This window comes from Rhamphochromis sp. 'chilingali' (genome assembly GCF_963969265.1).
Source record: "Rhamphochromis sp. 'chilingali' genome assembly, chromosome: 2".
Lineage (NCBI taxonomy): Eukaryota > Metazoa > Chordata > Actinopteri > Cichliformes > Cichlidae > Rhamphochromis > Rhamphochromis sp. 'chilingali'.
Window position 1 is genome coordinate 51,762,773 of NC_137930.1, and position 283,508 is coordinate 52,046,280.

Sequence of the window (283,508 nt, forward strand, 5' to 3'; positions counted from 1 at the left end):
TTCACATGAAAGAAAAAACTGGATAGGTCGAAAACGACAGAGGGGAAACAGCTATGAATGGAAAGAGACGAAAAACTGAAGGAGAGGAAAGAGAAAGTTTAATCACAGAAACACTGACCCATAAAGAAGGAGAAGCAGACACAAGTGGAAACCAGAGGAATGTAAGCCAGCTGGGGGATACATCCATCCGTCCAGCTCTTTCTGCTGTATTTCTACTTAAAGCTATGGGCGAATTTGATTCGGGTGGGGGTTGGTAGAAGAAAGTCTCTGAAACAAAAGCCAAATTGAAGGATGGGCTAAAACCAGCAGCGCTAAAACCCTGCGGCCAGGGTATTCAATCCCCGAGTAGCCAGGCGGGACTTGGCTTCTCAGCCATTGCCTTGGCCTTTCACACCCTAGAGAGACACAGCTCTCATACAGAGTCCTTTAATTACCTGACTGGCCAGTTAGTTGGACGGCTTGGCCACGGCGCCTCACAGGCTTCCCTCTCAGTCTCATTTCTTTCCTCTGCGCAGCCTAGATCCAGCCTGACCGTACTGGAGCTAAACCCACATCCCCTTATTAGGAGCCAGGACCAATTAGCTACATCCATGCTTACATTGCTGACTGTTCACTTTTCATACTTGATTATGTACATCCTAATACTAATAAGAGCAAGATATTTTGTGATGGGAATTTTTTATCAGCAGCTTCAGGACTGGCACTATGTGGAGTTCACTGATTTACAATCAAAGCATTACATCCCATAGAGGCATTTCCTCATCCGGGCTTCTAAAGAAGCAAAGAGTGCATTAAGATGTTTAAGATTTGGATGCATCCCATTGTGTTATTTTCACACCCATTCATGCCCTAATCTTTTGGCCTGAAAACCATTCACTAAGTGGAAGAAATTGTGCTGCTATTTCAAAGGACAGGGTTTATTTTTATTAAAGATGATGCATGTGAAATGCACCCGTCAGACTGTGGCCTGGGGGACTGCATCTACAGAGCAATGATTTACTGGAATGGAAGTAGCAGCATTGCTCTAAATAACCTCTGTAATTTTTGAATGTTTGGGTGATAAAGCCCCCACCCAAAACTTCTGCAGTACAGTCGAGTGAATCTCTTCCAGAGCTCAGCAGTTCAGGAATGCATATAATGAACATATTATATTATATTTTATCATAGTTTATTGTCTCTGCTTGGGCTATGCTTTCAAGTAAATTGTTTAGCCCAGTCCATTTATGTCACTGAGTGGCATGCTGCAGTATGCCTCTCGGAAAGGCCCAGCTCAAGCGGATCTCTGCAATCATGAGCAACAGGTGGGCTTGGACGGCATTCTTTTGACTGCAAACAATTTTGCCTTGAAACCCCTTAAGCCTGATCCAAGACAGGAAAAACTTCCCATTAGTGCTGCTTATTTTCTTTTCACAGACCACACGCACAAGCAAGCACACACAAACACACAGAAATTGTAAGCAAGGCAGCATTGCATTGATTTTTATTCATTTCCTGGAGACTCAACAAACTTTAAATACAATCGTGACACGCCTACGTTTAACCCTAACCTTTACTTTAAAGAGTTGGTTCAGCATTTTGGAAGATATGCTGAACTCTGAATTTATTAAGAAAACTGATATAACTTTCATGGCCATCCCTGTGGTACTGATATCAGATCTAGTTTGTTTCTATTATCTAAGTTCAGTATGTAGCCTATATAAATTGTGTTAAATAAACTACTTTTTGGAAATGAAAAGCACGCCTCAAATATGCACTATGAAAAATGTCTGAACCTTTTTCTGGTGACTGTGCCATAGCAGACTTAAACAACAGACGGACGCAAAGTCCTACAGAGACAGGCATGTTTACATTCCAGGTCTCCCTTAAAAAGCACTTTCAAAATACACAAAATGCTGAGAGGTGTGCTTTGTTGTATTAACTTATTATTGTCTAAAGTAAAAATCACAGTGACTTTGTGTCAGATTAGTGAGGATTCATCTCATACTTCATGAGACACTACTCTCACACTGCTAAACATTATATTTTTAAAGCATCGGTACTGGTATCGGCAACGCTGGCTCATTACCGAGTAAATAAGTAAAGCACAGCACTAACCACCAGCAGCCATTCAGCTAAGCCCATAAGTAAAAAAGGGGGAAAAGGCCAGGTAGGATCAAATCTGCTCACCAGCACCTTAATATAATGAGTAAATTTAAACAGTTTTCTAAATTAAAACAGGGGGTATATTGTAAGATGAAAGGCTTTCGGGGCCAACAAAACAGTATTTACATGTATATGAATATTAAATTAATTATGAGGTGAAAAAATATTATTGGATGAAAACTGTTGGCTAAGTTAAGTCATGGGTCATCACCCGCTAAAACTAGTGTGAGCAACTTTCTAGGACATTACAAGGGTTAAATCTCACATTTATACTTCAGATTTTATACAAAGTTACAGCTACACTGAGTTAACTGGTCTCCCTCGTGTTTCCAGTCTTTGTGTTAAGCTAAGATTAAACATGAAAGTGGTGTCAAACTTCTCATCCAGCACGAGACCAGATGGGGAAAGTTCTCTATCCTTCAAAGCTTGTTTTATTACATGCTTTCAAAGTCAAAGTCAAAGTCAAAGTCAGCTTTATTGTCAATTCTGCCACATGTACAGGACATACAGAGAATAGAAACTACGTTACTCTCAATCCCTAGATAAAATAGCAAATGAACATTTAAATATAAGAGTGATTAAAAATGCAAGTAAAATAATTAAAAAGTAAAATTTAAATAAATAAATACAATACAATTTTTACATATAACAAGAAAGCTATACAATATACAATATAATGAGTAAATGACATTGAGTGCAAACCAGGCAGAGTAGTGCAAATGGGCAAATAGTGCAAATGGAGATTTGGTAATGTACGGTAAGAGATAGTGTAACAACAAAGTCTTATGAGGTAGTGGCAGTCCAATGCTCCACAAAGTGACTGGTAACTGGTGCAGGCCAGTGAGTGAGTTAGAGAGTGTGTGTGTGTGTGTGTGTGTGACAGAGTTCAGTAGGACCGTGGAGGATTATGGACCGTGGATTATGCATCATGAGCACTAGGGCACATGTATAGATAAACACAAAAAAACGCCTTTGTGTTAAAAGACTGAGAAAATTGCTCTTCTTGCTGGAGCTTTGAGTTCCTGCTGGAGAAAGAATGAGCTCCAGCTACAGTGGGCTTAAAGTTGTAATCAGAGCCCTGAGCCATCCACCCTGTGCTGGGACTCTGGAGTGGTTTGAGAGTGGGCCAGACATTCCTGAAGAGAACGCCGCCCAGACACCCAGCAGCAGCCAGTCAGCAACAAATTCCAGAATAGAACTGCCGCTAAAAATAGCCATCTGGACAGGAGAGGGATGAAGAACGGGGTTAGCGGAGGGGGCCGCTGGATGGAGGATGAGCGATAGAGGAGTGGAAGCTGAACAGGAAAGGAGGGTGGTTTATTCCATTCCATATCCAGTCACAATGTTATCTCAGCAGAGCAGAGGAAAAGGAGTCCTGCGGAGATTTGAGTTAGAAACCTTTCAGAAAGACTGAGAAAGAATGAACCTTCGCCTATAAAAATGTGCACATGCGAGTGCGCTCAGGCATTTGTGTGTATGAGGTCGCGATAAAGCGTGGAAAGTGGCCTGTCAGACTGTTATTTCTAAAACAATGTGTCAGCTAACCCAGGGAACACATGCTCCACTGTACTCAGGACTTTCTTCAGGCCTGGCCCTGTGTTTATTTTTCCTGCAATGAAAGGGCAGCTCAGTTTACAACAGCCACCTTAGACCTTCACTGGTGAACATCCTGCCTGCAACAGCCGTCAGATGCGCCAATACAATGCTGTTTTGGTTTTTTTTGGCCACCATTCCCCCCCCCCCCCCCCCAAAAACTATGAAGCCATTTATTCCAGAGACAAAAGGAGTTGTAAAATGATTTGGAGTGCATGTAAATTCTCCAGCTTTCATGTCTCAAATCCCTCTGCGTGTGACGGCTTTTATCAGTTGCAGCTCGAGGGGGCTGCAGAGGGAGAGGAATCTTTTCAAATCAGCGCCTCAAGCTAGGGGTAGAGAAAAGCTTATATCCTTCAACATTATGCAGACGTCCATAACTGCTGGGCAAAAAGTTGGGGTCTTGCTAAAAGACCAAATGGATGGGGGATTGGGGAGGGGTCTGTGGGGTGCTTTGGAAAGTGTAGTTGTAGGTCTCCACCGATAAACCCTCACACCCCGCCCTCCAGGGGCAAACATGCTCACCTTCTAGAGATGAAGGGAGGAGGGTAAAGGAGGGAATAGTTCAGAGGGCCTAGCAGCTGGACTTTATTTAGGGGTCGAAAAGTGAACCAGAAATTGTTCTGAAGACATAAAAAAAAATCCTTTTGAAACTCAGATCATATCAATATCAGAGGCACAGCTGTTGAGGTTTCAAAGGTTTTCTTTCTTTTTTTTCATTCCACCGTCTGTATTGGTTTTTGTATATGACTGACACTTAATTACTGTAAGGATTCAAATTGTTGCATAATTACGCCATCATTGTTTTCCCTATTGTATTGCATAGTCTTTAACTTAGACAACTGGAATTTGCATTCAAACAAAAAAACAAAAAACAGGCCTGTGGTTGTTCCAGAAACAATTAGCTTCCTCCTTCTGAGAAAGCTTCCCAAAAGAAACAATGACCTTAGACAATGATTGATGCAATTTTCTGAAGTTTACTGTCAGCATGAAAAAAATGCGTATTGATGTAGGAGGGATTTATAAATAGAAGGTTTAACTCCTGCTTTTATAGCTCAGACTTGCTTACAAAGAAAATTTCAGACTTAGAACAACAGTTTCAGTGTGTGTGTGTCTGTGTGTGAGGATCCTGCTCTGTACTGTAGAAGTATGTATGTATTTTTTTTCATCTTCCAGTGCCTGCAGCTTGTGTCTGGCCAGCACGAGCGAGGGGTAAAGTCCTACTCATCAATACCAAAGCCATGAAAGGCTTGCAGAGTTTCCAACTACCCACCCACTCCCGCTTGCAAAATGTGGATCAAATTAACCCAGCAGCAGCAATGTTCTCCCTTGACAATCAACTGAGTCTCCAAGTCCTAAAAACAGACACTCTTGTTTCTTCCCTGAGCCAGACATGAACTGTGTACTCCATGTTGTCTGGTGTTATTGTGACTCTGTCAATTTTCAACTGCCCCCCACCCCCCACCCCTCCAAAAGGCTACTACACAGATAGTGACATTAATGCATCCAGAGCATTTCAGACTTTAGTGTTCTTGTGCAATTTGGGAAACTGGGTTTTGCACCTCTACCTGCTCCCATGCCTGTGTTCATAATGCTGAAACTAACTATAGTAAGTTCATTTCATTGGTGTTGTTTGTTTAGGTTTTCTAGAAATGAGTGAAATCTTGGCATATAAAATGGTGACACCATGCACCTACAGGGAGTGCAGAATTATTAGGCAAATGAGTATTTTGTCCACTTCATCCTCTTCATGCATGTTGTCTTACTCCAAGCTGTATAGGCTTGAAAGCCTACTACCAATTAAGCATATTAGGTGATGTGCATCTCTGTAATGAGAAGGGGTGTGGTCTAATGACATCAACACCCTATATCAGGTGTGCAAAATTATTAGGCAACTTCCTTTCCTTTGGCAAAATGGGTCAAAAGAAGGACTTGACAGGCTCAGAAAAGTCAAAAATAGTGAGATATCTTGCAGAGGGATGCAGCAGTCTCAAAATTGCAAAGCTTCTGAAGCGTGATCATCGAACAATCAAGCGTTTCATTCAAAATAGTCAACAGGGTCGCAAGAAGCGTGTGGAAAAACCAAGGCGCAAAATAACTGCCCATGAACTGAGAAAAGTCAAGCGTGCAGCTGCCAAGATGCCACTTGCCACCAGTTTGGCCATATTTCAGAGCTGCAACATCACTGGAGTGCCCAAAAGCACAAGGTGTGCAATACTCAGAGACATGGCCAAGGTAAGAAAGGCTGAAAGACGACCACCACTGAACAAGACACACAAGCTGAAACGTCAAGACTGGGCCAAGAAATATCTCAAGACTGATTTTTCTAAGGTTTTATGGACTGATGTAATGAGAGTGAGTCTTGATGGGCCAGATGGATGGGCCCGTGGCTGGATTGGTAAAGGGCAGAGAGCTCCAGTCCGACTCAGACGCCAGCAAGGTGGAGGTGGAGTACTGGTTTGGGCTGGTATCATCAAAGATGAGCTTGTGGGGCCTTTTCGGGTTGAGGATGGAGTCAAGCTCAACTCCCAGTCCTACTGCCAGTTTCTGGAAGACACCTTCTTCAAGCAGTGGTACAGGAAGAAGTCTGCATCCTTCAAGAAAAACATGATTTTCATGCAGGACAATGCTCCATCACACGCGTCCAAGTACTCCACAGCGTGGCTGGCAAGAAAGGGTATAAAAGAAGAAAAACTAATGACATGGCCTCCTTGTTCACCTGATCTGAACCCCATTGAGAACCTGTGGTCCATCATCAAATGTGAGATTTACAAGGAGGGAAAACAGTACACCTCTCTGAACAGTGTCTGGGAGGCTGTGGTTGCTGCTGCACGCGATGTTGATGGTGAACAGATCAAAACACTGACAGAATCCATGGATGGCAGGCTTTTGAGTGTCCTTGCAAAGAAAGGTGGCTATATTGGTCGCTGATTTGTTTTTGTTTTGTTTTTGAATGTCAGAAATGTATATTTGTGAATGTGGAGATGTTATATTGGTTTCACTGGTAAAAATAAATAATTGAAATGGGTTTATATTTGTTTTTTGTTAAGTTTCCTAATAATTATGCACAGTAATAGTCACCTGCACACACAGATATCCCCCTAAAATAGCTAAAACTAAAACCAAACTAAAAACTACTTCCACAAACATTCAGCTTTGATATTAATGAGTTTTTTGGGTTCATTGAGAACATGGTTGTTGTTCAATAAAAACATTATTCCTCAAAAATACAACTTGCCTAATAATTCTGCACTGCCTGTAATACTAGTGTAACTGATGCTAAGTCCCTGGTGTGTCTAGTGAGTCACACTTAGGATATGTTTTATACAAATAACATAGATCAGTGGTATTCAGTAGTGCACTGTGCTCCTATAGATGGAGCACAAACATGCAAAAGACGCTCCATTGGACGCTTGCATAACATTACATTATAATCCTGTAAGAAAATAAAGATTTATAGAACATATAGATGTGATTTTGGTCATTTTTAAAAAAATTGATATTGGTGTTTATTTTTAATGTGAGTCTAATTACCTCTATATATCGCATGTTTTATAAGTGGCACCACCAGTACTTCTTATGCTATTTTTTCCACTTCCTATGACATATTTACAATTTATATTTCAATGTCTTTTGTTTTCAGTGGATCTACGCTTCACTGCTATTGCTGTTTTCTTTCACAAATAACTCTAAGTGGTACCCAGACAGTTGATTGTGATGTTTCTGTTGATCGACAGTTCATTTGGCTGTATTTTTTTCCAGCAAGAGAAATATTTCTTCACACATTCACGGATTTACTTGGATGAGTGATGAAATGTTTCTCCTGCTGAAAACTAGGATTTCCTTACCTCGGTTATTGAGCAAGCATCAGAAACCCAAAGTGAGCTTGATATTCACCTAAAAACTGTCTGTCTTTTCTCTTGCATTGCCTCAACTCTTTACTGAAACAGGAAAATTGTTGCTTTGACAAACTATCAAGCAGAAACTGTATTATGGTGTGAATATACTTGATTCAGTGTTTATGCGTGAGCTTAAATATTTTAAGGTGAGCATAGTGCATGTTTAGCCCCATTATCTCACTGGAGATTCTCACTCTGATTTCAGCAGAATCCTCAGTTGTGCCATGTTAAAGCAGTTTCAAATCCTGTGAATCAGTTTCTCAAGTCCTTTGATGTATGTATTATAGTTGTGACGAGTATGTCTGTGTCTTGTATCTTTATATATATATACAGACTTTTTGGATTTTTTTTCCAAGTCTGCTGGATTAAAAAAAGACAATACTATTCGCTAAGCATGTAATGTCAACACTTTTGTCACACAGTTACCCAGAGGATTTGTTTTATATGCATTTCCTCCACATTTTCAGGTAAGCCAGCCCTGCATTTGGCATGATTTGCCTTATTGGTGTACAAAGATCGTCAACATGTGGCGAGTCCTCGTTCACTGTTAAAGATTCACAGATCTGGGACATCAGGTAACAGATTTTACTGTCATGGTTTTATATTTGTTCTACTGCTTGCTTGTCAAAGGTGAAGCAGATGGTCTCATCTAATACGGGTTTTTGTGGCATAAAGAGACAAAAGAGCAGAGAAAGTCAAGAAAAAAAGGCATGCAAGAAACTCATTTTGGTTGTGACCATGATGGACAGCAAATGATAACCTTCATACCACAAGTATGTCTGTTTCTGTCTGCGCGTCAACCCAAATCAGCTGGAAACAAAAGCTATCAGTGTCTAGTTGGCAAAACAAGAGGCCGCATAGCTTGAGCTCACACTTGCGTTTCCGCAGTTATCACTTGCCTTGTTCTTTCATAAATCAATCAGTCATACAAGACTAGATGTATTATCTCTTTTACAATAGGAAATCATAATGGAAACCAGAGACCTGAGAGACTTGATGACAATAAAGGAGAACTACCTCTAATAGAGTGAAAGACACAAAAAAGTGCCTTGGTTAAAGAAGAAAGATAGTACAAGTGAGAAATATATCAGGGATCACTTATTAGTTATGAGACGATCATCAGTATCTAACCAATAATTTCTGATCCAGGTGGTGTGGATGGTAGATAAAGAATATTTGCTACAGGACCAACTAGGAGATCCTATATTAGTGAACAAATATGTAATGAATTGGTTTATAACTGTCAGTCTAATTAACTCTTCACTACTCAGTCTGCAGCACAAAACAGTAAACACTGTTCACTGAAGCAGAATACTTAATAGTTACTTCAAGATTACTTCACCAGTACTGACTAGAAAGTAAAACAGCATCCCAGTACTTGAATCTGTCTCATTTTAGAGATGCTGTGGAACTTGATTTCTTGAGAAACTAAACAGCATCTAGACAGTGAGCTCTTCTGAACAATGTAAAAGCAGGATGTGGTGCTGTACTGCGGATAAATCAATGTCTACAACCACTAATGGGCCAGACAGCCTTATTTAGTGTGTGATCTTCCTATTGGTCATGTGATTTCCGTTTCCACTGTAAAAAAAAAAAAAAAAAAAAGGTTAGTATTGGAATTCATTGTAAATTCAGGCTGACTAGAACCACAGTTCTATTTTACAACCACAGCTGAAGCCCACTGGGAGTGTCTTTTAAATGCCTGAAAAACAGATTTTGGGTGGGGTATCACTTTAACAACCATCAAGTTAATTTCACTACAGCAGCCAAGGCTGTGTGGAAACACTGGCTGAATTCAGTGCCCTGAATGGCCCATTTTCATCGGTAGCTCGACTTTTGACAGGCTGGCGACCTACTCTGAAAAGCTCTCGAAGCTTTGGCAAAAACTTTCAAAATGTGTCCAAAAAAAAGTATACTTTAGCCATTCTGACCCCAATGATTTGACCCCACAAATTCAGACTGATTAACTTGAAGCTAATGATGAAAACAGGACACCGCCGCTGACATCTTAAATCCACTGGTGAAAGTTTTTGGGTCACACATTCTTAATAAGGAAACAGAAATGAGGCCATCTCACTAGTTTAATTAACATGTGTCCTACTGAAAGAAAAAAAAAAAAGACTCTGGATATCCAGTTCAACCACTGGATAAACCAGAAATAATTTGCCAAAAAAAGGTATATTTGAAGACATTCATGTGTTAAAGGGAGCTTTTGGAACTCTATAGATGGCGACTATATAGATTACTGTTTAACTTTAAATGCAAAGCCATCTTTTCTATACCTAGATGTATTTAAGGTTCTCCTTGCATGAATCCTGTATAATCTTGATGTTAAATGACTGAAGCCACTTGACTTGACAAAGCTCTAGAATAAAAAGACTATGCATAGCAAAAAGCACACAAAACACATATTACCTTCAAGATCCATTTATTTGAGTTGATACAGTACTACAGGGGCATCGTGTTGACCCGAGTTGACAGATTAAGACATTCTACAGGATTTCAGGAACTTTTATTGATTTGTCTCTCCTCAGATACTTGACCACCTCCTTCACAATGAGATGACACAACTCTATTTTAAAGAAGCAACAATATTTCTGTGTGCAGTGCGTCATGCACACAAAACACTAAAGTCCTAAGCAGGTCAAAGCATGAACATGAAGTACTTTGACATCAACTTTAAATGGCTTGATCAATAAATACAAGTATAAAAAAACCACATTGATAATAATTTTCATTATCAAATTTAAAAAAAGAAGAAAAAAAATCATGAAAGATACCAAAGGCACGCAACTTACAATACCTTGGCAGTCCAGGATCACCCACAGATTAAAAACAAATAAAACCAATAAAAGAAATTTTGGCAATATCCCGCAATAGTAAAAAGCTGTAACCAAAATAATGCTTAAATAACATAAAATACTAATTTATTATTATTGTCATAACAATATCCAGTCAAGTTTTCCTATGATTAGAATTTCTGCTAACTAACAGATATGCACCAGTTATTTCCAGTTTGGCAGAGTTAATGTTTTATCATCAGATTCTTTCCATTGATTTATTTCCTTTTTTTTTTTCCTCCTGGTGTTGTTCCAGCATATTTAGCCTCCCCTGCTTTGGTAGATGTGAAAATAAAAATTTCTTGCAGTCAGCTATTAGTAAAAATGTCAGTCTTTTGCTCTTTTTTCCAGCTAACACTTTCACCTGTGGGTATTCCAAAAACAGGGGGAAATGTGTGCGAGTTCACCAATTTCACACCAGATTTGGCTGTTTTTGTTTGTTTTTTGTTGTTGTTTTTTTCCTTTGGAGAGAAATTGTGACACTTCAAGGAAGGAAGTATTTTTTTTCTGCCATAACATAAAGCAATAAAAACATTTCTTATATTTTGGAAAATCAAAAACAGAAGCATAATAAAACAAAATACTAACATAGTATAATTTTTTCACTGTAAATCCAGTTGACAATATAATGCAATACAAAAGGCAATAAAATGCAATATAATACGCAGTGGGTCTTTCATTTGAGTCAGAACCCAGGACCTTTTCTTCGCACATGCCACCGCTGAAAACATTCAACACTTGATCTTTTTCCCTTGGGGTCCCCCACGACATGCTTTTCCACTCACATCATTTAACGTATCGGATGATGTCAGTCATCGTTCTCCAATTTTTGACATTTCTTTTGCTGCTGTTGAAAAGTGTATCACAATTTCTAAGGCCATACAGAAGACTGGGATCACACAATGACCCTCAAGACAAGCTATATCAACAGCCTCCAGCATCTCTGTTAGGGAATAACAGAAGAAAAATAAAGCAGGTCAAGCCAATGTGGGGATGATTTCATACACAGTGGGGGGGGGGAGATTCCTAAGAAAAATGCAAGGACTCTGACAAGCCCCTGACTCACCCATTCCCCTGAATCATTGTCAGTTTCATTACTTCTTTGGTATAAAACAAAAACTTTTCCTCTGCTCCTTCTATTCACTTTCTTTACTTTCACTAGTCTACGTTACAAAGCCTTCAAAAACTAAAACTATTCTAACACCTCGACCTTTTCTGCGTTTTACAGGAAAGACTGCTCTAATCTCACCACTGCTCCATGCATCACTCTTTCTCACACCTTTCTTCTCCCTCTAGCTATAAGTCTCTACGCGCCGCCTCTCTCTCACGCTCAAATGAAAACAATGGCTGGCTAATTGTGCTTGGTTGACATAATGAACTAGTATACACAGCTGGAGGGGCCGAGCACTGACCGCAGATCCCACCTGTGCTGACTCGGGCTGGGGCCAGTACAGATCTCTAGCACCAGCACGTCTCCTGCCTCCCTCTGAGGAATTTGCTGCGTCATCAGCGAGCTAAAACAAACCACCTTACTTAGCTCCTTTGAAGAGCTTGGGGTAAAATATTAACCAGCCCAGCAATGGAAAGCACCTAATCTTCTTTAGTGAAAAAAAACCCCAAAATATAAATAAATAAAAGAAAGAAAGAAACACCTCTTACTTTTTTCAGGTAGGCCCAAAAAATGTGAAAGAACTAGGGCTATAGCCAGACACATTCCAGGACTGTGAGATGTTGTCTGTGCTATCTCCCTTCACTAGATGTCCCACTAGGTGAGCCCCTCCAGACCTCTTGTCCTGCCAACAAAAGTATGTTCAACCAGGCCTTAACTGCCGACAAACCAAACTACAAACTTTAACACTGACAAAGACCACGGAGGAAGGATTTTTTTTTTCCTGGCCTGTAGATGCTGGTGTATCTGTGTGTAATTTCACCTGTGTAGAAGGAATGGGCTTTGATGGGGGGAAGGGAGTAAGTAGTTAGTCAGCTGTGCTATGAAGGCCCTGGGTCTCTCTACATTCACAAACAACATGATACAAAAAAGCACAACTGGTGACAGGTTGGCCTGGCTTTTCCCTCCACATTAAGGAAATGACATACATAATTTGTATTATGAATCAAAAAAAGGCACTTCCTACATATTTCCTAGTATCATAAACATATATAGGACATATGCTTTTATGAAGGTATACTTGCCTGCGTGTTGTACATACACAGACACAGTTATATATTGGGGTATATAGATGTTTCTCGTCACCGAGCAACATAATTATATATGTCAGTTCCACAAACACAGTTGGAGACAAGGAGCTTTGGACTCTTCCAGTAATAGCCAGCGCCCACCAGTTTTGCACTTAAAACTAAAGCTACAAAATATTAATAAATAATCAGCAATGCTATTTTTTTTTTTTTGGAACAAGACCCTGGTTTGTTTCATTTCTTTCTTTCTTTTTTTTAAAGGAAGTAAAGATCACAAAAGCATATGCTCCGTTTTGAGTTCTAAGGTGCTGTTGTAAACTCATACATGGAAATGGGTGATGTCTAAGCAGAGCCAACCAGTTTCTGATCGCTGCATTTGTGATTCTAACTTGCCTTCTTGCTGAATATGTAAACATGTTGAACACAGCAAAGTCTATGGGCGGGCCAAGAGAGCTGACTGGGTGGCATTCTCTCATGCCAGCTCTGTCTCTCTCCTGCACAGAAAACCTTAACTAAATGTTTTCTAGCCAGAGAAGTGTGCCTGCGTGTGTGTGAGTGCGTGTGTGCGAGTGTAGCGACGCATCTTTTCCATCGAGATTTCAACCCCATTTGAAAAAGCCACAAGCTACGAAAGGCCGATCCCAGTAACGCACTGGTCGTTAGTGTCACGCATACACATCTGTACACATACGCACACACAAACACACACTCGTGTTAAAATCCCTCTTCTTCTCTGTCTTCCACCCATCTATTAGTTGAGGTTGCTGCTGATGTCCAGGGCTTGCTGGTACACCTGAGTCATGTCCTCCAGGTCCCCCAACAAGGAGAAGCTGCCATTGTCCCCTGGGGAGCCTTTTGTTTTGGGGCCGCGGCTGAATTTGTGTCCCTGGATTGGCGGGGCTGCCTGGAAGCCTTTAAAGTTGGCGAGCTGCAGCAGGTTTTCAGCCGAGACACAAGCCCTGATGTTTGGGCGGAGGTGGGGTGTGGAAGGATGCCACTCGGCCCCGCTGAGGGAGCTGGGTGACAGGGACAGGACGGAGCTGTCCTCCCCCACTATGCTGGAGGGACGACTCTGACTGCGGGACAAACCAGAGTCGGTCGATGGAGGAGGCTCACCGAGGACTCCGGCCACCGTCGCTGATGAGGGAGGCCCGCTGTAGGTGGAGTACTTGCCATTTCGCTTCAAGATACCCTTTCTCCCCATGGCTCTCTTGGGTGGGGAGGTGGCTAGCAGAGACATGCTGGCGCCCCCTAAAAGCTCGGAGGACTCACTGCGCTCTGGGGAAGAGTAGTACCCTGATTCCCGTTGTTGGTTGTTCTTCAAGATGCCTTTTTTGGGCAGAGACGGCACGATCTTGGCTGGGGAGACTCCTCCCAGCGTCGGCTCCTCTTCCTCTCGGTCTGGGCTGGACGCCTCCTCTCCACCTTCAGCTTGCTGAGGCAGCGCTACCTGACCCAGCTCCACCTCTTCAGGACTTACAGATTGGTGCTCTTCGGTAACCCTGGTCTTCAGGATGCCTTTGGGTCTCTTTAGACCTGGCTTGTCCTCGCCTCCACTGTGCGTCTGTCCTGCCTCAACATTCTCCTTCTTGGACTTCTTGGGCCTCTGGCGCAGCAGCTGGGGCATGGCCGCAGCTTTGGCTCCAGAACCACGTGGCTCAGTGCGGTTCTGCCAGTCGATGAAACGGGCCAGCATGGGCGAGCCTCCGTGGTCGCGTTGGGTCTCGCAGTCACACACGCTGTTCTTCCAGCCCCAGTTCACCCACCAGTGATTGGCAATGTCCTCCACTGTAGCTCGACGCTCAGGATTCACCATCAGCATCCAGCGGATCAGTCCACGGGCATCTGGGAGTAAACAGAGATCTGTTGAGTGCTTCACGCTGCACATTATTTGACATACAAATACTAAAATCATATGCTATTGCTTTTTCATTTCAAAGACTGTTACACCTATACCAAAAACATGAATCACTGAGTATTTTTCAAGAGTATTTTTTTTCCACAAAAAGTTGCTCTTTTTAGCACAAAAAGTTATATTTTGTTTCCATTGTAGTTTATTCAAAAATCATGTTACCAGCAAATGAATAAGAAGTATAATGTCTTGTTGCTCAGCTAAGATGTGCTTCTTTATGCTGTCTGGATAAAAGCGTCACTGTTTATCATGTGTAATGCAATTTGCATCCACTACATGTGAACATCCAGAGCGCTCTGATCCATGCTTCCCCAAACAGCGTATGAACAAACATCTTAAAGGCTTTCATATTCTTCTGGAATTTATGAGAAAAAGAGTCCTCGTGGTTTCTATCTGCAGCACAGCTGAATTAGATTTGCCAATTACAGTTTATGCTATTGTTTTACACAGCGCACTGAAATCAGGTGTGTTTCCTAACATGACCCAAACCAAAAGGAATGCAAGCTGAGCCAAAAGTTCCAGCAGTACCTGAGGACTGAGTGGGCTCTTTGTACTCGCCGTTGCTAATCTGGCGAATGAGGTTCTTGTGGTCTCCCCCATCAAACGGCATAGTTCCATAGACCAGGGTATACAGCAGCACCCCAAGGGCCCAGCTGTCCACCTGGAGGAAACAGTGATTAGTGATTCATGGCATTAAAAAAATGGATGCTGTGAAATGAGCTGAGTAGACTGGGCTTTGAGTTACTCTACACACCAATAAGCAATATGATATGATGTTGTTTCTCCAGCAGGCCTCTCAAAGACATAATGACAACGGCAGGTATTTTGGTGGGCCATGACTTGTTTGTGCACAGACACATTACACTCTCTCACAATATAATGTGGCTTTCAAAAATGTTACATAACACTTGGTGTTTTGAGGAGGTGCAGAGTGGTGGGAGCGGAAGAGGGTAATGAGACCAGCAGAGATAGCAACTGTGATATGCTGAGCTCCTGACAGTCGCTAAAGACATGCAGTTGACGTGTGTGTGTGTGTTTGTGTGACTGAGAGAGAGAGAGAAACAAAGAGCATGGCACAGAATAAGTGTACAGACTGTAGTTGGGGGCAGATACAGTGGGCTGTGATTTTAATGAGGGCAGCTAAAGTTTTGAGACGTAATCAATGACCAGCATCGTGAATGTTTCACTCTTTGTGTCATCGTCGGTCCATTCCTGAGTATGCGACAGGCCACTCACTACTGTCATGCTCTATTTTTGTTGTCTTTGCTCGCTGTAATTTGTGGCCTCATCCCAGCTGTGGTTCTATAATTTTGTTTTTAGCACTCTCGAGTAAATTACAGTGAATCGCACTAAATTGAACGGTTTGACTACGAAATCTAAAAATTCAACATCCCCCCCCTCCTCCTTGTTGCTTTGTTTTATCCATCTGATGTAATTGTAGTGACAACGCCCTTCGGAGTGACTCTGCACTTGCAGAATGAGTGGTTTTGGGGAGACATTTTCACTGTTTCTTTCACCAAAAGTATTTGTTTAGACAGCGCTTGCGCTTTGAGGCTGGGGAGCTCATTCCAATCCAGTTAATCTGAAGACAGAGTGAGAAAAACGATCCCCTGGTTCCTCACTTCAAAGACCCCTGAATATTGTAGGAAAGGGAGGACAGGGGAGGGATGCTGACCCAAAAGAGAGAGACCTCCCTTGGACTATGGACTAATCCCATCAAAGGGCCTGAGAAGAAAGTCTACCCACCAGTTTGTATATTGACTACATGATGATTGTAATCACTAGCGGTTCATCCCAAAATGAATTTTCAGGGAGGGCAATAAATGATTAAATTTCTATTTCCGCTGAGACTCACCTCCGGGCCACGGTATGGTCTCCCATTGACGATCTCCGGTGAAGCATATAGGGGGCTACCGCAGAAGGTTTGCAGTAGCTTGTCTTTATGGTAGAGGTTGGACAGCCCAAAATCAGCAATCTGTGAACACAAGGCCAAGTTAGAATTTCAGGTCATATTATTTCTTTTCCCTCACGCAAAGATCATTTGAGACAAGGCTTTGGCTGCCAACACATCCCAGACCATCACAAGAGGCAAGGTTACCTTAATATTACAGTTTTCATCCAGTAGCACATTTTCCAGTTTCAGATCCCTGTGCACTACTCCATTCTGCAGTGAGAAAAAAGAAAAAGATTGATGCATGCATCAGCTCATTTTTCATTAAAGAGGGTTCCAAGCAATAAACAGTCCATTGCATTTGTATGTATGTGTGATTTACTTTGACAAAGATAGCTTGAGGAAATCAAGACAGCCTGTTGGCTTAGTACTCTTTAATTGGTCCTGTCCCCTCGAAGATCTTCAAGCTGACATCTGCTGGGACTTTCTTTTAAATCAGCTCAAATGTGTGACATAAACATGAGCCTGTAATTATCTCCCAGTATGAATTATGTTCTCAGAGCATCATGGGATAAAACAGCGACTATGCTGTTAATGCACGGGTTGGGGAAAAAAAATCCAGGAATTAACATGTGGTACGCAGACAGACAGAACCCAGCTCAGATGCAGAGGAGTGACTTCATCCGTCACCCCCCGCCTGTTTGCGCAGCTCAGCATTGCATCTCCTGTCGGTGACTGTCTAACACGGTGCTCATTTTCACATGACTCTGATTGGTGAACACAAGGAAGAAGTGGTTGGTTGCTTGTTGTGCCTGTGACTCACACCACCCCACCCAGCAAGGGGTTGCGCTTGGTGGTAATGACTCATCATTCATGGCTGTCTGGGACCAATCTGTGAACCAATCGTCTATCATCTGATAACTTAGCCTCTGGGGGCAAAGGCTGGCGTTTTGGGGAAGATATACAGGTAATGGACAATTGACATTCAGGCCAGGACGTCCTGTTTAGCGCCGCGGCCATGACTTAGAGTCTGATAATGAAAGCAAATTCTTTTTTTAAAAAAAGAAAAGGGGAGCATTTATAGAGATTAGTCTGGGAGTCCCCTAGCTGAAGACTATGACATCATCCCTATCTACAGCTGGGAAAAGTGTGACAAGTGGGGAGCCAATGGGATCTTTGGGTTTTAAGCAGAGTAAGTGAGGTGTGGATGTGGGTGTGAACCAAACTTAATCTCTGGAGAATGACTCTGGGGGTAGCTCAGGACATCAGTCCGTGTGTGTGCGGCAAGATTTGAGCACAGATTTAAAGACAGGGCCTGTTTGTTGCCCTGCTCTGTAATGGGAGGGTAAGCCTGAATTAAACTGGCCTGCATTCTATCTTCACTCAGAAACAGATGACTCTCTACAACCAGTGCGCCAAGAACAGCACACCGTGCAGGGCTGGCAGATTATACTAGCTATGCGTCTGAATGTGTGAGGGGAATGGTGAAGGATAAATTAAGGACTTAAAGTCTTTATGTGTGTAAGAGACACAGAGCACAGCGTGCACAAGCTGAAGGCACGGATGAGTTTTCTCACCTTGTGACAGTGGTGCACGGCGGAGACTATCTGTCTGAAGAAGCGCCGCGTCTCCCGCTCGCTCAGGCGCCGACGCTCGCTAATGTAGTCATACAGCTCGCCCTTGCTGGCATACTCCATCACAATCACGATCTTGTCCTTGTTCTCAAACACTGAGAAATGATAAGAAAATAGCAACACATTATTACCGACTTTCCAAAAACATAGAGGTATGGGAGGACAGCTTCTTAAGTCTGCCCAGGTTCATTTTGCCTTCTTAATAAAAATATTAATGAGCATTATTAAGTAAAAAAGCAGGAAAAAAAAACGTTTACTCCGCCCTTTGTTTTTTTTGGAGGGAATTGGGAATCCAAATTCCAAAGCAACACATTACATCTCTACATTTCTCCCAGGGTTACATCACCCAGACCCCACCTCATGTGCCTGGCTCCTTCACAACACTACAGCAGGGAGGGGCTGTTAACTCAATCAGGCCTTGCTCAGAGAGCAGAGCAAGTGGAGAGCAGTGAAAACAGACCACAAAAAAAAAAAAGAAAAGGAGAAAGAGTTACCTTCACAGGCTCAGGTGGAGGTTCTGCTACAGCTTGAGCTTTGCATCATGTTGCCACTTTTCACAACACAGTCCGATATTTCTAACAACCAACCTATATTCTTCTATCTTCTGTACCTACTCTTACAAAGCAGGCTTTTTCTCTTTTGGACCTTGAACTTTTATTACGACCGAAGCAAAATGAATAAACCTGGTGACACGTGTGCTGATTTTTAGAGGAATGCTGTTTCATTTTTATCGCCATTGAAATACAGCTCACCAGACATATCATTGTGTGTCAGTTTTTAGCCATCCGCTATATAATTTCAGTTTGGCAACATGCTTCTTGGCATGAAGAGTATGACAGCGGTTAGGGAGAGAGAGGAGAAGAAGAGAGAGGGGAAAAAAGGCTAGAAAAACACAGTCAGCCATGTTGCTACATATTGTCCGTGTTGATTTTCCCACACAGCAGGGTCACTGAGGTGGGGGCCTCCGCTTTCTGTACTCTTGAGTGAGCACCTTCACAGTCTGTCACACTACTTTCCTCAGCACCCCACCCCTCCTCTCCTGGGGTTCTTTTAAAGATATAATCCTCTACAAAAACACACAGTTGCTGAGTGATGGTAATGCTCCCTGATTGTGACTGTCTGGCAGCTCAGGAAATAACAGACGGGATGTAAGCCAAGCACTTGGGAGGGCAAAAGCAGACTCAGCTCTCTGATTGGTGGACAGAGGAGTGACCTGGGGTGACATTCACGGCGAACCTTGATGGGGTTAGGCTGGGGGAGCCAATTCTCAGCTTGCACTCCCATTTACCTTTGAGCACTTGCGGTGAGGTAATTACCTGGCTTCCATAACTCGGGTTTGTTACAGCCCACTGGGCACGCCAGCCACCACTAAAGCCTCGCTGTCACTCACTGGGCTTTGTTCACAGGTCATGCCCTCACATCTGACTAATTAGCGCCTATTGTCCTAGTGTCTGCACTGATGATAGACTGTTGTTGAAAACTTGCACAAGGGCCAAAGAGTCACACAGAGGAGTGGAGGGATAATTCTACAGTAGGCCATAAACAAGCACATTTTAATTAATCTGTAGGGTATTTTTCCCTTTGTTTATCATGTTTACTTAAGATATTTGGAGATATAGGCTGATTTTTGCCTAGATTTAGCTGACAAATTTAACACCATTGCAAATATAGTCAGCGACTTAGCTTAGCTTAGCACAAAATCTGGAAGCAGCACTGAGAAAGTGAACTCCTGCCAAGGTAACAGAATTGGCAAGATCTTAGCTTTAGCTTTGTATTTTCTGTGGGGACACAAGAAGAGTGATCATTTTTTATTTTGTTGTAAGAAGGTAAATTTCTAAAGATTCCCCTCACGCTGAAGGGTTTGGGTTTTTTTCCCCCCTGGCTGAATCAGTTCATGCTGCTTGAGCATTTTGTAGGGTTGACTATTTCTCTTAAAAGGAGGGCACTGCATAGCTTTGCCTGAGGAGCAAAGAGCAAAAAAAAAAAAAAAAAAAAACTTTAAATGTCCCCACGCAGCATGCTGATGGATGCAGAATGTGAGGGAGTGGTAAAAATCAATCTTCACGCACACATCTGGTTCAGCTTTGCTTCACACAAGGCAGTTAGCAGGGGCTGTTGAAGAGGGTGTTGCCGGATACACAAATCTTTAGGCCTCCTATACATCTCTAAAGCAAGGCTGGGCGGAGGCCAGGCCACAACAGTAAACGCTGGGTTTGAGGAGAAACACCAAAGAGCGAGAGCAATGAGTCTGGTTAGGTTTGTTGGTAGAATTGACTGCTTTTAAAGGAAGGCAGCACACATAGAAACACCATGCAGGCTCGCCTGAGTTTATAAAGCTGGCTGTTCTTTAATCATTCTCTTGCAAAACACATAAAATTCATCGGTAATTCAGCCCTCTGACCGACTACTGGCACGTTCCCATGACAAATAGTTATGTTTGTTACATATACACATTGCTGATAATGACCTAAGGACTTTGAAACTGAACAAAGGACAGTGGCTAAGCCAGTTAGGGAAGTACCACACAGCCTGCAGCCGCTATGCCAGGGCAGCTAACCTGAAAATGGCATTGAAACTGTTGCTATGTTGACACAATAGTCACGAGTCACAAATCACATGACAAAAAAACAAACAAACAAAAAAACACACTGCAGTGCGTTGTGAATGTAGGAGACGGAAAACAGACCCATACTACATATTATCAGATGATTAATTGCAAGCACTATGTTGAAAAAAATCAATGGGAACTGTTCAACCTTTAGAGTCGCCATCAATTCTAATCTAATGTTTTCTTCCGGTGATGTAAAGGTCATTCATGAGGACTCATCAAAAAAAGGAGGCCCAAAACAATAAATATGTTGTCAATGTCTGACTTGAAGTCTTTGATATTTAGTGAACTGCTTCCTGGGGTAGACATATGTTGATATTGCTCCAAGGGAAGGCTTATGGTCTTTCCTCCTGCTGCATAGCACTGGATTGGAGTCAGACGGGGAGCAAGCCCGGGTGACTGAGGCCAATCCAGAGTCTCCTGAGCTACACACACAAAGGTTCATACACTGAGATAAATATACTGGGATTTATACAGACACATATGTGCAGACACACACACATGCACGAGTATAGTCTGGTTCCCAGCTGCTGTTGTCTCTAAGTATCAGCAGATGTCTGGCCCTGAGATCAAGACCAGAGAAGACAAGGGGATGTGACCTCTTAGATGTGGGAGAGACAATCCCTTAGAATATCACCCCTCTTATAAACACAAACTTTCACAAATGTGAATGCAATACACACACACACACACACACACACACACAAAGAGAAGAATCCAGATGTAAATTGTCAAAGTCATCCAGACTTTTACTAGACCAGGCAGCCAGACGGGAAGAAGATTAATAACATCCCAGAGCTGTAGTCCAGGACTTATTATGACATCTGCATGTCATAACATGACAGTCCTACAGCTTGGCCACGAGTGCTAAATGAGCTGATGGAGGGAAGAATTCTGGACGTGTGATTTTGTTTGCATGTTCAAATTAAATAAGTGTCCATGATTTGTCACAGGTAGACATTCAAAGACCCTCACCTTCATATATAGAGATGATGTGGGGGTGGCGGAGGGACGACATGATCTCAATCTCTCGGCGAATGTGTACCATGTCCTGCTCATCCTTAATCTTCTCCTTCCGAATGGACTTGATAGCCACCTGGAAAGAGAGGACAAACACTTTTCACTCATGTGACTTCAGCAGCAAAGGAAAAAAAGCAAAAAACAAACAAACAAACAAGCAAACAAAAATCCCCCGCCTAGATATACAGTATCTTGAATGTGTCACATTTAACAGTTTAAAGTAAAAGCAGATTTGTCTTTTTTTCCAAGAAAATTGATTTGAAAAATAGGCTGATTTAATCTGGGAAGAGACGTGACTGCAGAAAGTCACTGAAATGAGATTAAGCTGCAACAGATTTATCTGTCACATGCGATTTGTTATCAGTGAACTTTAAATTGTACACTTCATCCACAGTACATGGTGCACGTCATGAGATGTCAGTCTGCACACAATGCTTGATTTCATTATCAAAGAAAAACAAACCTCCCCTGTCCACCTACAGAGACTTTTAATAACCTTTGACCTTACGAAGCCTTGCTGAGGTCAAACTATTGCAAACTGAAACACAAGTACCAACATTGTGGCCTGTTTTGATATTCAATCATCATGATTACAGAAGCATCAGAGGACAGATTCACACAGTGCAACATGGCAGTTTCCATAGTAAAGACTTCTCTGGGAGCAGCTGTTGTTAACTAATCGCCTGTGTCCAAAATCACTCCCCTGACTCAGTCATTCCCTCATCAGTATATAATGGTCACTCAATAGTTCACTCAATACGGCGCGCTATCTTGGAAACAGGGAGCGTTTTCGGAGCCAGTCTGGAACTCTGCAGCCATACTAGCACATAGTAGCGCTTTGTGTGAAATGCTAAAGTCTTCATGCTAATAAAACTATGCTGATATAATTATAAGGTTTAATTTAAGCAGTCATGGTCACTATTCTGCTTTGCTGTGTTAGCAAGCTAACATCTGTGCATTAGCACAACACACAGTGCAGCTTAGGCTGATGGAAATGCCATTAGGTTTGCAGGAATTTGGCAATAAGGTAATGGTTAGGCAAATAGCCTCTAAAGTACTGCCGTTCATCCAAATTGGTGCATGGATGTCTGCACTAACTGCCACTCCAACAACTGTGGAGAAATTTCTTTCGAAATCCCAACCACGTACAGCAGGCGCGGGGTAGAAAAGCCTATAAAGTCTGCACCATGTATCCCTAAAAAGCAGTGAGAAAGGTGTTAAGTGTTCACCGATTTTAAGAAGAGGAAAGAGAGAGCTGAAGGTTAGAGTGATCCTCCATCAATCGGTCAGTATTAACTTACAAAGCAAATTTCCTCCCTTGTCAAAAGTCCCCGAGAAGACCCTAACCACTACCCCCGCCTTGTATGTTTAGTTATTCTGATTAAACACAGCTAATGGCCCGTATTCGAAAAAGCCTGAAAAGATGGCCTGCTGAGAGTTTTATGGAGGTATCAGGAGAACGGGCAGGGGATGAGGAAGTGATTCACTCCTTGCCGTGCCAAATGGGCCCGTTAAAAGGAGCTTAACAGTCAACAATGACACTTGATTTGATGATTCTTCAGTGTCATGGCAAAGCCAATTCAGTTAAGAGTCAGCCGCAACAGGATGCATTCAAACCACTAACCTATGTACTCCATAAATGAGAGGTTAGCATCCTTCTTCAAATAAACCAGTGGAGAGCCCACGGTCTAGCACATCATTCTTGTAGCCTAAACAATCTGGATTGAGCCCCGAGTTGTTCTTTGATCAGGTCTGTAAAGCATCTTTTCACTCTGAATTATGTTAGTTTAAACTTTTGTCCTCCTGACTAAACTGCAGTATTCTGTGGAGCCCAGCTTTATTCCATTCAGCGAAAAACCACAGGCAGTAGCGAGTGCCAAGCTAATTACCGTGTACATCAATAAAAATAACCCCAAACCGGAATAGCTGCCTTCCAGAGCATGCCTTGATTACATAGAATTTAAAGAAATGATACCATAATAAACAAGCCAGGGTCCAGGGGGTTCACATGCTGTGTTCATAATTGGGAAAAGTTGTTTGTGTCTTAACACTGATGTTTTCCTTTACCTCATCAAAATCATCAGGATTTTATCACTGATCCCCAAAACGTGACTGACACTTGACTTTGCAAAGCTGAATGCAGCTTGCCTTTTTCAGTTGTTGTGGGATGGATGGATGCATGCATGCAAAAAATACCTGATTTTTTTTAAATTAGGGAATGAACTAAGAAATTGCCTACAAAAGTTACACACAAAGACAAGTAAAATGTGTAGAGAAGTTAATTCTACACTGCATGATAAATCAGTGAATGAGACAGTTCCCCAATATTGGGCTAGAAAGCCAGATATCTTTTGTGTATCTCCTCATGTTGCTTTGCCCTGACCTTGATGCGGATCATTACACAGGACCGCAGATCAGCTACTTGCCAGCTGGCGGAGCTGGCTGACGCAGCTACGCTTGTTCTTAAGTGGACCCCCCTATTACTGTCACTCACAGTAAACGGGCGCTGCACTGCTGCCCACGTCGGTCCCTGCCAGGTATGGGGCGGCCTCGTCTGCCCCTCCCGTCGTCCAGACTTTGTTCTCAAAAGAGCTCGTTTGAAGTGAAAGTCCATGTTTCGCTTCAGCGGAGCCTGACATCGTTCTGGGCTTTCTCAGGCCATTAAAATAGATGAAGTATTCATCACAAACTCACTCGTCCCTGCATTGTCTAAAGATCATGATCATCTGTCGTATTGACTGTGTGTCTGAGTCAGACTTAGGAGGAGGCAGAGAGAGGGAGAGTGAGTGGGAGAAAGAGGCCCGTCACTTTTCCAGAGAAGTGTATTCTCAAACAGAGCCAGGAATCATAATGCCTCATCAGCTGTACAACATAGAAAATAACAGAGGAATGCCAATGTTTTTCCCTCTTGCGTACCTCCCTATTGAGTCCATTGTTGGGGAATGATGTAATCTGGTGCTTTAAGCACATATTAATATGACTCTTTACCCCTTTTAACTGAGCCGGTTTCTCTCTTGTTATGGTGGTGAGCTTCCCTGTATCTCTGTGCTAACTCCCCAGCCCCTGTCTGTGATGGATCCTCCATACAGGATATTAACATTACCTTCTAAATCTAATTTCCTGCTGTGGATGGCCTTTCATGTGTCAGTGTCCATTATAGGCCTGACTGTCACCATAACCTTTTCACTATAGTCCTCTCTAGATGGCATGTAATACTTAATGCAGCTATTTGAAACATAGCCACAGGTCTCCTTTTACCTTTCACACACATGCACAGAAACACGGGTTGTGCACATCCCACAAAGCCACACCAAGTTCTCTGTGATCTGCTGCACTTCACTTAATGTTAGGTGTTTGTGTTTTTTACTGAGCGTGCAAATTGTACAACAAACGGGCTTCCAGGTGAAACCAGCTCTACTTTCACTGACATGCTGAATATGCTTGCATCTAATCTGTCGTTCGTTATTCCCATGTGTGTGCATGCACACACAGAGAGCTTCATCAGTTTATCTCTCCACTTTGTTCTTCTCACTGGGTCTGTGGAACAAGCCAGGAAAAGGTTCAGGGCAGCTGAGATGATTAAATAACGTTCTCACCACACTGGTTTACATGCCAAATGGACACAAGGGACTCCCTCTGGATCAGAGGTCAAGTAAACTCTAGCAGCGTAGTGCCATATGCATAAGCTGCGAGATGGTGAGTACTCTATGTGCACAGACTTGGGTCCCATATTAATAGTTCTCTATTTTAAGTTTTAATGCTAAGCTCAGCTCAGTGCTGTAGATAATAGGAGAACTGGAGCCACTGGGCTATAGTTTTTTGACTTACACATAAGTATGTTGGGTTTATTTATATATTTAGTGACTGGCAAGTAGTGCTTTATGGCTTAGTAACAAAAATATAATAAACTTGCCAACTATTTGACAAACATTGTCAATTATTTAACAAAAGATTTCCAATATATCCAAAGCCAACAATCATGCAATACACTTTGACCTGTCCAGTTAGTACAATTGCACAGTTTTATGATGCTAGTGAAATTACATTAATTCATATTACACTTGCTACCATGGCAATAATGCCGAAAAACAAACGGAAGAAAGGAGAAGCTGGCAAGTGGGACAGGTCAAACAGGAATGTCGTACCAGGGGGTTTGCTGCCCCCCTTCCCCTATTAAACATGCATTTGCCAGGAGCTATGAATCCGCTGGGGGACATTGTTGGCCTGTACTAAGTTTCAGTGGAAATTTCCTCATGCCCTGCCAGAATGGGCACTGGGGTCATATTTTGCCACATGTGGAAATAGTTGGTAGAGATCTGCCGGTCTGCAAGGACATCACAGCGGATGGTGGGTTTACTGCCACAAATATACAGTTCATCACTTTCAAATAAAAGAAACGCAAAGTGCCAGACTGAGCCATGCAGGGAAAAAAAAACTTGGCACTTTAAAAATAGAAACAAAACGGGAAGGGAAAAACTGTACGGCACTGTGCAGAGTGATGAAACAGTACAAGTAACCTACTACTTTAAAGACTGAGACTATGTCAAATGCTGGTCATTCGCATAAGAGTGAATTTGGGGTTGATCTGAACTTTGCAATGCATGTCTTAAAAACTTTACAAATTATGAATGCGCGTGGACGCAGGACACTTCTGGGGAACTTTTGTGAAGCTTGTGAGGGTCAGACAAGTCCCCATAAGTCTGTCAGTAGCCGGAATTGCACTCCGGCATCCGGTCGTGAGGCCCTGCATGTGTGCAGCGTAACTCCCTGGCCCCACTGGCCTTTTTGGAGCATGGTGGGGGAATTCCCAGCGGGGGTAGGTCGTGCACACGCGTCTGGGAGCAACAAACCACTTAATTTGGGACCAGTGCTGTTTGTAGTGGCTGCTAAAGGGCGTTACAGAAGTATTGTGAATTACAAGCGTCTGGGTTTACTAAAAGCATCGTGACAGATGTTTGCAGCTGCTTGTGTAAATGGCTCACCTCTCTGCCAGAGTGCCGCTCAATGGCCTTCTTGACTTTGCCATAGGTGCCTCTTCCCAGCGTCTCCAGCAGCTCGTAGCGATGCTTCAGGTTGTGCTTGTGATGGTGTTTCTTCACGCCCGAGTTTCTCCGTCCATCACCACTCGTCGGGGTCTCCTCAGGTGAGCTGCCGGCAGGTGGAGTTGAAGGTGGTGGTGCAGCGGAGGGCTCACCCGCCGAGCTTTGGCCCTTCTGGGCCTCGGGACGGGTGCCCCCCCGGTGCGACGATAAATAAGCGGTTTCCATCTCACTATAAGGAAGGGTTTAAAACAGCCTTCCCACTGTTAAATATATCACTACCTACCTAAAAAATAAATCGATAATATAATACTTATAGGCCTAATAATAGTAATAATAAATAAATAAATTACAAGGAACGACGCCAGTCATGTTATCACACGTGGAAACTGACATTTCCAGATTGTCTCAGTTGATCAATAGGCTTTGATCATAGTGGCCAGAGATCTCTCCTTCTACCTATTCATATTAATAATTGCTATATACTAAAGGATTACTACATGAGCGCGGAAGTCTAAAAGGATCGGACCTTAATAACCTGGTACATACTCTATCATTGGTTAAAAATACATTCTAGTGCCAATATAGTTAAAAAATATAGTGTATTATTCAGATTTCGACAGCAGGCTGCATGCCGGAAGCTCAGCACACTTTCGATTCAGAGATGCTATACTGGCTATAAATATGTGCAAGCTCTCTATCCCATTAAAATAAAATAAAATAAAATAAAATAAAATAAGACAGCCTAAATAAATTGCTACGATCCCCTTACTCCTCAATTTACTCGCATGATCTGGCTGTGGTTAGCTCTGGCTCGTTCACATCATCTGTCGTCCCAAACACTGCCAACATCACGAGAAAGGCGAGAAAGCTGCGACGAAACCGGCGTTTTGGATGAAGATGACCCTCATTTTGTCCACGGCCCAGGTAAAGCTCCTCATTCATCAGGACTCTGTCTATTGTGCGACTGCATGCTCCGAGCCGGGGTCGACGGTGGTGAAAGTGCGCTGGGATCGGACTCTATCTGAAGCTGAGACGTTTTGGATATTGCCATGGTCGTTTCACTGCTCCCCCTCTTTTTCTTCGTGGCCTTCTTGTTTCTCCTTCCCTTTCTTTCTCTATCTCCAGCGTGAGGGGCTGTGAAGAAGGAATGCGAGAGGATCCGAGACCGGAGGCGGAGTTTAGGCAGATCTCCTCCTTCCCTGTCCTTTCGCTTCCCTTCTGTCTTTGTGCTCCCCTCATCATTCCCTCTCACATCTTTTATGATATGCCGAGTCTCACGGGCGTAGCCAGCGATCATGTGCACGGGAGGTGACACCTCCCTCCCCCCACCCTCAATGCCCTTTGTGTCTTATTGCCACTGTCACCCCTTCTACCAGACAGATCTGCAGTTCACCTCCACATATTTTATGTAGTACCACTAATAGCACTTATATACATATATATATATATATATATATATATATACATATATATATATATATATAGATAGATAGATAGATAGATAGATAGATAGATAGATAGATAGATAGATAGATAGATAGATAGATAGATAGATAGATAGATAGATAGATAGATAGATAGATAGAAGCTGTGGCCTTTGGCCAGTGTGCTTTAGCTAGCATTTAGACTAAAAACACAAAGCCAGAAGGCAACAAATGTATATGTACGACAAAAAAACAAAAACAAATGATGTGCTTTAATGGGAGTTATTTACAGAATTATTTCTTGGCTAACAGGTTGTCATACACTGTGATGAGCGAAAGAAAGAAAGAAAGAAAGAAAGAAAGAAAGAAAGAAAGAAAGAAAGAAAGAAAGAAAGAAAGAAAGAAAGAAAGAAAAAAAAAAAAGGTGCATTCCTTAGTTTTATAAATTGAATGCATATGCTGCCTGGAGGGAGCCTAGTCTGCTGAAAAAAATCAAGTTTAAACATAAACAATCTGTCAGATTTGTTAAGTATTACATTATTGTCAATTTAGATAGGTGTGGTTTTGCTCAGTTTTGGTCACAAAAAAAGGAGGAAGTTACATTTGTCAGGGCTCGTGTGCGGAGGCGAGGAAGGGATGACCCACATGCAGGACTCGTGGTGCAGAACGAGGTTTATTGAATATGTAGACAACAGATGATAGGATGGATGGCTGGCTGGACTTAGCGGACTGGTAGACTGGCTGGCTAACTGACTGACTGGACGGAACACACGACAGAAACAACATCATCAATGACCCGACACTGAATGGGTAGAACAGAGGGCTTAAATACACAGACTGGTGATAATGATGATAATGAAGGACCGGTGAGTACACAGCTGAACATAATGAACTAATGATAATGGGAAGAGGATTGAACATAATACACACAGACCAAGGCTAACACAATAAAACAGGAAGTGGAACAGGCAGTAGATAAACAGTGAGTGTGAACTGAAAACACTGGGTCACCGACCCAGGAACCCTGACAACATTTTAAAGTGTGCATTGTTTCTGGAGTCGTAATAATCGTCACAACAACATATAATGCATGGGACATGGTGTTTTACACATTTACCCACTTTTCCACGGGAATTGTGTGATTATTCTTAAATGTTTTAAAAAGCCATTTCAGTCTGTTTTAAATATATGCAAAAAGTTGAGTGAATTTTACTGTTGGTAACACTAAACAAAGACTGATGGACAGGTAGGGACTAAAACTGCAATTAATGGTGTTTAATAATCTTTATGAACAACTTCACTTGCTAGAATGAAGAAAACAATCTCATACAAATATTATTATTAATCATTGTTGATGTGTGTTTTTGGAGTCACGAACACAATGTATTTCCATCCAACAACCACACCAGGCTTGACTATGCTGGTATTTGCTAAGATGCACATGTATTTTAGCTTCTCATGACAGAAAGAAAAGGAAAAAGTTGTTTGGGCTCATGTAATCTGTTTTTTTCCTTTGGTTCTCACGTAGTTGGCATAATTTCGCATGGCATTTTGTTGTCACTAAACAAAGTTTAGTAGTGTCCACTTATAACAACACATACTCTGAGATTATCTGATGTGATACTTCCCTTGGCCTCATTTGCACTCTGTTGTGCAGCCTGTGGGACGTCTTGTGTACAAAAAACACCACCGCTGCCCTCTTGTGGTAAAAGCTGGGACCAAGAATTTCAAATTCAAATTAAATCAAATTCAAATTTTATTTGTCACGTACACAGTCATACACAGTACGATATGCAGTGAAATGCTTAGACAACTGCTCGTGACCTAAAGAAAAAAAGAAAAGGCTATGAATAAGATAGGAAATAAATATGAAAATTAAAAAGGGTAAATTTAACTAGGAAGGAATAAAATAAAATATAAAAATTAAAGTTAAAAATGAAATAACTGTACAACACAAATTAGAATGAAAGGTAAATTTAACTGGGAAAGAATAAGATAAAATATATAAATTAAAGTTAAAAAAATAAAATAACTACAACAAAATACACAAGACACAGTATAGAACTATATAAGAATGTATGAAGAAATATAAATATATATATACACAATAACAGCAGCTGTACAAGTATTAACTGGAAATGAAGAATATAATGTCCAGTGTTGTGCAATCCACATTATGTCTTGTGCAGTGCAAATATGCTTAAAGTGATTTAAGTGATGAAGTGAAAACAATGTCCAGAATGTCCCCTGTGTGTAAGAACTATATGTGTGGGTCAGTACTGTGTGGTGGTGTGATTGAGAGACCGTATCGCCTGCGGGAAGAAGCTCCTCCTCAGTCTCTCTGTGTTGGTCTTCAGGGAGCGGAATCGCTTTCCAGACCTCAACAGACAGAACAGTCCGTTGTTGGGATGGCTGAGGTCCTTCACGATCTTCCTGGCCTTGGTCCAGCACCGCCTGCTGTAGATTGAGTGCAGGTCAGGGAGCTCGGAGCGGATGGTGTGCTCGAAATTTCGAGAAAATAACTCGGAATTTTGAGAAAATAACTCGAAATTTTGAGTTATGGATCCTTTTTTTTAGTGGCTTCCATACCCTTCAACCATGTTATGAGAGTCGATTTTTGATACTTTGACCGCCAGAGGGCACTATGCAATTTCCCTTTTGACAGCAGGTGTTTCTGAACCAAGGAGTTAGGCAGAGTAAGCAGTAACTAAATAACTACTCATTACAAATCTTAGAGGCATCTGTTCATGGTTCACGAGTCTGAAAGAAACAAGTATTGGATTTCGAAATCAGTAAATATCGGCTGTGTCCCAATTAAGAGACCGCACGCTTGAAGTACGCATTTTGAGTGCGATTACGTCACCGCCAATTCGAAGTGTACTTCAAACGCGTATGGCTGTGTCCCAATTCAGGGTCTGCACGCTTGAAGTACGCGCACTACGCGTACTACGTAGTGCGGAAGTGAGAGGCTTGTGAAATGGGACGGTCTAGCCTTCGTAGCGCTGTTCAGGTTGCCTAGGAACCATGATACTAACCGCGAGAAACGTCTCATACAGCTTTGTGTGACAGAAATGAAGGAGAAAAAATGTTTTGTTGGTCATTCATTTTTGTCATGACATCACTTTGATTAGTTGAGTATCTGAGGCTGAGACCACAGGACTGGAAAACATGATAGTTGGGCTTCATTTCTGTACTGAACAGTCATTTCAAGAGTAGTTAGTAAATAACAATTAGCTCTTGTTGTTCATGTTCACTAAAGCCATCTCACTGTGGTAATGTAAATATAATATGGCCAATATCATAGTATTGTCAGATTATTATGATATGATATGTATCTATCTATCTATCTATCTATCTATCTATCTATATATATATATATATATATATATATATATATATATTTGTGCTGCCAGGCAGCACAAATGAACCAGCTGCTAGTTAACGAGAGACACCCGGAATGGCTAACTGAAGGCCGGACGGTCCTGATCCCCAAGGACCCCAAGAAGGGACCGGTCCCCTCCAACTACCGACCAATAACCTGCCTCAGTACTACATGGAAGCTCCTGTCAGGCATCATATCGGCTAAGATGAACAGGCACATGGGTCAATACATGAGCGGGACACAGAAAGGAATTGGCAAGAATACCAGAGGCGCAAAACACCAGCTACTGGTAGACAGAACAATCAGCCGAGACTGCAAGACCAGACTGACCAACCTGTGCACTGCCTGGATTGATTACAAGAAGGCCTATGACTCAATGCCCCACAGCTGGATACTGGAATGCCTAGAATTGTAAAAGATCAATGGGACCCTAAGAGCCTTCATCAGGAACTCAATGGGGATGTGGCGTACAACACTAGAGGCCAACTCCAAGCCCATAGCACAAGTCACCATCAAGTGCGGGATCTACCAAGGAGATGCTCTGTCCCCACTGCTGTTCTGCATAGGCCTGAACCCCCTCAGTGAGATCATTAACAAGACTGGCTACGGATACCGACTACGGAACGGAGCAGTTGTCAGCCACCTCCTGTACATGGATGACATCAAGCTGTATGCCAAGAGTGAACGAGACATCGATTCACTGATCCACACTACCAGGCTATACAGCAATGACATTGGAATGTCGTTCGGACTGGAGAAGTGTAGTCGGATGGTAACAAAGAGAGGGAAGGTAGTCAGAACTGAGGGGATTGAACTACCAGAAGGCAACATTGCAGACATAGAGGACAGTTACAAGTACTTGGGGATCCCGCAGGCGAATGGGAACCATGAAGAGGCCGCTAGAAAAGCTGCAACCACCAAGTACCTGCAGAGGGTCAGGCAAGTCCTGAGGAGTCAGCTGAACGGTAAGAACAAGATCCGGGCCATCAACACGTACGCCCTGCCCGTGATCAGGTACCCTGCTGGGGTAATAGGCTGGCCAAAGGAGGAGATCGAAGCCACTGACATAAAGACAAGAAAGCTCCTTACCATGCATGGAGGGTTTCACCCCAAGTCCAGCACCCTGAGGCTGTACGCTAAGCGGAAGGAAGGGGGCCGGGGACTGGTGAGTGTCAGCACCACAGTCCAGGATGAGACAACGAACATCCAAGAATACATTGGGAAGATGGCCCCAACTGACCGAGTGCTCAGTGAATACCTCAGGCAGCAGAAACCCAAGAAAGAGGAGGGAGACGAGGAACCATCATGGAAGGACAGGCCCCTGCACGGTATGTACCACCGGCAGATAGAGGAGGTGGCTGATATCCAGAAATCCTACCAGTGGCTGGACAAAGCTGGACTGAAAGACAGCACAGAGGCACTAATCATGGCAGCACAAGAACAAGCTCTGAGCACAAGATCCATAGAGGCTGGGGTCTATCACACCAGGCAAGACCCCAGGTGCAGGCTGTGTAAAGATGCCCCAGAGACAATCCAGCACATAACAGCAGGGTGCAAGATGCTAGCAGGCAAGGCATACATGGAACGCCATAACCAAGTGGCCGGCATAGTGTACAGGAACATCTGTGCCGAGTATAACCTGGAAGTCCCGAGGTCAAAATGGGAGATGCCCCCAAGGGTGGTGGAGAATGACCGAGCTAAGATCCTGTGGGACTTCCAGATACAGACGGACAAAATGGTGGTGGCTAACCAACCGGACATAGTGGTGGTAGACAAACAGAAGAAGACGGCCGTAGTGATCGATGTAGCGGTTCCGAATGACAGCAATATCAGGAAGAAGGAACACGAGAAGCTGGAGAAATACCAAGGGCTCAGAGAAGAGCTCGAGAGGATGTGGAGGGTGAAGGTAACGGTGGTCCCCGTGGTAATCGGAGCACTAGGTGCGGTGACTCCCAAGATAGGCGAGTGGCTCCAGCAGATCCCGGGAACAACATCGGAGATCTCTGTCCAGAAGAGCGCAGTCCTGGGAACAGCTAAGATACTGCGCAGGACCCTCAAGCTCCCAGGCCTCTGGTAGAGGATCCGAGCTTGAAGGATAAACCGCCCGCAGGGGCGTGCTGGGTGTTTTTATATATATATATATATATATATATTTAAATATATATATATATATATGTGTGTGTGTGTGTGTGTGTGTGTGTGTGTGTGTGTGTAGAGGCTTTAAACCCAAGTCAAACAAGTTACAAACATCACTAATGTCACATAACTTTGCTGATATGTGGCCAACAGCAATGTTTTAATGTTCTTCGTTATTAAACATTCGCACATAAATAGGTGACATCATATTCAATACTTACTTTTGACAGTTCACTCTTCGGGGGCTCCCTTCTGCCGTATTTTGCGGCAAAATTATCCACACCCACCGCCGTGCTATCAATTGTGGGATATATGGGAAGCGTGCACCGGACCACGCTTGATATTTGGGGAAATCGACGGCGCATTTGGAGTATGCATTTGAAGTACACTTCGAATTGGGACAGCCGTCGTCGCGTGGCGGTGACGTAATCGCACTTAAAATGCGTAGTTCATGCGTGCAGACCCTGAATTGGGACACAGCCCCTGAATTGGGACACAGCCATTGACTGTAGAAAACATGGACGACGCGACCCCGCCTCCTACCATTGTGCAAAAATGAAGCCAAAATACCCCGCTTGTGGAGGCTGCCATCTTGCAAATTTGGAGACAGAGGCTGTATCCCAATTCAGGGTCTGCAGCCTTAAAGTACGCAGCCTCAACGGTCCTCAAGGGCCGCGTACTCAAAGACCGCTAAGGCCGGAAGTGTGAGGCTTGTGAAATGGGACGGTCTAGCCTCAGTCGCGCTGCCCAGGTTGCCTAGCAACCATGATAGCTGGAAACCTGTGGTTGACAGAAATGAAGGAGAACATATTTTGTTCATTTGTTTGTTTCTACACGAGCTTTGTGTGATTTAATAAGTATCTGAGGCTGAGACCACAGGACTGTAAAACATGATTGTTGGGCTTCATATCTGTACTGAACAGTCATTTAAGATTAGCTAGTAAATAACAAATAGTTAATGTTGTTCATGAGACTAAAGTCAGTGTAAATATGAGATGGCCAATATTATAGTTATTATATTAATCATTATTAGTTATTACAGCAGTGAGTTTGAACTCACAAATCAAATCACTTCTATTGTCACATCACATGTGCAGGTACACTGGTACAGCACATGTGAGTGAAATTCATGTGAGTGAACTCTGTGTCAAATACTGAGCTTCAGTAAAGATCCAAGTTGCAGCTATTCATATGTCCTATCACCTTAAATCTTCACTCAAAGATACTCAAGTATCTTTGACAGTGTATATATAGATGTATTATATATAAGAGACAAATGTTGTTTCTTCAGTATGTTGACATTACTAAATTTGGCTCAATACTTACATATATGTGTAAAAAGCAAATGTACGAGCTGTGATAACTGTGTCTGATAGAATGAAGAGTAGACTGATATATTAAATATTCCTTTATTGGGTGAGAAAATCATACCATGTCATAACTGCTTTAAGTCATACAGAATAGATATCAGAGCTTTAAATAGGCTGTCTTCTGCTAAATGGGTCAAACTGGGCAGAAAGTAAACAAACACAACATCCTTATAGAATATGATGTAACACTATAGATCAACTTACCTCAGAATATATAAAGCATATAAACAATTACAGCAATATGATGCAACAAACACAGCAGTGCTACTAATCCAAAATACTCAAAGCTTCATAGAACTGAAACAAACATTTATTTTTAGCTCCATTCTGCTGCTGATACATACTTTATGTTTCTGAACATTAAACTTGTTGCTGCATTTCATAGTGTTTAACGTTAAGGCCCTGAGTACTTTCTCCCACACTGAAAACACTGGAATGATAAACTTATTTGAACATTACCTAATAAGACTGATTCAGGACAGATAGTTAGTTATTTTAAACCTTTCTAGCAGTCCTTCACAAACAGGGAACAGTCTGTCTATTCTCTCCATCTGTCAGCTGCTGCTGGCTCTTCCTCCTCCTCTTCCTCACACACTGCTGAGTTTGTCCTGGTGGATCATCAGGGGTGCAAAACCTCACAGATGATGTGCAGCAGTGGGTCCCTCAGTCTGTCCTCACTCTGGACACTTGCAGTTTTGATTTTGATTTTTTTTTTTTTATTGATTAGCATTCAAATATCTCAGTGAAAACAGAACAAAAATCTACCACAAAGCAAGAAAGCATGAGACAAGGCTAATCAAAAGGTATTGGCTGAAGCATTTGCTTATTACGCCAACCCTTTTAACAAAATATCTTTTTGCATGCAGCTCCTGTACACAGGGCTCGAAGCAAATAATAAAACAAAGCAAAAACAAAAACAAACAAACAAACAAACAAACAAGAAAAAAAAACAACTTTCCACCTTAGATAAGTAACTACATCAAAGCAAAAGAATCAAGAGGGTTTTTTTTTTTTTGCTCTTTTCATTCTTGATTTATATATTTTTCTAATACTCTATTTTAAAACATATTTTTAAACAAGGAAAATGAACTACACCTTTTTAAAATCACTGTCATAACTATTCCACAGGTTAACTCCTCTAACAGAAACACATCTCTGCTTTATATTTGTCCTTATCTTGTTTTTTTTAAAGAAATCTGTTCCCCTTAAGTCATATTGACTCTCTCTGACTTTGAACAGCTTCTGAGTACTGGGGCAAAGCAAGTTATTTTGTGCTTTATACATTATCTGTGCCATTTTATATTCAACTAAATCATAAAATTTCAGGGTATTCAGATTAATAAACAAAATGTTAGTTGGTTCTATATAGTTTGATTGGTTTATAATTCTTATAGCTCTTTTTTGTAACTTGAAAATAGGAAGAGTGTTCGTTTTATATGCATTACCCCATATCTCCAGACAGTAAGTCATATATGGAAGAAACAGAGTACAATAAAGTGTGTATAATGATTTTTTGTTCAGGACATGCTTTGTTTTATAGAGAATAGCAATGGTTTTTGACATTTTTGTTTTCACATGGTTTATATGAGACTTCCAACTCAGCTTATCATCAATTATCACTCCAAGAAATTTATTTTCGTACACTCTTTCAATTTCAATTCCATTAACCCTTATTTTAGATACAGTTTTCATTTGTCTAGTGCCAAAAATAATCAATTTTGTTTTCTTTATATTTAATGATAACTTATTTACATCAAACCAGTTTTTTAATATATTTAACTCCTTTTCCGCTGTAGTCAGAAGCTGTTCTAGGTTTTTAACCTGAGCAGTACAGATTGGTATCATCAGCAAACAATACACATTTTAACAGTTTGGAAATGCTACATATGTCATTTATATATAATATAAATAATTTAGGGCCCAGCACAGAGCCCTGAGGAACACCACAAGTTACCTTCAACTGCTTAGATTTTACATTATTGAATTCGACATATTGATATCTTTCATCCAGGTAACTTTTCATCCACTTGTATGCTATCCCTCTTATGCCATATCTCTCTAGTTTATTCATTAATATAGAATGATCAATTGTATCAAACGCCTTTTTTAAGTCTATAAAAACACCAACAGTATATTCCTTATTATCTATAGCATTCGATATCCCTTCAACAAGTTCCATCACTGCCATCGAAGTGGACCTTTTCACTCTAAAGCCATATTGGTTATCACTTAGGAGATTATGCTTCTCAATATATTTATCAAGTCTATTAACAAATAACTTTTCTATAAAATTTTTGAGAACTGTGTGAGTAGTGATATTGGCCTATAATTGGTAAACTGACATCTCTCTCCGTTTTTATGGATTGGAATAACTTTTGCTATTTTCATTTGTGAGGGAAACACACCAGTTTGAAAGGACAGATTACAAATGTATGCGAAAGGTTGCACTATATATTCTATAATACTTTTAACTAATATCATGTCAATACCAAAACAGTCAGTGGACTTTTTATTTTTAAATGTCTTCACAATGTTAATTATTTCTCTATGAGTTATAGCACCAATAAACATGGAGGACACATTCTGAGTAATATGTTTATTCAGGTCGTTATTATTTCTTGACTCTGGAATTTCTTTTGCTAAATTAAAGCCAACATTTACAAAGAAATCATTAAATTCATTTGCAATGTCTTTAGTTTTATCAAGCACAATATCTTTATCTTTTTTAAAATAATCTGGATAATTCTTATTTTTTGAGCCCTTTTTGATTATACTGTTTAATATCCTCCACGTTTCTTGTGTGTTACTTCTACTTTGCTCCAATAATTTGTGGTAATATTCTTTCTTACTTGTTCTTATAATATTTACTAATCTATTTTTATATAACTTGTACTTTATTTCAGCATCTTTTGTCCTCTGTTTTATGAATCCCTTATATAGATTATTTTTCTTTTTACATGCATCTTCTATCCCCTTTGTGATCCATGGCTTATTTGATCTGTGATGCTTTCTAGTGATCTTCATTAAAGGACAATGCTTTTTCATATAGTGAAATTACTGTTGATAAGAGTGCATCATATGCACTATTTGAATCTTCATTTGCAAAAACCTCATTCCAATTGTGTTCCTTTAAGTCCACCTGGAGGGCAGCAATGGCTCTTGTTGTTCTATGTCGTATCATATCAAATATTTGATTCTTTTGTTTCGTTTTAATCCCAAAATAATTTTGAAAAATTGCAAAAACAGGAAGATGATCACTTATATCAGTTATAAGAAGTCCACCTACTATTTCATGGTCAATTTTATTTGTGAATATATTATCTATCGATGTAGCTGTATCAGTTGTTATTCTACTTGGTTTTATAATGACAGGGAAAAGGGAGTTACTATACATTGTATTGATGAAATCTGTTGTTTTCTGATGTCCATTTGGGTTTAGCAAATCTATATTAAAATCACCACAAATTATTTGCACTTTTTTATCATTTAAGTTGCTAAACATAGCAGCAAGTTTTTCATTGAATATCTCAAGGCATGAACCTGGTGTCCTATAGATGCAACTTATAATTATATTGTTAGCTTTTTCAACATAGATTTCAATAGTGACACATTCCAATACGTTATCTATGGTGCTTGACATACATTCAATCAGACTACATTTCAAAACTTTATCTACATATAAAGCAACACCGCCTCCTTTTTTATTCACCCTGTTCATTGTAAATAATTCGTATCCTTCCAGTCCCATTTCACTAACTTTCTCATTATCGAGCCATGTTTCTGATATTGCAATTATATTAAACTTTTTTAACTTACTTAAACATTCTGTAATTTTAGAACATTTTTTATACAGGCTTCTACTATTGAAATGTATGACCGACAATGCATTTGCCATTTTAATATTCATATTGAATTGGTCATCTGTATAGTACTCACAAGTATTATTGGTGTTATTGTAGAAGTGGGTATCTGGGTCAATGTTACTTTCAGGGTCATGCATGTTGTGCTCTGCATAGTTAAACGTTTTGAAGTTCGTTTTCTCAGTGTGTGTGGCAAAATAACCACCTTGACAGTCCTTCTCATAATCAAATTCCTCCTCTTCAATATCTCTGAATGGAAACCTATAATCTGTGTCCAAACTTGTCATTTATGTGTTTTTGTTGTTGTTGTTTCCATTGTTTTTGAGCCGTAAGGCCAGAAACACTTTCCATACCCATTGTTCATTATCCAATCGTCACTTTTCCAATAGATTCCATAGCAGATTCCTGATTATTTATATTGCTCTAAGTCTTTGAGTTCTCTTATCATCACAACTTCTTCGGGATTGCCATTTAGTCTTATCATTACTTTGCAGTTCCTCGTCCATGTCGCTTGTATCTTATTTTGTTTTCTCAGGCTGCGTGCCTGTCTTGCAATTTCAGCAGTCTTTTTTGTTAAATGTTCATTTAAATACACACCAGTCCCTTTTAGCTTCTTACCCTGTTTCAGTAACTCAATCTTTGTTTTGCGACTCACAAACCGAAGAATGATTGATGGCTTTGTTTTACTGTCTTTTCTGGGGAGCGTGTGGCATGCTGCAATATGATGGCTCTGAATACTTACATTCTTCGTTTGAAGGAATTTTATCACTTGCTGTTCAAGCGTTTGCAGCTCCTCTACCGGGGCATCTTCACCGTCTTTACCTCCACCAGCTGGTGTAGGTTCGGTGTTGCGTCTCCAGTCCACTTATGACTAAATCATCCATTCTTGTGTATTGTTCAAGGTCCTCGATTCGCCGTTCCAAGTCGTCTATTTTCTTGTCCTTGTCCTTTATGAGGTTTTTTAGTTGTTTTATTTCATCCATTAGGTCATGTAGCATACCTTGTTGTTTAGCCACTTTGCTCAGTTCATCAGACATGAAAGTAAGCGATTTCCTAATCTCCTCCAACTCCTCTTCAACTCCTGGGTTTGCTTTTTTAGGCGGCATTTTGAAAATGATGAGATTGGTATTTCCTTGTGATGGCCCGTTGAAGTCACTGTCGATTTACTTGTTGGTGCCTTGCTAGAGGAGCCTGGGCCCAGTGGCTGCTGGAGGATCCTGGGCCTGGTGGAGCAGGAGGATCCTGGGCCTAGTGGCTGCTGGAAGAGCCTGGGCCCGGTGGCTGCTGGAAGAGCCTGGGCCCGGTGGCTGCTGGAGGATCCTGGGCCTAGTGGCTGCTGGAGGATCCTGGGCCCAGTGGCTGCTGGAGGATCCTGGGCCTGGTGGAGCAGGAGGGTCCTTCTGGTCACTCTTGGCTCCCAAAAAAAACCCAAAATAGCAGCAGCCAAATGCCAACCTGAGAGATACAAGACACCCAGCAGGATCTTCACAATCATCATGCTGCTCAGTTGTCACACATGGAAATCAAATGTGTGATAAGCTGCAGGATTCAAACACAAGTGTAACTTATAAATACATGTTCATACTTTTATTCCACAATCAGAGAGAAAGAAACAGAGAGAGAGTGCAGGACAGACAGACAGGTGACAGTCTCAGGTGTATACACTGCTACAAAACAGGAGGATTTAGTGTTTGTGTTATTACGAGTGCTAAACAAGAAGAGTTCCCAGATGGTACAGTGGGCACATGTGTGACTCCTGTGATTAAAGCATCTTTCTTTCAGCTTAACGAGTGAACCGTCAGCTCGTTCAAACACACGTTAAAGTCCGTTTGGCTCGACACCACCGAACAGAGGCAGCAATATAACATAGCTAACATTAACAGAGCAGTGAATCCTGCTTGTGCCGTGATATTCAGGACTGCAAACCGAGCAGCATCACTGACTTTCAGCTTGTTGTGTTTGTGGATATATGACTGACTTTAATTATCCACAAAATCATCACATTCTCTGTAAGATTAAGGTCGACTATTGTATTATTATATTTTAAAGGCTTTGAAAGCAAGTAAAAGCTGAACGTACAAACATCGCTAATGGCAAATAAGTTTGCCGACATGTGGCCAACAGTAATGTTTTAATGTTCCTCATTATTAAACATTTGCACATAAATAAGTGACATAATATTTAGTACTTACTTTTCACAGTTTACTCTTCGGCCGCTCCGCTTCTGCCGTCTGCGGCAAAATTATCCACACCGACTGCCGTGCTATGAATTGTGGGATATGTTGGGCCACGAAGTCTACACTGCCACAGCCTTAAATTCAGGGAAATGAAGGACACATTTGAGGGCCGCATTTCGAGCAGCCTTTGAATTGGGACAGCCTTCGGCGCGCCACTGTGACCCAATCGGCCTTAAAATGCGGCCTTTAAGGCTGTAGACCCTTTTTAATCATTGGCTACAGCGAGACCTGTCATTGAAGGGTAGAGTTCTGCTATCGAAGGCTGAAGGTATCTCCCGTCTAACCTATGCTGCCCAGTCACTACATGTTGATAATACAACCTGTAAGTCAATTAACAAATTATTATACAATTTTTTATGGAAAAATAAAACTCACTACTTACGTAAATCAGTAGCTTTAAATTCATATGATAAAGGAGGCATAAATTTTATTGATTTCGGTGCTCTTAACAACACCTTTAAAATAAACTGGATTAAAAAGTATTTAAGAAATCCCACTTCTATCTGGAACTTTATCTCACATCATGTGTTCTCTAATTTAGGCGGCCTTAACTTCCTACTGCTCTGCAATTACAGTATTCCAAAAATACCACTGAAACTTTCTCACTTTCATCAACAAATTCTTTTGGCATGGGCGCTGATTTACAAACACAATTTCTCTCCACAAAACTGTTTTATTTGGAATAACTGCAATATTATTTATAAAAATAAAACCCTTTTTTTTAAATAACTGGTTTAATAATGGAATAATCTTGGTTAGTCAGTTATTTAGAGAAGATGGACTCTTTTATAATTACTCTGAGTTCCTCAGGAGATACAATGTACCGATAACGCCTAAAGAATTCTCAATAGTGTTCGATGCCATCCCATCTGGTCTGTCCATGTTACACAGATGCTCCCACAGTGCTCAACTACAGGTCACTCCCCCGGATGTGTTACATTCTTCTCTTGGCAATGTTTGCTTTTCCTCTCATAAGTCTATAAATACCAAAATAAGATCTCTCTTTCGGGATGCAATGGTCTCTGTTCCATCAGCCATATTTTATTGGGCCAATTTTGTAACAGATATTGAATGGAAAAAAGTTTGGACTTTACCACAAAGGTTTTTCTTGACAAACAAAATTAAAGAGATTTCTTTTAAGTTGATTCATAAGTTTTACCCTACCAAACAATATTTGTCCAAATGTATGGCTGAAATAAATGTAAATTGTACCTTCTGTCAAGAGCAACCTGAAACAGTTTCTCATCTGTTTTGGTCATGTAAATTTACGTGTAAATTCTGGAAGGATTTCCACAAGTTTATTACTGACTTTGTTCTCCCTAATCTTCAACTGTACTATAAGGATGTTATCTTTGGCTATTATAATTTTAAAGACAAGGACAATGATGCTTTCTTTTTTATAAATTTGGTTTTATTTTTGGCAAAATTTCATATACACAAAAGCAAAGTCCTCGGCAGAAAGCCTGAACTTCTTGTATTAAAAATGGAACTTGCACAATATATAAGGACAATCTCCTCATCAAAAAACACTAAGGCTCTCAAGACTGTTAACATCTGTAACCTATTGAAACTGCTAACTTGATTTTGGCTCTTGCAAACTTTTGTTTATTTATGTTCCCCTTGATTTATTTTATTTTTTGTACTCACTTTTGTCTTACTGTCTTTGTCACTCTTTCTGTTCCTCATTGTACTACCACAATGTTATCTTTTATGTGATCCCTGTTTTACTTGACTGTATGTCTATAATGTGATAAATAAAGTTAAAAAAAAAAAAGCGTGCAGACCCGGCAGTCTTTCCTTCTCTTCTCACTCCTCCTATCACCTGCTTACTGTGTACTTTACAGCGCCCCCGTTTGGTTAAATCTACCCTCTCTCTCCTAGCGCCGCCCTTCTTAAAACTAGCCGTGACCGAGCGTCCCTGCGTACCTCCAAAGTGTCACGGATCTTCAGGGTGGAAGAGCCAACAGGTCTCGAATCAGACATTTGAAAATTAGTTTAATGTCACTAACTAATTTATTATTAACATATTCTCACTACCTTTATTTGTTTAATAATGTTTTCAATTATTTTCTATTTGCGGGCTTTTAAAGTGAGGTAGCTTTTAGCTAACTTTTCCTGCGACGTGTGAACTTGTTAACTTTCCTGCCCCAGCTAATTAGCAGACATTGATAACTTATTCAACTTTATGACTTCACTCAGTTGTGTGTTCGATTAATAGTCTGTTAGCGAGTTAAGTGTAACAACGGCAAACGTACAGCCTGCTCTTAGGTGGATTAAGCTGCCACTGGGCGATTAAGAGCAGATCTCCTGTGTCCTGTTTTCTTAGTGCGGGTAGCTAGCTGCGTGAGCTAGCATTTTGCAGATATGCTTACTGCGGTGCGTTGTGTGCTGTCCAAGCTGGTTTCTCCACTGTGGAGGACAGTCGAAGTGGAAGGAGACATTTTCTCCCATGAATCAGGTAAATGCAATATTACTTCAAACCACGTCAAGGTAAAAATTTGGTCAGCTTAATTGTGTGTATTGCTGATAGCAGAATACTAACACATTAGATTAGTCAAGTTTGGTTTGCATTTTTTTTTCTTGACCAGGTAGGGAAGACATTCGCCACCTGAGGGGCCAGGTGATAACCCAGCTGTGTCTTGACTATGGCATGATCGACGATGCCATCTACTTCACTAGTGGTGAGGTCTTGGGTGGCGTGCCACTGAAAGAAGGAGACCTGGTCAACTGTATAGCAGTAAGAGATGGTTCCGAAGGGGGATGGAAAGCTTTAAGGGTGAGGAGCCTGTGCTTCATGTGATCAACAGCTTAAATTTCTGTTTATTTCGTAGTGTGAAGTTGTTTCTATTGAGAACTTGTTTGTTGTTCCCTCCAATAAGGCATTCACAGTGAGCTTTGTTGAACCATGTCCTTTAGGTGGAGAAGAGTGCAGACGCTTGGGAGGATGGAGGAAAAACCTCCTTAGAAGCTGACATTATGCAGCTGCGGCCTCTTGTTGGCATGGTCACATCATTTGATGGAGATGGTGGCTACATAAATCAAACCACATACTTCCCATGCCACAGTCTTTGGGAAGGTACCTCCCACTTCACGTTACATGCTAAAAGCTTCTTCCACCCGTGATGCTTTGCTACACCCATTCTTGGTCATTCAGCCCCAGCCAGTATTTTGGACTGATTTAACCAAGCATGATCATTAAAGCATGATCTTTAAAGATCATGCTTTCAATCTGCTGAAGGTTTACGTTTCTGTCTTCTCGCAGGTTACGAGCCAATGAAAGGAGACTGGGTCCAAGCAAAATATTTTATCAATCCTAACCAGTGGACTACCAAGGCTCATTCTGTGGTCCCTTTACGCTATTGCTGCCTAGACCAAGTAATCGTATCATTGTTTTTTAAAATGCAATACATGCTTATTTTATTGGAGTCCATTTAGTTGTACTTTACTTTTCTGCTCAATTATTTGCAATGGTAAAACTTTGTAAAAAAAACCCCCCCCCCCCCATTTGTCATTTTCACCTCCTTTCTGTAGGTGCGTGTGACCAGTATCTATGGTCGTAGTGGAGTGGTGGATGACAGTGTTTTCTTCAGCTTGGACTCTCTCCTGCTCCCTGCCCATTACGAGCCTTTAGTAGGAGATTTGGTTAACCTGATAATGGTGGAGAGCAGTCAGTCACTCTATAGCTGGAGGGCTCTTTGCATGGTACCCTTCTCTCAGAGGTATCAGCTACAGTTTTTAAGCTTGAAGTGATGACTGTATATTTTGTGGGTTTGCTTTTTACAGTTTCTGCTTGAAAAATAACTTCATTGAGCAATCATCAGCTAGCGATCCGGCGGTGTTATTCCCATTACCCGCCGGGCAGCGTCCGGGAAACCAAAGTCTTTGGGTTCCGGGGGGAGTATGGTTGCAAAGCTGAAACTTAAAGAAATTGACGGAAGGGTACCACCAGGAGTGGCGCCTGCGGCTTAATTTGACTGAACACGGGAAAGCTCGCCCGGAGACGGAAAGGATTGACAGATTGATAGATAGTTAATCATAATGAGTGTATTTTTTATTCTTATTGCAGTGCAAATCTTTCTGCTACACCTCTCAGAGAGGCTGAGCTGAAGAGCATCTTAGAAGATAAAGGAGGGCTGAATGTAACAGACTACGGACAGTTTGGGGAACTGATGACTGGGGAGACGCGAGAGCTGGTGCTCTGGATACAGTAAGTTAATCAGGGAAGAAATAAAATCTTAAGAGCACTCAAAATGAAATCTCTTTAAAATTTATGTACATCTTATTAAAAGCACTGATTTAATTCTGCTTTTGTACCTGTCAAAAGTGAAAGTGCAGCTACTTTGCTCTTTTGTTTGATAAATGTCATTGAGAGTAAAAACATTGTAATACTTTTTCCACGTGTTCATATGAGCATAAATTAAATGAAACTAATTTTCCAGAGGCAACCTAAATGGGAACCACAGCAGACAGAGCAAGCATGTTGGCACTATTTATAAGGGCACATAACTTGAAAACAAAACAAATGATGTAGTCTCTTGGAGATAGAGGTCAGCATTGATCAGCACAAAATGCTCCCTGTGCACATCCTTTTAGAAGGGGAAATGAGTGCTTAATCACAGCAAATTGTGCTACTGCATCACAAACTTTCAGAGAACTGTGGACTATATATTATTGAGAAAATGCGATTTTAATTAGTATTCAGTAGGATTGCGTTTTAGTGTCTTCATCTTTCTCTTAACAGAAATAAAGGTTCAGAGACCCACAAGTTTACACACTGCGACTTTGCTGGCTGGGACTCAGAAGAACAGTTCACTCTGGTTAGTGTTAAAGGATTGACGTCACTGAGGCAAAAAGGGCAGCAGCTGCAAGAAAACCCTGTCAAGTCTTCAGAAATCCAAGTAAAAGATGGAGACAAAGATAATGGCGATGCGCAGAAGGAGGCGGTCCATTCCCCTGGTCTAAGAAGACAGGAAAGCGAGTTGGATATTTTACCTGGAGAGAGACTGCCAGTTGTTGTAGCCTGTGAGGCAAAGTAAGTTTTGTTTTTATTCCTCATATCAAAACAATGATAAAAATAATACAATCACTAATATGGGTAATGTATGAGAAAGAAGAACTTTGCTTAATCTCACTTTGGATTTACTGGTTAACAATTTATTAGAGTTTCACCGTTGGAGGTGTCGTGTGTCTCTATTGGGCCTTTGTTGTTATGATTTTTATGTACAGTTGAATTTTGTTTGGGAAATTTCTCAAGGAGCCTGGGAACTTGTGCTGAGCTGCTACTGCTGCACTTCTCTTCTTTCACCATCGGGAGGCGCCTGGAGGTCACCGTGCGCAGTGAATGTGAAGATGTGCTTCAGCCCTCTGTGCCCTACGCTCCTACTGATAGTCGCCCAGTGGCAGCGAAATCTTCTCACGTGATCACAGTAGCTGCTCCGAAAATAACACCAAGGTATCGAAAGAGCTGATTCCAATGATTCTGATCATGTGGGGGATTATTGGTGGGCATAATTATTTTTCCCCCCCTAAATTAAGTTTCACAACAAACCCTTGCTACTTGCTGTGTAAGGCTGACTGTCACTCTTCTAGGCTTGCTAATCGACGGTTGCCACAATTTCTACCCAACTACCCTGTGCCTCAAGCTCTAAGAGACTGTGTGGAAGCCCAGAGTGATGTCCTGGTTGTTGAGCCTTGCCTTGGAGAGGTGAGCTTGCCTGTGGTCAAGTTAATCTGGTCCTGAAAAATAATGACAAAAAACATTAGATTTTTACATGATTCCGAGGTGTTGTTTATGGTTGGCTGACAATAATTTCACTTTCTGAATCAGTAAAATAACAAACTGTGGATCTTGAGTAAGGAATTAACTTTTAAGCCTTTCTGTAAGCAATGTGATGTAAAATGTTAGGAACTGCCTCAGGTGGCTGGTGTCTTGTGCCCTATTGAAAATAGAAAATCAGAATTTGCATGAAGTGAAACAGTAAGTTTTTGCATTTTGCTCAGGTGCTGTCCCCGTCAAACATGCAGTCGCGTTTCTCAGTCCTTCTGTGGCTGGAAGAGTTGAATGCAGAAAGGGAACTGAGAGAATTCTCTATCAGCGGAGCGCTTCTCAGGAAAGGGGCTGTCTACCTGCACCTCGAGGTCCCGGGTTTGGCCGAAGGCAGACCTAATCTCTATATAGGTAAGGTGGCCTTAAGCGCCTTTCATCATTATTGTTGCTTTATTGTTACTGTTCAACAAAAGAAGAAGGTTGACAAGCTTCCTTTTCAGGGGACAGAATAATACTAAAGAAGCCACAAAGTGATGGCGTGGTAATGGAGTACATTAGCTACGTCACAGAGGTATGGAGATATTTCTTATTGTAAAGCATATTTTCAAAAAATACTTAATTTTATGTTAGTCTAATGCTCAGTTGTTACACAGATCAATGATGAGGATGTGAGTTTGCGAGTGAACTCAGACTTTCAGCGCAGCTACCTCGGAGAGCCACTAGATGTTGAGTTCTCTTACAACAGGTGAGAAAATGAGTAGAATCCTAATATCATAATTAATTTATTACTTCACATTTCAAATTTGTCTTTCACCTGAAAACAGTTTCATAGTTGCTGTGCCTCAGGGTTTTTTGTTTACCTTTTAATGTTTTTGATGTTTGTTTATTCAGATTGACGATGAGGCGGTGTCACAGTGCACTTGAACAGACAAAACACTTCGGGGAAAGTAAGTTCAATCTAAATTACTGTGAGTCTACATTCCAGACTCATTTTCTTTTAAATAATTTTATATAAAAATATATTTTGATGTAATGAAATTATATTTTGTGTAATATGTATCGAAAAACAGAAAAAGGCTAAACAGAGGGAAAACAAGAGTAACTGCTTGAAAACTCATCTTTAGTATGACACACATTGTCAGGGCCACAAAAGTGGCACTAGAGGGTGCTGTTTGACTTGTCTTGACACAGGATGTACTGCAGCGACAGCTTGTTCAGATGCCTTCAAACATTTTGTAAAAAGAAACACAAAGCTTGTTTTATTTCTCCATAGCTACATATTGATTACAGAATACCCAAGCATTTATGACTAACTTTAAAAGCAGTTTTTAAAATTGTCGGGCAGTTCTCTTCCCCTCCAGAGTGACACCCCGGACCCCTCGGTGGACTGGAAAATGGATGGATAAACTAGATGACAAAACGGTAGGGCACAATATGGGGGGGTGACAGTAAGACATTACTTGATTAAATTTAAAGCTTTTAATCAAATGTAAATATGTTTTAAAAAAAAAAAAAAAAAAAAACAGGCACCAGCCACTGAAAATGGAAAAGTGTCAGGCATTACCATTGACATGAAGTCAAAAGGCACACAGACTAAAGGTACAGATATTTTCAGTATCATATTGATTTTGTCTGTGTTTTGACTGATAACGTCACCAGCATCATCATTAACAAATGTGTAATTGTATCTAGATTGTGCACCAACATCTAAACCCATCCCCACCAAAGGGAACTTCTTTAACCCAGACCTGAACCCCCCTCAGAAGGAGGCAGTGAAGAGGATCCTAGCAGGGGAGTGCCGGCCCCTTCCGTATGTGCTCTTTGGACCTCCAGGCACTGGAAAGACGATCACCATTATAGAGGCCATACTCCAGGTGCACATACTCAATGCAATATAGTCACATGAATACATAGAAAAATATAATTTTGTAAGTGCCACTCTTATTCACACTGTGGCTGTACTCATTTTTACGTTTTGTCCATTGGTATTTAGGTTTAAGTCTGGATTGTCAATAGATAGAATTGTTGTTACCCTGCCTGGTGGGTGAGCAGGCAGCGTTGACACCCAAGTTTGTGAGTTCGATAACTCAATAAATTGACATAGCAGTTTCAAATTGATACCATAGGTGTATCTACTAAAAATCTTGATGAATTTGAATGTCAGTGACCATGGCCTCAAGGTTGGAGGTCAGAGGTCACGTTTTCTAAAAAAAATCTTGTGAATGCAGTAACATGTGAGAACAAGGCAACGTAGGTTTTTTTTCTTTTTTTTCTTATTTAAATTTGTACCCTAGGTGCATCTACTAGGAGGCTGAGGGGTACCACTGGCCGCTGCTGCCGCCAGTATTTTTTATTTTTTTAATTAATTAATTAATTTTTATGACAAAGTGAATAAAAATCCTTAGCACTCAGTCTTTTTTAGACTCTCATTTGCAAATGATGGCTGTTTGATTCCCATTGCTTGTATGAGGTTTAATCTTTTCCACATCCAGGTTTACTACTTTATGCCCAGTAGTCGGGTACTTGTATGTACCCCCTCCAACAGTGCTGCTGACCTCATCTGCATCCGCCTGCATAACAGTGGCTTCCTGCATGCTGCGAGTATGGCCCGTGTTAATGCGTCCTGTAGACAGAATGAGGTATTTAATATTATTTAATATAGTATTTAGGCTAATGTGTTTGACCTATTTCAGATTTAGATTTTTATTTCTTTATTTTTTTTTCTCTCCACTCCTCCCCGTAGTCTATCCCAGAAGTGCTGAGAGTGTACTCCAGGGCAGGAGAGGACATTCGTCAAGCTGCTTTCCACAGGATTGTGGTCAGCACCTGCTCCAGTGCTGGCATGTTCCATAATATAGGCCTACCGTAAGACATGGGTTATAGTAGAGAGAAGTTAATCAGTTTTTCTCCCACTTTAGTCCTTGTTTACTAACCCTTTAATAATCTTCAGAGTTGGACACTTTACTCATCTGTTTCTGGATGAAGCCGGTCAAGCCACTGAGCCAGAGTCCCTGATCCCGATGAGCGTTGTGTCAGAGAGAGATGGACAGGTTAGCACAAATACACATGTACTGATTTCATTAAGACCTTAGTGGGTTTTTACATATGAGCTCTGGGAGAATCGGGTTCAGATGTTGTCTGTTTCACATATGTAGCCCCGCGAGCGTCTTCTTACTACTGGAAATACTGTGTGGATTAAACAATGGACCTGCCTGACTTGAGTGTTGTCAGACACTAGAAAATCTCAGGGTTGGGGTGAATTTGATGACTGGTTAAACTAATTTTCCACATATTTTTGTGTACTTACTTTACTTTTTGGCCATGACTGAACTGAGCTTTATTAACAATTACTCTTTTTGTTGTTGTTTTTTAAAAAAATACCTTATTTAGATTGTTTTAGCTGGAGACCCCTGTCAGTTGGGTCCGCTTGTGAAGTCTAAGATAGCCAGTGCCTTTGGCTTTGGGGTGTCTTTGTTGGAGAGGCTGATGGCCAACCCTCTGTACTCCAGACAGGACTGGGGCTACAATCCTAAGCTGGTTAGTGTTCTACATAAAGGTGTTTATGCTGTTGAGCATTTTTAAGTTGTTTTTTTTTTTTTTTTTTTGCAGAAATGCATCATATTACAATGTGTAAAGATAAAAGTTTTAAGATACAGTGCAGATCTAATGATAAATGAACTTGACTGGAATCTGTCAGTATATTTTCAGTCTACATGATAATCACAGGAGTGCTGTTTCATTACAACAACAGGTAACTAAGCTGGTCTACAACTATCGTTCTCATGAGGCCTTGCTCACACTGCCTTCAAAGCTCTTCTATCAGGGAGAACTGTGCTGTAAAGGACCCAGGCCTATTGTGGACTCCCTGTGCCAGTGGAAAAATCTGCCCAAAAAAAGCTTCCCACTTCTTTTTCATGGAGTCAGGGTAATGAAAGTGATAGGTTCCTTTACTGAGGAACGTTATATGACACTTTGTTGGGATTGCTAGCTTGCATTTTTATTTTGTTGCATGTTCTCTCCCCCCCCCCTCCCCCCCCCCCCCCCCCCCCTCCCCCCCTTTCTTTCTCTAGGGCACAGAAATGAGAGAAGGTAACAACCCATCATGGTTTAACCCAGTAGAAGCTGTACAGGTCATGCTATACTGCTGTCAACTGGCAAAGAAGCTCTACAATCCTGTCCATGCCTCTGACATTGGCGTTATTGCCCCCTACAAAAAACAAGTATGAGTTTACGATTCATCACTGTAATGTTTTTTTTCTTTTACTATTTTATTAGACAGAAAAAAAACCAACAATTTGCACAATTCAAACTGTTAGTCCTAATGGCTTTTCAACTTAAAACTGGCCAACTGCACTCCTGTAGACCCTAAACTCTTCTGGCTTTCCTCACCAGTGTGAGAAGATTCGTGTCCTGCTGGGGAAGGTGGGCCTGTCGGACATCAAAGTGGGCTCTGTGGAGGAGTTCCAAGGACAAGAGTTTCTGGTCATCATTTTGTCTACGGTAGGCAAAAACATGCTTTTAATTACAGGTAGAAATATTGGACTGTATTTTCCTCTAAGTAAAAGGCTAGCTGTTTGATTTTTATTTTATTTTTTAACATACATCTGTGTTATCAAATATCAAAATATGTGCAGTATTTTGATATTAATTTTGCTATCATTTTATATAAATGATAGCAAAATTATATAAACTTTGATATAATTATATATCAAATTATATCAAAGTTGAGTTTGACTTTGATATAACTATTATTATTATTATTATTATTATTATTATTATTATTATTATTATTATTATTATTTCTTCTTTGGGTTAATCCAAGTGGCAGACATGGGTGGGGGTTTTTGTTTTTTTTAATTGTCATTTGGATGGTTGGGTTTAGATTTTGGTGTAAACAACAAAAGCATAGATCATCCTACCTTGTATTAATTGTTCAGACTGGTGGTGATGCAACAGGTTACTAGCAAGGTGCAACTAATGAAGTGGCCACTGAATGTGTATATCCTTTAACCTCAAATTACACAGGATTTAAATAGTGAATACACAAATTAAACCTGTACCATGTAAAATTTCCACTATACTGAAGCCCCTGTTTATTTATTGAGTTTTTTAAATTTATTTTTTAATGAATAAGCAGACATGCTGATTTACCATACCATACCACCTTTATTTATAAAGCACTTTAACATAAAACCAGAGTTCACGAAGTGCTGTACATGCTAAAAGCATAAGTAAAGAAAATTAAAATGAGATAAGATAAAATAAATAACTAAAAAAAAACTAAAATAAATTGAAACATGTTAAAACAAATTGAGTCAACCCCTCTAATCAATGCCAAAGGCTTCAGCGAATAAATATGTTTTAAGAAGACTTTTAAATTCAGAGAGAGAAGAGGCCTGCCTAACATGCAAGGGTAGATCATTCCACAACTTTGGAGCAGCTACAGCAAAAGCACGATCACCTTTAGATTTATACTTAGTTTTCGGTACCTTAAGGAGCTGCTGATTGGCGGACCTAAGGGAACGGGCAGGTGTATATGGTTGTAGATTTAGTTCAACCTTGTGCCCAAACGTAAACCCGTAACATTTACATATTTTATGTTCACTGTCATGGCATTTAATCCATATAATTCTTCTATAATATAGGTGCGCTCTAGTGAGTCACTACAGAGTGATGATCTAAAGAGTACGCTTGGCTTCCTGGCCAACCCAAAACGCTTCAATGTGGCCATCACTCGACCCAAAGCTCTGCTTTTAATTGTTGGAAACCCCCACATTCTCATTAGGGTGAGTGACCTCTTAACTTTTTTTTTTTCTCTCTCTCTCTCTCTCTCTCATCAGACTGGTTGTAATAAAATGCATTCACCCTATATGTTCTAAAATCATAATTCCTTTCCAGGACCTATGCTTCAGGGCTCTGCTTGAGTACTGCTTTATTAATGAGGCTTATCTGGGCTGCGATCCTCCTTCCTCTCTTCAAGATGTTCACACGTAAGTAAACAGGTTCATAATGGATATTCTGGACTATTGCAAGGCTACTAATCAAATATTATTTATTGTTAGTGCAGATGGTATTCTGATTTTTTTATTATTATTATTATTATTATTATTATTATTATTATTGTGCAAAAATGTGAACCCCATCTCATTTTCCCACAGTGTTGCAGAGGAGCAAAGGAGCACATAAAAGGGACAAAAACAGGGGGTGTACTGCAGCACAGTCAACCTGGCAATCAAATTGTGTTTATATTTGTTTTTCCTCCTTCACGTTTTCTCGGCTTGTCTCTGTGTACCTCTTAACGTAATTGCTTTAAAAAGAAAAATATCTTGTTTGCCTAAGAGCCAAATGCAGTCCCACTGGGATGAGAAATAAAGGTGATACTCATGATCAGGGCCCAAGCATTCTTGTGTCCTACCATTAAGTTGATGTGCTTGACAGTGCATAAGATGGTTCTGATTTTTGGGTGAATTACCAAGAATTGCACCTTAATGGTCCCAGTGTGTTTATCTACCCAGTCTGCACAGTAATGGTTCCACAGTTATTTGAATGGAATCGACCTTGCTTTTAAAGCAAAAAGAAAGTAATGTGGTGCCAGCTCTTTGATAATCAAGAGAAAATGGATACAACAAAACAAGGTTTTGGTATATTGAGGGCATTAACCTAAGCAGATTTTATGGGCAAGTTGTCTGCATAAGTTGATATAACAGTGTCTACCCATAAGACCTAGAGACTGGATGTGACAATTGAGTGCTATTGAGTCTAAGTCTGCACACTCACCGTCAGCCCTACTGGAGCCCAGTGGGTGGAGTAATGGGAAAAGAAAAGACAAAAATGGGGGTTCAGTGTCTTTAAGTTAATGGGTCTATTAGGAGCAGGGAGGGGATAACGCTTATCTGAACTGTGAGAGAGCTCAGCTCAGACACAAAGTCCCTTTTCTTTTCTTCCAAAAGACACCCCCGTCTTTGATGTATGCCTCAGGTGTTTGGGTTTGTTTTTTTTTCCTCTGGTGTCCCACTTCTCCAATAATAGCTGTACCATAGAGTGAAGAATACCCATACACATTTATATTGTTTAAAATAATGTTGCTTTGTAGGTTCTTAAGTTATAGTCCGCCAGGTTTCTCACTTAGATTTTGAAGCATGATGTGTTGTGACGTTGTTTTGCTGGCACAGTTACTATTAATGAATTATTTAAGACTTTCAAATGCACAGATTAAAACCCAAGGTCTGGAAAACAAATTTTTATTATCACATAGAAAAAAGGTTACTATTTTCCCCACAAGATGCTAAAGTCAGTGTCTGAAATAAGCAGACAGTATAAACCCACACGGGGTGTTTGTGGGTTTGTTTATTTTGGTCCCAGGACAGTGTGTATACCAGCATTATGTGCACACATGTAGCACATAATGGGGACAGTCCGTGCCAGCTGCATTCTCACTAGTTTGTGCTTATTTTATTATAGCAGGTGGTGCTTGTAAGGAGGTAAGACATACCTGTGAATTCCTCAGAGCAGACAAGTTGGTTACCAAAGGAGGAGGGGGGTTATATCACATATGGAAAGATTGCATCAGCCCAAGCCTTTCAAACAAAAAAAACTACTTGCCATAAAGTGAAATGTCTTGGCCAGCTAAATATACAGCAAAAACGCAAAAGTTAAGATTGGTTAATAATGTTGGGGGGAAAACATGAATTAACTCATTAAGCAATAAGCTGTTAAAACAAGCTAGCATGGGCTGATTTTTTTTTTTTTCCTTTTTTTCTTGTAATCATTAGTGAATGTGCGGTTAGAACTACTAGCTAAAATTTGTAGATAAGTAGGTAATCAATAAATAGTTAACTTAAAGTATTCTTGTTTTTATTGTACTTATATAGATATGTATATATTAGATGTACTGTAAATACCATGTATTTTTGTACCACTATTATTTTTGCACCATGACACCAAGACAAATTCCTCATGTGGGTAGAAACTTCGAAATAAACATAATTCTGAGCTAAATATGATACATTTACCTAATGAGGGACAATAAATTATATTTCTATAAGCTGTAAGCTGAAAATTTGTATTTTATGCATTTAAACAGGGAAATTCATTGAAAAACTAAAAATTCTGCGTATAAATATATATGCGTAGCTTACTCGATTTTAGGTATTTAGTGTAAGAATCACTTTAACTTAAATGAAAATGGTAACAGGTAATGATGGACTGTTTAAGTCCATATGACAGCCCTGAACTTAAAAGTTGATCGCTTGGTCGTACAGATCCTCTGCTCAATGTCTATGAAAGCCAGATGGTGCAGAATATGTAGGAAAATGGCTAAAGCTACTCTTAATTGTTGGCTTTAAGGGATAATTGTCCAAGCTAGACCGTCTACTGTATTAAGACAGAGCTGCTCAGGTATTAGGATCACTACACTATCACCTTTTCACTGAGGTAGGGGCAGGCAACACATTACCAAGACAGACACTGTGTCTACAAGGCATCCATTAGGCTCAACAATAGATCCCTGCTGGGCACTCAGCAGGGGGAGCTTGTTAAATGTGTTGACCTATTCTCCCAAATTAGTCTTGAACTATTGTTGCTCAGTTAGTCCCCATCTTACTGACTGTACTCGTCTACCCAAGCTCTGGAACCAGTCTCCGCTCATCAGATTGTAAAAGTTGACTAAGCTGTTGCTCATTGGAGGGCTTGCAACCATGGAGGGCTCAATGGTGCATTGTCCTCACAGCAGACAGCGTTGACACACACAAATGTGGTCAGTCAGAAAGCACTTTACTTTGTCATCTCTGATCACCAGCCACAGGAGGCTGGTTAGGATAGAGCCTTCTTGTTTGTAAGAGAAAGTCTTAGTGGCATCAGCCTCAGATACAGATCTAAACCTAGAGACAGACGACATCAAAACAAACATGACGATGCTGTAATGGAGTTCTGTTGTATTGACAAATGAGTGTCTTTATCTATGGTTGACAAATAAAGATGAGACCTTTGGTCTGTTGAATGGGTTTTTGGGATGCACTTTAGGCATAATTCTCACTGACGGTGAATGCTATACATTGCTGCGTTATTAAATTATTTATTGTTATTATTTTGTTAAAAAAAAAAACTTAAAAAGAGTATTCTTTGACATATTTTCTCAGGATATTTTTCCCACCTCAAATGTACATAGGAAATTTATGGACATGTTACTAGAGAAAGAAGAATTGAAATGGTCTAAATTCTCTAAACTGATCTGGAATATGTCATTATGTCACTGCATTGGTTAATGAAACAGGAATTTTCTCAGCTTCTATTCCATGAAATGGATAAATTAAAGAGTTTACATCTGGATCTGAGGTTGGGTTATTGGTAGATCAAAGCCAGGTGTGCCAGAGGAGACACTGGTTTGCTAATGAGAACTGGAGGCTCTTCAGATGAGTCTCCAATTAGGAAGCAGGAACACATGAAAGAGGCTTGCCGTATAAGGGAGACAGCCTGACTGTCTACAAAACCTCATTTATTTATTTTTAAATAGAACTTTCAGAGATGCAAAACAACTTCATACACAAACTGCATTCCAAAAACGCTGGGATGCTGTGTAAACAGAAACAGAATGCAATGATTGTTATATATTAGAAACCCATATTTTATTAATGTTAGAACACAGAAATATTGTGGAACAGTTCCTTAACATAAATTTGTTAAGGACTGGTGAATATCTAATGAATCGTCTAAATAAAATTGTTTGAAAATTACGCAAATCTGGAGAAATCTCTGTGCGCAAGGCTGAAAATCATTGGAAATGTCAGGCCGAAGGTCATTTAAAATGGACCGAAGCGAACTGGAAAAATGTTCCACGGTTAGATGAATAGAAATTTGAAATTATTTTTGCAAAACATAGACTCCACATTCTCTACACTAAAGAGGAGACAGACCATCCAACTTATCACCACTCAGTTCAAAAGCCTGCACAAGTGAAAGCACATCATTAATACTTAAATGCACATACAACCTTTAAAACAGCATCCTGACAAAACAATTTTCACTCTTTAGCAAGACTATCCTAAACCTGTAACTGCAGCTATTACAACGTGGCTTTGTATAGTTGAAGAGTCTGTGCACTGAAATGGCCTAAATGCCATCCAGACCTTACACCAACTAAAACCATTCGGAGCATCATAAAATGAAAAATAGGAAAAGAAGACCCGGGACTGCTGAGCAGCTGAGATTTTATAACAAGCAAAAATGGGACAACACTCCCAAAAATCCAGCAGCTGCTCTCCTCAGATCTCAGACATTTACAGACTATTGTTTAAAAAAACAGTAATGCTACACAGTCGTAAACGTGACCCTGTCACAACATGTCACACCCTGTGTGTGTGAAATGTTGCTGCCATCAAATTCAAAATGACCTTTTTTCCCCCTGAATACTGAAACTTTCCTTTTTTCTTTCTCATGAACATTTTTGTGCCCTGTAGACCTATAAAAGCGAATGCAGGAGACCGTGTGACTTAACTGAGTGGTGAAAGTTGGGGCTGGGATTCCCCAGTGTTTCCCCCTCCCCGCCCCCCTATTCCACACACCATCTGCTTACTGCCACCCCCCCTGTCGTCTGCGGTCATCACAAAACAAGTCGTTATCTCCAAAGACACGTCTCTGCATCTTTGATTGGTGGTTGATAACAGACCTACAGACTCATGGGGCTGGCTGACCTTGCTGTATATATATCATGCCATTTCAGCAGAGACTGGCAACAAGAAAGCTGGTTTAAAGCTCTCCCTGTTTATCCTTGTGTCCTCTCCTGGTTTGGCTTTCTGATCCTGACATTATGGCTGTTTTCTTCACTGTGGCTCTTATGACTATGGCTTGTCCTTTGCTGGCATTTGACATGGGTCAGTCTACTCGTTGTGTTGCCATTCCCCACAAGATGCATGTCTGCAAAGATGTTGGATACTCAGAGATGCGTTTGCCAAACTTTTTGGGCCACAGTAGCCTGGAAAGCGAGGTGGTGCCACATTCAGAGGATTGGAGGCCCCTGTTGCAGACAGGCTGCCACCCTCAAGCACAAGCCTTCCTCTGCTCCCTCATTGCCCCTGTTTGTCTTGACACGTAAGTAGATTTTCTGTGTTGAGCTTTGCTTTCTTTTTATTCTTTCCTTTAATAATCATGACCGTTGTAATCTTGTTTGTTCACTGTGTAACATCTTGTTGCTATTTGTTCAGTTTCATCCAGCCCTGCCGTAGTCTGTGTGTGGCAGTGAGGGAAAGCTGTGCCCCAGTGCTTGCCTGCCAAGGACACTCATGGCCTGATGTTCTTGACTGTGACCGTTTCCCTGCTGAGGAAGACATGTGTCTTTCTCACCATGGAAAACCTGGCATCTTTTCTAAAGGTAAAGACTACATGTTCATTATTAAGGATTATAATGTTTAATTCCACTGGAATAATAGAAAACCAGTTCCTTACTCTTTCAGGTTGTTTTATGATTACCACAGTTATTTTAAATAATGTTTGATTTTTATCGCAGGGTTGCCTAAATCTGCCTGTCAAAACTGTCCTTATGTGGAAGAGGCTCCTGAATCAAAAACAATCTTGGATTCTTTCTGCAGCCATGATTTTGGTACGTTCAAAAAATCTCTCAAAAAGCTGCGGTATAGTCACATCTGTTTGTTTTTGTCACAACTTCCGATTTTCCTGGTGTTTATTATTATTCATTTTTTCCTTTACAGCTGTTACTGCCAAACTCCACCGTCTTCGCCTACCCACAGGAGAGCCAGAATTTGAAATTGAGGGGCGGGTCGAGTTTATCCGTCAGGGTCCTCTGTTGCCTTATGACACCCAGCATCTGCTCCAGCAGTGGCTCCTTATCAACGTTAGATGTGCCCGTGCCCTTGTGCGTCCTGGGAGGTCACAGCTTTATGTGCTGACTGGTTCTGTGCAGCATGATGGGACCCTTTCTCTGACTCGTGTCTTCCCTTGGCACAGAAAAGATGCAAACATTGCAGTGGCATTTCGAAAATGGAAGCACCACAGATGTTGAAGGGACATGGACCAAAACAGGAGCTTGAAATCTGTGTTTTGAGGCACAGATGGAGCTCAGTGGCACTGGGTTTTAAGAAGCATTTGTAAAAGAGGGTAATTGTTATGAGAACAGACTCTGACTCAAGCAATTTGCTCATCTGAGCAGGTCGCCGTCTCATTTCATCTTTGTTAGTGCTTTTGTTAGCACACTGAATTAAGACGCACTGAAACCTGTACATAGTATTATACATATAAATTTATAGTAGATTATATTTTCTGTTAAAAGCTGTATTTATGATGTTCCGTGTGTTGTTTGGAATAAATGACAATAAAATAGTCGTCCTATGAAACCACATATTTGTGAGGTTTCTTTCCCTCATGCTTATGCTCAAAAGCCTTGCTTTAGCCTAGTATGTTTATCTCTTTATTACAACAGTTATTTAGTTATTGCTCTTACAAGAGAGAACTAATAAAAATCAGAAATAAAAACCACTTAACACTTATGTCACCACAAGGTGGCACACTAATGCCACTTGTTCTGAAACATTGCATAATACAATGTAAAACTAACACCTAGCATGCAGTAATGGTTACAAATTGGATTGCCTATAAATTGTTCTGCATAAGATGCCAAACTGTTTTAAATGTCTTGATCACTATGTTCACAGCGTGAGGCCCATTCTGTGTAATGCTAACGAGAAGATCAATCACTCCCTTTACATTTGAATAGTCTTGTTTTCACAGCTCGGCCAAACAGACATAGTTCATGAACAATGGATGTGTTTGGTACTTTTGAAAAATCTCCTTTTGGGTTTTATGTTGTCTTGGAGTTTAAAATAAATGCTAAATATTTGACTGTTTTGGTGAAAGCCAATTCAGCCTCGGGAATAGCTGTGAAGTAAAATCATCAGCATTCCATATAATACACAATGTGTCACATGTCTGATGTGATGAAGGTTACTTTGATAATGGTCATTTATTTAAAATCATTTATGTGAACTGAAAATGAATAGGAGACAAGCGCAACAAATTAAAATCTTTTATTTATCCCCAATAATAATGTTCTTTATTTGAAATGTCTGAGTAAGTCTAGTGTCTGTAATACTTTTTCCCGTGTGGGTACATTGGCTAAGTTGCTAAATAAGCAAATTGTATGACATGAAAATATCATTTTTATCCACTACAAACAAATTTGTGTTTGTGGAATTTAAGAATGGTGTTTTTTTTTTCTTTCTAATTGTTCATGCCTGAATTTTCAATGCGTGGCAACGCGCTGGTCCCGATGGACAGGCGGGATTCCATGTTCCCTTCCATTCAGATCTCTCTATTTCATAGAGTCACACAACAGTCTTCAAGAATGCATGGCATCTCACAGACCTGCATGCTAAATTTGTGGGGTTTTTTCATGCTTAACAATGATCATCAACCCATTAGCCTTTATCTGTCATTCATTTATCATCATCAACCACCCTCATTTGAGTTGCCATTAAAACAAAACTATAATTGTGTAGTTTGTTTCCCCGTGTTCACAAAACAAAAATATTATTTCTTTCTTAACCAACAGAAAGTTCCACACATGGTAACCAAACACCACGTGACCAAGAGAATACTCAAAGACTGAAAGTGAGTTCATGATGTTGTTAATGATAAAGACATATGGTTAAGATAAGTAATGTCACTCAATCATAGTAGCAAGACATTTTTTTGGTATGGTGACTGGAGTGATGTTTTAAAGCAACAAGTTATTTAAGCTTTTCTTTCACATGCAACAACAACAACTGACAGGGTTGATTCTGACGTTATCTGTGGGTCTGGAATGAGCTCCTGTCACAACTACTGGAGCATGTAACGGGATCACAATCAGGATCAACTAGTACAGCTTCAACAAGGGTCTAGGGCTCACTGATACAGTGCATTTTAATGATTCACACTGCAGTTGAAAATGTTTCACTTTGTGTTCACTGCAAATCTCAGACGATTTTTTATGTTTGCAGGAATGAAGTATAAAATATAATTATGGCAAATTATGAAATATATATTTTGCGTCTTCTTAATACTCAAAAGTTCACTTTTAGTCCATATATAAATCCATCATACAATGCATTCTTTGAAAGAATTTGTTTTTTCCCTTTTATTCTTTTCAGCACATATTCGAAACATGGGTTACATCTCTGCATAGAGTTTAGTTGTTCTTCAGACTTTTTCTGGCTATAAACAAGGAGGATTCGACCATCATAACCTGCTGCTTCTGCAGAGACTCCAATAAAGTCAAAAATCATCTCTGCAGCCTGAAATGCACTCAGCTGGACTGTGATCACGATAGCGCGTGATCTATATACAATTCTGTTTTAAACAACAATTCATTATGGTTTTTGATACCTTCATTGTAATTATGCTCTTCCATTAACAAGATTATATTTAAGAGCAATGAATAATATATAGTAGGGTGATCACTAAGCACAAACAATGTCTAAAACAGGAGTTATCGAAATGCTTTATTTACAGTTGGACAAAAATATTTACAAAATATAGAAAGTGAAACATGAGTTCCAATGGACTTGGATTACAAACAAAGCATAAGTGTAGAGCTTATGAAAATGTGAAATATAAAACAGCCTAATATGGAAGTGCAGTAAATGAAGTGAATCATTCCGGCCTTTAATGGACTCCAATTACAGTCTCTCCTGGAAATACTTGTCAGGGTAATAGCCATGAAACTGCTTACTGAAGCCAGTGCACTGCAATGTGATTGACCAAGCAGCTGAACCAAATTGCATTTATCATGCCAAGAAACGTGCCATACACAGACAATGTTTCATCCATATATTTTTAGAACCATCAGAGTATTGTAGTCTTTTTATTTTGTAGATGTAAAGTTTGCCCTCCATACATTATGACCTCTCATGTGTCTTTGGCACTCTTTTGCTTTGATGATCTCTCTGTTTTTGCATTAGTGTAATTCTGTGGTTCTTCTTCCTGACCAAGACCGCGGGCCATGAGCTCATCCATTGGGGAACGAATGTTATGAACCTCCTTCTCTTTACAGTTTCGCCACTTCATGCGCCGGTTCTGGAACCAAATCTTTACCTAAAGCAGTGCGACAGTGTAAAGGTTTTAGTTCAGTTTGTGAAGTCCTTCATTATAATTATGTTAGCTTCTCATTTTAAGTTGTAAATGCAGTTTAGAGATCTTGGTCACTGTGTGGAATTTAGGTTTGATCTTTAAGGTGAGCTGTTACAGCTGTCACTTTCCCCTGCACCCTTTTGTAAGGCAGGATCACATATTCGAAACATGAGCTCATTTGAATTCGATTACCTGTGACTCCTTAAGGCTGAGATTAGCTGCCAGTTTGTTCCTGTCTGTCTTGCTAATGTACTTCTGTCTTCGAAAGGTCCTCTCCAGCTCTTTCCTTTGTTCTTCAGAGAACACAGCTCTCCTAAGGATCCCTCTACGTGAGTTTGGACTTGCATTAGCAGACCACATCTGAATGTTTGCTCCCTCTGAAAGTGAATTAGAGGAACAATAACATGTCAGTTTATTGACATCAGTTTCAAGTACTAGACATATTCAATGGGCTATTTATTAGAGCAATAAAAATCAATGGTGGGTGGTTCATCTCTGCAAGGTAGGTTGTAACACATACTGTATCAGTTTAAACAAAAAGTGTAGATTCATGAAAAAACATCTTGGAGAAGGTAAGTAGCAGACAGTGGAACACCAAGGTAGTGTCTTATAAACGGAAACAGGTTATTCAAGCTTTGGATAAAATCGGATCTTCTCCACATTTATAATATATCCACTTACTGTTTCACATTTCCTACTTTTTCAAACCCAGTTGTCTTTGTCACACTTACTTTATCACACATTCTTGAATCCTCTTTCTATTTGTCCAATTTAACAAACTGAGGGTGACTAAATGAGAATAGAAAACCATTTCAACCTGGAAAAAGGAGATTTGGTGACCTGAGAGGGCCAATACCACGCTGCTTCACTCACAGGTGCACACACAACAAAAGTCAAGTGAAACAATTTATCTGATCTATTCAACATTGCCTTTTTAATCTGTACGACAAATCTGCACATAGACCACCTCTAGAGAGCACAAAACTGGTTTGGACATGCTTTTCACTTCTCTATTGGCATTCAATAGCTTTTACTTAAATAGCTGATTACCAGGTCATTCCTGGGCAACGTGTGTCTACTCTAGTGGGCCAACTATAGAGCCATATGGGACACCAACAATAGAGCTGTTCAATGGAAATGCCATTACTCGATGGTTCAGTGGCCCAACACTAAATCTTTTCTCTTGCAAGTTTGAAGCCAGTTTGTATGTGAAGATGAGCTCAAATAAGTCTATAAAAGTCACTTTCATTGAATGCTTTATGTCCTAGTCAAGAGGTCTTCAATGGGCAGGAATGAGAGTTGAAGGACAGGAGAAAGACGGGGGGTCGGCGAACCAAGCTCTGTAGCCACACAATGGGTGGGGGATGTTACTTGTCCAGCCCTCTTCTACTGAAAAATGGGAGACTTTTTTGTGCTTAGTGGAGTTCATTGCTGGAGTGAAAAATTGCAGCGAGGTCGCGTGTGGATGGTGGAGTGAAAGTGGCAATTGGTCACGGCTAGAGTTGGCATTGTTTCGTTGCCGGGCACTGTGGGAAAGTGTCAACCTACTAAGGGGACCCCAGGGACTTGTGGGATGACGGCTTTCTGATTTGTGCTATTTTGCACGACTCTTGACAGGCATCACAGGGTGCAGAAACGAATAACTTCCAATTAATGAGGGAAAATGACCAAATATCAGAACTGCCTGACTTATTTCAGTCTTTTAAATGATGATGAAGAATTAGTACTCTTCACAAATCCTAAATTAGATACTTTGAACCATGCTTTAAAAAATGTAAATTTTCCTTCAGTGGAAGCAGTAATAGCTTTTGTAACTGTTGCCTCATTTTATTCACCTTGAAAGTTTTATTTCAAACTCTTTGTGTTGCCACCCAAACTTGTTAATGTGCTGAGGGAGTAAAGCTTTGAAACATTTGGCCTTACTCAGCAGTAAGAATCACCCACACCTGGTAATTATTATCTTAATATAGCAGAAGACAAGATGTTTATTAGTGCTGCATATTTGCACTATTAAATGTGTATTTGCATGTACAAAAAAAGGTGCGTGTCTGTGTAGGGGGGCCTCTGGGACTCTTAAAAGCCTTGCAGCCCACCCCTCTTTCCCTTTCCTAAACAACCGTGAATGCTTATGAATAGAGCTGTGCAGAACTGAACGGAGAATTAGCTCTTTGGCATTGCATCGGTAATTAGCTGTGGAGAGCATGGGAGACCCTGCTGCTAATGCTTAGAGAGTAGCTGAGGCATTGCTGATGAGGCATAAAACACTCACTGGAGAAGACAGGAGGGGGGCTGGACCCACCGCAGCATGCCAACAGATACTGCGGGCTCGGCAGGAAAACACTGCTCAGCACATCTGCAAACACAGGGACAGTCAGATAGGGTAATGCGATTGCCAGGTGTGATATCTGTGATCCCCAAAAGCACTTACCTGAATCACTAAGCTCATATTTCTGAAGGCCTACAAAACTGAGTCTCAGATTGTATTTAAACATTAACGGTTTTAAAATAAACTGGCATTTGTGCGAATTATGATTTAACATTTTCAACGATTTTTAGAAGTCAGATTTTGTAGAAACTAAGTAAATAGTAAAATTGATGCATTTACTTACATCTTCGCTTACCAGTTGTATGTTGACTAAGCTGTTATCAGTCACTAGTTTTCTGTCTTTTAACTGACATTTATTTGCAAATCTGCATAGAATTTAGAGACTGTTCTGTTAAATATTTAGACTACATGTAATGACATTTTTTAGCATTTACAAATTGATGTTAAAAAACTATTACTTTTTTTTTTTTTTTACAAAATGTTGTTATTACTCAGAAATAAGTGATTATTATTTCTTTCATGCAAGGGTATAAATCTGTTAATTATCTGTTCATTTTTTCATGTCTTGGACTCACACATGACACTATTAGCAAAGATGGATATACTTACCTACTTTCATGTTTTATAAAACCTCTAAGCAGCATCAAAAGTAGCAGTATTACATTATTAATTGAACAATGTTTTTCCTCTACATATCTGGGTTTGATAGATGGTGCAAGACCGGGGGGAAAAAATTAGTGTGATTTGAATGTAAAGTTGTAGCTTTACATTCATAAAAAAAAAAAAAAAAAACTACATTACATTACAATCAAATTAAAACATACAAGGAAAAACAGTTTACATTTTGTTTAAAGGTTCACTTGCATAAAATCAATCTCTTTACCAGAACGTGGCAGATGTGGCCCTCCTAAGTCTTTCACTGGCCGAAGACTTTGGGTCCGACTTTCCAAGGCTCCGTCCTCAGGGCCCCAGGTTCTCCTTGGGCATTCACACGCTGCTCGTCTCAGGTGTCCACTCGTTGTCCATTTTGAAGCGGCTGAAGGTGTCTGAGACTGCAGCAGATTGTCGATAAGAAAACTCTTTCCTGAGCTCCCATATCCCGGTACAGCAGGAGGACAGCCAGCCATATTCTTCCTGGTACAGCTCTGAACTGAGACCATCCTGATCACACAGTGACCTGAACACTAGAGTTTCCTCTTCAGCAGTCACAGCCCAGTGACACTAAATTCTCCTTTAATCCCTTTTTGAGTGACTAGGCCAACTTCATTAAACTCTGAAAAAACAACCACAAAAAAACCCAAAAAACCCCCAAAAGTTGTCTGCTCTTCCTCCTTCGGGCCTGCACTATGCTACAGGACTGTGTCACGATTGGCCGAGGGGCTCTAATGTGCTTCTCAATTCAGATAAGGCTGGGGCCTTTCTGGAGTGGCAGAAGGTGGGTCTGGCTCATTCATTATGTCAACTAGCCTATTAAATGATCAACACCAGAGACAATGAAGTGCTGGCCAAAGTTTAGCATGCACCAAACACTCTTCTGCAGTAGTAAATAGTTCTCTCCTTTCTCCAGCCTCCTTCGGAGCTCTATTGTGCACCATGCAAGCACCTCCGTCGTTCATTTGTGCTCTGTAAGAGTTGTTTTCATTGCTGAAGGTTTAAAAAGAACATCTTGCGTTTTTCTGGAATATCAGGTGGCAAATTAATCCGATTGTAATGTTTTTGCCTCACTTATAAGCAAATTTCAGTTGGGTCATAAAAAGAAAGTGTCCAGTTGTTTTTCTAAATCACTTGCACAAGACACCTTGCACTGTTTACAAGATAACTGGGCTTATTTAAGCATGCAGTTTAATTTCTTAATAAATAATGGAAAAACCCTTAATTTTTTTAGTTAAAATAAACCTTTTGAGTGAAATTTACAATTTTTCATCGTATTTTTCTTCCCTCTGGTTGCAACTGATATTAGTTGCAATTTAGGGTATTTTTTTCTGTAACATATTATATGAAATAAACAGTGCAATGAGCAACATTTGTTTATATTAGAAGACAAACCCTCAGAACTATGACTTGTTCAGTTTTGGTAATTGTTGCAGAACTCTATTTGTCAGCTTTAAAAATTTTACATGTACAAATGATTTTACAGAGATCCATAAAGCTCCTCAGGCAGAAAAATCAAGCACTTAAATATTCAGTTTTCACTATATGGATTGTATGTGTTGCATATTAGTGTGTTGCAGCTTCGAGATATAGGTGGCCACCCAAATACACACGTGTGTTAGTGTTTTGGCATAAACACATCCAATAAGAGGCTTGTGTAACCTTTCACACTGCAGCTAATGATCCTCAACATTGTCATAGAAAGTCCAACAAGAGGGGCGACAGACCCGTAGTTTAGGCACAGTAAACAGGCATATCCACACTCATCTGGGAGCGTGTTTGTGTGTTTGTGGGGCCGACTGGGAGCGCCAGGCTGCGCGTGTAGATGCCTCATGCTGAGCATGGAAATTGGCCCAGACAGCTCAGGCTATTGTGTGATGGCCAGGGAGCCAAAGGTTGCTTGTAATCAAATTTGAGGTTTTATTCCTCAGGCTGGTGGAGAACGCATAGTGCTCTGTCACATGATGAGTGTTAGCGCGTCTGCGTGCACTTTCCACTGTTGTTAAGCGAGTTCATGTTAACATGCTTCACATAGACCAGTGGCTGTGATAGCCCCCTGAAGCTTTTTGTTCGCCAGAGAGTCATTTGTTTACATGACAGAGAGAAAGCAGGAGGGAAGCCTTGTTTAGTGCTATTTTTAACTGTTTTTGTTTCTTAAATAGCTTATTGTGTATCAAGGCATGTTTTATGTGATAACACTGAGGACTTTCACCGAGTCACGTTCTCTGTTCTTAAATTAGCATTTGAGCAAAAAATGTCAGTGTAGTAAGTTTAAAAGAGGTCAGAAACATGATGACACTCGTCAAAGCATTATGCGTGTCTATTAACTTTGTATATTTCTCTGTGTTCAGTGACTTTTTTTTTAGGTAGAACAAATCTCATCCAACTTTGTGCACATTTTAAAAGGCATCAGTAAGCACGTATCATTATTAAAATTCACCACTGTGTAATTAGCCAGATTCCAATAGAGCTCTCCAGGAGAGGGAGGTATAATTAGGCTTTTCTTGACGGGTAGGTCTTAGAAACACCCTGAAGCAAGTTCATGTGAATTTATTTGATGCCCATCTCTTTTTAGAACTGGAGGGAAAAAACAGGGCTCCCTTCATTCAGATTCCTCACAATGGGTCTGTTGAAAACTAGCACTCTGCAGACCGACTGAGATCCCTTTTCTCTCTTTTTTAACCCCACTAAAGCTCTTAAAAAGATACTGGCCCATTGCACACGCAATTGATATTCCACCACTCGAACTTAATATCGTGAATGGAGGGCCAGGTTCTATGAATCAGGAGGACAATGCGCTTAGTTTAGCAGCAAACTGGCACTTTGTGTGCAGTGTCTATGCCCCAGAACAGGAAGTTTCTAATGTGAGCCTCTCAATTGTGTGCCTATAGAGTTCTAATGAGCTTCTGTATGCTGAGTGAATGGCTGCGGGCCATTCACCATGAGGGCCCAATGAGCCAGCTCACTGCACATGTTCACAATAGGATCCTGGGGGAATGGGAGTGGCTTTGTGGAGCAACTGCTCTGCATGGACAGTCTATAAAGGCTTCAACATACCTAAGACCACATTTTCATTAAGAGTACGGCACATTAAGCTGATTGCAATGAAAAGCTTTTGTTTTTATCTCCACTTTAAAGCTTTGCATGTAGGACACATGAGTCTCTATTATCAAAAGAGAGCGCTGAAAAAAAAGTAATGCGAGTGAATAAATGTATTAAATGAAATAAAGTGCCACTATGGTGTCTTATTGTGTACCTTTCACAAAACAACGTCATGCCTGTCGGATCATATTTGTGGAGCTGTGCGGCACTTAGGCATAAGAAAAACACATAATTTTCAGAATAAAAGGCTGTCAAAGCTGTGATCGAACTTTTCTGAGTTTTCAATGTGTACATATTGCTAATAAAAGGGCAACAATGCAGCCCCATTAATATAGATTTAAAATTATTTTTTCCCTTTACCATCTGAGGTTAGATATGAAATATCTATATATAATTTAATGTAAGTGATTTTGACTCATAATTTGTAATATTCAAATATAGTGTGCAAAAATGTTTTATTAAGCAGTCAGTTTCTACAGAAAATAATAGGGCCCTTAATACAGGGTGACTCTGCTCACAGAGATCTGGTAGTACATAGTTTGTCTTGCTCATTTTTGTCATTTATCTTGATTTATGTCTCATCCCTGAACTCACTGCACTCATAAGCCACTTAAATCCTGCTAGTACCAGGTTTGGCTAACTGCCTTAATTATTTGTGGCATGGATTCAAACCGGTGCTGCAAACATTCCTTAGAGCTTTTGGTCTATATTCACATGCTAGCATCATACAATTGTTCCATCAGCTGCACATAAATGATGCAGATCCTGTTTTTACCACATCCCAAAGGTGCTCTATTAGATTGAGATCTGGTGACTGTGGAAGTGAGCAAAGTGAACTCACCGTCATGTTCAAGAAATCAGTCTGAGCTCATTTGAGCTTTGTGACTTCCCTCTGATGACAGAAACACAGTGGTTAGATTGTGATGGCTAGATCGTCAACCATACTCAAGTAGGCTGTTGGTTTAAATAATATCTGTTGTAATTAGTCTAAGTAGTTGTGTGCTAAGAAAATATCGTCCACACCATGACATCACAAGTCAGGACACAAGTCGCCATGTGACTGGTTAATTAGGTATTAACGAGCAACAGTTATACCAAGTAAGTGGCCCGCGAGTGTATGTTGCCCATTTTTCGGGTAGTTGAGCATTTACCCTTTGGCATGGTCCAAGAGTGACACTGTCTGTTTGGCCTCAGTACTGCTCCACTGTGATCGAGTGCCTGCAATACTCTGTCATGTACCCACGATGGCGCTGAGAGAACGGGGACCATCAATATTTTAACTGCGTGATTCCCAAAACTCTGTCTGGTTTTTGCATCAGCATCAAATATTTAAAAATGCAGCTTTGCAACAAATAGCAGATGACTTCCATCAGTCCACCGCAGCTTAATTTAAATATTTTTCCATTTATATTGAAAATAATATTCATAATAATTTAAAAAAAAACATGTCAAAGCAAAGGTATTAGAATACATTACTGGGCAGGATGATGCAATAAAACGTTACAGGTTTAATAGAATATAATTCAAATTAGAAACTCAGAAAAGGACATTATAACATAGAAATATGAACCAAATGAATCCCAGGAGACCCCTGTGGGAACAATATGCAAAGTTTTTTTTCTTTCTTTTTTCCCAGCAGTTCATTCGTATTCCGTCACTGCTACTTTAAGTGATTTTAATTTTGTAGATCTTGCATTAGTATGTCTATATGGTATATTTATTTCCTAAGTGAACAAGCCCCTGAGAGCTTTGCAATGCATCATCCATCTAGTTTTCATTATTTATTTATTTAATTATTTTTTTTTAGATAAATGAAAGTACCGCTGTTCTTCTGCCTTTGCCTTGAGAGATTTGACGTGCGAGCGCAGGTGTGTGTTGGCAGTGCGCGTGCTTATTACTTTTGATTCTTTGCTGGGCGCATGCTTTAATGACTCTTATTTTCCTGATGGCACTTTAGGAAATGACAAGTTGTGGGCAATACAAAGTAATTACATTTCCTGTGTCTGGACCCAGAAGAAATGGAATTATTAATAATGAATAGTGGGTTGGTCGCCCTCTCAGACAACAGATGTGACACTGCATGAAGAGCCATTGCTTGTCTTTGTTTTGGTCACAATAGCCACCCATTAGCTGCATGCTGTAGATGCGCTCTCAGTTGGTACAGATAATAGCCTGTTTGTCAAAAAACATCTGTTTTGCATGAATTATAATTAAAACAAAACATGTTATTGGCATTGATGAAGGCTATATTGAAGGAGAGGCACATTTAAATGGCAAATGTGCTGGTGTTAATCTAAGGTCCTTGGGATGGATCTGAGCACCACAGCGGCCCATGAATCATATCTGCTGATGCCCACTTGTCAGCTCGACTTCAGAAACCAGCATAGCCAGCAAAAGATGTTTCTTGTCATCCAGGGATTGGCCTGAGTTTGTTAAGGACTTATGATCGATTGCCTCTGGAAAAGTCTTCAATTTATGTTCCTCTGGCAGAAAATTGATCAGGATTTAATGAAAATGTAATAATTTCAAAATCAACATCACTGGCATAACATGGATGCTGATTAAACAGTTAGGTTTCAGAAGGTTAGTATGTGCCATGATAAAGAAGATGCGAGATAAATAAATAAATTTTCAACCCACAGAGCGCCTTTGCTTCAATTGGCACACAGTCAGCCAAGGACTCAATTTTAATTTGCTTTCTTGGCACCTGCTGAAAAGCCAGACGTCACCTTTACAGAAGGATTGAGAACGTGTGCTTGCAGCAGGTCACAACTCTAATCAAAAAGCAGTTTTAGCATATATGATAATCCAGTAAAATGTTGTGCTTTTGTGACAGGTGGCTTTTTCTCCATTGACTTCTTCACAAGGACAGGGAAGGCAGATGGTTTGGAAGAGACGTAAAGGAGGTTATCAACATCAACTGAAAAGAAAACCCAAACATTGCTAAAAAGGAAAGGAAAAGAGGGCGAGCCTTGACAATGCCTGAAGGATTGTTTATCATGGTAGGTTCCTACCATTTACCACTATAATCGCTGGGACTTTTAACCTCCAAAGTTGGTACACAACCTTGACAACTTCAATAAACAGGCATAACTCATAAAATAGCTTTTTGTGCTTGCTGGCCTTCCACCTTTCAATAGTAGTTAGGCCTTTTGTGCTGCAATGTACTTAAGATGGAAAATAAAAACAATTATGTACCTTTGTCTCAGTAAATTGAAAAGCAATATACTTATACTAGCAATGCTTATCTCATTTATTGTTTCCTTTTTCCCTTTTAGACTTTTTAGATATCCCATGACTTAGTTTATATATAAAAACTGAAATATATTGCTCGGTTAGCTAGTAATTATCTAATTATGAATGATAGAGAGCAAGTGCATTTTCTCATTTGATTGGGCCGACTTTGCAGCAGTAACTCATTCAAATTTCGTTTCAAACATGCGTATCTATTTATACTAGACCTATTACGGTCTTTTCAACTCTATATTTTCATTCTTGGACTCTAAAGTTGTTTTGTTTGACTCATAGTTCAAAATAATCTTTATTTATCTCATGTTGAGACTTGATGCAACCCCTCACTTCATCAGCTGCTTGAAACAAGCTGTGTCAGCCTCTCTACGGAAACACAAATGAAGAAGTAAAGTAAACAAAGTGTTTAGAGCAGCCTAAAGTCTAAGCTTTTGACTCACCTGCATTATTTGTTGATATGCTGACGTCTTCATTTGAAACTTTGATTACGTTTAACATGAGTATCCAAGCACGTCACACCAAGTAGACTTCCAAATGGACAAATCCAAATAATAATTAAGTATGTAAATTGTACATCAGTAGCATATGGAGCTTATCTGCCACATATGCAGGTGCAAGACACCTTAAGGCTTTAAACACAAACAGTGCCACTGCATGATGGATTCTGTAATACACAGTGAGCCATGTAAGGCTGCCAACACTGGAGTAATGTGATCACTCTCTCTCTCTTTCTCGTTGTCCCACTCTATAATCTGGCTGCAGCTTTTTGGACTAATTGTAAGTGGGCGAGAGATGATGGACTAACTACAGCATGCAGTGCTCTAAGTAGTCCAGTTTTAACATAACAAAGTCAAGGAGTTTTTAGTCCGGAGATGGAAGAAACTGCTTCCAGATCACAGAATTCATTTGACTGTCAAATTTGAAATTGGAGTCAAAGATCAAGGTTGCTACCCAGTGTTTTAATAAGATGAGCCAAAACCCTAGGATTATCCCGTAATAATAACAATATAATAACATACGCGCACACAAAGCCTGTTTTTATTTATTTATTTATTTATTTTGCTTTATATAGAATAAAACTGAATAATTAGATTTTTGTCTTGATCGTCGTTACTTCTTGCTTTCTTAAACATTTAAACATTGACCCTAACCCTGAATTTCATGTAAGCTAAGGCACTGACAAAAATTCCTTTTTTTCTTTTCTTTTCTTTTTTTTTTTTAGAGAGAGATTACAGTAGACATGGGCCAGGATGAGGCGTGGTTGCAATCGAGATGCATGTAATGGATATAAAAGCTTTTCCCATCTCAGGCCACCAGGGGGCTTTATTGCCCCTCTTTCCCCCCTGTCTCTCGCTCCTTGACAGGTTTCTCCTCTCCCTTCCTCTCTCTGTCTGCACTCCTTCAGCGCACACAGCTCGTTCGCACTGCTGTAGGAGCGTCTGTTGAGCTGCCGAGGCAGAGCAGCTCGCTTTGTCCGTCCTCTGTCAGCCACCTGTGCCGCGGATGATGCGGATGGAGCAGACCCTGTGTTACATGGAATAATTTCAGCATCATTGCTGTGTTTTTTCCTCCCCCTCTTTCGGATTTGCTTCTCTCTCCCCCCTTTTTAAAAAAAAAAAAATTCGCATCGCTGGGCATCTAAAGTTGTGATGATGCCTCCGCTCAGCATTTGGGATTGGTAACAGCCTCCCGTGCGAGGGTGATACATCATTCGCATGTGATTGAAGAACGCTGTCTCTCGGAAGTGGACAAAACATGGACTAATTTTGCTTTTGTTTTTTTTTATACATTCATCATGAGATTATTACAGCTGTTTCTGATTTCCGGTGTATTTTTCGTCTCCTCAGGTAGGACAAAAGGCTGTCACTGATTTTTAAATGAACCGTTATGTCGCAACATTTTGCTTTTTAACATGAGATCAGCTTCATTAAATGATGTGCTGTTTTGCTTAACTTGTGACCAAACCTTCTCAGAAATAATCAGCTCTTAATCTTAACCTGACCTGACACATCTCCCCCTGAAACAAACATGATATTTTTTTCTAGCATCACAAGACTCTTTTTTTTAATAACAGTGGTTTAAATAAAATAAAATGTTTTCTGTTTGTAAATTAGTTATAGGTTTTGGGGTTGATCCTGCCCTGCGCATCAGCGTATTTGATGAACTAACGCTTGGAGAAGGCTTTGATGGCGTTACTCAGGTCCAGGGCTTCCACAGCGAGTCTAGAGCTTTCCACTTCCAAGGTACCATAACACACATTCACTCTGTCTCTGTCTGAAGTTAAAATGTAAAGCAGATGAGATGATGTCCATGCAAAGAACATGTTTTCCTATGATAACTACTCATTTCATTTTGTTTATTTCCTTTGTATGTTTTGTTTACACAACTAGAAAGGCCAACATGATGCAGCCCAGTAATCCACAGATCCTGAGCTGAGATGCCCGTAGATGTCTGATGTTAGATCATCGAATAATGCTGTGCATCAGATTCCTTTATATGATTCTTGTGTTTGTCTGTTCCTGTGTAACAGACTGTAAACTGCAACATACAGTGCATTATCAGTTTTTTCTCTCTATTTGGATTTAGCTGGGGGGGTGGCCTCAGACTACCACCTGCCTGAACAATAGGCATGTTCGGTTTTCATGAAAAAGTGTTGTGTTGAGGGCAGGCAGAGGGGGAGAGATGGGAGGATCATACAAAGAATCATAGAATGGCTGAGCTTAATCAGATTAGGCCGAGACAAAAATCCCACAGTCAGAGTTGATATATGAAGTGAGTCTGGAGAGTGAATGGGCCCCCTGCAAGAATTCACCCATTTGGTGATCTTCTGGAGTGTGTGAGTTTGAACAGTTTGCGTCGCTAAAAATGTGAATGGGCCGCAGAGTGATCATGTTGTCAGCTGCAAGGCAGTGCGTGTAGCGTGCAAAACAGAGTTGTCAAAGATGAGGTCGTGCTTGACTTTTTAAAATGCTTTTTCACTTCTTTTTTTTAAAATTTCTGTCAGTGTTACGTCTTTGTTACTTGATGTCAGACGCTCATTACAATCCAAATGAAACTGTTAACAGCTCCATCACAGGGATGGAGATGTCTATCATAACCCAGGCAAAAGTAGCAAAAGAGGAAATTGTTTTTTGCTCCCAGATCAGTGGCAAAACAAAAGATATGGCGATGTAACACATCTCCACAAGAAGGTTCTCATCACGGATCACGTAATGTACCAAAGTGACGGCATTGTTTTGGGACAGAGAAACACCACAATCATTTGTCGACCCAGCCTCCTCGCTGATATCTTCTAATCTCCCTGCACAACCGCTGAGACAGCGGCACTTCTGCATGGAGCAGCAACTCCAGTATCTTTGTGAAGGCAGGCCATTTGATGTCCTCTGTGTAGACAACACTCAGAAGTGCTCTACACAGGCGGGTAGCAAAGGGAGAGTTAGAGAGAGAGAAACAAAGACAGTTAGTGAAAGAAGCTACCTGCAGGTTTCTTTCCACAAAATAAAAGGAGAAAAAGAACAACTATTCTGTGACTGGTACCCCTTTGTCATTGCGCTATCTTATTTTCCTATGATACCTTTTGCTAAGTACATACAGTTATCCAGGCGGAGACAGCAGTGTGTTATTTATGGTAGCTTGCCTCCATCCTTCATTTGGGATGTCTATGTTAAGTCGATGATGCTGGGTGAGGGGGAGGCGGGCAGAGCTGCAACGGCAGAACGGACCTGGGCATCTGCTTGTTTGCAATCAGGAACAGAAAGGAGGAGGCACGTTCTGTAAAAGAGAAAATGAGTGCGGGAGCTCGAGAGAAAGAAGCTGGGATGGGAAGGAGAAAGAGAGAGAGGAAGAGATAGAAATGCAGAGCTGTCTGCCAGCTGTTTGATAGACTGTGCTGATTCCACATGTATGGAGGCTTGGCTAGCTGGGACCAGCAGACAGGCCCACAGTGACATTCCGACGCTCATTAGATAGCAGGCAGAACATATCCATGGCTGTCCCCTCCGCTGCTTGCCTGCCTGCCTGCCTGCCTGCCCAAAGGGAAGGCTGTTATCTCTGAGTGCTGGATGGAAGCGGGAGGGAGGGGGAGTAGCTGCTGAGAGCTAAGAGAGAAGTGGAAGAGTGTAATTCACAGTATAGAAATAGGTGTATGTCCACGTGCAGATAAGCGGCTGTTGTGTTGTGTGCTGTTAGTTTGCTGTATGCTGTTTCTATGCATCTCTGTTTGCTGAATGTGTTTGTTTTGAAAAAAAGGAAATAGGAAAGGAATGAGCAGTGGGGGGATTTCTGTTCAGCGAACCCCTGCTGATGCTTTTGAAGGTAGCTGTCAGAGCTACATTGCATGACATTAGGAGAGGTGGACCTCAGGGACGGGCATAATAAAGGCAGAAAAAAAGGCCCCCTCCCTGCCCCAGGCTGTGCTCCTCTCGTGCCAAGGTGATACTCAGGCTCGCCACAAAACCATCACATCATTAGCACTTCCCCCACAGTTTTTAATATCTAGACATCCGTATATCTATTGGTATACACGAGCAGGGAGGGGGGACCACACCCAGAAGCACTCCCTTCCCCCAACACACATACACCCACGCTCTCTCCCTCTATGGCTACAAGTGTATGGACCGAACTCATTCAAAGTGCAAACAACACAGTTGCTAGAAGCATTGTTTCAGCTGCAGCACAAGGCTCCCTTGTAATTGTGTTGGTCTGTGTTTATATAAATCCTGCCTGTCTCAGAAGCATGTTTCTGCTCAGGCTGTTTAAACACTGCCAGAGAGGTGTTTCTTTGTATGTTGTGGTGACGACGCCCCTGGCTCCTGTGACACTAAAGTGTAACAGGATGGAAGAGGCTCGTTTGTAATGCCTTGTTAGTGCGCGCGCTTATTTGTACATCTGTATGAAGCAGGGAGGAAATGTCGGTTTGTTGTCCGGCATTTCTGTGTACGTCACAGATGTGCTTCCAGTGCAGAGGCTACACTTACCAGCTGTTAGTAACTATGATGCAGTGGAGTACTGTGCTATAGAAAGATGTAGAGGTTCAGAGGGCAATTCAGTCCTTCAGCGGCAGAGCTCTGGAGAAAGCTTGCGTACAGGATAGCTGCACTCTGCTGAATTGTATTGAGCAGGTTCACCGGGTGCTGTTCTGCAAACCTCACACTTAGAGGAAGGACAATAAAGCAAAATGGGAAAGTGGCTTCAGGAAATAATAATGCAATTAACACTGGCAAAAAGTGGTTAGCGTAACACATCATGCTTGTTGTGTTTACATACACTGCTAAGATGGTGAAGGGTTGCTTACAAGGGGGACTGAATATGAACATATACTCAGTTACCAGTAGGGGGCTCTGTGACTAAGGATGATGGAAGGAGAGAAGAAGTGAAGTGTATGGTGAGATGAAAAATGGCGAACTACTGCTGAATATATACGTTCCATTACAAACCAAGCCGTCTCCGTTCTTCTGTCGAAACACCACAAATTGGCGACGAGGATGAGTGCATCAGTTCCGAGTCCACCATCTTTTCTTCCACATGTGGGTGAGCCGCCGATTCCATTTACTACATGGCGGAAAATATTCGACAATTACATGCTAGTAATCAATGCCACGGGAGACGCATGGCCGGATGCTAGGAAACGCGCTGTTTTGCTACACTGCTTGGGCCCGGAGGGACAGCGGTTATTCTACACGTTACCGGAGCAAGGTGATACATATGCTGACGCCATGAGCACACTGGAGAAGCACTTTGTGCCGAAAGTGAATGTCGTGGCGTGCCGTCATACATTCAGACAGCGTATGCAACGAGCGGATGAGACTGTTTCTCAGTATGTGGTGGCTCTGAGAGCATTAGCTTCATCTTGTAACTTTGGACAAATGGAAAGTGAAATGATAAGAGATCAGTTGATCTCCAATGCTCATCTCAGCGCTGTGAAAGACAAACTGTTACTGGAGGATGAACTCACACTGGATAAGGCTCTAACTATTGCGAGCCAGGTAGAAGCAGCAGTCAAAAACGCTACTCTACTCTCCACACCCGGCTCGTGTCCGACCGCGCCTGTTCAGACAGTCGACGCGGCAAATTCCCACTCTCACCAGAGGAGAGGACCTCGCCCCGCTAAAGGCTGCACTCCAGACCAACGCAAACGGGGAGGTTCAAAGCAGCAGCAGCGGAAGTGCTTCAGGTGTGGTTCTCACAAGCACTTAGCTAATGATAAAAACTGCCCGGCTGCTTCTTCAAAATGCAATAACTGCGGGAAAAAAGGACATTTTGCCAAGGTATGTAAGTCGTCAGTCAGTGAAGTGAGAGAAGTAGTGGTTCCAGAATTGGCAGTACTGTGCGTGCAAGATGCTAAAATGATGGCAGCTATTCAAGATAAGCTTACCTGCACTGTCGACATTGAAACTGTACAAGGTGGCTCTAAGACAGTAGAGCTGATAGTAGACACTGGAGCTTCTGTGTCTATTCTGCCAGAAACTATCTACAGACAGTATTTTGCAGACTGTTCACTGGTGCGACCTAAAGTCAAACTAGTTACTTATGCTAAAGATGAGTTGGCTGTGATGGGTTGTCTGCCTGCATCAGTTGCACTGCATGCACAGAATGAGAAAGTTCCTGCTTCCTTCTACATTGTCAAAGCTGGTTCCCCACTATTAGGCCTCGACCTCATTAGAGCACTGAACGTCTGCATCGTCGGAGGCAAAGTGGACCGTATTCAGGATGAAACTGCAGATGAGCCGGATTCGTCTAACCAGAAGTCTGCTGTGTACAATGTTGATCCTATTCCACCAGCTCAACTTGGATGTGTTAAAGGGTTCATCCATAAAGTACAGGTAAACAACAACGTGCGGCCTGTACGCCAAAAGCTGAGACGCCTGCCATTAAGTGTACGTACAGAGGTGTCAGCAGAACTCTCTCGCTTACTCAAAGCTGGCATAATTGAAAGGATCGATGCAGCTGAGTGGGTGAGTCCTTTGGTCGTGGCCAGAAAGCGAAAAAAGGAGTTGAGACTGTGTGTTGACCTTCGTGAACCCAATAAGAGCATTATTGCTGACTGCCATCCTCTTCCTCATATGGAGGATCTGTCTTCTGACTTGGCAGGTGCCACTCACTACAGCCAGATTGACCTCAGCTCAGCATACCACCAATTACCTTTGCATCCGGAGAGCCGCAAGCTGACTGCTTTTATCACTCATGAGGGACTGTTCCAGTTCACACGTGTCCCATTTGGCCTAGCATCAGCACCTTCGGCGTTCCAGAAAATGATGCAAACGGTCCTGAAAGATCTGCCTGGTGTTCGCAACTACTTGGATGACATCATCGTCTACGGAACATCAAAGGAGGTGCATGATACACGCCTGCAAGCTGTTCTCCAACGTCTCAGAGATGTCGGCCTGCAGATTAATGCTGGGAAAAGTTCCTTCTGCCAGTCACACATCACATTCCTGGGCCATGTAATCTCAAAGGAAGGCCTACGTCCAAGCCAACATCACCTTACTGCTATTGCTGAGGCTCCTGCTCCAAAGGATATGGCTGCATTGCGCTCGTTCCTGGGTTTGTCATCCTGGTTCAGTAAATTTATTCCAGATTATGCTACACTGGTGGAACCACTGCGACAGTTGCTGAAAACAGACATGAAAGTCGAACTCCAGTGGAACGAGGCAGCACATGAGAGCTTCAGTAACCTGAAAAAGCTCCTTCTGGAAAGTCCCGCACTTGCCGTCTATGACCCTGACTTACCTGCTTTTATCACCACAGACGCATCAGACTATGGGCTAGGCGCTGTGTTGACACAGTTACATCCAGATCAAGTGGAGCGGGTTGTGGCGTTCGCCTCCCGAACACTGTCTCCTGCTGAAAGAAAGTACTCCACCACAGAAAAGGAGGCGTTAGCCTGTGTCTGGGCGGTGGAAAGATGGCGTACATATGTATGGGGCCGCAGATTCACACTTCGTACTGACCACCAAGCTCTTACTACCCTTCTCAGCACCAAAGGTATGAACAGAGCGGGCATGAGAATCGCACGATGGTCTGCAAGGCTGATGTGTTTTCAGTATGATGTGCAGTACCGTCCTGGTGTTCAGAATGTCATCGCAGACTGCCTCTCACGGGTTCCCCTGATGTACTCCAGCACTGACATTGATGCTGAAAAAGACCTTCTCTTGGAGATAGCTGAAGTTTCTCCTCTCTTGACAGCGACACCGTTGACGGATTTTAAAGCTGAATGTGAGGACTGCCCTGACCTTTCTCTGCTGCAACAGGTTATCCGCTCAGGCTGGCCTAAGGTGAAAAGGTCTCTCCCACCTGAGATACAGCCGTATTTCCTGGTGCGACATGAACTTGCTGTGGAATCACCGTTGGTTTTCCGGGGGACACGTCTGGTGGTCCCAAGGTCCCTGCGGGAAAAGGTGATATGCCTCGCACACGAAGGTCACCAGGGCATAGTTCGCACAAAGCAGCGGCTCAGAGAGCTTTACTGGTGGCCATGCATGGATACTCAAGTCCATGCGATTCTGTCATCGTGCTCAGTCTGTCAATTGTGTGACAAAACGGCCAAAACTGCTCCTACTCCCTTACAGCCGGTTCAGTTTCCAGATGGTCCCTTTCAGCATGTGGCTGTTGACATTGTTGGACCTTTTGACCGCAGGTTTGCCATCACACTGGTCGATTACTTCAGCAAATGGCCAGAAGTAGCCTTTACTTCATCAGCTACTACAGACACTGTGATTAGGTTCTTGTCTTCAGTTTTTGCACGGGAGGGAAACCCTTGTGAGCTTACCACAGATAATGGACCACAATTCACTTCATCTGCCTTTGCTGATTTCCTGACGGAAAGGGGCATCAAGCACATCAGAACAAGTGTGTATCACCCTCAAGCGAACGGGTGTGTTGAAAGATTCAACAGAGTGCTGAAGGACTGTGTTCAGGCTGCACAGGTGTCCCAGAAGCTGTGGAAGCCCGCCGTGACAGAGATGCTACAGAATTACCGTGCTACAGCTCATGCAACGACTGGAGCAGCTCCGTTCCAGCTTCTCAGAGGGAGACCCATGAGAACAAAGCTAAATGTCCTGCCGTTTCCCAAAGACACAGGACAGTATGACCAATGCAGGGCCAGAGTCTCTCACCAGCAACGTAAGAGTAAACGCTACACTGATGCAAAGAGGGGGGCAAAACCTCCCCAGCTTGTGGTCGGTGACAGGGTGCGGATACGTAAACCTTTCCGAGTGGGGAAGGGAGAGAGACAGTTCACTGATCCACTGTCAGTGCAGCAACAGACTGGACTGAGCACCTTCATCTTGAGTGATGGAAAGAGATGGAATGCAGCCCGTCTCTCACTCTGCCGCGCAGAGAATGCTGAGCCGTTGCAGGCTGGTGACGAGGTTGAAAATAACACAAGAGAAACTCCTAAAAGACCTTCTGTTCCTAACAGACCGAGACAGTTACCAGCTTGGACCAAGGATTATGTTATGAAATGAGTTTAAAAAAAAAAAAAATGAAAAAAAAAAGTGAAAAAAACACGCTTGAGCTGTTGGGTGCTAATGTTAAGTTCCATACTGCTAGTTTTGAGGTCCAAGTATAATAGAGGATTGATTTACTGTGATTTATTTGTGAGTTTTGTGACTTAAGGTTGTTAAGTTACTACAGTAACCTTAACGGTACAAGTATTCATTATAAAGGACGATTTATAAGATTGTATGTTAAGATCACGGGTATAGTTCAAACACCCAGTAATGTTATAAGTGAAATAGGTATTGAAAATGCTGTCTGGTTGCAAAGTTTACTACTGATAATGTTCTGTGCAAATAGTAATGTTGCCATGCTAAGTAAGTAATACTGAGGTAGTAGAATTCTGTGAGAATGAGGAGAGATGTTGTGTTTACATACACTGCTAAGATGGTGAAGGGTTGCTTACAAGGGGGACTGAATATGAACATATACTCAGTTACCAGTAGGGGGCTCTGTGACTAAGGATGATGGAAGGAGAGAAGAAGTGAAGTGTATGGTGAGATGAAAAATGGCGAACTACTGCTGAATATATACGTTCCATTACAAACCAAGCCGTCTCCGTTCTTCTGTCGAAACACCACAATGCTGAACTTCTGCGCACTTCTTTTTTCTCACTGCAAGTGCTGCGTTTGCTGCTTCTCTTTTATTGAAGTTTCACGATGCAAATAGATTCAATTAAAAGGAAAAAACCTCCTGAAATAGACAAGAAAATGTTATTTAATGTAGGAAAATGTGCCAAAAGAATCCATAAATAATTAAATAGAAAAATGTGCTAATGGGGTAAAACTAGCATACCAATCTAGCTCTGCAGGAGTCCTTAAAATAACTAAGAATCAACACAACTAATTTGGCATACAAAATCTACAAAACAGAATGAAATTTGAGGTTTTTAGATGGAGAAAGAGCCATTAAAAAACACCATTATTGGTGTATTGTTAAACTCTCAGTGCTTGCAGAAGCTTTCAGTTAAAATGAATATTCTACAAATCTTTTCTAAGATAATAGAATGGCTGACATCACTCAGATTTCCTTTGTCACACTGTCCATGACAGCTGCATTCACTTTCAATGAGATTGAAGCTTTTTACTCTCATATCAATACAAATATGCAGAGTTCAGCTAGATGCTTAAAACCATTTTACCTTCAATAAAACCATCTAGTTAATAACAGAAAATATGAATCCAAACAAAAACAATCACTAAGCTCTGAGAAACCTTGGGTAAAGTTCCTCAGCCTTTTTTCACACTCTGATGCTGAATAGTTAAAAAGGTTAACTTTCTTTTTTGCTAAACGCATCACTGACACGTGTGTAAATTAAAATCAGTTACATGTTAATTTGTTGATCATATGGACTTCAAAAAAAATCTATATCCAAAGTAATAGAGGAACAGAATCCACATTCCTCCGTGCTCCGTGTGAAAATGCTCTCCAAAGTGAATCTGAAGCTAACATGAAGCTCTTACAGCCTCAGACAAGTCAGTTGGGTTTTCCTGAAGTCAAAGAGTCCTTATTATGAAATTCCTTCTTTGTGGATTCACAGAGTGTTTCCTTGATGAGCCAACGTAGAGGGATGGGAAAAGAAAGTGATAATTTGGTACTAAAAGAGATTGAGTGTGGAAAATCCCTAGCTGACTGTCTCACACTGCCGTAGCCTCACATTAAGCTGAAGTTCTGCGTTTCTGTGTGGAACAAAGATTAGCGATTTTATCCTCATCACTCATATTCTAACAGCATGCAGAAGGCATCGCTTTGTGGCAATATGGGCTGGATTACAGCGACTAGTAACACAGGTTTATTGCATATTGCATACGTGCTGTAAGTGTCCAAGTGGTGTGTATTTTATCTTCAGCGGGCGTGCGTGAAGCTCTGAGGAGATGTAGCCTCTAATTTGTTGTGATCTGGTACAATTGTCAGTGCAGATACTACACTTTAAGGGTGCAAACTGTGCATGCAACTGCCAAATGGACTCTAAGGTAATATAGTGTAATCCCAGCCTTAAAATATGAATACAGGCATGATTGTATTCAGGTAGGATGAATACAAACCTAACAAGAAGACTATAATATGTACAGAAACTCAAGAAACTCATTCTTTCAAGAATTTTCCAGGACCAAGAGTAATTTTTCTTGAAAGTGTAAGGTAACAAAGGTCTGCTTTATTCTGCCTGAAGCCAATTTTCCCCAAAACATTTTGAAAAATTGTGCAGTGTGGACAATTTTCTTTAGCAGGTTTCAGAATAAAAACATTTTTAAGACTCAGGGGCTAATGTTAGACATTAGATGTTAACATAAATGTTAGATGTGAACTTTATTCTTAGCAATCTTTAACACCATAACATTTTGTTCTGCTTAAAGATGAACCAAACAGAATTGTCGGTGAAGCTGAAGCTAAAAGCAAAATTTACCTGAGGTCAGAGCTTGCTTGATCCATTCCACCTGCATTTTATATTCATATAAAATAATCCCATATCCTTTGATATACAGCAGTCGTTGTGTCTTGTGCTGTATTTCAAAGAAAAGTTGTCCAATCTTTCCTGATGACTGACATTATCCACAACTCCCTGTGGCCAGTCATTTTTGCTTGCTGCCTTCTGAGGCAAACCTGATCCTCTGTTCCACACAGGAGCTCCAGTGACCATGGAGGGGGAGATATTTCTATCCCCCCAGGGTTGTTATACAGTTGGGTGGCTGGAAGGCTGTCATTAGCTGTGTGTATGTGTGAATGTCAGACAGGCGGTCACCGAGGAGGCGATCTGAGAATTGGGAAAATATTGCTGGCCAAGGCACTACTGGAGGTGCCCTTGGCTCAGTTTAGTATTTGTTCCAGGAGAGTGGAGACACAGCAGGGGGGGAGATGGTCCGCCGAATGCAGATTGCCTGAGTGTGGCGGAATATCTAGGAGCTGTAACGACCTTTAGGGGGCTGGTCTTTGTATATGTGTCTAGTGTATGTAGAGGTACCTTACCGCAGACCTCTGCATCCATTTCTCTCTCTGTACTGACGCAGTGTTTGTTTAGAGTTGCACAGGCTAGGCAAAATGTTGGCATTACAGTGTCTGCGTATGTGTTGCTGTCCACACCTGTTCATCTACGTGCATGCGTTCACAGGTGATTGTGCGTGTGCATTGATAGTAATGAAGGGTTTTGAGTTTGCTTCTGGCGGAGAGTTTATCATTATTCTAATCCTCCAAGAGAGATATTCTCTTGCCTGTCCCTCCCACGCACATCCCTCTACACTCAGGCCAGCAGATAAAATGTCTTGTGTAAAAACATTGTGTAATATGACAAGTTTACATGGTTTATGGCAGCGTTGGGTCTTCCCTCCTCTGATTGCATCAATGCGTTATTTGGACCCCTCTTGGCTTTATACATTCTCTGCAGCTCATGGCTCAGTCCCTCTTAACTGATAGGAACATCGCTTATTTGGAAACTGTTGTTGAAGAGTTGTTGCAAAAGATGTAGGAGGTGTTATTTTGTTCTGGCAATCCACTAGAGACCGGAGAACGAAACTCTTCATTATTCGCATAAAAACGAGGCTGTAATCTTCATACTTAATATCAGCGATGGTGCTTTTAGTAGCAATTTCACTCCGAGAAATTTATAAATCGCTAACCAATGCCTTTTGCGTGGTGGGAAGACAGAAACTCGGCGTCTGTTCACTAGAAAAACTCCCATTCTGTGAGCGCAGGTCGACATGAAAGCAGTGTGTGAGAAAAGGATTGTGGCAAAGCTGGGCGTATCTGGCCTCTCACGCTGTGCTGTGGGGGCACCTGTTCGAAATGCTAAATGTGTTAGCTGATGATTGGTGCGGTTCTGCCAATATTTTTCTATGAGAATAGAGTGCGTGGGTGTGGGTGGATGGGTGAATGGGAGTGCTCGGCTTGTGTACCATGGGTCAGACAAAATAAGACCGTTAGACAGTTAAAGATTAGACGTGACGCTGAGGGATGGAAATCGTGGCCTGAGTATAACTAATAAAGCAGAATGTACCCAGGAGATAAGATTAGGCTGTAGCCCTAAGCTGCGCTTCCGAGGGATGCTATTGAGCCTGAGGCTTTTGGAGATCTTTAGTCAGCTGATAAAACTCTGTGTGTCTCAAAAGCAGCTTCTTCACTATCAGCTGCTCCTTATAGCCTGTAAACATCGACAACAGATGACGTGAGATGTGTTATTGCACCGAAAATACGCTGATTAGAATTTTATGCACCGTGTCATCATTTTCAAGCTATTTTGTGTCGGTAGCTCACATCAGAGTGGTCATTAGGAGCAGGTGGCTGTCCCATCCAGGCACTTGCCAATATATAATTGACCAAAGGCCCCCCTCAGCAGGGCCTTATTGATTTGGCACACGGGAAAGTTGTCCTACTCATCGCAGCACAAACTCATCTACTCGTTTTTCACGTATATGTTTAAAGGAATGCAGAGATGCTCCTAATACATATGCTAACTTAATCTTTGCTGGATTGAATTCATTCAGTGTAGACAGATCTTTTTGCTCCATGCCAACGTAGCCTCTACTCGACAAGCCCTTAAAGACCCATATAAAGATGCCCCTTCTCTTAAAGTAATAAGATGGGTGATGAGAGTTGTCCACATATAGCCAATGGCTCATAGCTGCCAAGTTGTAGAGCAGACAAGTAGTAGAGGTTCCTTGATCCTTACCATCCCCCCTGCCTCATCAACCCTGGGCCCCGCCCTGACAGATGCTCCTGCTGTGCTTATTTTGCTCATGATTGAGATGTCATTTTTACTTTCTGTTCAACTCATGGCATGGCAGTAGATTGACCGGTGCATAATATCAAAGACTATAAATGTCACAATCTGGTAGTAGGAACTCAAGCGCAGAGCGGTTAGACGTCTCCAAAAACAGTTTATTTACAGCACTAGTGCACGATATATACAGTGAAGGGAAATCCAAACTCCAGGGAATCACGGGGAAGCGCTCTCACACTCGCTCACGTCTTCTTGCCCAAACTTACACACGTTCACACGGCAGGGAGGTCACAGGTCCGGGGAGGAAAGTCTCTGTAGCAGAAGAGAGGGAAGTCACTCACAACGCACAGGTTCACAGGTGCTGGGAGAATCACTAACGTCTGTAGTACAATCATCCAGCGACGAGAGGATCTGTGTTCCAGCCTCAAATAGTGCTCCTAGGTGATGACAGCTGATTGTTGTCAGGTGTGTGGGCCAAGGGCGGGAGCCCACAGTGAGCTCCGCCCAGGCAGAGAGAGAGAGAGAGAGAGAGAGAGAGAAAACCAAACAACACATGTAGCCGGGCAGGAGACCATGACAATAAATATATCACTTTTCTTAATAAAAGCAATTAAATCTGACTACAGATTAAATTACCATTTAATAATTTGATGAAAACAAACTCATTCTGAGATTATTGTCAGCAGTGCCATTTGGAATTGGTTACTAAGTAGGATCTGTTGATAGCAGCAGATTATTGCTCAGCAGAAACCCTGTTGTAGTCATTGGGCCATCTGTCCCACCCCGGCCAATGTCACTGGGATGATACTCCACTGGTGATGCAAAATGCATGAATCCCTGCCCTCTGCATTTCCTTTGGTGTGAGACAAATCTAGTGTACGCTTTTGTTTAAAGAGAAATGACTCAAAATATGCACCTAATGGGCTTAAAAGCCTGCATCAGAAGAAAAAAAAAAAACTAATGCTTGCACTATAAGTGTACACTGCAAGTACCGCAACTGAATCGAAACAGGCCTTTTTTTTAAAGCATGCTGTCATTGTGTCTTATGTAAGTGATGAGTATGCGTATTCAGTCTTCATCACAGCGTTTCTTGAAGTTTCACATTGCATTGTGTTAATTGGCTACTCCCACCAGCTGGAAGTAATGCTAATACACTGAGGAAAAGCCACCATGCTAGCTTCCTGGAGCGCTTAAGTGTGCCAGGGCATCGTGCATGCATCCCGTAGCTGGAAGTGAGCTCTTTGATGTGATTGCTTCTGAGAAACGTCATCTTTTATTGATGCTTCCATTAAAGTAACATAGACGTCTGTGTAGACTTGGTGGGGAGGGAAAGGGGGCACGCTGGTGGAACAGGAGTTTACCAGCTAACTACACACAGAAAATACCCTCCCATCCACACCAGCACCCGTATTACTTATTTTTCCTCTAGTCCTCAGCTTAATACGGCTATTCCAATACTACACCTAGGAGTAAGTAACTTGACCTGATTTTTAAGTTAGCCTGCACCAGTGAGAGAAATCATTATCCCCTTTGGCAAATGATGACAGATGATGAATAATGTTGATCTTTTTTAGCAAGAGCACTTGTTATTTTCTAAGATATATTAGCAGCAGTTAAGTTATAGTAAACATTAGGGTTGAGCAGTTTTCTCCATAGTCTAATTATCTTATGCCAATAACCAATACCATAGCTGCCATGCAACCATTAAGATTGAGGAATCTGCTGTACATTGTGCATAGTATGTGGTCCAGACATACAGCTGCACTGTAACTGCTGGCCAGAGAGACAAAGACAGAGAAGAGGTTATGCCCCATTTCCAGCATAAAGAGAAAGAACCAGCTGGAGAGAGACGTTCACACACAGCCATAAATGATTTACACTTAAGTTTGCTTTAGGATTATAGTTCTTTTTATCATAGCTCTGCTAACTTGATCAGTCTGTTTGATGCATAAAGGTGGCTCACCTATCTCTTCCTGCTCTGGCTGTGCTCACCTCACACACAGCAGGGTCTTTTACCAGAAACTCACACAACACCTGGTGACATAAATAAGGTTAAAGACACGAGATAAACTAGCATCTCTGCAAACACACGGCTACATTAAGCTCCAATTTTAGAAATAGAAATGTTCCTCTTCTGTTTTCGCTTATTTTGAGATGAGAGTGGTTCACAACGGTAATTTGAAAGAGAGCAAATGTGGGAACGTGAACTTGTGTGTTCACACAGGAAAACAAGTCAAAAGGAAAAAAAAAAGAACACCTTGATTGGCAAGCTGTTGTCACGCACTCTGACTGTTGTTTATCATCATCCACTGATACAGCCTTAGTGTTGTAGGTGGGTGTAAAGGCCAGAACAACAAGGGCCAAATCATTATGGTAGATGACTAGGTTAGAGCAACTCCAAAATGACAGGGCTTGTGGCGCGCCTTTGACTAGAAGCGGTGAATAGCTGTCGAAGACAGTTTAAAAAATGGATGTAGCTACCGTGACATTACCCACTGTTTTCTGAAGTCCCATTTTGAAGACTTGATGAGATGAGTGTTTCTGACAAAACACAGGATGTGCGGGATCAACTTTGATGTAATTCACAGCTCTTTGAAGATGCTGGAGCTAAAAAATGTTTGTATCAGATACCACACAGCATTCTCAGGTCTCTTTGTGTTTATGTGGGTCAATTATCCTACAATACAAAGGACAAACAGCATATTAGACAGAGGTGGTCATCACTGTCCAGCTGGTACAGTATTTGGCAGCAAAGGGTTGTTGCAGGCGGACAACTTCAGAAGTTTTGCTTGAGGTGAGATTTACAGCAGCTGGCCTTTATTAGGAAGCCATGAGTTTACAATAAACTATATATATGAACAATTCTTGGACCAAAAACAGTACTCAAGCTGTTTTCCAAATGAATGCAGTAAATGTCAAAGGTTTTATTTGGGAAGTATTTGACTTGCAGCTTAATAAAGCTTTTAAGCTTGGCACTTTTTTGTTGTTCTTTAGCATTTTGCTCTCACTTTAATAAATAAACTGTAATTTGTGCCAGTAAGTATGCTCTGAATGTTTAGTGCTGATTTTTATTTCATGAATTAAAATTTATCAGGCTTGTCTTATGTCACTACATGAAATATTTATAAAATCCCAGCAGAATGTTGTCTAGTTTTCCACAATACAGCAGATTCACTAGAGCACATTTTACTCATAACTTTCACATCGACTAATTTGTTATTCTTACTAAATTGTTAATATTATATATCAATAGTGGCAATAGAGTTAACAACAAAAGGAAAAGGAAAAGTTGTGTCGATTCACTGTTTCAACCAGAACTTTTGTTTTTCATACATCGTTAAAGGAGCTGAAAAAGAATAGATAACTCATTTAATTTTTATTTATATAGAACCAAAGCACAACAGCAACTCCCTTTTTAATGAGAAGATTCCTCATGTTTCTTCCATCTGTGGTGACTGGTTTGGGAGAGAAGGGAAGAGGGAGACATAACAGGAAACAAAGTATGGAAGAAAGCCAGTAATTAATAATAATTAATGATTAAATGCAAAGTACGTAAGTAAGTAAGCACAAAGAGTGAAACGCAGTGAGTGAAAAAGAAAAACTTATGGGAAACCCCATAAAGACTCAGGGTCTCTTGATCCAGCTCTAGCTAAAGACACATTGTTAGTTCTGGAGTTTATTTTCCCAGTGGGGATGTTTTGGTCAGATGAATAGACAGTCTTTCTGAGGACGTATTTATTGATGGTATTAATAATTTCTTCTAATCCCTGTCTTTAATCCAGGGTCCTCCAGGGAAGTAAAAGCTCCCATGGAGGTCTCAGAGCAAATGGTCCAGAAGCTAAGAGGCAAGAATGAGTTTACTGTGTTGGTGACCCTCAAACAGGATCACCTGAACTCTGGGGTGATCCTCTCCATCCATCATTCTGAACACAGGTAAGATCACTTCTCGTTTCACCACGTGTGTAAAACGGCTTTTGTCGTACACAGGTAAAGTGGAGCATTAGCTAATTTTGGATTTATTTGCAGATACATGAATGGAATACACTAAATAAAATACATTTTAAGAAAGTTCAGTGATTCATGTGTATCACTGGGAAACTAAAGTATAGCTCATTTAGTACAGTGAAGCCTGTCAGAATAAATCTCCCTGCCCAATGATTGCAGTTTCGCTCTAAATTTAGTAACTCTCTGTTCTGTCATATGAGCAGACTGGATATTTGTATTTGATAAGCATTTAGATGTTTTACACACTAGTCAAATAAACAAAGAAAATCACCCTGTATGCCAGAGTATCAACGATGCAAGCGTCGAGTCTGTAATTGTGAATCGAAAACTGATGAGACACTATCTGCAGTTAGCATGCTAATGTTTTCCATTACTTTGTGGTAGCTGAGCCGTTGGATGATCAGAACAGCAATCTAAATTCCACATAATGCGTTGATTGAACAGTCTGTACATTAAAGTCGGTCCTGAGAAGAGAGCTCACAGGGATGTTAATGACTTTCTCCCACTGATGATTAGCCTTCCCAGCCATTCATATGCAACAAAGCAGCACTGCATGGTTTCATTTAAAACATGGCAGAAATAATTCAGCATCCAAAGTGTTAGCTAGCGCGTTTATGGAGTCAAGATGAATGTGCATGCACGGCTAGGGGAGAGTAAATCTATTAGATGTGGTTTGCAGATAAATCAATTCCATTGCTACACTGTCTATTTTTCTTTTGAATAATGTTTCTTGAAAATGACTCTTGTTCAAATAAGTCTGTCTTTAAAACGCTGAGGTGATGAGTGTGTATCGGCAGCTCTTTCCATTAGTGTCGCTGTGCTGGGTGAATCTCGGTGGTGTGGAGAAGAGGATTCTCCTGGAATACTAATGCTCTAACGTAAAGAGTTGAATCGCTGCATGCGGGCCATTGCTGTGTGCTGCTGATGTTGCATTAGACAGCAATACAGCACCCCTATGTTTAGCCTTTAATGTGATCAAATTCTTAATAGAGGAGTTCAGACAGTTTTGCATTTCTTTGTGTGACAAATACATTTTTTTAAGCAACACGACTTTGCAACACTGTAAGACGCAGGAAGGTGTCACAGAACTTACCATGGTTTTTACTTAAGTTGCTGGAACTATTGTGTTGCAGGTTCCTGGAGCTCGAGAGCAGTGGCCAACGGAGTGAAGTACGCCTTCATTATCGCACCAAAGGGCAGCAGGATCACACGGAGGTGTTCCCTTACAGCCTGGCTGACGACCAGTGGCACAAGGTCTCTGTCGCCGTCAGCGCATCTCACGTCATACTACATGTGGACTGTAACAGGTAAGATCCTGGATTGAGAGTCTTCGCTTTTAAAAGGAAAAATACAGATTTAAATGTCGCTTGTGTATCAGCTTCAAACTTTGCATGTACTAATCTCATGCAACATACTGCGCAAGGACCTTCATTATCTGAATGACCTGATCTGCCATAATATAATTAATTCACATAAAATCTGTTTTCTGAGTTTCTGCAATGAGTTGCATTTGTAAGCCTCCAACTCACACGGCAATAGATACTGCTATGTTAAATCATGTAAAAATTATTGCAATGACTCCAGGCTTAGAGAGATACCGATTTTAAATTTGGGGAAAAAAGAGATTTCTCATACTGAATTAGCATGTGGTGCTTTAATTTAAATAGGACTTTAAATTACTTTAAACTAAGTGATCAAATCTATTCTGGATCATCTTTCAGGGTTTTTTTGTCTGTGTCTTTGCATGGAAAAATACAATGTGTAATATCTCTCCAAAAGCAGAAACTCACTGAAAGACAATAGTGAAACCAAAACCTGTTAGGTAACAATACGGCGCTTTAAACTATGGTTTGTGTTTTTAGGCCATGACATGCTGCGTTGTGTATGGACCGTGTTCACTTGCTGACTCTGGCATGCATGTATCGACATCGGCCATATGTCTCATGGGTCCGGCGCAGGTTGAACTCACCTTGAGGAAACCGGCGTTTTTACATGCCTCTGCTGCTCACTATGACATGGGAGTCACTGTTTGCGTGTGATGATCCTTCTTGGCACGATAAGAGAACAGACGGCAACGCCATGTGCATCCAAGAAAGCATGTGGCTATCTATACCCTGCATAGGGAAAGAGTTAACAGAAGGATTTAAAAGGGCAGGACCTGCAGTGTGGGTGGGGGGGCATCTTTTCATCACATGAGCCAAACAGGTAGCATAACTGACTTTTTTGTGATTTTAGCCGTTGACCAATTTATGATCATGTTTTTTCAGGATCTATGAGCGGGTGGTGGAACCTCCCTACATGGACATACCCGAGGATACTTCCTTTTGGCTCGGACAGAGAAACGCTGCTCATGGCTTCTTCAAGGTTAATGCTGCAATAAAAACCTCTTTTCCAGAATATATGCATGCTGATGCCTCTCCTGATCTGTCATTACTAAGCCATAAATGATTCAGAATAGCACAAACAAGTAATTCATTTCAGCTGCGGCACCATCTTTTCACCCCGTACTCAGTCTTGGTTTATACTGTATCCTTTCCCTCTTTGTTTGGCTTGTTTGTTTTTATTTATTATAGCTGTTGGATTTAATTGCATGCATTTCTCAAGGCTTACCATTTTAATTTGAGGGCTGCTCTGCCTACCCTAGGAATTGACATTTTTTTGTCACTGTTTGTTCCCTGTGCCTTAGTCTGCAGCTAAGCCCAGTGCAATTATCTCAGCAACCCCCACCATGCTTATTTGGGAGAAATCATTAAATAGCCTCTGGACTATGCTCATTAAGCTTAGTCTATAGTATTGTTTTTCAGACAGAGAGACTTATATCGTCTCTTTCAGACTAGACCGCACTCCCAAATTTCCCACCTGGGGAGACTTGCTGGGGCAAAATGTCAGCTTACTAGCAATTTTAACTACTTTAATCAATCTGCTGGTGACTAGGTCTGTGTTTGATGGTGCGGTGATGGCTGTGTGTATGTGTACCTGTTAATGCTTTATACACTATGTCCTGGCATTTGAATTTCCTCTGTGTTAATTGGTTGATGAAAGAAGCTCTGGAGGTCACCCACTAATCTTGTCACACAGCAGCATCTTTCCTCGCCACTCTGTGAATCCTTGATTAGTTGCTGGGAAGACATCTCCTTTTTTTCTTTTTCTTTCGTCTTTTTTAAAAACTACTTCATTAGGACACATGCACGCCCACACACATAGAGAAATGGTCAATATCTGTATGTGTTAGCTAAAAATGAGAAAATCATCATTAAGACTTTAGACAGAGCACATGCACTGTTGCTTCTTTACTCAAGAAGTTTGTTTGTTTGTTTTTTTACATTCAGACACTATAGATAACTAAATGTCTTATCTAGTAACTGAAGTTATTCAGTAGTTCACTTTTTTCTTGGCCTGGTAGGGTATCTAATTTTTGCAGATCAAAAACTGGATTAATTTTTTCTATGTGTTAATATTAAGTATTTTCTCACTGCCCATTAAAAAAATCCCTCTTTACTTTCTAAAATATTGTTGGGCACAGTTATTAAATAATAGCTCCCTTCTTTCACACAAACACAACAATATTTAACCACTAAAAATTTCCTATTCAGCGATGCAAGCAAATAACTGTAATTTGGCATCTTAGTTTAAACAAAACAATAATGTGCAAGTAATATGCAATACACATTATAACACAGTTTCTGTTTATGGTTTGTAGCAGTTGTATTTTGCAGAATTTATACTGTGCCGGTAAGTAAATAGTGTTATTTCAAATTTGATCGACACAGCTCCTATCTTCTGCCATTTCTGCACGTTACCGTGAAAAATCAGCAAATAATTTCCCCAGGATTTTACATTTATGGTTGGCAAATTGAAGTGGCGAGACAATTTAAAAAAACAATTTCTCCTAAGTTGCACTGTTCCACTTCTGTAAAGGTAATAAATGCACCCATGGAGTGAAATGGACCTGGTTACTATGGCAACAGAGTGTCTGAACACAGGTATGTGTTTGGGATTCGGACGTAGGACAATTTGGACTTGTGAAATGATTGAATCTCTATCTCCTGTTTATGCTTATCAGAGGAGATTGGAAAAAAAAAAAACCACGTTCCAGCTAAATTGGCCACATAATTAACCTCCTGTAGGTTTGCAGATATGAGATGATTGATCAGAGCGACAGTCTGGGACACATATTATCCAACAATCACCCAACAACCTGTCTGTCATACTTCACAGTGAAAAACACAATTCTACCTGTTTATTTTTGTGAGGATACATATGCTTGGGTCCCACATTATCTCAAACATTAATTAGTTAGACAACTTAGAGAAATATTACCACCCTACCCACACTCCCAACTCTCAAAGTCCTCATGTATTTACTACACCTGCTTGATGTTTCTTCTATATTTTTCTTCTTTTTAGCATGAGGTGTTACTCCCTATGATCAAAAGGTTGTTATGTCTGTGTATGTAGGGAGTGATGCAGGACGTGGAGATCCTGGTGATGCCACAGGGTTACATCTCACAGTGTCCAGACCTTAACAGAAGTGAGTGCAGTAATCCCATTACTGTTGATTCTGAATAACCCTCAAACTTAGTTTACACCGATTTTAACTTATTTACCTGCAACCCCACTTTTAGATCACAGTATAGATAAAACGTACATTTTGTATTTATTTGATATTATTATTTATTATTAGTAGTATTTTTAAATCCTGAGTAGCGCTAAGGCGTTTAACAGTTGTGGGGTGTTTTGCAGTTAGTCAATCAGCAAAAAGTGGGTTTTCTTGTGTGATCGTTATCCTCATTGTTGCCACGATTTTGATGATGGTTCAGTTTTATTCAGTTTTGCGAGGACAAAGAAACCAGCTGTTTATATCAGTGCAAAAAGCTGTGAAATTTTATCTGAGAAAATATGCTAGATGAAATAAACTGTATCAGGCATATTTCAGAAATCGGTTTCACATTACTTTTAAGTGGCAATCTGTGAGACTATTTGATTTAGAAATGTTCTGATGCAATGTTTTTTTCCCCATTCAATCACTGGTTGTACAGTGAAATGTTTTATTGTGCGCTATGATGATGTGTTTTCACTAGGAACCTTTTTTATATTCCAGGTGGCTGTTTTACCTATCTCATTGTTAGAGTTTCTGCAGACAAAAACTATTTTTGCAGAGAGTGAAAACCACACACCCACACCTCATGCTTTAAAATGATTTTTCACATGGATTATATGTTCCTGTCCCTCAAAAAGTTTGCTTAATGCGTTTTCCAGTAAATTACACCCTTTTACAGAGAGGACATTTTTTTGTAATATAAAATAACAAGTGAAATTTCCTCCTTCAAAGAAAAAAACATTAGCAAGTATTATTAATGTTATTATTAATTATTAACTATTACTGTTAAACTACTGAACTGTTTCTACTATTAAACGTGTTTAAAAACTGTTATATGGTTAGACAGGTTTTTATCTGCTATAGTTATGATGCAGTTAACATAGATTTTTAGAAATGATGACCACGTTATTGCACGTACCTAAGTTACTTTTGTATTGTTCCTTGTATGTCAGCATGTCCAACCTGCAATGATTTCCATGGACTAGTGCAGAAAATCATGGAGCTACAGGATATACTTGCAAAAACATCCAGCAAGGTAATGTAATGTGTATGTTATTTGTGCTGATTTGACATTTAATCCAAAACAGAGAGAGGAACGGTAATTGCTCCTTTGAATTAAATGAGTAAAATATATCCCCTTGTCAGTACGGTTCTGTTATTAACATTCACTGCAACAGGCATTCAGAGCCGTATTAACATTTGGCTCTGCCTATTAATGAACTCTTTTCTCTTCTGATGGAGAGACTGAGAGTGTATGAGGTGTTAATAGTATGAGTTTTGTGATGCTACTGGTTTGCTTTTGAAGCTCCTTTTTTCATGTGAATATAGACATAGAATGAGGCTGACTCATGTCTTCTTTTCTACTTGGTTTTTGTCTTTCGGGTGTGTTGGGGGGGGGGGGGGGTGTTGGTGGTGCAGCTGTCCAGGGCGGAGGAGAAGATGAATGGGCTGGATGGCTGCTATTGTGAGAGAACCTGCAGCGTCAAGGGGGTCGTCTACAGGGAGGATGAAAGCTGGACAGATGGCTGCAGGAATTGCACATGCACGGTGGGGCTTCTCACAAGGGTGCTCGACTGCTTCTGCGTGCATGCTAGTGTGTGTGTGTCTGACCATTAAAAAGAAAGGGGAGGGGACATTCGGTTTTGTGATTGTGTGCATTTGAACATACTGGGTCTGAAATTATGTACTTGTCTCGCTGTGTGTGATTATATGTTTGCAGGCATGTGAGCGAGATATGAATGTGTGCGGGCATTTGTATGAATGGGATATGCATTTGTGTCTGACAACATGCATTTTTAATCATGCATTGTTGTATTTATTGTATCGTGTGCATGCCTCAGTTGATGTGCGACTGTGTGTGCAAGCGTCTGTGTGTAGACATACATTCTCTGCTCTTATTGTAAGCTGCCTTTTTGTCTTGAACCCCTGTTGATCAAGTGTGTGAAGATAGGGCTTTGGGTGAGGTAGAGGTGCAAAGTGCAGGGGCACCGTTGTTGACAGCTTGTAGTATCATTATTTTCATGCACTAGCTTGAGGGTTGCCCTAGTTACCCAAGAAAAGATACTGTATTAAAAACCTCCACAGTACTCAGGATTAGACGCATCAACAGCAGTGCTTAATAATACGCTATTCTCTCAAGGGTCTACTTTGTGCTGCACAAAGTGTGAATAATTGCCAAAAGAAGAATTATAAGCGGCTGGAGATCTTGTGCTTGTACTACATCGACAAACAGATTTCACTGGCTTTCAGTCTACTCAGCTTCGGAACATGAAACTCATTCACTGCTACTGAACTGCTCCAACCAGCCAATGAGATGACTTTGCGCACCACTGCCCAACATGCAAAAGATAGGAAATCACATATCTCTCAGTGCACCGCACCTAATTGCACTTGACAGATGATAATTATCATCAGGGATTTGTTCTACCCACTCATCCAATGAAATCGCTTCATTCGTCGGGATAGATGTTTTGCCACTCCTGGGCTGCAATTAAGGCATTAAATGGGATATGTTCTTACCTTATGTGTGGTAATTAGCTGTGACCTTTAAAATTCAAAGGTCATGCATTAAGATGTTATCAATTATGTGGATCAGGTTCATAAATGTTGCTGTCACAGAGCTTTCATCCGTGGAAACTATGTTAATTACAGTAACAGCCAGAGAAAAGGAGATAGTATTGAAATATGTTAGATATGCAGATTACTGTAGAAATCTTCAGTTTAGTGGATTCGCAGCACAGTATTCATAGTCCTCGGCTTGGCCAGAACCCTCTGAATATTTAGAAGATGCAACATAGGATTTGGGGGGTTGAGTAAGCTGCAAACATCTGTGCATCCTGTGATTCATAATGTATTTATAATGGCATAATTACAGTCTAAAATGCATTAATTTCAATAGCAGCCTTGCATGCATTTAGCCTATGCCAATTATACAAATGGGGTGAACAATATAATAGAAACATCAACATAATGTAGTAGTTCATAATTACCAAAAAATCAACAAATACTAGCTTCATAAAAATATAATTTATTGATGGACCACTGTGTTTAGCTTCAATTGTATGTTGGACAGTAAGGATTTAAAAATGGCTGACAGAAATTCCAATGTATGTTTGAAGTCCAGAAACAATGTTATTAGCCAATATCAGCCTTTGATATTAGCTGTTTCATCATCATTTATAAAAGCCAGTACATAAATTAAAAAGGAAGAGATGTGAGAAACACCCTTCAACTATTTTATGAGTGTCGACACTGCATAGATTGCCCACCAGAGGGCGCTCTGTAACTTTCCTGCAGTACCCCACCAATTACCACCAAACAGTACTGCCAGGAGTTCTCGAGTATTCCAAGTAAAGATTATATTTAATTAGCATTGTTATATTATGTTAATGAGGACAATTATTGGGGAAATCTATTTGCGTTTGAAAGAAAAAACAATATTGGCCGACATATCAGATTTTTAAATCACCAAATATCATTGTGGGTATCGGTAAAACCCGATATTAGTTGTTTTTCAGTTTTTCCAGTCTTATTTTTTAATGTTAAATCCTAATTATTATATATCTTGTTCAAAATGTAGTATTTGCCCAATTTAGGCGATTATTTCCAAAAAAGAAAATCAATATAAATATAGTCAGATTTTTAGAATTGTTGATACTGAAGTAATATGTATCAGTTCAAGCACCAAACGCCCAGTGTCACTTGAGTTCTACTAGTCACTCTTTAAACTAAGTGTTGTGTTTCTCTCTACCAGAATGGCACGGTGCAATGTGAGGCCATCTCCTGCCCTCCCCCTCAGTGCCCGGCGGGCACAGCGCCTGCCTACGTAAAGGGTGCCTGCTGCAAGGAGTGCCAGCGTGAGTGAAGTACCCTTAACCTCAGCACCCTCCTACACTCATACAATCATAGACACAATTGCGCACAAACGCGCACACATAACAGCAAAACAACCTCCATCACCAGATTTAGAGCACATATAACGCCTCCACAAGGGCTGCCTGACAATTGACCAGGGCTCTGCTGTGTTGCTAAGCTACCTCCTAACATGTCTCTTGAGATGAGTCCATCCTTTTTGCATATACATGGACCAATCAATTATTCACTAGCTGGCTTTCAAAACACAGATGGCCACCAGTCACACAGACATGAGCCAGTAAATCTGGGATCGCTGCATGTGATGTAAACTAGTTCCTATTTATGGCATGGCATGTTGAGGCTGTGAGAAAAGTGAAGAGGAAGGGAATGTGAAGGGTCTAAAACGATGCTCATAATCACACTGGCAATAGTGTCTCCATAAATGTCCATTTATTAACTTTTGAACACTGATATGTTCTAGCTGGATAAATAATTCCATTTCATCACATTGCTACATAGAGGGTCTGTTTTTTTTTCTTTTTTCCGAAAGACTTTGACCTAAGCAATGAACTCTTATTAGCCTCTTCACCGCAGCACTCTGCATCTCATATTCTCTCAATTCCCCTCTCAATAAAAATGGATTTCAGTGGGTATTATCGTATTATCTTTTTTTTTTTACATTCTGCTGATAGTATCCCAAATGAAACTTTAACAGATGTGATATATTTTCTTTTGAGAGGCAAAAAGAACTGCCCGCCAACTTATAGAACACAATCTAGCACATGCATTAAGCAAAGGAATTTATTACCGTACGTCTGAGTGTTTTCAATAACTGGTGTTCTCACCTGAGATGTGTTGAAGGTTACACACCATATGAGCGATAGAAAAATGTACCAGACTTTGTGCGTGTGTATAGTATTTCTTAGCAGATTTGACTCCACGTCTTGTGCAGGCTGACTTCATTTGAGAGCTTCTTCATCACAAGCACCCACGCACTTCTGCCATCCCTCTTCCTGCTTTGCTTGTAAGCGAATGACACAGTGAAAATGCTGCAAAAGCAAATAATAGACAAGATTTACTCTCTATCAGGAAGAGACAATTAGTCTGGGATGCTAATCATCTCGTGTCAGCATCTTTTTCCACGGAACCATACGCCTAGGCCGATACGCAGGGGCTTTAAGCGGGACTGTAAATCTGCTGCCGTGTTACCCAAATACAAACACGTAGCAAGTAATGCCCTTAAACTCAATATCCCTATTCTCCCTTGTGTCAATGAGGTAGACAAACACACAGCTAATTACACGTGCTCTCGCTTTGGAGAGAAGTGTACCGCAAGTTTCCTTGCTACAAAGACATGATTTGCTCTCCAAATTAAAGGCTTATCTCACAGCGCCGGGTCTGTCAAGTAGAGCGCCAAATGGCTGTTTCAGAAGTCCTTCGCTTTTATGATACGCTGCTTTGTGATAGGGCCTGACCTCCAGTGTCAATCATTTCTCCCCCTTGTATCAGACTAGATCTGTCTGACCCCAACTGCTCATCAAACACACGCTTTCTGCCCATGTGATTATTTTAACCTCCACCACCCCAAGAACCCCCAGTTACATGAAATAGCTTCTCCTCAGTGCCTCACTCAGGAGTGCTTTCTCCCTCTGCATATTAATTATGCCATCACTTCTTCTGTTGTTACTTAATTGAGTTTGACACGCTTGATTTGGTTCAACTGTATTCACCTGAGGGCTTTAAAAAAAAGGCCTCACAAAAAAAGTGTAAATAATAAGGACAGAGTGTGTGATGCACGTTAAACAGCACTGTTAAATAACTCTTGACATCTAACTAGTGTTTGCGGTCACAGCTGAGCGGAGACGCACAGATTTGGGTTCAGCAGTTACAAAAAGAGAACAGTATGAGTCAAATCTTTTTCAGATGAAACAAGAAAAAACCTCACAATCTGAACAAGAGCCTCTATTCTTTACAAACAACAGCAATTCAGATCAACTTCCTGTTAGATCCACATCATCTACGAATTTCAAGAAAGGTCCCCTAAACAATTTCTAACACTCCTTACTTTCCCTTTAACTTATTATTTCAAATGGAAGCTCTCACATCATTTGTCTTTTTTAGTTTGTAACATTTGGTCATTTTCTAAAACAATGCTGTTAGCTTTGTGGCATTTAAAAAACAAGGGTCAAAATGTTTGCTTCCTTTTTTTGAAGTAATTTTGTTTGTCTGGATATAAACCAAGTAGAAATGAGCTCAGGGCTTGTGCAATTTCTGTTTGAGATAATTTTCTTACATGTCACTCTGACCTCTTTTCAAAATATTTGAATCTTTCTGCTCTGCCAGTATGATTTTCCCACATCATACTAAATCATTTGTATGATGTCAGAGAATATATACACTGCTCAAAACATTAAAAGAACACCTTTTCATCAGAGTATAGCATCAGGTCAGTTAAACCTCTGGGATATTAAACTGGCTAGTTAAGTAGCAGTAGGGTGTGTGTGTGGGAGGGGGGGGGGGCGTTATTAATTAGTTTCAGCTGCTTTGGTGTTAATTAAATTAATAAGAGGTGCACCAGAGGTACAACAGTTAGACAACTTACAAAACAGGAATGGGTTTACTGTTAGCTGCCACTCTGTTGCTTTTGCTAGTTTTTGCAGTTCTGGATCCTACAAATTCAATTACACATTCAGGGCTCTAGACTAACTTTTTGACATGGGCGCACCGGTACGCCTAACTTTAAAAATTTAGGCGTACCGGCACAAAAGTTAGGCGCACTCAAATTTTTCAACCGCATCGCTTAACACCGCAGTTTTACATGTGCACTTTCTTTGGGGGGGGAAGTCCATACAGACAATATTAATTTCTAAATTATTAACTAACAAACTTGTGCTTAAAGTGCTTTGTCAATATTGTAGAAAATGTTAAAAACTTAATCATCATCTTGGCCTCCTCTGACGACCTGTTTGCTGCTGTCTGCTGCTGAAAGGCCGTGGGGAGAGGGGACACTTGGGCAGTGCATTTACTGCAGCATATAATGTGTTTTCTGGATACACTGTGCTTTTTCAGCATTCAAATATTGATGGCACCGTGTCAGAGCACTGGCTATGAATTTCAGACAGATCAGGCCTTAACTTAACAAAAAAGTTATCAATAGTTCTTTTCATCTTTTCTTATTACCCACAGCTACAGTACATCCACTTCTCTCAGGCCTAGGCTGCTCACTAGGGCTGAGTATCATCACTGATTTCTATAATCCATTCAATTCCGGTTCTCAAAGTCCTGATTTGATTCAATTTAGCCTCAGACAGTCAGAAATATTATAATTCTGATCATTTATCAGTACTGATACACATGAGACTTCATCAGAATTGTGAAAATCACAGCAGATGCCTTTGTGTGAAAGTAACTGAGAATAAAACACAGGAAAACATGAAGGAGATTTTCCTGGTCTGGCTTTTTATAGCAGATAACCTTAAAAATATTCTGCAATTTTGCATAATTTTAAGAAATTTAAATTTCTTCAGTATTGAACAGCAGAAATTAGGCTTTCTTGTCCGAGGTCATTTAAGTGAAAAAAGAAAAAGCGCTGTAAACAACGCTAGACTGGTGGGTAATAAGCGAATGAATAATGCAGAAAACAGATTTGAGACGGGAAACTGTTCCTGAAGTACAGAGAGAGAGAGAGCTGTGCAGGAAGTGTGATTTTTATCGTGGTGGAAGCAAAACAGCAAAAGTCAGAGGGAATTCATGACGACATTGATCAAATGTGAAGCGCAGTTTGCTGCTTCTTTTGCTGCAGGCTCGGTGAATTTTGGTTGGAGAGAGGCAAAACCTGCAGCTCAGAATCAGCGCAAAAAGACGTAAACACAGCGCGGACCCGAAGAATCGCTAAGCTCCGACAGCGTGTCCGTGTTTCAGGCCGTCGGGTGAGAAAGCCGAGAAAGACGAAGCTGATTCTGATGTGTTGGGTCCGCTCCGTGTTTAGGTCTTTGTGTGGAATCCGTTAATGAATTGATATCGCTTTATTCAAGCTACTCACCTCTCTCTTCCACCTGCACTTTCAACTGGACCACGGCCAATCAGAGAGGTCCCGCCCCTGACTATCTCTGATTGGTTTAGTCCACGATAGGGGCATAATGTGTGTCTGTTGTTGACCACACGGAGAGTTACAGAGATTTTTTTTTTGTTACCGGAACAGTTGGTCGCACCTGTGCGACCAAATATTTATTTTTAGTCGCACCACTGAAAAATTTGGTCGCATTTGCGACCAAATTGGTCGCACTCTAGAGCCCTGACATTAATACGTGCCATTACCAGAAGGTTTGCTGTGTCTCCCGGCAGAGTTACAAGAGCATGGAGTAGATTTCAGGGGATGGGTAGTTACTCGAGGAGAGCTGGACAGGGCCGTAAAAGATCCTTAAACCATTAGCTGGACTGGTATCTGCAGGAACAGGATGAGCACCGCCAGAGCTACAAAATGAGCTCCAGCAGCACACTGTGTGAATGTCTCTGACCAAACAATCAGAAACTGACTTCATGAGTGTGGCCTGAGTGCCCAACGTCCACTAGCGGGCCCTGTGCTTGCTGCTTGGCATGATGGAGTCTAATTGGCATTTGACATAGAATATCAGAATTTGCAGGTCCACTACTGGCGCTCAGTGCTTTTCACAGATGAACACGTGCCAGAAATGAAACGTTCTGGAGAAGCCATGGAGAACATTATGCTCCCTGTAATACGGTTCAGCATGACTGGTTTCCTGGTGGGTCCATAATGATCTGGGGAGGCATATCCATGGAAGTATGCACAGACCTTTGCTAGGCAGGCTGACCACCATTAGTATCAGCACAACATCCTTGGACCAATGTCAGACGTTCCTGGTGCACAACAATACCCGGCCTCATGTGCTGAGGATATGCAAGGAGTTCCTGGAGGATAAACATTGTCAGACATAGAAGACACACATGCACTTAGGGGCCACACGAATCACAATACTATTCTGAGTTATTCTGGGTTGAAATTTCAGCAAAATGGACTAGCCTGCTGCATCATTTTTTCAATTTGATTTTTGGAGTATCTTTGAATTCAGCCCTCTGTAGGTTGATGATTTTCATTTCCATCAAGTGATGTGGCATCCTGTCCTTCCAAACACATTACCCAGTCCATATGACTCATGTATACAGCATGATTTTTTTCGTATTGAGTGTTGCTTTCAGTGTGTCCCTTTATTTATTTATTTTTTTATCAGTGTATATATGAAGAGACAGTTTTGATCATTAGGTTCGATCTAAGGTTTTACCGATGAATTAATTTGAAAAGAAAGAACAATAAAGAAAATTCAAATAGAAAGTCATTATTTTCCAATTAATGAGGTTATGAATTCAAAATGAATTATGGCCATCTTGTTTTTCTTTGTATCTGATTGGTAGCTGAAGACATTATTAACTTATTAAGGGCCAATCTGAGAAACCAGAAGGCTTTTGTGCTGGCTTAACCTATGGATAATATTTTTTTGAAGGGACCATGTCCAGTGGATATCCAGGCAAAGACTGTGTTATTATGTGGTCCTTCTTTACAAATGCAGATACATTTTTAAAAAACTAATAAAAATTGTTTTTGTTTTAACTACAATAGATTACAATAACACCATATAAGAAAGTGCCGTCCCTGCTTTGCTCTCTATGGATTTCATTGATCTGCATGTAGCATGAGCCTAGCTGCTCTACCTTATCAATAGAATCTGAATACTTATATGCAAAAAAATAAAAAAAATAAATAATGAAAATGTATTCAACAGCTGTTCAAACTCAAGCATCATAAGTACTGAGCTGTTATCTGTTTGGAAATGAAAGGTGTCATTGTTCGCATCCTTCCATCTCCAAACCCGGCAACTGCAAGCGCTTTGTTGCATTCTTCATTTGTATTTTTTTACTCACATGTAATTCTACGGCTTTCACACAGTTCAGCTAACATTTCTGCTACTCTTTGGTGATCATTAAATATTGTCTAAATGTCTTACACCAGCACATTTTTTGGACCTGCATTAATTAATTAAAAATAAGTCACAGCCATTTAAAAAAGGGAGATGTAGGGTTATTATCCTGTGCAGATGATAAACCAACGCAGATTTTAAAAAGCAATGTGTTTTTATGTGCATATTTGTTTAATATTTGTTCATTGTGCCATTTATTTATTTAATTATTTATTTGTGTGCATTTATGTGTCTGCTAACAGCTGTGTGCTTATTTGGTGGAAGAGAACTGGTGGAAGGAGATCAGAAAGCTGTACGTGACTCTGCTGGCAGGTGCCTGCTGTTTGAATGCAGGGTAAGTCATATCAGCACACACACACAAAGGCACGCACGCAAGCAAACACACACACACACACACACACACACACACACACACACACACACACACACACACACACACACACACACACACACACACACACACACAACCATTTTCATTTAGAAGGCTCTTTAGAACGTCTTTTAGAAAGAGACCCCACATTACCTCATGGACCTAAACACTTCAAGTCTCCTAATTTCCATATTGCTCTGCATGACAGCTTACTAAATACTTACGCTGTGTGACCCACTGTGGCAGGATACAATACCCCATCTTGTGAGTTTGTCCGCTTTAGCTCAATTTCATTGATCTGTCTTGTCGCTGTCCTACAAAAAAAAAAGAAAAAAAAGAAAAGAAGACTGAATCCCACTACTCAATTTTACATTTGGAGGCCAAAATGTAAAAAAGAGGTGTACCTGTCAGTCAGAGAATGCCACATCTATTCTTCAGTACCAATCATCAGATACCACAGTGGTCCCAAATTAGATTCATTCCCCAATTATTCAAAGTATTTGCTTTTGTCTGCCTGGTGCACCAGATGGGTGGGTTGCTCACTTTTGGGAGTAATTCGCTTGATGACATTATTCCAGGCAGGCCCAATCAATCACAGAAAAATGATTTGACGTTTTTAATCACCCAGCTCTATCATATCATCCAGCTCCTCCATGAATTCTGCAAAGCTCCATTAGAATCTGCAGTTTCAGACAGCTGCCTGGCTTGCTTGCCCACACCTGGCCCATCTGTAGTCCCAGTTAACTGACTGGCAGTCACAGGCAGATCAAAGAAGTGCTGTCAGTCAGCCCACTGCTGCAGACTTCTGCAGGCTTCCCCTGACAGCTGCTTGTCACGTCTCTGATCTTCTGTCTGCCTGCTGGCTGCGAGGGAGGTGGGTTGGGTTGGGGGTGCAAGTTTTGGGTGGTGGGTGGCCAGAAGTAGATGGCAAGGCTTGTTTGGAAAGTTGTTTGGGGACTTTTGGGGGAAGACTTTTGGGGACTTTTCGGCTCACGCACTTTACCTGTGCATGGCATATTGTGCATGGCATATTATAAGGACGCCTTTTTAACCTCCTGATTTAAGGTTATCCTTAGGAAAACATTTGTCCACTAGGAATTAACAGAGGAGGTCTGTTGTTTTTGTCGAACTATCTGTGGCAATCTGGAATCTAAAAGGGCATCAGCTGGAGGTACAAGGATGAGATCATCACATTGGCCTGCCAAAGGCATGCAGGGAAACAGAACCTCATAATCAGGTTTTACACTCTGACTAAACGCACATGCAGGGATAATCTAGAAGATTGATTCACTGTTAGTGTAATAAAGATGCATCATAAATCCTGATGTAAATTGCTGAGGATAACAAGAGAAGAAGAGCGTGCTTTCCCCTTCTTCTTTCCCTTTCCACAGGTAGTTTTTTTGGGGTGAAAAAATGTGATTGACCAATGAGTAATTGGCTTATAATGAACACAGCGGGAGCAGGGAGAGTGGGGCCATGAAAGAGGAAACACAATGGATGAATAATTACCTATATAATTACCTCTGGGCCCTTAGGAAATGAAGGGGGCAGAGTTCACCTAAGAAGTTGCTGACAAGGATTTTGCCTCCTCTCTTCACAGGACAGGACCATGCATCGAGTGGTCCCCAGTGAGCCTTGTCCCGAACTCAACTGTCCGGAGTCGGAGCAGATTGCTTTGAGTGGCAGATGCTGTAAAGTCTGCAGAGGTATTGAAGAAGCATGATCTTATGCTTCAGAAAACATGCAAGAATTCAGACCTGTTAATGCACGAAACCTCCACACCTTTGGAGCATGTTTATATGCTAACTGTTTGATTTTGACATTTGATTTCAGGTCATTCAGCATGCCATTTACACTTTTTTTTTCAAATGAATTCTCCCTACAAGGTGGTTGGGTAGTTTTTCTGTTCTTTTCTGTAAGAAAGATCTCCTTTATTTTAAAATAAATTGCAGCAGTTAAAAAGTGCATGTGAAAATTGAATTGAAAGTTGTAAAATAATAAGTATGGTCTTTAAATTTTTACCTACTCATTCATAGTGCAGCGTAGTTTTCTGTGAAGTCAGATGTAGAGAGCATATTTGAGTGTATTGCCCTCATATACTAGTAAAAACACCACAGTTAAGATACTGTGGAGGAAAAAAAAAGGTGTGGAGCTATGATATAACCTTTCGACTGCCTCTGTATGCCTCTGTCACTCCTCTCCTTTTCTATCCTCTGAGTCTCACCCTTTTCCTCCCTGCCTCCCGCAGGTCATGACTTCTGCTCAGAGGGCAACGGCTGCATGGAGAACTCTGACTGTGTGAACCTGGAGGCAGGAGACTGCTGTGTTTGTAAGGATGGCTTCCGCCCACTGCGAGATGATAATGCCTACTGTGAAGGTATAGTGTGGTTCTGAATAACAATCTCTGTGTTAAAGTTTAGCAACTAGCTGCTCCCAAAAGCAGTGCCCAGACAAAGGCGAAGGTTTTATAGATTTATTGAAAAGCAGAGAACTTGAGTGGGAGAGGGTTTAGAGACAGAGGAGTGAAGAAAGGGTGGTTGGGGTTAGCAGTGTATGTCGGGTGAAAAGCATGATGAGGAGCTAAGTACACAGTAGACTGTCAAATTAAGAATAATGTGCAGAATGGAAAGTTAACATTGGCAATAGAAAGAACAGGAGAAACTGGACCTGAAGTAATGGAGCAGCTAACTCTGGAGGTGATGGTGGGATCTGGCAGGGACTGAGAGGAGAGACAGTTTGATATACGTGGTGAGACAATATTATGTTGTGGTGCCAACCACAGGGGTTTAAGGCTGGAGAGGAATAGCTGTGCACACAGATATGTGTACACGACAGGACCAACAGACTAACAAGAGACAGAAAAGTCTTGGGACAAAGCGCTTTAGAGATGACATTTGCAGCGAGGTGGAAAATGAGGACGTGCTGATCAAAGGATATACTGGATATAAGTCTCTTTATTCTCTCTTACTTTTCTTATTTTTGATGTATTCATTCACTTGTTCAGTGTTCCAAAAGTAATACAGCATTTTTATAATGTTTTATATGAATCATTTTCCTTCCTTTAGACATGCCAACATAATAATAGCCAAGATTTTTCTTTTACTTCTGCAGAGGTCATCTTACAGTCAGTGTGACAGCTTATTTTCCAGCTTCCAAAAGAGTGTTTATGCTTTTCAGTCTGGAGAATTATAAAACGAACTGTACAAAATTTGCCTCAGGCCTTTGGTAGATAATCCAGCACAAAGAATCCAAAACATTAGGTCACCGTTTCTAAATGTTTATAGTTTTTATTTTACGAAGCAGCAGGTTATTTGTTTCCTAGTTTGACTAAATCTCATTCAAAAGGTTACCCCCCACTCTGTACCCAAAAATGTTTGGAAGCTGTAAATAAAAAGAGAATGCAGCTATTTCTGTAAATCATTAAAACCATAAATACTTGTCGAATGTAAAATTGTTTTGATGCTGACAACATGTGTCAGACTGAGAGAACAAAAGACTAAAAAGATGAAGAAGGCTTCAGCACTGTGAACGACTAATAGGGAAAATAGGTGAACATAGATTAACTTAAAAATAATGTACCTCAGTCTTAAAATAAGATAATTTGGGTTTTTCATCCTCAGGTTGCATGATGTCATTAAAGGATTCAGGGAATCTGGAGAAAGTGCTGTACAGGGGACAAGTAGAAACCAGCTCTAAATGGCCATAATCTTTGTGCCCTCAGGTAGCACCGCATTAAAAACAGACTGATTCTCTAGCTGAAGTTACTGCACTGCCTTCGGGAGCAAAAAAACATTGCCATCAAACAGCTACAGCAAATAGTTGCTTGCAAAATCAAAATCATGGACTCTGCGTGCGTTTTGATGCATAAATGGCAGAGAAACCATTCTGTACAGTATTGATGATAGTGTGAGGTCCATAAATATGAGTAACTTCCCATTGATGCAAATGATAAGGCCGGTTTTGGAGCAACATACTGTATGTCGCCATCAAGATGATGTCTTATTCAAGGACAGCTTTGCTAAACCACATCCTGCATTTCTTTAAACTTTTTGGCCTTGTAATCAAACACTCTTTGAAAATCTTCAGCTTGTTATGAAAAATAGAAAAGAATTAATGGTTCTCATCCTAAAACTCCAATTTTGTTATTTAATGTGTGATGTTTCAAGCACACCTGCTCTTCATCAGACTGTGAAACACAGGGCAGCGGCATCTTATCGCCTGTGACAGGTCACATGATTGACCGTGATTGATAGCAATAACATCTCATCAGAACCGAATCGTGCCTTGTATAGGACAAACAGTTGATAAATAATCTACAGGTCATGCATATTGTAACTCAGATAAAGGTGCCTCAGCAGACAAAAGCACATTATGAAAAAACAAAAACTACAAATTAGGCCCCGAAACCCAGGAGAGTTAAATAATTTGCAAATGACTGCATTCTATTTAAATGTTATACTTTGCTGGTTTTATGCTTAGTTGGTTAAAGTGTCTGTCTTGTAAACAGGAGATCCTGGGTTCAAATCCCAGCAGTGCCTGATTCGTAGTGTTTGTTGTCATTGTTAACAGAAGGTAGATTTCCACAATTTCATGTACAATGACAATAAAGGGCTCTTCTATTCTATTCTGTTCTTTTCTCTCACACAGCCTGGCTTTCATCAGAGTCAGCTTTTTATATTTTTTACCTAAAAAATGGAAACACATGGGAGCATTTTCAAAATATTTTCCCATAAACCCCTTAGTTGAATTCATGGTCTTTTTTTTCACATAATCCTGTTGTGATGGGAAATGTAATCCTCTCATTATCTGTGTCCACATCAACAATAACTGCTTTTCATAATACAATTCGAGACCCTTGTGTTTGTCTTCTTAGTCAGTAGATTAATTTCTGATATAAAAACAAGCTCAGAGTTTGTATGCGTGCATATGTTATTGGTCTCTCTGTTGGCCATCAGATCGCTCATCACTGAGGTCATGTATTACTAAATGCCTGCAAAGGTTCACAAGTCTGCTGCCTTTCTGCGCTTTTAAGTCAAACACAATGGGATTAATTATATCAGCGCTCTTCCTTTACACAAAGAGACACTGTTTTCCTTTATTGCCTTTTGAACGCCCCACACTTTTAAATTGCCCGACTGAAAAACACTGTCTCCACCTCATTGAGCAGGTCATTTTATGTTGATGGGGAAGCTATGAAAAACCTGCTCACAGAGTTCAAACGTTCACCCTAGAAATTGATGGCGCTTCAGATGAATTTCTCATCTGCCATCTTGGTGGAATCTTACCAGATGCGTCATTAAAAAATGATAACTTTATCATCTCCAATGCTATCCTGTACTAAAAAATGTAGCAAACATCATGTAATAACTGCTACCCCTGTGTATCTCTGGCGTTAATGAGCAAACAGGGTATCAAAGTTATTTAGATTCATCTGCTTTTGACCCCGACAGCTGCCCTGTCAATATTCAGCCTTCTTGATCTTTCTTTTTTTTATTGTGTCTGTGCAGTTTTAGACCCTCAGTCCGTGAGTTCATGCCTACAGTCATCGCTCTCTCTCTAATGTAATCAAGATGTGGCTCAAGTGTCACATAAGAAGACAGGCTTCTTATTTTATTTTTTTTTAAATTGTAACAAGGGTGTAAAATGATTGAGTAGTAGTACTTCACAGCTTCAGTGGATTGCACATTAATTTAGTGATATGAGCAGTTGTCCAGGTAATTAGTCAGAGGGAATCTGCATAATTACAGATACTATCTGACTTAAGTTAATGAGGAGTAATGCTGTGGGTTGCAGGTTGTAATCAAATAGTAAATGCAACCCTCATCCACCATAGCAGTGTATCTCCATGATGTCCTTGAAAACAACATTCAGACAATGGTGGACAATAACGAACATTAACGGCAGCGCCGTTGCTGAGCTGGAACCAGTGTCACAAAAGGTAAGTGTAAACAAATGTGCAACAGGAATAATTTAGCACAGTGCTAAATAATTTGTTTTCTTAAACATTATTGCTGTTGTGTGTTTGTTTACACCTGCCCAGTAATAAATCCCACAGTGGTGGAGGTACTTGCTACTTACTAAACATTAGTTATAGAATATGAAACATTGTACAGCTTCTCAACAGGAGAAAGGAATTTAAAATGCTATACCTAAACCATTACCTTGAAAATATTGCTTATATTGTAGGCAGTACATCAGGAAGATTGTGAGTATGAGTCAGACTGAAGCAAAGGATTTTGTATAATAACAAGAAGACTGAATTTAAACTTTCTGTTGAATTAGTTACATTAAACTTATCTAAACCCCTGTTTTGAAGGCTCGTGTTGAGCTTTTTGGTTGCCTTCATATTTGTATTTTTTAAGTAGACGTTCAAAGTGAGCATCAAGCAAAAATTTAATTATATGCAACATTCACTGACTGGAAGAAATTAGTTTAACATTTAAACCTATTTTCTGCACATTCCAGCACATAAAATAAAATTTTTTTTGTGTTTACACTCAGTCTTTCAAATAAATGCAAGTAAAACACAACAGAAAATAAATAAAATCAAAGACTAGCGGTCCTGTTGCTCTATTTTCACCTGTATAGCAGGAGTGACGTAGGCGGAGGTTTACCCTGGTGCAGGTGTGCCGCAGCGGTCAGTGGAACAATCCGCGAGTTTCTCTGTGAATTTCACATTACGTGGTAGCGCACTCGGTGCTTGCTCGGAAGTTAAGGGGTTTTCTTCCCACTCAGTGAACAGCGGACACTAATGTTTTTGTCACTTTTTATGGAATCAAACTCAAAGTAAGGTCAGTTCTTCCACGCTTTAAACGCTGCACGGTCATACTCTCTCCCGCACTCGATATATTATCCATTGTTGATCTGCACACAGCTGTTGTCACGAACGTCGCACTCGCTTACGTCATTGTCATGAGACACTCTCGCAAGAAAATCACGGTTTTAGTAACGCAGTAACGCAACGTGCTTACGGGAAAGTAACAGTAATCTAATTACCGTTTTTGCAATAGTAATCCCTTACTTTACTCGTTACTCGAAAAAGTAATCGGATTACAGTAACGCGTTACTGCCCATCTCTGTTGTCCACACAAGAAGTATGTGAAGTAACAATATTATAAAAGCAGGAAAACTCTTGCAAGCATACAGAGGTGTTAGTGTTATAGGCATAAAATATCTGCGCTGACCATCTTAAGACTTTGAATTGATGGAAACTGAGCTTTCTTTTAGGTCCATGAATGGGTTTCACCTCTCATCCGAGGGACTTCTTCAGTTCTAAGAAGTCCCTCAGATCATGTGACCCTTACGACTCGCATGATAATAGGGTGGGTCAACCGCTCTCAGGGCCACCTCAAGTGACAACCCCCCACTGGAGGTTAAATACCTGCTATTCCCCATCAGCTTTTAGAACTGAAGAACCCTCACAGATAAGAGAGAAACGTGTTTATGATCCTAAAGCGAAGCTCGGTTGGCTTCAGTTCAAGCATTTAAGACTACCATAACCTGGCTGACTGACTGTGATATTTACTGACCCTTTCCTGTTAGCTTTCTTCGTGGTATGTTAGGTCTCCTGCTAGCAAACAGTCCACCACAGGTAATGTAGTGAGTTGTAAACACAGACCAAAATAAAATTGAATTAGATCGATCGTGTCTGCTGTCACTGACACTCGGCCTGGCATTTCAAGTTCGGATCAGATTGATGTCCCATCCGAATAACTGATCAGAGCATCATTTATACAGAGTATTCAATGTAACAACAAAGTATCACCTATAAAAGCACAACATTAAGTTCTTATAGGATGCACAATACATTACTATACATAAATAAATGTGGGAAGCATACACATGTAGTGTAAATATCCCAGAAAGTCTTTAATTCATTTCAATTCAATTGAATTTTATTTATTTAGTGCTAAATCACAACAACAGTTACCTTACGGTGTTTTACCTTAATTCAACAGTACAGCTGCTAGCTTGCTACACAACAGATGTAGTTACAGATATTTGTAATTAGTGATTGTTTTTAGGAAGGAAATAAAAGAAATATCCCATTTTCCTAAAAATATATCCAACAAGATAACCAGCATAACAGTGTCACTTAAGCTGAAACAGCTGCAGTATTGTAGTAGTGTGAATTGAAAGACTCAAAAAACATGTTAAAAGTTTGCAGCTTGATTCCTTTTGCTCTTTAGTGATCGCAAGTTTATCACACAAGCTCTTTGAACATTTTCAGCAGTTCATTCTTGTAGAAATAAGGATGTAGCCACCCATGTCATTACCAGCGTAAAAGTGAGTGCAAGCAGACAGACCTGTGCCTCCAACATCAACACTTCAGGCCCCAAGTATTCATCTCCATTAATCTCGAGAGCAGGCTGACTCTTGCTATGAAATTGGATGGCCGTGATTGTGGTTAGTTTTTGCATCAAAGACTGCACAGAGAAACCTGAAATTGAGTCAATTTGATGATGGAGTTCTCTCAAAAGCAATTGATTTTTTCTTCATCTGTCTCTGTACACAGTACATGATTGTGTGTGTGTGTGTGTGTGTGTGTGTGAGTGAGTGATGCTCAGTTCAACAAAAGAATGTTAGTGTTCATGCACCATTTTGTGGCTGCAATGAGATGTAAAGAAAGATGAATGAAACCACCTGCTTTCAATTCTTAATGAGCTTCAATGCAGCAACACTTGTAGGTGGGATTATAATTCAAACTTTAAGGCAATTATTGTATTGAACAAAGTAGGGAGATTAAAAAAACATAAAAGAAAGAAAAGCATGGGTACACAGCATACAAGACTTTATGTATATGTACACATATGCATATTTTTGGGTTATGTCAAACATAACGCCAAAGATCACTAAAAGCAGAAGCAGATACTAGCTCTTTAAAACATTCCTAGGTCAGAGATGCGCTCAAAATAGCCGATGAGATCACTTCTGTGTAAATTTTTCATAGAAACAGCAGTAGGGAAAACTCAGGGGGATACTAGCCCTGCCTTTGTGTAAGTCTGTGTGGGTGTGTGTGAAGTTGCATGTATGTGTTTGTCTGTGTGTTTGAGCGCTGAGTTCCCCAACAGAAAAAGAGCCCAGTTTTCTCTCCATCCTATTCTCACAGAGCAGTCAGACTGAAGGCCTATTTTGCTACATGCGTGCATGTGTTTAGGACAGAATTAGACAGAGCGGCGAGCAGTGGAGAAGTGACAGACTGTGTGATTGTCTCTAAATTGAACAATCAGTATAGTTCAACGTGTTGAGATAATGCCATTATTCATCTCAGCATTGTAGAGGACTGCAGGCAGAGAGACATCTCCCATTGTTGTCTGCTTTTTGAAATGCCCTACTTTAGAAATTCACTGTCAGAATTGTGCAAAAATAAGAGCTGTTTGATTTTTTTGGTTGCAATCATATGGGAAATGTTAAAAACGGAACAATATTGTGTTAAATGAAGAAGTGGAGTATGCAACGGGGCTTTGTGTGCATACAATATCGCAGATTGTGGCATTTTATTAACTCACTTTACTCGCTTTACATGCAGGCACAGCCTCATTATTGAATTAATCATGATTTAATGAACCGCATTTAGACAAAAGCACTTCCAGTGTTAAATAGTACAACAAGAAGTGAGGTAACTATATAAGCGTTATGGGGTCATTTGATCCAATTTAAAAGTAAAACACCCTACATGAAAGGTATCTAACCATGAAGATATCAGCCTCTAAGATTTCCGTCTCTACTGCAGCACGGTGCTGGAGAATGGAATTTAACTGGGAATGCTTACGACGCGGAAAGTACAGAAGTATCGGAATAGCAGTAGTCTGTGTTTCATTATAAACAAATCAGCAAAACTAGTGACGTGTTTGCCTCAATGCTTCTGAGTGTCTGGCTTGTCTGTTTTTTGAGCCTGAATTTGTTATTTAGATCAAATGTAACGGATATTTAAAATAGAGGCAAATTCCTAAAACAGCTGTGCATTGAAGTAAACTTAATCTGGAGTGCTCGGGACTCCTATAATCTGTGCATTATTACATATTTGCTGTGATAATGATTGTTTATCTTAGAAGGATGATGTAGAGCAAAAGGATGATGCATTGTAAGAGTGGGACATGTTGACTACTGATGTGGAATTAGAGCAGTAATAATAGTAATAATATAGATATATAAGCCAGGATTTAGGTTCACAGGCAATAGGTGTGGAGTTGTTCCCCTAGCTATCTGTTTGTTTGTTCTTGTGATATTTTGGACACTAAGTACAACTTTACAGCTAGAGAAAAAAACAAAGAAACAATAGTCTGGAAGATAACATTTGAATACATTATATGTGATATTTGGGTGAATTGGTCCTTAAATGCACACAGGATACAGCATATATGAAAACAAGCATGTCAACACATGAACATCAATTACGTACTTGAACAAATTACAATTGTAAACGGGGAAATATAACAACTGTATATAAAAGATGGACATACCGAGAGGAAAATTAACAGTTTCTAAATTTCATGGTAATTTATTTTAATGCAAAGAGACAAAAAAAAATCCAGAAAAAACACATTACATAAAGGTTATAAATTTCATTGACTGTCAAAAAGTATTTTATCCCCAACTCCCACAGACTGTCTACAAGTAATCAATCAGTTACAGATAATCCGGATCTCAACTCATTATACATATAGAGAACACCCATCCACAGAACCAGTTTCTCCCATTCATTTGCAATTACTTGGAAATGAACGAAACATAAAGTCAACAACAATCGCACTCAGTCTGGAGTGTAAGAACTTGCCTCATGGAGTGAGGATGATCACGAGAAAGGTGGTGGATGTGCCCAAAACTACTCGGGAGGAGCTGGGTAATGATCTGAAGCCAGTTGAGACATCAGTCACCAAGAGCACCGTTAATAACAACCCTATATTGTAATGGAATGAAATCTTTCAGAACCCACACGGTCCTCATACTCCTTATACTCCACAAGTACAGAGAAGACTTTGGAGAAAGTCCTGTGGGCAGATGAGACCACAATCAAGCCCTTTGGTGTCAACTCGACCCGCCGTGTTTGGAGGAAGAGAAATGCTCATTTGGAGCCAAGGAACATCATCCTCACAGTCAAGCAAGGAGGTGGAAACATTATGCTTTTGGGCTGTTTTTCTGTTAATGGTACAGGATGACTTCACCACATTGAGGTGATAACGGTTTGGGCCACATACCATACAATTTTAGACGAGAACCACTGTGTACAAACCTGGTGATCAACTACAAGAAACCGCTGTACTTGACAACAAAGGTTTAATTACTATGTCACGTTTTGTTTATTAATCACCTAATTATTCCACTCAATGACATGCAAATCAATTGGTAACTTTTACGTGATGCGCTTTTTTTCCGGATTTCAAGTTGATATTCTGTCTCTCTCCATTAAAATGAAACCACAAAAGAAATTCAACACATCTCGTTTATTTGCGAGCGAGCAGTCTTACAAATTCAGCTGAGAATCGAATAAGTATTTCCCCCCACTGTAAATGACAAAGTGAAGTCACTGTGGAAGCACCTTAATCGCGCACTCTCTCTAATTGCCACCCCACAACAATGGTTGCAAAAAGAAGTCCAATTGTATCGAAGTCTATGAGAAAAGGAACCCACTTCAAAACTGATTTATGAGCGCAGTAAACATTTCCCCGATGAGTTTATGGTCTCCATCAATAATTTGAAATCTGATGTAGTACAATATGATGTTTGTTTTGTAAATGATACTCTTCATTGTTTCAAAACAATAAAGATGATAAAGCAGGGTATGATTTAGTGCATGGCTAGCCTGTGATTGATTGTCCTCCGTTTCTCAGTCAGATTCACCCTTTCAAAGATGGTAGCAGTCAGTTTGTCACAACCAGTTAGCTTGTGCTAATTTTATATTTTTTTGTTAAGAATATTAAAATCAGCAAGGAAAACAAAATTGCACATAACATGTCCTAATGCATATTTTTTAAAAATGATAAAGCAACCACAGGATAATGAGACTGTTGGGCAGAGAACAAAAGCAAGAATTTTAATAATTGATTAAAAAGGACTGGACCACTTGCACGCAGAATGTGTTATCACCCATAAGCCATGAATGTGTGTGTATGTGTGCGCATAGTCGAAGTACACCTTGTGTTTGTGCGCAGACCAATCCCATTGCTGCAGCTGTCTTTTAAATGTCACAAGGTGGCAGCAGGCTAATTGGCACTGACTGAAGAGCACAGCCCGCTCCAAAACCCAATCACTGCTGGGATGAGCCCTGAGCCTTTGGTCTCCCCACCTGCTAGGGCCCTGACCCCCACGCACTTTGATGAATGGCACACATGCACACTCAGGGAAACATATACACATCCTGACTGGTCATGTGTGTTTACCTCTGTGACCCTGCCGAAATGTCACCCACAACAGATGGTACCACCATCACTGGGATAGTTCCCTCCTGTGTAAATAACAGTATCTCAACAAACTCACCCACTACCCTTTAAATGTCACATGGGAGATCACTCCTCTGTGGTTCTTTTCCAGATGGGATCACACTCAGCTCTACTTTTTATCAGTGCGTTACGGTTACTTTGATTTCAGTGAAGAGTCAAAATATTTAAAATTGGGGCTGTTAGAGTAGAGGGAACTCTTTTAAAGCTGAGTAACCACCCCAAGCTATTTTCATGCATCCCACTAAGTAATTACTAGGTACTGTATGCATATTTTAAAAGCAAGTCAATAAACTGCCACATCTTAGAATAACTTTAGAGTTCCCTATTCCAGATAAAATCAAAACTATTCTACAAAGATCCTCATGTAGCTCTCGATACAACCAAAGCTCTGCATTGAAATGCAAAACCCAGGAAAAAAGCAAAACTCAGTACGCAGCAACACATGTTTCAAGACTAAGCATGATCTTCCAATCAGCCTTCCAGAGAGCTCTGATAGCTCTGGCCTACAGGCTACAAATAGTCACAGAGTGACGTGTGATGGATGATGATGATGCTCGATTGATTTACGCATGGTTGAAAACACTTCCCAGATTAATGACAACCCTGATGGAGACCAAAGCCCCATTCAGGCTTGCCGCACATAAACAAGGCAGTTTTGTCCATGACATTCACTTGAGTCATTCCAAATTGAAGTGAGTAACGTATGTGTTTAAAATAACTTTATTGACACACACCTACGTGCACTTCAAGCCTGTTAGATGTTTGCAGGTTCGAGGATCGTTGCAAAATTGGATGAATCTTTATTCCCAGGTGGAAATTCTAAGTTGCTGTTGAATGATGTAGATTGTGTGCAAAAACTGACAAGAGAACAAAAACACATGGTCTAACACACACACCTTCTGGCAACTCTACTTGCAGCGAGGCTCTTCCCAAACAGGTAGGCTTCTAAGTATTTACAGTGATTGATTACAGTGTGTCTGATATTTAGACGACTGCACTCTCAGAATGATTTATACTCTTGTTGCCTCCTAATGGTATTCTCTCCACTCAGTCTTCTTAATTGGCTCCCGCTCCTACCCAAATTGACAGTGACGTTTTGCATATTTGTTTTGGGTGTTTTCAGGCCGGCTTGTTTAGGAGTGATTGTCCAAATTGGCAAGTTGAAAATGTGCTGAAAACAGTTTTCTGCTGATCTGTAGTTCATCTTTAGGTACCGGCTCAGAAACGAATCATCTTTGTTCCATTTCCAAGAAACGCATTTGACTGTTGTTCTTTCGCACTCTGATTTCCCTACGGGTGTAAATGAAAGCAAGTAATTGTCCCTAAAGATTGGAAAAGTTAAAAACCAGACAGATTTATAAGCACCTCACTTCAGTGTTTCAAAAAAGTACTTTATTTTGAGTAAATTCGTTTCTTGATTAGTTTTTCCCAGGCTCACCTTCCAATACAACTTGCAGCATCACAATGCACAGAGACTCCCCCCACACTAAAACGGGCCTTTTATAACATTCTCCAACGCATTCATCCGTCCACGAGGAACCGAGGCCAACAGTGGAGGTAATCTGCTGAGTGGAACACAGATTGGCCAGCAGGGACAGCTTGTTGTCTATAGCGGTTTTTCTTTTCACTGTAGTACATTTGAAAGGAACTGGCTACTGAGAAATATCAGACAACATCTTGGCAAGCCTGGCTCCTCTGCTGTTTATTGGAAACCATCTGCGTGAGTAAGTGAGCTGGTTAGAGGAAGGAATGAACAGATGAAAAACACAAAAAAGAAAGAGAAAGAGTGGGAGAGGAAAAGAGTCCCTAGTTGAGTGGGACAGAAATGGGGTTCCTTTGTTGGATGTCCAAAGGAAATAGCATTGTTATCTCCCTATTCCTACATCTTGATTATACTGCAGTTTGAAGCAAAGATAGTGACGGTAGTCCCTATTAAAAACTACATGCTATGCAAGCGAGCAGGGATAAGTTGCTATTTCCTATTTACAAACTGTTTGTGTGCTATCACTTAGCAGTAGAGGGAATATTTAAATGTCAACACAACAGCACTTAGTAAGCAGGTTTGTGGTATCATTATCCAAATGAAAGTTGCATTGGAATGCATTTATATTTATATAAACATATATAAAGTTTGGGTACACAGGCATCATCTTTTACTGAGATAGTAGTTGCATTTTGAAAAGTCAATCACTCATCCCAGCATTTCTCATCAACCACGTGCACTTTAGTCACACCCCCTTCACACACACCTTCACATCATGACATTAGACTCTACTAGAGTAGCTTTGCATGATTCACAGTTCAAAATAATCCACATTTACCTTATAGTGAGCTTTGGTGCAGCCCCTTAGTTTATTAATCGTCTGAAACAAGCTTCTTCTTCTTTTAGCTCCTTTTAAGCTATCTTTTTTCCTGATTGGCTGCCTCTCACAAACAAAAGGTTTGAGCAGCAGACCCAGAGTGCTGTGTCTGTGGTGACTGTATAAAACACATCTTCTCTTTAAGCCATCATATATTGTCGATCGAACAGTAAAGAAGAAGCTCTCTGAAACCAAATGCTTACACATGTCTGCAGCTTCTCCTTACAGCCATTACTTACATCCTTAAGTCATTATTTTGAATTTTGGTGATGCATAATATACATAATAAATATTGTAACAGTATATATACATACCCTTCAATCAGGGTGATTTTGCTGCTTTTTGCTGGCACAAATATTACTCAAAAAACATTTTGTATATTTTTATTGTTCATATTTTCCTAAATAAGTGACTTGCACATTATCTCATTGTGTGGCAGCAGGAAGTAAAAGACACATCCTTCTCTAAGCATGGGAGATATATTTCTTGTCTAGACAATGCAAAGCTATTCCTTCTCCTCAGATATGACTATGATTGATTCAGTTGTTATGCATGAATATACAAAGATGAAAAAAAGAAAGAAAGCACAGCCACTTTCGAGCCATCAGTCGCTGTGTGGCAACAGATTGACCCCGAGCACTCCGTTCAGTGATAAAGGCTGCAGCTGACTCCTGGCCAACCTTCTTTGCCTAGTGCATCACGTATGTCCATGTGACAAGCCAATCAGGAAAATGGAGTGCATTAATGGAGATGGAGATGGTTTCTCTCCCCCACGCAGTCACACTATGCCCCTCATCATCTCACCCCCTAACATATTGTTTTAACATACGTAACTGCTGTCACCAGGGGCAGGATGGATGGTTATACTTAATAGGCTCTAAATCAAAGCTGCACTATGGACGGCCAATCAGAAAGTGGGAAGCTGTCACCAGATCCGTGCTCAAGGTTACTGCTGCAATAGTGAACACACTGAATTTTTCTTCCACTGCCTCTTCAGTTAATACCTTTTGGTGCCTTCTCTCCAGTTCTGTTTCTCTGCCATCTAAAGTCTCAATTGTTCACTCTCTAAGACACACTACACCATTTCACAACTTTTTTTTTTAACTTTCTCACTCTGTATGTTTATTCTACAGGTTTACCTGCTCTTTTCTTCCAACCATCTTCTTTATCTCTCTCACTTCTCAATCTCAGTCGTTCGCTCTTTGTCCCTATCTGTCTCATCTCATCGGCTCTGCATTATAGCTTCTTGTACCTTTGTTTCTAATCCAGTTCTTCTACTAACCTGCCCTTTTATCTGCACCTTCTCTTTTGCTTTCCATTTTCTTCCTGCCTTCATCACCTCCCTTTGTTTTCCTTTTTCTTTCAGAGCTAGTAAAGGTTTGGCCTCCATCCATATAGTGAAGGACGCATGCACCTTCATAGGTGGTTTGTGATTGTCTTCTTGCTTTATTTATCCGGGAAGCCTCTGAATAGCTTAAGGCAGCAAGTATTGATGGAACTGTGAAAGGAAGAACACCAAGTAAATGTGAATGCAACAGTTGTAGGCAGGTGTTGAGCTCTTATTTTGCGGGGTGTGGGCGGTGCGCTACCCAAGGACACGCAAGCTGAGTGAATGCCAATGCAAATCTATTGAAATTCAATTTGAAGTGCTCTTCGCTACAGCATCTGGCACAGAACATATTCAGCGGTTTTGTATCCTTTTGCTCACTTATAGACACTGAATACACAGAATTAATAATAAATTGGTAATGTCAAGAACTATAGAACTTGTCTCTCATAAATTGTTTTCAATTGACCTGTATTGTCAGTAGAAATAAAGCCCTGATGGATGTAACATGGCTGAGTTTGTTCAGTTTGACTGAATTGCATTTGATTGCATCACATTATCTAGATTATTTTGTTTACCCTGGCAGTATTTTGCATCTTCTGTCTGAAGGTTTGGCATGCAGTTTAGAACCCAGGAATAGCTGTTGCCTTAGCAACAGCTAATATGGATCCAAAATTGGAATCATGAGAGTGAGAAGGAAAAACAAAGGACAATCTAATAAATTATGATCTTGAAGCTGCACTAGCAAAGTTTCTTCTATTAATTATCATGAAGCATAAAGCCGCCAAAAACAAAGCCACGGCATTGGTTAATGAAGTTGTCATGGTAACATGTTAGGGAATAATTGTTTACACATCCAACTAAGACAGAGTAGCTAGAGTTCCAGAGAGCTGAATGGATGAATCAGTGCTTTCTATTTAGATAAATGGCTGACAAATAAAAGCTTGGACGTCATCTTCCAAGATAGCCAGCTGACTGCGGTCATAAAAAATAACAACAGCTTTAAGTCAACCTAACTCAAAAATAGCTCTCAAGTCGTCATACTCTACCCCATACGCACAAACATTTGTGTGTAAATGATGCTCAGTGGAATGATTGTTTTTCATTCCTTATGGAAAAATTTATCTTCTTAAATTATGTCAGTATATGCTATTGATCTCATGAGAAAATGTCTTCCAAACGCTAAGAAGCCTTTCCTGCTTGGAATAACAGATGCCCAAGGCTAAAGTGGTCTTTGTATTACTGAGCATATGACAGAGTAAGACTTGGATGTCCTAATCCCACAGTGATACTTCTGAGCAGCTTTTTAAAGGAATCTCCTCCACCCAGGGGTAGTCTTAGAGATATGCGCTATTAAACGTCCACTGCTGCATTTCAGTTTTGAAAAAAAAAAAAAACACCTAATAACCCTGTTGCACTGGTTATGATGGATTATATAATACTGATCTGGCCAGGGGGTGTTAATCAGTTTCAGCTACTTTTGTAATAATGAGATGAACAAAAGGTGCACTAGAGGTGCAATAATGAGATACCCCCCCTAAACGGGAGGCCACTGACATTTTTCCCTCCTCATCTTTTCTGACTGTTTTTTTTTAACTGTTTTTGGAGTTGGCTAGGGTCAGTGTCGCTACTGGCTGCATGAAGTGATGCCTGGAGCCTACAGATTTGCACAGGTAGTCCAGAGTATCCTCCAGGATGGCATATCAGTACGTGCCATTGTCAGAAGGTTTGCTGTGTCATCCAGCACAGTCTCAGGAGGATACAGGAGATTTCAGGAGACAAGCTATTACTCTAGGAGAGCTGGACAGGGCTGTAGAGGGTCCATAGAATACCACAATTGGCAAGTCCACCACTGGTGCCCTGTGCTTATCACAGGTGAAAGCAGGATCACCCTGAGCACGTGTGACATACCATGGAGCCATGTTATGCTGCCTGTAACATCATTTAGCATGACCAGTTGGGTTGTGGGTCTAAGATGATCTGGGGAGGCATAGCCAAGACCTTAACAGTCTGGGCAAAAGCACCTGACTGCCATTAGATATTGTGATGTAATCCTTGGACCCAACGCTGCTCACGAGAGTATATACAGAAGGCAGGAATTCATACCCATTACTGCAGCAGTGGGCAACTCCAGGCCTTGAGGGCAGGTGTCCTGCAGGTTTTAGATCTCACCCTGGTACAACACACCTGAATCAAATGATTAGTTATTTACCAGGCCTCTGGAGAACTTCAAGACATATTAAGGAGGTCATTTAGCCATTTGAATCAGCTGTGTTGGATCAAGGACACATCTAAAACCTGCAGGACACCGGCACTCGAGGCCTGGAGTTCCCCACCCCTGCATTACTGGTTCCCATGCTTGCCTGACCTAAATCCAATTGTTCACATCTGGGACATTGTGAAGTTGCACCTCAGGCTGTCCAGGAGCTCAGTGATGCCCTGGTCTACATTTTGGAGGAGATCCCCCAGAACACAATCCGCTGTCTCATTAGGAGCATTCCTACAAGTACAAAGTTGATATTTAACACTAACACATTACCCCTCCATATCAGTGGATCAGTACATATCCAGCATGATCCACCCCCCATTGAGACATGCTGTATTTTAAAGATTTAATTTAATTTTGTAATTGCATAGGTAATAAAAATCATGCAATCTTGAGTTGCAGTGAAAAAGTGTAACTAACCTTTATTTGAGACTAGAAAATAGAGAGATATAGCAAAATGGCAAATATATATTCAATACATAAACAAGAATAAACAAAGATAAATGCAAATAATATGTATAGCCAGACAAAGCCACACAGAGCCCAAGAGTTGATGGCAGAGCAGATATTTGAAGTTAAATGTCAGCCATTGAGATGGATCATTCAAGTTGTACAATTCTCTGTAATATATTTTTAAACAGTCTTAAATTATTTTCTAGATGGCAGTTGCTTTAAAATTTGAGGAGTGCTGATATACCGAGGTAGCTTTTGGAGGAGATCTTTATAAATAAAAATGACAGAGTGTGGGTTCTGTTCTTGTTGCCAGCCTGCTTTTTTCATAGGTTGCACAGTGATGAGTGTGAAATTTATCCCCTGTAATGAAATGCACAGCACAATGATAAACTGTATCAAGGTGTTCGAGGTAGAGTGAGTAGCATGAGAATGAGTCAAGCATGGACACGATGCTCGTCTGTGCGATCATGTCCCTGTCCTGAAAGCACGGAAACATGTTTCATTCAAATTTACGAGAACAATTCTTATTCACCGTTGGTGTGAAGAGGTTCGATGTTGCAAATAAGAAATGTAAATCCAGTGCAATACGGTCGCATTGTAAGAAAATACCTAAAACGCTTAGACAGCCAAGTTATGCCCTAACAGGTGCTGCTCATTTTGCTCAATTAGACCTCTGTGGAGCCTCTGCATACACAGTCCTTTATTGACATCACTCCCATTGCAGCTGTTATCCCACTGTTATTATCATTGTTTTTTGTACACAGTGTTATTTGACTATCTGTGCTAAGCTTAGGAGAGGCTTAATCACACAGGATGAGTAAAAATGTATTTGTTTATGTGCACACCTTTTAAATGAACTTCTCCAGTGGAGTGGTTCTGTGTAAAAAGTGGTCAAAGCACTGAGATCATCTGAGTGAGTGGGAAAAATGCAGACAAGCCGCTTTGTGCAATGATTCATTTTGACTGATTGAAAATCGAGCATTGCAATCTTAAGTGTTTCAATCCCCACCTCTTATAGACCCTCTGCATCTTTGTGACAAAGTGGCTAGGACAGAATTCATTTGCTATTTGTCACTTGCATATATTGTTATTTTGTGTTCTGTTATTTTACAGTCAGCCATAATGCTTTAATTTAGACATTGTTGGTGTAACTTCTCTTAACACACAATATCCCGGGTTTTGTTTGTGGTAGCAGTAGTTACATCCTTTACATCCATGCATGTGTTTTAAAGCAAACACTACTAACCATCAGATCATCTGAATTCTCTTCTGTTTACAGGCACATGTCTGGTAAATGATGTTTCTTTATGTTGCTTTGGTTATACTTACCATGGTGTCCATGTTGTGCATTCAGGTCCTATATGTGAGACAGGTGTATGGGAAGGGCCTCCCACTACTTCCTGTTTATATAGGGTCATGAGGTCAATGATTGCATCACTGGGTGTAACCAAATGGAGGATTTTTCATTTTGTATAGTATTGTTTGTTTTCTTTAAAGTAGCCTTTTGAGTTATATTGTATGCAGTGTTTTACTTTACAAACTATTTAGTTGAGTAAATGAGTTTGTCAGTTTCATGCATGACTTTATTCCTGTTCTTTGTTTAGAATTGTATTATTTGGTTTGACCTATTTTGTTTCAATGGTAGGGATTAACGAGGTCGGGTGTGGGCAAAGTCTTGTATAAAGCCAGTGGGATTTTTGCATGCCTGATTGATTGTTTTATGGTAAAAGGGAGATGCCAGCAATAAAATATGCTTAAAAAGAACTTCAATCGTCTGCTAATGATATTTACTTATCACCTTCCTTGCTGCTTAAGTTATGCTACATCACAATCTTGACCTCTGTCTCCCACTAATGAATTCAAATTCGTTTCTCAGTGGCTCTACGTGTGCAAAGTATTTAGGCCTACTAAAGGCCTAAGTACAGCAAGGAGGCTAAGTTTAACAGCGATGTACATGAGCTTCTTTTATGCTGAAAATCAAACCTAAGAAAAACCTAAGAAAAAAAACAAATGATTTCTTTCAGCAAGTGTCCAGAAAAAATATATGATTATGTTCAAGTGACAATTAATAGTAATATACAACACCCCAGATAATAGTAATCAATAGACCATCAGCCTTCAGCATGGGACATAACTGCTTGTTTTTTTATCTGGCCAGTAATTTCATTAGTTTTCAATTGAAAGAATTCTCAGTGAGCAACCCACATCTCATTTAGCTTTGTTCTCACCCCTTCTCTGCTTTTCTCTCTCCCCCTCTCTTCAGATATTGATGAGTGCGCTGAAGGAAAGCACTACTGCAGGGAGAACACCATGTGCGTTAACACCCCTGGTTCCTTTATGTGTATCTGCCATACGGGCTACATCAGGATCGATGACTATTCCTGCACAGGTGAGTTCGTATGCTAGCCTTTTGACAGTCAAGTACACAAAGTTCTGGTTTCATTCTACTTCTCTGTTTCAGCTATTTTGTGAAGACATTTATGAGACCTTCAAATCATATGCACGAGGATAATGCCTTTGCATGGGCGTGAACAATCTGTCTGCATACTTACAGCAAGTTACTGCCAGCTAGAAATGATTTCATTAACATCTTTAGTCATGCACTGGAGGATGGTATTATGGTATTTTATGTCGTAATAAGTACTTCAGCCAAAAGCTGCACAGAAGTCTGGAGATATAGAAGAGCAAGAGTCAGCCAGTGCCAGCAAGAGTCAGTTCAGACATAAACATTGTGAGTTATCAGCAATGTTTGACAGAATGAGGAAGCTGTGTAATATAAAAAAATCATGTAATGACAGGAAGACATAGGTATCAAGCAATACCTGCAAAACATGTTGTAAAGCTTTGCCATGCGCTACGCCTCCTCTAACTTTTTCTGTCACATCCCAGATGGTGGCTGGTTAGACACGTGTCTGCAAATCTGCCACTTGATGTGCATGTGGAAGGATAAATGTCAGAATTTCATTTGTACACCTTGGTCACTTAACATCTACAGTCACACTATGGTAAACAGTGGCTGGAGACCGCGGCATGACCAGGGTTGAGACAGCATGCAGTCAACTGCCATCTTTGAATCAAGTTTGGTGCTACGAGTTTGCTACGAGTGAACTGAAGTTACCTATTACATGCAATGTGTTTGTGATGATGAAGCATTTTACTGTGATAAATCAACAAAAATCACAGACGTGTCGTGTCTATCTAAATATACAGAAATTTAGATTACTTGCATTCAGAGTGAGTTCTGAAAAATTCTGAAATTCCTCTAAAGATAGTGACATAGTTGCAGCAAAATGACCTATGCACTGTATAAGAATTTTACCAGCTGGTAACCAGTTGCAACCACAACCACATGCAACCACAGATGCATTGTAGATGAATTGCGCTTATCAGTGCAGACTGACTTTGATTGATTGCAACATGTTGGCAATCTGTCTACATTTACAAATGAAGTAGAAATTATTTGCAATTACCAAACGCTGGCTAATCTGTCTGAGAATGACTGAGTCAATCCAAGTCAAACTGGTTTGGAGATCAGTTGGCTCCCACAAAGCAACCTGAGCAATTGCCTTGTAATTGAAAGTAGTCCCTAAGAGGTCAGGCATGCAACACCCTCATCCCCTGGGAGACCAGCTGGTTGCCACAACTACTGCCACAACTACCAACCCCCTGAGTGACCGTGGCTCAGGGGGTTGGGAAGCGTATCTGTAACCGGAAGGTCGCCGGTTCGATCCCCGGGTTCTCTGTCCTGGGCAAGGCATTTTTCCCTACCAGAGGAGCCGATGAAGCGATATGACAGCCTCGCTTCTGTCAGTCTGCCCCAGGGCAGCTGTGGCTACAACCGTAGCTTGCCTCCACCAGTGTGTGAAAGCGAGACTGAATGAATAGTGGCATTGTAAAGCGCTTTGGGTGCCTTGAAAAGCGCTATATAAATCCAATCCATTATTACTTGCAGCCAATCACTAGATGTGAATAAAATTCCAACTTAGTCGCAAGGAGGTTAGCATCCTATTATTGCTTTAGTTTAGCTGAGCTGTATCCCACAGTGATAGAGAACACAACCATGGAACACTTAGTATTAGCCTGACTGCTTGATACTATAAGTCAGCACAAGCTGATAGCAAAGAAAACACTGACAGCTGAGACGAAGTGTTAAATCAATTTTCAGTTGCCTTGAATTAATAGAGATTACAAATTCTGTCTTTGTTAAAACTTCAGCTTTGTCAAACTGCAAAAGTAATTACATATATATATATGTTATATATGTTATATATATATATATATATATATATATATATATATATATATATATATATATATATATATATATATATATATATGTTATATATATATATATATATATATATATGTTATATATATATATATATATATATATATATGTTATATATATATATATTTATGATATAGAAAAACTTTCCATCTTTCAACCCTATTATACTGTCAGTTGTTTGTTATATAACATATTTACAACTCCAAACTTTTTCTAAAGGATTCCAATAGTTGGCTCAGACTTTATCCTCACACTAAGCAAAAAAAGAGGAAGGCTGTCTTCTTTGTGTGTATGTGTGTGTGCAGTCTTCATATGGTGTGTGAATGTACTCTGTGTATGTGTATATGTGTGAGGAGAAAAACGCCAAAGAGAACCTGAGAAACAGCAAACCTGTACGTGGAGGCGGCAGATCCGTTTGTTCGTGATCAAAGTTGGAACCAAAGTCATTTTCAAAAGATTGCGTGGATGATTTGCATTCTTTCTTATATGTCCGTATTATATGTAGAAAGAATGTCTTTGTGTAGCACTGCTGGTCATACCAGCTGGTCATTTTCTACTAGATGGATGCACTGTTGTATGTAAGGGAAATAGAGCCATGTCACATCATTTTATTTTGATATTCCATCGTGCAAAAGCACAACAAAGGAGTAATTTATCTACATTTTTTAAAAAGCCACATTTGCACATGTACTTAGCCAAAACACAACATTTATGGATTCAAGGTCCAGACAATGGAAGCTTAAGGCAGTGCTTTAGAGAAGGAGCTCCTACCAGGAGGCTGTTCGGTTTGCTAACCCGCCACTTGCCTTGTAGTGTTTGTAATATTATTGATTATTATTATTATTGATTATTTATGCTCTCACTGTCTTAGCCCCAAAGCCATGGATGTTCCCTAGATATGCACTGTGTACACTCAGTTGAAGATCATGAAATTATTGGCAATTTTTCAGTTTCTAAATCTAATGAATGTTCTGTATTTTAACCCTGAGGGGGGCAAATTTCCCAAATGTGATCAAGATTTGCAAATTTGTACAATATTTTTTTTGCACTCAGTCAAAAAATAACATAATAATGAAAGCCAACTGAAATATTTATATATATGAATTTCACTTGGCACAACTGATATATTATTATTAATATTATGTAGTATCCAGTAACCTTTGAAAGAAAATTAAACAACAAAAATCAGTGGACAAAGAGGTGAAAAGATTCTGCAGTGTCAGAGATTTACTCAAATGTGAAGAATGCTGCAGGAATATGGGAAGTCATATTTTAAATGGATTATGTAAAAGCTCACCTCTATGTGTCACTTTTAAAATACCATGTGCACATCCACACTTAAGAATAGAATATAAAGGGGGAAAAAATCAGTAATCCTTTTATGATGTAATGTCCCTGTCCTTCTACGCAACTGACACAATGTCATTCATCAGGGATGAGCAGCAGATCTGCCTCATTCCTCAGCAGTTGTTTGCAGCTTGTGATACACGATGCTAAGTAGCTCCCTCTGCGCATCATTTCCGAAGAGGAGGCAACATGCTGCATTTCCTCTGTGCCTGTAATTAAAAACGCAATTTGCACCAATGCAAACGAACTCAGTGGCAGCACAGCGAAGGAGCTGGCAGATTTAGGCTCGCAGACTTCCTGCTGTGCCATTGGAGTTTGAATTAAAGCTGTGAGACTCAGCAACATGATGACTTTGAAACCTCCCATTTCCTGTTCCATTCCTAGCTGTAGTTTCTCTCTTACTTTATTAATGGAAATCAGGGAATGACAGAGCAAAGTTACTTTTTTTTCCCCCAAGTGTTTTTAAAAACAGGCATAAACAAGTTAAAGTTGAGAATGAGGAATAGCATTTTTGCGGCCGCAACAAAAGCACATTCATCTTTTTTGTCTTGTGCGCTTGTGATTTATTTAGAGAAAGAAACATCCTCGCTTACTCAGTCGTTTTTCCACATTACCTTTAGACAGCCACTGTACCTCGTGTGATTTCAATCACTGTGTTTTCTCTAGTCTTCTGAGCTGTGGGCAAGTTATATTGTTTTAGCCATTTGTCTTTCTTCCACTGTGTGCTCAGGCCCCAGATTCACAATGAAGATTAATTCCACAAACCCAATGGATTAAATTGTGTCACTATATTTTATGTAGTCTCCTATTAAAATGCCTTCAAGCCACTGTAGTGGAACACACAGCTATGCGCCTCCTTATAAAAGTCAATTTGTGTGATTAAACCTAGGCTTATGCAAAGGCTTGATGTAATGACTTTTCCCCCTTGCTTCAGTCAAATTACCGTCATGATCTCCCTGCAGTTTTATTGGACTGTGTTCTTCCACACAGCTACTATCACTGTCTGATACAGTGTGCAGTCAGTGGTATGGTATCACCTTACCTCTTAGACTAATTAGTAAGCCAAATTATAGTCAAATTAGGTGCCTTTATTCCTTAATGGAAAGTATATATGTGCCAGAAAACACACTTCTCCTAATGTATACCTGTGTGCTGAGATCAGTACCACCTTGGTAGTTGCAGTGGCAGTAACTGACAGTAACAACAGGAAGATGCTAAGTTACTAGCTGCAGGAATCTACCGCTTCTTAGTAATTGAACATCTGCTTGTGTTTGAAAATAGTCCAAAGGGAATGCTGATTCCTCTAAGTTGCTCACACATAAAATATTATAGCTGCGGAAGAAAAGATTAAAGCCCCCCCCGCACTAGCTGTCGCATGATGTATGTGTGACTACATCATTTATGGCGCCTTTCACCAATTAACAAATTGCAATCTCAGCAGAAACAATGGTTCCAGCATTGATGGACGAATTTCTGCACGCATTACACTGTTGCATGTTAACCAGTCTGCCTTGGTAAAGAGGATTAAATTGACCCTAGCTCATTTCATGGCTCAGTGTTTATATGCACGATGGTGTATTAAAGGGCTGATCTGCAGATTTAGGCCTGAGAGAACCAGCATGGAACTGTGGTTTTATTTATCCTCAGCTTATCAGGGGGTCAGCGAGCTCAGACAGAAGACCATATTTTACATGAAAACCACCTGCGGTGAGGGAGGTGGATGGGCTCAGACCCCAGCTGGGGGTGGACTGGAACATGTGGACTTTGTGTACTTGTTTAAATGAAATATGTCCAGCCAAAAGCTGAGGCTCTATATGGTTGAGGGTACAGTGAGAGAAGCATGTGCAACTTTCTTTTGCTACTGTATCCTTCATCTTGAAGGTCAAGATTCCGCCTCCTTTCTCCCCCTCCACCCATTCTTCATCTTTTCCCCAAAGTGCCCGAGGTGCTCCCGGCTCTGTGAGATTAGCAGCTAATCCATGAAAGGTAGGGGATTGGTTGTGCTCTCCGTTTAAACGTTATTAAAGAAGGCTGTCCTGAGGTGTGTGTTTTTGCTAGGTGTATATGTGGACGCCTCCCCTTGTTCCTAAGGTGCCTATGTAGTTAGTGTGTGTCCCGGTTCTAATCCCCTGATAACCAGACCTGGGCCCCTGAGGCTGAGGAACCGGCTGAGGGCTGGGATGGCGGGAGACAAGGCGTAAGGCATGGACGAAGGCCACAGGTGGAGCAGGAGGTTTGTCAACAGCAGAGATCAGAAAAGATGACTTTTAATCTGATGACTCAAAAGGTCTTGCAGCTGACATGGAGGGTTTTTTCCCCTCTTTTTAAAGGACATCTGTATTCTGGTTGAACAACAGGATCCCATGGGCACTTAGACTTAAAAGTTTTCAATTTCTGCTGGTCTGAACAGTGTTATGTCTTTGGCATTTTAAAGGTGCCCTAGAGAGTTTTTGTTGCAGAAGTTGCTAAGAAGTACAAAAACCATAAAAACACTTCTAGTTAAATTCCTCTCGCCTTTAAATATTCTCCTAATCAGTTTCAAAACACAGTAAAGGATTTACATTACAATTTAATTTTGTTTTTGCTTGCGGTCTTTTTTTTTCTTTTTCTTTTTGCATCGTGTTAAATTTCCTGGTAAAGAAATAGTACAAAATCATTGACTGGACTGTGCATCACATCATCCAGGTGCAGATGTTAAAACAAAATGGGAAACATATTGTACAAAAATCCCCAAAACTGTGCTCCAGTCCTGGCTTTAAGTTATTAGAGGAACAAATAAATATTGGCTCTTCATCATTTAGTTTTCTTTTTTTTTTTATCGTCTTGGTCACCAAAATAGGCAAACTGAGAAAGGAACAGAAGTTTTTCTTGTTGTAAAACATTATAAGATCGTAGTCTTTTCAAGCTTGGGATTGTAAAATTAAATCGGAGGTTACATTGTTTTGGGGAAAGCAGCTGGAAGGTCAGACATCAATGAAACTGGTGTTGTTTTGGCAGAAGGTGGATGGAGTCAAGCGGGAGGAGAAACAGACAGCTAGAGAGAGATCCCTGGTGACAGGCTGTACATAATTGATTGTTTATCTGTCTACAGCCTGAGCAGCAGCAGCCAGCGAGGAAATGCTTCTCTCACGCTACCACACACGTACGCATTTTAGGGATTTAGTTGGTGATTAAATTAGGAGTCGCTTACACTGAGTGCAGGAGTGTAATAAGCCTAAATTTATAAATAACCCAAATTACCAGGAACCAATACTAGAACTCAAGGGTCATAGTGATGATGCACATTCTGGATTCCCTCAAACACCCGGTGGCTCTGCTGCCTGTGTGTGTGTTCAAAGAGACAGCTTGGTGTTTGCTGCTCTGGCAGATGTGACCTTGGCAAGAAAAAAAGAAAAAGAAAAGCACGTAATTCTCTTTCCTCTCTCCTGTGCTCCTATTACTGTTTTTATATGCCCATGAGCAGACTTTAATTCTGCCCAACAGCAGGAAAGTTGTGTGTGTGTGTTACAGGAGCAGTGCAGTGGGCCCTACTAAGTGCCCTTCAATCCATCTCACACACACTTGCACGCATACATCATATTCTCGATGGAGGAGCTCATCACAATGTCACTTTCAATTTGGAAGAGCCCACGGTCTGCTCAGGAGATATAATGGATTGGGTGATGGCAGGGAAATGGATGATGCGGCTCAGGTCTACCGCAACAAGCATTCGGGTTTCTGATCCTTTCACCTTTCAGGTGCCGTCTTTAAGTCTTGACTGTCTTTACAAAGTGCAAGCATAAAAAAGCACAAAAGTTGAGCAAAATAAATAAATAAAAAAGAACGCTCCAAAAGTTTACTTCATGTCTGAAGAAAATATATTTGAGAAACCAGCTCAGAGAAGTTTGTTTATTCCCGTCCCCTGGCAAGCTTGAAGCTACCCCCAAATCCTTAAAATAACAAGAAACGGTCCAAACGGTTTACTCCAGATTAGCACTAAAAGCTTTGTATTTGTGTTTTTCAAGAGTCTTAACCCTTTTGGAGAGATTTAGTTGACTGCTTATCCGTTTAGCAACCATTAAAAGTTTTCACCACAAACAACATGATGATATGAATTGAAAAACAAGATTCTCCAGCTGAGAGAGTGAACACTGTACTGTATGGACCTTTAATGAACGGCTTGTGCTCTGCAGCCTCTCGGGCTACGATGGGATACAGAGATGTTAAGTATGGAAAAGAAGATTTCAAAAGGATAAAGTCTAGAAGGTTTTTGAGACTTATTCTGTGCTTGGTAAGCAAGTACATATCAGAATGCAATATTTATGTGAATCTCCCAAATACTATGGATGAGTATTCTTCTTTTGTGTGATTCTCAGAGGGATAAAGATCTGCTTTTATGTTCAGGGGCAGATGAAGGACTTGCATCAAGATCCATCTTCCCGTAGCAAGGGAACGGACTTAAATGCTTTAGAGTTCTTTAACTGTTTAGTGTAGGTCAGCTTCAAATAAGATTTTTTCCAATAACTCGTCATTGCATTATTGCTTCTATGTTTATTTACTGTGTAAACAAACACAGAGGCCTCGGAGGATAAAACAAAAGAAGTCAATAAGTGAGCACAGGCTAAAAACTTCTGCCACTGTATTTTTAATGACCCGTTTGAATCAAATAGTGTAACAAAGCTTTGCAATTCTACCGGTGTAAACAAATTTAAAATACCAATAACTCAGCAATGGTAGTTTCTCACTTTATTAATACGAGTAATCGATAGAATGAAGTGCTTGTGAGGAAGAGACCGAAGTGGTGTTTGGTGTAAAACTCAGTACTTTTGTGACACTTGAGCATGATTTTGTTTCAAGGAAGTGTTAAGATCCACCAGCCACAAGCAAATGAAATCACATTTGTTTCAGAACACATCTTCTTGTGACAAACGAAAAAGCAGACACACAGAGAGTGATATCATCAGGATAACGTTTCCCCTGCTGCTTCAAATGGTTTCATTCACAGCACTCCTTTTTTTTAAAGAGGCCTATTTATAAGTTCGGATCCCTCAAGTAAAAATATGACAATTAATTGAGATTTCTTGTCAGCTGTCACAAGACATTGTCTTCCGTAAACAGCTACTTTCAAATTAAATGTTTTTTATTTTAAATTTGTACCTACTAGCCCTAATGGCTTAATTGTTTTCTTCTTTATGTGGCATCATTACATAGTTGCAACTGGACTGTTTGTTTTATTAGCCTTCACCCCAGGTTTTCATTTGATTCTGTTTTGCCACTTCAGTCTTCCCGAAGTTCTCCTCACAGAGGAAAAGAGATTTGTTTGCCAGTTGGATACAGTATGTTGTCACGGGCTGTAGCCATTAGTCAAGCTTGTCAGTGATTCATAACACAGCATATCACTAACTCCACAGTGATGGGAGCCTGGGAGTTCCAGTTCTACGGGGACATTTTGTTAATGCTTGTATAAAACATTTCCTGTGGGTACTTAACACGCCAATTGTGCCAATTGCAACGCTCAAACTAAAGGCTAATGGCTTATGTACTGTATGTAAACTGCTACACAAGGATGAACCGTATTGGTGTGTGCGCGGAAATTAAAGTGTTTATTTTCTGCTATTACGAAGCAGACACTGAGACGTCTCCGTCCCTCATGATGTGCAAAAACAAAAACGGCAAATTGCAGCAAAACATCTGAGACAATTTTTTTCGCGACAAATCTTGATGGAAGAGAGAAAAGTGACTCATCCTCCAGTTGGCTGTTTGTCACTGATGTCTTATTACTAGACTCACAGCTGTCTAACTATCAAGTCGTTTAAAACAAGGCACAGTTTGAAATCTTGTCCTTGTTTTTTTTTGTTAATGGTTAGTAAAACAAATTACCAGCTGGCTGCGATCATTTCTGATATTTACAAAGGAGGATAAACGCTCACTTTTCTTTAATCAAGTGTTATTTTCTTGATGCCTGTAGGTCTTTGCAGATGTGAAGACGATTTCTGAACTGTTGCTAGAGTGTTTTCCTCTGCTTATTTGGGAAGATGCTGCATAATACGAAAAGTATACTTTGTACTAGTGAGGAACCTGCTCGGATTGATGCATGTTTTATTATTGTGTTGTTTGCAGAACATGACGAGTGCCTCAGCGGACTCCACAACTGCGATGAGAATGCCTTGTGCTTCAACATGGTCGGAGGCCACAGCTGCTCCTGTAAGCCAGGCTACACGGGCAATGGGACAGTCTGCAAAGGTAATCTCACCAGGTTCATTTTGTTTTGTTAAGTCCTGCTTCACTTGACCACTGTTGTTTTTTCCCCTTGTTTTAACAAACAGTGTTTTTCTAATTTAGATGTTGTATCACATACTATATATATATATATATATATATATATATATATATATATATATATATATATATATATATATATATATATATATATATATGATAAAACATTTAAATAGTCTTCACTTTCGGGGGGAAACAGCATTGTTTCCAGTGACCGTGTAATATGAAAAAATAAGTCGGAGTGTAATGAAGTCTTCAAGAATGTCAGTGTATTGTGTCACAAAAACAGAATAATTTCTAGTTTTATTAATTTATTTTATTTTTTATGCTGGTTTTAATGACACCCTGGAAAAAAATACTAAACGTTCCATCCTTTTTCTCTGGGCCAAATTTAATTTAACCTCCTAAGACCCGAACTCTTCCACAGCATGCATTTTTAATTTCTCTTTGATATTTGGGCTGATTGGGGCCCGATGCATGTAAAATCAGAATTACCAGAATTACCAGATTTTTTTTTTTTATCTGATTTTTGTTTCTAAGAAAAATGAGAGCCACAAATGAGGATATTCGTTTAAAATTTTGATAGAACAGTAGCTGTCCTCGTAAGTGGATATCAGGCCCTTGTAGAGCAAAATTGAATATTTTGGTCTAAATAACCCAAAATGTGATGTCCACATATGTGGACGCAGGGTCCTAGGAGGTTGAAATTGACTGTGGAAAGATAGAAAATGATTCCCTTTTAGTCCTCGCTGAGGTCACCTCTATTCATGCCTTTAAGGCAGATGACCTGTGATGACATATGCAGAGCCCCACCTGCAAACATATACCCCCTGGTGATTCACTCACACCCAGAACTGTGACATATGCATGCTTACCTGTTGAGAGGTCAGATTTGATAGCTAAAGGTCTGCCCCCAAGCGTCGACGATCCAAAGGGCTGGAATCACCAGAGAGTCTTCCCTTTTCTAAAATTAAGATTTATTTGGCAGGTATACCTGCTTGTTATATTGGCTTTGATGTGGTGATGCCAGGTGCACATCATCTTGCCATGTGTGGTTTTTTTTGGTTTCTTTTGAAAGAGTCTGTCAGCTGAGACCCATGTGATTAGGTTGACTTTGGTGCCGGACACCTTTTGTCGCCCCCCAACTTTTGAACTCATCCAGTCTATAGATATGACATTTCTTTCATGTAAGACTGCATTGCTTCTCACTCTGGCATCTGCAAAGTCTTTGGTTTACTTTCATGCTTTGAATGTGCATCCTTCTTGCACAATGTTCTCTTCTGATGGCCTCAAGGTCATATTAGGGCTGAATGCAGGGTATTTATGTGAGAATATTCCTCAGGCATATAGCTCTATGGATTTTGAGCTTCTGAGTTTTTGCCTCCTCATAGAGAAGGCTATATTACATCTGTGCAGTACATGTGATTACACAATTTGCGAATCCAGCAACAGTAACCTCAAGGCACATTCTATTGCAATTTAAAGACCCTACAATAATACAGTCTTTTGTACAAAACCATTCAAACAAAAGTTATGAACAGGTAAATTAATGATATAAAATAAACATTGCTACCATCTTCATCATCAAATTTCTGTCAAAGATCATTAGTTTTAGCCATTGTTCTGTTAAGCATATCATATCATAAAGTATATGATGGTGATTCTACTCTCTCCACCACCCACTGAAAAGCCCTCTGTGACCCAGATTTAATGAGTGCCTCTGTCATGTTTGCAGTTCTATATGTTATCTCTGTGCTTTCTAGAAAATTGACCTGACCTCAGCTGGTTAATCTATTTCTTGAGTAGAAATCTATTTATGGTGGAGCTGCACATTAAGATAACTTTGCTTGGTCATGATGAGCACTAGGTACACTACACAAACATGCACATACAAATACATGATAGAAGCTGGAACCCTTCACCCAAAACTGTGCTATAATAATTTATTATAGTTTAGACAGACTCTTGCATCTGTCTTTTGGTGTTTTTTTGTATCCCCCAACTTAATGAAAGTGCAATTCTTCATTTTTGGAGTGCTCTTTTTAAGCACTGCTTTTACACGTCTTACTAAACAGGTTTTCATTTGCTTTCAGTACGTTTCACTCTTTATTCTGAGGAAGCATGGTATGATTTTTGCATATATTACATTTATTTCCATTTCCATTTGTGTCAACTTCAGTGACTTCTCTGTGTTTTGGGGACACATTAACTAACAGCCTACCCACGGATAATGAACATTTTTGAATTAACCTTGGTGAGATGCATTAATCACGCAAAATAATATTGTGCAAGCCTATAATGAATCACATCACCAAATTAGCTCTTATTCTGTATGCAAATACATATGCTGCTGCTGGTCTAATTACATAGTTAATGCTCGTTAATCTTAGTGAGTAATGGCTCCTCTCCTCTGGTGTATCTCCAGCAATGTGTGACGGATTGTGCCAGAATGGGGGAACCTGCGTTTCACCTAACAACTGTGTTTGCCAGCAAGGATTTACTGGGAAGAGATGTGAAACAGGTAAACATTTGTTTTCGTTACGCTCTTACATTTTTTTCCCCATAAAACAAACAAACCAAAAAAAAGGAACTTTTGATTGAATGTGTAAGAAAGAACATGTTGCAGGGCGAGGAGGTGTTTTACACTCTTGAGAATAAGACTAAACGAAGGAAGGAAAATGGGAGACTGTACTGTAAATGCTTTTTTTTTTTGCAGTGTTCTCACTAAGCTATATTAACTACCCCCGTGTGCATTTGAATGTGTTTGTGGCGGTGTGCATGTCCGTGAACGAGTCTGACTGTGTGGGTCGGGCCTCCGTGGTGAGCGATGAGCTTGTGCCTCTCCCAAGTGGCCCAGTGGAGGATTTGAACTGCAGCTGCAACAATAATAGGCGTTAGCCCATACATGTCACAGCCCATATTAATCAGCATGGCATTCTCCTCATAGGCTTTATGCTACATGGACATTACAGCTGTGCAAACTCCTGATGCACCATATCAAATAGGACATAATAGATGAACTGAGTGTTAAGTCAGCTAGCAGCCATTGAGATATGTGAAACATTGTGATAAGACTCAGGGCTTTCTATGTGTGTTTTTCCCTACAGTGTTGCTGATTTAAGGTAACCAAGAAACACTGTATTTCTTGTACTTGTATTTGATGCATTATATGTCTAATCTACAGCAGCAGCACCTTTCTCATAACCCATTTCAACCTTTCATGGAGTGTCCTTCAGGAGACATGTAGCCAAAGCAATAGAAAGCCATGACAGCTCTCTCACTGTGCGTGCTCGTGTTTGAATGAGGCAAGCTGAGCCCCTTTGCTTTCTCATTGGTTCAGGTATTGATTGCACATAAAGGACCTTTTTTTACGAGGCGCCCTTTTTACTGCCCGTCTTAAAGTAAATGAATTTCCCGAGATGCTGAGGAAGGAGTGTGTGTGTGTGTTTGTATGTGCGTGTGTGTGTGTGTGTGTTTGAGAGTGAGAAAGAGAGTGAGAGAACTTGTGTTAACACACCTAGCCAGCCATAATGCCTTATGCTTTTCCTCATTTTGCAGCAGAGAAGGTGCTGAGAACCTCGTCCCTTAGTAATTGCACGTTCCAAGCAATCACACATTTCATTACTTTCTTTAGTGTTTTAGATCCCCACTTTCTCTCCTTGCTCCTTGTCTCCTCTTCTATTTGCCTTTATTCATTCTCCCATATCTTACAAAACCCCCCAGAAAACTAGCCAAAATGTAAAAAAAATATGGAGCATATTGCACATTTTACTGCATATTGTAAAAACGGAGACCAAGACATAAATAGAGGACACTCCTTTGTTGTAGCACAACTTTCTTCTTCCCATACTGTGCTATTATTTTCTGGGTTACTCAATCACACTTGAGACTTTTCATGCTAGCGACTTGATCCTGCATTACATCGGCTCAGTATACAAGGAAGAAACACAATGTCATGATAGAAAATAGACATCCCAAAAGATTTTTAATACCAAATGAAAAAGATATGATGAGAATTTTTTTTCTTCCTTTTTATGTGCTTTTGTTTTAAAGCTGGTCTACCTGTTTCCCTTTGTTTGCTTCCTTTGTGCTAAGCTAAAGTGGTCGTTCACTTATGATTTATATTTAAAGAACATAAAGGAATGAACTTAATCTTCTTATTTTAAACCTGGGAATGAGCAAATACAGCATGTGTCATTCCCAAAATGTTTAAACCTTCCATTTTTTGTTTTCTCTGCAATGTTTTCTCTGAAAAGAGAAAACAGTTCTTCTTAATGATGAGGCCACTGGGGCTGAATGACTGGTAGCTCAGGGATCAATCTCCTCCTTGTTGCGTCTGATTAGAATCTGAGGTTCAAACAAACGGGATCTCACATGTACACCCAATCATGCTCCTCAAGCCTCAGGCAGTGGGATTTTTTTTTTGTCACCACAGATGCCGCTGCTGTCGTTTGCACGCCTCCCTCCCACGATCTGACTCCCTCTCAGTCTTATCCAAGTCAGCCTTGTGACAGCTACCATATTGATGTTTTGTTTTTTTCCATCTGGGACCACCATCAGGGCCCTATTCTATAGGGTGAAAGCCTCTGGCATTGTTTAGTGACTCCACCAGTCATTCAGAGTGAAAAGACGAAGGTCTTTCTTACTGTCTCCTCAGCGTGACAGGAACTCCCAGTGACGGACGCGTCTGCTGGAGAAGCTCACAGAGATGTATGGGGGTTAATGTACTGTTGGATATTCTGCTCTACTGGTGGTAAGGAGGTGGAGAAGGGATGGGTAGGAGGAGGGAGAGGGGAAACTGGGTTTGGGAGGAAGAGATGGAGATGTACGGGGAGAGTGACAGATGCAACATTCAAGGAGGGAAAGAGAAGAGAGGTTGTGGGCAGGAGGGGGATGAGAGGAGGTGAAGTGGAAAGGAAGATACAGACATGTTGGGGAAAACTGACTGATGCAGAGATGGAATGGATGAAGCGAGGGGATAGATGGGTGGTTAGAGGGTAGGGGTTAGCAAGTTTTCTCTGCATTTGGATGCGGAATGAGGCTGCTAGAGTTAGGGCTGCCGGAGGAGGAGAGGCAGAGCTGGTGAATGAACATGGAAAAGCTTTCACTAAGTCTGGGCTCCTCACCCCCCCTCACAAGAACCCTGTGAGCTTTTAGAGGTCTCCCCAGGGACTCCACCGCTTCTGCTGCTGCAGCGGCAGACTGACGGCCTGTCATAAGACACCAAACTTCAAGATCCACACGCACACCTATAAGCATGCATTAACGTATGAGAGGATGCCAACAGTTTGCAAATTGTCAGCTGGCCCCCTTATTTCAGGTTTCAGTGTTTTGTGGTATGCATAAGTCGAATATTCCGCGTCTGTGTATGCATGTGAATGTGTTGTTGTCTATTTTTGCTCATGCGTTCTTGTAATTGTGTGCAGTGCACTCGCTGCCTTGTCATTGCCATTCAGGGGGAATAGATGGGGAGGGACAGGGGACACGCAGTGCTGACAGACAGACACCAGCTAGTGGAGAACTCTGACACATCATGAATTATGCAGGGTACAGCTGTGGCTGGGCGCATTCACTTCAGTCATGGATATAAATGTACGCGGGGCCAGCCATGTAATATGTGCCCTGAACATGCCGCATAGTCAACATGGTAGCCCCAGGCTGGAGCTGTATATGTTGTATGGCTTGGGAGAGACGCGCACATGCAGAAATATTATGTTTATTTTTCCGTAATGAATCTGCTTGTTTTTTCAGTACTTTGCTAAGATGTTTTTTACCTACAGAAGTGAAACAAATCGTATTAAAGAATGTCGAGGTCATCTTTTTCAGTGCTTTGTATTCTTATTGCTTATGTGTGTGATGTAGTATAGCACACTAGTCGTTTGCTCACCAAACGAAAACATATTTCTTAGACCATCGTCGATATAATCGTCTAAAAGTGTTTTTATCTTATGAACGGTGGTTAATTCTTAACACACTTTTCTTAATACCCCACTCAAAATCAAACAAGTATACACATCTTCTTAAATCTGGCTGGCTGTGCTATGTGGTACAGTTTAATACTTTTATGAAAACCATAAGGCATCCTGCTGTAAACAAGCATAAATGCATACATCAAAAAAGTAAATGAATAAAGAAAAAAAAGAAAGAACTCAGAGGCACTGAAAGCATCATAAAATGTAGCTTAACTTGAAGTTATCAGAGCTTCAAGCTTTCAGCATCTTATATAATCTATGTTGCTAGGTGAAAGTGTAAGAAAGTAAACCCAGTCTACTTTAGTAAATTGGCTGCTTGATGTTGCACTTAAGCCAGATTGGAGCTTCAATTTATGTGAATTATTAAAAAAAAACACAACATAGGTAGAATAGTGCAGTAAAATGAAAAAAAGAGCAATATAAAAAAGGAAAGAAAGTGGCATTTCTGATGAGATTAATGTAATATTGAAAACAGGTCTATTTGGGCATTGGCAACAACTTGCTTTTCAAGGTTGAAGATGAAATATAAGTTATGTACACACACACACACAGGTAGATAGATAGATAGATAGATAGATAGATAGATAGATAGATAGATAGATAGATAGTAGGGGTGCAACGATATTCGTATCGATATTGAACCGTTCGATACAGTGCTTTCGGTTCGGTACGCATATGTATCGAACAATACAATTTTTTTCAATTTTTTTTTTCCAATTTTTTTTTTTTTTTTTTTGTGTCCCGTTTGGATCTATAGCCATCAGAATTGTTGTCTTGAGGCCAAGAAAGATGCCAAGAGGATTTATTTTAAGTGGATCATCATATTGGTCCATTTGATTGACCTTTATTATAATTATGAATTTATTTTATTTTCAGTTGCAAACGGGACAGACATGACTGTGGGATAGGACAGGGGGAAAGAATGAAAGAAAGAGGGGGAGAGAAAGAAAGAAAACCAAAGGGGAGAAAAAAAAAAGAACAATACAAAATTTGTAATTTATTTTATCAACTTTCCTTCTGACGATGCTGTCTGTGTTGAGCGCTCAGTGAATCTGCATTTGACTACTCCGCCTAGGCTCGAGAGTGCAGCCTAGGCGGAGTAGTCGAACGCAGATTCACTGAGCACTCAACACAGACAGGATGGTCAGAAGGAAGAGCGCAGGGCAAGCTAGCGAGACAGAAGTGGACCTCCCCACCCTCATTCAGATCTGGCGTTTGGAATTATTTTGGTTTTCATGTGACGTATGACCCTGAAGGTAAGCGAGTCATGGACTAAAGTAAAACAGTATGTTGGATGTGCCATGCAATGCTCAATTACATGGGTGGGAGCTAGTGTGTTAGCGCAGTTAGCTCGTTAACGTGTTGGCCGTCTAGCCCCTCTGTATAGGGTAGCTCGTTAACAGAGATTTGCCGTGTTGTGGCGTTAAGGTTATTTCAACGAGATTAACCTGAAAGCACTAGTGGGAACACAACGAATATGACTGCACATTTACACCGACATCATCCTAGTGCAAAGACAAAAACAAGCATGCATGCTACAAACTTTAGCCGAGTCATTTAGACAGCTGTTAGCACAGGATTCTCCTTATGGAGACCTGATATGTTTAATATGCTGCTGAGAATATAGCCCAGAAGAAACGGATAGTATAGCTTTTATTTTGGAAAGAGACATTTCTCTGTAATAAACTCTCTTTTCCAAAGATGAGTGATTCCTCAATCAGATACAGGGCTCGCAATATCGCTAGCCCGACGTCCCGGGGCTATCTCTCCCCTGCCTGTCGGGCTATTGTAGGAAGGAAAAATATATGTCAATGCTTTTGCATTCTTTCAGAAATGTAGCTGGGTAATTATGTCATTGGGTGAGCCACTGTCAATATGTGACATATTGAAATCGTGTTTGAATTTGCGCTTGTTTTTTTGCTTTCACTTTGCAATCGTGCGAACTGTGTATAGAGAGCGACAGCACTGATCTGTGAGTGATGATAATTTGTGCACCAATTCCTCTGACATCGTCTTATTAATTGTTAGCTTACTATGCAAACATGACAAGTGAAATCTCCCGCAGCTTAAACATGTGAGAGGTTGATCGCGCAGAGAATCGCTGAGCTTATGTGAGTGCGGCAGGATATATTTCACTACGATGACCTGGATGATTGAGAACCTTCACAGACAGATATATATTTTAGTTCTGCTGAGCCAAATAAGACAGGTCAGGGTGAAGAAGTGACAGCCAAAGAAAAGCTTACCACAAAACGGAGAAGTTATGACAAATCAGACTATAAGGCAAAAAGAAAGTGCAGCTTTATGGTTTCATGGACAAAAGAATTTCTGTGGCTGCAATATGACGAGCTAAAAAACAACACGCACAAGGGTTAGGGTTAAATTTAAAAACTGTACTTTTGTGTTAAAATATATATTTATAATTTTAATAAATGACAAATTAAAAAGGCATGAACATTTTTTTGTATCGAAAAAATATCGAACCGTGACACCAAAGTATCGAACCGAACCGAACCGTGAATTTTGTGTATCGTTGCACCCCTAATAGATAGATAGATAGATAGATGTCAGAAGTAAAGAAATCATCGTGACGCATCATTTTAGACCGCTAAAGGATATTATTACCTTAAATAAAGCCTTTCAGTTGTTTCATATTTACTTCTGAGAAATTCTGCCTCCTCTGTTTTTATACCAAATATTGTTACTGACGTGTTGCCAATTAGCCTCGATAGTTGGATAATGTTCTTCTAGCTCTTTCTTTTTAGTATGATTTACTCATTTCTTAAAATTGTACATTTTCTAAATATTTGATATGTTTCAGTAAAATATGGCTTCATATTTACCTTGCAATATAAAATCCCATAACCACTGTTTTGTATGAATAAAGTAAATTAAATTGGATGCCTTTGCATAACTAGTAAATTGGTAGATATGATGATACCTGCTCATGGCCATGTGATTCAAATCCAGTAATTCCCTGTAAAAAGAAAGTGAAAGAAATTATTTTCATTTGTATAATTAATTTTTTTTCTCTATCCAGTCCCATCTAAAGGTACTTAGCCTTATTAAGATAAGTGGGCAGGAGGAACTATTAATCTATGCATCCTAAAGCATCTCTAGATATGAAACCTTTAGGAAAGCACCTCGTACATGTAAGAAGATTTTGTAAGGCCTTTATAAATATCGTAGCTCTGATAATCTTTTAGCTAACCAAGGACCTGCAATACCTCTATGAAATAATAATGGAAATCCACTCCTTGTTTAGGTTTTAGATTTGTGTTTGCCGACCTGTTCCTACAAGATGAATGGGGAGGTTGTGTCTGCATTTCCTTTATTTTCAGCTCATTAGCTTTTCCTTTCAAGCCTCTCTAAGCCTATTAGGATGCTTGGCCACCAGTTAAAATTTTCTGTCACTGTTCTGTCAGATCTGTAATTAATGGCCATCTCTGCTGTCCTCGGCTGGCCTCTTGCTAGTTTCTCAAAAGGACACTGTGGGATGCTGAAGGGAGAGCAGCATTTGATCAGATGCTCGGGATGGACACCTCTGCCTTTCATCTCTCAATTCATCTGCAGTCTCGAATCCTTGTGAGCAGTTTTAATCAGCAGGTCCAAATTACGCAGAGGCTATTTTAGCATCGACAAAGTTCTTTGAGGACAAGGAGAAAGAGATAAAAGATTTTTATGTTTGGTGTTAATGATACAATTTAGATTTGTCACTCCTACACACTCCTGGAGGCTAATGTTCAAGAGCACGATCAAGGAGTGCTGGTGCAGCACACCTACACTGTAAAATGATGTTTTATTGAAAGAAAAAAACCCCACACTTGGTTACTAAAGTTACAATCATTTGGCAGCACACGTCTTCCTTCAAAGTCTTGTTCTCATGAAGAGACTTAATCTAAAGAGAATGTGTCTTTTCATCAGTGTTGCTAAATTGTTTGCTTTACCAAAGAAATATTCTACGAGTTTTAGCAACCTTTGCTCAAATATTTCTTCCTGTTGTGAGAAAAGGGAAAAGAAGAAGGATGGGAAGTGAGGAAATCATTTGTTTGAGGAGGCAATGGGTGAATAGTTGAGTGGGGAAGAAATGATATTTAATTAGTGGGTGATAGCAGATACGAGGGCATAAGAGTAGAATAGAAGAGACAAAAAGTTGGAGAATAAAGGAAGGGAATTATAACAGGGTATAAAAAATGGAAGGGGCGGGTGGGGGGGAGCAGTGAAGAAGAGGAGGAGGATAGGAGGAGACGCGGGGATGGCCAGTGAGTTCATGAGGAAACCTTGAAGGCAGTGAGAGAGTGCTGAAGTCATGCTGGCATATTGACTGGGACAGAGAGCAGAACGGGGCCAGACAAACAATTTGTTCCCTCAGACCTCATTTACATTGATGTTGAACTCGAGGAGGGTTGTCAGAGTTTTAGACAACATGACAGATTAGACAGAGAAAAAAGAAGAGCGGCTTGAAAGACGGACTAAACGGCAGATAAACCAGATATCCGACAACCCCAGTCACGCAGGCCGGAAGATAAATATCAAATAAAAACACATTCAGATGATAGGGCCAGCACTAAGTGTTTTATTATTATATACAGAGAGATGGGTTGCATGTGTATGAAAGCGGACCACTCCAGGGTAAATTTTATAACACTGCCAACAGTTATTGGAGCTGCTGATTGTTATAATTTGAAACAGCGAGAGCAACGGTGTGTGTCCCTACAATAGCCTGCATCTTTGAAAGCTTCCCTAGGCATCTCCCACCCACCACTAATGAATATCTAAAACCACATTCATTTTTTTTCCACCCTCTTGACAGCTCCCGTGATGCATCTCTGACAGCTCCCATGATGCATCACTGCAACGCTCCCTCCTTCCCTCCACAATTTACCCACAAGGCCTCGGGGCCCGCTCAAGCGGCTTGTTTAAGCACAGTGATTATGTATTCATTATTTATTTAGCGTCGGCCTTTCAAAGCACTCTCTCCATCACCTGTAATTAGTGTGTCTTAATTAGGCCTCGCTAATGGCCGGAGTTGTCGTTTAGCTGCGCGCAACCTGCTGCTTCTACCTAAATTACACATCTCACAGGGATAGGCGACCACTGTACCTGCTGCAATGCAGCGATCTGCACTGGCCACAGAACAGCTAGAGTACATTTAAATTAAAATGCTTGCTTTTACTCTGCAGGCTAGTATACACTAGATCTGTAAATGATATGTTTTGTGCTCTCCTTTGAGAGAGGAAGAAATAGTCATTATTTTGAAAAACGCATATGTGGAGCAATGTAAGCATCCTTTTGGTGTTTATATCAGTCTGGCATGAAATCAGTAAGATTTACACTGATTTTCACTGAACACAGCTACATTGCATTAGGTGAAAAAACTTACTTTAACAGTGAGAATAAAACAAACCTTAAAGCCAGAACAACTGGATTAAAGCTTCTTAAATATTCCACTAATCTAATAGCAATCGTCAATCGATCTGTGGGTTCGTCATCATCATGGGAAATTGCACATTCCACTCTACACATTGCATTTTTTATGTTATTAGTATTAAAGCTCAAATATTTGCCTTTCAGTATGACCGGTTCAATTCATTCAAATTTCCTTTGACTCAAACTTTGAGTCATAGTATTGTAAGAAGCATTTTTATGCAGACATGCATGCATTTCTGTGAAGAAGAACATTTTACTGTGCACCATTTGCTGTCTATCCACCACAGCATGCTAATCTTGAAGTGCTGAAAGGCGTGCAGACACATGGCAGTTTTATTAAATACAGTACATGTACAATACCATGTGATAACTTACACTACATGTAAATGTAAACTCTTTAATCGGCCTTCTCTTTTGGCCTGGATCTACAACCTGCAAATGTCAATCACAAGCTGGGGCACACCGAGCCTCTGGCCGCTTTGACCACTGAACAAGAAAAAATAAAATAAAAAAATGACTGTGTCCTGTTTGTTGTAAAATGAGAGAGCAGCAGTACTTTGTGCAATTTTTAAAGCAGCGGTCCCCAACCCCCGGGCCTCGGACCGGTACCGGTCCGTGAGTCGTTTGGTACCGGGCCGCGAGAGTTGAGGCTCAGGTGTGAAATTTATGGTTTTCAGGGTTTTATCGGTTTTCAGCGTTATTTTGTTATCGCTTTTATCGTTTACTCGGTTTTCCTGGGTCTTTTCACCTGTGTTATGAATAAATTTTCTTTTTTTCGGTACCGGTACTAGTTTTATTTTGTTGTATTTATCCGCGACACCTTAAAGGCCGGTCCGTGAAAATATTGTCGGGCATAAACTGGTCCGTGGCGCAAAAAAGGTTGGGGACCGCTGTTTTAAAGTACTGAAATTACTGTGCTGGCCTTAATGGTTAGTTTGAGGTAATTATAAATTGCTGCACTTATCTTGATGGACATTTTTAATTTTATTTATGTTGAAACTTTGCATATTGACAGTTTTCAGTTCTTCAGTGCCTTAACCTTTATAGCAGAAAATGTGGACAATTACAACTTGTGAAGGTTATGTTCCTTCTTTTTTTAAAGTCCTGTCTGCGATACAGTGAACCAGTCATGTACATGGGTTGACTTTTAATTGTTAATACAAATAAATACTGTCATTGCAGATTCAAAAGTCCCTTCTAGCATGACTTCTGGTATTATAAGCTTCAAATTAGAAGTTTCCAGCACATGTTTATTTTGTGTCTCAATGCTCTTGTTAGCTCATCTATCAAACACATCCATACTCTCAGGCAGACGTTTTGCGATTAAAGGACCTCTCTGGGTTTTTTCCTTCTATTTTTATAACTAAAACAACCATCGCAAAGCAGTTTGTAGTCTCAGCTGTAGGCCTGCTTTAAAGGGTTGGGGAGACTTGCATGCAGACTGATTGCATTCTGTATGCTCTTGCAGCTACCAGTTGTTCACCAGACTTGTTTCCAATTTGCCGTGATTACTCATCCACTCTCCTACTCAAGTGCTTGCAGATATGGATTTGCTTTTCAGTGTCTGTTTCATCTTCAGGAAGTCAGTGTGTAACTAAGTTTGCCTTAGGTTTCACAGCGATTGATTTATGTGAGTTCACTCTTTCTCTTAATGAAGACTGAGGATCAGTGACAATCACTCAATTACATTTCACTATACATAAAAGAACAGCGATCAGCAATCCATTTCTTACGTTATCGCCTCCGCAAACATTATTATCGACTCTCCGGTCTTTTCTCAGCCTTTATTTTAAACCTGATCTGACATGACAAATTCAGCCTATTTTAAAATCCACTTATATTCCACTGGCATTTGACTTGACAAATGGCAGGGTGAGCTGTTGGTGTGAATAATTCTTCCCTGTGCCAATCAGGATTATCAGGTGGACTTGCAGGGAAATGGAAATCCTTTTGAATTAGGTTACTGTACGGGAGATGTACACGTGGCAGCAGTGACAGGCTTTGCAATGAGTGATGCAAGGCAGCAGAATTGCATCCTAACCCCTAGGGCTATCTGTCAGTCAAAGAAGGGAAGAAAAAAAAACAGGGGAGGAAGAATAGTGAAGGGAAGGAAAGCTGGAAGGGGAAGTCAAAGAATTGCACCTTTTATGCATCAGAATAGCCAGTGAGAATGATGTGAAGTGGTGTTCAGGAGCAGAAACAATGAAAGGTAGACATGAAGAGAAGAGGTAGGCTAAACTCATCTCTAAACTCTGGCTTTTTCTGCTCAGAGGGGGAGAAAACCACAGGGATTAGCAGCGGTGACAATTAGAGCACCTCTATTTTTGCATTAGATTTGAGACAGGCGGCTGGCGGAAAAAGGTAATACACGGACAGGTGAAGGCAGAGAATGAATATAAAGGGAGGAAGGGTGGTTCGTGGCAGAGTGGCATAACAAGCCCAGGAGGAGGGCAGAGAAAAGATGGTCCTCTTGTTTCTCACTTTGTCCTCTGAGAGCTGCCTTAATAGAGCCCTTGTTTCCAGGCTGCCACTCAGGATAACGAGTAGAATAACTGCAGTGTCTCTTCAACGATTCCTCCTCCATCTCCTCGTCTTTCTAATTTTTCTTCCTACTCCTCTTTCTGTCCTCCACCTTCTTGCGTTTATCTTTGTTCTCCTCCTCATCCGGCCCATCCTCTTCCCCTGCGTAGGTATTTCTGTGTTGTTTTTCTAGTCTTTCATGCAGTGAGGTAAGTCCAAAATAACTGCTGTACCGCTGCCTTGACCTCTCCAGGAGAGAGAAGCATTTTTTTATTTTTTTATTTATTTGTGATGGTGATGGGGGTTTTTTGGACTGGGTTTTATTTTTCCAGTGCAGAGAGGTAAAAAAAAAAGAAAAGAAGAAGAAGCACGACATGATTTAACAAGTAAAAATACAGCCATCCACTTCTGTGATTCAACAAAAGCGAAAGCGCCATGATTCAGTAGTGACGGCGCTCCTCGGCAGCGCCCTTGTCTGACTGTCGCTGTTGATGGTTTAATTACAACGATCCTCCAGATGATAAAAGGGGAGGCAAGACTTTTTGTGTGTGTGTGCAAGCGTGCCGCATCTCCGCTGCACCTCGCACACCGAGCCTTGTCGGATCCAAGGTGCGACAACAATGAGTTGCATTGTCCTAAAACATTGCAGCACTTTAAAGGTTGATTTGACAGAAGGCTGAAAAGCGCTGCGCCATAATTGTAGCTGACAAGGTTTGCGAAGATAAAAAGGGGAAGAAAGACAAACCTTTTGCTGAAGGTGTAACCCGCTGTTGTTACAACCAGACAGCCGAGCGTTTTAAATACACCTGAATGAAACTGGCTGAAAATAATCCATTAGCATATTTTTAGACTGACTTCGCCCTCGGTGTTTGTTATAAATAGAATCTGACTACTCAGTTGTACTTTGAACTACTTCACACAACCGCATTGGAGAGAAGAGAATCATTCCAACAAATTCAGCATGATTTCTTTTTCATATACTGGCAACACCACCTCACGCAGCTCCTCCCTTTAAAACCTCCCAGCGCTTTTATCGCCCCTGGAATTCACAGGCAACAAAGAGCATTGGATATTTCTCTTCAGGAGTGGGGTGAATTCATATTCATTTTCAAAGATCGGCTGGTTATGCTATTTGCTGCAGACTCGCGATTTAAACAGCGTCCTTTAAAGCCAACATTGCTGTCCTTAGGGGGGGGAAATAAGGTGCTCCTTTCTCACCAAACTGATATAATTGGTGAAGTGTGTTTCACTTTTAAAGTCTGCCAGCTTGTAGGAGCGAGATTTTTTTAAACCTCACCAATGTGGAAAGTTTTTTTTTTTAATTTTAGAAAACCTGCAGTTCATGCAGACAAATGCGGGTGATTTTTAAATAGATAAAACCCTAATCTGTGGGACATTTGATCAACGATTAATCTGCTGCAGAATTCTATTAAAAGGCTGAGGGCTCATTAGCCAATAGATCTTAATCCCATTACTGCCTGGGCGGTGGAAGGGGGGGCTCAACCATGAGCCCGTCTGCCTGTAGCTCTGTGGGGGATACTGTTGCAGGCAGTCGCAGAGAAGGTCATACACGGCACACTGCCATTTTCATAATGAGAGCAGAGCATCATGCATCATGCACAATCATAAAAAAGCCATCACTGGCTATGCAGACACATTTAATCACGGTGCATGTCTGGACCTAACATATTTAGCCCCACTGCGTAATAACAGGCTTTATTTCCTCTCTCGTGTGGGCCCAGTCCTTAGTTTAATTAAATGCGAGCTAAAATATCAGAGTAATCTTTCTCTCTGTGTGTATTAGGCTCATTGTTGAAACCTGTATTGGATTTGTTCTTGGTTGCTGCTTGCAAGGCCGCTCGTCGTAATGAAAGGGTCGAAGGTTGGCCAGCTGTAGGCAGAAAGACTGAAAGAGAAAAATGAGAATTAAACAGAATAAAAGAGATAAAAGCAAAAGAAAAATGCACCCAAGAAGAAAGTCAGAACGTGTAAGCTAAACAGAAGAGCTGAAGGAGGCAGCGTCAAGGATATTTCTAAGTGGACCTCTGTGAAAACAAACATCACCTCCATCTATTGACAGCCACCCACAGGTTGTTAGAAGCTGTGCCAAAGGCATTATAGAAACTCCTTTGTCCGAGCAGAGTTGTAGAAAACTGTGCACGCACTGTGGAATTTATTTGTTTTACTGCATATTTTGATGAGAAGATGAGACTGCAAAGGAGCTTTATGGCCTCTTCAGATACAAGCTAGTAACATCTCTGTCTTCCTACAGTAAACTATTTTTAGCTGCTTCTTTACTCACAAGGGGGTTGCCATGGAAGGTAGCTCCACGTGTTTGATTTGGCAGATTTTCTTTATGCCAGATGCCCTTTCTGACACAACCCAAAGGGATTTGTGTCTCCTCTCAGGATCGAACCGGGGATCTTTCGCGCGCATAAGCCACCATACTGCGGAGCCGCTCCCCGCCGCTGTCTTCCTAGAATAAGCTTGTTATGTTAGATTCATTCATTCCCTGCTATCTTTTATTGATACAGATGTCCTTCTCTGGCTGTGAAACTATGCTTGATCAATAAAGCCTTCGGACCAGATTTACTGATATGCTAGACATGTTGTTTTATCAATTATGAATCAGTCGGTGTTGAAAATGCCTGCCAGGCAAGAATGCAGCTGAGCACCCTCATTCACTGTACAAAACTATTTTGAACCAACATGATATGTTGACTAAATCCGAGGTGACTTTTCTTTTTCTTCATTTCTTTTCTTATCTTCTCTCCGTCTCCAGATATTGATGAGTGTGCGGACGGCTTTGTCGAGTGCGACAGTAAATCCACTTGTGTCAACTTGCCCGGCTGGTATCACTGTGAGTGCCGGGATGGGTACCATGACAACGGCCTGTTTTCCGCCAATGGGGAATCATGTATAGGTGAGTAGCCCGCCTTCACATACACAACACAAATATTGGCGATAAAGTTGTTTCAGGTTAATTACGTCTTTATTTAGCACACCACACGACACAGTAAAAAAATGAACACATAATTGTGACATTTCACACACTAAAAAAAGAAAATAAGTCGAATAATTCAGATCATTTATAAAAAAGTACATAAATATGATCGTGTAAAATTCTGAAAGTCTTAAAAGAAGTTGGTAGAAATTTCACACTTACCAAAACTAGACCTAAAAATTTTTATTTTAATGTTTTGTTTTTTTTAAGAATTGTGTTTATAAGTCTATCCGATTCAAAAAAAAAATGCCAAAAATGTGTCCTGTTGGAATTGACATAACGCTACGCCATAGAGAGAAAACTGGAAGCTGTTTCAGGCAGGAAACATACATAACATACTTCACTCTCCTCACGTTATATAACAAACAAACAATCCCAGTTATACAGTCCCAATCAAAAGTTTAAAGCCACACCTCCTTAAAAAAAGTACACCCCCCCCCCGAAAACAGAAATCAAAGTTCCAAACATGAACTCATTAATGATTAGCTCCACCGTTATTGCTGATCATTTCAAAAATTCAGTGTGGCATGCTTGATGCAAGTGTTTCCATGAGGTGAGTGGGAACATTTCTCCAAGTGGTGAAGACGGCCGCATGAAGGGCATCAAAATGTCCATTTTTGTAAACTTCCCTGCCGTCCATCCCCAAAGCTTCTCAACTGGATTTAGATCAGGGGAACACACAGGATGGTTCAAAAGCGTGATTGGGAAATCACTCTTTTGGACCTGGAAGAAGTCCCTTGTCCTGTGAACATTGTGTACTGTAGCATTGTCCTGCTGATAAACCCACTGGTTACCACACAGACGAGGGCCCTCAATCATGAGGGATGCTCTCTGCAACATCTGGACATAGCTAGCGGCTGTTTGACGCCCCTGCACCTCCTGAAGCTCCATTGTTCCACTTAAGGGAAAAGACCATTATGGCGCCCCCTCCACCGTGGCGTGTAAAAAACATCTAAGGTGGGATCTGCTCATCATGCCAGTAACATTGGAAATCAAGAGGACCAACAAGGTTACATTTTTCTCATCAGAGAATAAAACTTTCTTCCACCTTTCAATGTCCCATGTTTGGTGCTCTCTTGCAAAGTCCAAACGCTCAGTGCTGTGGCATTCAAGCAGACGAGGCCTTTGAAGACCTTTTTTGTTTTTGAATCCCTTCAGTCTCAGATGCCGTCTGATGGTTATGGGGCTGCAATCGGTGCTAGTAACGGCCTTAATCTGGGTCGAGGATCGTCCAGTGTCTTGGTGGACAGCCAATTGGATTCTCTGGCTCAGTGCTGGTGAAATTATTTTTGTTTTCCACTTGACTTTTTTGTTCCATAACCCAGATCAGGATCATTTAAGAAATTCCAGATAACTGTACTACTGCGTCCCACCTCAGCAGCGACGGCGCGCTGCAAGAGACCCTGCATATGCAGTTCAGCAACCCGACAATGTTGAAAAATGGAATGGTTTTTTTTGGCTTTGCCATCAGAACGTCATGACAGTGTGACTACCTGACAGAAAATGACAATGAATCCACATTTTTACACAGATTTTGCCTTTCAAAGGCATGTGGTCTTAAACTTTTCATCAGCTGTAAAACAGCCTGTTTCAGTTAAAGCATTGTTTTCAATAAATTGCATGCTCAAAAAAACATTTTGTCTCTCTCCCATTTCTTCTTGTTGCATTTTGAAGCTTACTTTGAACCTTGTTAAGATCCAACCATGCAAAATATGTTTGTTTGTTTTTGACATTTTTCAAGTGGTCCAAAAATTTTGATATGGACTGTTGAGCATTTCTCATCTGTCTGCTATTTCAACCCCTCCATCACCCCAGCATCCAACCTGAGTGATCTCAGAGCACAAATGCCCAACTTTACTGTAGCAACTCAGTTTTCAAGTTATTTGACTTAATTAGAGTAAAGCCTGCTCAAGAGGATAAGGCACCTACTTTATCAATATTTGACCTTAATTTTTTCAAGTCCTTGCATTAATTGAGGATTAAATTCCAGTTCATACATTTCAGCAATGCAAGAATGCCACAGACCGCTATTAATGGCAACACCCATTCATTTTCTATTGACAGGCTTTTTATGCCTCATTTTTATCACATCATTAAGTCCCTCTCTTTGAGTCCCAGTATCAGGATTGAGGGCTTCAAATTACAAAAGCCGGCACTGAAAATAGTGCTTCTGAAATCTGAACTTTAAGAAAAAAAATCTTAAGTGATCCACTTTGAAAAACTCACTTAACTTTTGAGATGTTTTTTTTCGGTGTTGTTTTATTTTTGAAACGTTTGTGTGCCTGTATGATTGCATAGATATGTTGTTAGGAGTTGCGTTTTCCTTCCTAAAAATATCACATTTCCTTTTGCAGCCTGTTCATTTTCGGAAACATTCTCTCTGATTCAGCCTGTCAGAAAAAAGTGTCAGCTGTCAAAACGGAAACCCTCAATCTACAGTAACAATAGTGCTAGCGCTGCTCCACTCGTTGACCCAATCTTAGCTGTCAGTTTGAGTTGTGAGAGGAAAAGGAGGGAGAAAAAAGTGCATTAAAACCACCCTAAAAAAAATAGCCTGTGTGTTCGTCACAAAGCAAAGTTATAATTTTGCCAAAAGTGGGTTTCTGGGTTACATTACAGCTGTATACTGCGTGTTCCCAGCAAGATTTGAAAAATGTTCTATTGCTGCACGTTACAATTGCATTTCAAATCCTCTATTCAGCGATTTTCACATACAGAGAGGCAGGGCACTGTTGTCCTGAAAGAGATAAAAGCATGGCTGCTCACCAACATATAAGAGCATCAACGTTTACAGGGAAAACTGCTTTTACCTTATCGCCCTGCTATTAAAGCAACATTACTGGTCTTGTAATAAAAAAAAGAAAGAAGAAACTGTTATCTGCACAGAGCATATGTATGATGTCATGCTTTTTGTATTCCCTGCAGATATTAATGAATGCAAGACAGGAAGGAACACCTGTGCCAACGACACAGTGTGCTTCAACCTGGAAGGAGGCTATGACTGTCGGTGCCCCCACGGGCACAACTGCACCGGCGACTGTATCCATGACAACAAGGTCAAGCACAGCGGGCAAATCTGGGTGCTGGACAGCGATAGGTGCTCGGTGTGCTCCTGCCAGGTAATGAACAGGCTGAGACATATGCAGAGAATACAGAGACAAGGAAAGCTGAGAGGAAAAGCAAAGAAACAAACAAACCAAGAACAGAGTAACAAAGCAGAGGTAAATGGATCCGCTGAAACAGAAAGAGGCAGACAAGTGAAAAGACGAGGAAACGTGTCCACGGCTGTATATAGCCGAGTAATGATTTCCCCTGTCTCTCTGACGCGTGCACACTTTTACAGTATGTGAGTTCAGCTGATCTAGGCGTGAAACGTTTTCAGCGCTGTTATTTTTCACTCTGCTTTCCAAGTGTTTAAACCAGAAATACAATAATATAACAAAGCAAATGTAAACCTGGTTTTCTTTCGGAATGATGTTGTTCCCCACAGGACCAATCAGCAGCAAGCGTCACTTTGTTTTATCCTGTAGTCAGAGTGCTTCTCTTTAAACAAGCAGTGACATTTTATTAAAACAACAACTAAAGCGCAGCAGTGCAACAAATGATTCTTTCCCTTTTTAATTTTTAATTAGACATGACATGTGATAATTGATGTAGGACAAATGGGAGACCACCTTTGGGCACTGTCACACCCCATCAACAGCAAACATTTGCACCCAGCTTTGGCAACTTTGAAGTGCGATTTAGCTCCTGAGTGACCTTTCGAAATTCAAAAAGTCTAAAAATGTAAAATCGTCTTAGCAAATTGCATTTCATTTACTGCCTCTGTGGAAATTGGAAATTGTAGCATTCACCCAGTCATGGTAAACAGATGGCAAGAAGTGCAACTACAGATTTTCGTCATGCTACAGTGATTGCTGTTGATTTCTTAGCAGCTAAAGAAAGAGGTACAAGTCTCAAAAAGCTGTTGGAGATTAAAACAGAGGTAGAAAGGCTCAAAATTGACCGTAATACGCATTGTATTTATTATTTTTCCCAGTTTTTGCTATTTTCTTAATGACAGAACAGTTTTAAATCTTTGCAGTATTGTACAGAAATAGCTTGATTCTTTATTAATGATTGGCTTTTACATATAACAAGCCACAGGTGAGGATATTTCAGTTTGGCCTTCTTTGTAAAGAGATCATTAAAAGTCACCAACACTGACTGTAACCAGTGGCTAAGGGCAGTAAAGCAAATGTATTTCAGTAATAACCAGAAGGCTCCTGGTTCCAGTCTCACATCTCCTTTTTCTTTTTTTAGTCTTTTGGCCTGCCAGCTTCCTAAATGACTCTTCCCTTAATATTAATTTAATAATGTGTGTGGAGCTAAACATTTATTACCGGCAGAAGATCAGACAATTTACCACACGTGTAACTTTCAGTCTTTATTACCTCTGTCTGGGAGGTTATGTTTTTGGTAGCATTTGCATGCATGGCGTTCTGTCCGTTAACACGATAGCTTGAAAAGATTTGAATGAATTCTGATCAAACTTACATCCACCAAGGTCTCCAAGGTCAATGTAATGATTTCAAAAAGCTATTTTAGAAATTATACTTACAATTTTACATTTGACCCCCAACCTCTCCTTCCTCTCCTAAAGGTCAAAACAATAATAATACTTTTTAGTGCTATTTATTACAACTATGTTTGTTCCTGCCGTTGTTTGTATTGAGAACATATAGGCATATAGGGAATGATATATGGGGATTGTAAATATCATGTTAGTTTGAACCTCTGGCCACTTCTTTAAGGTCAAATAATGCCAACCTTCATAAAATGTCCCGTATCTTATTATATTATATAATAAGTTTATTCATGCTCAGTTATTTACAAATGAAACATCCATTCATCAATTATTTTCCGCTTGTCCAATTTAGGATCGTGAGGAGGCGGGAGCCTGTTCCAGCTTCCATAGGGTGAGGGGTAGGGTATACTCTAAACAGGTCGCCTCCTACATAACGTTTATATACAAAATACAATACTCTTCCCTTAAAAGTAAATACAGCTCAGATAGGGAGTTGTCTTGGCGTAGGTTTGTGCTGTCTGAGTGCTTTTCGTCTTAGATATGCAGTCTGCTAGGCTAATTCTCTAGCTAGTAATGTAGCAATAACGCTAACTGAAAATGCATGAAAATGTGAATGAATTTTGATCTGATGCTTTTTGCATGACTAGAGTCCTAAAATCAGGATGTATGTATGGGTGGATGGATGGAGATGATGCAGTAGTGGTGAGCAACTTAATTAAAGCGCATGAGCTACTCTCTCTATATAGTCCTTTTTAAAGGTCTATCAGAGTGATTGGGGCTCTTGATGTACTTGTTTTGATTGATTCCTGACATCAAAGTGACAAGGCATCTGGGAACAGTTGGTCCAGAAAACTCATTCCATCATCTTAAACACATTTTTTTCCTCCATGATTATCAGGTCACAGAGCAGTCATACTTTGCATTTCAGCATTTCACTCAACCTAATGCCAAGTGTCTGGCGGTAGTGGAAGGTGATTATAGTGGATTAGTGTCGGTAGTGAATGATCAAGCAGCAAATTATTCATTTGATTACAAAGGTCCAGGGCAGAAATGGCTCCCTAATTAAATGAGTCATATTAATTGATTTGAGAGATTGAAGAGCTGCCTGTCAAAATTAGTTGTATTGAGCAGTTCAGTGAGCAGAGGAGTAAACATGTTATTGTTTTGGAAGTGGGTGGACACAGCCGGATATTACATGGAGAGCTGCGATTAACTGAAGAGGGGAAACCAAAGTCAAACCCCAGAAAAAAGACAAAGAGCATCCAGCCCGAGGTCAAGCAGTACACAAATAGTTCATTGTTTTGCTCTGATTGCAGTGCTGACGGGTGGAGTGTAACCCATCGATGCATCTGGACCAATTTCAAAAACATGTTCAGAAAAAAATATCAAAATACCAGGTTAACTGGCAACATTGAATGCATTCCTGACAATTCTTTACAAAAAATGTAAAGGAATGAAAGGTAGACTTTATTGTCAGTTTTGTTACAAAAAAGAAATCATACTCATGCTCTTTGAAATCAATTTTCAATCCATTCTATTAACTCCTTTTTCAGCTCAGGGCTGGGCACTCAAGCCTATCCGAGCTGTCGTCGTGCAAAATGTAGGGGACCTTTAAAATACTCAAATTTAATTTTGTGCTCTATAGTTAATTCGGACTTCCTATTTTTACAATCGTCTGTATCCATCCTGAGCCGGGAAATATGTAACCGTATGAATATCCACAGAAAAATATCCAAATATTAGAATTAAACAGTAACAAGAAGGCAAAGCGGCGATTAAAATGGGATTGGATGGAAAATTTGCACGCTATTATGAATGGGTGCTGTTGGGCTCGGGATACTAGACATGCGTTTGAAACACCGTGATTAATGCACATATAAAGATTCTGTGGAAACAATCAACAGAAGTACCTGTTCCTTTCACCACCTTCTGGCTACTGCAGGGTCATTCTGATTATTTTCATTATCAATTATCATGCAATTCTTTTTTCTTCTCTCTCAACCAATTCATAGTTAATTCTTAAAATCTTAGAAAATCCTAAAAAGCTTAAAACTCCTACCACGCTTTCTCAAAGCTGCCGATTATTTCCTGTACTCTGATGAGTTTGGAAGGAGTCTGAAAACACTGAGAACACCACGCTGATGAATAGAAACTATGCATCAGTACGCATAGAGTACACACTTTAATCTGGCGTGTCATAAATTGCTGCTTCAGAACAGTTTTCTTGGCATGAGCTAGACTGCCTTCATTACATTATTAATCATCAACATGTATGTTTAATGATCCCATCAAAGCAGAGGCCTTTGTCTGTGCGTGCAGCTGTTTTGGCCCATGCGTCATCCTGTGCTCAGTGCTCAGTTGTGCTCCCCACGCAGGCCGGCCAAGTGATGTGCCGCAGGATGGTGTGCGACTGCGACAATCCCAACGCCGACCTGTTCTGCTGCCCCGAGTGCGACCCTCGACTTAGCAGCCAGTGTCTGCATCAAAACGGCCTGCTCACCTACGGCAGCGGGGACACGTGGGTGGAGAACTGCCAGCAGTGTCAGTGCCTGGTGAGTAAAGGGCGCTTGTACCAACCCCCTCCTGCACGTTGATAATATTTCAAAGAGCGCAGGTATTTAACGCTTTCGTGCAGTGTCGTTTAAGGTGATAGCGAAGACAACATAGGCATTCGTTGCCGTGCCGCAGTGCCCACACGAGAGATGTAACAAATACTCCAGTCTCCATGGAAATGCTCATGAATGAGAGATGTGCTCTGCGAAAAAAGTCAAGGAAAGATGTTTTGTGGCAAGAGGGGGGGAGTGATTAAGAGGTGAATAGGGAGGTTGCAGAGAGGAGAAAATGAAGATTTCTTTCTTCTGCACAAGTGGAAAACCAAAGCAAGTGATTACTGAAATTTTAAAGAATTCAAAGAACTGTAAGGGCTGTTCTCTGCTGTGCTGGAATTACACGTTTTACTGGAGAAGACATTCAAGGTTAGGGGAACAGTGTCGCCTATGAGGTGGGAGGGTGAAACAGGGAGTGTTATTCCTGTGCTTTGAGGAGGTTCTGCAGCGTGTATGTCTGAGGTGCTAGTTTCGAGTGTCCTCTACATCTAATCCCATTTCCCATTCGAAACAAAACAGCATTTCGTTCACTACACAGATCTTTCTCAGTTAGACATATGCGCCGCTTTCTTTGTGTTCACATCTTCTGCTGCGTTGACCTTTTCAAGGTTTTAACAGTGTTTATGTTGAAGCAACAGGGAGGCGTTTTGCGTTTCCCAACAAACCTGACAAAAACAATAAATCTTCCCACCTGTGTTGCCCTTCTTACCATATTACCATATGCATATCACATGCAAATTGAAGGCTTTAGATTCTACCCCACTGTCTTCTCCTAACCCCACCCCCTCCTCCAACATGCTGTAACACTCACCCACACCAGTGTCAGTTCCTCTGTTGAATGACTCACAAACCGTCTTTGCTTTGGATCTCAGAGCAGCACTTTACAACTCTTATTTTTCTATTTATTTCATCCTCTTTTTGTTGCCTTTAAAGATCAGCCGTACTTGCAGCTAAGATACCATAAATTGGCTCCACTCTGACAGATTTATGGTCTGAGTAGCAATAGCAATTTCATTTCCTCTCGCACCCCTCCCTCCCTCTATTGTAATGCCGTCCTGATGCCTGGACCTGAGAGCTGCTTTTTTGGATTTCTTACAGCGAGCCATTATAGAAGAGCTTGAAAATCACCGCTCAGCAGAGGGGCAGCGGGGAAGCGCAGTTGGCTGAAAATGGGTTTGCTTCAGCATCGCTCTCGCTGAAACAGTACTCAGTGTAGGCCCTCGTGTTGACACGAGCAGACACGAGCACATTTGAGATTGCAGGCACGCCTGTAACAACACACACACACACGCACACACACACACACACACACAATGTAAACATAGTATACGTGTGCTTGAAAATCTGCACACATCCTACATATGTCCACATGTACGCACAGATAGACATAAAACATGCTCAGTTTAAGATGCACAGAGGCGCACGCAGAGCAAAGGGCCACCAGCACACGCAGTACAAAGAGCAGCACTTGAAAGGGAGAAGGCTGCTCCCGCGATACCGTACTGGGGCTCCAGTAGCGTGACAGGGACGTGAAATGAACCTTGAATGCTGCTACACTTAGCAGAGGCATGGCTGTCCAGACTCAGCGGGGGCCTTAAAATACACAGTGACAGCAGGGAGATGGGCAAAACATTCTCTCAAGTCCAAGATGTGAATCCTTTTGTATGAACCGTGCAATCATTTGAAATCAAGAGTGTGGCCTTTGCAGACCGCGCACACGCGGGCCACTTGCAATTTGCCATCTTGTTAAATCACCAAAATATCAAAGAAACCATTGATTTTCACAACCATACATGTAGATAGTAGCTTCATTTTTGAGAATAAAAATGGCATAATTATTGCAGGCTAATTCCCAAGCAAAGATAAATGTCACCAGTTCTAATTTCCCAGAGGCATTTTGTAACATTCAGTCTTAAAAACAGCAAATCTTTACATCTAGAGATTAAATAGCAGTGAGATATCGTGAATGGAGACATATTAAAAAATGATTTCATCTGAAGTATCACAAAGATATCAAAGTCCAGCGTCAGTTGTTTGTAAAAAGCTGTGCCCGACATCAGCCTCTCCTGTATGATAACAGACCACATCTGCATAAACAGACAAAGATGACATCGTCCCCTATCACAGTGTGGAACAGATACCTGAGGCTACAATCAATCCCTCCCTCTGGCAGCGAGCAGAAAGTGCCACTCGGGGGGATTTCCCACTTCGAATGTTTACACACAGCACAGAAACAGGGAGTGGGCATTAGCTCTGTGTGAGAGCGCGCTTTATAGCCAGCCTAATTTACTACAACATTTTTGAAACGCTGAGTCAGATGATTTTGAGAGATATTGAATATCCCCGGTGGGACACTTGCATCAAACCTCACCATGCGTGCGCACCCCTTTTATATCTGCTGGTGTGCTTAAACATAAACAGTCTGAACTCATATTTCATTTCAATAAGGCGCGCGGCAGATATGCACATGTATGACAGCACGAGCAGAAGTGGGTCAGGACAGAATGATGTAGAGTACAGTTCGGTTAAGAGTTGCAAGGATGGACAAAATCTATGACCCGTTTTCTCAGGCCAGTGAAAACGGCAGCGGGAAAAATCCAAGAAGGCTTTCTGCGCCGAAAGTTTGCTGTAAGATTAATAGGAGAACAACGAGACTAGAACAAGTCAATTAGAAAGGTGGAACATTTACCTCCACAGTCTGGAAAAACTGCTGACGCTGCCGGAAGACTGTGCCGCTCATCTTTATTTTTCTAGCTTCCTTACAAGTCGAGACGGTCCCTCCAGCATACAAATACACTATGTCAGGAGAAATGTGCATTTGAGTGAATAACTTGTTTAGACACAGGAAATGCAAAGTGCATTTGCAGTGATTATTTTTCTTTTTCTCTCTCTCTGCTCGGCTATCCTTTTCAAATTCCATCTCCACCTTCGCAGCAGGGGCAGGTGGATTGCTGGCCTCTGCCGTGCCCGCCTGTGGACTGCGAGTTTACTGTGGTGCCCGAGGGCGAGTGCTGTCCCCGCTGTGTCACCGACCCCTGCCAGGCCGACACCATCCGCAACGACATCACCAAGACATGTACGGACGAGCACAACATCTCACGCTTCAGCGGCTCCTCCTGGATTAAACATGGCACAGAGTGCACTCTGTGCCAGTGCAAGGTAAGCTGCTAGTCCTGCCGGCAGCATGGAAACAGCAAATTACAGTTTCTCTAGTTCGTGGCAGGCAAGACACAAAAGAAAAATGGCTTGAAAAGTGAGAACCCTTTGTGCTTTTTCAGGGGGCAAAAACAGAGTACTAGTATTTGCAACAGAAAGGCAATTTGTGCATCTTTAACACCTCACAGAAGTTGAATTTACCAGTTGTTGTAAAAGGGCAGTTATTGGGAGCTATTTAGTTAAACCAAGATGCACACAGTAATTGCTGTGGGGAAAAAAATGAATCTAATATTCATTCTAAGAACAAGACGGCTGCTGTATCAATTCAAATAAATAAGATATGATGTTCTGTTCCGCAATTATTCCCTTTCTAATTTTGAGTTTATTAGATCATAGATTACATGTTTTATTTATATTTATTAACAAGAATGCAGTTTTCTGTGAAGCAGAACTTTGATACTTTCGGGAAATGTGCTTTTTATTTTTCTTGTTTAGGATTAGATGAGAATGTCTTACTCGGATGCACTGCACTGTATTTCTGCTAAATATGAAGCTGCAGTCGGTTAGATTAAAGCTAGAAACAGGCTCTGTTGAGTGGTAATAAACCTACCAGCTCCTTTAAAGGTCACTAATTAACATTTTTAATTAGTTGTTAATTAGGGTGTAAAAATAAGTTATAGGTTTACAATGTAACGTGCTGGCCTGCTTCTTGGTTCGGAGCGGCAACTTGCTGTAAATCCACTGGTTGCCTCGCAACCTCAGAGTGATGACAAGACTCCTGTTTCAGGTCTGTAACCTGAGTTATAATGAGCAATTTTTTTTTTAAATGTAGAACTGTTCTTTTAAATGAAAATGAACTGAAATTCTGGCAGCGTCATTTTTCCTGGCCTCTGGCTCGGCTGCAGCAGGAAATCATGGATGTATTCTTCCCTCTGCTAAAGGAGCACACAGGTTTGGGGATGAAGTGCTGAAAACGTCTGGAGAAACACTCACATCAGCAGCTCAAGTAAATCAGATGGAGAAAGCTGCTCTTCGTGAGTTTTTATTTTGCAGCGCTGAGCAGTCACGGGGAGAGTAAACTATGCAGGCAATATCCTCTTCATTACCAAATGTGAGCGTAAATTGTTTGCCTGAGCTTTAGGACTTAATCCACCAAGGCTGACTCCCTCACTTGAAATTCTACTATTAAATATTCTCGTCGCGCGTGCCTGCAATGATGTCCGCATCTCAGACAGAAAATAACAGCTATTCTCTGAGGACTTTCAATAAACATCATAATTTTTGGAATCTCTACCATCCATTCATCTATCCAGCCATTTTCTTCTTCTATGCGAGTCAGGGTCGCGGGGGAGGGGAGGCATCTTTAGGTTATGCATCTTTTTTTTGGGGGGGGGGGGGGGGGCAAATTTTATTTAAGCACGCAGTTTTTAAATTCACCTAAAAACAGTCCTTGGAGTAGCAGCTTTACAATGCAAGCCTAAAATTAAAAACCTTGGCCTCTTGGATACTTGAAATGCAGCATCCTCACCCTCATCACCAGGCCAGCTAGAGATTTTCGACATTGCTTTGTGGAAATATCAAAAGTGTAAATTTGAAAGTAATTATAAAGAGTCAGTTTTCTGATTCAACAGAAATGAAGCACAGCAATTTTTCATCCTTTTAGTTTTAGCATTAACACTCAGCCTCTTCACTGTGCATGAGTTTTATTTTTTAGAACAAATGCAGCATAGTCCCAACTACAGGGACCTCCGGGGTACACGCATCGTAGAAGGGGTTAAACCAAAGTGACTCTGTGACCGTTCACATTTCTCAGTGAGAAATCGCCACCTTGTATCAGTTAGCGCCCAGACAAACTCTAAATACCAAACCAAGTCTGTGTGCCGCAGCACTGCTGTTACCCAAAAATATTATCTGGTTGAAAAAACGAGCTGCCCTGAGGTTAAATTGTAACAAACTTGTGCCTCTCTTCTTTCTCTTTCTTTGTGTTTCCAGAATGGACACATCTGTTGCTCAGTGGATCCCATGTGCCTTTAGTCCTGGCAGATCTGAAGGCACCTGTACAGTGTTCTCCATGTAAAAAAATACAAAAAAAATACATAAAAAATAACACCATCCCTGTGTCTCTTCACTATCCTCCTCACAGACGTGGGTCACATAATGTTTGCGTTGTAAGGATTTGTTTTGGCCTGCTGAATCAGATGGGTGGAAGTTCAGAATAACACACCCAGTGTCACATTGTCAAATACAGACAATTGTAAAAAAAAATGTAACCTTTCAGGTATTTTTCTTTCCCTTCTGATTAGCCACAGTTGATTGTATGTTCTGTACAGTAAACTCCACCCATCTGGTGCTAAGCTTTAACTCGTAGAGCAAATACTCTATGACCGGCGCCTGCTTCCTCAACTCCTTTATACCAAATGCAAATGTATATCATACCAAACAGATGATGGACTACGGTTTCCTGAAACCCACCACTTTGTTATGTCTCACCACTTAGAGTGAACCTTTAAGGATCACCATTCCCCACTCCCAATCATTGCTACATGAAACTGTAAAATATTACTATTACTGGCATGACTCTGCTTGATGTCCAAATATTTTTTGATTTCTAAATTCTCGATGATGATGATGATGATGATGATACATTAGCTAGAGCAAAGGCAGTTAGCATAAGGTTCCGTTGCCACATTTGAGTCGTCTTATGTGGTGCTTTGCAGCATTTTGTTCCATTTCTCTTTTTTGTAATTTTTTTTCCAGCTTGTTATTGTGTAATAGTGAAATAAAGTATTTCCATTTACATTAATTGCTTGTCTTTTTCTTATGTAATTTGGATTTATCACGATTTAACAGATATGAGATTTTATTGGCCATACAGTGGCTTCAATTAGATTTTTAGGTTTCTGGGTTCACTGTTAGTTTGTAAAACACAAACATGCATTACAAAATGTTTGCGATTATTCCAACAAAGAAGAAAATCTGATTAACTTTAGGTAGCAGACGTGTTTGTCTGTACTCATCCTCCAGCATGACTGCACCGATGAATGTATAGCGTGGGAACAAATGGAGAAGGGATTGTAACCATGTGCTGTAGCGCCTGAGCAGATTAGACTATATCATCTTACAGTCTGCATACATAAAACTGGATTTATTAGATCCATGTGGCACAGCATGACATGCAGTAAACTTTGCTGAAGTCTCAGAGTGTAAGACACTGTGACTGTTCAGAGGAAAAGACCCCTAAAAAGGAAATCAGGCAGATTAAAGTCTTAAATCCATTTTCTAATAATTTCTAGGAGATTGAAAATATGCAAACAAAGGTGTGGACAAAAAGTTAAAAACCTCCCCTCTTTCTCATTGCACATCCCCTCCTTTCCTCTCCTTCGATCCTAGTCACTCCAATCAGAGATGTGAGCTGAGCCATTGAGTATATAACATGATGTAGTATTGCTCCAGAGCCTTATTTTAAAGCAATCTCAAGCCCAACTACACCTGTGCTTTGTGAAGTCAGAGGTAACACTGTTTGCATTTTTTTTTAAATATTCATGGCTGTTTTAATTAAAGTTGCAATGTGGCAAGATATCACACCCTCTGTCTCACACACATACAAATACTGGAAAAAAAAACCCAAACCCTGAATCACATGCCTCACAATCATCTTAAAAACCGAAACAATACAAATCACTGCTTGTTTGAAGAATCACCCACCACGGTTTATGTATTCTGGCTGTGTGCCACGCCTCTTTTATATGCTGATGCACAGGATACACCTGCGCATCCTCGATCATAGCTCCTCTGCAAGCCCGCCTTCTCCTCTCTGATCCATTTTAGCAATTCAGAAATCCTTCAACATGGGATACTGAGATTGATTTCCGGGTCCCAGGCAGGAGGACGTAAAAAGAGGAGACGAGGAACCCTACACATAAGAAAAACAGAGGGAACAAAGAAAGCCCACAAGCAGAGTGAAAACAAAAAAATGTCTGGACAGCTTGAGATTGTGAAGTCGATCGGACAAAGAGCAAAAGGGCAGTGGAGGACTTTATAGACTATGTCAACTGGCAGACTGGCTACAGGTGAGGCAAGAAACGGCTGTGGAAACTAAACATACAGGGAGTGACTTGAGCATGAAACAAACACACTACTTATGTAGTTATATTTTACAGACAGATTACCCAGTTTATAAAATATGACGCATCATTAGTCGATTCAGGTAGCCATGTGTACATAAAACACTTAAAACGAATTTCCCTTCCACGGGTTGCAGCAGTAAAACATTTTAATGTGAACGCATCGGTCATATTATTGCAGTCACACATTAAAAATGAAATAAACACTGATAGATTGACTGATTATGAATGCTGGTGTATATTTGATGCCTTGCACATAAAAGATGGTTTGTAAACGTGCCCTTTTAGAACCATCGCCAGGCTTGTGTTAAGATTAGATATAAAAATGATCTGCTTTGAATAATATCTTTTTCCATTAAAAAAATCCAATGCCTTTTTACTACTCCTAGTTCTGTGAAAAAATGAATAACCGGACACAAAATGCGTCCTACCACACTCAAAGACCTTGTTCTCAGTGTTTGTGCCACGCAAGCTTGGCTTTAAGTTTAAGCTGCTCGTGATTCACTTCCAAACTAGCTGTGACGGTGCACACCTTACACTCAGGTTGGGGGAACTTTACGCTTTTGACTGATGAATTGGAATTAGTGCCACGCTGTGAACGTACATTATTCTGCACAGTGAAGCTCAAACAATTAAGAGAACAAACACTGATCAAAACTAATTTGTTCTGAGGAAAGTCAGAGATTTTGTCCTCCGCAGATATTGTACACTGGATAAGTAAATTTGTGTGATTTATAGATCTAACAGCGTTCTATCAGTGATTGGATTTTATACAAAGCCCCGTGTGGTGGATACACTTTCATGTCTGCATATTTGGATGCAGAGCAACGACTGCCGCAATTGTAGCACATGGATTCCTCTCTCCTCCCGACTTTGTCCTGTGCCTTTGGAGATGGTAGTAATACTTGTATCGCAGAAGAGCACTTAAAGCTCCTAATATAATTATCTATCCCTTCACAGCCACAGACAAATGAGTTCAGCCCGGAGATGGCTTTATTTCCCTGTGGAAAAGTCTCTCTCCACGAACTGATTCTACCTCGCAGCTGCTTACATTAACAAACACGCAACGTAATGGGGGCCCATTTATATTCCAACACACACTCTGCTCACTTGAGCCTTTTTTTTTTGTTTCTGCATCGCTCTCACTCCAAAAACTTTTTTTAACTCAGGTTATCATGACTCCAAACTCATCCCTGAGTTGAATGATAGGGCAGTGGACAGTGTGCAGTGGACAGTTCACAGCGGCTGCTCGTTGGTTGGCAAGGGCACCATCTGGCCTGCTTTGGTCCAGTGGCTTCTAGCTGGTGGTGGCATGAAGCCAGTGGGCACCTGAGTAGTGGTGGCACAGCAGGGCAGACTGGTCCTCCAGCTGGCTCCTAAATGTCCAATTTTCCATGGCAGTGCTGAACCCTCTGCAACAGATGCCTGTACCCACGGGGAGTCCACTTCACTGCCTGTCCTATATTCACTGTTAATGACCACACATATCATTGTGATTGTAGCTGGTGAAGCAAGGCAACAGTGAAAAGTCAGTTTTACTTTAAGTGTGGAGTTTAAATCAAGAGAAAAAAAACGCATTAGTAATACATTTGGGCTGACATGTCATTTTCAGTGCTCTTATAGCCTTCAAATTGCTCTAATTGGTCTGCAAAATCCACTGCACTCTGAAGAATGAGAAGGGTCTTTATCTGACAAAAAGATACCAGGAGCATGCAATAATACAATCACCTGAAAATCATCTTTTTTGGACTTGGCAATCTCATGCATGTACTATGTGTAGGGAATTACATGGACATGTGCAGTTTATAGCATTTGCGTGTATTTGTACCTCTTATCGCTGCAGGGTAAACTCTGTTCATTCTGCTTATTTGTCACAGCTTGTGCGGGATTGACTTAATGCATAAGCATGTAGTGCATGAGCCAAAGCAAGAATGGAAGCCGCTTTGAATTGTCTGTGTTACAGCAAACATCCACACAAGTGCTCACTGTGCCCACAGCACCTATAGCTTTTGGTTCCAGCTTCAACTGTGGGTGCAGCCAAAGGTGCTACAATCAGGATATTTAGTACTGATTATTTCATATGAACTTGTTTTTAATCGACGAAGAACCTCCTCAGGAGATTAACAAAACTGTATTATACAGTTTAGTATACAGACCCCCATTTTGGTTTCAGAACTGTCTTAATTCTTTGTAGCACTGACTCAACAAGTTGCTGGAAACCAGGAGGTGTGCTATCCTGCTGGAAGCAGCAGTCGGAAAGCAGGGAACGCTGTGGTCACAAAGAGATGGGCACGGGCGGCAACAATGCTCAGGTAAGCTGTGGTGTTTACGCAATTCTGAATTGGGACTAAGGGGCACAAAGTGAGCCAAGAAAATATCCCACACACCACCGATAGCAAATTTGGTGGATACACGCGTTCATGATGGTTACACCAAATTCTGACCCTGCCATCTTAATGTCACAGCAGCAATCAAGTCTCAACATTTCTCCAGGCTTTTATTGTCCAATTTTAGTGAGCCCGTGCAAACTGAAGCCTCAGTACCAGTAGTGGTACCCAGTGTGGTCTTCTGCTAGTGCAGGCCATCTGCTTCAATGTTTTGATGCTTTTTCCTCAGTTGCAAAGAGTGTTTTTTTGTTTCTTTAATTACTGTTGCCTTCCTATCAGTTCCATGCATTCCGGACACTCCTCTCTGACTGTTGGCATCTGCGTAATTTTGTGCTGAACATTTGGGGGATCAAGATCTCTGTCTAAATAAATAAATAAATCTGGGTAAATTCCCAGATGATTAAACATAAACATGCAACTATTTTGCTGGTAATACCTGAAATGAGTAAAGAAAATCAACAGCCTATTTATGCAAGATAATTCATAATTTTATTGGGGAGTTATATTGGTTGGATCTCATTATTGAAAGGGGGGGGGGGGGGGGGGGGGGGGTCATAACCCCCCTAACCCTCCTCGAAATTACACCCCTGTCTCTTGGTCAGTTGCTATGACTTACTAGTATTTTCTGGTATTTCAGTCACCTGAAAATATCAGCTGATTTAAATCTCAGTGTGCTTAGGTCGGGAGATGGAGCTCAACTTTAACATATTATATAAAACTATTTAAAACAGTGCAGTGTGTGAGTTTTGCAGCAAGGCTTACAATGTCAAGATCAACTTTTTCCACTGTTCACAAAGAAATACGCTGCACAGTGACAGATATCTTTCTATTAGATATTTTTCTGATTGATATTTTCAGTTTTGTAGGTCCAATGTTGGTAAAAAAAAAAAAAAGAGACATTTTTCCCCAACACTGGATTTTATCGTCATTTACCTGCTGCTCCACTGAAGGACATTGCAACTGAATTTTTTTTAAATATTCACCAAGCAGCTCTTCATTTTATATAACTTACGAACAATTTGAATAAAATTTGATCCTCTTCCTCGACACAGGAAGAGTAAGGCAGACATCATTATCACAAACCCACCCCTGGGGTTTCAGTCCTCTGAGTGACTTGTTGGAGGTTCTGAGAGATTTATCCGAGCCACATGTTCCTCTGTTAGGTATCAGAAACCCGCAGAAGGAATTGCTGATGAATTCTCTTTCCCTTGTGGCCACTGGGGACAGAAACCATCTCAGACTTGGTGAAAAGACTGAAGGGAAACCTTGTAGCTGGCTGGGACTGACAGTACTGATAAATTTCACAAGGTCTCTAAGAGTCACGGAGCTGCCAGCACAGAGTGATGGGCCATGCCAGGACATGATACACTGATCTAATTGGAGGATAGCTCAAAGACAGTAGAGAAGATTCCAGTTGATCTGTAGCTATGGCTCATTCCCTCTAGAGAATTTTTCTGGCTTATATTTAGCTCTAGGTCCAACAATAGTGCTTCATATCCTCCCTCAAAAAGCAGTTCTTATGTCTTTTTGGATTTGTAGACATGCTATTGGAACAAATAGTAAATAATGGGGAACATTTCAAAGGTGCCTGAAGTCAGTTTGAAAGAAAGCTTCTCTGTCATGAAAAAAAGAAGCAAGCTAAAAATTTGATTACCAGACAGAAAGGAATTGATCATGAACGTTTCCAACACGAATGCATCCACGGCAATGAGGGAGAAGTCGATACACTTTTAAGACAACGTGGGTATCAGGCTCCAACACCCCATAAACATTTTTTTTGAAATGCCTGTTTTGATGTGCTCTCTCACTTTCTGCATGGTCCTCAAAAAAAAAAAAAAAAAAAAATCAATATCTAATTTCTCAGCCCAATGGCAGACTTGGAAGAGGCCTCAGTAAAAACAGCTAATACACTCTGGCAATGGGATTTATTTCACAGACAAACAACAAGCATCCGTGAGACCTCAGGTATTCACAAATCTGCTTGGTTTTCACACCGCAGGTGTTTTAATATTTACTACTGAAGCAATCTAGCTGAGGCTCTTATTAAAGCTAATTTTGCAGTGAATGGCACAGCAGGATTCAAGTGTTGTGGGTGCAATTACACATCCCAGGATACACGGTTACTGACAATGGAGTGCTGGATTGGATGACACCTGCGATAGCATAGTCTCACATCAGTTTGTTTAACTGCTTCTGTCACATTACAGATTTTTCATAACTCACTCCTCTGTTGTGTTAAACCGGTGGTTGGATTCCAGGCCCGTGAAGCAGCTTTCTACAGCTGATGGATGAAACAGTCACTGTTTAACATGATTTAACCTAAAACGATCAACCACTTTTTATCAGCAGCAACCCCTGCAGTCCCTTTTATCTATTAACAACCACATGCTTTAAGAATGGGTTAGATTTAGGCTTACATGCAACCCTTTTTAATAGAATCTTTGCATATATGTCAAAACAGAAGAGCTTACAAGAAAAAAAACCCTGCAAGGCCAAGATGCGTGTATGGGACTTGATCTGAAGAGTAACATCTGGTAGTCCCAAAAAGAGAGTGAAATCCTATATTATAAGCATGAATATGTACATATAATACATGGATGTCGACACAGAATAGCTCCCAGCTCATTTGAGTCGCCAAACTGGACCACATGACCGTGTTTGTGGTGTTGGAGCATTTTTAATAGAACAAACAATTTAAATTAGATTGTTTTATAGTTAAATTTGCGATCAGCACATCCAAGAGTCTTAGAAGAATTGTTGAATATTTCCTAGTGAAAGTGAATAACTGTTACATCACAGATCTGTCATAACGCACTCCTCTGTGTGGTATTTTCTCATTAACCACTGGTTGGATTTCAGCCCTTTCTCATAATCGGCATCTCTTATTTAGACACAGCTGCACTTTGAGATAAAGGGTAAAAGTTGAAGAGCTCACAATAACTATATCCTGGTGTTTATGTCTACCATCCGTGTCATATAAATTTAGCAAATTCGCACAGTAACATTCGCCGATTAACACTAAATGCACAGTGGGCGACTGGCTCTCGTTCACTCTATAAATGTGATCCCTAACATTTGTAGGACTCTTTCAGTGCCTTTAAAAAATTTCGCAACATTCCTTTCAAAATTTCCTCTTGAATCCAGCGTGGCTCTGATCATCCGGCACTGCCATCCAGAGCCAAGCGGCGTGCATGGCAAAACAGCAAAGATGAAAAGCCGTACTGTGCCATAATTCTCTGTAACAAAGCACATTTTTTTTCTTCTTTAATATATTATCAATCATCTCAAGGCCCTTCAGATTTTTCTCTCAACCTCAATGGAGGAGTCCCAACACCACACTGGGAACCAATTCTGTCGGCAGTGAGTTCAGTTTTCATCCCTCAGACATTTTCGATCCAATCTATAACTCATTTACACGTAGACATGTTCTATAAACAAATCCCGCCGGGGAACAAAACAAGTAACAAATTCAAATTGTTTCCCACTGGCATAAATCAAACAACAGACAGGCTCAGAGGAGAACTCATGCTAATCTGAGCTGGGTGCTATGTGTATGCAGGCTACGTATTCGAGTGTCCTTGTGAAGAGATAGTATCATTATTTCTCCTGTTGCCCACATTAATTGGGTCAGCAGATGCAAGAAGCTTGACCTGCACTGTTGCTTGGCAACTATACTTCCCAAGCATATAGAAAAACTGAAAAGCAGAACTTAACTTGCGAGTTACTTATCGAGATCAGCAACCTTGTTCAAAAAGAATTAAGGAAAGTGGTCAAGCGATACAGAATGTAAAAAATGTATTAATTTATTGGTAGCACAAGGTTCAACAGTAGTACAGTACACTGTGGAAACACAAAACAATCCCCTTTGCTTCAAAAAACAGAGAGGAACTTGTAGGAATTGTCAGTTATGCAGCACAACACAATAAAAACAGTCCGAACAAGACAAAGGCCTCACTTTTAACCCAAACAATTACAGCTGCATTCCAAACATATTAGAGCCCCTTCATGTCCAAAGAGGTTCTGCCCTTTGGTAAAACACTAATATCTAATGTCTTCACAGAGCTTTAATGTATAAAAGGATAATTACTAAACCAAAAGCTGCAAACCAATTATGCTGAATAAATTGACCTCTTCACAGAATGGCCTTTGTTGAAAAGAAGTGTAGCAGCAAACACCTACACACTTCACATGTGTCTGCACACACACACACACACGGACTGTTAAGTATAAAACATCATGTACAGACACAAGTGGACATCTCTCTCTCGCTCTGCTTCCAGTTCACACACACAAAAAGACAAATGCAGAAAACTCCACTGTGTAATGTTCTACCAGAACAGGACCTCAACCTTAAATAAAAGACATTTTAATTGTTTTTGTCATTTCAAAAATTAAAGATAAAAAAAATTTAACGATAATCCATTAATGTGAATGTAATTATATTAATTTGTACTGTAGATAAGTTTACAAAATGTAAGAAATCTGGTCATATTCTGTTACATGATGACTGCTGTGCCTTTCATTGGCAAACAAAGCAGACTATTTGAGAAATATCATATAGATATATGTCATAGTTTCTTATTTCTGCAGCCACAGTGTAATATTGTGCATTATATATCAATGCAGAGTACAACAAGAGCACATGCTATCTTGCGTTGTCTCGGTGCGTACATGTCTTTGTCTCAAATCATCACATTTTCTTGCAAATATGTTCAAAATACTGCATGATTGAGCATCTTTGGTCAAAAGCATGAGCAAGTTCATTATATAATTAACAACAAACTTAATTTAGATGGTTATTTTATTGTATAAAAAAACAAAAAAGAACATGTTTTTGGACCAAACACCCCCCAAACTTAGGTGTACAAACACTTTTACACATTAAAGCCAGTTTAAGCTAAAATGCTGCAGCTTTTAGTTATGTTTGAAATGAGGGTTTCTTTTACAGTAGGATAATGCACCTTTTCTTTCATGCAATAAAACAGGAAAGAAAATCTGCTTTTACAACCATTAGCTTTACATAAAGAAGCCCTGAGCTTTGGAGAAGTCACCGCTGCACTTCAATGGTTTACATTTATGTTTATGCCAAGGGCAAAAACCACCTTTTCTCCCTCTGTTGGTATTCAGTAAAGGTGCAGCAGCCGCATAAGCAATCATGAGGTGGCTTGCTGCTTAGCTATTTGATCTCTGCTGATTGCATTTATTATCTTTGCAACTAAAATCAAGTGAGGGTAAATGAGGAGGTCGTCACCGTACACCGATGGTCATAAACACAATTAAAACGTAGTAAGAGTGACATCGCATGAGAATAAATTAAAATGATAACGTTTCAGGATCAAATGAGGTAACATGATGTCGATATGATAAGAGCATACAGTATGTCAGACATTAGTAAAGCAGATCCGGATGGTCACACAGGCTGTTTAGAATATGCTTTGCGTATCTGAATATGTGAAATATCAAGGCACTGCTGTAGTTATAACACTGTTTTGAAACAATAAAACTCCACTAACCGAAGGTCACATCTGTAGAAATAGTTCTCTGTTACAGGCACCCGTTAGTGTACCTTGACAAAATTGAATTAGGAAAATGTAAAATCCAAGGTAGCACCTGGTCAGTTGAGGTTTTGCAATGGATCTGCTATGTATCAGAATTGGTGCCATTTAAAGACTTTTAAAATGCTTTTGGTACAAAAATATATTAATATGACTGGAACAGCCATCAAGGTTAGGCTAGGTAAATAACACTCTGTCCTTCACTTGAAGAACTGTGTTAAAGATCCTCCTCTGACATCTCGTGCTGTCCTGAATAAACATGCTCGAGTTGTTTACCATTGATCATGTTGGTTCCAACCTGTCTGCAGGTGCAAAGTTTCAGAGGTTCGTCAAGTCACGGGGAGAATTTGTGAACATCGAAAGAGACTGCCGGTTCATCCTGCTCCGTGCTGTCGATCACAATGCTCGGATGTGTCTCTTGGGTTTCCATGGAAATCGTAGAGTTCGTAGAGGGTGTCGCTCCAAAGTGCGGCCCATCCACCGACAGAAGCATCGGCGTTCCCGATCGTTTGAGGCTATCGGTCATAGTGACATGTGTCTCCTCTGGCGTCGCGCCCATCTCCTTGCTGTACTCGGATGGCGACTTCCTCTTTATCCTCTCGTAACTCTTGTCTGGATTTTCTGTGAAGGTCTCGCTGTCCTGAAATCGACCAAACAGCCAGATGAAAAACCCAAAGAGTACGAACGCCACTAGGCTCGGAATAAAGGCCAGGCATTTCACATCCAAGCTGGCTCCAATGTAGCGGCTGTGGAGGAACATGTCCCGCTCCACGTAGGTTAAGTTGGTCCTAGGGTCAACGTTGGTGGAGCGCCACTCGTAGGTGAGTGTGCTGTGATTGAAGTCCTTGAGGGTTTCTGGCTCCTCCACTGTGAAGATCTTCTCACCAGGCCCAACATACTGCCCATATTCATAGGGCTTATAGAAGATCTGGTTCTTCCACATGTTAAGGTCCAAAATCAGCACGAGGAAGATGATACCATAGTTGAACCACTTACCTGCAATGAGAATTTCAACTTGGATTAGACCAGGCTTATATTTGAAAGCTAAGTAGCATGCACGCACTGTAAAGATGATTTAAAGCATATCCTCAACGATGTACCACACAAGCCTCCACCAAACATGGCTAAGCGGGCAGAGTCCATAGATGGATATGCTGTCACATTCATTAATCAGAAATTCCTCTCATTTTGCATGCAGATAGAGGTGGTAGCTCCTCCACGGTATCTCCTAACAAGATCACTATATTACCATGAGACAGCCCACACCACCACTGCCCAGGTTGTCTGATAGCAGGCAGATGTCGCCCCTGGTATATGTGACACTACTCCCTACCTTTCCCCGAGATATGATGCTAATAAGCTTTCAGTTAAACCAATCACGCCGCACCGGAGCCATTTCCATAATGCTTAATGGATATGCAATGCATTAAGGTTAACAACCTTCTGCGAACCACTGAGCCTTTGAACAGTTTAACATTTAGCTCAGGAACACTGGTTCGCCTCCCCTTGATAGTCATGACAGGCCGTGTTCATGTGGCAGAACCAAATAGAGAAACCAGTAGGACGGTTTTAAATGGGAAATACACTCATTTGCAGAGAACATTAAAGAGGCCGAGATGCGAGAGATGATGAGGGAAGCATCTCGCACATCAGGGAGGAACGCGAGGAACAGGAAACACAATCGAAGCGGCGTTGGCACCTGCTTTCCACAGAAACTACACATGTATTATAAATGGTTGCTTGTGGTTTAACCAACAAACACTTCCCCAAAGAAAGAAAGGAGTGGAAAAGTAGAGCAGCCACAGCACTTTTTATTTTAAGTATTCACAATTCAAAAATAGGGCAAATTTATGTCTCCCTCATGGACATTTTCATTTCTTTCTGCTGCCTAATCCATTTCCAACAGCTGTAAAAAAATTTAAAAAAAAAAAAAATAGAAAAAAAAAAAAAACAGAGGTTCTCATTAAAAAAAAAAACAATGAAATAACCCCGTTCTTTGTCCGGAGGACCTGTATCTGAGTGTACCTGTGATATGAATGTGGTACTCCTCTTTAAAGATGCGCTTGCAGACAGGAAGCTTAACCTTCACATGTGTTGTAGACATTCCTGGCAGATTCATATCCAGGTCACCCATGAAGTGAGGGAACTCCCAGTCCTAAAACACGCACAAATACAACAGGTTTTGAAAATTTAGCTCGCAATTGTGATGCTGCCACCCATCTGAATACACTGAAGTGACCAATGTCAGCTCTGCATCATAGTTTATTGGATGCTGAACACTTCACAGAAGGCTTCAATATTAGCTAATATTAAGACTCAGTGGAGTCTCTTCATAAACTGACTGGAGGTTAAACGTGGTGCCAGCTACTGGAGACGGCAGACGAATCTGTGTGTTTACACGCATGTGGTGTGTACTCATGTGCCTGTGCACATGGGATTTCACCAGATTAAAAAAATATATATATATATCAGCAGGCAGCTCAACATCAGCATCTTCCTCTGCCCCCGTGGTGTCACTTTTCTTTTTTGCAAATATGTAGTTTTATTGGGTGGCTAGTAGGTTTTTAGTGAAACTATTCACTATTCATACACAAAACATGATTCATTTATTAGGTGAAAAAAGTATTATTTCTTATTTTTTTTGAAAATGGAAAACTGTCAGTTCTACAGAGTCCTACAGCTTTGCATTTTTAAACCAGTGAAGTACTGAAGAACTTTTTTAGATTAGATTTTATTTTTTTTAATCAAAATTTAACTGAATTCTAATTAATAAACAATATACACTCATCAGCCACTTTATTAGGTGCACACTGCTAGAGCTGGGTTAGACCTCTTTTGCCTTTAGAACTTCATTAGTTCTTCATGGCATAGATTTAACAAGGTGCTGGAAAGACTCCTCTGAGATTTTGGTCCGTATTAACATGACAACTTGAGCAGCTGTCAAATCTGTTACACCTGCGGATTTGACAAGCGCACATTGGTGATGCAAATCTCCCGTTCCTATCCCAAAGGTATTCAGTTGGATTGAGATACGGCGATTGTGGAGGCCATTTAAGTGCACTGAACTCACCATCATGTTTAAGGCTATGTTCACACTGCAGATCTTAATGCTCAATTCCGATTTTTGGATCAAATCCGATTTTTTTGTCTAGTTGTTCACACTACAGATAAAATGTGTCAGCAAACACGCTCCAGTGTGAACCCTCAAAGTGGCCCGCATGAGCAAAAGGAGAAGTCACACACAACGTGCTCTGTTTAGACCCAGAGCAAACACTATTGTTTGACTGATGGCCCTTAATATAAAGACACTTTTTGGACTTTACGTTTCCCAATTTTGCTTTAAGTTGTAAAGTTGTTTTGTTATTTACATATGGCCTAATAATCATTCTTATTGCTGTTTTAGAGAGGAGTGGTGCTTCATTTTTCCATCTCCCTAGTGAGTGTGGACGCTTCATCTCTTTGCTCTTTAAACGCTTTGCTTCTTTTATTGATTTTTATGCTGATTTTTTCCCTTTTTTCCGTATGAGCTTCAGTTTCACTAACATCTACACGGGATGGCCAGGAAGCGTCCGCGATGTCTTCTCCGGCGCTGATTATTGGCGTCTGTCTTGTGTCAGTGACGTAAAAAACAGATTTAATGCGACATGACCATTCAAACAGCAGTCGCTTTAAAACATCAAATCATCGGATTTGAAAATATCAGATTTGTGCTGTTCACATGATCGGATATGGGTCGCATAGGATCAAAAAAGTCGGATTTGATGCGCTTTCGCCTGCAGTGTGAACGTAGCCCAAGAAACCAGTTTGAAATGATTCATGTGTTACCCTGGTGGAGGCAGCCATCAGATGGGTACACTGTGATCATGAAGGGGTGGATATGGTCAGCAACAATACAGCTAGGCTTTGGCATATAAATGATGCTCAACTGGAACTAAGGGGCTCAGTCCATCCATCCATCCATCCATCTTCTACCACTTATCTAGGTTAAGGTCAAGGGGGCAAGCCCAGACTTCCTACTTCTTCCAGCTCACCTGGGTGGACACCAGGTTGTTCCCAAGCCAGCCAAGACATAATCTCTCCAGCAAATTCAGAGACCTCCTCCCAGTTGGAGCCTGAAACACCTTGCCTTTGAGGTGTCCAGGAGGCATCAGATGCCCAAACCCCCTCAGCTGGCTCCTTTCCCTCCTTGAATTATCAGGGAGTCCTAAAACTCCTTGATAATTCAAGGAGGTGGTTTGTATGTTTCAGTGATCCCAGGAGCTTTTATGTCAGAGGAAATTTTTCCCTGCTAAGGTCTCCTAGATACAAGGCAAGAAGACATTTAGGATCGCCTCTATCCTAATGCTGAAGAATCAGGACCAGGCAATATTTTTCCAATTTTAGTGAGCCTGTATGAACTTGCAGCCTCAGTTTCCTGTTCTTAGCTGACGGGATTGGCTCCTGATCCGGTTTTCTGCTGCTAGAGACCGTCTGCTTGAAGAGCATATTGTGCATTCAAAGAGGCTCTTCTGCTCATCTTGGTCATAACTAGTGGTTATTTGAATTACTGTTGCCTTCCTGACAGTTCAGAGCATTACATTCCATGTAAACCCTAGAGATGATTGTGGGAAAATCCCAGTAGATCACCAATTTGCAGGCCACCACCATCTGGAACAAACAGCCACACAACATTCAAAGTCTTTTAAAATCCCCTTTCTTCCCCATTTTGATTCTCGCTTTAAACTTCATCTTGACCATGTCTAAATACCTGAACGCAGTAGGCTTCTGCCAACCATTGAACAAGTGTCCCTAATGAAGTGGGCAGTGAGCAAAAATTTGCTTTTGTTATCAAAAAATTAAAGATCAAGTAATTTTTTTAAAGTAAAATCTAACCTAACAGTGAATACAGAGCCTTAAATTGTTACTGTCTGCTGTTCTGCTGCTGGAGACGATTCCTACTGTATGTCCGTGTTACGACACCATTTTAAAATGTATTTAAATATTTCTGTAATGAGTTACTTAAGATTATGAAAAGCATGGCATTAAAATGATTATAAACACAGATGAAACTAATGAAAGTCACACAGAGAGACAGAGAGAGGAAAATGTTATGAAACAGTTTCTTTCTGCTGAGCTGACTTAATCATTTTGCAAATTAGCTTTTGTCATCACTATTAGAGGGGAAAAAAACAAGGCACACATAATTTCAGATTAGCTCCATTTCCATTTGATTCTGTTATTTGCACAGAGCTTCTTGCTCTGCACGAAATTAACACATCTGAATTCACTACGTCCTCATGTGATCCAAGGTCTCCTGTGCCAATATCTATGAACAGAACAGCAAAACAATTTGACGAGAGCCCCTTGGATATTAATTAAGTCCTCCACTTTGCTTCCGTAGCTGCTGTATCGGTTGCCGTAGCACTTGCAGGCATGGCATTTAAACATTCCTACCACAAAATAATGAGTCTCTACAACAAATACAGGTAGAGTAAACTGGCAGGGTGTATCAACATCTTTCACATATGTAAATATGTATATACAGAAATCTGACATTTGGTTGCCAAAGAAAACCCAAAACAGCAAAAAGCCACAATTATATAAAAAATAATAATAATAAAAAAAGAAGATAAAACCCTGCTCGGAGGCAAATCCAGACAGGTCATTAATTGGAGCATTAATTAGCATGAGAACAAAATCACCCATCTTTTCTCATGGAGGCGTGAGATTAACTATGGCACAGATCCAGGATAGAGGCGAATGAAGCTGTTGGGAGGGCTGCGGCGGATGAATTTTTATTGACCGAAGGAATGTAGTGACGGCCGCCGGTGCGAGAGCCCTGTAACGGCACAAGCTAACTTGACCCATAAATAATTGCAGTAAATGTGCTTGCTGTACACCGCGCAGAAAATGAGCGGAGGCCTGTCGTAAACAAATCACTGCGAGCCGGGAATGATAAACAGCCAAGTTACAGTGAGTGAGCGTGAGCGAGAGAGTCGAGGGTCCAGAAACGGAGATGTCAAACACATCGTCCGGGAGTCGGTCAAGGAAGGCGAAAAAGCTGGCCTCAGCGAGACGCGAGGATGTTTGGGAGGAAACGCTTGCACAGTGTAAGATCAGCTACTGCTTTAAATCTGCATAATCACAATAATTGTGAGGAAAAGACCACAGCGTGAAGTAATTACTGGCTTGAGCAGCAAAAAGCCCTTCTTAAAATAATGAACTGTTTCAATAAATAAGTCTAGAAATCACTTTTAGTGTTACAGTTGTTCTAATACACAATACCAAGGGAATAATAATGGCGTCGGTGCCAGGATTCTGTGGAGTGAGGTATTTATAACACTGAAAAATGTCCTCCCATACATTTGCTGGCTCCTTATAATTACCATAATAAACAGAGTGGAAATATATGTTTAGGGGATACGAGATATTGGTATTGTAGGACGTCCTCTAATACCTGCTAACGAGCTCCAGTGAAATATGTTCATTAAACATTGGGAGGCGCTTTGCTGAATTAGGCTCAAGAAGCTCTGAGCAAATAGATGATTGGCCTGTGGTTCAGGCGCATGGTTAGCAGTGTGGGGGAAAACAAAAATCTCACAATCTTTCTCCTAAGCACACAGTATGTGTTTTTGGGGGTTTTTTCCCCCCAGACAAGCACATTTGCATATTCATGAGTGACTGACACAGGCTTTATTGATGTTCACTCTCCTGTGAGAGAGAGAAGACATTGGGTTGGGGGCGGTGGGGGAAGTGGGGACTTCAATCTTGTGAGTCATCATTAAACAAAATAAACTCGTCTCTAGGCTCATAGGGAGGTCTGGGAAACATGATGAAGACGGTAAAAGAGATTTTTTTAAAAAGTCAATAATTTATATTTAACACCACACCACACCTCTCTGTTTGTATCTTCGTATATAAACAGATATACGTGTGTTTGTGTGTGTGTGTAAGTTTGTGTCCGTGCCAGCTGAGAGGGATCAACCGCCCTCGCACTGCTTTGTGCCGCAGTGCCCCATTGATGAATAGGAAGGAAAAAGGGGGAGGCAGAGGACCTGGCAAGGTAGGTAATAGAGTAAGCCAAGAGACATCCCAGCTTGCTACTTTCTTTCTTTCTTTCTTTCTTTCTTTCTTTCTTTCTTTCTTTCTCCCCCCCTTAAATTGGCCCTATGGGGCTGATCTACCTGCATAACAATGAGAAGGTCAAAGACCAAGATGAAGGAAGCTAGGAAGGCTCTGGAGACCTCATCACTGGGCAGGAAGCCTCGGTTCAGGTTGTCCCAGCTGATCCAGTCGGTACTGATGACCAGAACCACTACTGATGTCAGAGAGATGAGTACTGTCCTGCAGCACAGGAGAGAAGAGGAGCATGATAACAAGCATTAAACTTGAGAAAAAAAAGAACATCTAAATATTTTTCTAAATTTCAGCCTAGATAGGTGCACAGTTAGCATCACATATCTCAGAACACAAACAACAGGTACGACAGCTACAAGAGAAGATCAATCTTGCACTGTTCGGTCTCTCTTCATGGACTCAATAATGCATTGAACCACACTCTTTTACCAAGATTTGACAAATAGCGTGAGTTTCCAGGAAGATGAATGTGCATAGACAATAACTGTGTCTGTTTGTGGATGCAGAGACAATGTAATTCAAAACTCTACTGCATACATATTTCCATGCATTTACATATTTAACATGAGCCAAAATATCACTTACCTAGAGAGGGCTTTTTGGGGTTTTTTTGCATTCTTTAACACTTCCCGCATTTCGTTCATGTCACACTGGGATTACTCTGCATTCAGTGTTCACTGAAAAATTTCTCAGCCATGTGAAGAGAGGCAATGTGACTTAGTATTATTCTCCACTGTGTATTTTGTCTCAATGTCACCCAGCGATTATTGTGCAGTTGTGTGCATTCTCACACCACACATCGGTTGGCTGCATTGCAGATAGTGACTGCCAGCTCATATCCCATTTCAGCTGTTTGAGAGATAAATTTTGAGGGGTTTTATTATTCCACAAGCGGCATTCCCTTCCCTCAGCACGGACGACTTTTGGCGCTGTCCTTTACAATTTGCAACGGCCCTTCAGCACATATTGACAAGACATATCCAGCGACGCATTTATCAATCACATTTCAAGCGCTGAATTTCAAACGATAGCTCATCAAATCTGGCATTGATTGTGACACGGATAGCTGAGGCATCCATCAATATAATGGAGGGCTGCAGAAAAGTCGCCGAACAGTTCGTCCGCCTGCATTCTAATTGCAGGTGAATCAATTCGGCGAAAAGGAAATGTTAAAACGCTGCGGCCAAATTCGCTTTGAAGTTTAAGATGTCTCGAGCTCTCTGTGTTCCTATTAACTAGATGTCAGACCTGTTTCAGTTTTTTTCACTTTTTTACAATGACCCCGAGATGAACCGCTGCAGAAGCTTTTACGTGAAATATCTGAATGACACGCTATGTCAAACTATCTGACAGCACCAAAGGACTTTTGTGAATGAATGCCGCTGGGACCGTGCAGCGGTGGTGTAGTGCATCTAAACAGGGAGTGGTTCTACTTGTCTGCTGAGTAAAGTGTGCATCAGACATGGTTTGCAGCATTTGTTTAGCACTTATTTCAGGGTCACAGCTTGTGGTATGAGTAAGTAAAAGCCGGGGCTATGGTTTGCCTGGAGACCTCGCTGTGTCCATTGATTTTCAGCCTGTTCTTCTAATTAAAGGTGCTGACACTGAGTGAGGGATGATTAACATGGCTATTGACTGTGTGTAACCCTGCAACGCGCTGAACAGATCACATAACACGCACACATGCATGTACACACTCCTATAGAGCATTACAGGAAGACGTAGTATAATTCAAAGCTTGAGGAAATATTGATATCTTATGTGCATGCAGGTAAAGAAAAGCACAGTCTAACAGACATTCTATTTCAGTGTAAGAAAATGACATACCAGAAGAGGACGATCCTGTTGTTGCCTTGTTTCCAGAACCTTCTGGCAGCTTTGCCCCAGTCTGGGTAGTGCTGATCCTGGAGCATCATGTCTGTCACCTGTAGAAAGTAAAATAATGTAATAGTTCTCTGTGTGGGTTGGGGGAGAGTTGTTACCCTAACTGAGGAAGTTCAAGTGTCTTGAAATCTAGTTCACAAGTTACGGGCAGGCGATGCATGAGATTGACCTGTAGATTGGCCCACTGCCCGCAGTAATGCAGGCACTCGGCCCTGTTTTCACCGCAGCGGTGAAAACAGGGCTGAGCCAGAAGCTTTTGATTCACCAGTCCATCTACATTCCTACCCTCACACCAACTCTGGATGGTGACCGGAGGAACAAGGTCACGGATAAAAGTGACATAAATTTCCTCTGTAAAATGGCTCAGCTCAGGTTTACAGTGAGAATATCAGAGCAGAATCACTGCTCCTTTGCATCAAAAGGAAGCAGCTGAAGTGGTGTGGGCATCTCATCAGGATCATTCATGAATGCCTCCCTTTGGAGGAGATGCCGGGACAGAACTGTGTGTCTCATCTAGCCTTTGAGTGCCTCTGGGTCCTCTAGGATTAAAATGGCAAACACAATGATGTCAGGATTAAAATACTTAGGCTTCTGCCACTGCAACCCAACTTCTGATAAGCAGAAGAAACTGTCTGAATGGAGTTAGTGAGCAAACTGTCAAAAAAGTTACTGCATCCATCCATCTTCTTCCGCTTATCTGGGTCTGCATCATGGGGGCCTCCGTCTAAGCAAAGAAGCCCACACCTCCCTCTCCACAGCCACCTATTCCAGCTCATCCAGAAGGACACTGGGGCATTCCCAAAGCCAGGTCTACCAGAGGGCAGGCCCATGTTGCTTCTTCAGACTACATCTGGCTGAGCCCTGTCGACTAAGACCGAACCACCAGGTGCTCTAACTGTGCCCCTCCCTAAGGCTGGCTCCGTGGTTGGGCCCTGGTAACCCTGCCCCAGGCAGGGTAGTCATTTCCCATAGGTTCTCTTCAGAGGAGCATGGATAGATACAGCAAATGAAACCCAAGTGTTAATTGAAAATTTCAGAGGAGGATCGTAAAGATTTTTATATTTTTTTGTTGATGAAGGCAGGCTACCTGTTTCCCTAATGATTTGGGCTAACCACCTTCTAGATGTAGCTACATATGTAATGTACTAGAAAGCCATAAAAGTAATATGAATCATTTCAAAGTCAAAGGGAAACTTTGACTATGTCGTCTAAATTTTTGGGTGGTGCATAAATCTCTTATATCTTATTAGTGTTTTTGAAAAATATTTCTTTAGCAATCATAGATGTGTACACGTCAATATGACTCAAAAAGTGTGCTATATAAATGCCAGTCCATTTAGATAATGTTCAAGTGTTGCCATATTACGTGTGCAAACATTCTCAACAAACAATAAGAAACAAAGTATTAGCATTTCTTACTTAAAAGTTTCCATCTAGTGGAAATCATAATCAAACCATCTGGTTTATCAGGACATTTCAATTATACATATGCTAACTACTGTATATGCTAAACAAATAACAATGCTGCATGCTGCTCCAGAGTTACAAACTTACAGTGAAGGACATAATTCTGCCTCCTAAATATACATGTATGCGTGTACATGACTCTGTGCCCATAAATCTATGTTATTTGCAGACACTCCTTAACTCAACTCGTCATGTGTATAAAGGATCAATTTGTTCCTTTCCAACCTTTCCACCACCATGGGCAAGAGCAAAGAGCTGTCGAAGGACATCAGGGACAAGACTGTAGACCTGCACGAGGCTGGAATGAGCTACAAGACCATCGGCAAGAGGTTTTGTGAGAAGGTGACAACGGTTGGTTTGATTATTTAGAAATGAAAGATAGTGATTGATGGAACACCATCAATCGCCCTCAGTCTGGAGTTCCATGCAAGATCTTGCATCATGGGGTGAGAATGATCCTTAAAAAGGTGGTGGATCATCTCAAAACCACACAGGAGGAGCTTGTTAATAATCTGAAGGCAGTTAGCGGTTACACAGTCACCAAGAAGACTGTTGCTAACACAACACTGTGATGGATTGACATCTTGCAGTGCCTGAAAGGTCCCCCTGTTCAAGAAGGCACATGTGCAGGCCTGTCTTAAGTTTGCAGAACATTCAAACAATGCAGAGAAGGTTTGGGAGAAAGTCCTATGGTCAGATGAAACCTAATTTGCTCTATCAACTTGACCTGCTGTATTTGGAGAAAGAGAAATGCCAAGTATGACCCAAAGATTACCATCCCCACCATCAAACACAGGGGAGGACCACTATGCTTTGGGCTGACTTCATGTCATGTACCATAAAAACTTGGACAAGAACCTCCTTCCCTCAGCCAGAACACTGAGGATGTCAATGTGTCTTCCAGCATGACAATGACCTAAAACATACCACCCGGGCAACAAATGAGACTAAAGAAGAACCACATTAAAGTCACTGAGTGGCCTAACCATTCTCCACTCCTCAATAGAAAATCTATGGAGGGAGATTTGAGTTGCCAAGCAGCAGCCAAGAAACCGAAAGGATTTAGAGAGTTTCTGCAAAGAGGAGTGAGTCTAAATTCCTCCTAAGACGAGAGTCAACCTTGTGACCAACTACAGAAAGTATCTTACTCCTCTGCTGCCAAAAAGGGTTTCTCAACTAAGTACTAAGTCATGGAAGGAATCAAACACTTATTTCACTCAGTGACGAGCAAATCAGTGTGTAACTTTTCTGTAATGGATTTTTTTCCTGGATTTTTGGTTAATATTCTCTCTTAATTAAAATGAAAGCACCATAAAAATTAAAAAAATAATAAGTCTCTAACTGTGCAAACTTACAAATTTGGCAGCTGATTAAATGCTTATTTCCCTAAACTGTATGACATGTTACTCTACAGGTATACAGTTTTGAATACTGAACAGATATAAAGTTGTGAATACTGAATGATTCATACTGAATAGCATTCCATTGTTGATTTACCACTAATGACTATGTGATTACCTTGAAACATACTCGCTTCTTTCAGTATTAATGTTGTGCTTCCAACAGCTAGGGAAATAGTTTTTACGCTGTCATCCTTAATGTCATTAAAAGTCAATTACGGGAGATCTTCTTTGCACGGCTGCAGAGTTGTGTCAGAAAGCATAGCGTCTAAAGAAATTCTTTATGTGGAGCTGCTGCAGAGGCAAGGTCAATTCGTCAATAAAGCACCTCACTGCAGATAGTGTGTTGGAGAAAGAATGTGAATCAGGGAATCGATGAGATGTTTCTGGCTTTGCACCATTTCAAAAACAGACACTTCCTGTTCACTCAACCAGTAAAGCTATACTGTAAATCTGCTATGCAGAGGAGACACAGAGGTCATCTTCAAAGTGCTTCATTGAATTAATCAAATGTAAAAAAAAAAAAAAAAAAGCTTGGAGGGATTTTGGAATCAGCACTTCGTCTTGGCCTACCTGTGCCTCCCTGATTCACCTTCTCACTCGCTTCCTCCCCTGGCTCCCTTCTGACCACACTTTTACATTTCCCTTTCCCCTTCACCTCTGTTTCTTACCGACTACCTCCCTCCTCCTCTGCCTCCTTTTCTGTCTCTCCTTCCACCCGCTCTCTTTCTCTGCAGTATGTACTGTAGAATACTAATGTGACCGGTGAGAGAGCTTGTCAAGTTGTCTCAGCTGTGTGGATGCTGGTGTCAAAGCCCGCACTCCTCCCACCACAGGTAGTCCTGTCCCGCTGGAGCTCTCCTCCTCTTTTTATTTTGATAAATGAACAGAGGTAGGTTTCTTCTACAACACACTCTGTCCCTCCCTGTGCACCTATTGTTTCCTCTGACCCTCCTTACATCAGTCGCATGTTCCTCTGAGGGTTTGATAGCAGACTGAACTAGATTAGTGTGGAAAGCTGCATTGTAAGTGTGTGCCTTGATATGGCTGAGAGGATACACCTGACCTAGAAATTAGATTTTGGTACATGAAGAATGGCTTCATTTGTATCTTGACCTGGTTGTAAACATGATTTATTAAATTATTATGATATGAACACAGCTAAAAGTAACCATGCTTGCAGCCATGCAAGGCTTATCAGATTTAAATTTTTTTTTTTTTTAAACACTCATTGGGTCAAATACTTGGTCATCATTGCTGCTTAGAGGTTGCTGCTGTTAACCTTTTATTCTTAGCTCTGCACCGTCCGTCATTTGTCACAGATTTGTACAAAGTTTTAGGAAGGCTGAGTATTTAGGCTCACAATTTTTTTGTTATATTGACCAAACTTATAGTCTGGGAAGGTCTATCAGATATATGTTACCAGAATTTTGTTTGCCTTCTTCTATGATATGAAAATGATTAAATGTTTCATATCAGATATGAGAGAAAAACATTTCACTTTTATAAAATTATCAAAACCTATAAGCATACTTAGTGGGTTAGTAATTCAGCATAGTGTATTTGAGCAGTGCATGATAGTCTATATTATATTAAATACTTGATGCTCATTGTTGCTGCTCAGCTAATTTATGAAGTTAGGGCTCTTTTTATTCTTAGCTCTGTACCATCAGGCAGTTGTCTCAGATACACTGTGTGGAGTGGATAAAATAAAAAAAACAAATAAAAAAACGAAACAAAACCCAAACAATTATTATTTCTGCAGTTTATGACGCCCACGATACAGGCTAAAGGTCATTAGCTTAAGTACATGCTAATGTGAAATTAAATGCAAGCTAGTTAGCAAGCTAGCTATAAAGAGCAGCTACTCTAATGAAAAAGTTCTAAAATGTTACCAGGAAAACATTTCACAATATAATGCAGATGTTTTCACAAGAATCCCAAGTTTAGCAAGACTGAGTTTTTATTTCACTTTTTTTAATACTGACTTGCTTATGCATTCGTCTATTAGATTTTTACTATTATTTTGCTAACTGTATATTGCACTTTAATGAAGCAGGCTGAACTAAATGGTTTTCTCTTGATTAGATTTTTTTTGTATCAGGTATGAAAAAAAGAGTCATAAAATTATCAAAAAGTATTAGTATTTTAGTTATTCAGCATTTCCAATTATATTTAAACATTTTCTTAAATAAAGCTGCTATTCTTTATTAAACTGTGATCTACTATGCGTTGAAAAAAATAAAGCTTAACACAATTTCATTTAACAAATCATGGTGTTAGCATGAATAAGAGGTTTATTTTCAATCATTTCAGTCATTGTGCTTTTCATAATGCAGGGTTAAAATTTGAAGGTCTGTCTTTCTTTTCATAAAAGCTGACTTATTTAATGTGGACACGGATGAGTTCAAATCTCACCATCCAGGCAGTGACAAAATCTCCCATCCATGTCCCCACAGCAGCAATCTTCATAAAACTCTCATTCCTGATGCCCATGTATTCTGTCACCATGTGAGGCCTGTAAGGAAAGAGAGCACCAGAGTGAAAAGAACATTTAAAAAAAAAGTAGCATAAGGGTAATAAAGGCAAGCACAAAGGAAGGTGGCAAGAGGACTGACAAAAATGAGCCAAGAGGGGGAAAGAGATAAAATGGTCACTGGGCCTAAGTATCATGATGCTAGCTGTCAGAGTCAATCAATATCAATCTAATGCCGTGAAAACAATGAGTGATGGCTCTACCTTCCATAAAGCCCATAGGATTGTAAACAATTTACACCAGCGCAATGGAATTTATGCAGTATCACTACTTTCATTTGGTCCCGCAGTGTTTGGCAAATTATCCATTTGTCTGGCAAATTTGCCTAGCTGAGTGAGCTCAGTTAACATGTGTGGCAGCACAGAAGCAAAACACATACTAGGCCAAGACACGCCATTAGAGAAGCAATCTCACATGCAATAGCATCTGATAAGAAATGACATGCTTTCTTTGGAGTCCTTGTTACACCTTCATTTCTGTACAGTAGGAGAAGATGAGAAGCTTTTGTTCAGTGCTGCAAACCCACCCACCAACCCAACATGCTCGCACACCACATCACTACATTTTCTCCAGGTAATGGCTCAGGGAGGCAGGAAAAGTGGGTCAGTCGCCTCGTATATGGGACTTGCAAGGGAGAGGAGGAGGAGAACAGAGGGGAGCGAGGAGGCCTGTTTGATCTCCTGGCAGGCAGTTGTCTTAGAAACTGAGCAGGTGGGCGCCCATCACCTCCCCCTGCAGCCTCCTCTCACCCCCGACAGGTCACACTCATGAATATAATAGATGGCAGTGGATAGGGCTCTGGCTGTGCTTTCAAGGGGTCGTATTTGAAGTCAATGGTTCAATTTCTCTTTGTTTTCTCCAGTTATTTTCTGGCCACATTAAAACACCAATGAAAATATTTTCTATAGCGCTGAAGCTTCGGAAAAAGAAAAAGAAAATCTAGTAGTTTATTTCAGTGCATGTTTCGCCATAATGCTTCATTTTCATGTTCACTTTGTAAATGAGCTGTTGTCACACAAGTCGAATCAATCGGACAAAAAGCCGCAGAAGGCAAGCCATTCAAGATATTACGGGTAGGAATTAGTTTTAATTAAAGCTAATTGCTCATGCTTTTCATGGAGTGCAGATCTAAAGCACAATAAAGGTTCATAGGCAATACAAAGCAATTATGATTAATTGTAGTGCACTAGGGACCCAAATGCCAACCGTTCTTAACTACCTGCTTACTCCAACTATGCATGACATATCCTTCCCTGGAACGAAGCAGCATAAATAATATGTCATCAATGCAGCATGCATTTAACGGATTTGACAGGATTTTATTGACGAAAATGTGCAGCATTGCAGGTGACGTATTGCTTCACTTAAGGCCGCAAATAAAACGGCCTTGATTGGAATGGCGATTTATATCTGCATTAAGTCGGTTAGACATTCAGTGGCTTGGCGCGGCTCCAGTTGCCAAGGAGATCCCATTGGGAGTCATTTACCCGCAGCGAAATTCTAATCGATACTTCTGGAAATGCTGTCTGGCACCACATGGTAGGTTTTAAATCTAAAAAACTACCCTGCTGCCAACCCCTGCCCTTCTCACATATTTAATTGAGCAAATGTTACCCATGCACTGAAGTAGGTTTTTTTTTTTTCCTTTTCTTGCAGAGCACCTATGATGAGTTTGGGGACTCTTTGCACTGCATGATCAGAGGCAGAACTCTCTGACTTATTCATGCTGACTGAAAATTTAATGGCCTTTAGAGCCGGATGACCTAATGAGAGAATTCAGTGTAGTGGAACATCAGTACAGTAGCACCATGAATAATCAGCCCTAAAATGGCTCCCGTGGCTTAATCGCAGAGCCAGTTGCAATGTCAGTGCCAGCACGGCCGGCTCAGCCAGCTTTGACCCTCTGAGGAATGTTATCAGGTTTCCCACACTTGTTCAGACATAATATTCAAGGACATTTCAATGCCTTTCTATCAGTCTTGTCCCATCGCATGCAAGAAATTACAATTTTGTGCTACAGAGGTTAAAGACTTACAAAGTTTGAGGAGTTTGGGTGTTACCCCTGTTTGACATTAACCAGACCATTTCAACTGTTGCACTAGTGCTGCCATCTGCAAAATATTTCGTTCCCCCCCTTTGGTGCCAAGAAATCTCACTTTTTTTACTTCTTAAAGTCTCTAGAGATACGTTTCTGGGTTTAGCTGTCACTGTCACTCAAGTTCACATCACATTATTTATGTTCTATTATGTGCTTAGATTTTTACTTACTTTCCTTTAAAATGTTTTTTTTAATAATAATAATAATAATAATAATAATGGATACTTTATTGATCTCCATGGGGAAATTACTTGTTTTTCCTCTGCATTTGACCCATTCACTCAGTGAAGCAGTGGGCAGCCCACTAAGCAGGCGCCCGGGGAGCAGTGTGTAGGGACGGTACCTTGCTCAGGGGTACCTCAGGGTAGCCGTTAAGTGGATTCGAACCGCCGACCTTCCGATCATGGGGCGACCACTTTACCTACTGAGCTATCCCTGCCCCACGTCTAATTCAAATCAATTTGATTTATATAGCACCATTTCGTATCAACAAACACATCAAAGTGCTTTCTGTTGTAAGTTAAAGACCCCACAATAGTAGATAAGCAAATTATAAACCACAATAATCACATGACCCCCTATGATCAAAGACTTGGCAACTGTGGGAAGGAAAAACTACCTTTTAACAGGAAGAATCCTCCAGGACAGCGGTCCCCAACCCCCGGACCGGTTGTTGTCATGGTACCGGGCTGCGAGAGCTGAGGCTCGGGTGTGAAATTCATGGTTTTCAGCTTTATTTTTTTTAAAATCGTTTTTATCGTTAACTTGGTTTCCCTGGGTCTTTTCCCGTTTGTGATGAATAAATCTTCTTTTCTTTGGTACCGGTTCTGGTTTTATTTTGTTGTATTTATCCAGCTGGTCTGTGAAAATATTGGGGTTGGGGACTGCTGCTCCAGGAGATCAAGGCTTTATGGGTTCAGGGTAAGAGCATCAATTTATCATCTTTTGGGTTAAATAATATTGACTTTTGTCAAAGTAATGCTGGCAGCCAGATTTTTCTTTGCCATTAGCCTGTGTTAATTTGTTTATTTGCATTTCAATTAAATACTGCTAAGCAAGTATTTAAATATTTTTTACTTTCAGTTCAGATGCTGTGGCCTCATCTAGGGAGTGATAACATCTATAGCAAGTCATAGTGCAGTTTTTTGAATTATAATGTCCAGTTAGAATTTCCCAGGGCCTTCGGTTATTTGCCATTTCATTATATTAGCACACGAACATTATTAAAATCATTATGTATCGCCCAAGCCAGAGGTACGTGTTTTCCCAAGATAATGCATCGGAACCTCCTTTTAGAACTGTGGCCACATAAAACCACACGAATGTGCCACGTAACGAGACTCTCAGGAATAGTGTGGCTCTGTGCAGGGGCTTTAAATATGTATACCAATAAAAGTCTTTCCTCTACTGTTATGGCTTTTCCATTTCATCAGCAATCTGCAATGCAGCATTGTGCCCAACCCTCACACTGCGCACCGTCTTCCTTGATATATTTAATTTAAAAAAAAAAGGTTTATGGTTTAATTTTATTTTAATCAAATATGCCAAGTGAGAGCAGCTATGATGGTTAAGGGTATAAAACAGCATGCTGAGAGAGCTTTCACTACTCTGAGTCATCACATGCCCTCAATTTCTATTAATTTTTTCAATGTCCGCTTGGACGTATACATAAGCCCTCACACTGGCTTTTATAAACTTGTTTTCTCTTTTGGACAGGCAGTGATTTAGTGACTGTAACAACCGAGTGACCTCTTCTGCCCCGTAAAGACTGGACTCCCTCAGAACATTAAATTGCGACCTTGGCTGGCTCCACATTAAAATGCATTGCCCGTCTCCTCCTTCTGCACTACAGTACACAAGGCTGTATTTACAGTATACAACGGTGAGCAGCAGTGGTTACCAGGAAGCATAAAGCTGTCAATATTGACTCTCTTCACTATCACTACACCGTCTCCCAAGGCAACTTAAAATCTCAATTTGTCACTCACCCATTGTATTAAACTGGCTGAAGATTGAGTCCTATAGTCTTTGCCATTCCCTTGGCTCAAGATTGGGAGTAAATATCAGTGAGCAATATCATAGACAGTATCTGGCTCTTCTACTCATCAGTTTTCTATTAGGACAGAAGAGTCCACAACTAGGTGCATGTGTATTTTACCACCAAATGCATTTACAGGCACTTCAAAGTCTTAACAATAAAACATAAAATTTTTAAACAACACATTTAAACATTTAATGTACATGAGGGACATTTGGTTAAAAGCAAATGACAAAAGGTGCTACAGACTTTACGCAGGGTTCTTTCTTTAACTTCTTTATTTCTCATGTGGTGAGTCTTCTCTCACCCCCATTCTCTGCGGCCTACTGGAGCGGGGGGGCTAGGAGGAGTGGGCCATCCGACTGCGGTCTGGGGCCTCCCTGCTGCTGCGGAGTCGGGGCGGTCTGCCTCTCCCCACCGCAGGGAAAAGGGTAACACCACCTGGGTCTGGGTGCAGTTCCCCCCTCCAGGGGCAAGGGTACCTAGACCCGGTTAGTAGAGTACGCTTGGGGAGTGTGATCGTGTATACAGCGTCCCTTTATGTCTGTCTCCACGTCGGTTGAGTGTGTAGTACATATGAGAGCATGAGGGTGGGAATGGATGTTTGTGTCTGTGTGTGCCTGTATGTCTGTGTCTATATGTCAGGTTGGGTATCAGACGCCACCTCTCTGGGGACATCTCGGGCCCTCCAAGGTTTGGAGGCCTATCTCCACCCACCACCACTTCCCCTGCCGGTGGCGGACTCCCTCAGGTATCGGTGCGTTGGTGGTTCTTTGTATCTGGGGGTGGGTGTCCGGGTACACACCGGCTCACTCCTTGGCGGCCGCTTATTGGAGCTCGCTCGGGCCACTTTGGAGGTGGGGTGCCCCCGGCCTCTCGGCCTGGGGCTCGGTCACTCAGGCACAGCTGGCTGCCGGCGGAGCTCACGGGCGCGTCACTGCAACTCCCCCTGGCTTCTGCTCCGCGGCTGCTGAATGAGCTCTCATCTGGGACTCTCCTTAGCTCTTACTGGGACAGTGGCGCGGCTGCCCCTCTGTTGGTCTTCCTTGGTCTCTTGTGTTCTGGGTGCCTCTGGATGTCTGGAGTTTTGATCTCCTCCATACCTGCTTGATACCATAGAGGACAGGGCTGTGGCTCCCCACACTCTCTAGCAGATCATTACATGGAGAAACCTTTGGAATGCAAGCATGCTGATCCACACAGGTATGCACACATGGGTATTCACAGATGCGGACTACAGCTTTCTTGGCTGCTGCCTCAAAGCACACTGTGCGCTGTCTATCTTGCGTGCTGCACAATATCGTTTATTATTTAGTAACTATTGATATCTATGACTAGCTAGTTTATTGTGATGGTGCTTTTTTTTTATTATTATTATTATGTTGCTCTTTGTTGTTTGCTGTCTCCCCTGTTTTTTTTGTTTTTCTTTCTCTCCATACAGGTGACCCAGGAGTTTTTTTTTTTTTTTTTTTTTCTCTCTCTTCCCCCCCTTCTCACCGTCTCTTCTCCCCTTTGGTTTTCTTTCTTCCTCTCCCCCTCTTTCTTTCATTCTTTCCCCCTGTCCTATTAAAAAAAAAAAAAAAAAAAAAAAAAAAGGATGACAAAGGATGAACTGAAGCTCCGCCATCACGTGATGTCACATGCTGCTGTTTCTGATGTCACTTCAGAAAAGAAAAAAAAAAAAAAAAGTCTTAACAATAAAACATAAAATTTTTAAACAACACATTTAAACATTTAATGTACATGAGGGACATTTGGTTAAAAGCAAATGACAAAAGGTGCTACAGACTTTACGCAGGGTTCTTTCTTTAACTTCTTTATTTCTCATGTGATGATTTCCCGGTGACATCGACAGCTCTTTGTGGATTTGTCACTAATCCCAAGCCTTTGCCACTAACGTCGACACAAACAAAGCGGCCTTATTCACAGTACCATAACAAATACAAGAGCAGGAATCCCAGTTTATTTTTAAACTTAAGATTTTCAGGCTGATTGCACTGTACAGTCATAAAGTTGATATTCTGTGTTTGGACAACCTTTTTTTTTGTTCTTCATCAGTGACAATATTTAGATTTTTAAGTTCATAAAGGTTCATAAATCAAAAGTAGATCCATCTTAGTTCAACTTAAGGGCACATCTGAAATCAACAAAGGTAGTGAAAAACATTCAGAAAACCCTGTATAGATGTAAACCTAAAGATTTTGCTTAGTATTGTTTTATTCTGTGCTATGTGTGGCATTTGGAAATGCCAGGGAATGTTTTATGAATTGCTTTTATTGAAAAATTGACCAAAAATGTAATAGCAACACAGCACGTAAAGTTTTATGTTGTTGTTTTGTTGTTGTTGTTGTTGTTGTTGTTGTTTTTTTGCACCAATCAACCGGCCAGGCAAAAGAATCTGCCGATTTCCAGTATTCCCAGCCCATAATGGTGACTGGCCAGTCACTCTCACATATGTCCGATTATGCCCCAGTTCATTTCATGAATGCACAACAGAGCCTGATAATTCAGTGATACAATGGCTTGTTTTAGCTATTTACCAATATATTGGTACTGAAATAAATAAATTAACATTTAAAAAGTAAAGAGCAGACAAGAGAAACACCCTTTTATTGCGTTATGAGTAATGATGTGGCATAGTTTGTTTACCAGAAAGCGACACGTGTTTGGATCACCACAAACAAAGCAACCATCTGATCATGACAGAGTCTGCCAGAGCGTATTGTTTTTGTGACAATAAAACAAGATTATTTTTAAGCAGCGTTGTTATATTATGTCAGTAAGGACTCATAAATACCTAAACATAACAAATGTTAGGGAAATCTATTCAGTGTCACCCTGTTTTGTGGGTCTCGAAGAAAAAAAAACATATCAGCCAATGTCAGATTTTTAAATGACCACATCCATATTAGTCTTGAGTACATAAAAGAAAGGACTTCTTTACGTTAGTAAAGATGTTTTCAATTCTAAAACAACTGACAGAGCCTCAGATATTTGAGCCCTAGTGAGGACTGCCCCCTTGGTGGTGATGGTCCTGACGGTTGTCAACCCACTATTGATCGTGTGAATCGCTATATGACCCAAGGTACGAATAAAGTCGTGATCATTACTGTCACCAGGCCCAAGGTGTGGAACATCTGCAAGACATCCCCCCTGACCCCCCATCACGTGAGCTATTGAGATCGCCTGAGGCAAGGTGAGAGTGGGGAGTTAAGATACCTGGGAAGGGATCTCAGGACTGCATTGTAGGTGGCTGACAGCTGATGTTGTAAAGCACCACCTCTGTTCAACAATGCTCGTTCGCAGTGGATGCAGATGACCTCTAAGTCTTGATCTGTCTTCTAGGTCCAAAATGAGAACATTGGCATCCTCTAAAAAGAGTCCTTTCTCCTTTAAATGCAAGGGTGCAGCTGAGTCTTGTACCGTTGAGGTGTGGAGTGGCTGTTTCATTCATAATCAGTGGACCTCATGTCTTAGTACAATTTCCTTACCCACCTTTCATTTACGTATATCTACATATTACATTTCTAGATATCTACATATCTAAATCATCTACATATTACAGTACATGTCTGTCTGTACTATAATATAAATAATACAACTATAGTGCCCAGCTGGCACGCACCTCTTTAGAACTGTCTTTATGACAAAGTATGACGACAACCTCAGCCACCGCTGACGCTCCAGGGAAACCGCACGTTAATGTAGTCAGAGAGAAAACGACAGTTTGATATAGCACCCAGACTGTGTTTAGAGATATTCTGAGCAAAGATAAAACAACTCTGAAGGGAAACGCTTTACAATAACTAAACACTTCATAAATACACAGTAATGACTCAGATAGCAACGTGAAACGCGTGTGTAGGAGTGTGAAACAAAACAGGAGGAGCTCTTAGAATGTACATGTAGGTGTAGGTAAAGGCAATCAATCCAAAGATATTCACTGTGATTTGCAAACTGTAAATGAGTTTCAATATTAAGACGTAAGAGTAAAGTATTTTGGACAACCTCTAAAACACTGAGCCATATCGAATATTAATCAGCATGCCGATCTAAGACGAACAAATTGTTATTTTCATCACACTTTAATCTGCCAATTATTTTCCCACTGAACGAAAGGATCTCTAAAAGGCACCAAAAAAAGTGATGATCACATTTTCAATGTTTTTGTGCCTTTGTAACATCTTTCTGCTTTGATTTTATGCTCCATATATGCCATAAATCCCCAAATCACAAGGAAACAATTCAAATCAATGGTTCCAAATCAATCAGCTCTATAACAACAGCATGAAGTAACAATATAGTGTTAATATTTGCAGGGAAATAAATTCAGAAAGGAGAAAGAAATGAAGCATCTTAACCCTTTTCATAACACGAGTTCAGGAATTATTTAAAAAAAAAAAAATACTACAAAGTGAGAAAATATAAACCTCTTTCTAGCGCATCATTAAGTATAGGGCAGTTCATTGAACCCGCTGTATCATAGGCAACACAAAGTCCCGCACTGCAAGCAACAGGAGGTATCCGCGTACCAGAACTGTTTATTTAGCCTTTTGTCTGTGGTATTACCCCAGCTTAGTGCCAGACAAGCAAACAGACGGTCGAGGGGGACTTGCATGCATGCGACACAAAGGATCATGGTAAACCAAACAAATAAACTTATAGTGGCGTCTTATCTCACAGTAGTCAAATGTCACATCCAACCCTCTCCGCTCCTCGCTGAAGATATCCGTCCACTGCAAACCTCCCCCTATCCATTGCTCCACAATTCAATTGCTTAGCTTACACCCCCTCCTGCCCCGACAGCCTGGCATTCATCCATCTACCTCTGTGTTGGATAAGGAAGAAAAGAAATATAGATGTCATTTTTGAGCTTTAGCCTCCCCCACCGCCCATCCCACTCTAACTCGGTTTCAGATCTAACTTCCAGGCTTCCCCGCTTTTCTTCCACCTCTGCATACTTTACCTTCCCCCTTCCTCTAAATTAGTCATGATTAATGTGTGCGCCACGCATTGGGCCGTCTTAATTAAATAACACCATCTAATTAGGGACTGATTTCGGCTGGTAATGGTGCCGTAAGATGGCGAATGGGATTGCGCGGCGTGACAGAACATTCATGAAGCCCGTCAAACTCCCTGGGTGGTCACACTCCCCTGGTTTCGCACAAACAGCCCCCCCGCCTCCACCCTCCCCTAATCTGACAGTTACATTAAAATGCAAATTCGGTTCGGTAACAAGTGTAGATTACAGCTCCCAGGGAGCCACGGTGGATGAAGCCTTTTCCTGATGTGACATAAGCCAGGTAACAGGTTGATCGCTGTTGACCTACAAGTGGCTGTTTAAATATTGGCTAACATGCAGTTGGACGTGCAAGATTACACAGTCTGGAAACCTCTTTCAGCTGAGTGATAACAGCACTGATGAATCCATTGTACATGACTAATCATGGCTAAATACTTGTCATCCAAAAAAAAAAGAAAAAGAAAATATGATATGCCATCTCTTATCAGCGAAGGTTTGGCATCCTGATGGCACAGTTTATCTTTTTATTTATTTATTTTTTCCTTGCAGATTTGTAACTGGATTTAATTAAATCAAGCTCAAGACCAACTGAAAGGTCAAAGAAAATCAAAGCATATTAATGAGCGCAGGGCATGGCCAGCATACAGCATCAGGTCAGCGAGCCAACACCCCTCCACACATACACGCACATACTCAGACACCCAATTCAACGCACACACACACCCCTACTAACTTGAGCGAGGTGCAAGACGTGAACAATATGGGGTGTGTGTGCGTGTGTGAGTGCGGGCCAAACCCCTGTCTGGCCACCAGAAAAGCATCCCCTGCAGTGCAGCAACATGGCAAGATGTCAAAGCTGGAAAACCCCGTGCCTGCTCATAGAGGTAATGATCCCTCACAGGAGCTGCTTCTTTCAGTATAAATAAATAAGGTAAAGCAGCGTTCGTCCTCACAGGAGGGGCAGCTGCAGCCACAAAGGGATATTGTACTTTTCCTCTGGGCTGTGGCAAGAGAGAAAAAACTCCAACGGTCTCGCTGCAGGAGGAGGGAAGCGCTTTGAGGAGTGAAAGGAGGCGATGCAAATAGGGTTTTGGACACAGATCAAAAGACTTAAGTTTCACTGCATCATCAGGGCTGAAGCACTTCTCCCACTGCCCGCCACGCTTCTTCCCTCCCTCCCTCCGTCACCTTTTTTTCGCTCACGTTGCTGCATACATTGCTATTACAGCCCAGAGCCCGGTTTTCTGAGGGAGCGTCCTGGCGGAGTGTGAACATTGCTCTTACATGTCGGTCTTGAACAGAGATGTGAACACTAATGGTTTTTGGCAGGGCCCGGGTCCTTGGTGGACACACTGTTGGAGCCGAAAGAAAACAAGCGAGGGATAGAGGGACAGGAGGGGGGCGGGTGGGAGCAAGTGCAGAAAATAAATAAATTAATAAATAAAAAATGAAAGGAGAAAAAAAAACTGAGCAGGTGTCTTGGCAGCGGCGGCCTAACTCGCTTTACAACAGCACCATCTGTCTTCACCAGTAGAGCTTTACAGCCCCCCACTAACTGCTGTAACTCTCCACACATCCAAAGCAAACAGGGATGGGTTTTAGTGTAATTGCTTAATTGGCCGTTACAGCTGCCATTTTTACTTATCTATTTATTTTTCATACGTAGACAACTGATGAATTTGATGCATGAACAGATTGTGTAACTTGCACATGTTAAATGTAAATGATAAGTTACGCCTCTGGAAGCGTCTGAACATGTCATTATTTCTCCCCCATCACTATTATCCAGATGTCATTTTAACACTGTTCTAAAATGCAGTGACAGAGTAAAAAACTAAAGCCCCCCCCCCTCCTCTATGATTCAAGACTGAAATGTTAAAATAAGGGTCATCTCTGTGACAGATGGACTCGGCAGAACTGCGAGGGGAACTTTTCCCTGAGCAAGCAGCATTCGACATCTCAGCAGACCCCCCTTCCCAGACCTCCTCTGGCCCTTTTGCTAGGCCGTCCACTTCCCGTCTCTCGGCCAGCGAGACACAGAACAAGATGGATGCCGGTGCCACAGTGCCGGCCGGCGTGACAGATGGGCCGATTATACAAACTCATCCCTCTGGCCATAGAAAAACACCACACCTTGCCTATAGCTAATAGCCTTCATCTGCCTGCACCTCATGGATAGCTCAAGCTCCTTGTTAATATGGAAAAGCAGTGCTGTATAGACACACAACAGCCTTGGCCTTCCCTTCGTGACAGCTTGTACCTGAAAAGACAGCTGCCACACTTTCTTTCTTTCTTTTAACAGGCCAAACAGATAAAATGGTAAATCACCTTGCTGCGACCTCGTGTCTGGCTGGTTGGCCCGCTTCAAGGGCGTGTTTTCCTTCATCTAGATGGCCACATTGCAAATGCAATAAACTGATTTCTGTCACGGGCTTGATGTGTGGGTGTGGGAGCTCTGCTATGGTTTCTCAGCAGGAAAGCTGGTGCAGCAGTAGCTAAAAACACGAGACCCCAGACCGAGTGACACGGGGAAAAAAAACAAAAACAAACAAACAACATTTTGGTTTTAAGCCAGAGAGATGTCAAGAACACATTAAAAAAATAAATAAATAAAAGTCAAGATCGTGGGAGAATAAGTGCAGGTGCTAAAGGTGATCTTTCAGGATTAACCACCCTCCACTTTGTCTGCCCTCACCTGAGATTTAAAGTCAGGGCTGATTAATCAGACCGGTATCGAGTCTCTATTCAGGCAAGACATTTAGATCAATTACAGCAGCCAAAGGGGAGCATACAATGGCCCTAACAAATGGGAAGCACAGAATGAGGAGGTAAGGAGGGTGGGGGTAGGAAGGAGCAGAGAGAGAGAAAGAGAGAGATTGAACGTCTTACTTCATGCTCCCAGCCATCAGCAGGAAAAGGTTGTAGATGTGTGAGAAGATGAAGAGGAAGAGGATGGTGCTGAAGAACATGGTCATCCAGGAGCCATGATCCTCGCGGAACATTTTCAGGCGCAGGTATCGACCTAAAGGGAGCACGACAAGGACACTGCCGTCAGTGGCGCTTCAAACAGCATGTCAACCCGCTAACACGTATGGCCGCGAAAATGGGGATAAAAGTAAATTAATTAGTCGGAGATCAATAATGTCCTCCACAGCCAGACACGTGCCCTTTACACAGTGGAATTAAGATTAAAGACCAGTTAGAGGCGTCACTTCTAGCGCCCTGAAGTAAGGGCCTTTTCCTGCCCGGTTTCAGGATGTCGTTATATCTGCTGACGATGCCAGCGATGGATGTCTGCTTGTGTTTCATGACGCTTACAGTTTAGAGAAATTATTCAGACATTTGTGACCCGTGGTGTTTTGTTTTAAATACAGTCCTGGCTTTGAATCAAATTATGGTAAAATACCTTTCTGGCAGAGTATAAGATTGATTCAGATACGCAGCCTTCTGCACAGAACACATAATCAAAGAAAGCTGGTGGCAGGACTCAACACAACTCTGAAGGTTATTTTGTACACTAGTAAAACTACAGCTATTTTGGCTTTTGTAATATGACTCCTGTTTAATATATTTACACCTTAAAGTGACACTTGGTGGTTAGAGTGGGATGAAAAGGCATTTATTTTGTAAGTAAGATGATGGGAAAATAGCAAGTGTGAAGCAAAGACACGCATAACTTAACTGCACAACACCTGTCAAAGTCCTCGAACTACAACCCAAAAGTGCTCACACAACAGAAGCAATCTGTTTTGCACATTTAGTGTGCTTCTTCCTACCACCTGGGTCAAATCGACTCTTTAACTAAATAGATGACACTTAAATATACTAGGAGATTCCCAAAAGATTTTACATTGCAGATTTATAAAATCGGAATAATCACAGAAGAAATTCATGAAAAGGATCATTTTGTTTGACTCTTGACGATCTCAACGAAGGTATTAGCAGGCTAGCTCGGGAGAGCGTGTCATCTTCTAATCGCAGCGCTGATGGCTTGAAGTGTCCTTGGAGAACGACACCTTACAAGGTGGCTTGCTGCCTTTAGCGTCTGACTGAGAATGGAATAGATGAGTGAGAGGCCAATTACAAAGCACTTTGGATAAAAGTGCTAGGAAAATGCAAGCAATTTTGTTTTTGGCAGCTCTGCTTGAAATATCCATATAAATATTAGCTAATAGAGAGGACATACCTCCATGCCATTGCAATTAGCAGTATTGAAAATCTGATTTTCAATAATCAATTCCAACTGAAATGTGCTCATTAAGGGCTTTTTCCTGGCTCAGAATGGACAGGTTGGAGAGGGGGGGGCGGTGACTGAGCACGAAAACACAATTAATCCCCACAAAGTCAAATACATCAGTGTGTGTTGCCTTATTTGACAGAAAAGTAAACATATCCTGTTACTTCTGTCCCTTTCACTTACAATGCAAGTAAAATAAACCCAGTTAACAAATAACTGTATTACGATGCAGGTGATGTGAGAGATCCGTGAAGAATGTCTTTATTAAAAAAAAAACTAAACAAAACACAGTTTAGCACACTGACTGAACATTGATTTTCTGTTACAAACAGTTAGACCACAGGCATATAAAACATGGATCCAGCTTTCAGGTCAATGCAAAAGTGCCTTACATCTGCACTTCATCTGCAGGCCATTAGATGGCGATACCTGTGGTTGCAAAAAGACTTGCAGTCCTATACAAGCCTCTGAGGAAACAGCTTTCTGACTTGAACTCTGTAAACACTTTTATAATGAGTTCAGTGCTCAGTCACTAGTTTTTGGGTTACGCTGAATAAAAAATTAAGTCTAATTTATAAATCTGTCCCTGCTATGTTTCAAAGTGGAGGATTATCACTGGTGTGAAACCATCCTCTAAAAGCTAACAACTTGTGATTGTCATTAGCAAGTCACAAGCCACAAACCAACGATTGAGGTTTTCAATGTCAGACCTGCTCACATCCCATCACATAGATCTTTTTTGCAACCTAGATGGCGATAGGACACGCTTCCTGGATTAAAAAAATGGGACTTCAGAAACCAATGGGTGGCGTCACAGCAGCTGTGTCCATCTTTTACAGGGAGCCAAGTTGTGACATACCGATGACATTACTAGACCGTCATCTGATTAACTTTCTGAGCTCCACCCAAAGTTGCAGGAGCTCTTATACAACCAAACTAAGTAGCAGCTGCCATCATGAGGAAGCTGAATTAAATATTTAAAAAATTGTGAAGTGCCCCTTTAAATTAAACAGCAATTCCAAGAAAACTTCAAAGCATCTGACAGTCAGTGTCCCCAACCATCAGCTGCTTCAAGGTAACTCTGCTGAGTCTTAATTAAGGAATCCTGGATGAGTAAGCTTGGCTATAGTAGTCCATTTCCACTGTTTATAACAGTATGTGCACACACACACACACACACACACACACACACACACACACGCACAGTCTCTGCTTCATCTCTGTGAGCTGTGATCCAGTGCCAGAAGCGGCCATCTTCCCAGGAACAACTCTTTGTTTTCCTCTCCTCGAGCTCAGTCAGCGTCCCTTTGAGTTACAGCTCCCCGAAGAGCTCATTGTGTTTGTGTTCACAAGCGCGCACACACAAACACAGCCAGAGAGAGACAGCAAAGCAGAATGCTCCATTTATTTTCCCATTACAGCCTGGCTGGTTTACTCTTGAATAGTTTTACATGCTGTTCGATCTCTGCTTGCTCACTGTCAGTTTTTTCTACTGTGCGTATAAAAAAAACCCCAAGAGGTTGACATTCCTAAGGAGTGGAAGGGGCGCTGAGATAAGGAGAGAAAGAAAAAAAGTGAGGTTATAATGAATGAAAATCCTGCAGAAAATGAACTTGAGATATATATAATTATCTTGCTGGATTAGTGAAAGCTTTGATTATTGATTGCAAGTACTGCAGAGAATAGAAAGCTGAAAGTTCTCCTGATAACATTATTCCTCCTCAATTTTTGAGGGGTGTGAGGGAGCGGTTGAAGCAAAAGCAAAGTGGCCTGGTGTGAGGCCACACCATACGTCTTTTTGTCTGTGGTATTTCAGGGCTCATCACAGTTGCATAATTGAATTGACTTGCATGGGTGAACTTAATTGCCTCCGGTGCCACTGAGTCCTCGCTTAGATGTAGATGCACAGTGCGCATCGGCACATCTGACTTTTAAAGCAGCGCGCTGAGCCATCGAACACGGGGTCCTCTCATTGCCTGTATGGGCAGGATTGAACTCGGGGGTGATTCAAGGCTATTCAGCCAAGCCTTTTGAGTCACTGCAACTCCCCACCGTGGAGGATCCCGATAAGGCGTGATTCATGAGCAATGTCTACTGCAAGGCTCGGCCCGGCTGGGGACAACAACAACAACACCACACATTGACAAGAAAGCCACACACATAAACACAAAATTAACTAAAGAAAAAAAGATAGACAGAGAGAAACTGGGACACTTTGCATGTCTGTAAATCACAGTGCAAACACACAGACATTACATTCTGATCCCCGTTACGTTTATAGTGTCGTTCTTCTGAAACTGTTACTAAAGTGCCCAAATTCCCTCGTTTCTATCTAAATCAATGATGCAGCTCTGTCTCCATCTACTGGCGACGATTTGACACTGCACATAACCGTCTTCATAGCACGTTTACCAAGGTAAAAAATAAAGCGTAAAATATGGCAGAATCTTTGGGACATAAAACATTACACCAGTATTTTGTGCTTTATTTTTCATTACAAATAGGCGCATCATCTACTATTAGCCATCATCTGACAGTTTCCTTCCTAAGTCATTTCTATTAAATGCTAAATCTGTGTCTGCAGGGTCCTCTCTGTCTTTATGGTCTCCAGTCTCCACCTCTATTTGATATTTCGGGGAAGTGCTCGGGTTACAAAATCATAATCCACTCACAGGTCACACAGACAGTAAACACTAACAGAAGTCAGCAATCAATCATCCACTGGCACACGTGGACAAGCAATTACGCCTGATATTTAAACAGTACTTCTGTTTAATCCTCTTTTTGTTGTGTTGTGCGGATGTACAGATACACAGACACACACACACAGCACAGATAAAGCAGCAGCGCACCGATAGCTCCAGTCACATGGGAAACAAACAATTGGTGGTGAAGCATTGAAGCCAGCTTGAGATGTGATCCCTCCATCATGACACAGCTCTTAAAAAGGGACAGTACAGCACCAAGTAAAGAAGGTAAGATCAAATCTCAACTTCAAATACTTTCATTAGTTAGTTTATTGTAAATGAACCTATAAAACTTAACATTAAGCTTCTGAGTGAAAAGTAGTTGTTGACATAATTAGTAAATGGTAAATGGAGCAGTACTTATATAGTGCCCTGCAATTTAATCCAAGCACTCAGGAGCAAAAGAAGATTCCCAGTTTGATTCTGGAAGGAGAAACAAATTCTTTTTTTTTTTGGTTTTTCAAATTAAACATGCAAAGCTTCCTGCTGTGGAAACAATTTATTACTTACATGTACAGTATACCAGTGTGACGAATGTTTCACTGTCATTTACGCATTTTAAATAACCAAAGCAGACATTTTTCTGTTCTCCCTTTCAGAGGGTGCTAAGATGTGAATTATTAAAGGTCTGCTCACCTGAGCAAAATGAATGTTTGATCTCTGATTAAGTGCAAACATCGGCCGACATGGTGGAGGGAACAGATCAACAGTCCCCTCAGGTTTCATTGCTCACAGCAGACAATCAAGCACTCACTTCCTGGACACACTGGTGATGCTCAGAGATTATAGAGACAGTAGTGTAAATACAGAGAGCCCTGAGAGAGAGTGGGGAAACATCTTACTTTAAGTACTCAGCAGAGTCAGTGAAACAAATGAAAACATCTGACTTGGGGGGGAAAAAAAACTATTGAATACAAAAATGCAGTATTTTGAATGCAGTCTTAAAATACAGAATAAGAATGACATAAAACATTAAAGTGTGTCCGTGTAAATATAGTGCTAGAATGAGGCAAGAGGGGCAACACCATTTCTTGACCATTAACATCGATTTCAAAGGCTACAAGAAGATTTCAAGAACCCCACTGCTGTACCTGGAAAACCACAATTTTACATTTGTGAACACACAAAATGCGATTTCATGAGATGAGATTCAGTTTGATGCAAAAACACACTGTAGAATAGAGACGGATATTAATAATAACTCATTTTTAAATGCAAAGTGGTCTATAAACAGGGGTGCACATAAGTGGTCCGCAGGCGCGCCTGCGCTGTCAAGATAAAAGACGTGCACTAGATAAGAAGTTGCAACGCGCGTTTGCGTACATAAGATTTTCTGGAGGAGGACAAACATTTGTTTAGAACTCTTAAAGATGTCGAAGAAGCTCCTTTAAGCAATTACTTTGGTGTTCCTCCACCTCCAAAGAGATGTCAGAAGGAGTCCGAACCGCAAAAGAAGCGCGTATTCTCGGAAAAGTGGTTGCAGGAGGTGAGCTGGCTTCAAACCAATGATGAACGCACAGAGATGTGGTGCAGAATATGCCGTAAAAATCCCACTCTAGCGGACAAAAACAGTGCCTTTTATATGGACGCAAACGCGCGTTGCAACTTCTTATCTGGTGCGCATCTTTTATTTTGACAGCGCATGCGCACCTGCGGACCACTTATCTGCACCCCGTCTATAAACACATAGAGAGTGAAAAGAAGTAAAGAAGAGTGCATCATGGTAAGACCCAAACAGCCTATTGCAATGCAAAATTAAAATATGGTATCTTGTTAATTAATCAACTTTTTTCCTATAACACAAATGCAGGCTTATCAGACTTTGGTTGGATCTAGTTTCACATCAAACAGATGTGTGAGCTGTCTCCAATTTGTCACCAACTTCTCAGCAATAGAGCAAATTACTCTTCAAATGTCCAAACATTCATATGACAGACAAAGCAGCTCTAAGGCTACGTTCGGTAAATTAGACATCCAACTATCCTCATGGTAATGTTGACCACTCACATTAGTTTAAGCCAACCTTTCAAAACTACTGTAGTAAAAACTAACAACTTCCTGTCCTTAAATCCCAGACGAGCTTCTCGTGTTCCTGAACCAGTCAACAGAATTCTGCAACCATTTTGAGGACAGCTATTGGTATTGCTACATCGTGCTGGTGCTCTTTGCTTTCACTGTTCCGGTGGGACTGCTGGGAAACCTAGTAGTGCTCATCAACCACACCTGCTTTAGGAAAACCTCAAGCTCCAGCAACATTTTCCTGCTTAACCTGACTCTGTGTGACTCGGGGTGGATCCTCACACTGCCCTTCTCCCTCTACATTACCTTGAGGAGGCCCCACATCACAAACATACAGATCTTCTGTCAGTTCAAGAAGTCCTTCTTCAACATCAACATATATGGCAGCATCCTCTTCCTGACTCTAATCAGTTTCGACCGCTTCGTTGGCACAGTGCACCCGATCAGTTCTCTTCGTTGGTGGAATGCGGGTAAAGCCAAACTGTGCTCCTTCTGCGTGTGGGTGCTGGTCGTCCTTAGCTCCATTCCTGACTTATTTCTAACTTTTTCTATTCAGCCCACAGAAAATGTCACTGTGTGTGTGGACCAGATCCAGGATCCTTTTTACTATGTCAGAACAGCCATCATTATCAGAACAACAATAGGCTTCCTGCTGCCGTTCACTGTCATGCTTGCTTTTTACACCATGACGGTTCGAGTTTTGAGGCGTCTCCCAAGAGGTCAAAGCAACCGAGCGAGAGGAAAGCCCCTGCATCTCCTTACTGCCGCCATACTCGTCTTTGTGGTCTCCTTTCTGCCCTACCACACTATGGCCACCACCATGGTATTCATGAGGATTTCTAACCTGGTGACCCCCTCCAACACCAATGTACTCTATGCTTGCTATGAGTTTTCTGAAGCCATGTGCAGTGTAAGCAGCTGCCTGGACCCAGTGCTGTATATTCTGGCAGGTGAACAATTCCAGAGGAAGTTCCTGGCATGGAAAAGAGGCCAATACAGGAGGTTCTGCTGCAGAGCCAGCAGGAGGATTGGGGTAATTGAGTGATTTGCTGGAGACAGTTTATGGCTAGTTACCTTAACTTGCCTTGGTTCAAATAAGGTCCTGGCATGGTACTAGGATAATGTTGGCGCTATGCATTCCTTTGCAGACCCAGTCATTTAGAGCCAGTGGCAAAAATATATAGAACAACCTTAGTGGCAATTATGGCCTAATGGCCCCCAGAGGATACAAAGCATAACAACCAGGTCTGTAGTATAGTAGCACTAAGTGTTAAAAACAATGTATAGTCAACACACTATCTCCAGTTCAAACAATCAGCATTTTACCATAAGCGCCTCCACAAATGGACAAAAGTGCTAGAGCAAGAATCCAGCTTCCCTGTTGCTACAGTGCCAGTGGCAGATATGATATAATAGTATAATTATCCTGGCCTGTCTGCTACTGAATCTACTGTGTAAGAGGAATGAAAAAGTATAGTGCTGTGACTGACCATCTGGGATCAATGCAACAACACAGCAAGATTGCATTATTGTCTATTCTATATTACATAAACATTTGGTTAAGATGAAAATAAATCAGATTAATCAATAAATCTTCTGTGGTCTTATCCTTGTTTGTGCATTGAAGCTGTGCCTATTAAAATCTGTGCACAGCTAACGTCACACTCACTGATAACACAAGCTTGAGTTTTGCTTATATAATGTATGAGAGTCATACAAGTGACAAATTATTTTCCAAAGACCTGAATAAAAGGTTCTTTAAGTACCTCATCCTCCAAGACCGTTGGCAAATAATAGCACAATCTATTTTGTGTCCACAGAATTTCTTAATATTACTAGTGTGCCAAGTCTAAATCACTGGCTTAAGGATATTATACCACGACCAAGTCTTTCAATTTTCCTTTACTTTAAGCAGATTTTATTTGTTGCTTTACATCAAAGTATTTCAGTTTCCTTGTTTTGGTGGCAGTGAGTCTTTTACTCATAACAAATTCACCAATGTGGAAGTTTTCCACATTGGTGAATTTGGCCACAACTTCCCTGTTGGCAACACGGAATGCCACAAACACAACAACCAGCTGATCCGAGCAGAGGTGGGCAGAGTGTAAACAGGTAATCCACGACTTGCTGTGACAATAAAACAAGATTATTTTTAAACTGCATTGTCATATTACATTATGATAGTAAGAACTCTGTAACTGCGCATAACAAAAAATACCGAAATCCGTTTATGTTTCGTGAAAAGAAAAATTATATATACATCGGCCAAATATTGGTATCAATCTTAAAAATCCAGTCTCCGTTAATCTTTTTTCTGTACGTTCACACCTCAAAGCACAAATTAGTGTCTGTGAGTCCACACTGCATAGTATACTACTAATTTAAAACATCAGACCAGTCAAGTTCGAAGACCTTAAATGTCTGCTTATCAGAACTTTACTCATTTTTGAATGGATGTTTAGCCTGCTATGCTTTTCATAGCATGACAATCACGTGAATTGTGTTATTTATCAAATGTTCACCCCACACTGACTATCAGAGTCTATTAAAGAGGAGCATCAAAGCTGATCTGACAGCTTGTGGTTGCCAAACACACTCTATGTCACCCGACCCTTAAGATTTTAACAATCCCTATATGACGTTCAGGTTCTGACTTCAGCCTGTATCAAAACAGAAAGGCTCAGGTAAATTAAATATAATCCTGTTAGACGCTTGTTATTCGTTAGTTATGGTGCCCGTACCTGTTCAAATATTTTGACTGTATTGCAGAGAAGTGGATGCTACCATGGAAAATGTGATCATCATCAACAATGTACCATCCATACTGATACCTGAACTACACAATGCACAGTCTTTGTATTGCAAACATTGCTCTGTATTCAAGTCATCTATTCATACACATTATACTGTAAACTGTGAGGGTTTGCATATAATGCATATGCACTTTCATCTATTTTAGGTTTCAGTATGCAGCACTATTGCATCTTGTTTTGATTCCAAACCTCAGAACAATCCTGCCCCCTTAGGGATCTAAGAGTAAAAAAACAGAACACAAAAAACAACAACAAAAAAACAGAACAGAAACCCTGAGTTTCCTCTCTATCTGCAGTTGAGCATGTGAACAGGACCAAACCCATTCATCACATTGCTTATTTGCCAAGCTGTGGCAACACTGTGAGGCAGGGTGGGGGGGTGGGGGGTGTTTGTTGAAGCAGCTACGGCTACTAATGTCCCCAGAGCTGAGCACCTCTGTAACTAAGCATATGGATAATAAATCAGAGGTGGGAAAGTGACAAAAGAACTCCCTCCACTGGGAGACTGCAGAAAATAGAGCCGAGACATAGAGAGCTGGCAACTAGGCCAGTGTACCACTGTACCTGTTCCAGTAAGCAGTGTGGAAGTCTAGTTTTGTTATTTATGGCTTGGCTCTGAAGTCATACATTTCAGGTAAATAAGCAATTTCCTCTTGGCTGGTTTCCTTTGTTTGCTTGCTCTTTGTGTCTTTGTCTCCCTCTGCTGTTCAATTACTTGTCAGTTTTTGATTTTTTAATTCTTGATCTGTAGTTTCATGTGATATTCCAGATAATTTTTGAGGTTTGTATATCAACACAAGATAAAAGGCAAATTTCCCTTCACAACCAACAAAAAGGTTATGTTATTATCTCATAAAGGAAAGGTACGCTTCCAAATACGATTTCCTTTTCTCCACTACGCCTGCTGCTTGTCATGTAGTAGGAGGTGCAAGAGCCAGAATCCTGGGGAAATAACTTGTGTTACGTTTTTAGCTGACACACGCTTAGCTATGTCCAAGAGCTAGGAAAACACTAACTGAATTTCTCATGAAAATGGTGAGACTGAACCAAAGCAATGATTCTAAAAAACATTCCGTAGAGAGGTGCTGATGGTGATCAAGCTTTAAAACCTGTGTGCATTTAACCTTTCCTGGAGCCTAAGGTAGCACATTTATTTTTGTTCACACCTAAATTTACAATGACAGGGAAGTCAGGGAAACTGACTGCAACAAAAATTCACTTCAACAATTCATTATTTCGGAAAGACTTCCTGCTCACGACTGTAGCACATCATCTAAGAGACAAATGCACGGGCAATAAAATATCGCATAGCTACATACATATAAATATAACACACAGAGCCTCCTATCCTGCCACCCACACATTGACTCCTACACAGACTCAGTTCACTTTGACCTGCGGCCACATAATGCTGTACATAAGCCATGTCAGCCTTTGCTTGCCACAGTAATAACTCATGACAGAACCCAGATGGCATCCTGCAGGCTACAATCATCAAGACTAGAGAAAAGGGGATGAGAGGCTCGCTCTTGCTCGCGCGCGCTCGCGCTCGCTCTCTCTCTCTCTCTCTCTCTCTCTCTCTCTCTCACACACACACACACACACACACACACACACACACACACACACACACACACACACACACACACACACACACGTCTGTGACCATAGGAGGACAACTCTCACATTACTTACTATTTTTTAAGAGCTAATCACAATATCTGGAGCCTTAAATGACTCATTCAGGTGGATAAGAGAAGTCATAGCTTGATTGAATGTAAGTGTCTGTAATAACATGCAAAGTAGGATCTAATCCAGTTAGGACAGTGCTCCACATGAATTAACATTACCCTTCACTTTGCCTTTTGGAATTCACAAAGCCTCAGAGAGAAATAGGTGAATATTTTATGCTAATATGGTCACTGAGGCAGCATTAAAGAGATGGGCAGTGTCATTTTCTGCACAGTCAAAATTGACAAAATAGACGGCTGCATTTATACTAACCTAAACTAAATGTTAAATTTTAGCTGTACTTTTTAAAAACAATCTTCCTTCTTCACATTATTTCACCTGTAACACACTTATTAGAGCCCGACTGACAGGCTAATATTAGCAATTTAGCCATATATCGGTATCGGCATTTATAATAGCTATACCCATATAGTTACGTGGCTTTGCGTGACTGAGACTTGGAACACTGGGTCTGGCTCTAACAATTATTTCATTAGGAACTCATTGACATGAAACCCAGAGAACCCAGTATGACCCAAGATTTCATACAAATGTGTAATGACAGCCAGTCTTGCCTTGAATGACCAGAAGTCATTGGCTAGCACCCACTCGATTAGAGAGCAAACATAGCCTTGAGAGGCTGAATGGAGCAGGATAGGTTGTTCCTTGAGCCTCAAATGTCAACTTAAAAATCACACAAGTCACTCATCAAAGAGCGTTTATTCACTGTGGAAACACTGCAGTGCACCCATGCCTAACCCGTATAGCAACACGAATGAAAACTAGTTCAAATAAAGTGTTATGCAGCAACTGGATTAAAAACTGTAAGTTTCTGAGAGGGGACATAATATATATATTGTGACAAATACCGCACAAAAAGAGGAAGGCTGTGGGTGCAATTCACAGCAAAACATTTTCTAGGCCATGATAAATTATAAATGATGCAGGGGATGTGTCACCTTTCAAAACCGATGTCAGCTTCCAGGCCTGAGACACATTTCTATAAAGTTAGGCATGTAACTGCAAACAGTGTCAGAACTTTAGCTCTGGTTCAAGGGAACAAGAAGACACCCTCTTCTAAATGTGGATACAGGAAAAAAACAAAAAAAACTTTCAGTCTGCCACTCCAAAGTGCTTTTTTTTTAAAGATGCTCAGACCTTTGCATGGATTGTGTTCCTACCCAGAAGCATTCCCACTGGCTCCCTACGTATCAGAGGATAGAAGAGATAGTAGACTGATATCTGCACAATGTTAGTGGGGGATATCACGATGAGCAGTAAGTGGGCCATGTGGGCCTGTGTGACTTATAATGGATGATAGATTTTATTGTGGGCCTGCTTCTGTAGTGCTTCTCTTATGCTCTACCTGTGTTTGTGATTGCATAACCGCTCCACTGAAATGTTGTGCATGGCATATCTCGCCTCTCCAACTCTCAGCCTCACTCAGACACACGCACAAACACACATCCGTGCATGTGCTTGCAAAATATCGCCGCTCTCTCACACTTACAGACACACACGCCCGCACACAGAAGTCCAAACCATCTGTTCAGAAGCTTGTTGAAGTGCATTAGTTGCACCTGGCTATGAATGAGCTGCACTCCTCTCCTACATACCTTAGAGCTAATGCAATTGCATTGACCCCGATACAGATCCACCAGGCCCTAGTGTAAAACCTGACATAAAACTGACTGAACTACATGCACACCTACTGTACATTACCATTATGAATCATGCAACTGACAAAATGCTGGTGGTGTAACACACCAAGAGTCTGGAGCTTCCACAACACTCCAGAACTGGAAAAATATTTTGTGTCAATGTGATTTTAAAATGATGTACAAATCCCAGTTTGAGCACTATGTGAATTATGAAAATAGTTATATAGTGGATTTATTTGTATGCAAACAGATACACCCGAGTCCCCTGTAGGTTCTTTTCCATCATCATGCTGCCTGTAGCCACCTGATTGTGCAGGACATATTGTGACGCCATCATGCTGCTTAGCAATTGTCCAATAACAAACTAAAATCACAGACCAAGAAAATACTGTAGCATAAACATGTAATAGTTTGGGAACAAAATATCACAAAACTTACTTTTTAAAAAGCAACTTCGTTCCGATGAAGAAGTTAGAACTGCTAAACATTTTCTGACTGAAGTCTTGTATGAACGTTGGAAATGCTTTCGGAGTGCCAAATGCACAATGAATAAAATTTGATTAACCCGACTGTAATGAAATGGCAGCGCGCATTTTAAAATCTGCTGTTTTGGGGAGCAGTCTGACACTTAACCTCCGTTACATCCAGTAAATGTAACACGCTGGCTTTGCCAGTCTGTTAAAGTGAAGGCACTCTCTGGTGATGAGAGTCAGTGGGTATTTCCCTAACTCACAAGGATTTTCTTAATACAGCCAAGCAGATGAACAAAAATCAGGACAATTTACTTTATCCTCCATTCCTAATCCCGACCAAACTGGTCATGTGGTTAGATAGAAGGATGAATAGACCCTTTAAATTTTTTCCTTTATTAATCTGGTGGACAATATAAGTACTGCAGATGGACCTAAAGAACACATTTACAATTAATTTTAAAACCTCCTTTTTACAATGTTTTGAAATTGAAATTGTTGTACTGATATTTAGATTAATAAAAATTAAACAAGAAAGAAAAAGCAATGAGATTTTGCATACAGAAGTGAATGGCTGGAAGACTCTTCAGCTATCAGGCCTCTCTACTGTGGGACCAGCTCCCAGTTTGGATTCCAGAGACAGATGCCCTCTCTACTTTTAAGATTAGGCTTAAATTTTCCCTTTTTGATAAAGCTTATAGTTAGGGTTGCATCAGGTGACACTGGACCCTTTTGTTGCATTTAATCATTAGTTACTTTTAAACTCTGGCTCTCTCTCACAGCATGTCTTTTGTCACCGATCGCAGCAGATGGCAGCCCCTGGTTCTGGCTGAGTGTTCTTCCTGTTAAAAGGGAGTTTTTCCTTCCCATTGTCACCAAGTGCTTGCTCATAGGGTTTGTGATATGTAATAATGCAGGGTCTTTACCTTACAACATAAAACACCTCAAGTCAACCGATACTGGATACTGGTACAATAGATATATATATATAGAGAAAGAGAGATAGACAACAAGAAATACCCCAGAAGATGAAAATGAAACCGTGAAAAAAACAAAACAAAGAAAGAAATATTTCATCTTAACCCTAATGTGATGATCAGAGTAGGGACTAAAGTGCCACTTCTTGGGTAGGTGCTCTACAGTCTCATGTCTCACACATGTAAGCATTGCCTATGTGAGTCAATTAGTCAGTACTCTTGATGGGTGTCTATTCGTTAATGCAACTCCATGCAGTTCAGACTTGTTGTACTGAAAGTGTGTATGAGGTTGTAGTGATCAGTGTTCATTTCACAGCCTAGTGAGTACACACGTCTGAAAGGGGTTTAATTTGCCACATTGTTGATGGTCTATACACGCAAGCGCACAGTGACACTAAGCTATAATTTAGAACCTCTGAGCAATAAGCTAGCTAGTTTTATCATCTTAAACCAAATGAAAATCCATTCTTTTATCTTTTCACCGTGAACACATCACTGTGGCTGATCAAGAAGTAGTTGCAGCAACCCAACTTCCTATAACAAAACTTGCATTTATTTAGATATGGGCATTTATACCCACCAATGATAGATGAGCCCAGAAAATCCAAAATATGTAAATTTACGCATCATGTTAAGGCCTTTTGTTAAGGCTTTAAAAATGCAATTATTATATGTATTATATACTATATATGATATTTTATATTTTGCAATGAATAAATATTACATGTTCTATTTCAGACAAACATTTATTTAAATCATATCAAATTACCTTTTTATTTTCTCAGTCTAGTAATGGAGTCCTGACCCAAAAGAAAGAAAAAAAAAACATTAGACTCTAAGTATAAAAACCCTCCAATTTATTCAGTGATTGCAAGTGAAGAGACAATTTTGCTATTACTAGATCTAATAACTCCCCACTTGCTCCACTTCCCGTCTTATAGGAAGGACTCTGCATTTGCTGAAACTGTCATGTCATCATGGACTCTCAGTTTTCTATTTATGTTCAGAGAAGATGATCACTTCGAGCACCCGCCACCACTCTGTGCCGTCTAATTATAGTCGGTAACGGTTCATCCAAGAAGATAAACCAGCGTGCCCAATAATATCCGGCACTAAGTGACTTGTGAAGTGAGCAGGAAATGAAACGCGTGAGTTCAACTGGAAGCACTGCGCAGTTCATAAAAGTGAAGGGAGGATGACAATGGAGTCACAGCCGTTATAAAGGAGAGTGACTAGGAGGAAGCCGAGCGAGCAACAGAGTGATACAAGTGTCATACGAACAGATGAAAAAAAAGCCAGGTTGGTGAAAAAGAAGAGGAAATGTATCAAAGAGGTGTGAGAGCTGACTAACATGTTCCGCTGCAGAGCTTCTCAACCTGTCACAGCAGGAAAAACACAGCTCGAAGTAACAACATAAAGAGTTCTGCTATTATAGTCTATCATATTTGAACAAAGCCTTCATTAGTGTTAATGCATTCGTATGCCGACACCACCTGAACTTTCTTGCAGTGACAAACCCTTAGTCTTTCACTTGAGACAGTTTGACTGGCATGAAAAACTACAGCCCTGTTCTAGTAAAACAGCTCTATTAAACGGGGAACTTTACTGATATCACACATCAAAATCTGAATACAGATTTTGAGAACAACTACTGCATCTGTGGGGGGGAAAAGAAAATTGATTTGGGTCAGTTATCAGTCCTATCCTGACTCAAAAGGCTGGATCGGATATTGTGACAATTTGCTGATATATATAAAGCTAATCTATTGAATTCACTTCCATGTTGCTCTCTGTTTATTATACCACACAGCAGTGCACCAGCTGCTACTGGTAAAGCTAATACAGCATGGAGGAGGCTAACAGCTGAACGCCAGCAGTTTGGAAGCATTTCATACTGATTACTCCAACAGCTTCTCTTTGGTTGTTTACAATAAATTTTAGTTGACTGTAAACTTAACTAAAAAGCTCTGATGATGATGCTTTCCTGTCAGGTTCTTACTCTTTCTTCAGTCTCTCGCACTCTCACCATTGTTCTGTTTGGTGTAACATTTTTTGGGAAGCTTTCATTGCACTTTTGTTAATACGACATGCTGCAGTTAATATTATTTCACTACAACCATCTCTTGTTAGCAAGAATGTTAAAAGCGAAGTGCTAAAGCACTGTGCAAAAGTCTCTATCCACCCCTAAATTCATTGTACAGTATTATCCTAGAGAAGTGATAAATAGAGGAAGTGATTTATTGAAACATATAAACATACATACATACAACTATGATATAGAAAAGGAAAAATTGTAAAATGATTGAAAGTCTTTACTATATGACCACCTGTATTCTTCAACACAGTGTAAGCTCTCTTAAGCAAGTTTTCTTGACATTTCTTTAAGTAGTCTTTAGGAATAGTTCATCAGGATTTTTGAAGATCAGTCAAAGCTGTTCTTTGGGTGTTGGCTGCTTTCTGTTCTGTTCTTATACTGCGTCAATAATGCTGAGGCCCAGGCTGTGGGAAAGCCAGTCGATGACTGATGGTGTCGCACTGTGTTTTTTTTTTCTGTCCACGTATGACATTACTGCTTTGGTAGTGTGTTTGAGATCATTGGTGTCCTGAAACACGAAACTGATACCAATCAGATGCTTTTCAGATGAATCAGCAAGATGAACCAAAAAGATCATACTCTTCTGTATTCACAATGTCCCCAACACCACTGGCTTAAATGCAGTCCCAGACCATGACAGAGCCTCCACCGTGCTTTACAGATGGCTTTGAACACTCACTGTTGTACCTCCCTCTTGATCTTTTCCATGCATATCGATGACAATTTGAACCAAATACTTCAGGCTTTAAAATCTCAAAGTTTTAAGTTCATCACTTTTTAAGACCGATTGCCACTTTTTTCACAGTTCAGTTCTTGTGTAGCTGGCACACCTCAGCCTTTTTCTCCCCGTTTCCCTTCCTTAAGAAAGACGTCTTCACAACCATTGAGACCATTTCTGACGAGGCTTCAGTGAACAGCAGACGGATCAACTGAACAGCGAAATGCTTCACTCAGGTTCTGTGTCAAGTCTTTGCTGGTACTTTATTATATTTCTTAAGGACAATGCCTTCAGATACTGTTGATCTACTGTAGATGTTTAAGGGCACATTGCACAACATGCTTGCTTATGCAACACCAGATTTTCGACTAGTATCTCTTTGGGAATCACCTTATTGGTACATAAATTGTATGCCTATCAAGCTAAAATAAATAAATATAAAAGTATAAACACATAATAAATACAGTTTAAAATGTAGAAGTTGCTAAATTGTCTGTTATGTGTAAATACATAACACTGACCTATAAATCATCCTGTTAAGTCACTTAACAAACCAACAACAAAAAGCATTTGAAAGTGGTCAGCTATGAGGACTGAAAATTAAAATAAAAAAGCAAACGAATGTCCAAAGAAAAACTTTCACAGACCTTCAGAAAGCCTGGAGAAATATTTCTCAAGAGCAGGTTAAAAAAACATTACAAGAACATCTGGCTCCGCAACAGCAAAAATACATTAAAACGAGAGAAAGCTCAGGACTATTGCAGAGCAATGTATAAAGAAACACATACAAAAAGATCACTGCATACACAAACTTTAGCAGACACTCTTCATTTTATATTTTGGAATAATTAGAGGAAGAAATAAGGGAAATTTTGTTTATTGCTTGGGTGTCTGCCATGAATACAGGAGTGTGCTTGTGAGTCCAACGTTAAGTCTCTGAGGTAATCTTCTAATATTATTTCCATCTGCACTTTTTCTACTGAGACATTTCTAAACACCTCTAGTCACAAATCTGTTGAAGGAATGCAAGTCCTCATATAGAATTTCAGTGTACATCTAGTTGCCGCAATGAAAAGATGAATCAGCAGCGATTTCAACAAAGAAAATAATTAACAATCTCTTTAATTACGTTCCCATTGACAAAAAAAAAGCAGAGCAGGAGTATAAACGTGCTTCTCCCCGATGAATAGCAACAACAAGAACATCAATGGGGGTGGTGGGGGGAGTTCCCTCAGACAGAAAAGCCATTACTCTGCACATTCCACTGCATTATTGTGTGCATGACTTACCAAAGAGCTGGCGGTGAAATATAAACTTCCCGGCTAACAGGCCAGTGATAATGGCCAGTATCCAGCCAATTACTTTCAGGATGTTCCACCCGAGGCCTGGGTACTTGTTGAAGAGGAAAGAGAAACAGTTCCCCACCACAATCATATGGGCCTCTGTCTGACTGTGAGAGATGGGGTCCTCGGCGAAAATTAGGAAGTTAAAAAAGGTGACGAGGTACGCCACAATGAGACGGGACCACGGGTGCTGGAAATAGTAGCGAAAAAGGGCATCTATTTCCATCTTGCTAAGCCCTCCAGCCACACTACACCTGGGAGTCAGAGAGAGAGAGAGAGAGAGAAAGTGCTTCTTTTAGTCAGATTACATTACCAGCCAGGCAGATTAGAGCAAACGCACCCCTCAGACACAGATTAGTGGTTGGAATATCACTAAAGATAATGGATTAGGATCATGCTCAATTCAGACCCGGCTCAGATAGAGCAGCACCTCCAATAACGCACACAGATTTCTTAACACAAAACCAGAGTTTCCAATCAGTCCTAAGATTATCACTCAGCTGTAAATTAGCAAACAGCCTATATCCTGTAATCGATTTAAAGGAGAGAAAAATAACATAAAGTGGACGATCAATCCACTCAAGTGTCCTCTTGTGCCGGTGAATCACGTGTCGTGTCATACCTGGAAGTGGTGGACTCTTGAAGTACTATATATCTATTAGCTATAAATCGCTGGCTCGTCTCCTTTCAGCCCGTCTGCTCTGCGCTCTTCTTAAAAAAAACTGTTCCAGCATTACAGTGAGGCTTTCCCCGGCAACACCAGCCAAGCAGTGCATGAGTAACCTGCAGACACCCCGTCCCTCCTGTATTTTTAATCATTATTCACCCATGAACTCCACTCTTTCTTTACTCCATCGCTCTCTACCTCTTTGAACCGTCTGACTTTGCTGGGCTGAACTTCTGCCTGCTTTCATACCTTCCCTAAAACAGGGCATGGAGGGGGAAGAAGGAATTATGTAATGGCTTCAAAAATAGACCTGGCTATTAAATTTCACCAGCATCATGTTTGTCTTGTCATGATGCTGCCACCTTGGGTGATAGTAGGCTGATGAGGTAAAATGCAGATTTAGTTTGCTTTCTTTATCAAACTGCAAGCATTTAGAGGAAGACGAGCAGGAGGAGAAGGCAGACTTTTAGTGTGACCAGGGACCTGCTCCCATTCTGTGGCTAGCAACTTGTGACCAGAGAGTCCCAAAACATGAGTTAAGTGGGACTTAGCACCCAAAAAAGAACAAACTGGGCGGGGATAAGTTTATCTGAAGGTGGGTGGGTGGGCTATACCCTAGATAACCACGATGAGTAATGAAGAGCTCAACTGATGTTTCGGGACCTGAACTCCCTCTAAAGCATAAAGATTAGATTTGCACTGATCAGAGCAGAGCAGTCTAAGTGCTGCAGGAAATACTCCAAATGGCCTCTCTATTTGAGGCACTTCTGGCAATTTCTGAATGGACTATCGTGTTCAGGGCATTAGTGCGTGATCGCACCAATCTCCCTTCTAACGACGCCAAATGTCACATCACTGACCTTATATAATTATGAGATATCACAACAAGCTTGACCATTTTGGTTCCTTCTTATCTGAATGTAGGGTACACCGAGTGAGATGTGGGACAGCCAAAATCCGTGCAAGTTACCTGCATGCACGTCGCTTTTTCTCATTTGTGCATGTGCAGTGGGTAAAGTCAACACGATTTTACACACCTGCTCCACGCCGTTTTATCTCTCAGTCGATGTCCAGGACGAGAAGCCCCGCTCCCGCTCTGCTCTCCGGCCACATCAAGCCGGCAGCGGCGCTCTAATCATCCTAAACAGGAGATGATACGACAGGGCTGAAGTGGGATTATCCATGCGACCTGTTGTTGTTGGTATACGACAGAGGCACCCACAAATCCTCTGTCATTGTGCCGGACTGTCCATACGCCGGGCGGGGCGGCTATTAAGCGGGCGGTGCTTCGTCACTGAGTCCCCGCCGTGAGGTGCGGTTTCTGGGTAGTAAGTAGGACGCTTCTACCGCCGCTGTAGCAAGGATGGAGGAGGCTGAATCCACACAGCAAGCGCAGCATCAGTGCAACGCAATGTAGCCAACACGTTGATTCACTAGCGCCAAAGTCAGAGCCAATACAAATACACGACTTCCGCTCACGTGTTTCAAAATAAAATGATAGCGACATCCATAACACAAGTAAGACTTGAGGAATCTATAAGTATACCAATATATGTATCACAACAGGCCAAGGACGAACCTCTAATATTAACGGATTAGATGTTGTTTTCCTTTATTTTTCAAGTTACTTGAACTTAACCCATTAAACATCATTAGAAACTACCAGATTTCTATGAGGATTTTTCTGAGGAAGATTTTTTCCGCTTCTGGAAAAAAAACTGTCACCCATAACTCGATAATAACGCAAATCTTTAACTTATTAACTCAAAACTTTGGGATACCTAACTCGAAATTTGGAGTTATTTCCTCTAAATTTTGAATTATTAATTCAAAACTTTGAGATCCCAGCTTTTTTTTTCAGTGCCAGAAACAAACTTCCACAGTGACTGTAATCGTCCTGGTTTATGTTGAAGAGTTGAGTGTCAACGGTCTTTCATCTTCAACCAGAATATCCGATAAAATTATCCACATTATCTAAACTCATCATATCAGGGGAATAGTCTATCCTACCTGGACACTGGAACGAGGTGCAATTTGCCAGTGATCATTCATTTGTTTAGTCACAATCAGTGTTGGTCAAGTTACTTGAAAAAAGTAATCAGTAACTAATTACTGATTACTTCCTCAAAAAGTAATCCCGTTACTTTACTGATTACTTATTTTCAAAAGTAATTAATTACTTAGTTACTTTTTAAAAACATGATTTACAACCTGAAGAGGTGATAAAGCGATAGATCTTTCAGCCCAATTCTACTTTTTCTGCATAATCCATCATACAAAATGTAATCAAATGGAAAAGTCTATTTTTTTAACTTGTTTTATCAGTTTTAATCTTTTAACTTTATGCATCAAGCAAAAATTTAATTATATGCAACATTCTCTGACTTGAATAAATTTGTTTAACATTTAAACCTATTTTCTGCACATTCCAGCACATAAAATAACATATTTTTTGTGTTTACACTCAGTCTTTCAAATAGATGCAAGTAAAACACAGCAGAAAATAAATAAAGTCAAAGACTCAGCGGTCCTGTTGCTCTATTTTCATCTGTAAAGCAGGACTGAGGTAGGCGGAGGTTTACCCTGGTGCAGGTGTGCCGCGGTCAGTTGAAGAATCCGCGAGTTTCTCTGTGAGTTTCCCATTACGTCATTGCACACTCGGTGCTTGCTTGGAAGTTTAGGGGTTTTTTCGCTGTAAAAAGAAGTTTTCTTCCCACGCACGGTGGACGCTAATGTTTTTGTCACTTTTTATGGAATCAAACTCAAAGTAAGGTCAGTACTTCCACGCTTTAAACGCTGCACGCTCATACTCTCTCCCACAATTGATATGTGATCCATTGTTGATCTGCACACAGCTGTTGTCACTAACGGCGCACTCGCTTACGTCACTGTCTAGTCACTGTGGTGAGACATTCTCCAAAAAATCACGGTTTTAGTAACGCAGTAACGCAGCGTTCCTACGGGAAAGTAACGGTAATCTAATTACCGTTTTTGCAATAGTAATCCCTTACTTTACTCGTTACTTGAAAAAAGTAATCAGATTACAGTAATGCGTTACTGCCCATCTCTGGTCACAATAATGGCAAATCAGACACTTACACTCATTTATATGTTCTGAAATCTACATCACATCGAAGAATGTGCCTGCACATGTGATGTGACAATAAAAGTGATTTGATTTGATTTGATTTGAATGGTTGAAGATGAGCCCATCTCAATCAGTGGACCAGAGCTCAGTAAACAATTTGCTTAATACCATTGGTAAATTATTTTGTTTCACATAAATGTACTAGTAACAGAGCACAGGTTTCATCAGCCACACTAGAATCTGTTTATTTTGTAAAAAGAAAAAAAAAAAAGGGGGGGGGGGGGGTTCAAATCACTTCCTGTGCTACTGTGTGTCATACTTGACGCAAAGCTGAGAAGGGAATTTGCTGCCATGGGGCTCATTTATTTATTTAAAGAGGAGACCAGAGGCAGGAAGCCCGTGGCTTGGTATGACAGATCAGAGATGTGGAAAAACTGAATAAAATGTAAAAAAATGAAAGATGAATGAATATTGATCTTTATATTAATATTCATCTTAAGCCATAATTAAATACAATCAGTGCTTTATTTTTTCTTTTCTTGAAGAAAATAGCTGAATTTAAACCAGAAAACAAGTTGACTTTATTTCTTGGAACTTATTACATTATAAAAGCAGATACCATACACATATAGTGGAGTAAAGCATTAATTATTATTTTATTATCCCTTTAATTTAAATACCCAATAATAGAATATCATTAAAATATCCCATAAATAAACCAGAACTGTTAGCATGAATATGCATATATATGATGCTCTTCTTCGTGGGTTTCTGGCATCTCAACATACCAAGACCAATACACATGCGAAAGAGTATCCTTATACCCTTTCTTCTTGGCTTTTTCATTTAACATAAACTTGTGTAGAAATGTGTCCCTTGTCAGCATAGTATAGTCTATGAATTCACATATAAAACTTTAGGCACTCTATGTATTACAGAATCCTTTTGTTTTTAATAAGTGAAAAGAAACAGAAAATCTTCAAATGTTACGCAGGATTAGCGATGCACTCTACCAGTGTGCAGTGTTGATGAAAATAAAAATAGTATGCAAAGCCACATCTGGATAAGCCAAAGTTATTTTGGACTCCAATGCAGTAGAATTTAAGCTCCTTTGCCACTACAGCCAAAGGTATATTTAGCACAGAAAACAGCATGTTGGTGAAAATACAAATCGCATGCAGTCTTCTAGAAATTGAAACTGAAAGCACACCTGCTTCTTCAATAGCTAAATATCACCTTTAAGAAACACAAGCAATAAGAAACTTAAGTACTAACCCTTAAACTGTAAAAGAAATAGCATGGTAAGCTGTGGATATGATTGCCTTCTGTGTTGTGAATGTTGGGACAGGTCTCACACATTAATCACGCTGCTGGGCAGAAAGTGGTAAACTGGATAGACTTTTAGCATCACATAAGCCATGGGAATAAACCCACAGTGTTTTCAGTTTTCCTTGTCCAGAGTCCCAATGTGAGGTTCTTTTAAGATCTATTACCTTGTACAGAATGTTTTTGTCTGTTTTCAAACACTGAAAAAACAGACTTATATGTAATCACCAAAGAACACATATAAACAAGAAATGAAGAAAGCCACAGGGGTGGGGGTGGGGATAGGCTGAAAACCCACCAGTAGAGTCAGAGTGAGAGGTGAGTTTTCCTCTAGTCAGGTCACCAGGGCTACGACATTTACACAGACAACCATTCACACTTATATTCACACCTACAGTCAATTTAGAATTGCCAGTCAGCCGAACATGAATGTGTTTTGTATGAGAGACAAAGCTGGAGTACCTCGAGAAAACACAAGCAGCACAGGGAGACCGTGAATTTTCCACACAGAAGGGCGCCAGCCAGCTGGTTGATTCAAACCCAGGACTCTCTTGACTCTTTTCAGTGGCTGGTGCCTGGTGCTATGAATGTCTGTTTCTTTGTGTTGGCTTGTCTGTGTGAAGCTTGCATGTTGTCCCTGTGCTTGTTTGAATTCTTACACAATACTCTGGCTTCCCCTGATAGTCCAAAGGCTTGGTTTTAGGTTAATTGGCAATTCTAAACTTTTGTATTTTGACTTTTCTAAGAGACTAAGTAATTGTCTTATTTTAAAATGGTGTGTGCATATGAGTACTGCTGCTGTGCTTGCCCAAAGCCTGGTCCCCTTTAGTTCCCTGTGTAAGAAAATGTCCCGTTTCATCCATGCTCATATGAACACATGTGAAAATGTGAAATACAAGATATATTTTGACTTTTTTATACCAGCAAAGATATTTCTAAAAAAAAAAAAAAAAAGGTCAGAGGAAGGAAGCTCTGTTTTTACTAGATAAGAGGGACAAGTGCAGCAAGGTAGCACATTAACTTAATGTCACTATTATTTTTCATTATTATTTCCATTATGAATATGAAAACATCTCACCAATAGTATCCTGGGATTCAACAATAGTGTATATATCAGAGTAATTGCAAAAAAAATGATTTAAAGCAATGATACTAATAAGAGCTAAACACATTTTACAGAGGTTTGCTGCTAGTGCTTTTACTTTTACATTCAAACACTTGCACTTTCTCCTTTGTTTTCAAAGAAGCTCTAAGTTCAGCTTCTGGAAGAGGTGTAGTAGAAGGATTTGTACTGTTGTATTTGTAGTAACAAAAAAATCAATGCTGAAAAATACTACTTCTAAATTTATAGAGCTGAAATCATTATTTAATTCCGTAATTTCATTTACATGTACAATGACAATAATGGATTGCATTTATATAGCGCTTTTCAAGAACCTTAAAGCGCTGTACAATTCCACTATTCATTCACTCTCACATTCACACACTGGTGGAGGCAAGCTACAGTTGTAGCCACAGCTGCCCTGGGGCAGACTGACAGAAGCGAGGCTGCCATATCGCGCCATCGGCCCCTCTGGCCATCACCAGTAGACGAAGGGTCTTGCCCAAGGTCACAACGACTGTCCAAGCTGGGCCTCGAACCGGCAACCTTCCGATTACAAGACCAACTGCCAAGTCTTGAGCCAGGTTTGGGTATTCTGTTCCGTTCTATTCTATTAATTGAGTTCTTTATCAGGAAGAAGAAGCAGAAGTTGTAAAAATGAAAAAGAAAGAAAAACAGCCTGTTTTCAGAAAAACTGATAAAAGGCTATTGTATTGTATTTTATTCTATCATGAAAATAATCATCACTGCAAGTTTTAAGGTGTGACTGTGACCTCTGAAAGCAGGAAGCCACGAAAAGAGCCACTGGTTTCCTGGCTGGTAGGCAATCCACACCAGAGTTCTTCCACCTCTTCACCAAGAGGCCACATGCACCTGCAGATAAAAGGTGAATGAAAAAAATGAGACTTCACACCGAGCATGCACTACATAACCAAAAGAGACAAAAAATAAAAGAAGTTATAGAATATCTTGGCCTGTTGAGTCCAATTTAATTCACAGCAAAGGTATGATGCACGAGCAACCATTGGGCACGCCCCCTCCCCTTGATTGGTCGTTTTCATTCAGGTGCAGGACTTGACTAGTCGATATTTATGTCTTTTTTTTTTTTTTAATCAAATGTGACAAAAGAACCCCAGTATTTATAAATGCTACACGCCGAGTCTTTGAATGACACAGCTCAGCAGAAATCAACAAACTGTATGGTTCATTTTTCCACAGGATAGTAAAAATTTAAAAAAAGCTAGAACACAGTTTTCATATTTGACAAAAAGAAAGCAGCGACAATTATAAAGACAATAATAAAGAGTGAAGTATCGTCTCCGTTTTTTTTTTTTTAAAGACTGAAAAAAAAACCACATATTAAAATAAAACACGATTACCTTCCTGTTAGGATTTTAGTGACGACAGACTCGGGGCGGGTCTCGCCGATGTAGTCCACTTCCTGCTTCTCTGCCCTGGTTTCGCCTGATCAGCCGCATCAGCCTTTTATCCGACGAAAGCCACAATGTCACATCAAACGGGCATTCAAGGTAGATGCTTTCTTTCTGATTCACAGCTTTCGGCCTTTACGTGTTTTGTTTTGCTGCGTGTCTGATTGCCCGGCGAGCTTTAAGCGCCTGCAACAATTAATTGCAAGGGGAAGCTAGCGTCACGTTAGCTAGCCACTCCTAGCTAGCTTTGAGCTATCCTGATGTGTGCATATGTGTGTGTGCGTGCCCTGTTTGGACACTTATGACCAGGAAATCTAATCCTGAGTCTCTAATCAGTTTACGAGCGACCTAAAACACGACTACTCATACTTTTTTCACCCTCGCAGTGCTCGAAAAGCCTGTAATTCCCCAGCCTTTTAGCATCAAGCATAAATCCGGTAGTGTTTAGATTTTGAGTAGATTTTGAGTAGATTTTGAATGGACAGACGACGCCTTCATTTTGACAAACTGCTGGCCTGATACCTGTCGGTGTTTGCAATAATCCGTGAATGGTACTGGCATTGCTTAAGCCGTGTTGTAATTAAAAGGAAAAAGGGATTTATGCAGGGCGTGACCACTTGTTATACACGATGGCATCGCAGCAAAAATAGAAACAACCCCCGAGGTTAAACTTACAAATCAGGCAACCTTAAAATAGAAGTACAAACGTACTTGTTACTGCTGTGTCCGAATAGTGTTTTTTTTTCTTTTTCTGTTTTATCTTTTAAATATATATATATATATATATATATGTTAAACGTAAAGCTTAATACAGGGGCTCCTCTAAGCTAAACCCTTTTTGTGGTTGTTTGTAGCTCACCAGATTTTGGTGGTGGTGAAAAACAAAAGTGAATCCTAGTAATTCAGGGAATATGACCCAGTTCATTTACTACCATGTATGTGTTGTGTTACATGGAAGATTTTTCTTTAGTGCCTTCCTGCAAAAGTGATTTTAAAAATGTCTAAATAGTTTGTTGGACTTGTGCCATTAAGGTTCCCTTGGGCTTTGTGTTACAGCTATTAAGAAGTTGGTTTGAATCTGAATTATCACCCTTTTTAAATTTATTAAAAGAAAATGTATTTATTGTGACTGGGTTTGAGATCAAAGGTTGAACCAAAATAATAGGACTGACAAGTTTTCTTGATGGCCTGCTCACTCAAAGCCTGTGCAATACGGGATAAAATGCTAACTTTACAAAGGTCTGCAGGTGCTGAATGCTTAATGAGAAGATCATTTTGTGGCCTTTGTCTAATGGCTGACATCAGATGGTTCACAGGCTATTATGAGTCATTAAACCTTTAGGTGTAGACTCATAATCATATGACTCATGATGGCCATGTTAAGATGAGCGTGATGTTGTTGAGCCTGCATTGTTTAAAGGAGGGGAAGAAAACCCTGACCTTATGTCTTTTTTTCTCTCAGCGGGGAATGATGTGAAGGATATCTTTGCCAGTGCGAAGAGCGGGGATCAGTATCGTGCCCTAAAGATCGTCATCAAGGATGGTAAGCAGCGCTCTAGCGTCCTGGAGTTTGTTTACTTCTACCTAAATGTCTGCCAAGGCTGACATTAGCATTTCTTTATAAAGAAACAAAACTCTGCACTGCTGATTTTTTTTTCTCTCTCTCTTTGTCCACATCTGCTCTCCAGAGCAGCTGACTCTAGGTGCCAGCAGGAAAGCATCTAAAAAATGGGACCAGGAATATGATTCTTTAGTGCTACCCCTCCTCGACGATGATGTGCCCTGCTACGTTCTATACCGGCTAGACTCCAATAACAACCAGGGCTACGAGTGGATCTTCCTGGCCTGGTCACCGGACCACTCTGCTGTAAGAAAAAAAACCCAAACTACCCCAGCTTTAATGAATAGCTTTCAATTCTGCATGGCATTTGTCCTTCTCTGCTATGGGTATCAGACGGGTGGGGTTTACCACATCAAGGCAGCCGTTCTTTTATATGCATTCATTATTTCCTAACAGACCTCTTGAAAGCTAAATATGGGTAAATTATGTTTTTCCAAATAGCACGGTGCATAGCCTCAGCCTCTCCTTCTTGACTTAAAATTTACCCTCATTGCTTTTAGGTGGCATATTCCTTTCATGCATTGGTGTTTTGTTGTAATGCAAATGTGTGTGCTTGCAATTTATGCGTTCTTGTCTCGCACAGTGTCATTTAAGTCATTGTTGTTTGGTCTCACTGAAACTTGATGAACCACTTGCAGCCTGGAGTTGCTGTGAACAAGAATAGCCGTAACAAATAACACACAAGTGTGTTTCTGCAGCAGTGAAATGGGGAATGTTGCGAGGAGAAGCGACCGGTGCCCGGATAAAGTGCAATGGAGGATTATTTGTAGCACGGTGGACTTTAGAATCACTTTCTGAAGGAGGAGCTGAGCTCAGCATTCCTGACCTCTAGTATAAAGCACGAGCCTTCAGGTTTAGGCTTGCTTGGAAGTTGCAAAACATTTTTCCAATGCATGCATGCACTCGTTTTTATCATGTGCATTTTCTTTTTCACTTCGTTAGAACTGGAGCTGGATTTACGTAGCCTAAATCACACGTTTGATATTTAAAGGTATCTTGTAAAGTTTTGGTTACCACTAGTGTAACTATGAATTTGAGCAGTTCCCTATTTTTATGACAGGAAATGCAGCAATAAACCAGCAAACACATGAAAGAATGTCTTGACAGAAGCACCGGCTGTAATATGTATTATAATATTTCTCACTTTTTTTAAGGCAAGCAACAATAAAATGTTTTTTTTTTTCTTTAAAGATAAAGCTCTCATTACCTTATGTCCTGTGTAAAGTTTGCTAAATATTATATTTATTTTTTTTTGGATATTCACAACAGGTGCGACACAAAATGTTATATGCTGCTACCAGAGCAACACTGAAGAAGGAGTTTGGAGGCGGGCACATCAAGGATGAGATTTTTGGTACCAGCAAGGTTGGTCAAGTGAAAGGCTTGTTACTCAGTAGTTTAACAGTGCCAAGTTAAATGTCAGTGTTAGTGTTTAGCACCTAATAGGAACTGTGATTACTATATCAGTAACAGTGAGTCAGTGTGTGTTTCTGCATGCCGTGTGATTGGGCTGTTCTTTACCTGCAGGATGATTTGAGCCTCAGTGGTTACAAGAAACATCTGACCTCTCAAGCTGCTCCTTTGCCTCTTACTGCTGCAGAAGAGGAACTGAGGCAGATCAAACTGAATGAGGTAACACACACACACACACAGACACACAGACAAGTGATTTGGATTTTATCACTTGGTCACCGCTTAGAGTTGTCATCATCTTGGAGGAAACGATGTTCTGTGCAGTGCTTGCTGCACACATGCGGTCACTTGTTGACAAGTTCTCTGGCTTGAAGTGTTCTAAAGTGGGTGTGGATTAGGCTTCTCGTTTCTCTTTTGGCATTACGTCATTATCACATTGGAGGCTTCACTGGGAGAAAGCACTGGCTTGCTTTAGCTCAGCGGTATCCCTCCTCATTGCATATCCTGGGTGTGGTAGGTAAATCCAAACCAGTACAGTGTAGGGTATCAATGAAAGCTGGCGCTGAAGCTTTCCAAACAGCGCAAGGTCAGCAGCAATGCAAGTGTGCATATGCTTGCCTGGCAGTATCAGTGCAGTGCAGAGATGCTGATGCATTAGAACAGCAGGATGTTCTAATGCATCGGGAAGAGATAAAGCTATTAGCTGTGTGTATATCCTTAGCTCCACAAAACGTGCTGTTTAGAGTTGTAAACACTGGTTAGCCTAATCAGCAAAGGGACTAAAAGAAGAGCTTTTTGATTGTTCTAATCGAACATTTACATGTTGGGAGCTAAATGCAAATGAGAGGGTTCTGTAGCTCTTAGTATTTGGCAGTGATTGGTCACAAGAGTACAGGTGAGCTGCATCAATGGCTTGTGCCTTTGTTGTGATCAGATAAAGAAGTGCTGTAATGTGATACTTGTTGCAGGCAGTGTCGTCAGCAGTGTTTACAGTGCTGATATCAAGGTCTCCGGGGATGTGCCACATAGACTCCAACAGACAAATGAAAATGGGAACATTTGAAGTTTCACTCTTTATACTTCTGGAGAGTATTCCTAGAATTTTGCCGAGAATTTCTTCAGTGTTAAGAAACAACCTGTTTCTAATTGCTGCTCTCCCAGCTCCGCCACATGAACAAGAACTATCTTTCTTACCATATATGGAAGTGCTCTGAGTAGAGTGCAGGCTGTCTCCAAAAGTACGGTCAATTAAAAGCAGCAGAGCAAATGGGAAGTGAGGTTTTTTTGCTCTTCCCACTTGCCCAGCTGTTGAAGGAAGATGATATACTGTTAATCTGTACTGCCTAGCTCAAAAAGCCTTTGAAATATTTATTGTTGCTTTGCCTCGGAGACTGCACACTTTTTTCCAAGCAGATGGATAAAAGACCTGCAATCCTTTTTGGTATGCGCGATAGCTACATGGGAGGCTCAATCATGTTTGCATGGCATTTCATTTTGTGGGAACAAGCCTCTAAAAATAGATGCAATCCATCAGTGTAATCCTTCCAGAATTTCCAGTTTTCAGTGCAATTTCTCGGAGGCGCCTTGTCACTTCGATACAAGCACCTCATCTGTAATCATCAGGTCTAGCTCTGAAGATGTGCAAAGCACTTGTAATCCTAAAAAGTTTTTTTTTTTTTGTGTTCTTTTTTTAACGGTGTGCCCTCACATGATTACACTTATTGAATTATTGTGGCTTATGTTTTGATTTTGAAGACATTTGATGCTTGCTAAGTAATGCTCTGATCAGCCTACTTTAAAGGCTTTGATATCATTTTTCAGTGTTTTTGTCAATTGTAGTGTTTTAATGACGATAATGTGACTGTAGAACTCAAAGTGTGTCTTGTTTCTGTGTCTTCGTTTGTGGTGTGTTTAGGTGCAGACTGACATCAGTGTGGACACCAAGCAGCAGACTCTGCAGGGAGTGGCTTTCCCTATTCATAAAGATGCCATCGCAGCACTTGAACGTTTCAGGGACAAGAAAATCAACTACGTACAACTGGTGAGTTATTAGCTGGGGTTATTAGCCTCTACATGGCCAAGTGTCAGCATACCTGTCACAGCACTACATCTGGGCATTTTTACATGCCATGGGATTACAAAGTATTGTAAGGCCAGCCACATACTCCTGGTGTCTGCAGCTTTCTGCATACACGTCTGCAAGGCTGTATCCTGGTCTAAATGACAGTAATTAGCTCAGCACTGACATATTCATATTCAATAATTTGAATGTGCAGTTGGAGTTTTTACCTTGTGTTTGGAAAGATGCAGATTGTTTTGGCGAGGAGACCTTTCTAGTTTGACACAATGAGTTACTCAGTTTGTCCAAAAAGCCTTTGTGTAAATTCTGCTCATTGAAATTCTGTCGGTTTGTGTCACAAGATCAGATGAGTCCAGTACAAAGGAATAATTGTAGCACTGTTGTGGTTGTGCATCAGATTTCCTTTTCATGAGTCTAAAAGCTTAGTTAAAGTGAATTTCTTTCTTTTGTGGGTTCTATTCATCCTTACTAGTTTTACTCCTGGCTGCTGAGGATCACATTAGCATGTAGAGTAAAGGGAGCTGTTTGGTATTTACTGGCACCACCTAGATTTTTCACATTGTCTGGTAACCAAAGCAGGGAGCTTGTAGTTACAGGAGCACTCGGCTTGCTTAAAGGGTAACTTTTTGCTTCTTTTGTCAAAAAAGAAATTAGATGCTGAACAGGAGCTCATTCGGTTGTGCGGCACTGAGCCAACAGAGCTGAAAGATCTCCCAATGAGAATCCCTAAAGATACTCCACGTTACCACTTCTTCCTCTACAAACATTCCCATGAGGGCGACTACTTAGAGTCCACAGGTAAATGATTTCCCACGGGTTATTACGAACAGCAGGAAAAAACAAACAAACACTGTATTTTGTGCAGGTTTCTGTGTTGTTCTGCTCTGAATGGTGCTTCACGTGATTCCAATCTCACTGTCCTTTCCTTCTTTCTTTGTAGTCTTCATTTATTCTATGCCAGGGTACAAGTGTAGCATCAAAGAGAGGATGCTGTATTCCAGCTGCAAAAATCCCTTGGTCGACATGGTGGAAAACAATCTCCAGATTGAGATTGAGAAAAAAGTAAGACACTGTGTTTTGTGATATACTAGGGCTGTGCGATATGACCAAAATCTCATATCCCGATATAAGAATTCTATCGTCCCGAATCCCGATAACGATATAAATCGCAAAAATTTTCTGTAAATTCTGTGAATCTCGGGCAGCTCGACTTGTGTGAAGTGTTTCCAGCTGTGCGTCATGTATCTGGAGTCGAGTGTTTTAACCGATGCATGAAACTATACAGTTTTAGACATAAGTTGTAACGGCCGCCGTTTTCTTTGTATTTATTACACGGCGTGCTGCAGGGGAAAAGCCTGTTCTAACGTTTGAGTCTAAGGTTTATTTTTTAGCACCTGGCGGCTCTTTTTTACTTCTCATCCGTAAATAATCTGCTCTTTCACGTGATTCAGTTTATTCTGAAAAGTCTCAACAGGATCTTGAGCTTTATTGTGAAAGGTTTATGTGGAACATAAACAAGCGGCCCCACGAAGGTGTTGCTGTCGCTGTTGCTAACGACAACGCATAAAAACAGGCGCTTGTCCGTCAGTAGTGTGGTTATATTACATATAAGAGAAAGAGAGAACTTTAAGAAATTAATATAACCACTACAGTGACCATCAAAACGATGAAAAAATATTGTCGTAAACAGTTTATTTTGTGACACCACGAAACAAATGATAGCGTAAAATGAAACGATAGACGTTTTTATATCGTCATCCGATATATATCGTTATATCGAACAGCCCTATGATATACTATAATAATCAAATGTCTTATGTAAAATAAATATCATTTATTTACATAAGAGATTTCCTGATAACAAAAGTATTTGTGTACTGTGTTTCATACAGAGTTTAAAATGGTTTTGGTGGCTGATATGACTGATTACAAATGTAAACCTTATTCTACATGTATTGCTTAAACAAGACTGAAAACCTACAGAGTGTTATTATTGATTCTACAGTAAATCTCCAGGCATTTACAGGAAGGGTGGAGCGCCATGCTTCCAAAGCATATTTTCCTCATAAGGTGTTTTGATGATGGTGGTGAAGGGCACTCTACCCATAATTTACTCCACATTGCATTACACATCATATTGCCAATGCTTTTAATGTATTAATACAGCTTATGTAGGGGAGAGAAGTGTGTCATGATTTATGAGATAATCGATAATCGATTCGAGCACATGCGCTGTATTTTAAACAGCACACATGTCATGGAAAACGCTGCACAGGCTCAGGAACACTTCCACAATTTACTGTCTGTTCAGCTTAAACATCTGTCATGCAAATAAAAGCCATGTTGTCATCTTAGAACTCATTTGTAGTGACCTTTTCTAATGGGCCTCAAACAGCATGCTCAATGTTGGGCACAGGGGTGAATGTTTTTCCTTTAATCTGTCACACAATGCACCAGTGGTCCAGCTCATCTTTTTAATGCACTTTTTAAATATTTCTGTTTCCCAGTTGGAAATAGAAAACGGAGAAGAACTGACAAGTGATTTCTTGTACGAGGAGGTGCATCCCAAGCAGCACGCACACAAGCAGCGCTTTGCCAAGCCCAAAGGCCCCGCTGGTAAGAAGGGCGGCCGCCGCATCACCCGACCACCGGGGGAGAGAGAGGAGGAAGATTAAACAGACCTCACCGCCCGACCACCACCTCTACCCCGAGCACGGTCCACAGAGGAACATTCCTGCTTTGGGGAGGGGAAGGCAGGAGGGAGGGGGGGTTAATCATTTTCGACACGCTTGTTTAAAATAATAAGACAAAAACCTCAAATTCCCACAGAGTTCACCCACAGACCCAGCTATGCACGCCAAGGACAACTGAGCAATGACACACTTCAGAATGTCCATTTGTAGCTTGCCAAATGGAAGTACATTCATGTAGGTTAGTACATTCATAAAAACCCTTTTACTATAATTCAGAGAGGCCCAAACCAAGTCAAAGATGAGGTTGTTTTTTTTAATTTTCACATCGTTGCCAGCTCTGAGACTTCAAAAATGTTAGTGTAACTAATGTGAACTTGCGCCGATGTGATGAAAAGACCCCATTTTGTGTTCACGTGCTCAAATTCCTAACTTCCATTCTTCCTCGTGTCAATTAATGTTTCTGTGTCTAATGTGTTGATTATTTGTCTCCTACTGTTTGCACAATGAGGTGCTCCAAAGCAGAAAAAAAAAATTCTCAAACTTGTGTCTGATGATTCATTTTATATTGGGGGAAGAAAAAAAAAAAAAAGACTTCTTTTTTGATATAACTGTGGTTTACATGAAAAAAATCATCTGCTGAGATACTTATTTTTCTATGCAAGTGCTGTAAATGTACATATTGTAGCTGTGTGATGCTCTTTGATTAAGAAACAGTCTGGTCTGTTGAGGTAGATGTCCACGTCGGTAAGGATCACAGTGAAAGAACTGGGGCTTCCAGAAATATTACATCCACACATTTCAGATTTCACAAGGAAGGAAGCTTTTCCAGCTTTTCTGGTTCCCATAATGACAGGGAATGCCACGCTACTGGATGGGAAAGGGAATAATATAATTACCTTGATCAAAATGTTGCCACATCCACTGATGTACTGATTAATATTAGGCAAACTACTTCGCTCACCTCATGTTTGAAGGGAATATCCCTTTATGTTCATACAGTGTCATTATAATAGAAAAATCATGTTTGGTCTTATGTTTTATAATTCTTTTAAAGAAGAAAAATAAAATATTTAAATCACTTTCTTTCACTTCTTTAATTGTTCGTAATAAATACATTTAACACTGGGAAGAACAACCAATCAGCATTCTGAAAGAGTTCGGCCATTAGATTTGTTTAAAGGCCGCACAGAAATGTATTCAGCAGTATTTTTACAGCAATTACACACGTAAGCTACATGCCTTTAAAAAAACAAAACAGTGCAGTAATTCTTCTGTCAGTCTGCAGTTTGAAGCAAGCTCACAATTCCCACGATGCTTTGCTTCACGCCTTTCTATCAAGATCCAGTGCAATGTTTTTGACGACTCCGTGAATCTCCGCGTAAACCTGTTCAGACACACAACAATCATGACTACATCATGAAGTTAGCATATATATATATCGTAGCAACAATATGACATTTTCCTTTAGTTCAACAAGACAAGAGTGCAGCCTCTGTTCTCTTACTGCCTGCATTTGCTCCCTAAATCCCCTAAATAATATGTTTGTTATTACATAGACTCCCCATACACTATTAGGTACACCTTGCTATATCAAGTTGGGCCCCTTTTGCCTTTAGAACTGCTTTAATTCGTTGCAGCACAGATTGAACACAGTGTTGGAAAATTCCTCAGAGATTTTGGTTAATATAGCGTCACACAGATTTGTCAGGATGTGGCAGAAAGGGACATTTGCATCATGCATTCATGATGCAAATGTCCCTTTCTATCACGCCCCAAACATGCTCTATTAAGGCTAAGATCTGGTGACTGTGGAGGCCATTCAATTACAGTGAACTCGTCATGTTCAGGAAACCAGTTTGAGACGATCTGAGCTTTGTGACATGGTGTGTTACCTTCCTGGAAGCAGTCATAAAAACGTCGGTTTACTGTGGTCACGGTCAACAACAACACTCAGGTGGGCTGTGGTGGTTAAGAAACGCTCAGTTTGTATTAAGGGGTCCAAAGTGTGATAAGACAATGTCCCCCACACCATGACACCAGCAGCAGCCTGAGGTTTTGGTACATTGCTGGACTTTCATGCTGTTTTTGCCAAATTCTGATCCTATCATCTAAATGTCATAGAAGAAATCAAGACTTATTGGCCTGGGCAATGTTTTTCCAATGTTCTGTTGTCTGAGTGAACTGTGGCCTCGGCTTTCTGCTGCTCATCCCATCTGCTTTAAGGTTCAACATGTTGTGCATTCAGAGATGCTCTGCTGCATACCTTGTTAAGATAACGAGTACTGTTGACTTCCTATCAGCTTTAAACGGTCTGCCCATTTTCCTTTGATCTCTGGCATTTTCACCCTCAAAACTGCCACTCACTGGATATGGTTATGTGCTATTTACACAGCATCAAATCGCAACAAAAGTCACCTCGAGGTGCTTAAATGACCACAGCCACGCCTATACAGCAGTCAGTTGCTGCTATGTGATTGGCTGTTTAGATATTAGTGTTAATAAGCAGTTAAACAGGTGAATGTATTTTTGCTAATAAATGCCATTAAAAAAACCCCAAACAATGACCCGACTCAGTTGTTAATGATCCTCTTTTCAAAAACTAAAACAAAAAAAAAAAATCCCTTTGTGGGATTTCTTCATTCAGCCTGGTCCAGCAGAGGCACATAACACAGGCAAACAGCTCAAGGTGAAAAGCTGTGCAGATGCCAACACAGTAGCTTGACCTATACATTAAATCTGCTGGGATCGTTCCTGTACCTGTCTGATGACAGGCCGTCTGTTTTTCCTCTCATGGAGGCAATTGCATGCCAAGGAGTAAATACTCTCCACCTGGCTCAGCTCCCAGGCTTTCATCTTTTTGTCCACAAAATCCTCCAGAGTCAGCTCCTCATCTTCATCATCTATGTCATACCTCATCTCCATCTAGGAAATGAAGTAGGGAACACACACACACACACACACACACACACACACACACACACACACACACACACACACACACAGTGATGTAACAATCATCTTCTGCAAGCATGTTCCATAGATGCTGACTTGTATATTAAACATCAAATGCAGTATCAGCACATGATGAGCACAGATGAAACTTTTAAAGGTGGAAGATTTGAACTTTTTTGTTTAAATCAATAACAAATTGACTATTAACCGATAATGTTCCCTGACTTATTAAAGGCAAAGCCTTTAATAAGCTGGAAGCACAAAGTGTAGCTTGGCAGGTAACACGATGAAAGCCTCTTTTGTGTAACTTACCAAGAACTGTGGCTCCCGGTTTTCATCAACTGGCGGGAGTCCAGACAATATTTCTAACAACACCTGTAGATGGCAGAGAGACGGGGTTAATCGCACGGCTCTGGGCAACAGGAAAACTTACATGTGGCGGCGGGTAACATCGCCAACACTGCAGTATTCCCACAGCATGTAGGAATGCATATGCTTCGTGGCAAGGTCAGAGATTCTACTAAAGTACTGATCCCGGAAATCACCTAATGATCACCTAATAATCACCTATGTTTGACAATTATAGCTACTGATACGTATCGCTGTGTCCCACAGCAGATTTGGGATAATGACAGATGATAAACAATATAGAGCTCTTATTTCACAAATACTGAAAAAAGTATACTGCAACGCTTGTGTCCTGCAGTTATATATGTGTCAGTAGTTTGGGAGAACCTTGGAGTCAAGGAAAGTGCTGAGTATTGCTCTACATTTTACATTACAGCTGCAGTTTCTCCAGCCCTACCTGTGTGTATCAATGTGTGTGTGTGTGTGTGTGTGTGTGTGTGTGTGTGTGTGTGAGTGTGTGTGTGTGTGTGTGTGCGCGCGCGTCTGAAGAAAGCCTACCACTCCAAAACTGAAGACATCGGATTTTGGTGTGATCTCTCCTCTTAGCGCCTCCGGTGCCATGTACGCACGGGTACCCACGATCCTCTCAGTCATCATGGTCGTCGAGGTTCGCTTGGCCGATGCTCTCGTCAGACCAAAGTCTGAGATTTTGGCCACAAAGTGTTCATCTAACAGGATGTTCGCACTAACAGGGAAGAAATACCAGAGTGAGCAACAAAACATCCAGTCATGTGTCATGTATATTTCTACATTTAGGGAAATGTGATTTTACTGGCTTCCTTGCCAAGAGTTAAATTAAAACATCAATACCTCTTGCATGATTTTGCTTATGAGCCTCTATAAAACTCACTAAATTACCAAACTGTACCTTTCGTGCCCAAACTGTACTGTTGCATTACTAATGAACCTGTTCGTGATCTTCATGTTAACTTAAACTACTAGCTACTAGTGGTGTCATCAGATTAAACAAAAATAAAATAAATCTAGGTGTGGCATCAGTTTTTTCATGTGCCTCTGAACAGGGACATAAATACAAGTGTAAATGAAACCTTTTTCTACTTTTAATTTAGTTTAATTTTGTCATATGATCTGCAGAGAACCATATGGGAAAGCTTTTTCTACATCCCCAAAGTCTTTTTTTGGTTCTTTGTCTAAAACAGTAATGTGATGTAATTTGCATAGTGTTCCATAAAGGTACGGGACATCAAAAACAGGATATTTTCTCTCTTCTTTGTAGGATATCTCTAAACCAATAACGATGAAAGCTTTCGCACTATGAACCTTTTAACATCTCTGTGGACGTGATGGTTGGAGTGCAGATACTCCAAACCTTTGGCTGTCCCTTCTGCTATCAAGCACCTGTGGTGCCAGGAAAGTGGAGGACTTCCTTCCTAAATAAACAAAAAAAAAGCATGTAATTAAATCCCTTTATGAATGCACGGGGACTGAAAAGCAGACTGTTTGTGTAGAAGAGTAAATAATGCTTACAAAGCAAGCCAGTCGGTCTAATAACGATCCATTGGCCATGAAAGCGTACACTAAACATAGGTGCTGTTCGTCACAGGAAAATCCAACCATGTCAACCAAGTTCTCGTGTTTCAACCTGTGGAACAAATGCTGTTATTAAACCATACCTGCATTTGTAAATACATGTATGTTAAATATGCTTCTTCACCTTCTTCCTGAGGGAAACTTACACTTTCAGAGTCTGGATCTCTTGGTTGAACTGATCTTGCAACTTGTCCAGTGGTATGTCATCCACCTAAATAATACAATATCTCAGATGCAATTAACAGCAGTACACAGAGGCATGTGGTTCTGTTAAAAAATATTTTCACTTACTGGATTGAGTTTTTTCACTGCAACTGGTTTGTCATTCAGGAGACCTTTGTATACCGTCCCAAAGCCTCCCTCTCCAATTCGGCTGCCACCAGCTGACGTGGACCGGTCATCAAAGTTGCCTGTGATCCTCATCAGGTCACTATATAAGAAACTGGAGAAGCCTAAGGAGGGAGACACAGTAAACTGCCTCATTAACTTCTCTGATCAAGAGCCCGACGCTGCCACCTGCTGTCGATTACGTAAAATCACATCTTTACGAAGAAGCGGCATCGAAATCTAAACATCTTTGTTGACTACACTACACCACTATAGAGCAGCTTAGTTTACAGTGCTCTAATGTAATCAAGTAGATTTATTGCACTACTTTAGTACTGCAGTGGCAGATTTACATGGTGCTGAGAAAGATATGACATTTTAATTCACTGAAACCAGACTTTTCAGCAGATAATGAAAGATGAACATTATCTACTTAAAACATCGCATGAATATGACTCATAAATGACTGTGTTAATAAATGTCAGACGTTCAGTGTCACATGTTCAATCAAGATATGAACGTAAAATTAATACATAATCAAAAAGTGAAAGACCTGTGTGTATTGGTTCGGTGTTCTCCTGTGGCATTCGAAGCTGCAGCACAGTGGTGACGGGCTGCTGCTGCACATCTCTCTCTTCCAGCACTCTGGTTGAAGCAGTGCTTTGGGTTTGTGTCTCCAGTGGACTGGACTCTTCAATTGTGTGAGGACAAAAACAAAAAATGATCAGAATAAATGATTGGGTTTTACATCCTGTATCAGTGCGGTTTGACTGTTTCTCCTCATGCTCCAGGCATCACACCTTTAATATAACATAACAGATGTTTACTCATCCTCTACCCAAAAAGTGCAGAAGTTTTTTGCTACATCTCTTATTGCAATTTCACAACTCGTGGTTAACATCTTATTTTCTTACAATAATTTTTTTTTAAAAGAGGGCGATACTGGGAAAAAGATCTGGGGTAAGTTAAGATTCAACAGGTTTATTCTACCTGTTGCGTGTGGTTATTATTTAATGGCTTTTAAAAGTCATACCAGGTAGCAGAACACTGGCAGCAGCCAGTAACTCGTGACTCTTCAAAATGTCCACAAGTTCACCCACTGTGCTGTTGGTGGTCCCCCAGTCATTGAGCAGCTCCACTGTGGGACTGCGACCCTGTGCAACAAGACCTTCAAATCTCCTTCAAAGACAGCGGCACAAATTCAGTAAACAATAAATAAACAATCAGCGTGATTTCATTCAATGAAAAACAAGCACGTCAGAAAGTTTGCCCGCATCTTACCTGACATGAAGCTGGGAATACCTCGGCTCCCCGCTCGGTTTCTGTATATCTACAAGAACTTCTTTCCACCTGTCCTGAGGATCCAAAAAATCGGACAATTTGCGACGTAAACGAAAACCGATGTTGCGAATATAAGTAGCGGAAGTTACTGGATTATCCATTCTGCGGGGAGCTTGTGACCAAACCTGAGATTGGGTTTTATCTAACAGTCATGTTGTCATGATCTTAGACCTGAAGACGTTAATTATACTCCATCGAGTGGATTCTTTAACCCAGAAAAATCGCAAACAGTTAGGTTTTGCTCACATACCTAAAAGAAAAAGTGTTTTCCGATATTGAGCAACTTCCCCAAACGTAAACAGCAGGGCTGTCCTACAAAAGGTCTCCACCTACAAAGCGGAAACGCAAAGATTGAGTGCTATGGTATAATACAGTCTGTGCTGGCTGTTCTTACCTGTAAGCGGGCACAACAAACTAACAATAAACCTGCGTGTGGTTATTCATATAATTATCTTTTTGATAACACAAGAGCAGAAAGGGAGACAGCTGTCGTGTGATGGTGGTTTGGAGATTTACAGTGTCACAGTGCCCTCTAGTGGATAATGAAAATAAAACAAATCTTCCATTCGTGGGTGCACACTGACGGTATCCGGCAAGAACACCCTGAGTTTGAGTCCACCACTCGGCTGGGCCTGTCATGTGATCAGTTTGCATGGTGTCTGCGTGGGTGCTCTGCCTTCAAAAGACATGTAGTTAGTGGTGCCCGTTGGTGTGAATGGTTGCCTGTTTTGCTGTGTTAGTCCTGCGTCAGGTTGGCGAGCTGTCCAGGGTGTAAACTGTCTCTCACCCAAACGATATCTGGGATAGGCGGAAGAGGATGGATGGAATGAATAACCGAGAGACCTTAGAACTGTGATTGAATTCATAATAACTGCTGCGTATGTCAAATATTAGAATACTTGTATGCATATAATTTAAATGCACAAAAACAGAAGAAAATAGTTCCCTTAACATCTTCTCAATCTCCATCTTCATCTTCTCTTATTGAACTCTAGGTTTCACGCACGCATTCATTTGGAAATGTGATCAAATAACTATATAAGTAAGTATTAGGAAAAAACAAACATCTTTTTTGTACCCATTTGTACGGTGGCCCCTAGAGACAAAGCACGTACAAACTCCAAAACACTTACAAAATCCAAAACACATGCAAGCTCCAAAACACTTACAAAATAAAAAACACATGCAAAAGACAAAACACGTACAAAATACAAAAAACATGCAAAATCCAAAACACGTACAAAATACAAAACACGTGCAAACTCCAAAGCACTTACAAAATCCAAAACACGTGCAAACTCCAAAACACTTACAAAATAAAAAACACATGCAAAAGACAAAACACGTACAAAATCCAAAACACGTGCAAACTCCAAAGCACTTACAAAATCCAAAACACGTGCAAACTCCAAAACACTTACAAAATAAAAAACACATGCAAAATCCAAAACACGTACAAAATCCAAAACACGTGCAAACTCCAAAACACGTACAAAATCCAAAACACATGCAAACTCCAAAACACGTACAAAATACAAAACACATGCAAAATACAAAACACGTACAAAATACAAAACACATACAATATACAAAACACGTACAAAATACAAAACACGTGCAAACTCCAAAACACTTACAAAATACAAAACACATGCAAAATACAAAACACGTACAAAATACAAAACACGTGCAAAATCCAAAACACGTACAAAATACAAAACACGTGCAAAATCCAAAACACGTACAAAATACAAAACACGTGCAAACTCCAAAACACATGCAAAATACAAAACACATACAAAATCCAAAACACGTGCAAAATCCAAAACACGTGCAAACCCCAAAACACGCGCAAACTCCAAAACACAACGGAAGTGCTCCAGGACGCTAGGGGCAGTGTTGAGCTTTTGTTACCTAGTAACTACACAAGCCAGGAAGTACCAATGACCGGATTTGGGGTTTGCAGCCTTAAAGGCCGCATTTTAAGGCCGATTATGTCACAGCGACACGACAAAGACTGTCCCAATTCAAAGGCTGCTCGAAATGCGGCCCTCAAATGCGTCCTTAATTTCCCTGAATTTTAAGGATGGGTCTGTGTAGCCTTCATGGCCCAACATATCCCAGACTTCATAGCGCGGCGGTGGTTTGGATAATTTTGCCGAAAAAAAACGGCGGAAGCGGAGCGGACGAAGAGTAAACTTCCAGAAGTAAGTACTGAATATTATGTCACTTATTTATGCGCAAATGTTTTTATAATGAAGAACATTAAAACATTACTGTTGGCAACATGTCGGGAAAGTTATGTGACATTAGCGACGTTTGTACTAACTTGGTTTTAAAGCCTTCACTTCAAAATATTCGCCGTTCAATAGCTGACTTTAATCTTACAGAGAATGTGATGATTTTATGCGTAATTAAAGTCAGTCATGTCAGTCAGCTGACGGTTCACTCCTTAAGCTGAAAGAAAGATGCTTTAATCACAGGAGTCACACATGTGTCCACTGTACCATCTGGGAACTCTTCTTGTTTAGCACTCGTAATGACACAAACACTAAATCCTCCTTCTCTGGTGCTGTTTTGTAGCAGTGTGTACACCTGAGACTGTCACCTGTCTGTCTGTCCTGCACTCTCTCTCTGTTTCTTTCTCTCTGATTGTGGAATAAAAGTATGAACATGTATTTATAAGTCACACTTGTGTTTGAATCCTGCAGCTTATCACACATTTGATTTCTATGTGTGACACCTGCAAGTGTCCAGAGTGAGGACAGACTGAGGGACCCACTGCATTACATCATCTGTGAGGCTTTGCACCCCTGATGATCCACCAGGACAATCTCAGCAGTATGTGAGGAAGAGGAGGAGGAAGAGCCAGCAGCAGCTGACAGATGGAGAGAATAGACAGACTGTTCCCTGTTTGTGAAGGACTGCTAGAAAAGTTTAAAATAACTAATTGTCTGTCCTGAATCAGTCTTATTAGGTAATGTTCAAATAATTTTATCATTCCAGTGTTTCCAGTGTGGGAGAAAGTACTCAGGGCCTTCAAGTTATGCACTATGAAAGGCAGCAACAAGTTTGATGTTCAGAAACCTAAAGTCTGTATCAGCAGCAGAATGGAGCTAAAAATAAATGTTTGTTTCAGTTCTATGAAGCTTTGAGTATTTTGGATTAGTAGCACTGCTGTGTTTGTTGCATCATATTGCTGTAATTGTTTATATGCTTTATATATTCTGAGGTAAGTTGATCTATAGTGTTACATCATATTCTATAAGGATGTTATGTGTTTGTATACTTTCTGCCCAGTTTGACCCATTTAGCAGACGTCAGCCTGTTTAAAGCTCTGATATCTATTCTGTATGACTTAAAGCAGTTATGACATGGTCTGATTTTCTCACCCAATAAAGGAATATTTAATACATCAGTCTACTCTTCATTTTATCAGAAACATATATATACTATTATATATTGTACATATATTTATTAGTTTCAGATGTAGCCATTCTTGTATTTTGCTTGTTTACATTATCGTATTTTGCACAACTCTGTTGCTTGTGAAGCTCGCACACAAGAATTTCACTCACATGTGCTGTACCAATGTACCTGCACATGTGATGTGACAATAAAAGTGATTTGATTTGAAACAGCTCACAGCTTGTACATTTTCTTTTGCATTTGAGCCAAATTTAGTAATGCCAACATACTGAAGGAACAACATTTGTCTCTTATATATGATACACCTATATATGCACTGTCAATATACATTTTGAACCAGCTGCAGATGTCAGAGTAACAACTGACTGACCCCCACATAAAGTGCGTTACAGTAGTCCACAGGGGAAGAAATAAAAGCATGGATCACGGTTTCAAAGTGCTGCCTAGAAAGAAACGATTTCACTCTTGCCAGTCGCCTTAAATGATAAAAATGGACTGGTCCAACTTAAAACCAAGGGCAGTAACAACAGGTTTAAAATAAACCTCCAGGGGTTCCAAATGAAAAGAAGAGGACTCACAGGGGCCACTGGGTCCAAACACCAACAAATCTGTTTTCTTTTCATTCAAATTTAAAAAGTTTAGAGCCAACCAAGCTTTAATGTCATCTAGGCATGTCAAGAGAGGTTTTATTCAGATGCCATCCTTCGGCTTCAGTGGCAAATAAATTTGGCAGTCATTCCTATATACTTGTCTTTGAGTGAAGATTTAAGGTGGTAAGACATGTAAATAACTGCAACTTGAATCTGTACTGAAGCTCAGTATTTGACAAAGAGTTCATGTTCACTGCTGTAATACCTAATAATGACTAATATAATAACCATAATATTGGCCATATTATATTTACATTACCAAAGTGATATGACTTTAGTCTCATGAACAACATTAGCTAATTGTTATTTACTAGCTAATCTTAAATGACTGTTCAGTACAGAAATGAAGCCCAAAAATCATGTTTTACTGTCCTGTGGTCTCAGCCTCAGATACTTATCAAATCACACAAAGCTCTTGTAGAAACAAACAAACAAATGAAAAAAAATATGTTCTCCTTCATTTCTGTCAAAAAAAGTTGTATGACACGTTTCCAGCTGTTAGTATCATAGTTGCTAGGCAACCTGGGAAGCGCAACGGAGACTAGAGCCCATGTGTTTGCAACAAACTTGCCGTTTATTTTACAAATCGAGCTCAACACTGCCCCTAGCGTCCTGGAGCACTTCCGTTGTGATTTGGAGTTTGCATGTGTTTTGAATTTTGTACGTGTTTTGGATTTTGCACGTGTTTTGTATTTTGTACGTGTTTTGTATTTTGTACGTGTTTTGGATTTTGTACGTGTTTTGTATTTTGCATGTGTTTTGAATTTTGTACGTGTTTTGGATTTTGCACGTGTTTTGGAGTTTGCACGTGTTTTGAATTTTGTATGTGTTTTGGATTTTGCACGTGTTTTGGATTTTGTACGTGTTTTGGATTTTGCACGTGTTTTGGATTTTGTACGTGTTTTGTATTTTGTACGTGTTTTGTATTTTGCATGTGTTTTGAATTTTGTACGTGTTTTGGATTTTGCACGTGTTTTGGAGTTTGCACGTGTTTTGAATTTTGTACGTGTTTTGGATTTTGCACGTGTTTTGTATTTTGTACGTGTTTTGGATTTTGTATGTGTTTTGGAGTTTGCATGTGTTTTGAATTTTGTACGTGTTTTGGATTTTGTATGTGTTTTGGATTTTGCACGTGTTTTGGATTTTGTATGTGTTTTGGAGCTTGTACGTGTCTTGGATTTTGTACGTGTTTTGGATTTTGCACGTGTTTTGGAGTTTGCACGTGTTTTGAATTTTGTACGTGTTTTGGATTTTGCACGTGTTTTGGATTTTGCACGTGTTTTGGATTTTGTATGTGTTTTGGAGTTTGCATGTGTTTTGAATTTTGTACGTGTTTTGGATTTTGTATGTGTTTTGGATTTTGCACGTGTTTTGGATTTTGTATGTGTTTTGGAGCTTGTACGTGTCTTGGATTTTGTACGTGTTTTGGATTTTGCATGTGTTTTGGAGTTTGCATGTGTTTTGGATTTTGTATGTGTTGAGGAGTTTGTGCGTGCTATTTGGAATTTGTAAGTGTTTTGGAGTTTATACATGCTTTGTCTCTAGGGGCCACCGTACATTTGTGTATTTTAACACTCAACTGGACATTTTTGAACTCCTATGTTGCTACATCAACACACAATATAAACCAAAGGGTGCCATTTTTGCAGGATGTTAGGTATCGATCAGCCTATCCATCACCCATAAGGCACAATTTTTTTTCACTGGTGTTTAAATCCCACTCACAGTCCAGCATAGAACCCCACTCCCCAAATAAACTCCCCAAATGTGTTGCAGGAAAAAAAACTTCTTTAACAGATTTTTTTTTCTTGGAAACTTTAAAACCACATCAAGGAGGTGACCTCGATCGAGCCATCTCATGTCAAACCAATTTGGAGGCATTTGGTCTAAACTGCTTGGAGTACCTTTTTTTGTTTCTGTGTTACAAAAAAGCTGGATCTGTTTATGGTGTGTGTTATTTGCTATTTGCACTGTATTTGATTAACTGTGATCAGTTCCATGTGCAAATGGAAGGCCTAGCTGTATTACTGGATGGGATGGATTACTGGGTGGATTTGTGATGAAGTGCAAGATGCGTGTGTGTGAGACATAAATTTCAGAGAAAAAACCCACACACAAGATTAAAACTTATTTTTGCATCAGAAAAGTCTTACAATAACATGTTTTGAATGCTAATACAAACAAGTGAAATTAAAATCCATTTGATATTTATTGAGCTATTAACATCAGCTCAAACCATCAAACAAACCACCCACAGAGACCTGCTGCACTGTGCACACACCAAACTGCATCAAAGCAAAAGTTAAATTCAGGTTTGCTTGAGTTTTGATCTCATTTGATATTAAACTTTCAGTCATGAATGGGACACAATTCTCACTCCTTTGAATGTTTGTTCTTACATAATATATATATATATGTGTGTGTATATATATATATATATATGTAAGTAGCACGGAGGGAGGTTAGCCAACTAACGGAGTTGCAGAAAGGTGCGACAAATAAGGTGCCTAAGAAATACAGCAAGCTGTCCATACCTGAGGCCTTGGAAACTGCCAAGCAAAGACTCACAGCCTTGGCCAGCCGCTTGAGGAGGTACACCAGAGAGATCGAAGGCAGGAGAATAAACCAGCTGTTCTCCACAGAACCAGCAAAGGTGTACTCTCAGTGGCAAGGGAACAATAAGAGAACAGCACCACCAAGGCTGGAGACGGAGCAATACTGGAAGAGCATATGGGAGAAGGACGCAACCCATAACGGCAATGCTCAGTGGCTAGTGGATCTGAGGGCAGACCACAGCGACCTCCCTGAACAGGGTCCAGTAACCATCACAGTGGCAGATATCCAAGAAAGGGTCTCCAGTATGAAGAGTTGGACAGCACCAGGGCCTGACATGGTTCACGCCTACTGGCTAAAGAAGCTGACTGCACTCCACGAGCGTCTGGCAGCACAAATGAACCAGCTGCTAGTTAACGAGAGACACCCGGAATGGCTAACTGAAGGCCGGACGGTCCTGATCCCCAAGGACCCCAAGAAGGGACCGGTCCCCTCCAACTACCGACCAATAACCTGCCTCAGTACTACATGGAAGCTCCTGTCAGGCATCATATCGGCTAAGATGAACAGGCACATGGGTCAATACATGAGCGGGACACAGAAAGGAATTGGCAAGAATACCAGAGGCGCAAAACACCAGCTACTGGTAGACAGAACAATCAGCCGAGACTGCAAGACCAGACTGACCAACCTGTGCACTGCCTGGATTGATTACAAGAAGGCCTATGACTCAATGCCCCACAGCTGGATACTGGAATGCCTAGAATTGTACAAGATCAATGGAACCCTAAGAGCCTTCATCAGGAACTCAATGGGGATGTGGCGTACAACACTAGAGGCCAACTCCAAGCCCATAGCACAAGTCACCATCAAGTGCGGGATCTACCAAGGAGATGCTCTGTCCCCACTGCTGTTCTGCATAGGCCTGAACCCCCTCAGTGAGATCATTAACAAGACTGGCTACGGATACCGACTACGGAACGGAGCAATTGTCAGCCACCTCCTGTACATGGATGACATCAAGCTGTATGCCAAGAGTGAACGAGACATCGATTCACTGATCCACACTACCAGGCTATACAGCAATGACATTGGAATGTCGTTCGGACTGGAGAAGTGTAGTCGGATGGTAACAAAGAGAGGGAAGGTAGTCAGAACTGAGGGGATTGAACTACCAGAAGGACACATTGCAGACATAGAGGACAGTTACAAGTACCTGGGGATCCCGCAGGCGAATGGGAACCATGAAGAGGCCGCTAGAAAAGCTGCAACCACCAAGTACCTGCAGAGGGTCAGGCAAGTCCTGAGGAGTCAGCTGAATGGTAAGAACAAGATCCGGGCCATCAACACATACGCCCTGCCCGTGATCAGGTACCCTGCTGGGGTAATAGGCTGGCCAAAGGAGGAGATAGAAGCCACTGACATAAAGACAAGAAAGCTCCTTACCATGCATGGAGGGTTTCACCCCAAGTCCAGCACCCTGAGGCTGTACGCTAAGCGGAAGGAAGGGGGCTGGGGACTGGTGAGTGTCAGCACCACAGTCCAGGATGAGACAACGAACATCCAAGAATACATTGGGAAGATGGCCCCAACTGACCAAGTGCTCAGTGAATACCTCAGGCAGCAGAAACCCAAGAAAGAGGAGGGAAACGAGGAACCATCATGGAAGGACAGGCCCCTGCACGGTATGTACCACCGGCAGATAGAGGAGGTGGCTGATATCCAGAAATCCTACCAGTGGCTGGACAAAGCTGGACTGAAAGACAGCACAGAGGCACTAATCATGGCAGCACAAGAACAAGCTCTGAGTACAAGATCCATAGAGGCTGGGGTCTATCACACCAGGCAAGACCCCAGGTGCAGGCTGTGTAAAGATGCCCCAGAAACAATCCAGCACATAACAGCAGGGTGCAAGATGCTAGCAGGCAAGGCATACATGGAATGCCATAACCAAGTGGCCGGCATAGTGTACAGGAACATCTGTGCCAAGTATAACCTGGAAGTCCCGAGGTCAAAATGGGAGATGCCCCCAAGGGTGGTGGAGAATGACCGAGCTAAGATCCTGTGGGACTTCCAGATACAGACGGACAAAATGGTGGTGGCTAACCAACCGGACATAGTGGTGGTAGACAAACAGAAGAAGACGGCCGTAGTGATCGATGTAGCGGTTCCGAATGACAGCAATATCAGGAAGAAGGAACACGAGAAGCTGGAGAAATACCAAGGGCTCAGAGAAGAGCTCGAGAGGATGTGGAGGGTGAAGGTAACAGTGGTCCCCGTGGTAATCGGAGCACTAGGTGCGGTGACTCCCAAGCTAGGCGAGTGGCTCCAGCAGATCCCGGGAACAACATCGGAGATCTCTGTCCAGAAGAGCGCAGTCCTGGGAACAGCTAAGATACTGCGCAGGACCCTCAAGCTCCCAGGCCTCTGGTAGAGGACCCGAGCTTGAAGGATAAAACCGCCCGCAGGGGCGTGCTGGGTGTTATATATATATATATATATATATATATATATATATATATATATATATATATATATATATATATATATATTGTGTTCAACTTTTGTTTCCAGGCAAACACATAAAAAAAAAAAAAAGATTGAAAATTACATTACAAACTAAACTTTAAAATGTCATCTCAATCTACCCAAAGTCATCCAAAACCTATTTGAAGTAAGACATAAATAATGTTTGTATGTAAGGCTATTACTTTTAGCATGGAGCTTGTGAAACCAGTGACCCAGAGCACATGGCCATCACTGCACCTCACAACACACGCTAATACAATTCTTTAATGCTGCATGTGATTTTGATGAGTCCCAATGATGACAAGCAACATTTGCATGATTTTACACAGTTGCGAGTCATTTCACTTTGTCTCTGTGAAAGGAGCATACAAGAGATGATCTAAGCAGAGAGAGGCAACTGTAGCCCACAGGCTTTTTATGATTATATTTTTATAGGCTTGGCTGATGACACCACGAGTGATACTCTTAATAAAAGTTAGTGACTCATAAACTTAAAAACAACTTCTATGACAATGCATACAGATGGTCTGCATTACATGAAAAGGAGACTTCACCACATAAATAACCAAAATGCAATTAAGTTATTTTGTGAGGGAAAAGCATAATGAGAGCCATCACTGCAATTGTGGTGCCCGAAAGGGTTTATTCTCTTTATGCTTGAGGTTTGATGCCATCTTTTGCAAATACATAATACATGAGACCAACTGGAGCTCGTCAGAAGTTGTTTATTATTAAATGACAGGTGAGGACATTTGAGTACCTCTGCATAATGACGTGGGACTTCATTAGAGCAATTGTATGTTGTTAGTAGGAGATGGAGTGTATCTGTACCTGTCTTCTTTCTGTGTATGTGTGCTAACCTGGGGTGCGAACACAAGCCAGCGGTGCCCAAGAGACCATCAAAGAAGACGCTTGTTTGACGAGGACCCGAGCTGCCGAGAGCTCAGGTAAATTCCCTGTGTGTGTGTGTGCTCCTGGTGAAGGATAGCTCTCACACCTGTGCGCAGGAGATTCTTTGAAGTGCCTAATCATCTCGTGCCTCCTCTAACCCAACTGACAGGATCCAAACACTGCATGCACACTTCACACGCAGAGGCGGGGAGTGAAGCCAGAGCCTCTGCTCTCCTGTGGCAAGTGGAGGGATGAAGGGAGAAGAAAATAAAGAGAGCTGGAAAGGGAGAGTCTGACGCTAAAGATGAGGAGAAGCATAAAAGTTCAAAAAACAACAACAACAACAACAAAAAAGGAAAACTAACAGCCAGCACAGGGGAGAAGGCTCTCGATAATTAGAGTGCAGAGGAAAAGAGGTGGAGAAGAGGATCTGATAGAGGCGAAGGAGAGGTGGAGATGTGAGGGAGAGCAGAAAGCGAGGTCCCCTGTAGTTTGGGAACAAGGGCAGAGGTGGGAGACATGCCAAAGTGGCTTAAATCAGCGGGTGGAAACGCTGCAGGTGCAGGAAGTGATCTGAGGAAGTCATGTGATATCTAGGAAACTTTAATGGTAAACAAGGACACATGAAATGAGAAGTTGTGCTAGCCACGGATGCTATACAGTCCATTATGATTGCATAACATGCAGAATTACGTCTATTTCCCAAATTACCATGATGGTGTTGGGGTTACATGTGGGATATTTTTTGCAGCAGACGTTATTGTTTCATAGCTTTTAGGAGTCTGGAAAACTCTTATTAACTGTTCAACTTAATAACCGTGGTTAAAATTGTTGAAATGTTTAGGAAAAGATTTGAGAAATTTCACCCTCAGAATAGCAGATGTAGCCTTTATATAATAAAAAAAAATCCCATTAGAATATTATTTTCAGGAGACTGTGATATAGTTCAAAACTAAAGCAGATACAGAATAACAATAAAACACAATAACAGGGGACATAAAAGGCACAATTCTCAAATAATAATGAGTATTTTTAAACCATTAAAACCATTTGGTTCATCGGATTGCCAGATGGACAAGTGGGACTTTTCTCTCCAGAGAACACGTCTCTACTCCTCTCGAGTCCAGTGTCTCAGGGTGCCTTACACGACAGCATCTGATGCTTTGCATTGTCCTTGGTGACGTAAAACTTGGAAACAGCTGATTGGCCATGGAAACTCATTCCATGAAGTTCTCAATGCACTGTTCTTGAGTTAATCTGAAGGCCACATGAAGTTTGGAGGTCTGTTACAACTGACTGTGCAGAAATTCGGTGACCTCTGCACACTATGTACCTCAGCATCTGCTGATCCTGCTCTGTGATTTTATGTGGCCTGCCACTTCACGGCTGAGTTGCTGCTGTTACCAATAAGTTCCACTTTACTGTAATACCACTAACATGCAACTGTGGAATGTTTAATAGTGACGAAATTTCACAACTGGCATTCTATCACGGTACCATACTGGTATTCCCTGTGCTCCTGAGAGTGACCAATTCTTTCACGAATGTTTGTAGAAGCAGTCTGCATGCCTGGCTGCTTGACTATATACACTTGTGGCTATGGAAGTGATTGAAACACCTGAACTGAATAATTTGGAAGAGTGAACAAATCCTTTGGGCGATATAGTTTAGCTGATGCTGGTGGCAGAAAAGGAGTTTTTGCATCGCAAAGGAAAGCTGCAAAATGATTGTGGCAATGATTGAATGTACACTGACAGAACCAGAGGGCAACTTTGGAAGTAAATGGAGATGTTTTGATGCTATGATGACATGTGAGAAATTAACAGTACAGCAATGAAGGCATTCTTTGACACCTTCTTAAGAGATCACATCTTCAAATCAGATAGCTGAATAATTAGAAACTTCCACCATGGTTTGCTGTTCACAGTCAGGATGTATATTGAATCCAACTGGCTTATTCCAAATTCTTGCTCCAAATGGCAGGTTTAGCAAACAAAGACACTAGTAGCAGTAAAGGCAAAGATTAAACAACAAGTGCAGCAAAAATAGATGATCGAAAAGAAGAACGACAAAAATCTGAATCCAACACCTTTGTTATTCTCTCTGCCCTGTGCATGTCACATTTCAGGTTGAGTGTTGGGGAGTAACGGAATACATGTACCGCCGTTACGTATTTAGAATACAAAATATGAGTAACTGTATTCCGTTACAGTTACCGTTTAAAAAGGTGGTATTCAGAATACAGTTACTTTGTTGAAATAAATGGATTACACTGCGGTACTTTCCTGTTTCATTTTGTCGCGGGTCAGGACTGTTTGGGTTTTGTTTGACAGCTACGTTCTGTCGTTCCAGGCGGCAGCGTTACGGTTGCCATGGTTACAGGGCGACGCTCTCTCTCTCTTTCTGCGACTGTGTGTTTCCTGGGTGAGAGAGTGCCTTTTCGTTGTTGTTGTTGTGCTAAGCTAACAGGCAGAATGCTACAAGCATAGCTCTAAAGAATGTAGCATCATGGGCAGTGTAGTCCGTGTTGCAGGGAGAATGCACTGCCATACACGTTGTGTCTGTGAGCGCGAGGAGGGAGAAAAAGGCGAGTGGAAAGGTACGAGTTGTCGTCGAGGAAAAACGGGAGCTGGAAGCATGTAAATATAATAATAACCACTGCAGCCAAGAAGAGTGCCTGACGAGCCCAGTTGTAAGTAAGCTATTAAGACTCGACTGTACATCGTGTTCGTGTTTTCCTCCGAAAACAATAAGTTCCGTTGGAGCAGTCTTTCAACGCCTCTCTCTGTCTCTCGCAAGAAAAGTTGACCCACACAACAAAGTAAAGCTATTTTTCGGCTATGAGCCGACAGCGGTCCCGCCGTATTAGTCAGAGGTCCCTTTACTACAGTTCGGAGTCGCGGACCTTCAGTAATAGTAATAAATCACACAGCAATAGTACATTCACGTTGTTGTAAAAAGCACGATAATATATTAAGTAATCCAAAGTATTCAGAATACGTTACTCTCATTGAGTAACGTAACGGAATACGTTACAGAATACGTTACAGAATACATTTTGGGGCATGTATTCTGTATTCTGTAACGGAATACATTTTAAAAGTAACCTTCCCAACACTGCAGGTTGAACACTTTTTCATTTGCTGAACTGTTTATACCGAAAAAGAGATGATGCATATCTGCATGCAGTGCTTTAAGAAATTATGGGCTTCAGACTGATACATCCCACTTCTTAGTTAAAATAAAAGAGAGAAAGACTGATTTATGCTCATAAATCAGCACCAAAGATGCAGTGTGTACAGTCTGTTGAAATTAATTAGCAGTCTTGTCGGGGAGTTTAACAGTTCCCCCAACTCGTTGGAGGTCTCCCATAGTGGAATTCAAATGAGCCAAATGCATGGGGAAGTCCAGAGAAGAGCAACGGGGGGTATGGGCACAGCATCGGGGTCAAATAGAAGAGCCTCAATGTATCTTTGAATGTATACTGCCTGTGCATACAAGGAGTTTAGCAGTGTGCCACTGATAGACATTGAAAATTCACTGCAGGAGGTCTTCTCTCAAACTGGAACACCATTGATCCGATTTAGTGCGCACTGAGAAAAGCCCCAGCGACTGAACAACATTTTAATAGCCTTTTGTGTCAGAAGGTGTTTTGTGGCTATGAATTTTAAATGTTTCTAGCTTTAATGTTGATGAGACCCATCTCTGTGTTGCAAGTTTAATCTTGGATAGATGTGTGCACACAACAATACTGTAATGGCCCATTAGACACATAGAGGGCAGCCTGCAACTGCTAATTAATGACTAGCATGGTAAATATTAGCACGTCCTTAAATATGCATAAACCTAGAATATGGGGCAATGTTGAAATCTCTCTCTCTCTCTAGCACACACACACATGCACACACACAAAGAAACCCTGTCTTTTTTCCTCTGCAGCGTATAATAGTTCACATAATTTAAGGCAATACGGCTTGAAGTCAACCAGAAATTAAAGTAATTTTTGCGTTTCAAAGTATCCTTTCATTTCTGCCTTGTGGGCTGAAGAATTTGCAGGGAAAGAGCAGCTGTTTGCCTGTCCAATTTCCTCTTGGCCTACACACGCACACACAAGCATACACTCACACATCCACAGCTCATCAGGAGTTTACTTCTAAGGAATGATCTGGCGGCATCTTGAGTGGCAGCTCACCACTGCGTTGCACTCGAGTGGTCATCGACACTGGGTGATTGCAGGAGGTTGCCCTCTCATATTTCCTCAAAAAATCTCTGGCTGCGATCCCAAAATGTTCTGTCCAACCAAGCACGAGAACAAAAAGAGCAGCCTCCCCTGGCATCTCCACCACCGCTCCAAAGCTACTTGTTAGCACGGTGTATTCTGGGGTATCTGGAAAAATGCCAGGAGTCATGCAATGCCATGTCTGAATTTAATCCAGCATGACACATAGAAACAGACCATTAGGTATATTTATTAATATATACGGAGCCCCCCAGGGGACATGGGAGAAAAAAAAATTAGTGAGGAAAAAAAAAAAAATTAGGGAGGAAAAAAAAAAAATTAGGGAGAAAAAAAAAATTAAGACAGACTTTTGCGAGATCTCGCAAAAGTATTGCGAGCGCTCGCAAAAGTATTGCGAGATCTCGCAAAAGTATTGCGAGCGCTCGCAAAAGTATTGCGAGCGCTCGCAAAACTCCAACAATGGCGGCAGCTACTTAGTTGTAATATTACTCTTTCTGGGTCACAAAATACACTTTTAAGATATTTTGAGGCGTGAATGTAGTTGTGTAAACGTCAGATACCTGCTCGGTTTACAAGACATCACATATTTGCAAAAGAGCTCCGACGTTTTTGGAGATCTGACACCCACTAGCTCGAAGCTAACGGGAGGTCGAGACCTACTACAGCCGGGAGGAACACCGCTTTCCCGGCACATCGTGCCTCGACCTCCCGGTCGGCTTCGAGCTGGCGGCCACTAGCTCGAAGCTAACGGGAAGTCAAGACTAGGGGTGGGTTTTTATAATCGATTCATCGATTAAAATCGATTCTGGCTTGGATAACGTAAAATCGATTCATTAAAATCCTGAATCGATTTTTTAATATAAATTTATTTTGCCCGAAATGCCAGAATCTCTGGTGACATCTCACAAAATTTCAAGAACCACCAAACAGCTAAGACAGTAAATGAGAGCAGGTACACGGATTCTGCACAAAGACAAAACCCGCAGATCAGAATCAGTGAGATGTCGCCTTTCTCACGCTCGGGGCTGAAAGCCGACAGCTCGCTGATTCTGATCTGTCGGTGGTCCGCGCTTTGTGTTCACGCCCTTTATGCGCCGATTCTAAAGCTGTTAGTTTGATGTCTCTCCAAACAATATTGCCCGAACCAGCAGCAAAAGAAGATCCAAACTACGCTTCACATAAACATCGTCATGAATTCACTCTGACTTTTCCTGTTTTGCTTCCACCGCCATGCACAGCTCTCTCTCTCTCTCTCTCTCTCCCTCTCTCTCTCCCTCCCTCTCTCTGTCTCTCTCTGTCTGTCTGTTTTCTGCATTATTCGCTTGCTTGTTACGCACAAGTCTACTGTTGTTTACAGCGCTGTCGGCCGCTGTTTTTTTCCCTTTTACTTACTTCCGAAAAGAAAACCTAATTTCTGCTGTTCAATACTGAACAAATTTAAACTTTTTAAAATTATTCAAAATGCAAAACGCCGTGTCTCTAATAAAACCGCTGTAACTTCAGAGGTAATGTTCATATGTTGATTAATGGTTTTCTTTCGTTTTTGATGTACTGCAGAATATTTTTATAAAATCCCAGGCCAGGAAACTCACCTTCATGTTTTTCTGTGTTTTATCTTCAGCTACTTTGACACAAAGGCATCTGCTGTGATGCTCACACCTGTGATAAAGTCTTGCTTGTGTCAGCTTCCTTTTTGTTGATACAAAAATATGTAAATGTACTGATCTGAATTATAATATTTCTGACTGTCAAAATTTCCCAGATTTAAATCGAATCGAATCGTGGATCGAATCGATTCGGGACCTTGTGAATCGGAATTGAATCGATTCTAGAAATCAGTGACGATACCCAGCCCTAGTCAAGACCTACTACAGCCGGGAGGAACACCACTTTCCCGGCACATCGTGCCTCGACCTCCCGGTCGGCTTCGAGCTGGCGGCCTCCGAAGAATGCGGCTAAAACCTTTGCGAGCGCTCGCAATACTTATTGCGAGATCTCGCAAAAGTATTGCGAGATCTCGCAAAAGTCCGTCTTAATTTTTTTTTCCTCCCTAATTTTTTTTTTCCTCCCTAATTTTTTTTTTTTCCTCCCTAATTTTTTTTTCTCCCATGTCCCCTGGGGGGCTCCGTAAATATAAGCATACCTGTTTTATTTTGTTTTTTACATTGAAGAGTGTAAATCAAAAATACTAAGATTTTTTATAGAAATTTGTTCACAAATTTTATTTTATCTTGATAAAGACAAAGGAAACAAATCTAAAAACAAATGTAAATACTTTTTTATCGTTGGCTGTGACGTTGTTTAGTCAACAATAGCGATAGTGTTAACCACCACAGCATTTTGCTAGATAACAGACTGTGTGGCAGTTAACATACTGTAGGTTTAAACTTTTACACTTTTGCTTTGCCCACTGTATCAGCGCACTAGTTTCACTCAGAGTAACTCATTCAGTATTCTCAGCAGCTACTTTGGCCTTGAAGATGTAAAAATGTAGCAATAAGCTAGAAAATTGCTGTGAATTGTGTATGAGGACAGTGAATTACATGCTATATGTTGCACTCCAAAAACATGTAAGTGTTTTTACACTTACCGGGTAGTAAGTGTAAATAAAAACTGTGACCACGTGAGGTGGTGTATCTGGAGCATGTTTCTATTAACATAGCATTGTGGCAGATCACTGTCCTTTATTAAGACTGGTTTCACAAGACAGTTATTCCTAGTGAGGAAACCTCTAAAACGGGAATGGTTTCATAGGTCTACTGACATTTTTTCCCTCCTCATCTTTTTGGGCTGTTTTTTCATTAGTTTTGTATTTTTCTATGGTCAGTGTCACTGCTGGTAGTATGGGGAGATACTTGGAGCCAGCAGAAGTTGCACAGGTAGTCCAGCTCCACCAGGATGACACATGAATTCGTATCATTGCTAGAAGGTTTGCTGTGTCTCCCAGCAAAGAGCATGGAGAAGATTCCAGGAGCCAGGCATTTAGAGCTGGAGAGGGCTGTTGAGATTCTTAACCCATCAGGAGGAGCGGTATCTGCTCTTTTGTGTAAGGAGGATCAGAATGAGGACCGCCAGAGCTACAAAATGAGCCCCAGCAGCCTACTGGTGTGAATGTCTCTGACCAAACAATCAGAAAACAGACTTTGTGAGGGTAGCCTCAGCACCCGATGTCCTCTAGCAGGCCTTGTGCACTCTGCCCTGGACCATGGAGCCTGATTTGCATTTACAATAGAATAGTAGATTTAGTAGGTCTATTACTGGTGCTCTGTGCTTTTCACAGATGATCAGGTTCACTCTGAGCACATGAGTGATATGAAACGGTCTGGAGAAGCTGTGGAGAAGGTTATGCTGCCTATAACATCCTTCTGCATGACTGGTTTGGTGGCGCGTCAGTGACGGTCTGGGGAGGGACACACAGACTTCTACAGGCTAGGCAACAGCAGTTAAGACCCATCCTTGAAGCTATTGTCAGACTCTACACTTGCCCAGTGGGTTCTGGATTCCTCCACAATGCCTGGCCGCTTGTGATGAGACTATGTAGACAGTTCCTGGATAAGTAATTCATTTCTGCTGCATCATTTTTCACTTTGATTTTTGAGATATCTTTGAATTCAGCCCTCTGTGGGTTAATAATATCATTTCCATCAGATGATGCAGCATCCTTTCATTCCTAACACATTACCCAAACCACATTAGTGTGCATATCCAACATTATTTTTCCCCACTGACATCTGATGTGTTTTTGAAGTGTTGCTTTATTTATTTTTTTGTACAACACTGAATTGAAGCGACATCAATATCTCAATTTTCTGACCCTTTTTCCTTTACAGGAAACATCAGACTAACACTTATTAGTCCTAAGTGACATTTGTAGCTGTCAGAGTGTCTGATCAAGCTGACCCACTGTGCCACAGCTAACATTTGCTCTCAAAGTCTTAAAATTGAACTGTTTTATAATAATAGCTTCCACATAGTTTTGTATGTACACAACGCCTTCACTTCCCTGTGGTCTGAGCTCTGGAGTGGCTCTCGTTGAGCCTATAACCTCCATTGTTTGAATTCCGATTTCTGTGAGGGATCTTTTTGTATTGGTTTGCCAAGATATAAGTGGGGCGTAACTCATGGGTGAGGGGGAGGCGCTGCTGCAGGTCAGTAGTAACTCTGAATACTGAAAAGGCATTCTGATCCTCTTGAAGCAAATCATTGATGGTAGGTAACCCCAGCCACTGATGCTTTGCTCCAGTGAGGGTGGAGGTGAAAGGAGTCCGCGAAGCCCTTTGACATCCCAGCAGGGACCCTGTAATCCAACGCTCGTCAGTGCTAATCTCTGTAGCTTTGCAGCTACAAAGCAAACATCATCTTATGTGTTTGACTTGCAAATGTTTTGAGTAACAACCATAATGCGCAGATGACCAGAGGTGGAAATTGGTTAATTGTCTTTGGATTCTGACAGAAAAATGACGAATTTCCTCCTTGACAATGGCAGGTTGATTGACTGCTGCAAAGGAGTCAAGGGTCAACTCACTGAATTGGTCTGCTTTCATTCTTACTTGTGCCATCCAAGTTTGCATGAGAAAGTCTGAAAAAACACTTGAGAAGAACTTTCTTTGAGATTTGAGGAGGCTTTCAATCCCAGGTGCCTTGAGATGCTAATCTACTCTAGTCTCCATGCACAAAAAGGCAATTTTTAAAGGTTTACAAACTCCTACTTTGTTCAAGGTTTTCTGACCTCTTTTCTACACTGTTCCCTTGTATTGTCACGTAGCGATGTGCTTGAAAATGCCATTCTGTAGCTGAATAAATAACCCAAGGCAAACTAGGGCGGTTTGCTCTGATCTCCCACAATAAACTTCTCTGAAATTTCAAAGCAGGTCTAGACCTCAGCTCTGAGGCCTTGACAATAGTCTCGGCTCAAAAAATGACAGAACACTGCCACAGGTGGTTTATTCTTTAAACTATAAAACAATGCTGCACCTTATTTGTTCCTTATTTAAAAACCTGTTGGAACTTGCTGATGGATGAGGTTAAGGTCTGCGCTGTGGGGAGAGCAAAGAAGAGCAATAAAAGGGTGGATACACTGACACACACTGTAACTTTTTCCTGTTTGGTTTGCCCGTGTGCTCTTTGTTGCATGATAATGATATATAACATAATATATAATACAGCTACAGTGCTGAACATTGACTCAATGATTTACTAAATAGGCCATGAATATCAGCCATAGGTGTATAAAAATAATCATATTTAAAAAATACAACAAAAAACTATTAGTATCCAGGTCACAACTCTTCAGCAGCCTCGTGGTGAAGTCGTAAATCTCATAATCACCTTCACAAGCTCCAACATTGAGCTTCTATTCATTATAGTGAGAGATGTGCATGTTTCTCATGCGACTGATCCCTCTCGATCTGAAAAAGCCAAAGGCTTTTTGTTTTGTGCATTGACTACACTTGGGGTTAACGCCTCACAAGCTCTTATACCTACACCTAAAATGCTGAGTCATGCTAATCCCATAGATTTATCTTTTATCCACAGTGAAAACAGCTGGTGGCAATGTTTAGTGGACTGTAAATAAGAACAGCTCAGAATAATGGTAGCTGTGGATGATATGCTGGACTGCGCACACCCACCACAGACTCAGTCTATGGATTAAGCAGTCTCCTGTCATGATCACGTGGGCTGTGTAAGTCTTTTCCCCCTGAAGCACCAGTAGTATAACTCTTATTCTAAATTAATTTAAGAACTTAAGTATCTGTTATTACTTTTGATGAATGTGGCTGTCCATTAAAGTCTGGTGTGCTGAAGCTAAGTCGGGTTTGTGATTTTCAAAATTTTATTTAGCTGTGACTCAGTTCAGAGACTAGATCTTTCAAAAATCAAACCAATTCAATTAAATCTTATTTATGTCGCACCAATTCACAAGAAGAGTCACCTCAAGGTGCCTTATATTGTAAGGTAAAGCCCCTCGAATAATTCAGAGAAAACCCCAACAATCAGATGATCCTCTATGAACAAGCACTTGGTGACAGTGGGAAGGAAAAACTCCCTTTTGATAGGAAGAAACCTCTGGCAGGGGGATAAACAAGATAAGAGGCACAGTGTGGAGGAGAGTCATAAATTAACAAATTATTAAATACAAATTGTTGGATAAACACATGTATAAACACACAGTGAAAATAGGTGAATAAACACTCGTCATGGGAACTCAAAAGCAGCCAAGATCTATTGCAGCATAACTACGGGAGGATTCAAGGTCGTCTGATCCAGCCATAATTATATGCTTTATGAAAAAGGAAAGTTTTTAGCTGAATCTTAAAAGTAGAGAGGGTGTCTGTCTCCAGAATCCAAACTGGGAGCTGGTTTCAGAGAAGACGAGGCTAAATCACAAGTAAGCCTGAGACTGAAGTGCTCTATTCTGGTCATATGGTACTATGAGCTCTTTAACATAAAATTAACAGGAAGCCAATGAAGAAAAGCCAATATGGGAGAAATGTGCTTTCTCTTTCTAGTCATTTCAAACCAGTTTTCTTTAATATGTTGGTTACAGCTTTAAACAAGTTTAAAAAAATATATAATTTAAGAAATCCTTCTTCTATGTTCTGAATGATTATTTTAGCTTTCTTTAATACTTGAACATTACTACCCAGTAAGTGTAAAAAACTTGCATGTTCTGGAGTGCAATATTTAACATGTAACCCACTGTCAGTGTTATCATGCACAATGTCCCACAAGTCATAGCAACATCATCTTTTTTTTAGATTTTACAGGCATAGTTACTACTGTAGAGGGTGGGTGTTAACCAGGAAAAGAACATCTACAAATTACAAAAAAAAGTTGCAAAATCCCTTAAAATACACATTGGCAAATTGTGGTTGCCTAACATAGCCAAGTGTGTTTGCAAATTATCAGTGTGAATCCTTTTAACTTCACCCACCATCTCTGCCATGGGGAGATGATTGCTACATGGTATAATTGAAGAGTAGATCAAAAGCCAAGGCAGAAGTGGTCGCTGAAGACAAGTGTAAGGGTGCATCCATACCGACTGCAGCGCTCTGTGGAAACTCAGACCCACAGATTACAGGCTTCAGCTTATCATTACAATAGTTGCTGGGTAAGGAGCAAGTTGACTGATTTCCAAATTACTTAAAGAATGCACAAATTGAAGCTCACGATCTGCTTTATTCTATATGATCTGGAATTCTGGGGCACATACTCAAATAGCTAGCTATAATGTTGGAGCAACTTTTTTTTTTTTTTACCAATAGACCCTCGTATTACTACATTAAAACAACTGGATTTGTGAGTTCAAATGTGTGACTGAATAATCTTTAAAGTCGTATTATAGTGCAGGATGTTGTGGTTGTTTGCATACGTTGTTTCAACATGTGCTCGCAAACTAAAAGGAGTCACGTGATCCCACGGACAAAAGTTCACTGTGTAGGTGAATTAAGGTTGTGCCAACTTGTTTCCTTTCCATTCTTGACAGATCACCCTCAGTATTTGTCCAGCAGGTCCACCTTAAGCCCACCAGTGAGTACCCCACACCCATCGTGCATACATATATGTACAAACACTTACATACATCTCAAAACCTTGAAACCACCAGCCACACCCGCTCTGTCATTGATGGAATACAGATGTTATCAGCATGCTGGATAACACTGTTTGCTCTCTTTAAAACACTGGCCACCTACTTTTCTCCACATCTGTTATACAACCAGAGCAGGAGCAAAACAGGGAAGTAGAGACAGGTCGCGCTCTGGATAACTATATTTTAATTAGATGTCCTGCACCACCAGGGTAACAAATTGTCATCACTTATTATTGCCACAATATGCACTGCTGCTAATACTTCTGCAGTTTTGTTTTGCTTGACGTGATAATGCTTGTAATAGTGATAAGCAGATCGACGTACAACTTTTCCAAATATCCTTTTTTATCAACTATTTGATCAAATTTCATCAGCTTTTTAGTACTAACTCATTGAGATCGTAAGAAATGTTGGCTGACTGGAACATATTAAAACATGTGCAAACACGTGAAAATACAGCACATAGAGCAACAAAAGTTTTTTTTTTTACAATTCTAACTCTAATTCGAGGAGTAAATGTCAATATTTGGTATGAATATCTGTATTCTCTAACACAGTCTGAACTCTCTTAGTCAAATTTCCTTCAGTAGTCTTGAAGAATATCTCTCCAGGTTTCTTAAAGGACATCCAAAGCTTTTCCTTAGAGTCTGTCAAGATGATCTCATACTGGTTCAATCATTTTGAAGCTCTGGGGAGGCCAGTCAATGACTGATAGTGTTCCACAGTGTCTTTTCCTATCCAGGTAGGCTTTTATTCAATTCACTTCAATTCAATTTTATTTATACAGCACTAAATCACAACATCAGTGGCCTCAACTGCATTTCGTTGCCCTGTACCTGTGCATGTGCAATGACAATAAAGTTGAATTCTATTCTATTCTATTCTCAAGGCGATGGACTTTACTGCATTGACAGTGTGTACAGGATCATTGTCATGCTGAAACATGAAGCTGTTGCCAATCAGTGGCTTTCCGAATGGTTTTGCATCACAATCTGATGATACTTTTCTGTGTCTATGACAAGATCTCCAACACCACTGGCTGGAGTGGAGCCCCAAACAATGACAGGGCCTCCACCGTGTTTTACAGACTGCTCACTGTTGTTTCATCTCCCGACCTCCCTGGTGACAATTTGAACCAAAAATGTCAAATTTGGATTCATCCCTCCATCAGATGTGTTGCCATTGATTTTCAGTCTATTTCTTGTGTAATTTGACCTAACTGAGCCTTTCCTCTCTGTTTACATTGCTTCAGTCTCTGAAGAAGTCACTTGGTCACAAGTGTTCATCTGACCTACAGATGAACACTTGACCTACAATCAACTTTCTGGGAGTTCATTACTTGGGTGACTGAGCACACATCAGGAAACTATTAATATATTTTTATATATTTTATTTATTGTTTACTCCAATTAATTTGTTAAATATGTGTACACACACACACACACACACACACACACACGTAGAAAAATATTTAGTATACACATCCAGAAATGCATATATTATTATATATTGTACATATATTTATTAGTTTCAGATGTAGCCATTCTTGTATTTTGCTTGTTTACATTATTGTATTTTGCACAACTCTGTTGCTTGTGAAGCTCGCACACAAGAATTTCACTCACATGTGCTGTACCAATGTACCTGCACATGTGATGTGACAATAAAAGTGATTTGATTTGATTTGAAGTAATATAGGTCACTATGCGATTGTTCCATATAACACACTATATAATTTTAACGTAAAACAAACAAACATTTGGCACTGTAAATAAAAGTTTTGTATCATCTACATATTTGACATCAACTAATCAGCAAGAAATCTTTCAGCAAGTTGTTCTCACGTGTCTATGTGAATTTTCCAGTTTGGAACTCATTTTTCATTATAGCCAGCTGCTGCAATCATCACTACTGATACTTTTTCAAGCCTCATTTCACTGACAACAGCTGTGTAGCAAAAAACTATTTTAAAAATGTATTTAATATATATATAATTAATATAATATATAATTAATTTGCATATGAGTTTAAATTTGTATAATACTTACTACCTCAGAATTGTTTTTTTTTTTTGCAACTTATTGCTTAAAAGTGCACTTTCAACTTTTTTTGGTTTTTCAGGGGGAAAAATTCACACTGATGACGTAGAAGTCTCAAAAACTCCCATAAAAAACTGTCACATTATAATACTGCTATAGCCCTGTGAGTTTGTCTGCAAAAAAGGGCAAAGATGCTAAGGTTAACAAAATCAACATTTGCATCTTACTTGTTGTTTAAGTAAACAGTTTGTTACTTCTATATGCGACTATATTGTCTGTTTTGGAGAGGCAATAAAAACGTTCTTTAACTCCTTTAGAATTCCTTTGCCAAGAACTGTTAAAGGGAAAACTTCAGTCAGTGAGAAAGACGTTTTAATGCTGTTTGTAAAAGTACATCTCATCCAGAATGTGGAGCTACAGCAGCACACAGTACCACACGCCACACATTTTTGCAAAAGTGATTAATGTGCATCATGAAAGCCTGGAAATGCTTAATAGCAGTTGCAAAGCTATTCTGTCTGTAAAGGTTAAACCACAACAGAGGTCCTTGGGGATAAAGAAGACAAAGCGAGGTGTTTCGGACACATGCCAAAGTTAACTGATGCAAAAAGATACTCACTGGGCCTTTATGGGTCATTTATTTTAACTGTGATGGAAGGAGAGGGTTAGTATGTATGCTCGGAATCAGTTTGGGGGCTGCTTGGTAATGTCCGTGGGTAACAGGAGTCATTTGTTGTGATTTCTAAAGACTTTCTGATATTTTCTCAGGCTGTAAACTCTGGGTCAGAGACCTTGGACAACTCTTTGTTTCCTTCTGCAGAAGACTAGTCCAGACTCATCCATTGCTAGAGGCCAAAAAGATAAAGCAAACAAATATCTGCTGGGAAAAGATGGAAACAGTTTAGATAGATAGAAAATCTCCTATCTAGCTTCACATTTACATAATACGTAATAGTCCTGGACATAAGCAGTCAAATACTGTGAGTAATTTTATTTAATTATATTTATATATTTTATTTTTGTTTGTTTGTTTTTTTTCCTTAGTTGCACTTTCAAAAAAGATGCATCCACATGTTAAGACTCAGAAACTGCTTTAAGAGAATTTACATTTGTCTCCACTTGCATCTGGAAAAAAAAAAGACCAGGGCCTCCCAGGCCATGATTACATGTTATATTTTGCTGTTACATTTCTAATTAGAGAACACACAGGAGTGGAGGATGTGGAACAAGTTGAGTCACAGTCGGTTTGGTTTCAGGAACATTTCATAGCCACATATTCATTCGCTGACAATCCGCTGCAGCATTATACTTCTGTGCTGAGGTAAAACCCTTCTGCCCCAATTCTGACCCTGCAGGAAGGCCGCTGGGCTTTATAGCACTGTAGCTACATGCATTTTTCCATTGTTTCACCTGTGTTTACATCCATGATGTAATGTGAGTGCTTAACACTACCCTGAGGCTACAATGGGACTTCTGCTGTTGGTGGAATAATTTGCAATCTCCTGTTTTGTTTGTTTTACCTCACATCAGATGGAATTCCCCTCTTATCTAAATCCAATAATTACTTAAACCTGGATGTCAAAACACTTTCCATTATCATCACAGCCCCTTTTACCCCCTTTTTCCCTTTGATGCCAGTTGTTACCATGCAGGAGCAGAGTACTTGGGTCTTCTTTGGCTTAACTGAGTTGCCAGGAGGACAGGAACACTCTGTGTGATCTCAGGATATGCTGATGCCTTGTCGGGATTAAGACAACACTATGCTGTATGTAACTTTCATTTAGGACTAGTCTAAAGATGTTGTGTCTGTTTACTGAAAACAGATCGTGTTTTTGTGCTGTTTTTGGCTTTTCACGTAATTAAACCACATTTCAAAATGTTTGATGCTGCTAACGTGAATCTAAATTTGAAGGCAGCTAATAGCCACTTTAGATGCCCACGTCATTAGTTTTTGTTAAAGAAAATAACAGCACTGAACTTTTTTTTTTTTATAAAACCTAAAATGAAATTTAAACAGTGACTGACTTGGTGCTTCCATTTCATATATCCTGTCTATGTCCAGGATTTAAGCAACACTGATGGGGTGGCTGTGGAAGTAGTGCAGGTCATCTACTAGATGGAGGGTGTTCCAGTCTTAATGCCACCATGTCCTTGGAGAAAATCCTAAACATTGAGTTGCTCCTGATGGGTAAATATTAGATAGAAAGCAGTTAGACATAGAGAAAAGTGCTTGTGTGAATGTATAAAATGCTTTGAGTGCTCAAGTAGAGTAGAAAAACCTTGTATATGAACCAATCCATTCACCATAATTTACAAATGGAGGACTTTGTTCTTAAAGTCTGTAATGGCTCTTCACGTTGATGGATTTAATCTTTTAGCTTAATCCCAGTCAGGCACCAGTACAGAGATGCTTTACTGAAATTCTGGGTGTGTTGTAGGATTCTGGTCTCTACTTTCACTCAGACACTTGATGCATTTGCTTTCTTTCTTTTCCTCAGTGTCTGGACATTCTCCTGTTTCCTCAGTTACCTTGCTGATGGAGACGGGGGAGGGTAAGTGCTTTAGCGTCATTAAAAGTAAGTTAGGTGTAGCTAAAAGAAAACACAAAGCAAAGGGTTAAAGGGCAGCAATGGGCTGCTTCAAATGGTTTCCACAGTCTTCCCTTGATAGGTGCGTTTGAGTGGATGAAAAAGTTTCATGTGGGTAATGTGTATTTTGGTCAAAGTAAAAAGTACATTACATGCTTGTAATGTTTTATCTGTGTGGTAAAATTCTGAATAATATACTAGCTTCTGTCGACATACAGAAACACAGCAACAACAAAGTGGGATCCAGGTTTACATACTAGTATTTAGACGTTGGCTAGCACACTCTGTGAATAGCAGAAGTACTAAGGTATGTTTATTTACAGCCTTTCAGATGGGCCAGATGGGAATTTAAAAAAGAAGAAAAAAAAAAGAAGGGCAGCACAGGCAAAGCTTAGAAGATGACTCGGTTAATTCCTCCAGGGCTCCCTGCATGTCTCCAGCCCTTTGCACTGTAAATGGCTTCACTAAAGTCATTACTTTCTTAATTGGACCAGCTCAACATGTTTCCCAAACTCTTAAACAGTTTATGATTCGGAGATGCAAACCAAACACTAAAGACTGTTGTTTCCTCTTTGCCTCGGGGTGACAGGCCTGCCTGCCATGTGAGGAAGCAGGAAGACACCTGTGCCACATTTCCCATCATCTCTTTCTATACCATACATCAGTGTGTCTGCCCCGAGGACCGAATTGTAATCAGCTTATTGTTTAATGGGAAAGCCAATCTCAGCGTTAGGCCTAATCGCCTGCCGTGTCCTTTTCGAACCTTTCCAAAGACACCATGAGGTTTAACAAGGAAAAAGGCAGGGGGGGGGGATAATAATTAAAAGGTACACCAGTAGGATACCATGTTCGCTCACAATCACCTAAAAGAGGGATCATTCCTCCTCACTGAGTCCTGTGGCACTTGCGTGAATTGAAATCACATGTGAATGAACGAGCTGATCCACAAACGGCTGGAGCTTTCTGTGCTTCAATAGCCTCCGTGCGTGATATTACTGCAATGTTTTGAACATGCTGAATGGAGTTCGAGCCAATTTAGCACAAGGTCCCAGCTGGAGTTCCAGTCTTGGTTTACTTGGGAAAAGAAAATGTTGGGAGAATGGAAAACGTTCGCTCATATACATGCAGTTCAACCCCCCTCGCTTGTTGTGACAAAGATGAATGGTTGGCTTTAGGGGACTTTTAATCAAGGCTCGAGAATACAGAACGTAACATAGTCTGTGCCAGCAGACCACTTTTGAATATTAACAGGAGGATTGGATCCTTTAAACTGGATCCTTTAACCTCACAGCACTTTTTCTCATATCATGATGAAGCGATTCTGACACTGAAGATGAGGATCATAAACACAGATACCACATCTTCACAGTCTGAATGGACTCTGACACTACGACTGGGAAGCTGAGGGTCACTTCAGAGAATCCTCCTGTACATAAGGTTTGCCTTGGCCACCTGCGTGACGTGACATAAGGTAGAGGGTAGGTGCAAAGATGTGTGATGGAGGCTTTGGCAGGACTGTTTCCTGCCTCTCTTTCTCTCTCTCTTTTCTTCTTTAGCAGCACCAGGAGCCCCTGCATGGGGGCCACCCCCTCTGACATCAGCGAGGCCCCGCAGCCCTGGGAAGTTGAGCATGTGAGCTTCCCCAGGTCATTAGGGAGAGGCTTGAAAAGACTGTCACCAGGAAGGAGATAAGCCGCGAGGGGCGTAGTAATAAGGCCCCGAATAATAGCCCCTCTGTAGAAAGCCACTGAGGATACAGACCCAGGGATTAAAGGGAGACTGAAAAGGAGAAAGTCAATGGACCTCCACAAAAATATGAACCGAGAGTACTGGTGAATAGTGGGGGGAGTTATCAGCATTCTGGGGGCTCCTTCTCTGGGCCCCATCAAGCTCAAGGAGAAGAGCGGTGTTCTGTGTTTTTTAGCCTCTTCTCTGATGGGATTGGCAATATTAAGGGAAGACTTTTCTGCCGAGTTTGTACGTATCATTAAAAAAACAACAAAAAAACCTCCAACTTAATTGGACGCAGACCTTTGGTACTCCGGTTCACTGAAGTCATCCTCAAAGTGGAGGTGCTGCGGGTCATCTTTTTCGATGCAGTTTACATGCAGTGTGTTACTGCGGTGCAAGAACAGGCTGTCTGCATTCACTGTGTTTGTGCAAACTGCTCATGCAGTTGCGCATTTTTGTGCATCTACTATCTTTTTATTCTAATGGCAAAAGTCAGCTCAGTGTGTAGAGGCTTGTTTCTACTTGTTTGCTGATAAAATCTCAGTCACCCTCCCTGTCAACACTGTGTCCATGTCCTGTGGGAGAACTGTTTTTGTTTAAACAACAGGGCATTTAAGCATCACTTTAAACTACAATGGCAGTCCAGGAAACATGTAGTTACAGTGTGGCAGAATATGAAAAGAACTGGATCAGTTAAATATCTTTAGTCAAAGTAAGAAAAGGTCGATAGCAATGGAAAGCTTAATATCCAATGATACTTTTATGATCTGATCTCAGGATTTGAGGATTTCCTATAACGGGACACTTGGTGCTGTAGGTGGAAGACAGAATAAACAAGCATTCAGCCTCTCTCTTTCCCTGAGACCATTTCTTGATGTCTTATTGATTGTGAAAGTGGGTTCGGATTGGCCTGCTATGCGCTCAGCTGCTTGAGCTGTAACACAAACCTACAGGGTAATTTAGGCTTCACGCCAAGTGTTGAAGGGGAAGGAAACCTTACAAAAGCTTGTTAATCTCCCAAAGGAAATTTCATTTTTCTTAGGGGACACCCAGCAAAATGTACTAACAATCAGTGGGGTCTATACGAAAGGTGATCTCTGAGAGGCTGGCGTGGCTCACGAATTGCCAAATAATTAGGTCATTCCCTTTAATGCGCATTATCCGAATCAATTTCCGATCTCACCGCAGCGCCGTGGAGCATCCCATAATGTGAGCCACATTGTCAGATGCGGTCAACGGTAATATGAAGCAGACGTGTGAAGCTGAACTCAGGTGGGCTTGATTGTATCTGCTGGAGCCACGAGGCCTGTGTCAGATCTGCCCTTTAACCTCAACAGCACTTATTAGGACAATGACAGAGCCAGACGTAAACACCCTTTTCAAATGAACTGAATGAACTTTTTAATTACCAAGTGGTAGGTATATACTTATACAGATACAAAAAAGTCACATCAGTGTGCACACACAGACAGAGAATTTAAAAATACAGCTTCTATGCACACACACTTCTTAAAGAAAGTCTGTTCTTTTCACTCAAGCACTCCAACAAGTTTGTTAGTAGAACAAAATTCAACCTCTCTCCTCACCCCTCTGTCACCTCCCACACAGCTGCTTGCTGCCACATTGTCCTCGCATCATTGTCAATGTCACTGTCATCACCATGCGCAACATGCGCTAACCTTTCCTCTCACCGAGCCCGGCCCCCGGGGTGTCGGCTGTCGGTTGTTTCGGGGCACGACTGTGGCGCTGAATGGTGAATCAAAGCTGTGCTCTCCCGCAGCAGGAAACCCCTCGACTCCGACTTGTTCTGGCCTATTCGGCAGCTCACAGCAACCAGACTTCATTCCCTAGACCACTGCTTTTAGAAACTCTGTCACTCCCCCAACCCCACAGTCACACAATCCCTGTGTAGGAGCAAGCCCAGAGAGACAGGCAGGTCTATGAATAGGAGCAGAAATTGAATGGGCATTTCTTCAGACACTGCTAATGGGTGGTCCCTTTACCTCGGGATTGGACTGCGTGCAAGCAGCCGATCCAAAAGAGCTCTCATGCAGTGTCACCTCGAACAATAATCTGCAAAATCAGTCCAGAGTTTGGACTTCCTGGAAAGACATTTTTTGTTAAGGGGATTTTAAAAGAAGGCTCTTGCTGACCATGGAAGCTGTCTTGAGCTTCCCAACCCCATCAGCTCTGTCTCTTTCACCCTTACTCTTTTTTTATTCCCATTTCTTTGTTTGCTTAAGAGGCGTCTAGGAAAAAGGCATCTTAACTCACAAAAATTTATAACAGAGAATTTGTCCATCAACACATCATGTGTGCAGTTAGCTGACGTGGAGTATTTTCAAAATTCACAGATTGTATAGAACTGTGTACAGTGTTTCTTAGAAATATCAGCATTTGTGCGTCTTTCAGGACATATACAGTAGTGGCCTCGAGTTCACGTGAGGTATTGTATGAGCTATAGGTGCAGGTGAGTGGGCTTTCCATTGTTTGTGTTGAGCAAACAGAGGCTGTTGAAATACAGGAAGGTTCTGAAAGAACCACACCAGACACATCTATGTCTGTCATCTCACTCTGGGAAATGCACAACACTGACACAGGCTGCATGTAAAGGTTCCTTTGATCAGAGGTACTCTCAGATCTTCAGCAACTTCCCTGCCATTTAGACCTGTTTACACAACTCCAGACTCTAACAAGCACAGGGATAATACCTGGAAGACTGGTTTCAAGACCTGGTATAGTGGGCTACTCATAATGAAGTCTGACCTGGGTTTGGCCTCTTTTTCAGTTCATTGTTAACATTGCTGTTATTCTGATTGCTGTCATGTTCGTCTTCTCCTTCATTTGTTATTAATCTATATGAAACTGTCTATAGTTACATTAAAAAAAAAAAACGCAGTAGGTTTCTACTAAAACATATCATTACACATGAAAAGTACCACTCATATTTCCTTTATTGCTTTTCTGCAGTAATAGTCTAACCCCACAGCTGCAAAACCACAGACTACATGACAAAAAACGCAGTCCATCATGGTTCCTATCATGCTTAATACAGATTTGGTCCATGTTTTATGAGCTGCAACGCTCAGGTAGATACCACCATAAAGCACATAGTCGAAGTGGGTAGAGAGGAGATCAGAACTGGATGGAAGCTGTGATGACCATGTGCTGAGCTCTTACAGCAGCTCACAGGCCCCCTGATGGGGGTAGAAGACTAAATGAAGACCACCTGTACTGGGGCTAATCCCCCAAACACCATCCTCCTCCTCCAGAGGACTGCTTCATGGACTCATGCCATAGGATTTACACTGTTTTGAATTTGAACCAGTCCCTTTTGCCCCCCCTTCACCTTTTCTCTTCCACTTGAAGTATGGATAAGGGTGGCGAAAGGAAAGAAGGGAATGCAGAGCGTTTTTCTTTTGTGTCTCTGATGTCACGACCAAGCTAAAGCTCACCGCTCACACATCTGACAGAATATTGTGTTCTGTTGGAGGTAACTGATGTGTAATCATAAAATTGTTTTGTGTTCATGTGCTCAATCACCGCTATCTGTTTTGGATTATGTTGGATCTCTTAAGTTTGCTCAATAAAGGGAAAATAAAGTTTCTCATTATGAAACAATTGTTCCACGTCCTTTTGTGCATTTGCAAAAGTTTCACGTTTGTATCTGGGTTTTGTTTTGTTTTTTGCCCAAATGTATCTGTCATCAAATCGTGGGAATACTTGACACAATTGCAAGTTAAAATGAACGCATGGAGAACTGAGCGCTGTGCGCAATCAAGATTCGATCTGCAGATTCAAGGGCTCTGAAGTTGTGTATATGATGAAGGTCGCGAACAATATCTGACATCAGATTTTAACCTTGTTGTAGCGAGAAGTGAGGCACATACAAAGCGCACACACGAACATGCACACAGACAAGCAAGCACATGCACATTAAGATTACATGATTCCATGAGCTAAGGAGACTGGCTGTCTACTTGTGTTTCGAGATAACGTACAAAAAGGGGACAGTTTCCAGGTGTTGAAGGCATTTCCTTTTTTTCTCTTTTGGCTATAGATAGTCTCAGTGTAAAAGAGAGGAAGTGATTGACAGAGTTATTATATTTTGGGGTTTTTTCTTATTTGTTGCTGAATTTTGGCTTGAGTTCATTAGGTTTTCTCACTGGATTTACTTGTTTTAGTTTAGTCAGTGTTTAAAAATGTTCAATAAAATATATCAATAAAATGAATGAAAAATGGGAATCTAATGCTATTAATATTTAAGATAGTAAAGTCGGTACATAGCCAAATGTCTCAGACACTGGATACACGTGATGAATGTGCGCTCCATTGGTAGCAGAGGGTTTTAACTTCAAGCTCACTTCTGTGGAGTGTTGAATGCTTGAAAACACTTGACCACTTGGCACTCGCAAGGTTATATTAGTGCATGGTTGTAATGCTATTAGTGCCGGTAAAGTTTTATTGAGCTTGATAGCATCCTTATATTGTGCATAACTGTAAGGTTGACCTGTGTGCTATATGGTGCCTTCCTTGATGGAGAACTCTCAGCGAGATTTAAACAGTCTGTCTGTAAAAACGCATTATCTCTTGCTCGCTCACAGTGTGAGATACTCAAAGAGCAGCAGAAGGTTGTGAGCAAAGTGACTACCAGTGTGCAGTGTGAATTCTCAGGCTTTCTTATCGTGAAGCATTTTGATAACACTAATTTTAGACCTCCTAATATCTCAGAGACCAGGCTATCTGTGCCTGTAAGGTTCCCGGGCTCACGAAAAGCTGCCATCTTTCACTGTGAACGAACCAGGTCTTCATCAGTGGACACATTGGCTCAGTGAAAGCCCGGTTTGACAGATTCGACTCAGGCAGACAGTGTATGTGTGCGTTTCAAGGAAAGGATCCTCACAACTAAATAAGGAGAAGTACAGAAGATGTTAAGATATGTTTATAATAAACAGTTTGGCTCTGAACTTTGCTCATGCCATATCATTTTAAGCTTAGAGATTAAGTCAGAGACAGAAATTCAGCTGGGATTATAGAAATTGGGATTAAATTTCAAAATAAATGAGGTGCCGGTAGGATTTTGGGTCTTTTGCACACAGCCTGGCGAGCTGTTTACTTATGTTTCCAGTCTGCATGATGGACTAAACCAATGGATTGGTGGCTGTTGCTTTTTATTTAGTCTCTCTTTTCATCCAACTATTGTTTTAAGAATTTAGCTAAATGAAACAGTATCTTACTCTAAACTAAAATAAGTTTTTGGTCTCTGAGAAAGAAGGTTTAAAAAAAAAAAAAGATGCGTGCATGTGTGTTTATGTCTGTGCAACACTTTTATGCTTCAGGCCCTAATCCTTCTGTGAGGGAATGAAATGAGGCGAAAAGCAAAGTGATTCTTTGTGTGAGTGCCGAATAACAGTGAGCTCAGCGGGTGTGTAAAAGGATGAGCCCTGCTTTAGACAGACTGACACTGTCAAAGCTTACAAATGATTTGCCATGTCTCACGTACAACTCGTGGCCTTCAGTAATACTGGTATTATTTCTGAAAGAAAATGATTTGAAATCAATGATTGGACTTACCAACAGTACAAATTAAATTTTAATCGCGAGTATTTTTCTTTTCCATTTTCTCATTTTATAAAGCTTAACAACAAATCCCCTAATACTAAAATTTTCTGGTTGGAAGATATTTAATTATATTACACATTTAATGAAAACTTTGATCTATGATAAAGTATGATAGGTAGGTCTTCTCAGGGAGTACCTGAATTTTGCTTCATGTCATCTGGGATAAACTCCAGCACCACCGCAACAATATTAGATCTGTTTGTTTGCACTGAATAAATAAATGATAAATCCCATTAATTACATTTACTGTTCATAAATGAAGACGACTGGGAATGTGAGGCAGACCAGAGGCAAATCTGACAAAAACAAAGCTTTCTTTGCATTAACATTGACAAACCCTAAAACACCACTTATGGACAATCAATGCCACAACTATGAATATCCGCTTTCTCTCTTTACTACATCAGACTTCATTGCTGCTTGTTTTTGGGTCTTTCTGCATTATGTTTTGTATCTAATAACTGAAAGCATGCTCTGTTTGGTCATCAATGAAGAATATCCCATTTCTTTGTCTTGAGAAACTCTTGGGTTGTTTTTGCAGTGCTTTGGGTCATTATTCATTTGCACTGTGCAGGACTGCCTGATCAGTTTTGCAGCATTTTGGTGAATCTGAACAGAGAGCACAGTCGCTCTACACTTCACAACTCAACCTGCTGATTCTGTCAGCAGTCACATCATCAATAAACACTAGTTGCCCAGGTCCACGGGCAGCCATACATGCCCAATTCATGACATTTCTTTCACCCCCTTTGACAGATGATGTGCTATGCTTGCACTTTGTGGTAATCCTATGTATTTTCATGAAGTTGTTTCTTGAGTCTAGACTGTGAAAATGACGCCTACCTTCTCAAGCTTGTTCCTGACTTGGATGTTAACCATGGAAATAATCCTGTCATCATACCCTTTAGGGTCTTCTTTGATCTTTTTTGGCCTTTTGGTGTTGCTGAGCAGTTTTTGCTCTGTCTGAACAGTTTATTTGCCACATTGGTGCTGTTAATTCAACTTTATTAAATTAATTTAAATTTCATAAAATATAGGAGACAGAAAACATAAATTCACGTCATGCAAGAGTGGCATAAAAAACACAGAAAAATACACACAGGAAAGAGGAGGAGATGTGCTCACTACATGGGAAATCCCCCAACAGCCTGAGCTTATAGCAGCATAAATAAGGGATGTTTAAGGCTTCCTTGATCTGGCCTTGGCTATAAGCTTTGCTGAAAAGGTGTCTGTCTCCCAAATCCAAACTGGACTTGGCAAGTATCCAGTTTCCTGTCATTAAGACAATAGAGCACTGAAGCAAGCGTGCAATCTTCTTAATGTAGTGTATGTTAATGTATTTATTTTGCCAGTCAGTCTTCTCTCATCCTCCCATTTTTTTCTTGTCTAACATGACAGTTTTTTTTTCCAAAGGCAGGTTCAGCTTTTGACTGTTTATAATGGAAGTGGAGAACCTCCAGGCCTGGCATGTTATCTATTTTCACCCCAACCTCACTGTTATTTTGGTTGCTGGTCACAAATAGTAGAGCAGTTGTCCTGTCTGTGGCCCATGGGGATTGTACTCTGTAAATTACCCTCTGCAGTTGGAACGGTCAGGATTTAGCATCCCAGTCATATTTTAAGAAAAACACGATGGTTACTGGTGAACAGTGTGGCATTCGGTCATGGTATGGTATCAGATGGCAGATTGATGGCTGCGGTAAATGTTAGCGGTTGATGCTAAAATGCTAGTTCTTTCCCACTAATCAAACAACAAGGGTTAAAAAGCTGAGTTTGATTTAATTGACCGCATCATATCAACACATTCATGCTATTTCCATATGCCACAGCGGACAAAGACATTTTTCAGGAATAAAATAAATCAACACTAGTGTGGCCAGCTGTCAAAAGAAATCAACACCCACTATTTTTATTGAGGGGTGTGGATGCACGATTGCCTGTTGACAAGTGCAAAAAAGGGAATACATTTCTCGGTGAAATTTAATCAGAAAGACAGTCACATGACCCATGTCGCAAGTGTCATGTTGAGAGCGTGGCCACACCGGACACCACGGGTGTGAAACGGTCGAATGCCTTCTGTTTAGATCATCATCTGTTCTCCATTACATTTATTAGTGTGATGTCTTTTTGCAGTATAGTGACACATCCCTGGTGTCTGAAAGTCAATTTCGCCATTAAACATGATCTCGCTTCACTCAGCTGTATGATTTGCCTTCTCATTTTAGCGTAATTGATACAATCATGTGAGGAATTAAATTTGGCCTTTATGGCAGCAGACCTTAACCTTGACAGCAACCTTCTCCTAATTTAAAGACACATGCTTTGTCTCACTTCTGTTTGCTTAACCCCTTTACTAGTCAGTGGAGCTAGAGTGCGGAAGCAGACACTTTCTATTAATGGAAAAAGAGTGTTAAGAAGTCAGAGACTGGAACTGGAATTAGGCTGATTGTTTCCTTGTACAGTGCAGTCCAAGCCTTCCTTGTTAGGCCTTTGCTTGTCATGTAATGAGCTCAGCAGAGTTATAAACACAGTGTCCCAACCATGAAAAGAGGACATCTAAATACAAAATTTGTACTTGTAAAACAGCAAGAATTCACCATGTTTTCACTCATTTGGCTTTTCAACCATTGCAATAATGTGAAATTAAAGCCTTTGCTGTCTGATTTATTTCAGCAACGAAGAATTCTTTTTGGGTTTGTTTGTTTTTTTGGCATAATAACATAATTCATCAGCCCTCAGGAGATGGGTGACAGAGTGTACTTTAACATTGTTTTATAGCTGTCTGCAGAGCTGAGGCAGACAGTGCCTCACTCAATGGGAGTATGGAAAAGGTTGACAGACTGCTGTGTTTAAACAACTAAGAATTCAGCATCTTATGAAGCTGCGTTGAGGAAATGGGGTGGGGGCGCTAATCTGTAGTGCAAGCAGTCAGGTGGATGAGCTTCTTGATCAATGCACCATGAGAACCACCTGAATGGTCGCAGACCGGGGATTGCTTTGTCAGTGTGTTATGCTAACTCTTTGAGGGACACAGTAACTCCCCTATCCACCTCCCAGTGACTTTTTTATTGAATTTTCCTCTGAGCTGATTGAGTATCGCCATATTAATTATAGTACAGTGATAAGAGTTCATTATACGCATGCAGTGCAACAGCAGACATTGCAACACTGCACAACAATAAAGGATTCTGTGGACGGTCATGGAGAAATTGATGGTCAACAATCCATTACCCCCCTGGGAGGAATGATTCTCTGTTGTCATGTTACAATCTTTGCACTTGACACACGTACATGTGCAAATATATGTCAAATAAAGAAGATTTTGCAACACCACGAGAAGAGGCTGGTTAAGGCAAGGCCCCGATGTGTATCGGGAGGTATAGATCACTGTTATGACTGCAGAGTTCAAAACCAGCGACCCATGAGAGGCAGAGCAGCTCTGGAACTGCTTCAGCTTTCGAGCTTAGGCTTTGCTTAAGTTTGGGGTACAGCAGAGAGGGGAGGGAAGTTCAGACTGGTTGATAAATCACCTGACATGTTGGTGAGCTTCCACTGCTTTCTTTGTTTAGTGTACACTTTAACTAAGAAGTACTTTGTACGGTGTAAGGATTCTTGCAGAGCTCCAAATGTGCTGAGTACACCAGTGTCATTTTTTCATTATTAATTCAGTTTACCGAAAGATTTTATGTTTTTGTTTTAGCCATGTATTCATCTGTATGTGTCACTCATTTATTTTGTCAATGTATATTGACCCACATGTACCTTTGAATAAAAATTAGATTATTTTGAAGAAAAAAAGACAGGATCGTGCTGCTGCATTCATTTCCCTATAAAAACAGTATTTGACAACTTCCCCTGTAGCAAATGGTGAATTTTGCCACCTCAGAATATATCAATCAAGACCTGGTTTGATGACCATTAGCATAGATCCAGTGTTTTTCCAAGAACCTGAACCTATACTGTTAAGCTGATCACTAAATTATTATGTAGACCAAGTCATTTTATTCTAAAGGAAGGTCTGAAATTACAGAAATTGATCAGATGAGAAAAGAGAAACGAGGTTTAGGCCTCCGAGGGCAAAATAATTAAAGACATAAATCAGTGTCAGAACAAAATACTTGGTACAGAAAATGAATGACCAAGGGAAGAAACAAGAAGCATTGACATGTATAAAGAGGCAAATCATTCAATGACTATTTGTTTTACTGGGTAGACACTTGGAAAGGGGGTGAAATATTTAGATGGCAGTGAATCTTACACAATTTTTACCTTATTTTTTTTTTATAACCTAAATCAAGGTCATTCTTGGTCATTATCAATCACTTAACTGTATGCATAAACCTCCAAAAGGTAGACTGAGGCCAGAGACCAAACAAGCAATACAACCCATAAAAAACATATTATGATAATAATGATTCACATTTAAAAAAAACCCGATAATAAACAATAAATAATTACCAGCAAACTCCTAACCAGAACTTTTTCACACTGCAAGCAACAGTCAGGGTATCAAGAGCCAACCTCGTTTGATGCATTTTTATGAAAATTACTCTTCACAATAAATAATTCACATATGAAAGATGGTATAGATGTACAAATGTGTAGATGATTACAACAGAGAACTGACACGTGCAGATTTTGAGCAGACCCTGCAATATCTGGGAAACTACGCAGATATTGCAGATGTTTAGCCAAAACATCTGTCTGGAATAACAAGCACATGAGTAGCTAGACTAAACCTAAATAAGCTATTTAGTGCAGGCATGTGGCTAACTCTAAAATGCACCATAGATTATAAAAGCTGGTTTGTGGATGGGCGGATGAAGAGGTGTTAAAGTGATAGCTAGAGGCACTGGCACCTGTGTGCCATACAGCGGTTGTTGCAGTATAAGAAAGCTGCACATCTGGGACTTATCGTTCTCGTCATAGAATTAAGCTCAGTCTTTTCTTTCCCCCTAAAATTGAAACATATAATTAGGAAAAATAGAAGATTTAAGCACCAAATGAGGGTTTTTTTATGTGGCTTTAAAGCTGAACATTTCAAATATTTCATAAGAGAATTTGTTTCTTCTGTCACTATGTAAATCTGCTTTTCTTGCCATAACCGGTTTGTCTCAAACTCTGTTCTTTTTTGCACATACCCAGTGAAAGAGCTGGGACACTGGACAAGAGGACTGAAAAGCCTCACAGGAGGTTTGAAGAGTGAATGAATAACACATCAGGGAGGCATCAGAGGAGTTACAGTGGGGAGATTTTTTTTTACTGAAAAGAACAATAACTTCATCCCAGAAGGTTGAAATTCATAATCAGATTAGACAGCCTGACTTCAACACTGAGTAACTATTCTTTTAAAATATTGTCAGCTTTTAGGAACTGGAATGTGCGAATCCTGCATTTTTATTGAGAAGTTTGACCCTGTTTGCAGATGCATTCTTGGTCTTGTTTCATTCTTTTGTCTAAGTTTATTTCAAAAAGTTTCATTATCTGAGATGCTTACATATTTAACAGAAGCCTGGACTGACTGTTAAGAGCAATTTCTGAGGCGTATAGTTCTTTCTACTTAACATTTATCGCAATATATGAAAAATTATGCAATGCAAAGCTATGGCAAACCTCTGTTTGGCCTACCGCCGGCCACACCACCGCTCTGTTAGCAGATATGTGTCGATGAAATAAAAGCTCTTGGAAGAGAGGGAAAGAGAAGAGTCAGAGAGACTTCAAAAAGTAATAGCTGTGACTTGAAGACTAGATGTTTTGTGTCAAAGAAAGAGCTTTTGGTATCCGAAAGTGTTTCCGGTGAGACCACTGCGTCTAATTACTAACAATGCTGTGACATCAGTCTTCAAAGGACAAGATTTCTTTCACACATCCATCAACTTTGTGGAACACTTTACGTGCCCAAATGATTAACGAGAAGCTGGCCGCTTCACAGCCAAGGAAATCCACTTCCTCCAATAGATGACAGTGAAGAATGGTTCTTAATGCCTTCTGTCCTCATTATTTTGTGCTTTGATTTCCTCAGTGCTTTTCTCACCAGTTGTAACTAAATAGTCTCTAATTTTTATGGTAGCTTCATTTTAATGGCGAGAGACAGAATATCAACCAAAAATTCAAAACAAAAAACACACATACACGTTACTTAATTATTATACAGTAAAGTGATTTACATATCATTGAATGAATAAATGTTTGATCATCAAGCAAAATTAGGACTTGGTGGAGAAACTCTAGCAGGGAGCGCAATTGTAAGACATTTCTTGTAGTTGGTCACCAGGTTTGTAACATCTCAGGAGGGATTTGGCCCACTCCTCTTAAAGAAACTCTCCAAATCCTTTAGGTTTCTGGCTGTCACTTGGTAACTTAAAGCTTCCGGTCCTACGCAGATTTTCTATAGCACTGAGGTCTGGAGAGTGACTCAGCCACTCCATGACCTTTGTGTGCTTCTTCTTTAGCTAATCCTTTGTAGCACTGTAGGTATATTTTTGGTCATTGTCATCCTGGAAAATGGTAAATGGACTGGTTCTTATATGGCGCTTTCCTACTCTACCTGAGTGCTCAAAGTTCTTTATATAACATGCCCCATTCACCCATTCACACCAGTTCAAACAAGCATCTTTTTCTGAGTTTAAGTACTTTCTATCTAACATTCACACACACGTTCACACTGTTATGGGACTTAACTTGGGGTTAATAATTTGCCCAGGGATGTTTGGCATCAAACTGACAAGCTTCTAATTAGTGGATGACCTGCTCTGCTTCCTGAGCTACAACCACCCCTAAATCCCCTGGATCCATCCACAACCTATCTTCAGTGATCTGGCTGAGAGTGACACACGGCCCTCAACAGATCGCTGACAAATGGTGGTGACTGTGGTTCCAACAGAACATTAAAAGCTCCCACGACAATCCATAGTTTTGGGCTGTGTTACGGTCGCTAACCTCTAGGCCGTCTCCATATTTATGTTGCGGCTTTTGAGCCGGATCGTAACAGGCCGCCACCACCTTTCTCATGATCATGAGGTAAGATCTTACACGGAGCTCCTGGTCAATAGCTGGTCATTTTATTTGTCTTTCATTCTCAAATAATAATAGCAACAGTTACCCTAATAGGTCTTTAATCTTGTCCCTGGTGTCTTTGGTCTTGGCCATGGTGGTGAAGAGCTTGGAATAAAAGAAATTGATTCTGTGGACAGATGTGCTTTATACACATAACGAGTTAAGATCAAGAGTATGTATAATTGATTGACTGATTGAACTACATCAGGGGTGTCCAAGGCCAGGCCTCGAGGGCGGTGTCCTGCAGGTTTTAGATGTGTCCTTGATCCAGCACAGCTGATTTAAAGGCTAAATTACCTCCTCAACATATCTTGAAGTTGGTACTAAAATGGTAGTATTACACATTTTTACTGGTGCAGACAGTGCTGCTGATACCATGGAACATGTAAGAAGCTGTACACACTAAGTTCCTAGTTTATCAGGATGAGTTTGCAGCTCCATAACGTGCTGTTCAGTCAACTAAAATTTAACTTCATTAAATTCATTACATCAGATATCACATTACTTTCACTTGATTTCTCTTACCTGTCAGCAACAATAATAACTTAATGATCTGACTCATACTGTAATTTGTTTGTCTATTCATAATTATCCACAGTAAGTTCTGACTGTTCTCATTTGAATATTTTGTTCTCCCCATAGACAAATGATGCTAATAGGTACAACGAGTCACTGACCATCTCTGGCAGTTTAAGCAAAGGTTAGTAATGTTGAAAGTGTCAGTCAACACAGTATAGTCTATTTTATTCCACCTGAGACTAAATCGTTTTAGATGCTAATAATATCAATGTGTAAGTTACAATATCTCACGTATTGTCCAATATGTGTTAATATTGACATTTTCCCCTAATAAGTACTCTTGAAAAAGTGTTATTTTTTGCAAGTTAATTAAAATATAACTATTTACTCTTTTACTTTAAACTTGCTAAGCTTTTTTTATTACTAACTAATTACTTTTGTTGTTGGATCTAATTCAGTCAAGGCTCTGTTAAACACACATATATCACATTCTTTGCATATCATTAGATAAAATAAGATATTTCAGTTTTAACCAGCAGCCAGGATGAGGTTTCTCTTTAATGGTTGATTTTTTCTGATCAGCAGCAACACAAACTCTTGAACTCCCAGGAAAACCAGCTGACTGCTGGGTGTTTCTCAGTACTCGCTGACATTTGGCAGCTGAGAAACAACAATATGAAGCATGAAGTTAGTTCAGGCAGGCGTTCAAGTCGAGCTCTGCCAGTCCTTGCATATCAGCTGATCTCAATGCCAGTCCTCATCAGCTAACGGTCCAGCTCATTTCATATGGGGCCTACTGTTCAGGGTGCTTTAGCCTGCACACAGCCACTTTGCAACCCACATCTGGTCGTCTGTTCATGCTGTATCTGACTTATTTTGTTGAATATCTGTTGCCCCTGATACCTGCTCTGCAGTGTGCCGGGGTTTTCTTACCTCATTCTTTTCCACATAGCTACATGCAGGGGGCTTGGAGTTCATTGAACAGCGCAATACAGATTGATATAAACTATTCCTTAAAGCATTTTTTAATGCAAAAATGGTTTGTGAATGCATTAAGACCAGCCTTTATATGCTTCTTCCTATGTGTGTGTGCCATAAAATCTATATATTATTATCTGCTACCATGCTGACCTAGCCAGTATAACAGTCTAGGTTTGAAGCCTATTCTGTAAATCCAATATGACTTCATTGTTTGGCATCTCAGTTACATCA

General features: G+C 40.7%; 9 protein-coding genes across 10 annotated transcripts; 5 read left to right on the top strand and 4 right to left on the bottom strand.

Annotated features, from left to right (window-relative positions):
* Positions 1-10,691: 10,691 nt before the first annotated feature.
* On the bottom strand, positions 10,692-28,017 carry nuak1b (NUAK family, SNF1-like kinase, 1b). Its single transcript, XM_080872805.1, has 7 exons — positions 26,718-28,017; positions 21,691-21,811; positions 18,051-18,202; positions 16,681-16,746; positions 16,438-16,557; positions 15,111-15,243; positions 10,692-14,515 (listed from the first exon to the last, which is right to left on the bottom strand). The coding sequence occupies exons 1-7, from the start codon at positions 27,000-27,002 to the stop codon at positions 13,422-13,424; spliced, it is 1,971 nt and encodes a 656-aa protein (XP_080728931.1). The 5' UTR covers positions 27,003-28,017; the 3' UTR covers positions 10,692-13,421.
* Positions 28,018-28,893: 876 nt separating this feature from the next.
* On the top strand, positions 28,894-57,524 carry mov10l1 (Mov10 like RNA helicase 1). The gene is made up of 28 exons (XM_080875518.1): positions 28,894-29,067; positions 43,068-43,153; positions 43,513-43,644; positions 43,775-43,962; positions 44,103-44,262; positions 44,449-44,561; positions 44,718-44,905; positions 45,253-45,393; positions 45,928-46,218; positions 46,441-46,638; positions 46,776-46,890; positions 47,187-47,364; positions 47,454-47,524; positions 47,607-47,698; positions 47,845-47,900; positions 48,299-48,375; positions 48,480-48,552; positions 48,646-48,827; positions 49,446-49,592; positions 49,697-49,818; positions 49,904-50,003; positions 50,344-50,490; positions 50,705-50,878; positions 51,024-51,173; positions 51,346-51,453; positions 52,599-52,739; positions 52,852-52,943; positions 53,112-57,524. Exons 3-28 carry the CDS (start codon positions 43,551-43,553, stop codon positions 53,137-53,139), a joined length of 3,426 nt encoding a protein of 1,141 aa, XP_080731644.1. The 5' UTR covers positions 28,894-29,067; positions 43,068-43,153; positions 43,513-43,550; the 3' UTR covers positions 53,140-57,524.
* A 136-nt stretch (positions 57,525-57,660) lies between these two features.
* szl (sizzled) lies at positions 57,661-59,297 on the top strand. The gene is made up of 4 exons (XM_080875519.1): positions 57,661-58,038; positions 58,152-58,318; positions 58,454-58,546; positions 58,656-59,297. Exons 1-4 carry the CDS (start codon positions 57,758-57,760, stop codon positions 58,964-58,966), a joined length of 852 nt encoding a protein of 283 aa, XP_080731645.1. The 5' UTR covers positions 57,661-57,757; the 3' UTR covers positions 58,967-59,297.
* Positions 59,298-61,063: 1,766 nt separating this feature from the next.
* Positions 61,064-65,826, bottom strand: dbx2 (developing brain homeobox 2). The gene is made up of 4 exons (XM_080874236.1): positions 65,280-65,826; positions 64,340-64,423; positions 62,263-62,447; positions 61,064-62,034 (listed from the first exon to the last, which is right to left on the bottom strand). The coding sequence occupies exons 1-4, from the start codon at positions 65,554-65,556 to the stop codon at positions 61,849-61,851; spliced, it is 732 nt and encodes a 243-aa protein (XP_080730362.1). The 5' UTR covers positions 65,557-65,826; the 3' UTR covers positions 61,064-61,848.
* Positions 65,827-72,808: 6,982 nt separating this feature from the next.
* nell2a (neural EGFL like 2a) lies at positions 72,809-165,205 on the top strand. The gene is made up of 20 exons (XM_080868232.1): positions 72,809-73,245; positions 73,513-73,641; positions 89,387-89,537; positions 90,743-90,916; positions 91,877-91,973; positions 94,067-94,139; positions 95,162-95,244; positions 95,628-95,756; positions 97,963-98,065; positions 104,299-104,390; positions 106,027-106,132; positions 106,675-106,803; positions 125,536-125,661; positions 135,007-135,129; positions 137,591-137,686; positions 151,870-152,010; positions 155,017-155,210; positions 159,034-159,210; positions 162,199-162,423; positions 164,413-165,205. Exons 1-20 carry the CDS (start codon positions 73,194-73,196, stop codon positions 164,452-164,454), a joined length of 2,442 nt encoding a protein of 813 aa, XP_080724358.1. The 5' UTR covers positions 72,809-73,193; the 3' UTR covers positions 164,455-165,205.
* A 7,539-nt stretch (positions 165,206-172,744) lies between these two features.
* On the bottom strand, positions 172,745-220,960 carry tmem117 (transmembrane protein 117). 2 transcript variants are annotated; one of them, XM_080864808.1, is made up of 8 exons: positions 220,564-220,960; positions 218,806-219,113; positions 200,938-201,070; positions 188,772-188,871; positions 183,430-183,527; positions 181,710-181,809; positions 176,512-176,641; positions 172,745-175,482 (listed from the first exon to the last, which is right to left on the bottom strand). In XM_080864808.1, the coding sequence occupies exons 2-8, from the start codon at positions 219,083-219,085 to the stop codon at positions 174,821-174,823; spliced, it is 1,503 nt and encodes a 500-aa protein (XP_080720934.1). In that variant the 5' UTR covers positions 219,086-219,113; positions 220,564-220,960; the 3' UTR covers positions 172,745-174,820. The 2 variants fall into 2 exon arrangements, with proteins under 2 accessions (XP_080720934.1, XP_080720933.1); XM_080864807.1 differs by having other exon boundaries at positions 181,650-181,809.
* LOC308391626 (P2Y purinoceptor 1-like) lies at positions 205,215-208,096 on the top strand (the record flags this gene model as incomplete). Its single annotated transcript, XM_080874280.1, has 2 exons — positions 205,215-205,260; positions 207,108-208,096. 2 exons carry the CDS (start codon positions 205,215-205,217, stop codon positions 208,094-208,096), a joined length of 1,035 nt encoding a protein of 344 aa, XP_080730406.1.
* A 5,496-nt stretch (positions 220,961-226,456) lies between the features above and the next one.
* On the top strand, positions 226,457-235,358 carry twf1a (twinfilin actin-binding protein 1a). The gene is made up of 9 exons (XM_080874437.1): positions 226,457-226,571; positions 227,935-228,015; positions 228,161-228,339; positions 229,363-229,458; positions 229,621-229,725; positions 231,422-231,547; positions 232,234-232,384; positions 232,527-232,648; positions 234,094-235,358. Exons 1-9 carry the CDS (start codon positions 226,547-226,549, stop codon positions 234,259-234,261), a joined length of 1,053 nt encoding a protein of 350 aa, XP_080730563.1. The 5' UTR covers positions 226,457-226,546; the 3' UTR covers positions 234,262-235,358.
* irak4 (interleukin-1 receptor-associated kinase 4) lies at positions 234,848-241,246 on the bottom strand. Its single transcript, XM_080874436.1, has 11 exons — positions 240,799-241,246; positions 240,551-240,696; positions 240,071-240,208; positions 239,482-239,642; positions 239,337-239,401; positions 239,128-239,242; positions 238,921-239,030; positions 238,138-238,324; positions 237,544-237,606; positions 237,037-237,201; positions 234,848-235,663 (listed from the first exon to the last, which is right to left on the bottom strand). Exons 1-11 carry the CDS (start codon positions 240,957-240,959, stop codon positions 235,601-235,603), a joined length of 1,374 nt encoding a protein of 457 aa, XP_080730562.1. The 5' UTR covers positions 240,960-241,246; the 3' UTR covers positions 234,848-235,600.
* Between the last annotated feature and the right edge of the window lie 42,262 nt (positions 241,247-283,508).

Bases quoted from the DNA above. Each gene is read 5' to 3' on its own strand.
- dbx2 (XM_080874236.1), bottom strand. From the start codon at position 65,556: ATGGTCTCAGTTCAGAGCTGTACCAGGAAGAATATGGCTGGCTGTCCT. The intron at 64,424-65,279 runs GTAAAGAGATTG...CTGTGTTTGCAG, and splicing joins GCCACATCTGCCACGTTCTG to ATGTGCTGAGCAGTGTTTTC. The intron at 62,448-64,339 runs GTGAGTGTTTTA...ATTCACTTTCAG, and splicing joins CCCCCCTCCTGTCTTCTCCA to AGGGAGCAAACATTCAGATG.
- twf1a (XM_080874437.1), top strand. From the start codon at position 226,547: ATGTCACATCAAACGGGCATTCAAG. The intron at 229,459-229,620 runs GTTGGTCAAGTG...CTTTACCTGCAG, and splicing joins AGATTTTTGGTACCAGCAAG to GATGATTTGAGCCTCAGTGG. The intron at 231,548-232,233 runs GTGAGTTATTAG...TTGTCAAAAAAG, and splicing joins AAATCAACTACGTACAACTG to AAATTAGATGCTGAACAGGA.
- nell2a (XM_080868232.1), top strand. From the start codon at position 73,194: ATGAGATTATTACAGCTGTTTCTGATTTCCGGTGTATTTTTCGTCTCC. The intron at 125,662-135,006 runs GTGAGTTCGTAT...TGTTGTTTGCAG, and splicing joins CGATGACTATTCCTGCACAG to AACATGACGAGTGCCTCAGC. The intron at 159,211-162,198 runs GTGAGTAAAGGG...CCACCTTCGCAG, and splicing joins GCCAGCAGTGTCAGTGCCTG to CAGGGGCAGGTGGATTGCTG.
- szl (XM_080875519.1), top strand. From the start codon at position 57,758: ATGGCTGTTTTCTTCACTGTGGCTCTTATGACTATGGCTTGTCCTTTG. The intron at 58,319-58,453 runs GTAAAGACTACA...TTTTTATCGCAG, and splicing joins ACCTGGCATCTTTTCTAAAG to GGTTGCCTAAATCTGCCTGT. The intron at 58,547-58,655 runs GTACGTTCAAAA...TTTCCTTTACAG, and splicing joins TTTCTGCAGCCATGATTTTG to CTGTTACTGCCAAACTCCAC.
- irak4 (XM_080874436.1), bottom strand. From the start codon at position 240,959: ATGGATAATCCAGTAACTTCCGCTACTTATATTCGCAACATCGGTTTT. The intron at 239,643-240,070 runs GTCTTTCACTTT...CTCCCTCCTTAG, and splicing joins CACCGAACCAATACACACAG to GCTTCTCCAGTTTCTTATAT. The intron at 238,325-238,920 runs GTTCATAGTGCG...CTTCCCTGTTAG, and splicing joins GTCCACAGAGATGTTAAAAG to TGCGAACATCCTGTTAGATG.
- tmem117 (XM_080864807.1), bottom strand. From the start codon at position 219,085: ATGGAAATAGATGCCCTTTTTCGCTACTATTTCCAGCACCCGTGGTCC. The intron at 188,872-200,937 runs GTAAGACGTTCA...CTTTCCTTACAG, and splicing joins CTGATGGCTGGGAGCATGAA to GCCTCACATGGTGACAGAAT. The intron at 183,528-188,771 runs GTGAGATTTGAA...TACTTTCTACAG, and splicing joins ATTTTGTCACTGCCTGGATG to GTGACAGACATGATGCTCCA.
- mov10l1 (XM_080875518.1), top strand. From the start codon at position 43,551: ATGCTTACTGCGGTGCGTTGTGTGCTGTCCAAGCTGGTTTCTCCACTG. The intron at 49,819-49,903 runs GTAAGACATGGG...AATAATCTTCAG, and splicing joins TTCCATAATATAGGCCTACC to AGTTGGACACTTTACTCATC. The intron at 52,944-53,111 runs GTAAGTAAACAG...ATTTTCCCACAG, and splicing joins TCTCTTCAAGATGTTCACAC to TGTTGCAGAGGAGCAAAGGA.
- nuak1b (XM_080872805.1), bottom strand. From the start codon at position 27,002: ATGGAAACCGCTTATTTATCGTCGCACCGGGGGGGCACCCGTCCCGAG. The intron at 18,203-21,690 runs GTGAGGGTCTTT...ATCATTTCTCAG, and splicing joins CATCATCTCTATATATGAAG to TGTTTGAGAACAAGGACAAG. The intron at 16,558-16,680 runs GTAACCTTGCCT...TTGTGTTCACAG, and splicing joins ATGAAAACTGTAATATTAAG to ATTGCTGATTTTGGGCTGTC.